This window comes from Microcebus murinus, chromosome 3, assembly GCF_040939455.1.
Source record: "Microcebus murinus isolate Inina chromosome 3, M.murinus_Inina_mat1.0, whole genome shotgun sequence".
Taxonomy (NCBI): domain Eukaryota; kingdom Metazoa; phylum Chordata; class Mammalia; order Primates; family Cheirogaleidae; genus Microcebus; species Microcebus murinus.
In genome coordinates this window covers 71,870,650-72,075,453 of record NC_134106.1, presented here as the reverse complement: position 1 = coordinate 72,075,453, position 204,804 = coordinate 71,870,650, and the positions used below count along the sequence as shown (strand labels likewise).

The following is a 204,804-nucleotide window of genomic DNA, read 5'->3' as shown; positions in this document are numbered from 1 at the left end:
GAGATAGTTTTATTTAAGACAGTATAAAGAAGTATTTCCTTACTGACTGGAATGATCATATGGGCCTCAGCAATTACAAAATTATTATATACATGTATTATTTTCTTGATCTCTTTTCTTGATCTGTATAAAAGGATTGAAAGTGTTTTAAATACTTTTTTGAAACTAAAACTAAGGAATGGAATTTACCACTTAACTGAAACCTGTGCTTGTGTATTTGCTGGTCCAACAACTGAAATAAGACAATTTCTGATGTTTCTTAAATGATAAAAAGTTTATTCACACAGTTTAGAAGTTTAAAACTTGAACCAAATGTTCATTATTTTCCTGTGAATAGCAAGAACCTATATGTTCACAGAAATCCAGAACTTGTCAAGAGCCAGATCAGTAAATTTTATCTTCAGTACATGATCAGACTTCAGCTCACAAAGTTCTTCTCCCAAAGTCATGTTCTCAAGCTGAGCAGAAGATTCATTGAGAGGGTCTTTACCCAGTCATTCACTTGTGTTAACAATAAGGACTGTACCATCAGTGTTGTTCTATCTGTCTCCCAGGTAGTTTTCAGTAACATATGACACTTACAGAGAACCTTCCTCACCTTCGAATCCAATCAACTGTGGAAACATGTCAAGATTTCCTTTTGAAACATAATTTGTCAAAAGATTTCATATCTTTAAAATCCAAGAACCTTGCCACTTGAAGTTAAAACATTTTATGTGGAGTCTGGTGATTCGTCTTTTAGTCCAAAGTCTTGTGGAGAACTCTTCCTCTGCTAGGCCACCAAATTTCTGTTTGTAGCAGGAGATTCATGTGCTCTTGGACAAGATGTTTACACAGTTTTAAAAGCATTTTCAGGCCAAGCTCAGTGGCTCATGCCTGTAATCCTAGCACTCTGGGAGGCCGAGGCGGGCAGATTGCTCAAGGTCAGGAGTTTGAAACCAGCCTAAGCAAGAGCGAGACCCCGTCTCTACTATAAATAGAAAGAAACTAATTGGCCAACTAATATATATATAGAAAAAATTAGCCGGGGGTGGTGGCGCATGCCTGTAGTCCCAGCTACTCGGGAGGTTGAGGCAGGAGGATTGCTTGAGCCCATGAGTTTGAGGTTGCTGTGAGCTAGGCTGACGCCAGGGCACTGACTCTAGCCTGGGCAACAAAGCAAAACTCTATCTCAAAAAAAAAAAAAAAAAAAAAAAAAGCATTTTCAGATAAATTGGTCTCTGTTTAATAAAGTTGGCCATTTTTGTCACATCATCCAGTCTTTTAAAATTTTTCTTGGACAGACTTTAACACCAGCGCCTCTCTGTGAAGAAAACAGTGTATTGTAAACAAAGTCAGTATTTCCTTTGCTTTGTCTCTCCTGGAGCTAACCATTGGTGGGCCCCCTCAATTTCTGCAAGTCAGACCTTTTGATTCCGGATACAAAGACAGATCATTAAATGCATCTTGGCCTTTGCTTGTTTGAGACAGCTTTTGCAGCAGAAAAGATGTTCTCGAATTTCACCTTATTTACAATTCTTAAAATGTTATGACATTTATTCATAAAATCTGTTGATTCATCAAACTGCATAGAAAACCAATTGTTTTACTTTATCATATAAAATGTTACATGCCATCAATACACTGATTGATCACATTGCTTGAGAGAAGAACCTTTTCATTTTCTCATACTACATCTTCTCTTAGCATTTTGCTTTTTTATTTTAGTTTTTTTAGAGACAGCATCTCACTATGCTGCCCAGGCTGGACTAGAATTCCTTGTACTTTAGGGATCCTCCTACCTCAGCCTCTTCAGTAGCTGGGACTACAGGCATAAGCCACTACACCTGGCTCTTGCGTTTTACTCACTCTAATTTTAAATACTGACATTATTAAGTTCTCATTGTTGTGTGCCTTTTTCTTTTCTGGACAATAAATAATTGCTTCTAAATAACTTGCTTCCTGAGCCTTTTCAACTGACTGTGATTTTTTTTTTTTAACAAAAACTTTATTCTGTTTCAAGATTCCAGTAACCATTGAAAATAATCAGCCCCCTTACTTATCAAACGGCTGTGATTTGGAGTTAAGTGTCTTTGCAATTTTGCTAGAGCCATTGCTTAATGTGTAAGTTGTTTATCAAATATAATGCACAAAGGAATAGAACAACTTGGATTACCAGCATCCCCGGTTCCCTAGTGCAATAAAATGCCTCAAAGATTTAAACTTCATCAACTTATCAGAAGAGTCCATAGACCTAGGCCTATAATCTTTCCCTTCCATCTCATACTTTGTCTTCAAAAATCACCATAATAGACAACCAGACATGCCCAAAAACACAAACATTAATGAAATATAAAATGATAGAGCATAATAATAGCTACGTGGGAAAAATTACCAAAAATGTAAAATTTTCACTACATAATTTAGTTCTAACCTACTTAATCCATGCTTTCAGTAATTATTGCTTTTGTATAAGTAAAATGAATGGCAACAATGTTATAAGAGATGGGAGGGAGGCACTGGAAATACTCTGTTATAAGGAACCTGCACTAAAGGTAAAGCAGTGTAGTATTACTTTAAAGTGGAGTTGGATTGTATACTTGCAAATGTGGGTTACAAATTCTAGGGAAACCACTAAAATTTTGTTTAAAAAAACAAGCATAATTGATATGCTAAGAGAGGAGAAAAAATGGAATAATATAAAATGCTAAACTAAAACCAGAGAAGACAGAAAAAGAGTGAATGAAAGACAAAAAGAAACAGAGAACAAGGGCAATGAATAGAAACAATTAAAAATATTATAGGTATTTATCCTATCATATTCATGTCAATATTCACTTTAAATGTGAATGGTCTAAGCATACCAATTAAAAGAGACTGTCAAAGTGGATAAAAAACAAAATCCCACTAAATTTTGTTTAAAAGAAACACTTTAAATATAAAGCATAAAAGTAAAAAAAAAAAAGGAGAATTATATACCGTGCTAATACTAGTCAAAAGAAAGCTGAAATACTACATTAATTTCAGACAAAGCATGTTATATGCAAGTAAAATGATCAGGGATAAAGAAGGGAACATAATGTTAAAGAAAAAAATCTCCAGGAAAACATAACAATCCTTAATGTGTGTGCACCTAACAACAGAGTGTGAAAATACATGAAGCAAAACTGATAGAACTGCAAGGAGAAATACATGAATGCACTTTTATACTTGGAGACTTCAACACTTCTCTATCAGTAGTTGACAGATCCGGCAGGCCTAAATTCAGTAACCACATAGTTGAACTGAATAATACCGTCAATCAATTGGATCTAATTGATATTTATAAAATACTTCATCCAACAACAACAACAGCAGCTCCCATGGAACAGTCACCAAGAGAGACCACATTCTGGGTCATAAAACAAACCTTAAGAAGTTTAACACATTGATTGCCAGGTGGGTTGTATTTAACTCGGACTAATTTTGAGCCCGAGGCCTCGTAAGGCAAAACCCTGCAGTTGGTTCGTGAAAATCTTACTTCTTGTTGTTCTTATTGTTACAATTAATATTGGCAATTTAATTCTAAAAACGTGGATTGTGCTGCATATAACTCATGCACAGAAAACAATAAAAAATAACAAATTAAAAAGGATCATTTTAATACAGCACCATGGCCCCAGGGAAAAAAATTTTTTTTCTAGTGTGGCAATCAATGTGTTAAAAGAATAGAAATTGTACAAAGTATGCTATCAGTTGAGAAGGGTATTAACTAGAAGCCAATAACAGAAGGATAGCTGGAAAATTCCAAAATACTTGCCAATTAAACTACATACTGCTAAATAACAAATGAGTCAAAGGAGAGGTCTCAAAAGAAGAGAAATTTTAAAATACTTTGAACTCAATAAAAATGAAAATATAACATCAATATTTGTGGGATGTAATGAAAGCAGTATAAATGTATTTATATAAATGTATTTATATAAAGCTCCTGCTTTATACCATTAAATACACATATGGGAAAAGAAGAAGGGGAGGTAGGGAGAGAAAAAGGAGATGTATGAGAAAGCTCTGTACTTTTTGATGAATTTCTCTATAAACCTAAAACTGCTCTAAAAAATAAAGTCTGTCAATTATTTTCAAAAATTCTATCTGCAGTTAATTTTACAAAGCAAACAACTTTTAAACCGAATTTTTTTTTTTTTTTTTTGAGACAGAGTCTCACTCTGTTGCCCTGGCTAGAGTGAGTGCCATGGCATCAGCCTAGCTCACAGCAACCTCAAACTCCTGGGCTCAAGCAATCTTCCTGCCTCAGCCTCCCGAGTAGCTGGGACTACAGGCATGTGCCACCATGCCCGGCTAATTTTTTCTGTATGTATTACTTGGCCAATTAATTTCTTCCTATTTATAGTAGAGATGGGGTCCCGCTCTTGCTCAGGCTGGTTTTGAACTCCTGACCTCGAGCAATCCGCCCGCCTCGGCCTCCCAGAGTGCTAGGATTACAGGCGTGAGCCACCGCGCCCGGCCTAAACCGAATTTTGTAACCTATTTAGAAGTTTTCCAGAGCGTTCTAAGTTAGTTTTGAATAAATTTATTTAAAACATAAATATAGCATATTCTGATTCATTTACAGGAACAATTGATTGTCATTAGGGAAGATGGAAGTGTACTAGCTATTTTGCCATCCAAGTACTAACCAGTCCTGACCCTGCTTACCTTCTGAGATCAGACAAGATCAGGTGCATTCAGGGTAGTATGGCCATATACTGTACTAGATATTTTGAATAAAACTTTTGCTGTTAAATGAGATTGAAAATATAAATAACTTGAAAGTAATTATCTTTGTGAGTTATCTCTTTTAGCTATGATAGACGTTAAATGAAAACCTAAAGCCACAGCAATACATAATGTTAAATCCATCCAACTGACATTTATTGTTGCTATATACCAGGCACAGCTCTGAGCACTTTATATGTATTAGTGCATGTTATCCGCATAAAAATTCAACAGTTAGGTAGTACTATCCATTTCTACTTCATCTATAAAGGATAGATAAAGAAACTGAAGCAAGAAGAGAAAGAAAAGATTAGATAACTTTATTAAGATCAAAGAGAGTAAGTGGACTAGTGAGATTTGAACCTCAACAGTCTGGCTCCAAAACTTGTTATATGTAAATAATTATACTAAATGGATTAAGCACTCCAATTAAAAAACAAAGATTATCAGATTGGATTTTAAAAATCAAGATCCAATTAAATGCTATTTGTAAGAGATGCATTTTACATTTAAATATACATATAGAATAAAAGTAAAAGAGATAGAGGAAAATATACCAAGCAAACACTAATCATAATAAAACTGGAGTGGTTATATTAATATTGGACAAAATAGACTTTAAGTCAAGGACTATGAACAGAAATTAAGAGGGACTTTTTTTTTTTGAGACAGCATCTCGCTTGTGTTGCCCAGGCTAGAGTGCCGTGGAGTCAGCCTAGCTCATAGCAACCTCAAACTCCTGGGCTCAAGCAATCCTCCTGCCTTAGCCTCCTGAGTAGCTGGTACTACAGGCATGCGCCACCATGCCCAGATAATTTATATATATATATATATATATTTTTTTTTTTAGTTGGCCAATTAATTCATTTCTATTTTTATTAGAGATGGGGTCTTGCTCTTGCTCAGGCTGGTCTTGAACTCCTCCTTGAGCAATCCACCCGCCTCAGCCTCCCAGAATGCTAGGATTACAGGCCTTAGCCACCATGCCTTAGGGACATTTTAATGATACAAGAGTCAATCAATCAATAAGACATTCCTTTATAAAAGTGTATGTATCCAGTAATGAAGTTTCAAAATATATAAAGCAAAAACTACAAAACTAAAGGAGAAATAGACAAACCCACAACAGTGTTTGAAGAGTTTAATACCTTTCTCTCAGTAATTGATAAAACAAGCAGACAAAAGTCAGTAAAGACACAGATTTCAACAACACTATTAAGCAACTTGATTTAATTGATGATTATAAAATACTACTTAACAAACACAGGACACACATTCTTTTAATGTGGAAATTGTCATCATAAAGAAAGTTTTGCACGTGTTCATTTTTGTAATAAAACACTAGAAACAGTATTGGAGAAGGATAAGTAAATTATAGCATTTTTATACAATGAAAAACCACAGAGGAGCTAAAATACATGAGAGCTAATTTTATCCACATGGATAAATCTTAAAAATATAATAATGAATAAAAGAAGCAAGCTGCATAACAAGTACAGTATAATTTCAATTTTTTAAAGTCTTAAAACATATAAAACAATTCTCTATGTTAGTTATGAGCACTATATACTCAGTGAAAACATGTTAGCTATATGAGAATGACATATTGCTACTTCGGGACAGTGGTTGCCTTAACAGAGAAGGGGAGGGAAATAGGATCGGGCAGTTAACTATATTAGTAATGATATATTCTAAGAAAAAAAGAGAACTGATAAAAAATGACATTTTTACCATTCCTTAAAATAGTGAAAAACTAGAAAACCATCTCAGTGATCAACAGTAAGAGAACCCAACAATCTATCTACAACTTGCTAAAAGCTTCTGGGGCAAAACACACCACCAAGCAGGGTGGTGTTCCCACAGATTGATGAGTGCCATTTTCTGTTGGGGTCTGTCCTTTCTCCTGTCTCAGAAGATAAGACGGCCTTTTACCTACGCCTCTATCTCTGTACTTAATCCCCATATCCTGCTCTCAACTCCAAGATCCCATTCCATCATTGTTGTCTCCCTCTCACACTTTTTCAGTCTCTTTTTCTCCAGAGCCTATAAATATGTCCATATCTCTGTCAATTGAAAAAATAAACAAAAATGTTGATTTTGGCCTTGACGCCATCATCTTTCTTTATATCTGCAGCTAAATTTCTTAAAAGGAAATTCTAATGCTTTCTTTCCATTTCCTCAACTCGCTGCTATCTGGCTTCCACTTTGTAGCTATTGCCTTTTTGAAATTTTCTTCCCTGGACTACTAAGACCCACATCTTTCCTGTTTACCTCAGACAGTCTCCTTCTTTGGCTTCCATTCTCACTGCCCGCCTTCCCCCACTCAAAGATTTTCTAACTGATCTTATCAACTTTCCACGCTCTTCTACCTATGTGCTGATGAAGTCCCAAATCTCTTTCTAGCAGGACCCCTTTCCAGAACTCTGGAGCTGCATCTCCAACTGTTAAGTGGACCTCTTCGCCCAGGCATGCCACAAGTATCTCAAATTCAACGTATCTAAAATGACCTTATTATCTTTTATATGGTGCTGTCTCTTCCTGCTCCCCACCCCACTCCTTATCTTAGTCAACGCATCTAGCACTACCCTAGCTACCTAGCAGAAACCCTTATTAGATCCTCCTACTTCCTTATCCCCTAAATCTCATCAGACACTAAGTTCTGTGGCTGCTATATTAGTTCAGGCCCAGTTTATTTCTCACCTGTGCTATTGCTGTAGTCTTCTACCTAGAAATCCTCTGCCTCCAGGCTTTTCCTCAAATCATCTGTTCTCCTACCTACAGCCAGAGTTATTTCCCTAAATTCAAATTGATGAGTTCCCTCTCTTGCTTCAGGTCCCTCAGTGACTCCCCTCTGTCCATGCCACAAAGTCCAACTTCCTTGGCATTACTCACAAGACCCTTTATAATCTAGTCCCTGCCCACTCATTCAAACTAGTCTCTAGTCCCTCGTCTGCTACACTTCAACAGTAATTGAGGATAATAATATTGAAACACCTCTAAGGTATCAATGCATATTTATAGAGCTATTCAAATAAGTGAAAAAAAGTTTTTAAAATCATTGTTTAATAGCCACCAAAAGAAAAACCTATCCACATGCCCATCAAAAAACAAAACAAAACAAGAATGGGTAAAGAAGATGTGGCTATGGATGGATTTCACAGATACAATGACAAGCAAAAGAAAACAGACAAACAAGACTACACAAGAATACGATTCCATATATATGAAGTTCAAGATTAGACAAAACTAATCTGTAGTTATGAAAGTCAGAAAGTAACCCAGTAGTTACTTCTGTGGGTGGTATTGACTGGTAAGGGGAACTAGAGAAACTTCTGGGGAGCTGGAAATGTTCCATAACTTCATCTGGGTGGTGATTACATGAAGTTTGTCTGTTTGTCTGACTATCTGCACATCTTTATCTATTTATCTGTAAATATTAGTCAAGCTATGAAGTAAAAATTTGTACACTTTGCTTCACATATGTCACATCTGTCTTAGTCTGTTAGGGCTGCTATTTAAAAAGTACCATAAACTTGGTGGATTATAAGCAACAGGAATTCATTGCTCACAGTTCTGGAAGCTAAGAAGTCCAAGATCAAGACACTGGCAGACTGGTGTTTGGCAAGTGCCTGTTTTCTCATAGACAGCCAACTTCTCTAACTTCACATGGAGGAAGGGATGAGGGACTGTCTCTGATCTCATTTATAAGGGCACTAATCCCACTCAAGAAGGGTCTGCTTTCATGATCTAATCCTATCTCAAAGGTCCCACCATTGCCTTGGGGGTTAGGATTTTGATATATGAATTTGGACCATAGCACATCTCAGTTTAAAAATTACTAAATTAAGAACAATTGCTGAGTGGGTATGAGGAGATAAGTACACTGTTGGCTGCACTGTAAATTGGGAAAAAGCATTTGGAAAGTAGTTAGGCAATATATAATGAGAGTTAATGCTTTCCTTCACGGATTCCACTTTCCATAAGAACATTTCCTAAGAAAACAGCAGGAAAAAAATTTAGAAACCACTTGTACAATGATGTTTAGAATTATTATTATTATTATTTTTTTTTTTTTTGAGACAGAGTCTCACTTTGTTGTCCAGGCTAGAGTGAGTGCCGTGGCGTCAGCCTAGCTCACAGCAACCTCAAACTCCTGGGCTTGAGTGATCCTTCTGCCTCAGCCTCCCGAGTAGCTGGGACTACAGGCATGTGCCACTATGCCCGGCTAATTTTATATATATATATATCAGTTGGCCAATTAATTTCTTTCTGTTTACAGTAGAGACGGGGTCTTGCTCTTGCTCAGGCTGGTTTTGAACTCCTGACCTTGAGCAATCCGCCCGCCTCGGCCTCCCAAGAGCTAGGATTACAGGCGTGAGCCACAGCGCCCGGCCAATTATTATTTTTTTAAGAGACAGGGTCTTGCTCTGTTGCCTGGGCCGAGTGCAATGGCACAATCACAGCTCATTGTGACCTCAAATTCCTGGGCTTAAGTGATCCTCCTGCCTCAGCTTCCCAAGTAGCTGGGTCTACAAGTGCATGCCACCCACAATTAAATTTTTTATTTTTTGCAGAGATGGGGATCTCGCTATGTTGCCCAGGCTGGTCTTGAACTTCTATGCTCAAGTGATCCTCCTGCTTCAGCCTCACAAAGAGCAGGGATTACAGACATGAGCCACTGTGCCCAGCCTAGAACAATATTATCTATAAAAATGAAAAACTCTGTATAAACCAAATGCCCAATTATTGGGAAAAATTTAAGTAAACTACAGTAAAGTAATACAATGGAATTACATGTAGTCTTTTAAAATTTTTGTCTTACAACTTATTTAAATACATGAAAAATTATATCAAAAATAATGTTAATTCCAAAATCAGAATGCAAATACCAGGTATCAAATTATATCAGTTATATATTATTATGTACAAACTAAAACTTAGTGGCTTGAAACAACCAACATTTTATGTGTTCACAATTCTATAGTTCAGCAACTCGGACTGGGCTCTGCCGGATGGGTTTTTGGTTGGCCTGGCCTGGAGTTACTCACGTGACCACAGTCATCTGGTAACTCAGTTGGTTTAGATCAGGGGTCCTCAAACTTTTTAAACAGGGGGCCAGTTCACTGTCCCTCAGACTGTTGGAGAATGCGCATCATGGGCCTGGGACAAGTCCTATGCTAAGCAGGACAGGCAGTGGTGGCAAAAACACCTGGTGGGCCGGATAAATGTCCTAGGCGGGCAGCATGTGGCCTGTGGGCCGCAGTTGGAGGACACCTGGTTTAGATGGTGTAAGAAGGCCCTGCTCACATGTCTGGTGTTTGGTGCTGGCTGAAAGGTAGAGCTTTCTCTCTCCACATGGTCTGTCATAGCAAGGAGGGTAGCCTGAGCTTCTTCATAGGATGGTGGCAGCATTGCAAGAGGGCAAGTGCAGAAACAGCAATCTGTTGGTCAAAGCCTGTCATAAGAGGCCAGGCGCCATGGCTCACACCTGTAATCCTAGCATTCTGGGAGGCCAAGGTGGGAGAATCACTCGAGGTCAGGAGACCAGCCTGAGCAAGAGTGAGACCTCATCTCTACTAAAAATAGAAAAAATTAGCTGGGTGTGGGGGTGCATGCCTATAGCTACAGCTACTCAGGAGGCTGAGGCAGGAGGATCCCTTGAGCCCAGGGGTTTGAGGTTGCTGTGAGCTAGGCTGACACCATGGCACTTTAGCCCCAGCAACAGAGTGAGACTCTGCCTAAAAAAAAAACCTTGTCATAAGACCAGTAGAAATTCAAGAAGTGAGGCAATTGACTCCACACCTAGATGGAAGGAGCATCTAGGTCACATTGCAAAGCAGGGTGTAAACAGGGATGGAAGGAAGGAATATGTGGCCATTAAACAATCTGCACACCAGATGTGATTCACAGTCACTCTCAAAATGAATATGTAAATCATATACATGTACACTTACAAGAACTAGAAAAACATCGAAGAAGCTGTAACAAGTTGTTTTATATGTATGCTTTTTTTTCCTGTAAGATGTTTAGGGGAAAAAAAACTATGGAAAAAAAACTATAGAAAAAACTTTACATACCTAAATATATTCATTTGACCACATTAAAAGAGAACACAGAAGAATACTTTGTGTACAAGCAGCACTCATAAAAGATACCGGATGAGTAACTCCAGTGTCTCAGATTCTATATTTAACAACAGAGCAGGTATAACAAGGAACGGATCGACTTTCTTGGAAGCTTCACACAAAGATTTTCAGAAAGATTTCCATGGTTTGTTATAGAAGGAAATGCTCCATATCTGCTTATGAGCAAAGGTTTTTATTTCCCCTAAAACTTCTAAGTGTATTGCCCTATGCTACCAAAATGGTTCCCTCCACACTCCATTATTTTAGATTTCTTCTACTCAGTGAATAGTTGTCCTCACATTCTTATTTCTAAAAACTTTGTACTCCACAACTAAATTCATGTGATGCACATCCTTGTATTTCTTTTACCATTTTGTTCTAATTTCTTCTTGCCTAGATAGATGCCCAGGACTTGTCTTAGACATAAGGATGCATAGCTCCTAAAATCTAGTGTTCAAAACCTAGTTTTGAACTCCTTTCCCTCACAAGCTGCTCCTCTCTCTGCCTCCATTTAGTAATAGCACCCTCATCATTCCAGGCACACCCAGGATCAAAACTCTGGAGTCAACTTTGTTCTTTCTTACTATCCCGCTAACATCCAGTTATCCTCCTCCACCAGCTGAATCAACCTCTGAAAACTCTCTTCTGGCTGCTTCCATTCTAATCCTCAAAGAGCCCCAATTCAGGCGTTTATCAACTCTTGTCTGATGATAGCCGCCTCTCCTCCCTAAGTGGTTCTTTTTTCATGCCATGAAAATGTCATGAATTTCATGCCAATTCTTTTTTCATACTGCCACCTGTGTTATCTTTATAAAACAGACCTGTCCAGATAACTTGATGAGGAAATTACCATTTGTCTTCTAGGTTGTAGACAGAAAGGAATCTCTACCTCCTTGCCTGTTATTGGTAGCCAAGGCTCTGTGCGCTAAAAGGTTGGGCACCCAGTCTGAGCCCTTGGAGGAGAGGCTGAGGGTTAAGGTTGCAGTGCATCTAGGGTTATGGTGTCATACCTTGCCGCTCAAAATGTAGTCTGCAAACCAGCAGCACCAGTAGCAGCTGGGAGTTTGTAGAAATGCAGAATCTCAGGTGCCACCCCAGACCTACTGAATCAGAATCCGCATTCTAACAAGGTCTCTATGTGAGTTGTGTGCACACTGGAGTTTGGGAAGCATTGTAAGGGATACACCTGTGCACCACTTTCAACACTTTAAATCCTCTTGGTCTCCCCTCTGACTCCAGCAGTAGTTGTTGGTAGCAGCGGTCTGCAGTGGCCACTCACTTACACATCTACACATTGCCTCACCCTCCATCCCTCACTCACCCCCCCCATCTCTCTCCTGCTCCTGGGTCAACTTCCCAAATAAACTATTGCCCCCAAGTCATTACTTCAAGTTCTACTTCCAGGGAAACCCAGGCTTAGATGATAAAATTGAAGAGGACCTGAGGAAGCAGGGCAGCTATGCTCTGGAGGTGACAAAATCACAGCTGGTGGTGACAAGGTAACAGCCCAGGGCCTAGGCAATGAGCACCGTTTTAGGGAAACACAGCTGAGAATCCTAGACCTTTCTTTGGTAAAGAAGTGTATCCCACCCTGGTTACCTGTCCTCAAGGCAGCTTCAGGGGCCTATGATCTGTGCCACCACACAGGGCCCTGGATTCTGAAGGGCCCTACATTTGGTTTAATGCTCAGCAATTGCCAGCTTGAAATTCTTAGTCATTTTTTAACAAGGGGCTCCACATTGTTTTTCACTGGGCCCTACAAATTATGTAGCCAGACCTGCCCCTAGGATAGCAAAAAGTAGCAAAGTTCAGGCCACAGGCTGAAAGATTCCTCTTTAGAATACCCATAAGTTCCCAGAACTTATATATGATTCTAAGAGTTGGAAGGATAAGGGGAACTCCTCCCACCCACCACCACCACGTCCAGGGAAACTGGCATTTTTGCCAACTTTGACAAATTGGGGCTGAAGCAAATTTGATTTGATTTGGGAACACAAATATCCCTCCCTGAAGCATTCCCAAATCCCACTATGTAATTGTAATTAAAGGTTACCTCCCTGTTCAAAAGCAGAAGAGGCATGCAAAATTAGGAAGAAAAAAAAAAAAAAAGGCCGGGCGCCGTGGCTTACGCCTGTGATCCTACCACTCTGGGAGGCCAAGGCGGGCAGATTGCTCGAGGTCAGGGGTTCAAAACCAGCCTGAGCAAGAGCGAGACCCCCGTCTCTACTATAAATAGAAAGAAATTAATTGGCCAACTAATATATATAGAAAAAAAATTAGCCGGGCATGGCGGCGCATGCCTGTAGTTCCAGCTACTCGGGAGGCTGAAGCAGCAGGATTGCTTGAGCCCAGGAGTTTGTGGTTGCTGTGAGCTAGGCTGATGCCATGGCACTCACTCTAGCCTAGGCAACAAAGCGAGACTCTGTCTCAAAAAAAAAAAAAAAAAGATTACCTTCTTGGAAAATTAAACAGAAACTTTGTAATTAAACTGTAATTTGCCATTTAATATCTCAGAAAGTATCTTTCTTCTCATTCAACATAACACAAAACAGAGCCTATATATTAGAGAGAACCATATGAAATTGCCATTATTTGACAATTTTGACTTTTAAAATGTCATTTGATATGGATAATCTAATAGATTTAAATTTAAGTAAGACCATTCTCTGACCTCTTTAGTCTCTTATAGGATTCTTTCTTTTCTTACCAAGGAGTATATCGTTTAGTGACCTATATTCTATTATTCCAACACTTCTCCTCATTTAATATGAACCTAATCCGAATCTAAGGCTTTCTAGGCTTATCATTGCCTTTCATTTCTGCAGTACATATGGCTCTTCCTCAAGAGTGATGGCCTTTCTTTTACTGTCTCCACCACCCTTATCATTAGCATGACCTGTACACATTCTTACCAATTTCCTGTCACCCATTGCTTTGATAAACAAAGCATGAAGTCTCTCAGACATTATAGCTGGCGTTGCTTCCAGCTCTGTTCTTCCTGCTCTGCTGGCTAGTTCTAGGTGAGGTTATAATCATAGCAGTTTGTGTATCAGACAGATCATGTTCTCTAATTGATCAATCACCTCATAACTAATTCATGTTATAAAAACTTGCACTGAAGGCCTGCTCTGGCAGATGGACTCTCCGTGCCCAGCAGACAGCATGGCCTCAAATAGTTCTGGGCCCACGGCCAAAAACTGCAGTAACTGAAAGGGAAGAAAAGACCAGTCCAGTTAGCAAATGTTTGGATAAGGATTCTGATTGTCCTGGCTGAGGCCATATGCCCATCCCTGGACTGGTCACTGTGGCCAGAGGGACAGAGTAATGTTATTGGCTCGTCTGGGTCCTTGACCATTCCTGTAACCAGGTTATTAACACAAGAAGCTGGGAGGTGAAGGCATCCTGACAGACAAGAACACTAACATCTACTTCATATTGAATTGAAACAGATTCCCCTTCCTGCTTCTTCACCGGCTGGGTTTTGTTTTATCTCTTATGTTATATAAATACCTGTTCTATACTTGTTATATAAAACAAGTTTAATCCCTTTTTCATAAGAAAACTTCAAATATGTTAACTCAGCATATGTGGCCTCTCTTCTCCAACCAGTGACCCCACTGCTGGTTCCCTCCCCGTGTCTTGCCTGTCCTTCTTCTTATCTTTCTCTGCCCCTTCTTCCCTGGCCCTACTCCTACCCCAAGATTCCGCCTTCCCTGGGTTTTTGCCTTGGCCCTTTTCTCATGCCCACTATGCACATCCTCCCTGGGACAATGACCATTGCCACTGGCCTATCACTAGCATGCTACACCAGCGTTGCCTATGCTTTCTGACTCGATGCTTTTTCTACAGGGTTTACCCTGTCACAATTATATAAAATCCTACAACACCCTTCCCCTTAGGAATTTTATAAATCATTTCATCATTTGTGTCAGTTAGAATTGTATTTGCCTCATGTAAAAGATTATTGGTTACAGTGGTTAAAGAAAGTGGGTGGTTTCTATTCCTCAAGCCACGAGAAGTCAGGAAGTGGTTGGGACAGTGCTGGTGCAGAAGCCCATCAGCACCAACCACCACCAAGCTCCTACTACCTCCCTTCGCACCATAAAAAGTACTGTGTAGGCCGGGCATGGTGGCTCACGCCTGTAATCCTAGCTCTCTGGGAGGCCGAGGCGGGCGGATTGCTCAAGGTCAGGAGTTCAAAACCAGCCTGAGCAAGAGCGAGACCCCGTCTCTACTATAAATAGAAAGAAATTAATTGGCCAACTGATATATATATAAAAAATTAGCCAGGCATGGTGGCGCATGCCTGCAGTCCCAGCTACTCGGGAGGCTGAGGCAGAAGGATCGCTCGAGCCCAGGAGTTTGAGGTTGCTGTGAGCTAGGCTGACGCCACGGCACTCACTCTAGCCTGGATAACAAAGCGAGACTCTGTCTCAAAAAAAAAAAAAAAAAAAGTACTGTGCAAACCGTAAAGTGCTATATAAGCATCAGTTGCTAACAATTAATTAATCCTTAAATTTTCAATTCAGATTTCCTGAAGTCCTCTTTCCCACTGGTTTTTGATCCTACAACCTCCCTCCTGATGCCTTCAACCTCCAGCCTTGGAATGACCTCCCTGAAAAACCCCTCTGTTCTTTTAAAAATATATATATTGATAAAAGCAATTGTACAAGATCAACAGCATGAAAATACACCATCAATTCCATCATCTTTCTTTGAGTAGGCTTTTCTTCTGTTTCTTCTATTTTTTATCCATTGGTTAAAGTTTCATGCTCTCCAATTCTGGGGAAATACATCTGCCTTGCCCTGATTACCCTGAGCTGCCTACCCTAATCCCAATTTAGATGCACAAAGTGACCCAATTTGCATTGTATTTGCTTACAGATAAAAAGCAACACACTAATATAATGCATGAGTTGATCATTTATCACAATCATCTGTTATGGAGTTTATCTTAAAGTAACAGGATGGGTACTGACAGAGTTGTACAACGTCTTCGAAGGGCAATTGGAAAATGTATCAACAAATCTTTAAAATGTTCCTGCCTTTGATAAGATAATTACTGTTTTAGAGAATATCTCCTAAGGAAATTATCAACATGATAATTTGTAGAATTATGTGGTAGAATCAGAGAAGATCAGCAAAGCCCTGTTGGAATATCAAATAATTGGAAATCTCCCAAGTTAGAGGATTGGTGAGATAGATGATGGTATATCTACAAGAAGATTAATGATGTTGCAGAAATGTGCCAACTAAAATGAGGAAAAAAATCCAGAATATATTGCCAAGTGAAAAAAGCAATTTACAAAACAGTATGTATATGTGCTATTATCCCATTTTTGTTTCTTTTTAAAAGCATATAGAAAAAGTTCTAGAAGGCTATCCATTAAGGTATTAATAGATAGGTGGGGTTATGAGGCTTCTATATTACTTGACCACAATTTTCTGTTTTTCTCTGAAGACCACAAATTACTTGTGCAATCAAATGACAACAATAAAAGATGCTTTGATAGCAGGAGGGGAAATAACCATATGTGAAGAGTTAATGGCCCTGCCTTTTCTGATAAGCAGTCATTTGCTTATCCTAGCCAGCTAAAGTAAGAGTGTTTCCTTCTGACAACAGGAGAAATGTCTTCGAAGAAAAGGCCTTCTCATTTTGAACCCTGACCACTTCCACTCAAACAACTGTAGAAGCATAGGAACTCTAGGTTTCCCAGCTGGAGGCCCTGATGCAGACAGTTTGGCCCTAATTCCATAGATTTGTCTGTTTGCTAAAGGAATGAAATATGCATACCTCACTCTCTGCCTCCAGAATTCAGTAGTATTTTATTAAAATTTTTAATGTTTCCTTACAAAAAGTGCTCTACTTTTACTTCTCAAAGACATGGCAAAAAATGGCAAAGAATCCCTAGATTCTCTCAGTTCTAGACTCTGTCTATGTGAATTTGGACTATCATTGCCCTACTTTAAAATCATTATCAATCACATTATTGAGTACATACAATGTGCTAGGCACCCACACTGTGTACTTTATATGTATAATTCAATTTGGACTTCACAACCCATGTTGAAGCAAGTGCTATTATTAGCCCATGTGGCGAATAGCTAAAAGTTAGCCACTTATACTTGTTCCCCATTTCCTAACAATACCCTGGAAAATTGAGGTAATGAGAGTACTTACCTCATAGGATGGTTAGGAATTTTAGATATGTGAAAACATGGCTACCACAAATAAAGCTGCTATGCACATTCATGTACAAGTCTTTCTATGGATATATGCTCTCTTTTCTCTTGGGAAAATATCTGGTAGTGGAATGGCTGGGTTATATGACAGGTATATGTTTAACTTAAAAAAAAAATCTACCAGTTTTTCCAAAGTGGACACATCATTTTATATTCTCACCAGCAGTGCGTAAGAGTTCTAGATCCTCGCTCTGTTGCCCAGGCTAGCGTGAGTGCCCTGGCATCAGCCTAGCTCACAGCAACCTCAATCTCCTGGGCTCAAACAATCCTCCTGCCTCAGCCTCCCGAGTAGCTGGGACTACAGGCATGCGCCACCATGCCCGGCTAATTTTTTTATATATATATATATTAGTTGGCCAATTAATTTCTTTCTATTTATAGTAGAGACAGGGTCTTGCTCTTGCTCAGGCTGGTTTCGAACTACTGACCTCAAGCAATCCACCCACCTTGGCCTCCCAGAGTGCTAGGATTACAGGCGTGAGCCACCGTGCCCAGCCAGGTGAAGTTTTAATTTTAGTCATTCTACTGAGTATGTAGTCATCATTGTGTATGTAGTAGTCATTGTGTTGTTTTTTTTTTTTTTTTTTTGAGACAGAGTCTCGCTTTGTTGCCCAGGCTAGAGTGAGTGCCGTGGCGTCAGCCTAGCTCACAGCAACCTCAAACTCCTGGGCTCGAGCGATCCTTCTGCCTCAGCCTCCCGAGTAGCTGGGACTACAGGCATGAGCCACCATGTCCGGCTAATTTTTTACATATACATATCAGTTGGCCAATTAATTTCTTTCTATTTATAGTAGAGACGGGGTCTCGCTCTTGCTCAGGCTGGTTTTGAACTCCTGACCTCGAGCAATCCGCCCGCCTTGGCCTCCCAGAGAGCTAGGATTACAGGCGTGAGCCACCGCGCCCGGCCGTCATTGTGTTTTTAATTTGTATTTTCCTCGTGGCTAATGATATTGGAAATCTTTTTTGTGTTCATTTGCCAATCACGTATCTTCTTTAACTGTCTACTAAAATCTTTTGCTAACTTTTGCATGGGTTGTTGGTTTGCTTTTAATTGTTTTGAGAGTTTTTATATATTGTGGATCTAAGACACTTTGTCAGATAGATGATTTGAAAATATCTTCTCTCAGTCTGCAGCTTCTTTCATTCTCTTTTCATTCTCTTAACAGTGTCTTCCAAAGAGTAGAAGTGTTTAAAGTCCAACTTATCAATTTGGGTTCTTTTTTATGAATTATATTTTTGATAACATACCTAAGAAATCTTTATATAACCCAAGGTGACAAAGATTACCTATTATATTTTCTTCCAGAAATTTTATAGTTTTAGAGCTAATATATATTTTGAGTAAATTTATAGTATATGTGCTGCTGATGTGAGTACTATTTTGAGTGAGTACTATTTTGTGCATGGTACAGGTATGGACTGAAGTAGGTTTTTTGGTGTATGAATATCCAATTGTTCCAGCCCCATTTGATGACAAAACTATCCTTTCTCTATTAAATTACCTGTACCTTTGTGAAAAATCACTTGCCCATATATGTCTGGGTTTATTGCTTATCTCTCTTCCACTGATATATTTTTCTGATTTTGTGCCAATACTACACTATCTTGATTACTGTAGTTTTATAATAATTTTTTAAATCAAGTAGTGTTCGGTCGGGTGCGGTGGCTCACGCCTGTAATCCTAGCACTCTGGGAGGCCGAGGCAGGTGGATTGCTCAAGGTCAGGAGTTCAAAACTAGCCTGAGCAAGAGTGAGACCCTGTCTCTACTATAAATAGAAAGAAATTAATTGGCCAACTAATATATATAGAAAAAATTATTCAGGCATGGTGGTGCATGCCTGTAGTCCCATCTACTCGGGAGGCTGAGGCAGGAAGATCGCTTGATCCCAGGAGTTTGAGGTTGCTGTGAGCTAGGCTGATGCCATGGCACTCACTCTAGCCTGGGCAACAGAGTGAGACTCTGTCTCAAAAAAAAAATCAAGTAGTGTTAATTCCCCAAATTTATCCTACTTTATCAAAGATGTTTTTATTATTTCAAATCCTTTATATTTCCACATGAATTTTGATTTTTGACAAGAATCAGCTTGTTAATTTTTACTATAAAAAAGCCTGCTTGGATTTTTATTAAGATTGCATTAAATCTATAGATCAACTTTGGGAGAAATAACATCGTAACAATATTGAGTCTTCTGACTGATCAACACAGCATCTCTTTATTTTTAAATTTTAAAAATTTTTCTCTGCGATGTTTTGTAGTTTTCAGGGTACAAGTCTTTTATATCTTTTGTCATATTTATCTCCATTTGATATTTTTTGATGTTGCTACAAATGATAACCTTTATTTCAATTCCCAATTGTTCATTGCTATATATAGGATTGATTTTTGTATATTGATCTTATATCTTATAGTCTAAGCAGCTCGCTTTTTCTAAACTGACAATAAAATTGGGAGATTCTATCAGATTTCCTACACAGACTACCATGACATCTCAAATAAAGACAATTTTACTTCTTCCTGTCCAATCTGGATGCCATTTATTTCTTTTACTCACTTACTGTGCTGGCTAGAACCTCTAGCATAGTGTTGAACAGAGTAGAAAAGTATTTAGTGTTTCATCTTAAAGTGAGATGGTTTCTGTAGGTTTTTTGGATCCCCCTCATCAGGTTGAAGAAATTTCCTTCTATTTCTCATTTGTTGAGAGTTTTTATCAGGAATGTTTCTCCTGTATTTATTGGGATAATCATATGACTTTTCTTTATTAGTTTTTTAATATTGCAAACATTGACTGATTTTAAAATTTTAAATCAACCTAAATTCCTGGGATAAACCTAGTTTGCTTACGATATAGTAACCCTTTTATTTATTGTTGGATTTGATTTGCTAAGATTTTTGTTTAGAATTTTGGCATCTATGTTCATAAGGAATATTGTTCTGTAGTTTTCTTCTCCTTAAAGTCTTTGTCTGGTTTTGATATCAGGAAAGAGTTTGCATAATCCCAATATTATTTATTTCTTAAATGTTTGATAGAATTCACCAGTAAAGTTATCTGGGCCTGGAGTTTTCTTTGTGGGAAGGTTTTAAACTACAAATTCAATGTGTTTAATAGATATAGAGCTATTTGTTTATACATTAATATTTCTTCTTGAGTAAATTTTGATAGTTTGTGTCATTCAAGGAATTTGACCATATTTTCTATGTTGTTGAATTCATTGACATAAAGATGTTTATAATATTCCTTTATTATCTTTGTAATATCTAAAGACTATGTGGTGATGGCACCTCTCACTGTAAGCTATTATTGTCATACATTTTACTAATACATGTGGTATAACCCCCATAATGCATTTTTATTGTATTTCATCATTATTTTCATTTAAAAAGTAAGTTGTCTTCATAGGTACTATAGTAATATGGTATAGGGCAGGGGGAGGGGGATGGGTATATACATACATAATGAGTGAGATGCGCACCATCTGGGGGATGGTCATGCTGGAAACTCAGACTTGTGGGGGGAGGGGGGAAAGGGCATTTATTGAAACTTTAAAATCTATACCCCCATAATATGCTGAAATAAAAAAATTAAGTAAATTACTAGAAAAAAAAGAAAGAAAAAAAAAAGTAAGTTGTCTTTTAATTTTAAAGGGATTTAAATAACAATTAAAGAGCTACATATTTACCACATAGTTAATATCGTCGATTTTTTTTTTTGAGACAGAGTCTCACTTTGTTGCCCAGGCTAGAGTCAGTGCCCTGGCGTCAGCCTAGCTCACAGCAACCTCAAACTCCTGGGCTCAAGCAATCCTTCTGCCTCAGCCTCCCGAGTGGCTGGGAATACAGGCATGCACCACCATGCCTGGCTAATTTTTTCTATATATATTAGTTGGCCAATTAATTTCTTTCTATTTATAGTAGAGACAGGGTCTTGCTCTTCCTCAGGCTGGTTTCGAACTCCTGACCTCGAGCAATCCACCCACCTCTGCCTCCCAGAGTGCTAGGATTATAGGTGTGAGCCACGACGCCCGGCCGGTCAATGTTCTTAATTCTTTTGTGTAGATCTATATTTCTATCTAGTATCATTTTTCTCTGCTTCAAAGATTTTCTTTAACATTTCTCATAATGCATTTTGGCTCATGATAAATTCTCTAATCTTTTGTATGTCTGAAAAAGTCTTTATGTAGTTTCCTTTTTAGTTTTTAAAAATTGAGATATCACTCACATACCATAAAATTCACCCTTTTATAGTGTGTAATTCAGTGGTTTTTAGCACATTCACAAGGTTATTCAACTACTAACACTACCTAATTACCTGCTCATGGTTGGGCTGCTTCCTATTTGATCTTTTCCATACACAGGAAATTTCTAAGCCCAAGGCCCCATTTCACTTCAGTTGTTCATTTACATGGTTTTTGGATGAAGTATTCCATTTCCTTCCCTATCTCCTTGATTATTATCTCCTATCTTCTATTTTGTTTTAAATATTTTTATTTTTAATTTTTTGTGGCAGAATGGGCTTTGAACTCAGACCTAAGTTTGAATCCCATCCCTGACACTTACTAGCTTTGTGGCTCTGGCAAGTTATTTTCCTGATACACAAAACAAAAGCAGACCTTGTTCTAAAACCTGAAAACAGCCCCAGGACTTGTTGGCTGTCAAAGTTCTTATCAAAGCACAGATTATGCTCGGTTCATAGGACTTGGCTCTGTTGAACACCAGGAAGTTTCTTGAGCAAATAATTTAGAACTATTGCTCCCCTTCATTTCCCTGGCTCCCAAATACTTGAGCGAGGTATGTTCTCGGTATTGAGTACAGAGCAGTGAACAAGTCAGGCAGCAGCTTTTCTAGTTGTAGAATGTCAGATAATACATAGTAAATGAATTAAAGATGGCTACCTCATTACCAAAGGAGGAAAGGTAGTCAGAAGGCAGACCATGCAGGGTCTAATAAGTTTTGATTTTATTGTATGTGCAGTAGGAACCAATGAAGGGTTTTAAGCAAGGGAGTTATTTCTTTCTTTCTGTTGAGTCTGGAAGCAATGATACCCCAGAAGCAATGAGCATACCTAGGACCCAGATCTTGGTTTCTAAATTCTATTCTCTATTAAAAGAAACCAGGGGCCGGGCGCTGTGGCTCACGCCTGTAATCCTAGCTCTTGGGAGGCCGAGGCGGGCGGATTGCTCAAGGTCAGGAGTTCAAAACCAGCCTGAGCAAGAGTGAGACCCCGTCTCTACTATAAATAGAAAGAAATTAATTGGCCAACTGATATATATATAAAAAATTAGCCGGGCATGGTGGCACATGCCTGTAGTCCCAGCTACTCGGGAGGCTGAGGCAGGAGGATCGCTTGAGCCCAGGAGTTTGAGGTTGCTGTGAGCTAGGCTGATGCCACGGCACTCACTCTAGCCTGGACAACAAAGCGAAACTCTGTCTCAAAAAAAAAAAAAAAAAAAAAAAAAAGAAACCAGGGCTCCTTGAAGGAATGGCTTATTCCAAGACTGAGGCAGGGCAAGTATAAAAGCCTAGAATATATTCTGGTACAAGAGAGTAAGGAAATGCTCAAGATGATAGGGGAATATTGAAAAAAATATGAGAACCAATGTGAAGGTGCCCCCAGTGGTCAAATATGGGACAATATGACCAACAAATATAAGGATGGTAATGAATTATAAGCCACAGAATCAAATAAATGCCCTTGAGTGAATGGCTAATATAAAATTGAATAAATAAATAAATGGAGGAGAATAGGCAGCTCTTTCTTGAAATTGAATTCCAATTAATAAATGTAGATAGAAAGATGAAGATGGAAAATCACCATTTGGCAAATACCACAATAATAATTGTTGCAGTCAAGAATCATCAAAAAATGGGCCGGGTGCGGGTGGCTCATGCCTGTAATCCTAGCACTCTGGGAGGTCGAGGTGGGTGGATCGCTCAAGGTCAGGAGTTTGAAACCAGCCTGAGAGAGATCCCATCTCTACTAAAAATAGAAAGAAATTAATTGACCAACTAAAAATGCATATAAAAAAATTAGCCGGGCATGGTGGCGCATGCCTGTAGTCCCAGCTACTTGGGAGGCTGAGGCAGTAGGATCGCTTGAGCCCAGGAGTTTGAGGTTGCTGTGAGCTAGACTGATGCCATGGCACTCACTCTAGCCTGAGCAACAAAGTGAGACTCTGTCTCAAAAAAAAAAAAAAAAAAATTCTAAAAAAGGAATAACAAAAAAAAAAGAATCATCAAAAAATACTACAATTCATGGATAAAAGTATAATGAGAAATAGGATAGTTTTTTAGTTTTTAAATATCTCCCCACAAAGTAATTATTATTAATAATTACAAAGGGTACAATGTAAACTTTTCATTAAAAATACCCCTAACAGATACCACACCTTAAGGCGCTAGAAAAAGCACAGCAAGTTAAACCCAAAGTAAGCAGAAGAAAGCAAAAAAATAGAATCAAAGCAAAATTAATAAAATAGAAAACCAGAACAGTAGAGAAAATCAATGAAGTCAAAAGCTGATTTTTTGAGAAAACCAATAAAATTGATTAAACGGGTGCCAGACATATTAGAGGAAAAAGAATAAACAAATGACAACAAGAGGAATGAGAGAAGGGGAATCACTTCAGATGCAACAGATATTAAAAAGATAATAAGGGAATATTATGAGTGATTTTATGCCAACAAATTTGACAGTTTAGATGAAATGAATAATTTCCCTGAATGATACAAATTACCAAAACTCACTCAAAAATCAATAAATCATCGGAATAGACCCATATTTATTAGAGAAGATGACATAGTTCAAAAACCTCCCACAAAGAAAACTCCAGGCTCAGTGATATCATGGCTAAATTCTACCAAACATTTAAGGAAGAAATAATACCAATTCTACAGAAATTTTTTCCAAAATATTGAAAAGAAGGGAATAGTTCCCAATTCTGATTTTAAAGCCAGGATGACCCTTAAAACCAGACAAAAAATTACAGGAAAAGAACACTATAGACCAATATCCCTCATTAAAAATTTTTATACAAAATGTTAGCAAATTGAATTCAAAAATATATTAAAAGTACAATACATCATATGATCAAGTGGGATTTATCCCTGGAATGCAGGGTTACTTTAACATCTGAAAACTAATCAATATAATTCAACATATTAACAAACTAAAAAATGTTATATGATCATCTCATATAACATGAGATGTTGGATTTCTCAACATCCATATAACATGGATGTTGAGAAAGCATTCACTCTGTTGATTATTTCTTTAGCTGTGCAGAGGCTTTTTAATTTAATCAAATCCCACTTATTTTTGTTGTTGTAATTGCCACTGGGGTCTTAGTCATAAATTCTTTGTCTATACCAATATGTAGAAGAGTTTTCCCTACATTTTCTTCTAGAATTCTTATGGTTTAATGACTTACATTTAAGTCTTTTATCCATTTTGAATTAATTTTTGTGGGTTGTAGGAGGCTGAAGTCCTATTTCAGTCTTCTGCATGTGGCTCTCCAGTTTTCCCAGCACCATTTATTGAATATGGCTTCTTTTCCCCAGTGTATGCTTTTGTCTGCTTTGTTAAAGATCAGATGGCTATATGAGGATGGCTTTATATCTGAGTTCTCTGTTCTGATCTATAGGTCTACATCTCTGTTCTTGTGCCATAACCGTGCTGTTTTACTTACTTATAGCCTTGTAGTGCAGTTTAAAGTCTGGTAATGTGATGCCTCCAGCTTTGTACTTGTTGCTTAGAATAGCTTTGGCTATTTGGGCTCTTTTCTGGTTCCAAACGAAGTGTAGAATTATTTTTTTCTAGATCTGTGAAATATACCATTGGTATTTTTATGGTGATTGCATTGAATGTACAAATAACTCAAACAAATCTGAAAAAAGAAACATTAAAAAGTGGGCAAAAGCAAAAGACATGAATACAAGTTTTTCAAAAGAAAATAGACAAATGGCCAACAAACTTATGCAAAAATGCTCAACATCATTAATCATCAGGAAAATGCAAATTAAAACCATTAGATACCACCTTACTCCTATTAGAACGGCTTTTATTAAACAGTCCAAAACCAATAGATATCAGTGCAGATGCAGAGAGAAAGGAACACTTATACACTGTTGGTGGGACTGCAAATTAGTACAACCCCTATGGAAAACAGTATGGAGATTTCTCAAAGAACTAAAAGTAGAACTACCATTCAATCCAGCAATCCCACTACTGGGTATCTACTCAAAGGAAAAGAACTCATTTTATCAAAAAGACACCTGTACTCAAATGTTTATTGCAGCACAATTCACAATTGTAAAGATCTGGAATAAACCCAAGTGCCCATCAATTCATGAATGAATTAACAAAATTTGATATATGTATACCATGGAGTACTATTCATCCATAAAAAAGGATGAATTAATGCCTTTTGCAGCAATTTGGAAGGAATTGAAGACCATTATCCTAAGCAAAGTATCTCAAGAAGGGAAAAATAAACACTACATGTATCCTCTAATAAATTGGAACTAACCGATGAGCACACATGTGCACAGAGGGAAGCAAAAGTAATTGGAAATCAAACAGGGGAGAGGGGGAGGAAGAGAGTGGCAAAACCCATCTAATGGGTACAGTGAACACTATTCAGGTGATGGGCACATTTATAGCCCTGACTGAAGCTGTGTAACAAAAACATTTGTACCTCCTTAATATTTTGAAATTAAAAAAAGAAAAAAGACAAAGTTGGGAAATAAAGTTTGGGAAACTCCTGACTTCAAGAATTATTTTAAAGCTACACTAATAAAGACAGTATGACATGGGTGTACAGAGAGAAAAATAGCTCAACAGAATAGAATAGAAAGTCCAGAAATAAACCCACACATATATGGACAACCTATATATATATATATATATATTTTTTTTTTTTAATAGATTCTTGCTCTGTTGCCCAGGCTAAAGTACAGTGGCATCATCCTACCTCACTGCAATCTCAAACTCCTGGGCTCAAGCAATTCTCCTGTCTCAGCCTCCCAATATCTGGGACTATAGGCATGCATCACCATGCCTGGCTAATTTTTCTTATTTTGTAGAGACAGGTCTTGCTATGTTGCCAAGGCTGGTTTTGAACTACTGACCTCAAGCAATCCTTCCATCTTGGCCTCCCAAAGTGCTAGGATTACAGGCATGAGCCACTGTGCCCAGCCTGGACAACTGATTTTTGATAAAGATGCAAAGGTAGTAAAGTAGAGAAAGGATAGCCTTTGCAACAAATTGTGCTGGGAAAACTGTATAAACCATGGACAAAATGAATTTAGATCCATATCTCACACCACATGCAAAAATTAACTGAAAATAGATCATAGACCTAAATTTAAAACATAAATCTATAAAACTTCTAGAAGAAAACATAGGAGAAAGTCTTTGTGACCTTGGAATAGGCAAATATCTCCTAAATACAACACCAAAAGCACAATGTTTAAAAGAACAAATTAATTAATTTAATTTCATTAAAATGAAAAGCTTCTGCTCTTTAAAAGACATTCTTAATATAATGAAAAGACTAGACACAGACTGGGAGAAAATCTTTGCAAAGCATATATTAATATCTGATAAAGGATTTGTATCCATAATATATACTCTCAGAACTCAACACTCAGATAAAAAACAAAGCAATAAAAAATGGAGTGAAAGATTCAAAGAGACAATTTAAGATATATGGATGGAAAATAAACAAACCAAAAAAATGCTCAACATCATTAGTCATTAGGTAAATGCAAATTAAATATACAATGAAATAATGCTACACAACTATTAGAATGGCTAAAATTAAAAAGATTGACCATACCAAGTGTTGATGAGGATATGGAAGAACTGGAACTCTTGCAAACTTCTGTAATAGTGTAAATGTTACAACTACTTTAGAAAACAAGCAGCATTTTCTTAAGAATTTGAACATAAAATGATCATATGATCTACCCATTCCACTCCTAGGTGTTCACTCAAGAGAAAAATAAACATATAACCATATACAAGTTGTTATACAAATATTCACAAAAGCTTTATTTGCAATAACCCAAAGGTAGAAACAGCTCCACTGTCCATTAACAGATGAAGGCATAAACTATCTCATATCCATAAAATGGAATACTATTCATCAATAAAAAGAATTATTCCTACATATAACAACATGGATAAATCTGATGATTATCATGCTGAGTGAAAGAAGCCAGCCAGAGAAGAGTATATACTGTATGATTAAATTTATATAAAGCTGTAGAAAATGCAAACAATCTATAGTGACAGAAAGCAGGTCAGTGGCTGCTTAGAGATGAGGACCAAGGTGGTGTGGGAGGGAGGGATTACAAAGGTGTAAGAGAAAACTTTTGGGGGTGATACACATGTTCACTATCTTAATTATAATGATGATTTCACAGGTGTATACACATGCAAAAATTATAGATTTTAAACTTGCTGTTTATTGTAAAGTTTATATATAAAGCTTTATATGCTATATATAAACTTTATATGTAAACTTTAGTATATTTACACACATATATATCTTTATTGAAATATAGTTGACATACAATAAACTGCATATTCATATGTAAGGCTTTAAAAAACAACATCAACAAACTTTAGCCCAGAAGTGAAAATGTCACTTCTTGGCTGGGCACGGTGGCTCACGCCTGTAATCCTAGCACTCTGGGAGGCCGAGGCAGATGAATCGCTCAAGGTCATGAGTTCGAAACCAGCTTGAGTGAGACCCTGTCTCTACTAAAAAATTAGAAGGAAATGAATTGGCCAACTAAAAATATATAGAGAAAAAATTATCTGGGTATGGTGGCGCATGCCTGTTGTCCCAGCTACTTGGGAGGCTGAGGCAGTAGGATCGCTTGAGCTCAGGAGTTTGAGGTTGTTGTGAGCTAAGCTGATGCCACCGCACTCTAGCCCAGGCAACACAGTGAGACTCTGTCTCGAAAAGAAAAGAAAAGAAAAGAAAAGAAAAGAAAAGAAAAGAAAGGAAAGGAAAGGAAAGGAAAGGAAAGGAAAGGAAAGGAAAGGAAAGGAAAGGAAAGGAAAGGAAAAGGAAAAGGAAAAGGAAAAGGAAAAGGAAAAGGAAAAGGAAAAGGAAAAGGAAAAGGAAAAGTCACTTCTCATGTTTCATTGGCCAGTAAAAGTCACATGTCCTCACCTTACTCCCAGGTACAGGAAAGTGCATGTTTACCACACGTCTGGAAGAAGAGAGTTGGATATTTGTATATAGTACTAATGACTACCACATTCAGCAGTAAACAAGCTGTTTTTTAATAAATAGAAAACTTGTCTCATTTGTTATATAATAGAATTCCCATTCATGTGCAGAACCACCAAGCAACGGTCAAATTAGCAGCCCTTACTCAAAAGTCCTGCAAAGATTCAGCTGTTTTAATTGTGAGGGGAGGAATAAATGTTAAATAAGATTAGCTAAGTAACCCAAATCTTTCCCTATTAATTTTAGAAATGAGTACTTCTTAGAATCTAATAAAATAAGTGTAGAAAGAAATAAACTAGGAGAAAGTACGAGCAACCATTCAGTCTGGGCTTGGTGGCTCATGCTTGTAATCCCAACACTTTGGGAGGCCAAGGTAGGAGGAGCCCTTGAGGCCAGGAGTTCGGGACTAGTCTGGGTGGCATAGAAAGATTATGTCTCTACAAAAAATATAAAAATTTCTTAAAAAGTTAGCTGGGCATGGTGGTGGTCACCTGTAGTTTTGGCTACTTGGGAGGCTGAGATGGGAGGATTGCTTAAGCCCAGGAGTTTGAGGTTGCAGTGAGTGTTACTGTCTTCTGGCCCATGAAATTTAATGTCAATAATACTAGAGAGAGTGGATCAGAGACTGACTCCACAATGATAAATTTCTTTTCCTGAATCGATTGTCTTCATAGTCAAGAAATTTTTCATGCCCCACAACAACAACAAATTATTATTTTTTAGAGAGAGGGTCTCACTATTTTGCCCAGGCTTGGCCTTGAACTCCTTCCTGCCTTAGTCTCCTGGGTAGTTGGAATTACAGTCACAAGCCACCATGCTGGCTTTTTAAATTTTTTTTTTTTTTTTTTTTAGAGACAGGATTTCGCTCAATCACCCTGGCTGGAGTGCAGTGGCAAGATCACAACTCACTGCAACCTCAAACTCCTGGGCTTAAGCAATCCTCCCATCTCAGCCTCCCAAGTAGCCAAAACTACAGGTGACCACCACCATGCCCAGCTAACTTTTTAAGAAATTTTTATATTTTTTGTAGAGACATAATCTTTCTATGCCACCCAGACTAGTCCCGAACTCCTGGCCTCAAGGGCTCCTCCTACCTTGGCCTCCCAAAGTGTTGGGATTACAAGCATGAGCCACCAAGCCCAGACCAATTTTTTTTTTCAAACAAATTTCCTTTTTTTCTATTCTTAGCAATTACCTTGATGACTTGGTCAGAAATTTTGAAACAAAAGCTCTCTAGCATATGAAAGGGTGAATGTATTAATGTACAAAAAAACTCTTGCACTCAGTATGGAAAAAAGACAAACATTTTACTTCTTTTTCTAGCAACATGGCAGATTGTGTTAGTATAATCCCTACCTCACCTCCAGCTGGCCTTCTTTCTGAAACACACATAGAAATGCTGTTTCTGCTGTATTATTTTATGTACTTTTATATGTACTTTTAAATATTTTTAATTTTTAAAAATAAAAACAAACATCCTAAAGAAAGACTGGTCTTAAGAGAACATGGGCAATTCACAAAAGAAGAACATATATGAACTAAAACACATGAGGAAAGAAGTAATTTATTATTCTAAGAAGTAGTTCAAATCAAAATAGCAATGAGATACCATTTCAACTACAAAATTGGCAAATATTTTTTAAATGAGAATGCCCAGAATAATTGAGGTTATCAAACTTATATTTTAGCAGGATAATCAGTTGATACAAACTTGTGTGTTATATATGTGAGAGTGGTGGAATAGTGCATATTTTACATTTTCTTCTTTTTGCTTATATGCATTTTCTAAATTTTCTAAAATAAACATATATTACTTTTTAAATAAAATATACATTTTAATCATACCCTTTTAATTGAGAGCAATATTGCTCTCTTAAAGATCTCTCTTTATTCTACTCTTCTCCATGCTAACCAATGTCAACTTTTTTATGTTTCCTTAAAAGACCTCATTTTCATTCTGAAATTGTATTTATCACATTTTTCAGGACTTTCTTCATTTGTACTATGTGCTTAAACTGAGTTTGCTTTCTGAATTATTCTACCATAACAAGTTTGAATTTTTGAAAAAGGCTTTTCTAGTTTCTCTTAGACTTAGACTTACGTTTGCATTACATTTGACCTAAAATATCCATTAGCCAGATTGATATGGAAAAACATGTTCATACTAACTGTATTCTTTAGTCTAAAAAACAGACTTATTAAATATCTTCTATGTACTTTGGTACTGGCCCTATGTATTGTAACGGGGATATGTACATATTAGTGTATAAGGGTGTGTGTGTGTGTGTGTGTGTGTGTGTGTGAAACACGTGCCTTGTACAGGGCTTAGTACTTTCTAAGCTTTACTTCATTTAGTCCTCACAACATTCTTATGAGAGCCTTGTTAGTATTTCCATTTTACAGGTCAGGCTTAGAGAGGGGCTATTATGACATGAAAGCACAGGAGGTAGGCCATGGAGATGGTATCCGGGAAAAGAGAGTAGGTACAGATTATGGATGTAAGACTATGTACAACGCAGCATATGAGAAATGCCACAAATGAGATCAAAAAATACACACAAAGAATTTCCTGGACCTTCACTTATTTCAATAATTCTGTTCCAGAGGATCAGCTTCATGGGTGTGGAAACAGTGCAATTGCACAGGGCCCCAAGTTCAGAAGGGCCCTGTGCACTTGGAGTTTAGCACTCTGTGGTTGCTGTCTTGAAATTCTTAATAATTCTATTTTTGAATTTGTGTTTTGCAAGTGAAGTCCGATGGACATTGGAGCATGTGCCATCAGCTCACATGTGGTTCTGCCTGCTGCCAGCTCTTCACCTCCCTGGAATGGGTCTTTGGCAGCCTGTTCTCCATTGCCAGGTGTTTGTGGCCCTGCCCACCCTCCCCCTCTCTGCATCTGCTCTCCCCACTGTGGCCACTTCTCCACACCCACAACCAGAGGTGGCAACTGGATTGTGTCCATGGTTAGGGGGAGGGTCCATGTTCTGCTGTTGCTCTCTGCCCCCAGTGGAGACCTGGGCTCAAGCCCAGGGAGACTTGAGGCTGGGCACTTGCACCCTAGGGTGCTTCAGAGCAGGGCTTGGCAGCATCATCAACTGTTTTAGGACAACTCACTGCAGGCAGGACTCTGGCCCACCCTCAATCCAGATACTGAGCTTGTCCTGGCGCTGAGGTTGCAATCCCTTCTGGACCAACCGTCTGCTGCATGTTGGCCCAGCACCAAGTATTGGCCTGTGGCTGGAGGGAAGGGGGCCCCTGCACCTGTGAGCACCTGCACTTACCCTATGAGTATCCCATGTTCAGGGGACAGCTATGTTAAATAACAAATTAAAAATAACCACCAAAACAGGTCAAGAGAGAAACCATCAAAGAAATGAAGAGCTTTATATTTTAATACTTTTAATGTCACTTTTTGTCCAGCTTTTTGAACAAGGGCCTGCATTTTCATTTTGTAGTGGGCTGGAAAATTATGTAGCCAGTCCTGCTGTCCCTGCATAAGATCATGTGTCACTGTAGCTTCAGGTGATCAGAGGAGGGACCAGTTTACTCATGGAGGAAAGGTGACTTCTTATTTGCTTTTTACATCCTATTTACTTTTGCCTTCTAAATGTTTATTTGGGAAGTCCTACTGCTTGCTGTTCCTGGTGTTGGAAGAAGCAGCACTGGTGACTATTTTCTGCAGAGGAAGCTGCCAACCACAGATATAATTTCTTGACTGTAAATGGGAAGAGGAAACTGGAAGAACTGGGAAAGAAAACAAAAAATTAGGAATTTTAGATTCCTAAACTGTGTGACTAACCATTGCCTCCATAACTACAATTCTGTTAATTTTCTGGGTTTGATGCTGTATGTTCCTCCTTTTGGCAACCTCATCTTCAAGGAAACCACACAAAAGGCTGGCTAGCTGGCCAGAGAAGGGCTGTTTATTATACTGATGGCAATGTACAAAGAGAGCTGCCCCAGGGTGCATTCCTTTCAGCTTTATTGAAAGCCACTTTCTCAGGTGAAAACACAGTCCTTTTTTTGACGATACCAGCTTGAATGACAAATAGGTCTCCAAATAAAGTATTGAAGCATTACTTATTCCTGCAGATAATGGCCTCAATGCACTGGAAAAAGCAACTTGGGAGCAATGCTGTGGTGATAGTCAGTCAACAGGGTCATCTCCACACAGGATGGACAGGACAGACAGTTCTCACAATCACAGCAGGGGAAGTGCCTGGAGAAGACATTCTGGGGCAAGTTGGATTTTCTCACAACAACAACATAGTAACTAATCAGCTATCTTAAATCCCTTATGATAAAAAGAAAAAAAGTATATTAAAATTTAATAAAAATTTTAGTATAAAATATATTTTATATTTAAAAAAACAAAAAACAATGTAGTAGGTAGCTGCAAGCTAAGAGCTTAACCTTAACTTTTTTTTATTGATCATAAATGCCATATTCAAATCTACTATAAATTACATAATTATATACTGCCCAATAGTAAACTCTCAAAATGTAAATTAGTTTGGTAATACAGAAATTGATTATATAAATTTTCAATTAACTTTGTTTAACTATTTAGAGGACTCCCCTGGAAGTTGGCTTGTGTAGGTGTGGGAAGTGTGGGAGGAGAGGATCAAAAAAAGGGAAGAGGAGCTATGGGCTGAGAAGGCAGAATGGGGAGGGGACTGTAGGTTTCAGGTGGTAGTGGTATGTACCTCCTGGTATTACCTTATAACAGTGGGGAAACTGGCAAAGAGCTCTCAGGGGAGTTGCAAAAGGGGGAGCTTTTCTACATTAAGAGCTACCCATATTATCCTTTTTATTAGTAGTTACTAATATAATTAACATTCAGGTCCCCAAATGGAAAATATCAAATATGTTTACATGCTGGAGACAGACTTAAAATAGTTCCTTTATCTGCTTGAATCTGTGCTTAGCTGTTCATATCAGCCAGACATAAGTTGATAAACACCTAACCCATCTAAGTAGAACTCAAATTACTAGCCTTTTTTTTTTTTTTGCCATTTCTACCATTTTTAAACCCAAACAAGTTTTGATAATGGGATGAGAGAGCAAAGTACAGAAAACAGGGTTTTTTCCTTTGCCTTTATCTGCCACTGTCCTTGCCCACACGGAAAGCAAGTTAGTGAATTCTGGGATTCTTTTTCCCATGCTCCCTGCCTACCATTCTTAGATCCTTTGAGTCACATCCTTGCCCCACTGGCACTCTGGAATTGATTATGTCTTGGATGCAGAGAGCTCTATAGTTTTTTTAAAAAAACTACAGCCGAAGATGAGAACAAATTCCAGGGGCCCCAGAGCCCAACTTTTTCACTCCCTAGCTGATAGGGCCTGCTATAGTGCAACAGTCTCAGGATGTTCTCTGGACCCACCCCCTTCCTGGCCACCCAGTGTGGAAAGGGCTAGAGAATGTTTATCAGAGCCAGGGCCCAATGGGGTGAACATCACTTCCCCTCGCCTCCCACTGACCACAGTTCAGTCATTTATCCAACCTAACTGCAAGAAAGGTCACAGGCTGAGACTCCTAGGAAGAGGCAATGACTTGGTGGACCCATGGCACTACCTCTGTCATACTAACCTGCTGATGCCACAGAACCCAGGAAAAGTTCAGAAATTGGAAGCACAATACTCTGGAAGCCCAAGGTGAAGGGGGAGGCCAAAAACTGGAGGATTTGCTCCAAGTCTCATAAGGTACGGCTGGGGCCTGAGGGGAAGATGAGAGGTATATCCTGTGAAGTCAACAGATTGGCTCTGGACTTGGAAACACCAGGCACAGCTCATAGCTAAGACAGGGAGATGAGACACCCTACTGAAAACAGTGGTATTAAGCACAAGCCTGAAGGCTAAGGCTCCCCAGGTCCTTCCATTCAGTCCCCCAATGCTGGCCATACATGAACTTTCTAGGCAGGATTCCTCCTTCAAGAAAGCAAACAGGTTGGAGAAAGGACTGATAGGTCCTCTCAATGAAATGACAGGGCTCTGCCCCTTTAACCCGACAGTGAGCCCTGCGCACTCTCAGAGAACTTCCAATGAACTTTTTAGTACCAGACTTAAGAACTTATGAGCAAAGAGAGAGCTGGGAATTACCAAGCAATTAAAAGGAATCTCTAATGTAAAAGGCAAAGTCCAAAATAAACAAATAGAAAATAAACCCAGATCAAAGAGGCAATGCAAATGGCAAAAGCAATCTTAGGGGAAAAGCTACTAGAATTAATATCTTCAGAGGAATATGAGAATATAGTGCACACATAAAACAAAAAGAACAGGATGCTATAGAAAAAGCACATCCCAGTAACAAGAAAGTTTTGGAAATTAAAACGATAGACAAGAATTTAGCAGAATGGGTAGAGGATAAAGTTGAAGACATCTCTCAGAAAGTAGAATGAATGGCAAAGAGAAAAACTGGAGAAAAAACAAAATAAAATTACAAGATCAGTTTAGGAGGCCGGGCGCTGTGGCTCACGCCTGTAATCCTAGCTCTTGGGAGGCCGAGGCGGGCGGATTGCTCAAGGTCAGGAGTTCAAAACCAGCCTGAGCAAGAGCGAGACCCCGTCTCTACTATAAATAGAAAGAAATTAATTGGCCAACTGATATATATATAAAAAATTAGCTGGGCATGGTGGCGCATGCCTGTAGTCCCAGCTACTCGGGAGGCTGAGGCAGAAGGATCACTCAAGCCCAGGAGTTTGAGGTTGCTGTGAGCTAGGCTGACGCCACGGCACTCACTCTAGCCTGGACAACAAAGTGAGACTCTGTCTCAAAAAAAAAAAAAAAAAAAAGATCAGTTTAGGAGTTCTAACATCTCACTAACAGGAGTTCCAGAAAAGTGAGAAAATGGACAGAGGAAATTATCAAAGAATTTCCTGGAACTGAAGGTCATGAGTTGCTGTATTGAAAGGCATTCAACACAATGACGGGATGGAAACTTGCATTGAGGTACATCGCAAAAGTTCAGAACACCCGGGATGAAAGGAAAACTCAAAGAGTGTATACATAGAACAAACAAGTCACTTTTAAAGGACAGGAATCACCTTTTAGTCCGACATCTTAACAAGGCTGCGGTAGCTGCAGCGCTTCTCCAAGCTTCGCGATGCCACCCAAGGACGACAAGAAGAAGAAAGATGCCGGAAAGTCGGCCAAGAAAGACAAAGACCCAGTGAACAAATCTGGGGGCAAGGCCAAAAAGAAGAAGTGGTCCAAAGGCAAAGTTCGGGACAAGCTCAACAACTTAGTCTTGTTTGACAAAGCTACATATGACAAACTCTGTAAGGAAGTTCCCAACTATACGCTTATAACCCCAGCTGTGGTCTCTGAGAGACTGGAGATTTGAGGTTCCCTGGCCAGGGCAGCCCTTCACGAGCTCCTTAGTAAAGAACTTATCAAGCTGGTTTCAAAGCACAGAGCTCAAGTAATTTACACCAGAAATACTAAGGGTGGAGATGCCCCGGCTGCTGGTGAAGATGCGTGAACAGGTCAAACCAACGGTATATTTGGAAAAATAAAACTTTATTAAATCGAAAAAAAAAAAAAAAAAGGACAGGAATCAGAATAACACTGAACTTCCAACAGCAACAACAGAAGCCAAAAGATAATGGATCAATGCTTTCAAAATTCTGAAGAGAAGGATGATTTCAAACTTAGAATTCTGTACTTGACCAAACTATCATTCAAACATGAGCATAACTACAACTTACTCCTAAAGGGTTCAAGAAAGAAAAAGTATGCATTTATACTCTAGAGAAAAGATGTGATATAACAAATATGGCAAAAGGTTAACAATTTGTGCATTGGTAAGGAAATTTTTGTAATATTCTTGCAAGCCTTCTCTAAGTTTGGGAAAAACAAAAACAAAAACAAAACACCCAAACAACAAATGTGGGTAGAATAAAGGAATTTTTAGACGTGGAAGATTTCCAAAGCTTATCTCCACACCCACTTTCTTACTAAGCCATTGTAGAATAGGATGCGTTCCATGCAAACAAAGAAGTGAAAGAACAAAGTGCAACCGTGGGATCAAGAAAACATAGACTCCAACACAGAAGAGAAGAAACAGGAAGTCCTGGGATGACAGCTGTGGAGTGGGTCCGGGGAATAACTAGGCTGGCCTAGAGCAATAGGACAAAGGACAGAAGGTTTATTTCCAATAAATTATGGAGCTGATAGATTTGCTTTTTGAATAATTTTAGAGTTCAGAGCATTTGGAGATGGTAAGTGGACAGGGCCATAGAAAATAGAACAAACCAAAATTTGAGTTAATTATTAACTCCAGGGAAAATGAATAATTGTGCTAGAAAGGAAATATAAAAGATGTCGTTCAGCCATGAACAAGATTTATATGGTTCTTCTGGATAGAGACTTCTGGAAATAAAAAAAAAAAGATTTATATGGGCATATTAATATAAAAAAGAATATATAATATAATCATGATGGGAATGAGGGGAATGAAATGGTTTGTGAATGGAGGGTATAAAAGAGATAATTTCTTATCTTCCATGGTAAGAAATCGATAGATAAGGTATAAAATGTAATAGTGACCCATGCCTGAAATCAGTACTTGGGGAGGCCACGGCAGGAGGATTGCTTGAGGCCAGGAATTTGAAACAAGCCTAAGCAACATAGAGAGACCCCCTCACTACAAAAAAAAATTTAGCCAGGTGTGGTGGCTGTCGTACCAGCTACTCTGGAGGCTAAGGCAGGAAGACTGCTTGAGTTCAGGATTTCTAGGCTGTGGTGAGCTATAAGACTGGGCCACTGCCCTCCAGCTTGGGCAACAGCGAGACCCTGTCTTACAAAAGAAAAAAGAAAGCAGTAGAAATTTATTCTTTGGAAATATAGAGGTAAACATGAAAAATATGCTAGAAGAATTGAAGGCAGTTGCCTCCGAGGAATGGGAATCAGAGTTAGTAGGGACAAACGTGTTTTTTATATATAGGGTTTGCCTAGGACAGTCCCAGTTTTTCCTTCTTAGTCTGGCATAATTTTATTACCATTGGCCTTTTTACACTCAAAATTGTTCCAGTTTGGATGAAGCTTTGAAATGTTACTTGACTTTTTAAAATTATATATGTATAATACTTTGATAAAAGTAAAATAAAAAGAAAGGAATCTTTGGACCCTAAATAAAATAAGCCTATTTTATCAAAGACAGCCAAAGACTTTGATTTTCTTTTTTACAGAAAGTAATTACTTTAAATTAAATATAAGCAATACATCTGTTTTAGAGCACTTTTTACATTCTCTTTTTCATTTAATCCTTATGACAGCTGCATAGGGTAAACATTCTATCCCATTTTATAGATGATAAAAATGAGGTACAGGAAGGTCTTGTGACTTCCTACTAGGTGACACTAGTCCACACTGGACCAGGCCCTCTTATTATGGTTCCCATGCTTTTGCCATGATATCAAATGAAAAAGCATTTAAATCATCCCACAAATGAACAAAATCTGAGATGTAAAAGCAAGAACCCATACTAATAGCCTGTTAGAAAAACAGATTATGAAAAACAATAAATAATCCAAATATTCTTTTGTCACCTTGGTCTTTGAAAAGAAATTCTATTTAGTCTACCCAGTTGCGCTTAGTGGAAACTGAAATCACCTTATGGGAGGATAGCCCACACCTCTGACACAGTCCCAGAGGATGAATAGCTGCTGCTAAACCTCCCGACCAGGGAAGCAGTCATAGTGGATGTTTAATTTTTTAAACACATTTTAAGATTACAAAAGTAGGCGTGGTGGCTCTCTCCTGAAATTCTAGCACTCTGGGAGGCCGAGATGGGAGGATGGCTCAAGGTCAGGAGTTCAAAACCAGCCTGAGCAAGAGTGAGACCCCATCTCCACTAAAAAGACAGAAATTAATTGGCCAACTAAAAATATATAGAAAAAATTAGCCAGGCATGGATGGTGGTGCATGCCTATAGTCCCAACTACTTGGGAGGTTGAGGCAGGAGGATTGCATGAGCCCAGGAGTTTGAGGTTGCTGTGAGCTAAGCTGATGCCACAGCATTCTAGTCTGGGCAACAGAGCGAGACTCTGTCTTAAAAAAAAAAAATTACAAAAGTAATGCATGATTATTTTAGGAAAAAATAGAGACAAAGCACAAAAGAAAACAATTTAATTCTTCTAAATCCCATAACTTAGAGAAGAATACAGTTTACATTTTAGTGTATCTCTGTCTTTTTGTAATGCAAATACAAAAGTAGGATCATATCATTCAAACTTCTCAGTAACCTACTTTTTTTCACCAAATACTATATTTTTGACGTGGTTCCATGTCCATAACCATATGTCCACATTTTTTTGTGGCTAATAGTTCAACTTTTAGATTATTGTATTGGATCAATCCTCTGTTGCTAGATATTTGAGTTCTTCCTTTCTTTCTTTCCATTATTAACTCTGCAATAACAACAAAACTCTGTGCACACATCTGTGTCCATGTCCAATTATTTTCTCAGGATAAGTTCTCTGAAGAGAGATTATTGTGCCAAAGACCATGTATTTTGGGGAGGAGGAGCTTCTAATTCACACTGCAAATTACCCTCCTAAAGGGTTTTATACCTCCACCAACAGAGGATGTGAGTGTCTATACTCCCATATTCACATGACCCTATGTGTTCTTTCATCAATGCTTTCATCTTTCCTAATGGCTAAACCAAGAAGGGAACAAGGCAAAGGAGTTGGGATGGGAGGCAGTTGAAAACAAATAAGAAATGTCAAAAGAGTTCTTTAATCCCTTCCTTTTGCTCCCTCCCATACTCTAATATTTTTTCTAGTTGGAATTCTGGCCTACCTGAATCCATCCTCAGATCACACCCCAACTTTCCTTGCCCACTCTTCTTTAATATTACTAATATTTGAGCTTGGGTCCTTCTCTTCTCACTGGTGAGTAAATACATGCCTTTCAGGTAAAGGACATCACCTTATATGTTAAGGTTTGGATGATTAATGTCCAGTAACAGGGTCACTGTGACATGCTGAAGGATTCTAAACTTTCAGAACCAAGCTTGTTAGAATGAATTGGTTAATACAGTCGCCCACATTGATCTGCCAGCCATGGAAATAAAGCCACATGGAAGCTAGTTAAGACAGCAGAGCAGTGTCTGAGAGCTGGCTGGACATTCCTTCGCCGCCTCCTCTGATTCTTTCTCTCTGCCCATTGGGCCCATCTCCTTCTAATTCCTCCTCCACTAGCTGAGCACTGAAACGCCTTTGTTCACTTTATTTCAAATGGGTACCATTCTGAGGCTACATTCTCACAGACTATTCTTTTTGCTTTCCATTTTTCATTTGCTTCAAGATTGAGGATCACACTCCCTTTCTTCCTAAAACTTTCACCCATAGTTTAAGATAGTTGACAGTTTTACACAATGGCTAACATTTCCCTTGTAATTCTTTCTTTTTCCCCCCTTCCTTATCAAAAGGGGCTGGTTGAAGCCAACCTTGTTCAGTTTATAAACCCAACTTCTCCCTCCCTCAAGACTGGCATAGATATTGACATAAAGAATATGCTCTGGCCTGGAGCAGTGGCCTGTAATCCCAGCACTTAGGGAAGCGACAGGGAGGATCGCTTGAGGCCAGGAGTTAGATACCAGCCTGGGCAACATAGTGAGGCCCCACATCTACAAAAAATAAAAAATTAGCCAGGAGAGGTGGGGCTTGCCTGTAATCCCAGCTACTGAGGAGGCTGAGGCAGGAGGATCACTTGAACCTGCGAGTTGGAGCTTGCAATGAGCTGTGATGGAGTCACTGCACTCCCGTGTGGGAAAGAGAACAAGACCCTGTCTCCAAAGAAAAAGAAAGAAAGAAAAAAGAAAAAAAAAGTATGCTCCACTGGGGCTAAATACAGAACTAGGTATCACATGCTTGTCCACATTACTCATTTTATACAAGTTCCTCTTGTTGGCGGTACCCACATTCAGGGTGGGTCACGAAATAATACGGAACTTTGGAACTTTGCACCTGGATGTACCAACACTCAACAACCTTTGTCCTAGGAACTCATGACAACTGGGCCTAGTTCAATTCCTCTTTTGACTAAACCTCCTCCAACAAAACCATATTCTCGGGTACAGGTGGAAAAGCATTTGTTTTCTGGATTTTGCTTTCTACCACCTCAAACCAAGTTTGCCCAAATTTTCCCAATTCACCAGGGCTCAGCATAAAACGTACACTTTCATTTTTACCGATTTTAAGAGGACAGTTAACTACCCTATTTTTACAAAAAATACACAAAGTGACACAGTCCAAAGAGCAATGCTCAGACACAATCGATTACTAAATATCTGCAGGGCACAACGGGTGAGAGTGAAGACACCACAGAGGCAACTTTTGGAGCCGTCGGGAAGCCAAGCCCGGCAGCCGCTCTGCCCTTCCTTCCCGCCCCCTCGCTTGGCCCGCCCCTCTCCCCGCGGCAGCCCTTTTCCCCACCCCCGGCCCTGCGGGCCCACCCTCGAGGCCCCGCCCCGGCCCCGCCCCCGCCCCGCCGCGACGTCAGTTGTTATGTCTCGGCTCCCGCCGCGGCCGCAGCCCATCCACTGCTCTGGGGTCTACGGCCGTGGCCTCGGGAGGTGCCCGGAGTGTCGGCGACGGCGGCCGCGACTAGTGCCGCCCATCTGAGCGGGGCGGGCGCTGCGTGGCCAGGAAGCGACCCAGTAGCCGCCAGGGGCAGCCCTCTTGGGGCCTATTTTTGCTTTTTTTCCCTCCGGGACCGTCGCCCCGCGCGCCTGACTTCCCTCTGCAGAGACCGCGACGCCCCCTCCTGGGCCGGGCCGCGGTGCCCGCCCGCCTGAGAGGCGCCGCCCGCCCGCCGGCTCGAGCGAACCTGGAGCCACCGCCGCCGCTTTACCCGCCGCGCTTCTCGCGGGGCTTGGGCTGCCCGCAGGGCCTGGGGCCTGGGCTCCGGGCGGGGCGCTGCGGCGGCCGCCTCTCCCCGCGCCAGGCGCGCTGGGCCCCGGGCCTGGCCGGGCGGAGCGCCGCGCCCTCCTGACCCGCTGCCGCGGGAGTCCGGCCCCAACCGCCTCCCTGACCCGCCGCCTCTCCGGCCGCGGCCTGCCGCCCGGACCCGCTTCCTTTGTGGATGTGAAATATTTTTTGGTCTCTCCCCCTCCCCCTTGAGATTACGGCTCCGGAGGGCCGCCCCCTGCTGCCTTGGTCGGTGTCCCTCGCGGGGGGAAATGTCCCTCGTTTTGTTCTACTCTGCGGGCTCTCCCTTTCCGTGTTTAATGGATGGGATTTTTTGACTTTTTCTCCTTTATTTTTCTTGCCTCTTGACTGGAAGGCCCGGCGCGAGGCTCTGCGCCTGTGTCCCCCTCGTCTCTTCCTCACACCCGCGCGGACGCCCGATCACCTGTCTCCCGGCAGGGGATGGCTGGCCAGTGACGGCGGCCGGGCCGGCCCGAACGCGAACCCGGGGCCCTCGCCCAGGCCGCCGTGAAGCCGCACTGCCCTGCCCTCGGCCCTCCTCTTTCCCACATTCCGAGCCCTCTGGAAAGAGAGGGGACACTGGGGAAGATGTGGCTGAAGCTTTTTTTCCTGCTCCTCTATTTTCTGGTCCTGTTCGTTCTGGCCAGGTTTTTTGAGGCGGTGGTGTGGTATGAAACTGGCATCTTTGCCACCCAGCTGGTGGATCCGGTGGCGCTGAGCTTCAAGAAGCTGAAGACCATTTTGGAGTGCCGGGGGCTGGGCTACTCAGGGCTGCCAGAGAAGAAGGATGTCCGGGAGCTGGTGGAAAAGTCAGGTGAGTGTCAGGCTCCCGGGGTCCCCTCCACCTGCACTCTTCGTACCTGGCTGTTCCCTCAGAATGAGGCGTTCCCTGGAAGGGTTAAGCCGACTGCTAGGAGAGCTGCTCATGTTTTCTTTGTTCACGTTTTCCACAGTAAAATATGTGGATCCCAGTTTTAAGGAGGCTGAAATGACAGTTTAAATGTAGCTCCTTAGCGTTGTTTACTAAGTTGAGTGATTTTCTCAAAATTCTGGAATGTCAACCATTTACAAACTCAAAAGCATCGTCAGATGAAGTTCATAAGAATATAAGAAAAGAAAAACTCCAAAACGTTGTCTGTCAGTAGCAGTATTTGTCACTGTTGTACTAGCAAGCTATCCTAAGGAGAAACCATCTTTGGAATACTTAGTATCAAAGAGGCATTTGGGCCTAAGGTTTAAATTTAAATTATGAGTTTGGATATAAAGTGTGCACTGTACATCATTAGCTTTTCATACTTAAAGTTTGGTGAAAATAAGGTGAGTTTATATTTCTGTCAGGATTTTTAAAAAAAATTTTTATCTTACATGTTTGTTTTTGTTTTTGGTTTTTTTTTTTTTTTGCCTTTTGTATTGCAGGCACCCTTGCATCACGTAATAGGTTGAGAAATAGTGCTAAGAGAATATTTAACATCTTAATGTATTTTCAGTAACTCTTGGTTTGGGGTAGTATTGGGTAAGAAATACGGTTACTTTTTTTCTCTGCTGGACGAAGTGTATCTTTGTTTAGATGTACTTCCTGAGAGGGGAATGTATAATAATTTGAGAAGGGCATTCTGGGTTGCTGTAGGAAGCAGATGAAACTGATGGTTATCTTTTCTTACTGTTTCCAGTATATCTGTCAACTGTGTCTTTTACGAGACAAGTTTTTTCCTTATTTAGTACCCTATAGCCATGTAGTATGATATACAAGACTGTGAACTCCATAGCAGTTTAATACTTGCATATTTGTAGGTTAAGGGTTATAAAACTCACATCTCACTACAGGGTAGAGGAGGGAAAGCCACTCTGCAACAGTGATAAATTTTCTCAAGAGAAAATGTAAAATCATGTATTATTCTTGCCCCTTGTTTACTGGCTGTTTTTGGTGACTTTTATTTCTACCACAGGAAGGAAAAATGGAGTAAGTAAAAATCTCTAATAAATAAACTCAGTTTAGAAATGAGAGGTATCCTAACTGCCAAAGCCATATCATTTTTCATGTAAAATAATTTTAGTGCACGTTTCTTTTGACTTTGATTTATTGCTTTCCTTTGGGCCTAAAAATACTCGTCACATTGAATGTTTAAGGAGTCCACATATAATCTAAAGAATATACACAGCGCAAAAAAATGACTCAGATCATACATTTTTATAGCAGAAAAGTCTTGGTATGACAGTTTAAACTTTATTCATTATGAATGATTTCGCTGCTATCATGATACAGCACCTGGTTTCTCACTTTTTAATATTAAAGGAAAATGTTAAAATAATTTGACTTTAGTGTTTTCCCTTCATTTTTATTTAGGAATACAAGCTCTAAATTAACACTGTAAATTTATGTTTGAATGTGGAGTTTGTTTTATCTAATAGATAAAGTTATAACCTCCAAGTCATATAAACCCTGCTGCTATTTTAAGTAGGGCTAATGGCAAATTCTCTGAACCCAATTCTAAATCTTTTAAGTACGAAGCATATAAGCCATATTGTTTAAAAAAGATAAGAAGCCTGGACATGCCATACACAAAACTAAGTAATTCATATTGTGATAGCTTTTTGGACTGGTATAAGCTCAGTAATCTCCTAACAATTATGTGATGACCCCACTAGAATATAAGCTCTACTCTATAAGAGAGGGATTTTTGTCTGTTTTTTTCACTCTTGCCTGAAACATATGAAGTTCTTATTACATATTTATTGAATGTATGAATCTTAAATGGTATATTCAGATTCTACTGTTCTTTTCTGTGGATTACAATAAAAGTACAATAAGGTGATTCTTAGCAGTGTAAAAACTGGAATTAATCATTGAAATTGGAAACATAAGATTTTTGAAATCTTATAGTGTTATTTTTTTTCTTTTTTCAGGTGACTTAATGGAGGGTGAACTCTATTCTGCTCTCAAGGAAGAAGAAGCATCTGAATCTGTGTCTAGTACAAATTTCAGTGGTGAAATGCATTTCTATGAGCTTGTAGAAGATACAAAAGATGGCATCTGGCTGGTTCAGGTATCAGAAGCAGTGATAATTCTTGATAATTTGGAAGCTTAAAAGAAGTTATGTTTACTAAAATAGTATGTACTAGTGACACTTCTGTGTACTTGTGTCATGTTTCTTAGACATAACTCACTTCTCATAGGGAGGCTCCAGTGTCCTCTTAAAGAGGCTTGGAGACCTCTCGAGAATGAAAATTGAAGAGTAGGAAAGTTGGGGAATGAGGGTTGACTTCTTTATTTAGAATCAGCAGAAGCAAATCTGTTTGAGTTGTTGGCTCTTCATTGAAGTGAGAAACATACATATATATCCCTTTTATTTAGTGATTTGCACTGTTTGTCTCAGTTTTATTAACTCCAATTTTGAATTCAGTAGCCCAAGTAATTTTTGTATATAAAGGAAGAACCTTAAAGTAAAAATAAAGGAATCCTTCTGTTAGGAAAATAGCCAACATTGTGACTATAGAGGAGCAGCTGTTGTGAGGGGAATGATGGGAGGTGCTCATTACTTTGCTTATGATGATGAGATTATAATTTTTAACCCTAGTTTTTATGATATCAAAACTGTGATATTTAATTAGCATATCAGAAGTTTAGAACTATGAAGATCCTTAAAAATCATCTTTTATACTTCCCAAAGTGTAGCTTATGATAAACGAATGGGCACATGTTATCATTTATGTATTTTAATGTAAATTAGAAAAATCTATATTGAACATGTAATTTCATAAATATTGCTTAGGACAAAGCTAAAGTTATTTAAATTTTTAAAATGTGAGTTCACCTAACACCAAGTAAATTAATGGCATGAATGTGATTAAAATTATTAATGTGGTCTGTGAATGGCTGAAGCTTGGAAGTTATGTTAGACTAACCTCTTCTCAGGCTCTGAGAGGTAGAGTAGCTTGCCCCAAGGTCATGGGACTAGTTGGTAATATTGAACCAGGATCAAATCCCAGGTCCCCTGATTTCTTGTCCAGTGTTCTTTGTCACTTCACATTGGGTTTGCCAAAGTTTGATTCAGGGTATGAAAATTAAAACAGCTTCATCTTCATATTTCTTTCTGAGAACAAAGACTGCAAAATATGGTAGAAGTAGCTTTGGGTTCAGAGACCTCAGTTGCAGATCTGGTACTGTTAACTGACAGTGGTATGATTGTGGATAGATTTTCTATTGTGTATAGCCTCTAATAAATACATATACATCTAAAGAAGAAGGAATAATACTGTAGTTCACTGTGCTTCAGGGTTATAATTTGGGAATTCTTCTAGAGATTGCATTGGATAGCCATGGCCTTCCCTTTATTGTAACCTTCCTATGGTGTTTGATCTTTTACCTTCCACATAATTGAATTCAGTAATTTTTAAATGCAGCAATGGGAGAATATGGGAGGGTATGGGTGCAGTCTATACATTCTCCATTTCAATTTTAGTTTGTTTATGTGTTAATTGGTATTGAGAAGTAAGTGTAGCTTAGTGAGTGCTATGGCGTCAGCCTAGCTCACAGCAACCTCAAACTCCTGGGCTCAAGCAACCCTCCTGCCTCAGCCTCCTGAGTAGCTGGAACTACAGGCATGTACCACCATGTCCGGCTAATTTTTTCTATATATATTAGTTGGCCAATTAATTGATTTCTATTTATAGTAGAGATGGGATCTCACTCTTGCTCAGGCTGGTTTCAAACTCCTGACCTCGAGCAATCTGCCCACCTCGGCCTCCCAGAGTGCTAGGATTATAGGCCTGAGCTACCATGCCTGGCCTAATGTAACATTTTTAAAGCTTTAATTTATAAGTAACTTATTATTTCATTTATTTTCTCTGGCATTTATTTCTAATAGTCTGATTGAGAAGACTTAACCAGTTTTGATAATTTTAGATTTTATTGCTGAGATTGAAGCCAGTTCCACTGCCCTGTGTTCAGTGTTTAAATGTTTGTCACCCACATTGACTAATCCCATAGAAATGAATGGTGAAGATGCTGAGTACCTTTGAAACTTGGAAGAGCCATAAAAGTCTGGAAATTCTTTTTGTTTTTTTTGTTTTTGAGACAGAGTCTTGCTTTGTTGCCCAGGCTGGAGTGAGTGCCATGGCATCAGCCTAGCTCACAGCAACCTCAGTCTCCTGGGCTCAAGCAACCCTACTACCTCAGCCTCCCAAGTAGCTGGGACTACAGGCATGCGTCACCATGCCCAGCTGATTTTTTTTGTACATATATATATATATTAGTTGTCAAATTAATTTCTTTCTGTTTATAGTAGAGACAGGGTCTCGCTCTTGCTCAGGCTGGTTTTGAACTCCTGACCTCAAGCAATCCACCAGCCTCGGCCTCCCAGAGTGTAATCCTCCTAGGATTACAGGCCAGAGCCACCGCGCCCAGCCTGGAAATTCTTTTGGTATATATTAATAGGATGCTATCTGTAGGCAACCAACACATTTTGGTTCACTGGTTAGCAAATACGTTCTTGGCTTATTAATGATCTATTTTTTGATGTGCTATTAAAGATATACATGGGTTAAGCTCCCTTAATATGTAACAAAATTCACTGAATAGTTTATTCAGCAGATATGTGTGTGCCAGGCCTTGTTCTGGGCCCTGGAGATATACCAGGAACACACACCAAGCTAAGTCCTTGCTCTCTCAGGCAGCTCACATTCCAGCTGGGAGAGGCAGACACCAAACAAATAAATATTTAGTATTACATCAATTAGTGGACAATGCTAAGAAGAAAAATAAGCAGGCTAAGGAGATAGAGAATGGCAAAGAGTTCTTTGATAAGATGTCACTTGAATGAAGTAAGGAACAAATAATGATAGTGAATATTAGCATTATAAATCCTGGTCACTAAATTATTTTTCTCTGAAAATATTTTTTAAACCTCATAGGTATTAATAGTTGAAAAATGACTCCTAAGAAAAATGGAATGTATTTATATGGTTTTCTGTGTATAGAAATGATGCAGTAGGGCACATAGTTTTTCTAGTGACACTCAAGGTTTGTATTTATCACCACTGTCTGGCTTATGTTCTTTGGAGCCAGTGGCTTACATCTGTCAAATGGCTGGCTTGGTCTGGAAGAACTATCTCTGGCAGGACAACTAAGAAAAGTGAGATTGTAACCCTGTCCTTGGCACTGTAACTAGCCAACTAAGCTAATCAGCACAGACATCCTGGTTTAAACTCTCAAAAGAGGATTGAGGTTTGTTTTTTTTTTAACTATACTTAAAATTGACTATACTTAATAATTAAGTATAATATTAAGTATAATAAACTATACTTAATATCTGCTAGAAACAGATGAGAAATACTCTCTGTTGCTTGCCATTCTTTCAGCTCAGATCATATTTATCAAAAGGATAACTTTCAAGAATTCAGTTTTTAACAGTTTTAATTATTATTTTCTGCTATTTACAGTAGTTGTCCTTGTCTGAGGGGGATACATTCTAAGACCCCAGTGGATGCCTGAAACTGCAGATAGTGTACTAAAAACCCATGTACACTATGATTTTTTGTGTGTGTACATACATACCTATGATGAGGATTAATTTATAAGTTAGGCAAAGTAACAGATTAATAACTAATAATAAAATAGAACAATAATAATAATATATTATAAAATTTATGTGCATGTGGTGTCTCTCTCTTAAAATACCTTATGTATGTAATATTTTTGGACTGTGGTTGACCAGGGAGAGTGAAACCACCAATAAGGGAGAACTATTGTATTTTAAAAGAAGCTCACTAATTTGTTTGCTTTATCATTTTTTTTTAAGTCTGTGAAGAGTGTTTTCATAGATAAAGATGCATAGATCCCAGCTAGTTAAATCCTCTTCAAATTTTCAAACTTTTCCATGTCTATCCAGTATTTTTTGTAATATGAGATGAACAGAACTAATTTTAGTTTTTGAGGTGGCAACATATGTGTGACATCTTCACCAATAACATACTATGTAGTCCATAAAGAACTAAGTCCTTTTTTTTCCTAACAGTTTTTCTAATGATGTGAGTTTTTCTGCTTTTTTTTTTTTTACCTAAGCTCGTATCTTTCATTAGCTATTCATTTTCCAGTTTTGTGAATTCTTTGATCCTAGTCATCTTCTTAGCAACACAAATAGAAGATGGTATCTTTTCTTTCAAAAGATTCTTGGTCAGAGAGGCAGGTGGCACAGTGGATAGCCTTCTGAAATGGAAAAGTTAGCAGAATTTGTGAGTTTTATGGATTTATCTTCTTAACATTTCTATTTCTCTATTTTGACTTTTGTCTTAGTTCAAAGAAGGATATATTTGTTCCCTAATGATTATGTCACATTATAAGGAATTTAAAGTCACTGGAATTGAGGTAGCAGTGAAAAGCATCATATGATTTGAAGTAAAACTTTGGATCAGGCCGGGCGCTGTGGCTCACGCCTGTAATCCTAGCTCTTGGGAGGCCGAGGCGGGCGGATTGCTCAAGGTCAGGAGTTCAAAACCAGCCTGAGCAAGAGCGAGACCCCGTCTCTACTATAAATAGAAAGAAATTAATTGGCCAACTGATATATATATAAAAAAATTAGCCGGGCATGGTGGCGCATGCCTGTAGTCCCAGCTACTCGGGAGGCTGAGGCAGAAGGATCACTCGAGCCCAGGAGTCTGAGGTTGCTGTGAGCTAGGCTGACGCCACGGCACTCACTCTAGCCTGGGCAACAAAAAGCGAGACTCTGTCTCAAAAAAAAAAAAAAAAAAAAAAAAAACAACTTTGGATCAATATTTACTGAAGTATTATGTTAATATATTTCCTGTTTGGCTGAAAAGAGTTAATGGCTGATTTGAAACTTGTTTATCTTTGTTCATAGACAATAGTTTTGTTCAGGGAGATTCTAATTTATTTATTCCTCACTTGACACTATTCTGGAGGTAAAATACATAGTGAGCCATTTTATCCTGTATTTTCTGTTGGTGAAAAACTTTTATGTATGTGTACTCATAAAGTAAGCTAGTGAGAATACCAAAAAAAATTAAAATGCCATTGAGTTTTATTTTGTCAATCACTTGTCCTCACTTTTAATGATTTTATACAGTTTGCATATCTATCTATATATATATACTTAGGTTGGTCTATGATTTTGAACATTGAGACTATTATAGTGAAATATTGAGAAATGCAGAAAATAGGTTAGCACAGCACTCCATTTGGTGCAAGGAGTTATGTTATTTAATTAATCCTGGATCTTATTATGTGGGAATTAACAATATTAAAAGAAGTATACCAAATATTCTGATCACTTGTAAATCCCACCTCTACAGAATAGGCAGAAGTATATTTTTAATGCACTGAATTGGACATCTTTATGTCTGACTGGGGTCAAGAACATTGGGGTAGTTGCATAGCAAGGTACTATTTATGCTAATGTTTGTCCAGAAAACATTCCAGATGACAGGTTGCTGGGGAAGGGACTTTCATTCTAACAGAAATCAAAAACTTGGAGTCTTTCCTTTAGATAATCTGTGTAATCAGAAGTAGAAGAATGAGTTATTAAACTATAAAAAGCTGAAATAGTTTGGTTCCACTTAAATGTTTAGTGAGCATCATTTGAGCTAGGCACTTTATTAGCTGCAAGGAATATATATCTTGATGAGCAAGTGTAAGGGTGCCAGTTACAGAGACAGATACCCTGGGAAAGGGAATGGAAAGATTGTTTCACCTCTACCCTGTGTTGCCAAGTCTGTTCCAGATCTGGAACTCAAGCTGTACTTTTGTCCATTTTTTTTCTAGTATCTCAAAATATTCCTCACAGAGAATGTTCCTTCCTGAACTGCTGAGGAATATGTCTCCCCTTTTTATTAGATTAGCAATGTGGTTGCTACTCAGAGTCATCATGCATACTTTAAGGATATACGCTATGAACTGGGGACTCTTACTGGTATGATATAGTGATAATAGGCTTGCAGCATTTTGTTGTTCTGTATGACTCATCCAGATGAGTTATTTTGTGAAAATATTCACATTTTTATAGTAGTTGTTTAATTCAACCTCCACCAAATTTAATTCATGCTAAACCTTCAGCTGAGTAATATAACTATATAGAGCATTGAACAAAGCATTTTTTAATTGCATAAATATAGCTACAGAGCATATAAAATACTTTCATGCAATGCCTAGGGGATTTTTTATTTTTGTGTAGCTCTCTCAGTCAGGGATCCTTAAACTCTTCAAAAACATGTGCCAAAACAGCTTGCTAAATAAACAAGGACCTGGAGTTGAGCATTGTCTTGTATGTGCCCCAGGGCTGTTCCGAACTCTTTTCTCTCACTTCCACTATTTTCGGCTGGAGCCAGGAGGTACCTGGGAATAAACCTCTTCCTTCCTTTCCTAACATTGGAGCTCTTATCATATGTCTGAAAGACACCTGTGCAGTGAACATTATCTTCACTGAAAGGTGTCCCTAGACTTAGGACCATATTTACATTGACAAGGCAACTTCTAAACTCCTTGAAGCAATGTCATTATGCACGTAGGCCTGAAATGTTTGGGTTATACTTGTAGCCTTGATCAAGAAATAGGAAAATGTCTGAAAAGAGAGTTCTTTCAAAAAAGAGGCAGAGAGCAGGGAGTGTGGTGATATGATTGCACAGAGACTTCTTCATTCTTCTGGGGAATCTAAAAAATAAGTTCAAGATTTCTTTGATTAGTTGACCAAAAGAACTGCCATACTGACTCTTTAGTAATAATAAAAAAAAAAAAAAAAGAAGAAGCCTTCATTGCTTGATCTTCCTGATTTTCCAGGTAAAACTTGTAAAGTACTTTTGGAGCACAGAAAAAATGTGAAAGGTGAAAGTTAGGGACTTACTGGATAATGTAACCAGTATGAACCTCCTCAAAAAGAGCTTTTATCTCTTCAGACCATTTCCTCAAATTGCTCTCTTTTTTGTTACCTCAGCCAGCTGAGTATTTAAATAAGAACTCACATCTCTCTTACTAAGACCATTTATTTTCATTAAAAAGTACTATCAAAACCATTTGCTCAATGCCCTAAATTGTGTGTATGTATTAAACATCAAAGTTACATTGGAAGATGTTCAGTATGAATGTACATTTCTGTAAGTATGAGGATGATAGTATCAGTGGACTATCTCAGAGGTTACTGGACAATGACTTCTTGGCACATAAAGTGAACTTCAAGTCACTTCTCATCACTATGCACTTTCTCTTTTGCTGCCCTCTGACATTTATTAGACTTTCCAGCAGAGAGACCACAGATGAAGTAGTACACCACCTCCTTCCTCTTCCAGGGACTTGACTTTTGGCATTCATTTCACACACCCATCTGGAACTTCACTTCTGGAGGCTTTGTGAACATGAAAATGGTCCTTTCTCCCAGAAAGATTAGAGACCCACAGAGTTGTGTTATAATTTTGAATTGAATGTATCAGTAATATAGCATTTATGAAAATAAACTTGGCCCGTATACCCTGGACTTAAGTCAAACAGATGGTTTCATGATGACTTTAGACATTTTTGGCATTTTAGACATTTCTTTTAAGTTCCGATTTAGTTAGTTATTTTGTGTTTTGTTTTTAATATTTTTTGTGTTTTACTAGTATCTTCATTGAAATTCTGCCTTTATTCAAGGCAGTTAGATTAGGGGATAAAGGGAAAAGGTGTTAATTATTAGAAAGGCTGAGATTTATAAATAAGAGAAGTCAGTACATATTTTGAATGTTAATTTAGAATTTTTTTTTTTTTGAGACAGAGTCTTGCTCTGTTGCTCTGGGTAGAGTGCAGTGGTATTATCATAGTTCACTACAACCTCAAACTCCTGGGCTCAAGCAGTCCTTCTGCCTTAGTCTCCCAAGTAGCTGGGACTACAGGCACATGCCACAAAGCCCAGCTAATTTTTTTTTTTTTTTTTTTTTTTTAGTAGAGACAGGGTCTTGCTCTTGCTGAGGCTGGTCTCAAACTCCTGAGCTCAAGCAGTCCTCCTGCCTTTGTCTCCCAGAGTACTAGGATTATAGGCATGAGCCACTTGTATTTTTTGAAAACTTTTTCTTCTCCCAGTCCTAACTATGTTTGAAAGCTATTTGCAAATTTGAAGTGGAAGTTCAAGAATGTAAAATTCATTACGGTAATTTTTTTATATGTTAGAGCTGCTCATATTTTTTGTTGTTGTTGTTGTTGTTGTTAAGGAAAAAGTCACAGAAGTAGTAGTATTTATTGGTTTTGTCAAAGCATAGTTTAATAGAAAACATGTGTTCGACTCTTGGCTTCATAATTATACTTTTAAAAATTTGAACTTGTTGAACTTACATGTGATAATTTTAGTAAGCTTTCTTTAGATTACTATTTAAAATTTTATTTTCAAAGCAAAGAAAAATGACTCCAAGGGACATTTTCTTCCTGTGTAACTTAATTCTAGAGAAGAGGGCACATGGTGGTGAACATGGGTAGCTTTTTAATATGATTTTGACTCCTTCTCTGTGTAACTGAGTGTGGGAGTTTAATGTACTCTTCAGTGTTTAAAGTCTTTTCCTGTTGGATAGTTGCTCCTTCTATAAGAATTGCAATGATAATATGGTGATACAGTAAATAAGAACTGGGATCAGAATATCTTTTTCAAAAAAGTGAAATTATAGTGTAGATATAAATGATTGGTTTGACTCCATTCTAGGTAATTAAAGTTCTTTTTTTCTTTTTTGGAAAATAGGTCATAGCAAATGACAGAAGTCCCTTGGTGGGTAAAATTCACTGGGAGAAAATGGTAAAAAAGGTGTCAAGATTTGGAATACGTACGGGCACATTTAACTGTTCCAGTGATCCCAGGTAAGTTCATTAAGCAAATCTTACAATTTTGAGTCCTGACCAGGATCTTTCTTGTTTTAGAAAGATAATGTATTAGAAGCTTGCCTGAACTGAAAGCTAATTATAATGGTTAACACACTGTTGGTTATATAGGTACTTGATTAATAGTTTTTGATAAACTGATAGTTATTTTCTTTCTCTCTCTGAGATCTTTCTCTGTCTTTCTGTCTCTGTTTTTCTCTCTCTTTCTCTTCTGTTTTCTTTCTATCGAAGATACATCTTAAGGCTGTGTCTTCAGTCCTTTTTGTTTCAGTTTTCTTTTTCAAAGAGACCTCAGAGACCTTTTTCAAAGAGATCTATTTTCTTTCTCTCTGAGATCTTTCTCTGTCTTTCTGTCTCTGTCTTTTTCTTTTCTGTGTTCTTTCTATCAAAGGTACATTTTAAGGCTGTATCTTCAGTCCTTTTTTTTTCTTTATTTCGGCATATTATGGGGGTACAGATTTTAAAGTTTCAATAAATGCCCTTTCCCCCCCTCCCCCCACAAGTCTGAGTTTCCAGCATGCGTACCCAGATGGTACGCATCTCACTCATTATGTATGTACATACCCACCCCTCCCTCCTGCCCTATACCCTATTACTGTAGTACCTATGTGTCCACTTAGGTGCTACTCAGTTAATACCAGTTTGCTGGTGAGTATATGTGGTGCTTGTTTTTCCATTCTTGGGATACTTCACTTAGTAGTATGGGTTCCAGCTCTAACCAGGAAAATATAAGATGTGCTATATCACTGTTGTTTCTTAGAGCTGAATAGTACTCGATGGTATACATATACATTTATTAATCCATTCTTGGATTGATGGGCACTTGGGCTGTTTCCACAGCCTTGCAATTATGAATTGTGCTGCTATAAACATTCGAGTGCAGGTGTCTTTTTTTGTAGAGTGTCATTGGATCTTTTGGGTAGATGCCCAGTAATGGGATTGCTGGATCCAATGGTAGATTCAGTTGTATCGCTTTAAGGTATCTCCATATTGCTTTCCACAGAGGTTGAACTAGTTTGCAGTCCCACCAGCAGTGTAGGAGTGTTCCTCTCTCTCCTATCCACGCCAGCATTTATTATTTGGAGACTTTTTGATGGAGGCCATTCTTACTAGAGTTAAGTGATATCTCATTGTGGTTTTGATTTGCATTTCTCTGATGATTAGAGATGTTGAGCATTTTTTCATATGTTTGTTGGCCATTCTTCTGTCTTCTTTAGAAAAGTTTCTGTTTAAGTCCTTTGTCCACTTTTTAATAGGGTTATTTGATTTTTTCTTCCTGATTTTCAAGAGTTCTAAGTATATTCTAGTATCAGCCCCTTATCAGATGCATAGGATGCAAAAATTTTCTCCCATTCTGTAGGTTGTCTGTTTACTTTCATGACTATTTCTTTGGCTGTGCAGAAGCTTTGTAGTTTGATCATGTCCCATTTATTTATTTTTGTTGCTGCTGTGATTGCCTTTGGGGACTTCTTCATAAACTCTTTGCCTAGGCCGATGTCTAGGAGAGTGTTTCCAACATTTTCCTCTAGAATTCTAATAGTTTCATACCTTAGGTTTAAGTCTGTTATCCAGCGTGAGTTGATTTTTGTTCAATTTTCTTTTTTTTTTTTTTTATTTCGGCATATTATGGGGGTACAGATTTTAAGGTTTCAATAAATACCCTTCCCCCCCTCCCCCCACAAGTCTGAGTTTCCAGCATGACCATCCCTCAGATGATGCACATATCACTCGTTATGTATGTATATACCCGCCCCCCCTCCCCCCCCAATACCCTATTACTGTAGTACCTATGTGTCCACTTAGGTGCTACTCAGTTAATACCAGTTTGCTGGAGAATATATCTGGTGCTTGTTTTTCCATTCTTGGGATACTTCACTTAGTAATATGGGTTCCAGCTCTAACCAGGAAAATATAAGATGTGCTATATCACTGTTGTTTCTTAGAGCTGAATAGTACTCGATGGTATACATATACATTTTATTAATCCATTCTTGGATTGATGGGCACTTGGGCTGTTTCCACAGCCTTGCAATTATGAATTGTGCTGCTATAAACATTCGAGTGCAGGTGTCTTTTTTGTAGAGTGTCATTGGATCTTTTGGGTAGATGCCCAGCAATGGGATTGCTGGATCCAATGGTAGATTCAGTTGTATCGCTTTAAGGTATCTCCATATTGCTTTCCACAGAGGTTGAACTAGTTTGCAGTCCCACCAGCAGTGTAGGAGTGTTCCTCTCTCTCCACATCCACGCCAACATTTGTTATTTGGAGACTTTTTGATAAAGGCCATTCTCACTGGAGTTAAGTGATATCTCATTGTAGTTTTGATTTGCAATTTTCTTTTTCAAAGAGACCTCAGCACATTCATAGCTTTAGGTGACCTGTGCTGATCTAAATCATCTTCCATCATTCTGATCTCTAGTTTACATGTCTTTACTCATTTCCATCTGCTCTACGACTGTCCCTAGATATGTTCTTTTTTTTTTTTTTTTTTTTTTTTTTTTTTTTTTTTTTTTTTTTTTTTTTTTTTTGAGACAGAGTCTCGCTTTGTTGCCCAGGCTAGAGTGAGTGCCGTGGCGTCAGCCTAGCTCACAGCAACCTCAAACTCCTGGGCTCAAGCAATCCTCCTGCCTCAGCCTCCTGAGTAGCTGGGACTACAGGCACGCGCCACCATGCCCGGCTAATTTTATATATATATATTAGTTGGCCAATTAATTTCTTTCTATTTTTATCCTAGATATGTTCTTTTCCCTAAAACCTAGTGTCCAAAATCAGATTCATCCTCTTTTTCTTTAATCAACCATACGCCTTTTCTACCTTTCTTCTGTCAAAGAAAAAATAGTAATCAACTTATTTGTTGATTGAAGAAATCTTTTTTGAGTAACTTTTTGCTTTTCTTATTGATTGCAGCTGTAATTTTTTGTTATTAAAAATCACTTCTACACTTCCTCTTAAGTTTCATCACAAAGATGATTTTGATGCATTGTATAAGTTGACTTGTATAAGTTTCAAGATTGTGTTGTCTCCTCATTTGGAAAGTCTTCCAACTAGAATAAGAATTGTTCTTGCCATACAAGCTGTGCTTAGTCAGGGTCAGTTTTTTTCTATGGAGATACAGAACAAAAAATACAGAGATACAGAAAAGAGTGTTCAGAGTTTCAATGCAAGTTGTAAGTGGACAGAGAATAGTGTTATTCAGGAAGTGTTTTAATTATATATTGAATAATTGAGTCGTCATCTTGATTTCAGATTTGTAAAAATCCTGGAACTCTGTATTCCATTGTCTGTGCTGCTTTTTTGACCATAGTCCCTTCTCTGGGTGGCCTCTGGGGCAGGTTCATTCAATATGCTGGTCCCATTGTATAGCCATACTTATCTGATCTATTCAGCTCCTGTTTTAGTTTGGTTTTTGTTGCTATAAAAGACTACCTGAGGCTGGATGGTTTATGAAAAAAAGAAGTTTGTTTATGTCACATTTCTGCATGTTGTACAAGGAGCATGGAGCTGGCATGTGCTTGGCTTCTGGTGAAGGATTTTGTGCTACCAAAACCTGACAAGAGGTCAAAAGGGAAGCGGGGATGTGCAAAGAGGACCAAACCCAAGGGGTTCTGGCTTTATAACAACCTACTCTCTTGGGAACTAATCCTTTCCCATGAGAACTAAATCCAAGTCTTTTGAGAGCTAGAACTTACTTGCTATCTCAAGAGCAGTACCAAGCCTTTCATGAGATATCCCCTATGATCCCCAAAGACCTCCACTAGGCCCCATCTCCCAGTACCACCACAGTGGGGATCAGATTTCAGCATGAGATTTGATGGGGACACACAAACCATATCCAAATCATAGCAGCTCTCCTGAGAACATTTAGGACCATGGCTTCTGGGCAGCTTCTCACACTGTCCAGTTGTAGCAGTTTTAATTTCTTTCTACGTATACTCAGTAGGAGTAGTCTTGCCTGATTCTATCTCATTCCCCATCCAAGAGATCTATTTCAAAGGGTGTTTCCTGTCAGGTCCACACTCTGTTGTTTTTTGTTTTTGTTTTTGTTTTTTGTTGTTTTTTTTTTTTTGCAGAAAGTAGATGAGGTGGTATTTATGTGTGTATCTGAGGACTGGGGAAATAGGGAGTAGTAAAGAGAAAAAGGGTAACATGGGAATTGTAGGAACTGAGTGATAAACAGGAAAGCTTATGGTGAGAGTGTCAGGGATAAGGGGCCTATGGAATAAGCAGGGAAGGAGAAGGGAAATGGAATGGGGAATTAGAAAGAGAGCCAGGAAAGCCAAGGAGACCAATGACCTTGTCTGAAGAAATGGCATATAGAAACAGAAATACCAAGCTTTCTCTTTAAATATAGCATGCCACACCAGAAACTCATTAGCCATATTTCTTATCATTTTTAGTCTTTAAATTCTCTAAGAGATCTCAAAAGTCTCTAAGAGATCCCAAAAGATTTACTTTAAGAACTAGACGATATTTTCATGGTATTGTCATTGAATTTATTTAGGCCTTTAAAAAAATTTTTTTTGATTCCATGGTGTACACATATCACGTTAAAAAAAAAAGAGAAAAAAAAGTTTTTTTTTAATTGGCAATAAAAATGTTAATATTGATATAAGGTAATACAATTTTATTCTTAAAAACAGTATGTACATTAGTTTTCATTTATATGTAGTGGTAGAGTTTTAAAACTAGTATGGTATACTATATGTTTTTTATTTCTTTAGACCAGTGTTTAGAAATTGTATATTAGTAGCCTGATGTTTCATAAGTATTAGAGATTTTCCAGGGCTGAAAAACATTTGATCTGAAAGATATTTGATGACATTTGGAATTTTATTTTCTTGGGTACTTTTAAATTCTATCCAGAATGATAAATCTTAAACTGTCACTTATCTCTGAACTGAAAAGAAAGCACACAATATATTTGTTTCCTTACATAAAGAAATGTATACACTTAGATCTTGTCCTTTTTATGGAGTAAGGTTTTCTGTCAGAAAGACTGGCATTTAATTTATGACACAAATCAGAAGCCAAGGTAGTTATAGGAAGATAAAAAGAAAAGCCAAGAGTAGAAATGTGTCATAACAAATGTCATATGCAATTAAAACATTAAAGCTAATTAAAGATATTTAAGATGTAAATAAGATAATTATCCACATACATTTGACTTGTTGCTTTTTTTTGGAGAGGGTAAAAATAAAAAACATTAAATTCATGTTAATCATTATTTTGCATTGCATAGAAGATATTTTGTAGGAATATATACTTTTCAAGCCATTTCAGTTAAAGCAATATTGATATTAATGGAATCTATCTTGTTAGGGAAGTGAATCAACTCAACAAGAAGCTAAGAGTCATGGTCTATGATTCTGAGTCACCCAGATAGTTTTCCAAAGTCATTACTAACCCTGTCTTTAAGATAAAACATGTTTTCTTCGTTTATCTAGAACTATATCACAAAATTCCTGAGATAAAATTAGCTGTATTATCATTATAAAACCATATGCTACTATATGTCAACTTTTTTCTCTTTTAATATCTGATCATACGATGTTTATTTAATTTAATAAAATAAAATTCATGCTAAGCATAATATCTATGATTTTTACATCAATACTCGGAGTAGCAAAATAAGAAATCAAACATTTATTATATTCATTTACAAACCTGTAATGCACAAAATGTATCCATGTGGTGGATTTTCTTTTTTTACAACTTCTTGAGGTAAATATTATACATAAAATAAAAATCATATCATAAAATACCACATGATAGGTTTATGAAAAAAAATACTTAAAAAAAAAGGAAAATGTTTTCACTTAAAATCTCTCCAATGTGATACAATAGCTGTTTTCATCATTTCCTTTCATTTGTTGCCTAGTTTTTTTAGGTGGAGATTGGATATCACAAATCTCAGAGCAAGAAGCTATCTATTTCCAAAAGGAGTAAAGTCATAACCAAAAGTCATAACCCTGCTGGATAAATCTAAACAAATGACTTAATTTTAGTTAAATTCTTCTATATTTACTCCATATAAAGAAGGGACAATTCTTAGACTGAATCTCTTAAACACTTTCTCTCTGTGTTTCCTCCACATTAAATTTCAGTTGCTCTCCTCTAGATTAGCTTTTGTTAAGACTACTTTGTAACAGTACCTATGTGCATCAGGCATTATGGTAGGTGCCTGAGTTAATAAATGGGTGTGCGTGACTGCTACACTGAAAGGAGCTTGCACCAAATCAGGGATTCAGAGTGTGACATAATCTATTTTCTTCCCTTTTTCCACCCATCTGAATTCTAACCATCCTTCAAGACCTAGTTCAATTCCCAAACCTTTAATAAAATACTTTACCAGCTCAAATTCCCAATATTTCCTTTCTTTGAAACTTTTTGCATTAACTTTTTTTTTTTTTTTTTTTTTGAGACAGAGTCTCACTTTGTTGCCTAGGCTAGAGTGAGTGCCGTGGTGTCAGCCTAGCTCACAGCAACCTCAAACTCCTGGGCTCAAGCGATCCTTCTGTCTCAGCCTCCCAAGTAGCTGGGACTACAGGCATGAGCCACCATGCCCGGCTAATTTTTTCTATATATATTAGTTGGCCAATTAGTTTCTTTCTATTTATAGTAGAGACGGGGTCTCACTCTTGCTCAGGCTGGTTTCGAACTCCCGACCTCGAGCAATCCACCCGCCTCGGCCTCCCAGAGAGCTAGGATTACAGGCGTGAGCCACCGCGCCCGGCCTGCATTAACTTTTTTTTTGCGTTAATATATATGGGTTTTTAGTCTGTTTTATCTCTTTAATAGGATTTTTAATTCCTTGTAAGCAGAAAATATTTGCCTATTATCTTTTGGATCTTAGCACACAACACAGTAGTAGGTACATAAGAGATGCTGAAGTATTTGCTGGTTCCTTTGACTCAAAGACTTTTCATGATACACTTTCTTTAAAAAAAGAAACATAGATGGCCGGGCGCTGTGGCTCACGCCTGTAATCCTAGCTCTTGGGAGGCCGAGGCGGGCGGATTGCTCAAGGTCAGGAGTTCAAAACCAGCCTGAGCAAGAGCGAGACCCCGTCTCTACTATAAATAGAAAGAAATTAATTGGCCAACTGATATATATATAAAAAAATTAGCCGGGCATGGTGGCGCATGCCTGTAGTCCCAGCTACCTGGGAGGCTGAGGCAGTAGGATCACTCGAGCCCAGGAGTTTGAGGTTGCTGTGAGCTAGGCTGACGCCACGGCACTCACTCTAGCCTGGACAACAAAGCGAGACTCTGTCTCAAAAAAAAAAAAAAAAAAAGAAACATAGAAATATAAAACAAAGTATAAAAGTTTTTACTACTTTTTGATTATCTGGAGGTTATTTGGTTTGGGGAAGAGGTGTTAAATTTATGAGGGGAAGATAAATTGTTTGCACTACAGCCTAGCTATTTACTCACAGTTTATTCTTTTATAGATACTGCAGGAGAAGAGGCTGGGTACGATCCACACTCATTATGTCAGTTCCGCAAACAAGTACTTCTAAAGGGAAAGTCATGCTTAAAGAATACAGTGGACGCAAGGTTGAAGTAGAGCACATTTTTAAATGGATAACTGCTCATGCAGCTTCTCGGATCAAAACCATTTATAATGCTGAGCATTTGAAAGAAGAATGGAATAAAAGTGATCAGTATTGGGTAAAAATATACCTATTTGCAAACCTTGACCAACCCCCAGCTTTCTTCTCTGCGCTAAGTATAAAGTTTACTGGAAGAGTTGAGTTTATTTTTGTAAATGTGGAAAATTGGGACAACAAGAGTTATATGACAGATATCGGTATATATAACATGCCATCATACATACTTAGAACTCCTGAAGGAATTTACAGATATGGAAACCACACAGGCGAATTTATATCCCTTCAGGCCATGGATTCATTTTTGCGCTCATTACAACCTGAAGTAAATGATCTCTTTGTTTTGAGCTTGGTTCTAGTAAATCTTATGGCTTGGATGGACTTATTTATTACACAAGGAGCTACCATAAAGCGATTTGTGGTTCTCATAAGCACTTTAGGGACATATAATTCTCTATTAATTATTTCTTGGCTCCCTGTGTTGGGCTTTTTACAGCTCCCTTACTTAGATAGCTTTTATGAATACAGCTTAAAGTTATTGAGATATTCCAATACAACCACACTGGCTTCGTGGGTAAGGGCAGACTGGATGTTTTATTCTTCACACCCAGCCCTGTTTCTCAGTACATACCTTGGACATGGTTTACTAATTGATTACTTTGAGAAAAAGAGACGGCGCAACAACAATGATGAAGTCAATGCCAATAACTTAGAGTGGTTATCAAGTCTGTGGGACTGGTACACCAGCTACCTCTTCCACCCGATTGCTTCTTTTCAGAACTTTCCTGTAGAATCTGATTGGGACGAAGACCCTGACTTATTCTTGGAGCGGTTAGCTTTCCCTGACCTTTGGCTTCACCCTCTGATACCAACTGATTATATAAAAAATTTACCAATGTGGCGATTTAAATGTCTTGGAGTCCAGTCTGAAGAGGAAATGTCGGAGGGTTCTCAAGATATTGAAAATGATTCAGACAGTGAGAACACGGACACTTCTAGCAGTGAGAAGGAAGCATTTGAAGATAAACAAAGCATACTTCACAGTTCTCCAGGAAAAGCAAGTCTCTGTGATGATGAGGCTTGTTCATGTGCCAATAAATATTGTCAGGCCAGCCCATATGAAAGGAAGGGGAGGTCATATGGATCATATAACACTAATGAAGACATGGAACCTGATTGGTTAACTTGGCCGGCTGACATGCTGCACTGTACTGAATGTGTTGTTTGCCTAGAGAATTTTGAAAATGGATGTTTGTTAATGGGATTGCCTTGTGGTCATGTGTTTCATCAGAATTGCATTGTGATGTGGTTGGCTGGGGGCCGACACTGTTGCCCTGTTTGCCGGTGGCCTTCTTATAAAAAAAAGCAGCCATATGCACAACACCAGCCCTTGTCAAATGATGTCCCATCTTAACCATGTGCAATTTGTCCTTTATAAGCTTTGAGTATCTTACAGCTTGCCTTTTTAATGTTAGTCACAATGTTTTTGTGGTTTGAAGTTTAGTTTAATGTTAGTGCAGTGACAGGAAATACACATTATGCTAATGTTGATGACAGAATTTATTTGGTTGCCTTGTGTGTCAATTGAATGCATACTTAATTGTAAAAATTTTAATTTACAACATTGGAAATTCAGAAGTTAATGTTTTTTGTAAGCACAAAAGGAGTATGATAGAAATTTATCCTAGCAAGACTTTACAAGGTAGGATCAAATTCTGATGGAATTGAGCCGGTTTCTTATCCTAAATGTTTCCTCCCTTTTTACAATCTCTGTCCAGCACCTATTGGTTAAATAATGTATGCTCTGAGACATGAAATTAAAACAGACCTATGAAATAAATTATTTTAAAACCAGAAGGTTACCAGTTTTCCAATGTTAAATTGTTTTTGAAAAAGTGGCTGAGTGCTATAGGTGTTTTTCTGGTTTGTTAATTTCACAGGTAAGTCAAACATGATTCTTGGCTCACGTAGAGGGAGAAAAAGATAGAAATTATGTTGCTGACACTGGCTAGAGGTGACATTAGTTCCTTTTATCTTGGTTAGCTTTGATGGGAAAGAATTTCATGGTGGGCTTTTTATAAAGTATTAAATAATTTATTAGTATTTAGTACATTCATCTAAATAAAATCAGCTATAGCCTATTAGCTACATATAGATTGTTTTTCCTGATTTTTATTTTGAAAATTTTCTAGACTACAGAAAGGTTGTAAGAATGGTATAATGGACATCCATTTCTCTGTTTTATCTCCTCTGTGTGTATATTTTATTTTTTCTTTCTCTTTTTTGCTGATCGTTTTGAAAATTAATTTCAGACATCATGGTGCTTCACTCCTAAATATATTACCACATATTTCCTAAGAACAGGACATTCTTTTACATAACCAATATATCATTATCACACCCAAGAAATTTAACATTGCTTTAGTAATATCTAATATGTAATCCGTATTCCCCAATTGCACTGAAAATATCCTTTATATCTTTATTTTTTTGTTTTGTTTTATTTTTATTATGAACTCAGACAAGGTTCATGCATTGGTTTTCATCTCTCTCCTTTCATTCTTCTAGAGAAATTCCCCTTTTATGATACTAAAATTTTTTTTTTTTTTTTTGAGATGGAGTCTCACTTTTGTTGCCCTGGCTAGAGTGAGTGCCGTGGCGTCAGCCTAGCTCACAGCAACCTCAAACTCCTGGGCTCAAGCGATCCTCTTGCCTCAGCCTCCCAAGTAGCTGGGACTACAGGCATGCACCACCATGCCCAGCTAATTTTTTGTATATATATTTTTAGTTGGTCAATTAATTTCTTTCTATTTTTAGTAGAGACGGGGTCTCGCTTAGGATGGTTTCGAACTCCCAACCTCGAGCAATCCGCCCGCCTTGGCCTCCCAGAGTGCTAGGATTACAGGCGTGAGCCACCGCGCCCGGCCTTGATACTAAAATTTTTAAAGAGTACAGGCCAGTTGAATTATAGAATTCTCAACATTCTTGATTTGTCTCAGTGTTTCTTTCATGATTAGATTTAAATTAAAGAATATTGCCTAGAATGATATGTACTTCCCATTCTTACAACATTGGAAAGCACATAACATTGGATATCAGTTCATCCCATTGTCAGTGATATCAAATTGGGTGAAAGTGATATATGCTTTATCTTTCTATTTTAAGGTACTTTTTCACTTTGAGAAGGAACCTGTGAGACCATGTGAATATCCTGTTCTGTAATCTTTAGCACAAAGGTTTTAACATCTGTTAATGATTCTTTGCTTCAATCAAATATTAAATAGGAATTACAACATAGGGATTTTCTAATTCCATCATTCATCTACATTTTTTAGCTGGCATTTTTGTGTGTGTGTGTGTGAACAAGAGCTTTCCATTTTTCTTTAACACTTTGAGTATTACTGTGGACTCAGATTTTTTAAATATATTCTATGTGTTAAAATTTATTATTCTTTTTGATGCTGAAATTATCCCAAAGTTGGCTAGGGGAAGCTCCTCTAAGCCAGCTCTTATATCCTATTAACATGTCCCTTTAATCTTGAAGCACTTCCTTTTTTACATAAGGTATTCAGGCTCACTTTGTGTTTTTCCTGACTTGGTCCTGTGATCAGCCATTTCTTCAAAGTGTCCAAGTTTCATGGTGTACTTTTAAAATCCTTAATTGAATACCACTCAAAATGGTAAGAAAATTATCTCTTTCTGAATTGCTACTAGAGTACTAACAGAAACATTTTTTCCCCTTCATGGTGCAGGTTTGGCAGTTAAGAAATAGTGCCAAACATTGCTCCTTGTGCTCTGATCTTCCTGTGGAAAAAAATAACCATTTTATTGTAAATGTTAGTGTTTTCTGGGGTTCTGCTGTTGGTCCACTGCTCTTTTCTTCTCAGATTTTTTTTTCTCTCAGATTTTTATTGGATGTCTACCAAATCTACACATCCAAGCAAAAGACACTCCCCAATCTTCAGTTTCATATACACCTACTGGACAGCTCCTCCTGGATACTTTTAGGTACTTAGTCTAAAACAGCTTTTCATTTTCTCTCCCCACCCCTAGTCTTCCTCTTAAGGTCCTGATTTCACTTAATGAGAAATATATATTTCTCATTATATATGATGAGAAATATATATATTCAATATATATTCATATATAATATATATTTTAGATATATATATGAGAACATATATGTTCCATTATGAAATGTACACAAAAGTATGAAAATTTAAAAAGACAAAATCCTTCCTCCAGTATTCCAGGGCACACCATTCCTTGGAGACAACTAGCTTAGAGGATAAATCAATCTCTAACACTGGCTTTCATGATTCTTCATAATCTGTTCCTAGCCTACCTCTTAAGACTCATCGTGATATTTCATGCTGGTTGTTGCTCCAGACCCATGCTCTAGTTTTTCTGAACTTGGTGCTTTACCATTCTCTCTACCTGCTGTTCTCACCCCTTCCTCTCTGCCTTGCCTAGCAAGATTCCACTTTCTCCAGAAATTTTATACCTTCCCACCCATCTTCTCCTTCCTCACCAGGCTTATAAAGGAACAAAGATATCTGTATAGTGAACGCTTAGGTGAATGTCACCTTACTCAAGTGATCAAACCTAACATCATCAACAATGGAGCAAATTGGTGTGTGCCCTTCCATATCCCAATAATACCTTGTACACGCCTGTCATACTTAGCTGCATTGAATTAAAACTCTATGCATGTGTCTTCTTTGGATGAGTTCCTTTATGGCAGGAACTGATTTATTCATCTACATGTCCATAGTGCATGGCATAAAATATCTTGAATGTTAGACATGCAATAAAAATATTATAATGAAGTCCAGGGGAAATAATTGCCAAAGGTTCATGTCTCCAGGTGAACTTGGCTCGTCCATTAATTGTTAAGCACAGCACATAATAATTTTGTCAGATTTTCTTGGAGGTGGAGAATTGAAGGAAATATGCAAGATTGACATATTCTAAACTTTTTATTTAAAAAGTAAGCATACTTAGGCTAGGAGTTCAAGACCAAGCTGGGCAACATAGCAAGACCCCGTCTCTAAAAAATGAAAAATTAGTTGGGTATGGCAGCATAGTCCTATAGTCCTAGCTACTGGGGAGGCTGAGGCAGGAGGATTGCTTGAGCTGCTGTTTATCAATTAAGTTTATGTGATATTCTAAATCCTTTGTTGTCATTTCAACAACGTTCACAGCATTCTTCACCAGGAGTAGATTCCATCTCAGAAAGCCCCTTCGTTTCCTCATCCATAGGAAGCAACTCCTCGTCAAGTTTTGTCATGAGATCGCAGCAATTCAGTCATATCTTCAGGCTCCATTTCTTGTTCTCTTGCTATGTCCATCACATCCACAATTACCTCCTCCACTGAAGTCTTAAACTACTCAAAGTCATTCATGTGGAATGGAATCAGCTTCTTCCAAACTCCCACTACTGTTGATATTTTGACCTCTTCCCATGAATCATGAATGTTCTTAATGGCATCTAGAATGGTGAATCCTTTCCAGGATTTTTTCAATTTACTTTGTCCAGGTCCATCAAGGGACAGTCAGCCTGTCCTTTGAAGCTTTGAAGCCAGGCATTAACTTTTCTCTAGCTCTGAAAGTCCTAGTTGTCATCTTCTTTTAATAGAAGGTTTTCATCTACACTGAAAATCTGTGTTTAGTGTAGCCACTTTCATCAAGGATCTTAGCTAGATCTTCTGGATAACTTGCTACAGCTTCTACATCAGCACTTGCTGCTTCACCATGCATTTTTATGTCATGAAGATGGCTTCTTAAACCTCATGAACCAACCTCTGTTAGCTTCAGACTTTTCTTCTGCAGCTTCCTTGCCTCTCTCAGCTTCATAGAATTGAAGAGAGTTAGGTTCTTGCTCTGGATTAGGTGTAGGCTTAAGAGAATGTTGTGAATGGTTTGACTTCTATTCAAACCACTAAAACTTTCTCCCAACCAGCAATAAAGCTGCTTTGCTTTCTTGTCATTAAGGGGTTCACTGGAATAGCACTTTTCATTTCCTTCAAGAACTTTGCATTCACTTGGCAGAAGAGCTAGCTTTCAGCCTATCTTGGTTTTCAACATGCCTTCCTCATTAAGCATAATCATTTCTGGGTTTTGATTTAAAGAGAACTATAACTTTCTTGAACACTTGGAAGCCATTGTAGGGTCATTAATTGACCTAATATCAATATTCTGTGTCTCAAGGAATAGAGAGGCCTGAGAAGAGGAAGAGAGAGAGGTTGGCGTGGGAGGGCTACCAGTTGGTGGAGCAGTCAGAACACCTAAAACATTTATTGATTAAATTTGCTGTCCTTATATGGTCATACATCCTGGCACCCCAAAACAATTGCAATAGTAATGTCAAAGATACCACTGATGACAGATCAACATAATGGATATAATGAAAAAGTTTGAAATATTATAAGAATTATCAAAATGTGACACAGAGACACAAAGTGGACACATACGCTTGGGGAAATGGCACTGATAGACTTGCTCCAGGCAAGATTGCCATAAGGCTTCAATTTGTAAAAAATGCATTATCTGTGAAGCTCAATAAAGTGAAGCACAATAAAATGAGGTATGCCTGTTGTTGTCAAGTTCTCTTAGTTTATGTGTGTAATGGGATAATAAGCTCTTTACATTAGATGTCAAACAAATAGTATTTGAGTGCTTTTATTTAGTCTGGTTAAAAATATACTCTTGGTCGGGCGCAGTGGCTCATGCCTGTAGTCCTAGCACTCTGAGAGGCCAAGGCGGGAGGATTGCTTGAGCTCAGGAGTTTGAGACCAGCCTAAGCAAGAGCGAGACCCCCGTCTCTACTAAAAATAGAAAGAATTAGCCAAACGACTAAAAATAGAAAAAAATTAGCCGGGCATGTTGGTACCTGCCTGTAATCCCAGCTACTCAGGAGGCTGAGGCAGGAGGATTGCTTGAGCCCAGGAGTTTGAGGTTGCTGTGAACTAGGCTGATGCCACGGCACTCTAGTCCAGGCAACAGAGCGAGACTCTGTCTCAAAAAAAATAAAAAAATAAAATAAAAATATACTCTTAGTATTGACATAGAGGACATTTTGTAGGTTGGTTGGGACAGAAATCTTGCACCTGGATGTCCTTATAAAGAGTTAATGCCCAACAGTCTCATCAGTCTTGCCATAAACCATGCCATCAGTTGTATAGTCTAAAAATGATATTTACATATAGTGGATACTTAGTGTCACTATTGTTCTAAAATTCTGTAAGCTCTTTTCATTTGGGAAGGTACTTTCAGAATGCCATCTATTTTTTGATAAAGCAGAGTCTGGTAACATAGGTAACTTATTTGTGAGGTCTTTTCACAAAAATGAAGTAGTAGGATTTCAGACACAGCAAAAGAGAAGTTAGAACTCTCTGATATCTTCAGGGTAGCTTTTGTTTTTATTGTTTAAGTGCTTTCCATTTATTTTTACTTAATTCCTGAGCCAAATGGCTAAAACAGTAGGTTGTTGGAAGAAAATTCCTCAAGCTGACTCCCAGCTTTGTTGCCAGAAGCTTGGGTAGGAGATACCTCTTAAAATGCCAAACACAGCAATATCTCAGGCTTTTAAAACAATATTGTTAAAATTATTTTTTAGTATTGAACATGGTGGACAGTGACCAATCTTGATGTATATTCCTTTGATTGATTTATTTATTTTTTGTTTGTTTTTGTTTTTTTGTTTGTTTTTTATTCTTTTTTTAAAAATTATTTTAGCATATTATGGGGGTACAAGTGTTAAGGTTATATATATTGCCCATGCCCCCCTATTCCTTTGATTTAAAAGCACCTAGTTTTGTTTGACGGGGTAAAAAGAATGTAATTCTTACAGTTTTTCTGGTTGAAATTGTAGAATCTAAGTATTAGAAGCAGATTTGAAGATCGTTTAATCCAATTTAGATTCTTGATGTCCCTGTTATGAATTGACACACTCATCGTCTAACAAAAGGGATGCTACATTTGCAAAAATCTATAAACATTCCACCTGCCAGGATCCACAAAAAAGCATGCAGTTAGCTGGCAGCACAGCAACAGCAAGTGCTGAAAGCCCAGATCTGGACACTTTGTTGGACACCTCCCATGTCATCATCTTTGGGAAGGAGGACGGGTCAGGATTTTATCTCTGAAAAAGCTAATTCTAATGTAACCTACTTGCTCTGAAATACGATATTTCTTTCTATTATTCATCAAAATGGCACATATTTAACAAGGCTTTTTATTTAGAGAGAAACCTGTAAACTGTAAGATATTAAACCATCCTCATGAGTTCGGCACCAAACTCATTCCATTACCCTCAACATATCCAAAAAAGGGAACAGGAGACATGAGAGCAGCTTTCTTCTGTTTCAGTCAAGCATATCCTCTGCTGTTATGGAATGAGGGCAGATTTACACAGACTCGGCTATGTTTTTGTGACTAAAGATGAGAGGTAACAGTGCCAAAGCAAAAGCCAGTTTCTTGCATAATATATGCACCAGATTGGATTACAAAGAAATTTTTTAAAATTCTTCACAATTTCAAAGTTTTCTAAATTTTTTTTTTTTTTTTTTTTTTTTTTTTGACAGAGTCTCACTCTGTTGCCCGGGCTAGAGTCCCATGGCATCAGCCTAGCTCACAGCAACCTCAAACTCCTGGGCTCAAGATCCTCCTGCCTCAGCCTCCCGAGTAGCTGGGACTATGGGCATGCGCCACCATGCCTGGCTAATTTTTTTTTCTATATATTTTTAGTTGGCCAATTAATTTCTTCCTAGTTTTAGTAGAGATGGGGTCTTGCTCTTGCTCAGTCTACTTTCGAACTCCTAACCTTCAGCAATCTTCCTGCCTCGGTCTCCCAGAGTGCCAGTATTACAGGTGTGAGCCACCACGCCCGGCCGATTTCAAAGTTTTGTAAGGTGTAGAAAAGCCTGCAATAACTCATTGAGTTGCATTTCTTTAACTCTAAGCAGGAATGTATACAGTTGACTCATTCTATAAAAATATGTGTTTTACATGAATCTGTTAATCAGAGACCTAGAGTTTGTTCAAACAGCTTGGAGTTGTTAGGCAAGGAATATGTTATGTTAACCATAAGCTACATGTTTATCTGAGGATTTATTCCATGGTCTGAATGCAGTACTAATGTTTTCTGAAATAATATTCCTATGGGGTAAACCATAGAAAGTAAGTGGAAAGGGCTTTTGATGCCTCATAAGATGCATTAATTAGCTAAAATTAATTAATGCTGGGACAGAAAAGGGATGGAACAAATGAGCAGTACCCTTACCATCTACTCCTTTTACCACTTCCAGCCATAGAGAGAGAATACACTCTTTTTTCCCTTTAAAGCTTCTACTGAAGGGCAATATATCTCCATCAAAGTATACAAATATTGAACATGCAGGTTATTAATTTGTCACAAAGTCAACACACTCATGTAACCCATCGCTCAGACCAAGAAACAGAACAATTGCCAGCCATATCCAGAAATCTTCCTCTGGTTCTTTCCTGGTAAAGGAGTCAATACCTCCACTGTCCTCCCCAGATGTAATCTCTAAGATAACTTCTAAAATCATAAATTAGTTTTGCCTCTTTTTAAAATTTTTTGTTTTTATTTTTGGAGTCAGGCTCTCACTCTGTTGCCTGGAATAAAATGCAGTGGCGTCATCATACCTCACTAGAGAACTTCGATCTCCTGAGTTAAAGTGATCCTCCTGCCACAGCCTCCCAACTAGCTGGGACTATAGGTGTGCACCACCATGCCTGGCTAATTTTTCTATTTTTCTGTAGAGACAGGGTCTTGCTTTTGCTCAGGCTTGTCTGGAACTGCTGGCCACAAGTGATCCTCCAGCCTCATCCACCCAAAGTGCAAGGATTACAATCATGAGCCCTCGCCCGGCCAGTTTTGCCTCTTTTTAAGTATTATGGAAATGGAATCATATAGGATGTAGTCTTTTGTGTATAGTTTCTTTTATTTACAATTAAGACTGTGAAGTTCATCTCTATGTGTATAGCAGTAGTTTGTTCACTTTTATTGCTGCGTAGATTTATATTACACGAGCATACCACAATTGACCACAATTATATTGTATGAGCATATCAACATTCTGTTGTGATGAACATTTAGCTTATTTTCAGTTTTTGGCAGTTACAAATAGTACTTCTATGTAAAAGGTGAAAGATTTATATGATCTGAAGAGAAGCCAGAGTATACAAATAGTACTACTATGAATATTCTTTTTTTTTTTTTTCTTTTTGAGACAAAGTCTGCCTCCGTCACCTAGGCTGGAGTGCAGTGGCATCATCATAGCTCAGTGCAACCTTGAACTCCTTGGCTCAAGCAATCCTGCCTCAGCCTTCCAAGTAGCTGGGACTACAGGCACAAACTACCATGCCTGGTTAATTTTTCTATTTTTTAAATAGAGACAGTGTCTTGCTATGTTTCTTAGACTGGTCTTGAACTTCTAGCCATAGGAGATCCTCCCACCTTGGCCTCCCAAAGTGCTAGGATTAGAGGCATGAGGCACCACGCCTGGCCTTGAATATTTTTGTATACGTCTTTGGTTCATATATGTTCACATTTCCGTTGTGGGTGAAATTTCTGGGTTATTGAGTATGCCTATGTTTAGATTTGGTAGACACTGATGGTTTTCTAAAGTGGTTGTACTAATTTACATTTTCTTTAACAGTGTATGGGAGTTCTAGTGTCCTACATTCTTGCCAACATTTGATGTTACTTTTTTTTTCATGTTAGCATTTCTGGAGACTGTATAGAGATATATCTCTTTGTGGTTCTCATATGCATTTTTCTGAGAACTAATGAGGCTAAGACCATTGTCATGTTTACTGGCCATTTGAAAGACTTCTTTGTGAAATGCTTGTTAAAATCTTTTGTGCATTTTTCTATTGAGTAGCTGTCTGTCTTTTTCTTATTGAATTATAGGAGTCCTTTATATATTCTGGATTTGAGTCCTTGTCAATTATATTTATTGCATAAATTTTCTCCCAGTCTATGGCTTTCCTTTTAGGAGGGAAGAGGGATTTTTTTTTAAAATCTTTTTTTTTCCTTGGAAAAATTCAATCATATACAAAAGTAGAGAGATTAATATAATTAATCCCTATGTATCCAACTTCAACAATCATCAACTCATGGCCAATCTTGTTTCAGCTATATCCCTACTAAAAATCACCCTCTTGAATATGACACTGGTATGAAGCCATGGGAAGAAAAAAAAATAAGAAATAGAAAATAAATTTAATAAAATAATAAAAATAAAAATCACCCTCTTTCATTGCTTTAATATGCCCTTTTGTTTTTATTATTTATCCTTTAACCTTTTTTACTTCATTCAACAGTCGTTTATTTATTCTTCTATGTTTATTGGATGAAATCTGATTGGATTAGTAGTTAAATCCAATGAATACATTTTTGTACTTACATTACCTGAGCTTTCTGCATATGGTGACTCTGTTGACCACTTCCTCCTTGAAAGTCCTTTCCCTCAAGCCTCTGTGGTAATACTCCACCTGGTTTCACCTACTTCTATGATCCTTTCTTCATAATTTCCTTCCTTAAATTTTCTTCCTCCCCTGCTTCTTCAGAGTTATTATTTCCCTAGAGTTCTGGTCTAGTTTTCAACTCATTTGGGTAATTTTGTCATAGTCATGTCTTTAACTCCCATTTATATTCTGATGCCTTCTAAATCTGTATGTCCAGTCCAGAACACTCTGTTCAACACTAGATGTGCATATGGACTATTTGCTGGGCATCTCATTTGGATGACCCACAAGTATCCAAGGCAGCCTTCTGATTTTCTCACCCTATTCCAATCTATTCTCCTATTATTCCATTATACTATATTTAAAATACTTTTATTATGCAGCAAAATAAAGCAGAAGGTACAGAGATTTCCAATATACCTCCTGTCCCCACACATGCACAGCCTCCCCTGATATCAACATCCTTCACAGAGTGGTACATTTGTTACAATCAATGACATTGATTGTACATTGACATTATTTCTCAAAGTCCATAGTTTACATTAAGGTTCATTCTTCATGTTTTACATTCTATGGGTTTGGACAAATGATAATGGCATGTAGCATCATTTACTGCCCTAAAATCTTTTGTGCTCTGCCTATTCATACTTTCCTTCCTCCAACCCCTGGCAACCACTGATCTTTTTATTATCTCCATATTTCTGCCTTTTTCCAGAATGTCCTATGAGTTGGAAATATATAGTACATAGCTTTTTCAGATTGGCAATATACATTTAAATTTCCTCTATGTCTTTTCATGGCTTGATAGTTGATTCTTTTTAGCACTGAATCATATTCCATTGTTTGGATGTACCACAGTTTATCTATTCCCCTACTGAAAGACATCTTGGTGGCTTCCAAGCTTTGACAATTATGAATAAAGCAGCTGGAAACATCCATGCTCAGGTTTTTGTTTTCAACTTATTTAAATAAATACTATTGCTGGATCATATGGTAAGACTATGTTTAGTTTTATAAGAAACTGACAAACTATCTTCCAACATGGCTTCTATGCTAGGTTCCCATGGGAGTTCTTGGTGTTCCATGTCCTCACCAGTGTTTGGAGTTGTCAGTGCTATGCATCTTAACCATTCCAGTAAGCATGTAGTGGTATCTCATTATATTAATTTTTTTTTTCTTGAGACAGAATCTCACTTTGTTGCCCAGGAAAAGTGAGTTCCATAGCAGCAGCCTCGCTCACAGCAACCTCAAACTCCTGGGCTCAAACAATCCTCCTGCCTCAGCCTCCCAAGTAGCTGTGACTACAGGCATGCGCCACCATGCCCGGCTAATTTTTTTCTCTCTCTATATATATATTAGTTGGCCAATTAATTTCTTTCTATTTATAGTAGAGACGGGGTCTTGCTCTTGCTCAGGCTGGTTTCAAACTCCTGACCTTGAGCAATCCGCCCGCCTTGGCCTCCCAAAGTGCTAGGATTACAGGCATGAGCCACCGTGCCCGGCCTATATTAAATATTTTAACTTGCATTTCCTTGAGGACATAATATGTGGAGCATCTTTTCATATGTTCACTTGCCATCAGTATATCTTCTCTGAGATGTCCGTTAAGGTCTTTGGACTATTTTTTAATTGGGTTGGTTGTTTTCTTATTGTTTAATTTAAAGAGTTTTTTTGGGGGGAGGGGTCTCACTGTATTGTCCAGGTTAGTCTTGAACTCCAGGGCTCAAGCAATTCTCCCACTCAGACTTCAGAGCAGCTGAGGCTACAGGCACACACCACTACACCTTGCCGAGTTTAAAGAGTTCTTTGTTTATTTTGGATAACAGTATTTTATCAGAAGAATCTATTGCAAATGTTTTCTTCCATTTTCTGTGGCTTGTCTCTTGATAGTGATTTTTACAAAGCTGTTTTTGCTTTTAATGAAATGCAGTTTATCAATTCTTTCTTTCATGAATCATGTCTTTGGTGTTGTATTATCTCCAAACCCAACATCCAGATTCATTTTTTTTTTTTTTTTTGCATGTGGATATCCAGTTGTCCCAGCACTTGTTGAAAACACTTGTTGAACTTGTTCACACTTGTTGAAAACACTATCTTTTCCATTCTCTTACTTTCAATCTTCCTACATCATTATATGTGAAGTGAGTTTATTGCAGACAACATATAATAGGGTCATGTTTTTAAACCTCTGACAATCTCTTTTAATTATTATATTTAGATCATATACATTTAATATAATTATTAATATATTATGGCTAAATCTGCCTTTTTATATTTTGTTTTCTGTTTTTCCTCTCTGTTTTCCTGTCTTCCTGTGGGCTACTTGAACATTTTTTGGAATTCCATTTTGATATATCTGTAGGGTTTTATAATAGCTTTATTGAGAGAGAATTCACTATACTATACAATTCATCCATTTAAAGCACATGATTCAATGACTTTTAGTATATCTACAATGTTGTGCAACCAGTTACATTAATTCCAGAACATTTTCACCACTCCAAAAAGAAACCTCTTATCTATGGCAGCTACAACTCATTCTGCTTTCCTGCCAACTCCTGGAGACCATTAATCTACTTTCTCTCTATATAGATTTGTCTATTCTGGACATTTCATATAAATGCAATCATAAAATATATATCCTTTGGGTCTGGTTTCTTTCACTTAGTGTAATGTTTTCAGTTTTTCATCCATGTTGTAGCTTGAATCCGTACTTCATTTATTGTTATGATTGAGTAGTATTCCATTATATGGAGATATACCACATTTTATTTATCCATTCATCAGTTGATGGATATTTGTGTTGTTTATACTTTTTGGCTATTATTAATATAATAATGCTGCTATGAATACCTGTGTACAAGTTTTTGTGTGGACATATATTTTCATTCCTTGGCTATATATACCCAGAGTGGAATTACTGGATCATATGGTATCTATATATTTAACTTTTTGAGGAACTTTGGAACTGTTTTCCAAAGTTACTGTACCATTTCATATTCTTGCCAGCAGTATGTGATGGTTCCAATTTCTCCAGGTCCTCACAACACTTGTTATTATCTGGCTATTACTATTATTATTATAGCCATTCTTGCATGTGTGAAGTCGATCTCCCTGTGGTTTTGATTTGTATTTTCCTGATGGCTAATGTCTATGGTATTTTTGAATATATGTCTTTGTAGAGAATTTGAGTAGTTGCTGTAGGCATTACATTACATAGAAAAAGCTTATCACGATCTACTAGTGTCATCATTTAACCAGTTTGAGTGATGTATAGAAATCTTACCTCCATTTGGGTCCCTCTTTCATCCCCCACTTATAATTATCTTAACTATTTCTTCTATTTGGATTTAGAATCACCTTACTGGTGTTAAAATTTTTGCATCAGCTGTCAAAAGCAATTTAGAAAATTCAAAAGGAGAATAAAAACCTATTGTAGCCCAGGCGCGGTGGTTCACACCTGTAATCCTAGCACTCTGGGAGGCTGAGGTGGGAGGATCGCTTAAGGTCAGGAGTTCGAAACCAGCCTGAGTAAGAGTGAGACACTGTCTCTACTATAAAAATAGAAAGAAATGAATTGGCCAACTAGAAATATATAGAAAAAATTAGCCAGGCATGGTGGTGCATGCCTGTAAGTCCTAGCTACTCAGGAGGCTGAGGCAGGAGGATCCCTTGAGCCCAGGAGTTTGAGGTTGCTGTGAGCTAGGCTGACACCATGGCACTTTAGCCTGAGTGAGCAACAGAGTGAGACTCTGTCTCAAAAAAAATAAATCAATAAGCCTATTGTATTTACCCATATTTTTGCCTACTGTGTTCTTTCTTCCTTTCTGGTGCCCTTGAGTTCTTTCTTTTATCACTTCTTTTCTGTTTAGAGAATTTTTTGTTTAAAGACTGTCCATTGTTTTAGGGCAATTTCCTGGTGACAAATTTTCTTAGTGTTCTTTCGTCTAAGAATGTTTTCATTTCCCTTTCGTATTAGAATTATCTGGTGAGATAGAACGAATAGTAGATAGATAGATAGATAGATGATAGATATATAGATATGAGAGGATTTATTAGGGGGATTGGCTCATGTTATTATGGAAGTTTACAAGTTCCATGATAGACTGTCTGCAAGCTGGAGACCTTGGGAAGCTGGTGGCATGACTCAGTCCAAATCTGAAAGCCTCAGAAAGAGGAACCTGATGGTGCAACTCCCAGTCAAAGGCCGGAAGTCTGAGAACCCAGGAAGCCACTGGTGCAAGTCCCAAAGTCCAAAGGCCAGAGAACCTGGAGTTCTGATATCTACGAACAGAGAAGAAGGATGTCCTAGCTCCAGGAGAGAGAGAATGAATTTGCCTTTCCTCTGCCCTTTTGTTCTATCCTGGCCCATAGTCAACGGGATGGTTCCTGCCTACATTGAGTGCAGCTCTTCCCTATTCAGTCCACTGACTCACATGCCCAATATCCTCTGGAAATACTCTTACAGACACACCCAGAAATGATGCCCCACCACCTAAGTAAGTATGCCTTAATTTAGTCAACTTGACACTTAAAATTAACCATCACTCCCTTCATTCCTAAAGAATATTTTCTCTAGATATAGAATTCTGGGTTGACAATTCTTTTCTTCTAGTACTTAAAAAATATTGTATCACTTCCAGTTGTCTTTTATGGTTTCTGATGAGAAATCCACTGTTACTTGAATTGTCTCTCTCATACCTTACCTGGTGTCATTTTTTCTCTTGCTGCTTTCAAGTACTTTTTTAGCCATACTCTCTTTCTTTTCTTCCAGGATTCTGATGATACACACATTATATATTTTTTATAGTTTCGCAGGTCTGTGAGGGTCTGTTCTATTTTTCTTTTCAATCTGTTTTCTCTCTGTTGTTCAGATTGGGTGATTTCTATATTGTTCTATCTTCTATTTCACTGATTTTTTTTCCTTATGGTCTCCAATCTACTGTTGAGCCCATCCACTGAGATTTTTATTTTGGTTATTGTGTTTTTCAATTCTAAAATAACATTTGGTTCTTCTTTAAATCTTCTCTTTGCTGAGATTTTCTACTTTTTCATTTGTTTCAAGCATGTTTCATTCAAGCATGTTGCTTGTTGAAGCATTTTTTTTTTTTTTTTTTTGAGACAGAGTCTCACTTTGTTGCCCAGGCTAGAGTGAGTGCCGTGGCGTCAGCCTGGCTCACAGCAACCTCAATCTCCGGGGCTCAGCGATCCTACTGCCTCAGCCTCCGGAGTAGCTGGGACTACAGGCATGCACCACTATGCCCGGCTAATTTTTTGTATATATATTTTTAGTTGGTCAATTATTTCTATTTTTGGTAGAGACGGGGTCTCGCTCAGGCTGGTTTCGAACTCCTGACCTTGAGCAATTCGCCCGCCTCGGCCTCCCAAAGTGCTAGGATTACAGGCGTGAGCCACCACGCCCGGCTTGTTGAAGCATTTTTAAAAATCATAACTGTTTAAAAATCTTTGTTAGAGTACAGCCATTATAGAAAACAGTATGGAATATAAAACAAACATCAAACTCATAGAAGCAAGGAATAAAATGATGGTTTCCAGGGGATTAGGGTAGGGGGAGGAGGATTGGGGAAATGTTGGCCAAAGGACACAAAATTTTAGTTTGACAGGAGGAATACATTCAAAGGATATATTGTACAACCTGGTGACTGTAGTTAATAACAATGTATTGTATGCTTGAAAATTGGTAAGGGTAGATTTTAAGTGTTCTCATCACACACACAAAAAAGAATACATATGTGAGGTAATACATATGTTGATTAGCTCAATTTAGCCATTCCACAATGTATACATATTCCAAAACATCACTTTGTACACCATAAATATACACAATTTTGTCAATCAAAAATAAATTTTATTGTAGATCACAAAGATTCCTTAACAGAAAAAAAATTAAAAGAAAAAAATAAATTTTAAAAATCTTTATTAGATAATTCTAACATCTCAGTCATCTCGGTCTTGTCATATATATTAGTAACAAATTACCATAAACTTAGGTGGCTTAAAACAAGAGAAATTTATTCTCTTGTGGTTCTTGAGGCTAGAAGTCTGAAATCAAAGTGTTGAGAGGGCCAGACTCCCTCTGACGGCTCTAGGGAGGAATCCTTCCTCGCCTCTTCCAGCGTCTGTGATTGCAGACATCTTTGGTGTTCTTTGGCATTTAGATACATCACTCTAATCTCTGTCTCTGTACATGGCTTTCTCCCCTGTGTGTCTGTGTATAAATTTTCCTCATAAAGACACCAGTCATACTGGATTTAGGACCTACCCTAGTCCTGTATAATTTCATCTTAACTTGATTTATCTGCAAAGACTCTTTTTCCAAATAACATCACATTTGCAGGCTCGGAGTAGACATGAATTTTGGGGAGACACTATTCAACCTAGTAAAGCATCTGTTGCTTGTCTCTTTTCATTGTGTTTGAAATCTTCCTGGTTGTTGGTATGATGAGCGATTCTCATTTGAAACCCAAACATTTTCATATTATGCTCTGAGATTCTGCATCTTATTTAAACCTCAGTTTCTGCTGGCTTTCTCTCACACTGCTTTGGTAGGAAAAGTAGGGGTGCTACCTTGTTACTTCTAAGTTCTCTACTCAGCCTCTAGTGAGATCCAGGAGAGGTTCCTCTTTAATGTGAGCAGAGATGGGAGTTCCAGTTCTTCGTGTGGTCACCAAAGACACTGTGGTGGGGGTGTTCTTATTATCACTGGGTGATGGGGAAAGTTCTGGATCTTCACTATGCCTCTTCTGACACCACCCCAGGGTTGCTTTGTTACTACCAGGTATGGGGGAAATCCAGGCTCCCCAATTTCAATTACAATTTCTTCTTTGACTTATGAGTTATTTGGAAATATGTTCTTACATTTCCAAATTGTTTTGTTTTCTTTTTGTCAATGATTTCTAACCCAATTTAAATGTGGTCATGTACTGTGATGTGTATCAAAATGATTTCTTCACTTCCTTTCTATTCTAGAACATAGTCAATTTTGGTAAATATTCTATGTGTGGTAACTTATTCTTTATTTGATATGTACAGGATATGACAACTAAATGAAGTATATCTTATTTTCATGTCTTCTCTGTCTTTATCAAATGGTTGTCTTTTTTTTTTTTTTTTTTTGAGACAGAGTCTCGCTTTGTTGCCCAGGCTAGAGCGAGTGCCCTGGCATCAGCCTAGCTCACAGCAACCTCAAACTCCTGGGCTCAAGCAATCCCTCTGCCTCAGCCTCCTGAGTACCTGGGACTACAGGCATGTGCCACCATGCCCGGCTAATTTTTTCTATATATATTAGTTGGCCAATTAATTTCTTTCTATTTATAGTAGAGATGGGGTCTCACTCTTGCTCAGACTGGTTTCGAACTCCTGAGCTCGAGCAATCCGCCCGCCTCGGTCTCCCAGAGTGCTAGGATTACAGGCATGAGCCATTGCACCCGCCCAAATGGTTGTCTTTTTGATCTATTAATTGATGAAAGAAAAGTCTTAAAAATTTCCCTTCATGATGGTGGGTATTATGGACTGAATTATATCCCCATAAAATAGAGATGTTGATGCCCTAACTCCCAATGTGACTGTATTTGGGGATGGGGTCTTTAAAGAGGTAATTAAAGTTAGATGAGGTGATAAGGATAAGGCTATAATCTGATGGAGCTAATGCTGCCCTTATAAGAACAGGAAGAGACTCCCTCAGACCTCGATCTCTCTCTCTCTTTCTCTCTCTCTCCCACCATGGGTACACAGAGAAGGGGCCATGTGAGGTCACAGTGAGAAGGTGGTCATCTGTAAACCAGGAAGAGAGTCCAGGAACCAAATCGCTAGTACCTTGATCTGGGTCTTCTAGCCTCCATAATTGTGAGACAATAAATTCTTGTTGTTTAAACCACCCAGTCTTAGGTACTTTGTTATAGCAGCCTGAGAAGACTAATATCATGTTTGCCCGAAAATAAGACCTACCCATAAAATAAGCCCTAGCAGGATTTCTAAGCATTTGCACAATATAAACCCTACCCCGAAAATAAGACCTAAGATGGATGTGACTACACAGCGAATCGGCACAACCCATGCATTTCCTCCCGGAGCAGTAAAGAAGAGCAGCCCTTCTCATCTGCCCCATGAGAGCTCTATTGCTGGACATGAGAGATTGGGGCCAATGTTTCTAAAGGAAATAGAGCCGCAAGAAATTCAGGATGCAATTCAGGGTTTGGAGAGTTATAATGATGTTCCAGATGATGTTAACTATATTTGAATAAATGCAGATTGTTGTACCGTACTTAAAATAATAACACATCCCCTGAAAATAAGCCATAGGTTGTCTTCTTGAGGAAAAATAAATATAAGACGCTGTCTTTTTTGGGGGGAAACACGGTATTTAAGACCTTCCTTCTGAGATCATTGTTACTATTTCTAAAATACATTCTTTAGAATTTTGTTTAGTGTTGTTCTGCTGGTTAGTGGGTGTTTTTTGGTCTGTTGTTAGGTTTTTGTCCCCCCTTAAGATGTCTTCATTTTATTCTCATTTAGAAATGATAATTTAGCAGGGCATATGGCTGTAAGTTAATTGTTTTGGTTTTTTCTTTCCTCAGCACTTGGAGATACTCTTTCACTTTCTTTCAGCTTCCTTTCTTTCTTTCAGCTTCACTTACTGAGAAGGGGGTGTTGCCAGTCTGATTGTTGTCCTTTTGTATGTATCTGTCTTTTCTCTCTGGTTGCTTTTAAGCTCTTCTCCATGTCTTTGATGTTCTGCGCTGCTACTATAATGTGTAGCTGTTTTATTTAACCTGCCTGAGATTTATGTACAGTTATGCATTACATAATAAACTTTCAGGCAACAATTGATGACATAAATGACAATAGTCCTATATGATTATAATACCATATTTTTACTGTATCTTTTCTATGTTTAGATACACAAATACCATTGTGTTACAATTTCTTATGGTATTCAGTACAGTAATATGCTATACAAGTTTGTAGCCTAGGAGCAATAGGCTTTACCATATAGCCTAGGTGTGCTAGGTAGGTACCTGTACCATCAGGTTTATATAAGTATACTCTATGATGTTCACACAACAATGAAATCTCCTAATGACACATTTCTTAGAACATATCTCCATTATTAAGTGACACATGATTAATTCCTGAGTCTTAAGATTAGTATGTTAATAAATTTGCAGAGATTCTTAGCCATTATGCTGTCAAAATCTTGTCTATCCCAGTTTCTCATTTCAATCTTTCTGGAACTTCAATTAAACATATAATGGATATTCATATTTTAACATCTGTATCTCATCATCTTAATTATATACTCATGTCTTAGTGTCTCTCCATTATTATTTTGCATAATTCCTATATATCTTCTGATTCACTTATTTTTTTCTTGAGTTATGTTTAATCTGTTGCTTAATTTATTCATTGAGGTTTATTTAGTGACTAATCTTTTTATTTCAATTATTATATTTTTCATGTTTAGAAATTCTTTTATTCTTTTTCAATTTTACCTGGTCATTCTTTTACGGTCTGTTCTTTTTTTTCAAGTTCCTCTTTTATTTCTGTGAACATTTTAAGTATAACATTTTATATTCTACATTTGAGAATTCTAATATCTGAAGTGCTTTGGAGCATAATTGTGCTGCTTTTTAAATTTACTCTTGGCCATAGATGTTTGTCTCCTTGTATATTTGGAAATTTTTGTTGATCTTACTTTGTAGAAATAATATAGTTCCTGGATTTGGGGTATGTTTATTCAAAAAGAGCCTTCATTGCTTCTGCCAAGTACTCATGATGTTATAAATCTAGGAGCAATTTAAATTAATATCTAGGTTTGGAATTTCCAGTTCTATGGAGGTAGTATAAACTTAACCATGAGGGCAGCCTTATTATTACAGTTTCTCAAGAAAACCTCTACTTTTAATTTTTCACCAGAGCTGCAGCTTGAGACAAACATTATCTTGTTGCCTCCCTTTGTAGCAGACAGATATTTTTTTCTGTAGTCTGTCTTTTCACTGAGGATGAGACTTCAAAACTGTCGACTTCAGGGGATCTCAATTTTTCTTCATCACTTTGCTTAGCCAAAAGCCTTTGCCTCCTGTTCCCCTGCCCAAACATTAAAACCAAACATGCTATTTTATTCCATTTTCATGAAGTTCAAGAACAGGCAAAACTAACCTATGCAGATAGAAGTCAGAACAATATAACCTTAACATTTGTACCCCCATAATATGCTGAAATTTAAAAAAAATTTAAAAAAAGAAGTCAGAATAATGATTTTCTTTTAAGAGTATTCACTGAGAATGGACTGAGGGAGCCTTTTTTCTTTTCTTTTTTTTTTTAATTTCCAAATGCTACACCAACCACAGGGAGCTTTTTTAGATTTTGGAAATATTTTTAATATTGATCTACATACTGCTTTTATAGATATATACATATGTAAAAAATTCATCATATTGTACACTTAAGATCTATGTACTTTACTGTGTATAGATTTTATTACATTTTTTTAAAAAATTACACAAATAAGGTCCTAGTTTCCTGTTATCAGCATACATTCCTGATTTCTCTTTTTAAAGAGATCATCCATGCACATAAAATAATTCTGGTTGTATTTTCATCAAATTTCTCCCTGTGTTTGTAGTGGGTTTTTAGAACACCCATTCCCCAGTAATGTTGAATGTGTAAGTTGCATGTTACTCTTCTAATTCTGATACTGTTTTTGGAGACCTGAATATTTAAATATTATTTAAATATTCAGGTTGGATTTTTAACAAAACTTTAGGCTTTGTGTTTGCTTGGGGAAATAAAGGAAGACACATAAATCCCCCATGAGAGGAGCTTTAGTGGTAGAAATGATGCTCTACAGGGCAAGGTGGGGTAGCCACAGTGATTATTGTGATTCCCCCAGGGAAGGGGCAACCTTCAAGCTAGAGCCAGCCTTGAGAGATCTACTTTCCCTTCCCAAGTGAAGACTATCACTACTTTGGGGCCCATCATAGAGGACAGATGTTGGTTTATTTTTAAAGGATTTGGCTAGCCATTCTTCCCCTACCTTCTGTCACTCTTCTTTTTTTTCTTTCAAGTGAGGCACCCATGTGTATATATGAGGGTTGTTATAGGTTGAACTATGCCCTTTCAAAAGCTGATCTTGAAGTCCTAACCCCTAGTACCTTATAATGAAACCTTATTTGGAAATAGGGTAATTACCATATGTTCATAGCAGATTAGAGTGATGCAGCTGCAAGCCAAGGAATTCCAGTGATTGGCAGCCATCACTAGAAGCCAGGAAGAGGCAAGGACAGAGTAAACCCAGAGCCTCAGAGGGAGCACGGCCCTGCTAACACCTTGATTTTGGGCTTCCAGCCTCCAGAACTTTGAAAAACTAAATTTATGTTATTTTAAGCCACACAGTTTGTGGTACTTTGTCATAGCAGTCCTAGGAAACTAACACAAGGATCCTTGTTAGGTTCATGGAGGAAAGTTGGAAATGGTTAGGAGATGACTCAAGGTCTGTCTTTGCCTTATCACAAGACATAAGCTGTGGGTTAGGACCCCCTTGGTCCTGAAGTTTAGTCAGAAATGAAAACAAACACACTCTAAATTATTATGTAAGTCATGGGAGGGAATTTAATTTCCAAAGATTGGTTTATATCTAACATTTCCGGGGGCCATCTGTTGTATAATACAAGGTGTATCTTGGCTTTATTAGGCAAAAATTTTTGCCAGGAATTGGGTTGTGATTTCTTGCCCAAAGCATTTCAATTAACAATCTACCTGGCAAATGGGGATCACTTGTGAGCCAGGAAGTGTCCTAAGAGTGGATATCTTAGTGAAATGAGCAAGAACAAACTGGGATATGAAGGAAAAACAGTCCTTTCTGTTTTTCATTTATTTCTATTTTTCATTTCAAATTCAGGGAATGATTTTAAGGCACAGGCATTGGTGTGCCTCTCAAGTCAAGGATATGCATCTATTTATAATATTTTCAGGGATCAGGAGGAGAATGCACATAGAGCCTTTGAAAATGTGTGTGAATAAACGTCTACATGAACATATGGCAGGGGAGTGTGATCCTGTTAAACACTTGCTGTGTTTGGCAGGAGCCAAGAGCTAGAATGCCTGCTCACTTAGTTCTTCCCACACCCTCAGATGTGTGAGTCTTAGCAGGTGGGAGGATCTGTGCCTTGCTTCCTGGGGTCTATGTAGGAAGGACAAACTACAGCCCCAGCTGCAGCTAGGGAGTGCTTTGTCCAATGCCAAGGCAATATCAGGACACAAGTGGAGAGTACATATTGCTCTGAGGGTGGAGTCTGAAAAACTGTGGAAGGAAGATATACAGTGTCCTTCTAGGTGAATGGCACTGAGGTGTTTACAGGGCTCTGTCAGTACCTGTGGGCTCTGTATCTCATTGAGAGGCCATGTGTCAAATCAAACCTGCCTCCACACCCTGTTAGGCCCCTCTGCCTTTGATCATCAACTTTAGACTAAATGCACCTTTAAGGATCTGAAATGCCTGTGGCCTAAAACCCCTACCCAGAAACTGGAAAGGCTCTTTGGTACATGCTGTTTCTTTTGCTCTGGATAGTCTTCCTCTCTCTGCTAGCTCATCCTTCAGGTCTCAGCTTATACATCACCTGCTCGGGAACAGTCACTGATCACCATGTTCTCACAGTCAGGATTTTGCACATTTATAGTAATGCACTCAATTTTATTTATAACCATTTTTAATACCTGTCCTTCTCATCAGATTGTATGAGGTTCTTTTTTTGTTCACAGTTGTTTTACTAAAGCCCATAGAATGCCTGACACATAGTAGGCATTTGATAAATATTGTTGACTAATGGGCAGCCCAGTATCCTCCTACTTGAAAAATTGCTGACTCATAGTTCTTTCTCAATAAAAGGAAGAAGGATGTGGTGAAGGAGACTTAAAAAATTAGCCACATTTTCAAAGAACTCCTTCACATTAAAATGGAAGGAAGGGACTTAGAAGGAAACCCAGGAAAGGAGAGTGTCCTGGAAGGCATGAGAAGAAATTTTTTCAAGAAGGAGAGAACTCCTGATACTTCAAAAGTCACTAATAATTCAAGACTTTTCTAACACAAAATTATCTGGTGCTGAGAATTTTATCTCTAAAAGGTAAACATGGTCATTACCAAGGGTTTTATTTAACTTTTTATTTTTTTCGAATCAGAGTCTGGCTCTGTCGCCCTGGGTAGAGTGCAATGGTGTCATCATAGCTCACTGCAACCTCAAACTCCTGGGCTCAAGCAATTCTCCTGCCTCGGCCTCCCAAGTATTAGTAGCTGAGACTACAGATTTGTGCCACAACACGCTGACTAATTTTCCTATTTTTAGTAGAGATGGGGTCTTGCTATTCCTCAAGCTGGTCTCGAACTTCTGACGAGCTCAAGCAATCCTCCCACCTTGGCTTCTTAGAGTGTTAGGATTACAGACATGAGCCACCACATCCAGCCTCCAAGGCTTTTAGAATGCAGTTTCTCATTTGCTGTGGACATGACCATAAAAACAAAACAAACAAAAAAAACTTCCCACTAGATTTTCTATCTGCTACCTTGCTAGCAATCAGCCTATTGGGAACATTTTATTGAAAAAAGAAAAAAAAAAAAAACACAACGAACCAAACAAATCTTCTAGGAGAGAAGACTCAAAGCAAAACAATCATGGACCTAAATTGGGAAGGGCTGGCAGGTGATGACAATTTCACAAATCAGAAAGTTGGAGTTACACAGGCACATCTAGCTCACAGAATAACTGGATTGGCTTGAATCAAAATGTAAATCTACCTTTGGAGGATGCCATCAATAGCACAAGCTTGGAAGAAACCATGAGTATAGTAGTACGATTTTCAGCCCAAGATGCATAATATATGGGCCACCTGTAACAGCTGCAGGGCACAAAGACACAGGATAAAGGCTTCCTAAATAACACAGGTGCTACTCAGCAGTCAGGTATTCCATGGAGTTAATTAATATGATAGTTTTCATTAACTTATTTAAAAATAAATACACTGACATTGCACAAAGGTCAAATAATATGGAAGTATATAGCATAAAATGCAACAGTCCCTCTTACTCACTGGCCATTTTATTTCATTCCCCCTTTGTAACCATTGTTAAAGTTTGTGGATGTCATTTGAACTCTTCTTCCATACTTGTTCAATCATGTTTGTATGAAATTTTTACATACATGAGATTATACTTAAAAATTTTTGTATTTTGCATAGTATTTCATAGAATGGGCAGAAAATACTTGAGCATCATTCCATTGATGAACATTAGTTTAAAGAAATAACTATTACCTAAAATGTAACAATAAAGATTCTTTTACATACAAAAAACATGGAAGGAAGGAAGATAATTCAGTGGAAAATGGGCAAAATGTATGAAGAGGCGAGTCACTGAAGAAATTCAAATGGCCAACAAATATACAGAAATTCAAATGGCCAACAAATATAAAGAAAAGATGCTCATCCAGACTGCTAATCAGAGAAATGAAAATTAAGCAATATTTTATACCCTTAGGCTGGCAAAAATTTAAAAGATTTATAATATTTATTGCTAGCAAGGATTTAGAGAATAGAGCGCTGGTACACTCTATTGGTAGGAGTTCACAAGAATACAATCTGTATTGAGGATATTGGTAGTAAATTTAAAATTTTTAACTGTGCCTATGTTTGCAGAATTATTTATGAGTAAAAAACTGAAAACAGGCCGGGCGCTGTGGCTCACGCCTGTAATCCTAGCTCTTGGGAGGCCGAGGCGGGCGGATTGCTCAAGGTCAGGAGTTCAAAACCAGCCTGAGCAAGAGCGAGACCCCGTCTCTACTATAAATAGAAAGAAATTAATTGGCCAACTGATATATATATAAAAATTAGCCGGGCATGGTGGCGCATGCCTGTAGTCCCAGCTACTCGGGAGGCTGAGGCAGAAGGATCACTCAAGCCCAGGAGTTTGAGGTTGCTGTGAGCTAGGCTGACGCCACGGCACTCACTCTAGCCTGGACAACAAAGTGAGACTCTGTCTCAAAAAAAAAAAAAAAAAAAAAAAAAAAACTGAAAACAACTTAATATCATATAAAAGGCAAGTGGTCAAATAAATTATGGTACATTCCTGCTATGAATTGCTACAGTTATTGACACTGATGAAAATCTATGTTAAAATTTTTAAAAAGGAAATTGCAGAACAATATGTATAATATAGTTCCAATTAAGTAAAAATATATAAAAGTATATTCTCCAAAGGAGAAGGTCTCAAAGGATTCACACTATTTATATTTAATAGTTGGTGTGAATCCTGAGACCTATTCGCCTGAGGAAGTGAGAATGGGGATTTTACTTTTTACAATGAAACATGTTCTGCTATTTTTAAAGAGAACTTTATCGAAGTATAATTGACACAAAATAAATTGCACTTATTTAAACTGTCCAAATTGATAAACTTTACATTGTATACATCTGTGAAACTATCACCACAATCAAGCTACTATCCATCACTGCCCAAAACTTTTTGTGTCTCTTGGTAATCCCTCCTTCCCCTGCCTCTTTCTGACCCCACTCCTGTCCCCTAGCAACTACTGATCTACTTTCTGTCACTATAAATGAGTTTGTATTTTCTAGAATGTTATTTAAATGGAATCATACAGTATGTATTCTTTTTTTTCTGGCTTCTTTGACTCAGTATAATTATTTTGAGAGTCATCTATGCTGTTGCAGGAATCCATAGTTTGTTCTTTATTGCTCAGTACTATTTCTCTGTACGGATCTATCACAATTGGTTTATCCATTCACTTGATGGATATTTGGCTTATTTCCAGTTTTTGGTTATTACATATAGAGCTACTATGAACATTTGTGTGCAAGTCCTTGTAAGGACATTCACTTTTTCCGCCTCTTGGGTAAACAGGAATGGAATGGCTGGGATACATAGGCGTATGGTTAGCATTTTAAGAAACTGCCAAAATGTTTTCAAAGTGGTTGTACCATTTTACATTCTCACCAGAGATGAGAGTGTGGGACTGAGGTAACACATGATCTCTTTATTATCATCAGGTGAGGTAACGACATCAACCATCAGCTTACTGTGTTAAGTTCAATCAGGGATTGTCCCTGCTAAAATGTGTCTAGTCCTCTTTAGTCAGATTCCTTTGAGAATCTGATTAAGGTCACAGTCGTCGTGGAGTATAGGATGACACACATATGGACAAATGCCAGGTAGGTATCACCCACGTTGGAAATGGCCTTAACAAAAACTGCGACACCTGGGACGTAAAGGAGAGGGCTGAAGTTCCCGCACATTGAGAAGTCAGAATCATTGGGGCTTGGGAAGAGGGGGAGAGAAGACAACGCCTAGTTTTTAGCGATTGGTGATGGTGGTGCCAGCAGAGGGAAGGAATAAGTTTGGCGGGAGGAAGAAGAGTTCATTTCTGGTTTGTTGCCTGTGAAGTGTCTACCATGCACAAAGAGGAAGCTGTTCGGAAAGTGTAAACGTACACGTTTGGGTGGAGATACAGATTTCTGGTGCAACGACATACAAATTTGGGTGAAGTATCAGGAGCAACTGTAGTCAGCAAGTGTAGTCAATACATATGTATCTTTCGCAGCAATCAGTCCCACACCTCACAAAAAACTTCCACACCTTGAGCCTCTCTACACAGTCCCTCCCAGAACGTGTGCAATGATGTAATCCTTTTCTACCGGAGACACCCCCCAAATCTAGTATGCGCATGCGTTGCGCATGCGTACTACCCCGACTGCCGCCACTCCCTTCTCTGGGCGCCTGGCCTCCCTTCCTCTCGGCCCGCCCCGCCCAGGCGGCTGCCCGTGACCTGCCTAGGCGCAGGGAACGGAAAGCCAGAAGGGGCAAGACGAGTTTAGTTCGTCATGGGGCTGTTTGGAAAAACCCAGGAGAAGCCTCCCAAAGAGCTGGTAAGGGTCACAGCGGCGGCAAATGAGCGGGTGGATTTGTGTGTGGCGTCGTAGAATTGGTAAACGACTGGACACTCTGTTCCCCACGGCTGCCCGGTACCGCCCGGCCCCCATTTCCGGGGTCTCCCACTCGACTGAGGGGCCGGAGGAAGAATCTTTAAGGAGCCGGTTGTAGGGTGAGGAGCCCCTGTTACTTCGGCTCTAGACCAGGTAGCCGAGGGCTGGATGAACAGTTTCTCAGCCTCGTCATAGGGCGCGGAGATAGCGACACGGTCTTGGCCTCTGGAAACCCCTCTGTGCGCATTGGTACGTCCCGCCCGGAACCTTTTCCCGCGCAGGCCCCGCCCTCTCACGCCGGTGTGTTTACGGACCACCGGGCGCACCTGCCCCCGCCAGGAGTGTTGTTCCGGGAGGACCGGGCCACCACCGCGGGAAGGTCCTGCAGTTTTCATCTACCCTGTTGTATCGAGTGGGAGTCTCTATTTCCTCTTTCCCTTCCAGTACAACCTTATGTTGACTTCTGACACTTACTAATTACAGCAGGGATCCAACCAAGAAGAATGCCATCAGTGATAGTTCTGGACCCGGCAGTGAACTCCAAATCTGCATGTTAATTGAGATAATGTTGGGAGGCAAGCGGTTGAAAGTGCCCTGCAGGGTTAATCTGCCTTCCCACATCTTAGTTCTGTGAGCTCAGGAAAGTTAACTTCTCTGTGCCTTAGTCTTATCCTCTGTCGAATAAGAATGTTAATAGTATCATCTCATTAATTGAAGATTAAAAGATGTAAAATTTTTTAAGTAGTAGTAGTTACAGCCTTGCTTTGGAATGTAGACCAGCAGCATAAATATCACCTGGGAGCTTGTTAGAAATCTCGGGCCCTACCCCAGACCTACTGAATCAGATTTTGAATTCGGACAAGATCTCTAATGGTTAGTATGTTCATTAATGCTAAAGAAGCACTGTCAGCCGGGTGTGGTGGCTCACACCTGTAATCCTGGCACTCTGGGAGGCCGGGGTGGGCGGATCGTTTGAACTCAGGAGTTTGAGACCAACCTAAGCAAGAGCGAGACCCCGTCTCTACTAAAAAGATAGAAATTAGCTGGACAACTAAAAAAAAAAAATATATATATATATATGTATATATAAATTAGCGGAGCGTGGAGGCGCATGCCTGTAGTCCTAGCTACTCTGGAGGCTGAGGCAGGAGGATCGCTTGAGCCCAGGAGTTTGAGGTTGCTGTGAGCTAGGCTGACGCCTCAACACTCTAGCCCAGGCAACAGAGTGAGACCCTGTCTCAAAAAAAAAAAAAAAAAAAAGCACTGTTATACAACATCCAGATTTGTCCATAATAGGAAAAACCTAAAATCTTTCGATAAATGATCTTACCTTATCTCTAGCAGGCATGTTTTTAAAACCATCTCATGCGTCATGTAATTTCTGGTACATAATACATGTGTTAATTTTTTTGTTAAAAGTCAGTATTTCATCAGGCAACTTATTTGGTTTTGCTGCCTGGTAAAATAAAAATCCTGGTGCTTAAATAAGAGTGTGTGACATCACTTTGTAAACTGCAGAACATTATATAGATATACATTTTGCAGCATGTATAGTCTAACATGCTAATTATTTTAGAATTGTGTTTTTGATGGTAGGGAGAGATGATTTATTACCTTCAGTGTTTGGCCTTAGTGTTCCCATTCATAAATTGATTCTGGGGAAACAAAAAAGATCCTGGGGAAAATGGTCTTATTACTGTTTAAAGTGTAGTTTAACAGTATATGTTAGTGTATGTATTACTTATATAACACTCAGATTATTTTAAAATGATAAATATTGTTAATACAATGTCGGCATACTTTTTCAGTAGGGTAACCTACCTGGGAAAGCTAATTAACACCAGACTACAGCAGGGTTGATGTATGAGATTGGTTTTTAAAATATGCCTGCCAGGGCTGAATGAGTAATAACATTTATTAAATAAAAGATTTCGCTTTTTTTTCATTATGGACAAGTCCAGGTGTTGTAGAGCAGTACTTCTTAAGCATTAATGTGCACACTAATCACTAGGGATCTTGTCATAATTAAAAATTTGATTCAGTAGGTCTGAGGTAGGGTCCAGGAGTTCTAAGAAGCTCCCAGGTGATATTGATGCTGCTTGTTTGCACTTGAGTAGTAAGATTGTAGAATGTATAAAGATTAGTATTAACTACCACCTTTAGCCAACGTATTGAACCCGGCATTGTGATACATACTTTGTTGGGACTCTGAATGTTACAGTGTAGGTATTGTTATTATCCGCAGTCTGTAAAGTGTGGAACTGAGGCATAAAGTGTTTAAGTAATTTGCCCAAGGTCATTCAGTTTGTAAATTACAGCACCAGAGGTTATAATCTAGTAAGTATCCTGAGGCCTATACTCATAATGTTATATCATACTGTTTATGCAGCCTCCCAAAAGTGGATTTTAAAGATTAAATAAGCCAAAGAACTTAACTTCTAGCAAATGAGATAAACATTTTCAAAAACAAGTTTGGATTGGTTACTGCATATACAGTTATAGGAGTTCAGAGGTTGGAGTGAGCAGCTCTAGGCCGGAATGATTAGAAATGATTTGACCGGTCGCTATCATGTTTTCCATGCCCTTCCTGCCTATGAATGGGTTCTTGACTATTTAGTAGGATTTTTAGTATTAGATAGGTGATCTATTTTATCCAGTGCTGGAGATACCCTGCCTAAGATTTTCTTCAAGTTCCTCCTCAGTTCTTCAAAGTACACTTTCAGTTCTGATTATATGTTGTTTTAGTTTGTCAAAAGATTCTCTACTTTAGGTTCAGCTTCTTTAATACTAAGCACTAGGGTCTCTCTCACACCTTGTGACATGGAAACAGTGTTTCTGTCACTTGCTAGAGTTATTTAGCATGAGTCTGTAATTCAAGAAAGTGGAAATAAAGCAGGGATGGTATATTAAGGTTCTCCAGAGAACCAGAACCAACAGGATGGATAAATAGATGACTGGGAATTTAATGTGGAAATTGACTCGTGTGCTAAGTCGCATGATATGCCATCTTCAAGCTGGAGAACAAGAGAAGCTGGTGGTGTACCTCATTCCGAGGCTGAAGGCCTGAGAATGGGGAGAGGGATTTGGACTCCAGCACTTCCATCGGTGTCTCTCCCTGCCCCCTGCTGATTGAAGGGGACACTGATGGAAGTTCTGGAGTCCAAAGGCTGGAGGACCTGGAGTTCTGATATCCAAGGACAGGAGAAGAAGAATGTCTGAGCTTCAAAAGAAAGAGAGAACAAGAATTCACCTTTCCTCTGCCTTTTTGTTCTGTCTGGGCCCACAACCAATTGGATGGTGCCCACCCACATTGGGTGAGAGTAGATCTTCCTTACTCAGTCCACTGATTGAAATGCTAGTCTTCTCCAGAAATACCCTCATAGAGATACCCAGACATAGTGCTTTACCAAGCTTTCTGGGTATTCCTCAACCTAGTTGAGGTGAAATTAACTATCAGCTAAAATTAACTATCACAGATGGAAAATATTTTTTTTCTCTGTAGAGCTGCTGATGCACAGATGAAGTACTGAGAGCCATATATGAATAAGAAGAGAAGTAATGTTTTGTTTTTTTTTTAAGAAGGAGAAAGAAATAACATATTCAACTTCATAAAAGAAGCTAAGCAAAGGAAATTTTTAAAAATGTGATAATGTTGACAGAAAGGGAAGAGGCGTTAGAGAAAGAGAGGGACTTGACTAAATGCTGTTGTCTCAGCCGGGCATCTCTTGAGTTGTGATAAATTTATAATATGCCTTCTATTAGAGGCTGGAAGATGCAGACACGAGGGTCCAGGTTCTGACACAGGATAAGGAGGGGCCAGGTGCAGTCATGCTATACCATCGTGGTTGTCCCATATGGTACCTTTTAGGCCATGATGACAGGTCAGGTCAGGCAAGTAAGATACATTATGGGTGGTAGTCCAAGCAATCTGATATATTAATAGTAGGCAGCATAGAGTAGGTGCTAAATAAATGTTTGTTGAATGATAAGTGAGTATCAGAATAAGGTTAAGTAAGATTTAAGGTCAGGGAGTCCCAAGATGAGCAATGTTTCAAGGAATTTTCCAAGAAGACATTTGCTATGTAAATAGCCTTAACAGACTAAAGTCATTGCCCCTAGACATCTCAGACACTTTGGGGGAGACATCTTAGTGGTGAAACCTATCTTAAACGGTATAAGTAAAGACAATACTGGACCTGCTGAGGATGAGGATGTTTTATAATCCATTTAGAAACCTGTGACAATCTTGGTTTGGGAATCAGGGGGACATGAGATTCTGCTGGAAAGAGTTCTTCTTTTGGATTTGGGGTTCTGCTGGAAAATTGTGCTGTCCTACTTAGGGACTTCACTGATTTAGCCTTTGGGTAGAGTGCTACCTTCTGTGGCACCAGAATTCTTAAATCATATGACTAACTTATGTCCTTAGACTGGGTCATGACTCCTTGTGGCATACTATCAGGAAAGGGAAGAAAGTGAGAAGGGGAGATAGAGAAAAAGATGAAGCTTCATTGACTTAGTTCATACAACAAAGATTGCAATATTTTGGTGTGCATTCGGTTGGAACCAGGTTTACAAAAATAAGAGAATGATGACTTAAAAAAATATAGTTTACTGGGGAAACTGACATGTGAGCAAATATACTTTAGGGCAGTAATATAAATATAAACAAAGTCTTTGATGTCACAGTGGAGGGAGTGATTAACTCTTCAGAGTGGGGAAGGAGAACTGGTCAGGGAGCGTGTCTGGGTCTTGTCACAAGAGACATTAGCAAGGCAGATGGGTAGGTATAAGATTAGGAAAGGGGAGGAATTCCTAGCATAGTGAATTGCATGTGCAAGGATAGAGTGTGGAAGATGGAAGAGCCAGGAAAAAGTTCAGAATGGTTGGAGGATGAAATGCTGTTCTGAGTGGGATGTAGGAGGAGTGATGATAGTGGTAAGATGTAACATTGGAGAGGGAGATAGAGGGCAAATTAGCAGAGGTCTGTGTGTCATGCTTGCTGAAGATGGGGAGCATTCAGAACAGTGGTTTAGGACATGAATTGGATAGAAGAGATTTAGGTAGGGAGGCCAGTTAGTGGCCCAGGTGAGAGATGATACTGGTCTTAGAATGGGAATGGAGAGGATCGTTTTATGAATATTTAGGATATATAGTCAGAATTTGCTATATACTACTTGTGGGATAAGAGTGCAAAGATGATTCTTAGGTTTTTGTTTAACCCTGCCCTCTAGTCACACCTAACCATGGCCCTGAATAGCAGTGCCATGAACTGAAATGGAGAGAATTCAGGGAAACAGCAGGTTTGATGAGAATGGTAATGATGGAGGAAAGGGTGCTGAAGAGCTCAGTTTTGGACAGAATTAAAGAGATCAGAGAAGATAGACACAGTACTATCTTGGTAGAATATTTTTCTCTTTTACTTTGTCCTCAGCAAAATTGTAAGGTACTTGAGGGCAAGGATTATATTTTTATTTATGCTTTCATCCACTGTGCTGGCATAATGTTGAACTCCAATAAAAGTAAGGTGCCCATTGGGTACTTGTTTGATGGATGGAAGTAGAGATGGTGAGAGAGAACACTTGGACATTTGATAATTGAGCTGACATATACTCTGCTGACAGTGATCAGAATAGGCAGATTTTCATCTAAGTTCACTTATATTTGTTGTTTTGGGCTAATTTCTAGTTTTACATGTATTTTAGATTGTCTGAAATGATACACAAAATTCTAGTTTCACTGGGCCAAAATCAGGGTAACAGGAGGGAGACACTTCCTTCAGAGATCAAGATTTTAGGGAGAGGAGCTTGGTAACTGAGGGACAAAAATCGGAGGGAAGCTTACTTTTCTCTATACACTTTTCTCTATCTTTTGAATTTGTGCCATTAAAAAGTATTAAAATTATCATCTCAAAATATTTTTGGAGTCAGTGTTTGTTTTTTTCCCCATTTTAAATTGATTTTATGTATTTCTGCTTTTGTTTAAGAATTTGCTTGTTATGTTTTTTCTAGTCCTTTAATTTCTCTCATGAAAATGTAAAAAATTATTTAATATTTTAAATTAAAGAACAGAGGATAGTAGATACCCATTGTGGTAGACTGAAAAATGATATCAGGTGCTAATTCCTGGAACCTATAATGCTACCTTATTTGGGAAAAGGATCCTTGCAGGTATGAATAAATCAAGGCTCTTAAGATGGTGGGCCCTAAATATAATCACTTGTATTTTTCTAAGAGTAGGTCAGAGGGATATTTAACTCTTACAGATGAGGAGAAGGCAATATGAACATAGAGCAGAAAGAAAATTGAAGATGCTGGCTTTGAAGATTGGAGTGATGCATCCACAAGCTAAGGAGTGCCTGCAGCTATAAAGAGTGGGAAGGGTCAAGAAATGGATTCTCTCCTAGATCCTCTGGAGGAAGCATGTCTCTTCTGCTACCTTGATTTTGGCCCAGTGATACTGAATTTTGATTTCTGGACTTAGAATTGTGAGACAAGAAATTTCTGTTTTAAGTACTTTGTTATGGTGGCCTCAGGAAACAAATACACTTTTATACATGCTTACTCTCTTTATCCTGTTTCCTTACATTCTCACAGAGAGTGACAGCAAACGTCCTAAATTTGGTATGCCTAGTATTGTTTTGTATATTTTGAAAATGAGATTTATTCATACCCTTACATGTGGACATTTAGATTGTTTTTTTTGGTAATAGAACAATGCTTCAATCAACAGTCTAATACATGTATCCTTGTGTATTTGTGAAAGAATTTCTTTAGAATATATGTCTGCAAGTGAAATTATTGGATCTTAGGCTGTGACTTCTTTGTAAAAATAGCCAAATTGGCCTCCAAAAAGAGTTGAACTGATTTATAAATTCGCTAGCAAGTATGAAAGTTTCCTGACTTTACATCTTCTCTAACACTTGTTATTGAATTTTTGACTTTTGCCAATCTTAGAAGAATGAGATTACTATCTGGCTTTTTCCTGATTACCAGTGAAGTCGAGCATCTTTTAAAATTTTTATCTTCTCCATTTATGTGGCTTGTCATTTCACTGTTGTATATATTGTCATAAAGACACTGTCTTTGTCATGAAGAGTTTAATTTCTTCTTAAAATAGAACACCTACAAAATGCCAAGTACTTTATTTTAAAATTTTGTTATGAAAAATTTTAAGCTTTAAGAAAAGTACAAGAAATAATAGTGTTTTATTGCTTTGGGACTGCTATAACAAAAGACTGTAAACTGGATAGCCTATAAACAACAGAAATTTATTTTCCACAGTTATGGAGGCTGAGAAGTCCAAGATCAAGGTACTGGCAGATTTGGTGTCTTGCGAGGCCCCTGCTTTCTGGTGTATAGATGGTGCCTTCTTGCTGTGTCCATACATGGGGGAGGGGACAAATAAGCTCCCTTGGGCCTATTTTATAAGGGCATTATTCCCATTCCTAATGGACTTAATCACCTCTCAGAAGGCCCACCTCCTAATACCATCACTTTGAGGTTTAGGATTTCAACATAAGAATTTTGGGAGATGCACAAACATTCATACCATAGCAGATAGTATAATGAAAACCCATATGTTAATCATCTAAATTCAGACTTTAATAGCATTTGACTATTATTTGATAAACTTAATTTTTTTACTGAATCATTTTGAAGAATAGAGATTACACATTTCACATTTCAGATTGCATTTCTAGAAAATATGGAAATTCTTCTACACAATGAACAAAATTTCCTTAATATCAAGTATCCAGTCCATATTTAAGTTCCCCCCATTGTATTCCTAATATGTCTTTTTTTTTTTTTTTTTTTTTTTTTTGAGACAGGGTCTTGCTCTGTCACTCAGCCTGGAATGCGTATGATCATAGCTCACTGTAGCCTTGAACTCCTCAAGGAGAAGTAGCTAGGACTATAGAAATGTACCACCATGTCCAGCTAATTTTTAAGATTTTTTGTAGAGACACGGTTCTTCCTATGTTGCCCAGGCTGGTCTCAAACTCCTGGCCTCAAGTGATCCACTTGTCTGGGCCTTCCAAAGATTATAGGTGTGAGCCACTGCTCCTAGGTCCCCAGTATGTCTTTTGTAAATTTTTTTTAAGTTAGGATCCAGTGAAGGACCATGTTTTGTATTTATTTGCTTTTGTTTGGTAATCTCCTGCCTTTTACTTTTTTGTTTTTTTGTTTGTTTTTTTGGGACAGAGTCTCACTTTGTTGCCCTGAATTGAGTGCTGTGGTGTCAGCCTAGCTCACAGCAACCTCATACTCCTCAGCTCAAGTGAAACTCCTGTCTCAGTCTTCTGAGTAGCTGGGACTATAGACACAAGCCATGATGCTCGGCTAAGTTTCTATTTTTAGTAGAGACGGAATCTCATTCTTGCTCAGGCTAGTGTTGAGCTCCTGAGCTCAAGCAGTCCTCTCACCTCGGGCTCCCAGAGTGCTAAGATTATAGGCGTGAGCCACTGTGTCCAGCCTCTCCTGTCTTTTACTTATACCATTGTAAGAGTAAAGACTTTTTTGTTAAGTGTAGGCCATTTGTCTTGTAGACTGTTCCTTGTTCTGGATTTGTCTGATTGTATCTTGTGGTTAGCTTTTTCTTGTATTTTCTGCTTCTATGAAATGGAAGTTGGGTCTAAGCTCAATTAAATTCAGGTTAAACAATTTTAGTAAGCATACCTCACAGGTAATCTGTGTACTTAGTATATCACGTCAGACAGCATATAATGTCTGGTTGTCTCATACTTAGTGATGCTAATAACTTTGGTCACTTGGTTGAGGTAGTGACAACCAGATCTCTGTTATGTTTTTCTTTTTGCTGCTAGTAAGTAATCTGAGGGGTGGGTGATACTTTGGCACCATATGAATGTCCTATTCCTCATTAACTGTTCATTAGACACTTTAGGGCCTGTTGGTGTCCCTCTCTTGATCAACTATTCTTTTTTTTTTTGAGACAGAGTCTCACTTTGTTGCCCAGGCTAGAGTAAGTGCCATGGCATCAGCCTAGCTCACAGCAACCTCAAACTCCTGGGCTCAAGCAATACTACTGCCTCAGCCTCCTGAGTAGCTGGGACTACAGGCATGCACCACCATGCACGGCTAATTTTTTCTCTATATATTAGTTGGCCAATTTCTTTCTATTTATAGTAGAGATGGTAGTCTTGTCCTTTCTCAGGCTGGTTTCGAACTCCTGATCTTGAGCAATCTGCCCGCCTCAGCCTCCTAGAGTGCTGGGATTACAGGCGTGAGCCACTGTGCCTAGCCCTTGATCAACTAATCTATAAGAGTTTTTAGAATGGTGGCCGGGCGCCGTGGCTCACGCCTGTAACCCTAGCACTTTGGGAGGCTGAGGTGGACAGATCATTTGAGCTCGAGAGTTTGAGACCAGCCTGAGCAAGAGCGAGCCCCTGTCTCTACTAAAAATAGAAATTAATTGGCCAACTAAAAATATATAGAAAAAATTAGCCGGGCATGGTGGCACATGCCTGTAGTCCTAGCTACTCGTGAGGCTGAGGCAGAAGGATTGCTTGAGCCTAGTAGTTTGAGGTTGCTGTGAGCTAGGCTGATGCCATGGCACTCTAGCTTGAGCAACAAAGTGAGACTCTGTCTCAAAAAAAATAAAAGAAAAAAGAAAAGAGTTTTTATAATGGTGATTTTCCTAATTCTGTGATTTATTATTATCTTTTAAATAGAGACTGAGTCTTGCTGTTGTTCAAGCTGGTCTCAAACTCTTGAGCTTGAGTGATCCTCCTGCCTTGGCCTCCCAGAATGTTAGGATTGCAGGCATGAGCCACCACAACCGGCCTATTCCTCATTTTTTAGATGCCAGTCTTCTGTAAAGATCTGTCCCTCATTATCTGTGGCTGTTTGTTAACCTGGCCATACAGTTTCTACTGAAAAGGCAGGATAAGTACTTAATGTTTTTATTTAATCACCAGTATTTAGAATAAGGAATTGTTATAATAGTATCCAGTAGTGTCAAATGCTTTCTCTCTCCCCTCCACCCCTCTCAGAAACACCATTTTGGACTTATGGATTTTCGTGTGTTACAATCATTTCTAACCATTATTCTGTTTGATGCTGTAATACTTAAAAATTTGGCCAGTGGAAGCTGTTTCAAGCCAATTCCTGTCTCCTTTTAACATAACCTTATTTATCTTTGAATGTTTTTTTATTTTCTGGCATAATATATCCTGGTGTGATTTGTGTATTCCCAGCCTGAAACCTGAAATCAGCCATATCTCCAAGAAGCACTAGTTTCTTTTAGTGGGAATGCTATTTAGAAACCAAAATTTAGGTGCTCATGATTCATTTTGCTACTGGAGTGTCCCTACTACTAGGCCTTTTTATGGAACAGAACTAGGATATAGAGTCTTTTAAAAATTACAAGGCTGATTATGGACTAAATTGTTTTTAACCAACCCTCTGCCAAAAATAACTAGAAGGTCTAAACAAAAAGTATAACTATTTTAAGTCACTAAAATCTGCCAAGGCAGTGACAAGTTGCAAAATCAAGATCTTAGAGAAGGGGGGAGTTCGATTACATGAACCCAATCATTTGGGACCACTTTCCCCCTAAAGAGATCCTTTAATTCCTGAAATGCAGTGGCTGACAAACTGAGAATTTGAGTAGAGCTTTTGACCCTGTGGTTGGGGAGTACAAAAATTGGAGTTCATAAGGGCCTCTGGTAAATATCTAGGGCTTTTGGTTGGTACTCTGAAAAGATACAAACTTAGCAGTAACAGAGAGCAGGAGATAGACTTGTTTTCACAAAAACTGAAGCCCAGCTGCAAATACTTTCTTTTTTTTGAGACAGTCTCACTTTGTCGCCCAGGCTAGAGTGAGTGCCGTGGTGTCAGCCTAGCTCACAGCAACCTCAAACTCCTGGGCTCAAGCAATCCTTCTGCCTCAGCCTCCAGAGTAGCTGGAACTACAGGCATGCACCACCATGCCCGGCTAATTTTTTCTCTATATATTAGTTGGTCAATTAATTTCTTTCTATTTATGGTAGAGACGGGGTCTCACTCTTGCTCAGGTTGGTTTCGAACTCCTGACTTCGAGTAGTCCACCCGCCTCAGCCTCCCAGAGTGCTAGGATTATAGGCGTGAGCAACCGTGCCCATGCCCGGCCTGCAAATACTTTCTATCTCTGATTGGATTACTCAAGATTAATTAAGAACCAGTTGCCAGTGCACTTAAGCTAGATGTTTGCCAGAAGCAAATGTAAGTCCTCTCTGGAAGAAGATGAGATCATCCAAAGACTTAAATTATCCTGCAGATATATTTTCACATACTTTTGACCCTTGGTATCTGTGAGGGATTGGTTCCACAACCCCTAATACCAAAATCCATGGATGTTCAAGGTCCTGCTATAAAATGGTATAGTATTTGCGCATCCTCCTGTATACTTGAAATCATCTCTAGATTACTTATACTAGCTAATACAATGTAAATGTTGCGTAAATTGTTGCACTGTATTGTTTAGGGAGTAATGACAGGAAAAAAAGTCTGTGTATGTTCAGTACAGATGCAACCATCCTTTTTTTTTTTAAATATTTTTGATCTGTGGTTGGTTGAATCCAGAGATGCAGAACCCACAGGTAAGGAGGGCCAACTGTATAATTTTTAGAATTCTATTTTTTAAAAAAACATTTGTTCATAAGAGATCTCTATATATCCTGGATACAAAGTCCTTATAAATGCCTTTTATTTTTTTACCATTTATATGGTTACAAATACCTTCTCCCAATTTTTGATATTTTACTTTCTTACTGGAGTCTTACGATAAATAAAAATTCTTAATTTCAGTATAGATAAAAACATTAAGTGTTTTCCTTTTAATGGTTTTTGCTTTTTATGTACTGTTTAAGAAATCCTTCTATACCCTGAAATCATAAATATATTCTCCACTACTATCTTGTTAAAGTAACACAGTTTGGCATTCTATATATATGTCTTCAGTCCACCTGGAATTATTTTCAGTGAGGGATGGAACAGGAATTCAATCATTTTGTTTTTTATTTGTCTTGCCATTTGTCTCAGCACTATTTATATAAAATGGTGTCTTACTGATTTTAGTTTCCTTTGCGGCTAGTTTGTCTGGCATGTAGTAGACTTTATGAATGAATTTGAATGAAGGATATATTTTGATAGTGTGAAATTCTTTTTGTAGGTTTCTTATGGTTTTCACAGCATATTGTCTAATTTACTAATAGATTTTTTTATACTGTACTCCTTATGTTCTATTTACTTATCAATTATTAATGCCTTTCATTTACTGAAATCCTATTGGCACTAAATAAATGTTTGTTGAATTTTCTTTTTATCTGCTTTAAATTTCCTTTGGTTTATTATAGTGATGTTAGTTAACAGTAATAATAAGACTTGTTTGATACATTTTTTTTAAATTTTTATTTCTGTTTTTTTTTTTGGAGACAGGATCTCATTCTGTTGCCCTGGGTACAGTTCAGTGGTATCATCATAGTTCACTGCATCCTCAAACTCCTGGGCTCAAGCCATCCTCCTGCCTCAGCCTCCTGAATAGCTGGGAATACAGGTGTGAGCCATCATGCCTGGCTAATTTTTCTGTTTTGTAGAGATGGGGTCTCACTCTTGGTCAGGCTGGTCTTGAACTCCTGACTCCAAGTGATCCTCCCACCTTGGTCCCCAAAGTGCTAGGATTATAGGGATGAGCCACCACACCCAGTCTGATACATTTTTTGAGCTCTTTGTCTTGGACTATGTTTCTTAACCCTAACAGAACATTAGAAACACCTGGAGAGACTTTGCTACCTGTCATTTGGGGTCTACCTCCAGTACAGTCAAATTAGTATTTTTTAAGTTTCCCAGTTGGCTTTTGTGTGTAGTTCAGGTTGAAAAGCACTGATATGGGACATGACCAGATACTTTTGGCTTTTTGCATTTCTTTTAGGTATGTTTTCTTTTGCAAAGTCCCTTTCATTTTATAAGTTTAAAAGGAATTTTTTTTGGACAATTTCCATGAAACTTTTACTCTTTGAGATTTTAAAACATACATAGAAGAGACTCTGGAAATTTTTGTTGCATAATTGTTATTTATGGCTGAAATTTTTTGACCCTTCCTCATATCTCATATTCCATGCAGTTAAATTCAGCAGATACTTATTGAGCATTTGCTTTGTGCCAGGCGTTATGCAAAGGCTTGGTGAATAAGAAAAACTCTTTGATCTTCTGGAGCCTGTAGTCTCCTTATGAGCTTTACAAAAGAGAAGGGGTATAGGGTTCTGTGTAGTTATACAGCAGGGGGGATTAAACCTATTTTGGGGGTCAAGGAATGACTCCCTAAAGAAACATTTAAGCTTAGACTTTAAGAATGAGTTCATAAAACATGTTCTTTAGATACATTGGACTTTATCAAAATTAAAACGTTTTGTGTATCAAAGGACATTATCAAGAATGTGAAAAGACAATGTACAGAATAGGAGAAAATATTTGCAAATCATGTCTCTGATAAGGGTCTACTCTCAGAATATATAAAAAGCTCATACAGTTTAACTATAAAAAGAAATACAACCCAACTAAAAAATGAACAGAAGACATAAATAGACAGTTCTCCAAAGGTGATATACAAATGGCCAACAAGTATGTAAAAAGACATCCAACTTTGTTAGGCATTAAGAAAATGTAAATCAAAACCACAGTAAGATATCCCTTCACACCCAGCAGATTGACTATCACAAAAAATTGGAATATAACAGGTGTTGGTAAGATGTGGACAAATAGGAACCCCTGTATAATATATTGCCGATGGAAATGTAAAATAGTGACCCCACTGTGAAAAACAGTTTGGTAGATACTCAAAAAGACGTGGAATTACCATTTTACCCAGCAATTACACTCCTAAGTATATACTCAAAAGAACTGAAAACAGGCAGTCAAGCAAATACTTGTACATGAATGTTCAGAGCAACACTTTGAAATAGCCAAGGTATAAATAACCAAATATCAATCAACAGATGGATGAATAAACAAGTAGTGTTATATACATATTATGTAATGGAATAATATTTAGCCATAAAAAGTACTGATATATACTATAACAGGATGACCTTGAAAACATGATGCCATTTAGCATAGAAACCAGAAACAAAAGGTCACACATTGTATGCTTTCTTTTAAATGAAATATTTAGAATAGACAGTTCCATAGGAGATAGCAAATTAGTGGTTGCCAGGGCATTGGGGGGGTAGGGCATAGGAAGAGATTATTTAAAGGGTATAGTGTGTTCTTCTGAGTAGTTAAAAAAGTTTTGAACCTGGAGAGAGTTGGTGGTTGTACAACATTGTAAATACACGAAATGCCACTAATTGTATACTTTACAATTGATTGTATTATATAAATTTCGCTTCCAAAAAATGTACATAAACCTAACATTACATTTTTAAAAATTGTCTAATTCACTTCATAGTTCTTAAAAAAATTTCAAAAAATTGTATGAACATACAGTTTTAAGTGCTTAAATATTTCTTCTGAGTAGAGTTTGTCAACCTAAATAAATAACAAGTAGAGAGGCTCTCTAAAAGAAATTGTTTGAGAGTAGAGCATTGCAATGGGAATATATGAGCCATAGTAAACTGTGTGTGTATTTATGGAGGTAAAGGAAGGCAAGGGTTTTTAAAGAAAAACAGGATTACATAATTGTTTTGAAATGATTATCCTTGGCTACAAAGACCAATAACAGGGGTAATGCCAGTATGAGGTTGGACAGGCAATTTGGGGCAGATGTCCTTGCAGAGGTATTTTTTGCATAAAGTTGTGGTGGCTTTTGTGTAAGAATGCAGTTTTTGCAGAGTCTTTGTGATAGTTTTTGTTAAGGCATACAAGTGTAAGAGCCCTTACTTCTTAGCCTTTTCCAGCTATGTTTGTCAGCATTTTGAAAACACTAGTCCATTTTGATTCTGTCAACTTCCATAAATTATTACTGTTACATAATCAGTATTTTACAGATTTTGTTAAATAATTATTAAACATTAAAAGTGAAATTTATTGGAAATGTATCTTCTAATGATAGAGATTTTTTATGTCATTTAGTTTGTGTCCATGGATGAATACTATATGAGTGAATGCTAAAAGGATTTACCATCAATTCTATTCCTATTTTATGATTTATTAGACTGAAATGCTGAGAAACCTTGTTAATACAATAAGCAAATGGTAATGGAAGGAGTTTTGTTATGACAGTGTCACTTCTACTTAGTCATATACCAAAAAGCGCATAGTGATTTAGTATAAAATTGACTTTTAATGATTAATCAGCTGACAACTCAGGTTTTCCTTAAAGTTTTTTGAAAAATGAAGAATTGGAAAACAGTTCACTTGCATAACTATTTGCTAATCATTAGAGTCACTTACTACTTTCTCAACACCTACACTAGTATTTCCAGTCAGCTCTATGTTTAGTGCTTCAGAGGTTTTTGCCTATCAGGGAGCTGTACTATGGTAATAAGAGACAAGGGTTGGGAAATGTTTTTCTTTTGCAAAATGGAAAAGCATTATTATTAAAGGGAAGAAGGAAAAGATGAATTCTCATGACATAGGCAGAGTAGTTTTTGAAATGATTACATGTCAAAGATGAAAATCTTCTGATGCCCTTAAAATTATCTGTGCCCATGTACCTCTTGAAAAATCTTTGTGTACTCACAGAATGCCATACTCCTTCTGAGGTTTTATATAAAGTGCTTCTTACTGCCTGCCTTCAGCTAAGAATCTTTGAATAGCTTGGAACTTCTATGCACTGTGAATAAAAAGAGATGAAAATTTAAAAAGTAGAATTTGGCTCTAAAGTTATATCTTTGAAAATGGCTTTCTTTTTTATTTTGTGTCTGGAATAAATGTAGAATTAATACAAAATTCTTTAAAAGTGATTGAATTAGGAGTGTTGGCTTCTCTTATAATTCCTTTTCTAAAATCTTTCCCAGGTCAATGAATGGTCATTGAAGATAAGAAAGGAAATGAGAGTTGTGGACAGGCAAATAAGAGGTAAATTATGATTTTATGTCTCCTATTCTCTGCCCTCTTGGTATATTTTGCTTCAGTTCATAAAAATAAACTGCATCTGTGTATCATAAGGCATAGTTTATTCCTATATTAATTATTTACAGCTGTACTTAGTTTGCTTTTTAATTATATAATCAGTATTAAAAAAGAGATAATTAAACTATATTTTATAAGAACAAAAGAAACCTCTTGCTACTTATGAAGAAACGTCTTTATGGAATTCAAATGAAATAAATTGCACATAAAGAATACAATGACATCACTACTCTGTTTATCTAGCATGACTGTAAATTGAGGAAAATATATTTCTAAATGAAGTTAATTTTTTTTGAGTTCCACTTAAAATTAAGGTAATTTGCAAAGGGATGGTAATGTTTAAAACTTTTAAGATATTTAACACGTTCATGATTGGAGAAGAATTAATACCGTAAATATATCCCAACATAATTCCTTTAAAAAAGAAGTGGAGATTGGTCAGAAAGTGACTGCCATTAAAAAAAAAAAAAGAATTGGAGAGGGGAATTCCATTCCAAGCCATGGTGGAGTAAATTGGTTCTGGACTTGAATTTGGACTCCCATCATAAATAAAAATTTGGATGAAGCAAGAAAGAAAAAACCGCACAAAGTCTATGAACCAGCTGTTTTCAAACATTGGGCAGCTGGCCATACAGGATTGTGATCACTGAGAGAAAAGAAACACAGAGAGCCATAATATGGCCCTGTCTTTCTGTGTAGAGATACTTTCAGGATCAAAGCCCATAGAAGGAGATTCCAAGCTGAGCATGGTGGTTTCCCTGAGTTGAGGAGACAAAAATCAGGATTCAGGAGGCTGAAATGGCTGGAATTTGTGGGGCAGATTATCAGAAGGGAAATATTCAGAAAGAACTCCAAATAGCTGCATAGGAACCCTTTGAGTCTTTGGCTAAACACTAAGCTGTGCTTACTTAAGAGTGAAATTTCAACAGACTAGGCAAAGAACAATTACAGGGAACAGAATAACTACCAGGAAGCTATAAGCTGAATAATTCCCAGAGCTAATAAAAGTTTGAGAGGTGGCCAAATTCTGATCAGACACAGTAAAGAGACTTTGTTGAACATGTGGGTCATTCATTAGAGACCTAAGAAGGGTCACATGTTAGTATTAAGGCTAAGGTAGCCATAGAATAAAGTTTACCATAAGCCCATACCAACAAACAAGACCTAAAAATAAGACTTGAAAGCTAATCTCCAAGAAACTTAACTGCCTGCCAAAGTAAAGCTTAATGCCCTTTACAGGAGAACTACAGAATTCAGACACACGACAATGAAACATTCACAGTGGCCAGCATCCTATGAAAAATTACTGTGAAGAATTAGGAAAATGTGACCCAAAATCAAGATAAAAGTTTGGCTATAGAAATAGACCCAAAAAACCCAGATGATTGAATTAGTGGACCAGGATTTTAAATGGCTATTTTAAATATGTTAAGGAGTTTAAAGGAAAATATGAACATAATGAGAAGATAAATAGAATATATAGAAAAGTACAAATAGAACTTCTAGAGATGAAAGTTCTGAAATAAAGTGAAATTAAATGAAAACTTTACTGAATGGGCTTAACAGCAAATTAGACACTATGAAAAATAAGATCAGTGAAAATGAAGGTAGTACAGATTGAGTATCCCTAGTCTGAAAATCCATAATGCTCCAGTGAGCATTTCCTTTGAGTATCATGTTGGTGCGCACAAAGTTTTAAGATTTTGGAGCAGCTTGGATTTTGCACTTTCTGGTTAGGGATGCTCAACTAGTATAATGCAAATACTCCAAAATAAGAAGAAAAAAACCCAAAAAACCACCTCTGAATGACTTTGCTCCCAAGCATTTGGAAAAGGAATACTCAGCCTGTAATACAAACTATCCAAACTGTAGTGCAGAGAGAAAAAAGAAAAAAAAAACAACACAGAGCTTCTGTGACTTGTGGAACGATATCAAGTGGTCTAATGTACAATTTGAATCTTAGGAGGAGAAAAGTCAGGAAGGGAGCAGATGAAATAATAGCTGAATGTTTTCCAAACATGATGAAAATGGTAAGCCCGCAGATCCAAGGACCATCTCCAAATAAGATAAACACACAAAAAACTGGCCAGGTGTGGTGACTCACGCCTATAATCCTAGCACTCTGAGAGGCCAAGGCGGGCAGATTGCTCGAGGTCAGGAGTTCAAAATGAGCCTGAGCGAGACCCCGCATCTACTAAAATTAGAAAGAAAATTGACCATCTAAAAATATATATACAAAAAATTAGCCGGGCATGGTGGCACATGCCTGTAGTCCCAGCTACTCGGGAGGCTGAGGCAGTAGGATCCCTTGAGGCCAGGAGTTTGAGGTTGCTGTGAGCTAGGCTGATGCCATGGCACTCACTCTAGCCTGAGCAACAAAGTGAGACTCTGTCTCAAAAAAAAAAAAAAAAGAAAAGAACAAACATACACACACACACACACAAAACCATACAAAGGCATAGCATGTTCAAATTACTAAAAACAGAGATAAAACAGCCCAAGAAAAAGATATGTTAAGTACAAGAAACAGTGATAAGCATGATTAAAAAATTCATACCTGAAACATTACAAAATATCTTTAATATGGTGAAAGAAAAGTAAAAAACATTATCCGAGACCCAGTGAAAATAGCATTCAAAGGTGAAGGTGAGGATTTCTTGAGCCCAGGAGTTTGAGGTTGCTGTGAACTAGGCTGACACCACTCTGTAGCCCGGGCAACAGAGTGAGACTCTTGTCTCAAAAAAAAAAAGAAAAAAGAAAAAGAAAGGTGAAGGTAAAATAAAGATGTTTTCAAATAAAAGATAGAACTTGTTGCCAGTACAAGAAATTTTAAAGGAAGTTGTAGGCTAAAGGAAAATCATGCCAGATACAAACTTGGATTTATACAAAGGAATGAAGTATGTTGGAAATAGTAAGGATGTAAGTAAATGATTTTTGTCTCTTTTAAAAATTTCTTTAACAACTTATTGACTTTTTTTCTTTTTTCTTTGTATATATTCATGGCATATTTAAGTGCAATTTTGCTACACTGATATATTGCATTGTCGTGAAATCAAGGCCTTCGGTGCATCCATCCACCAAGCAACCTCCCATCATCCATCCCCCACTCCCCTCTGAGTCTCCGTTGTCTATCATTCTCCACTCTGCTTCTGTGTGTACTCGTTATTTAGCTCCCTCTTATAAGTGAGAATATGTGATATTTGTCTCTGAGTTGTGGCCTCTAGTTCCATCATAGTTGCTGCAAAAGACATGATTACATTCTTGCTAATGACTGAATAGTATTCCGTTGTGTATATATTACCACATTTTCTTTATCAATCCTCCATTGATGGACACTTAAGTTGATTCCCTATCTTTGCCATTGTGAATAGTGCTGCAATAACAAACAAGTGCAGTTATCTTTTTATATATTGATGTCTTTTTCTTTGGGGAGGTACCCAGTAGTGGGATTGCTGGGTGGTATGGTATTAATAGTTCTATTTTTAGTTCTTTGAGAAATCTCCATACTGTTTTTCTTAGAGATTGTAATAATTTACATTTTCCCCAACAGTGTAAAAAAGTTCCCTTTTCTTTGCATCCTTGATAACATGATTTTTTTGTCTTTTTAATCATAGCCATTCTAATTGGTTAAATAAGATAGTATCTCATTGTGTTTGTAATTTGCATCTCTTTGATGATTAGTGTTGTTGAACATTTTTTTCATATGCTTATTGGCCATTTGTCTTCTTTTGAAAAATGTTTATTCATGTCCTTGGCCCGATTTTTAATGCAGTTATTTGGTTTTTTGTTGTTGTTGAGTTGAATTTTTTGTAATTCTGGATATTGGTGTATATTGTTATTGGTGTACAGAGTGCTTTGTTGGAAGTATATATAGTTTGCAAATATTTTCTCCCATTCCACAGGTTATCTGTTCATTCTGTTGATAATTTCTTTTGCTGTGTAAAAGCTCTATGGCTTAATTAAGTCCCATTTGTCTATTTTTGTTTTTGTTGCCTGTGTTTTTGAGGTGTTAATGATGAATTCTTTACCTAGGTTAATGTCCAGAAGAATTTTCCCTAGATTTTCTTCTAGCATTTTTATAGGTCTTACATTCAGGTCTTACATTCAGGTCATTAATTCATCTTCAGTTGATTTTTGTATATGATTAGAGGTAGGGATTCAGTTTCATTCTAATTCATATGATACTCCAAATTTCCTAGCACCATTTATTGAAAATGGTGTGCTTTCCCTGGTATATAATCTTGTCAGCTTTGTCAAAGACCAGTTGGCTGTAAGTATGTGTCTTTATTTCTGGGTTCTCTATTCTGTTCCATTCATCTGTGTGTCTGTTTTCATACTAGTACCATGCTGTTTTGGTTACTAAAACCCATAGTATAATTTGAAATCAGGCAGTGCGATGCCTCCAGTTTCATTCTTTTTTTTTTTTTTTTTTGAGACAGAGTCTCGCTTTGTTGTCCAGGCTAGAGTGAGTGCCGTGGTGTCAGCCTAGCTCACAGCAACCTCAAACTCCTGGGCTTGAGTGATCCTTCTGCCTCAGCCTCCCGAGTAGCTGGGACTACAGGCATGCGCCACCATGCCCGGCTAATTTTTTATATATATATCAGTTGGCCAATTAATTTCTTTCTATTTATAGTAGAGACGGGGTCTCGCTCTTGCTCAGGCTGGTTTTGAACTCCTGACCTTGAGCAATCCGCCCGCCTCGGCCTCCCAAGAGCTAGGATTACAGGCGTGAGCCACAGCCCCGGCCTCCAGTTTCATTCTTTTTGCTTAGGATTTACTTGGCTATTTGGGCTCTTTTTTGATTCCATATGAACTTTGGAATTGTTTTTTCTAATTCTGTAAAAATGACATTCATATTTTGATAGGGTGGGGCATTGAACCTATTGATTGCTTTAGGCAGTATGGTCATTTTTGTGGTATTCTCCCAACCCACAAGCATGGGTGATTTTTCATTTGTTTGTGTCATCAACAATTTCTTTCATCAGTGTTTTGTATTTTCCTTGTAGAAATCTTTCACCTCCTTGATTAAATTTATTCCTAGGTGTTTTATTTTTTGTGTAGCTATTGTAAATGGAATTGCCTTCTTGATTTGGTTCTCATCTAGATCATTCCTGGTATATAGAATGCTACTGATTTCTGTATATTGTTTTTGTATTGTGACACTTTACTGTTCATTTATCAAATCTGGTGCGTTGTGTTCTAAATTTAGATATCCAAAGAGAAGAAGAAAAAGTGAAACGATCTGTGAAAGATGCTGCCAAGAAAGGCCAGAAGGATGTCTGTGTAGTTCTGGCCAAGGAGATGATCAGGTCAAGGAAGGCGGTGAGCAAGCTCTATGCATCCAAAGCACACATGAACTCAGTCCTTATGGGTATGAAGAATCAGCTTGGTAAGTCTACTTACCTTACAGTCACCTTGTAATGCTGATGTTGTCACTATTATTATCAATATGGGTTTCCTTGAATAGGAAGAACTTAGCTCTGGTTTTTATTTTTTATTTTTTTTTAGAGATAAAGCGCTCTGTCACCCAGGCTGGAGTGCAGTGGCGTCATCATAGCTCACTGCGACTTTATACTCCTGGGCTCAAGTGATACTCCTACCTCTGCCTCTCCAGTAGCTGAAACTAATGGCACACACCACCATGACCAGCTAATTTTTAAACATAGGGTCTTGCTGGGTTGCCTGGGCTGTTCTTAAACTTCTGGCTTATTCTCCCACCTCAGCTTCCTGAAGTGCTGGAATTGTAGGCATGAGCCACTGAGCCTGATTTTTATTTTTTGTATTGTCTTAGTTGGGTGTTATACAAAATGCAAAATGTAATAATAATTATCTTATTATTCATTTCTTTTGGCATTGTTTTCAAACTAATAACAAAAGCTACATATAAATCTGCTTTGTTTAGAAGTTAGAATATATTCAACAATGTTATCGAGTGACCTGGGAATTGAGTTGTAGGGGTAAGAGGCCAGCCAGTATATTGGGCTGGAAGATGAAGAAAAAAGTTTCCTCCCTTTGTCCTAGGCCAAGACCAGCCTCAGGCAAAATTTTAAACCAACCTGTTTGGCTTTCACTTTCACCTACCTCCTTTTCTGCCTTATCGCTGACTGTCTACCTGATGCTTCTTCACATTTTAGGAATCTGCAGGTCACATAATGGGTATTCAGCATACATGGGAACCATCAATTTTAGATGATTTTTAAAAACCCATGATATTTAAACTAAAAAGAAACATCATTTTATTTCCTTTTGGTGTCTAGTACCATGCTATTTGTGGTCTTTCACAGGTATCTGTTTCCAGGTCAGTGACAGCGCGAGTCATGGGTTAAATTTTACATCCAGTTGGTTTCTTTTCATATTCTGTCAAATTGGGAAGTCTAAACTCAGAATTATAGTTCTTTGGTAATGGTAGCACAGTGACTGTCAGGTATTTAGGTTGAATACAGACTCAGAAATTCTGCTGAAGCTGGGTGTGGTGGCATGCATCTATAGTCCCACCTGCACAGGAGGCTGAGGCAGGAGGATGGCCTTAGCCCAGGAGTTTGAGGCTGTAGTTTGTGTTGATCACACCTGTGAATAGCCGTTGCACTCCAGCCTGGGCAATATAGCAAGACCCTGGCTCTAAAAAAAGAAAGAAAGAAATTATGGAGAAAATTTTCACTAAAGAATATTTTCAACTCTCTATCACATACTCCGTTGATGCATATATCACACTCAAAAGAAGCTAGAAGACTGAATGTTTTCATTTATAGGATGGTGCCAAATGCATTATTCAGTTGTATTTGGCTCTGAAGGTATTTCTTCTTGTTCAATTTTAACATTTGAATGTGGTTTCTAAATATGCCTAACAATGAATGTATCATTAGTTTCTTTTTCCAGATACTGAAGAGAATAATTATGGGTTGGGAAAGAGTAAAAAAAATATAACAAATTGTACCACATCTTGTTAAAAAAAAATCTATCAGGATTGTGTTCACTTTAAAAAAAAAACCCATGTTATTTAAGCCCTAAAGTGATAAATTTAGGCCTTTAAATTCTGAATATATCACCTAGATAATGCCGTTTGATCAAGCTGAGTATTCAGTGCCATAAAGAATTAATTTAATCTTATCTGTCATTTTGAAAGGTCACATAAATTTCACTTTTACAGCCAGCTTTGAAAATTTCCTATTTGTTCCCTATTTTTCCTGTAACATGCTGAAAAGATGCATGTTTAATTCACCATGATAAACTTATTTTAAAAATTTTCACTGTTTCCTTTACTGAGTCAACATCAGAAAACACATTGCTTATTTTGCCTTTTTTCCCCTACAAATAAAGTAGTGTATGCACAGCCTCTTTTCTCCCCAATTGTGGAGATAAAAGCACAGAGGATAATATAATAAATGCTTATGTACCTATCACCCAGAACCAATACCATTTAACATTTTGTTGTATTTGCCTTTTATATTATAGAAGAAAGAAAACATTATTATAGTACTAAAGTTGAAGCTCCTTTAATACCTCTTCTCAATTCCATCCCCTTCTCTCCCAACCTCCCCAGAGGAAACTGTCATCAATCTTAAAATTTGTATAAATGGCATCATACTATATATACCATTCTGCATCTTTTGCCCCAATTTATCATTGTGATTTTGAATGATAAATATAGAGCTAGTTCATTCATTTGAACTACTAGATGGAATTCTTTTTTTTTTTTTCTTTTTCCCCATTGATGGAAATTTAGATTGTTTTCAATTTTGTATAAATGTTTAGGGATAGTTATCGTGTTTCCCTGAAAATAAGACCTATCCATAAAATAAGCCCTAGGAGGATTTCTAAGCATTTGTGCAATATAAGCCCTACCCCGAAAATAAGACCTAGTGATGGGCGTGGGTACGCAGCATATCTGCACAACCCATGCATTTTGTCGCAGAGAGCAGCCCTTCTCATCTGCCCCATGAGAGCTCTGTTGAATTCAGGATGCAGTTCGGGGTTTGGAGAGTTATGATGATGTTCCAGAAGATGACTTTTAACTATATTTGAATAAATGCAGATTGTTGTACCATACTTAAAAAAATACCACATCCCCTGAAAATAAGCCCTAAGGTGTCTTCTTGAGGAAAAATAAATATAAGACCCTGTCTTATTTTCGGGGAAACACGGTATGTACTCAGAATTGCTGGTAAATATCTGGGTTTAAATTTTGCTAGAATTACAAAATTGCTTTCCAAAGAGACTTTACTAATTTATATTTCCAGCAGCAACCAGAGAGTTCTTTTTTCCATACCTTTCACCAACCATTGATATTGTCAGACTTTTTAATTTTTAAGAAGTGTTATCTTATTTAATATTTCTCTTGGAACTACTCAATTAGAGCATTGTCTTCACTCTTTCTTCCTGTGTACTGATTCCAAAATACCTTTTCAAGTAGTTATATTCATAAGAAGTAATCATTAATCTGCATGAAAAAAATCTTTCTCATAAATTACACTTTTTGTAGTAAATAGAAAAGCTATCATATGTACTGCACGTAAGTCCAGAGCCTATTCCTTAAATATACACCCTTAATGATATGCTTGCTTTGAATATATATTGTGGCTCTACCATAACTGAAAAGAAAAATATTTGCTGTTTGGTCTCAAAATGTTAAGGTACTCTAGGGCTCCCTTCTAGTCCTCTCCTCTTTTCTGCCTTCACTCTTTCCCCTAGTTGATCTCATCTAACTCTGTGTGTTTAAATTTGATTTAAAAGTTTGATTTCCAAATTTTATTTTCAAGCCTGACTTTATATCTCTAACTGGGTAGTTGGCACTCAAATGTCTTAATGGGTATCTCAAAATTAATATATCCATACCAAACAAATCTTGATTTTCTTTCCCTCACCACTTGCTCATCTTTCAATATTTCTCATCTCTTTAAATTGAACCACCATCTACAAAGTTTTCTCCAAAAACCTAGAATTCTTCCTTAATTTCCTTTCTTTTCTTCAAGAGTCCTGTCATTCTGCCTCCAAGTAGAGCTTTATATTTCACTTACATAAATTGTGGCATCTTAGTTCAAGCTAGTATCATCTCTTGCCCAGATTACCCTTTAATTGTCTTCCTGCTAGCATACTCAACTAACAATTCATACTTCATGCAACATGAGTGGTCTTCATGAAATGAATGTGTGATCATGGTATTCTTTCTATTTAAAATCCTGTGGTTTCTCAGTGCATTTAAATTAAGACCCAAATTCTTAGTCTGATCTGTAAGACCCGAGGAAGTCTGACAATTCCTCTGACCTCATCTCCTACTTTTTTCCTTTTTACTCTATATCCAGCCACACTGACCTTTCTATTTGAACTGGCCAAGCTTATTCCTGTCATGGAACTTGATGTTCTCTCTACCAAGCACATTCTTCTCCATCTCTTTGAATGGATCATTCCTTCCTGTTTTTTGCCTTGTCACTATGTTGACATTTGCACTAATTGTGCAAAAGCAGTGGTGAGAAAACTGTTGGAACCTCATCACCAGTCAAGGTGGTGGTACTCACCTGTTCTAGGAGTTAGTTACTATGTTCTTTACTGCTACACACTCACAATTAAGGAAAAAAGTCAGTTTCACTTAAGAATCCTTGATGAAGCAGTACAGATTATTTTATTAAATCACAACCAGTGAGTACACATCTTTTAGTATTCTGAGCGGCAAAATGGAAAGTTGTATTATTAATTATACCAATTCCCTCTTTCCTGACTGAATTACTGCTTTCAGAGAGCTGCCAGCTTGAACATTAGTTACTAAGACTGTGTTTTTATTTCTTGGAAGGCAGCTATGCTCACCACTATTCCACCAACGTACTTATGTATTTTTGTTTCTTTAGCAATAGTTAATAAGCGTTTTCTGATATGTATCACATTCTATATGTATCAGTGTATTGTAATTTGAAGAGGGAAAAAAATAAAAATATTTTTATTATTTCTTATATATCTATATATCTCAGATTTTTGTTATTGAGATTAAAAAAAGGAAAACATACATTTTGCTTTGAAGGCTAGGGATAGGTGTTTCTAGCACTTGTTAAATGTCTTGATCATCTAGAATGGTAGAGGAATCTTTATTAAGTCTATTAATCATAGAATTTTAGTTTTGTCATTGATGTTGAATATGTAGAGGCTAAGATTCTTCAAGGAGGGAATTGTCTTCGAGGAGTCCACCTTCCAGCCAAAAACCTGTGTGACCTTTCAGACCCAACCATATGCAATTTAAAAGGTTTTACCTGGCAGACCTCATGGGAGACCTGCCCTCCCCACACTAGTCTTGGTGCACAACTAGTGCATTGTAGTCTTGTAGGGGAGGTCTCAGTCAAGGATTCAGGTTCCTCTGGCCAGCCAAGCTCATAAGTGTAGTTGTATTCTTAGCTCAGGTGCTTCCTTTCAGACACCTCTTTATCGAGAGCCAAAGGATGGGGGGCTGGAGCAACCTTGGTAGCAGCCTAACCAGGTGCCTCTTTTAAGACCTTGTTAATGGGTGAGGAGAGAAACCTTAAAGATACTTTTCTCCAGTCTGACTCAGTACTTAGTACCTTCTGTTAGTCCCTTTCCCCCCTCTTTCTGCCTGGCCGCTAGGTCCATAAAATGACAAGGAGCCTTTTGTTTTAGGGTTCTGTCTGGGATAATGTATCAGACCCCTACCTGGCTTTTGGTGTACACCATTGTGGTAAGCAATTAAAGGCTTGCCTAATTGGCTTATTGTCTTAATTGACTCCTCTGACACCTGCTAGCAGCTTAGTTCAATTCTTGACAGTCTTTTTCTGTGTTTTTGACTTAATTCAGTACTATATGCTCCTGATTTTCATATATTAATTATATATTTTTTCCTACAGTCCACAAAAAGCATGCTGTCTCCTAAATATTCTAATTTTTTGGTGTTTAATAGTACTTTAAACTAGGAAATAACACAGAAAACTCTTTACCTTGAATTTTGCTTTGGAAAATACAACAGTGTTTCTCATTTGAGTCTAGTTTAGAAACCTCAACTTTTCCTTACCAAAGGAAATTTACCAAAGAAATTTCCAAGTGGATCAAAAATTGAGAAAAAGTAAATTTATAAAAGAAAATCTGGTTTAATATTTCTATAATGTTGAAATGGGGAAATATTTTCAAAATCTAACATATAAAACTCTTTTAGAAAGCTTAAAAGGTTGATATATTTGACAACATAAAACATGTAAACGTACAAAAACTCACAAGTCAGATAAGGTGGCTAAGTACTTGTAATAAAAAAAGGGTTGATAGCTTATTATTCAAAAACCTTTTGCGAGTCAATATGAAAACAATTTAGATACCGGAAAGATAAAGAATAAATGGCTATATGAAAAGATACTCAATCCCATTAATCATATTTAAAATATAGTTTTAAAAAATGAGATAATTGAATTTCTCCTGTCACAGTTGCCAGGGATTGGGAAACACTCGTTTATTTTGGTGTAATTGTTAATTTGCGTAACTTTTTTGGAAGACATTTTAGCAACATCAGAATTTAAATATACACTTCTTTTACATATAGAAATGTGGTTTCAGGTACAAAAATGTTTATTTGTAAGAATTTTTATTGTGACAGATTTTTCAAACTGGAGTCTAGTAACTCCTCCAGGGAACATATTCTGTTGCCTATGAGTTTTCTATGATATGATAATTAAAAAATTTTTAATTTGACTTTTAGTATCATTTAAAAATTGAACATGAATACTCTGGGTCATGTTATAATTGATTACTTTTGTGAGATTTCATTCCCATTATTTACATTATTGTATATGAGGTTTGTTGCCAGATTTAATTGTGGCAATCTAAAGTGAAAAGAGAAAAACCCAACTTAACTGAGTAAATGGCCTTGCCAAGTGAGTCCATCTGATGCAAGGATTTACTGTAGTATTAATAAAGAGGGAAAGGAATCACCAGGCAGCACATAAGGCTGCCTTGTATGCATATGTATGCATGGTTCTTAAATATTAAAATATTTTTTCTGCAACATTACTTGTATTATAAGTGGTGTGTTAGTTCCACCAAAGTATCACATGAAATTTATTTATGTTGTTAATGTGAATTTTATTGATTTTGAAGTTTTTATATTTAATTTCATTTTTGTATTATATTTAAGTTTGTTTTTTCTAATTGTACAGTTATAAGCATGAGGCATTGCTACCCAATTATATAGATAATTAAGGCCAACAATGGAAAGCTATTGGTAACGGAGATGTGTGTGTGTGTGTGTGTGTGTGTGTGTGTGTGTGTGTGTGTGTGTGTGTGTTAACATTGTTTTTCCCCAATAGAGGATTGATTCAGTAATTATGTATATTCAGATTTCAGCGTTGTACTCGGCCAGTAGGAAGATGTTAGTGATGCATTGTTTAATAAAAAAGCAAGTTGCAGAACAGTGTATATGATCTCACTCTCTAAATAAATAAGTAAAAAGAGGATGCATTTGTGTAAGAGTGTTAAATGATAAATGGATAAAGAGAGGACTGAAAAAGATAGACTCCAAACTGTTAATAGATTTGCTTCTGAGGAGAGAAGTTGGATTACAGGGAAGGAAAATTTTTCACTTTTTATTCTAATATGTACCTCTGTTATTGTTTGAATCCTCCTGCATTGTTTTCTTTTTATTATAAATTTTTTTTTTTTTTTTTTGAGACAGAGTCTCACTCTGTAGCCTGGGCTAGAGTGCGTGGCATCAGCCTATCTCACAGTAACCTCTAACTCCGGGGCTCAAGTGATCCTCCTGCCTCAGCCTCCCGAGTAGCTAGGACTACAGGCATGCACCACCATGCCTGGCTAATTTTTTCTATTTTTAGTTGTTTGGCTAATTTTCTTTCTATTTATGTAGAGACGGGTCTCACTCTTGCTCAGGCTGGTCTCGAACTCTTGAGCTCAAGCAATCCTCCTGCCTTGGCCTCACAGAGTGCTAGGATTGAGCCACCACTAGGCATGAGCCACCACGCCCAGCCTATAAATTCTTAGTATGGAAAATCTAAACATTTGCAAAAGTAGAGTGAATAGTTAAATGAATCCGTGTGTACCTATCACCCAGCTTAAACTATTGTCAACTCTTGGCTAGTTTTTACTTCATGTATATCTCCACCTATTTCCTGTATTTCCCTCTGGGAATCCATATACATGGATATCCACAAGAGGGTTGGTTCCAGGCCCCCCACAGATATCAAAATACACATATTTTGATATCATACACAAGTCTCTGATAGAAAATGGGGTAGTATTAGCATATAATCTATGCATATCCTCCTGTGTACTTTACATCTTTTCTAGATTAATTATAATGCCTGATACAGTGCAATTGCTATGCACATATTTGTTATACTATATTGTTTAGGGAATAATGACAAGAAAAAAAGGCTATACATGTTCGGTACAGGTGCAACCATCTCTTTTGTTGTTGAATATTTTTGATCCTCAGTTGGTATCTATAGATACAGAACACACGGATACAGAGGGCCAACTGTCATTTCAGTTGTAAATATTTCCACATGGATTTATAAAAGATAAGGGTTCTATCCTTCTGTTCCTTGGTGAGCCCTTTCGATTTGAGGACTTATATTCTTCAGTGCTTGGATGTGAGCATGTACATTTCCTTTCCACTATATTTTCTGTTTCTTTCTGAAAGCAAATGGTTTTAGGCAGTTGTTGGATTTCCCAGACCGATCCTTTAATTTTGTCTTTCTCATGTTCCGTTTTGAGGATAATAATAGTACTTCCTCGTAGGCTGGTTGAGGCTTAATATATTGCCTAGCACATGGTAATTGCTGTATATGTAGGTTCTAAATATTATCATCATCAATTTTGACTCTGTGTTCTACTTTCTGAGAAATTTCCTTAACTTTATTTTGCACTTCTCTTGAATTCTTTAGTTTTAATGTTCAGGAAGGAATTCTCAATCTGTCCTATTTCATTGATTGCAGTATTATCTTCTATTAATATTAATGATAGTCTCTTTTTGAAATTTTCTTGTGTTCCTTGCATTGTTTCTCAGAGCTTCCTCTCCCAATCATCCTCTTCTTCCTTATCCCTCTTCTCTTTTTTTAAGAAAGAGGTTGGGGGGGAGGGAGGGAGAGAAGGAGAGAGGGAGAGAAGAGGTTAGGGGAGGCTAGATTAAGTGTAGGCTTCCTTTGAACCTTCCCCAGTCTTTTCAGGTAGACAGACTGTTACAAAGACCAAAATGTTAACTCATTCAATAAATGTATATCTTTTAGCCTTTATTGTGTGCCAGACACTGGGGTTAAAATTGTGAACATTATAGGCATAGTCACTGCCTTCTAGATAGTGAGTAAAAAACAAATAATCAACTAAGTTTAATAAAAATAAAAAAATAAATTTAGTAATCAAATAAATGGATGTTTATAATTGCAAACTGTGATATGCATTTGGAGACTATGAAGGGAAATACAGAATCAAGGATGGCTCCTTTCCAGGCACTGATGAAATCTGAAGGAAGATGAGCAATTAAGTGTATGTATGAAGGGTTCAGTGTGCATGGCCAGCACGTGTGAAGAAGGCCTTGGGCTTATAAAGAACTGTGTATTCATGACACTGGAAGAAGGTCTGGGAGGTACTGAGCAAGGGCAAAGGATGGCTGGAGATGAGCAGGGAGGTGAAGAAGACAATTTTTATAGCTATTAGTAGAGCAGGGGTTCTTAAAGACAGGTTCCAAGAGAGACGTGCTAGAGCAATGGTGCAGATGAAGTGCAATGGGAGTTCAGAGGATAACTATTTTGGGGAGAATCAGGGAGGCATCTGAGTACAAAGGGATTGGTTCGGGGTGTGTTCAGGAAACAGTTTGACAGGAGTGCATGAAAGGGAGTAGTGGGAGTGGAAGCTGGAAAGGTAAGTTGGAGTCAGAATTCTGAGAGTTAGCCTGAGGAACTCTTTTTCTCTTTTTAAGAGACAAAGTCTTGCACCATCACTCAGTCCAAATTGCTGGGACTACAGGTGTCAGGCACCTCACCTGGCCAAGGCTGAGGAATTTTGATTTCATTTCACAGACAATAGAAAACTTTGGCACATTGTAAGCACAGAGTGCAGGTGCAGGGAGGGACGATGCAGTGAGATTGGAGGCAGTGGGACCTGAGAAGTAATGAGGTAAGTTGGTCTAGTGGGTCCAGAGTGAAAGAGAGGATGCTATGAAGAACTGCTCTGGATGCAGAGTAAATGGGACTTGGTGAAGGTATAAAGAAGCCTGAGATGCTCTGACCCCTTAAGCCTGGAAAGACTGCAGGGCCATTAAAAAACACTGGAAACCTGGGCAACATAGTGAGACTCTGTCTCTATAAAAATTAAAATCAGTCAGACAGGGTGGTATATGCCTGTAATCCCAGCTACTAGATAGGCTGAGGCAGGAGGATCACTTGAGCCCAGGAGTTTGAGGCTGCTGAGGCTGCAGTGAGCTTCAGCCTTGGTGACAGAGCAAGACACTGTCTCAAAACAAGAACCAAAACAAATAAATAAAAACAAACACTGGAAACAGAGAAAGAGGAACAGGTCTAAGAGAAAAAGGAGATTCCACTTGGAGCTGACCAGACCAACTCCATGAGATCAGGGGCTGTTTGGTTTACCCTGCTTCCCTAGCACTTAAGCATAATGCTGGGAGGAGGGACCCCAGAGTAGTGGAATGTTGCTTGTTAGGAGAGTAAATACAGCAGAACGGGTAACAGGATAGAACTTGGGACAGGCTAGGAGGGAAGACTACATTCTAGGAGTGGAAAAAGAGAAAACTAGAAACAGTTTTTCAGAGTAACCAGAGTTCCTGAGAGGTCTTTGTCTGTCTTGCCATGGACCGGATCCCACCCCTAGCCTATTACTGCTTTGAAAAGCCACATTTTGACAGAGTCATTCCTTTTCCTTGAAATGTTCCCCTATTAAAATGCAGATGGCCTTAGGAAGGGTAATCTGTTAAGCCTTGTCAGCTATTAATACATTGTCATGATTAGATGCTTTGCTAGTGACAGCTTTCTGACAGCAGCTCCTTGCAGAATAAGACAGATGATGAATATGTTTTGATTGGGGGAGAGGGTTAAGGGAGAGGTTCAAAGGTGGGGTAGGAAATAGAATTACCATATAATCCAACAATTCCACTTATGGGTATATACCCAAAAGATTTGAAAGCAGGGACTCAAACAGGTATTTGCACACCAATATTCATAGCAGCAACATTAACAATAGCCAAAAGGTGGAAGCAACCCAAGTGTCCATGAACAGATTAATGGGTAAACAAAATGTGGTATGTCCATACAATAGAATATCATTCAGCTTTAAAAAGGAAGGAAATTCCAACACATGCTACAACATGGATGAACCTTAAAGACGTTATGCTAAGTGAAATAAGCATATCAAAAAAGGACAAATACTGCATGATTCCACTTACATGATGTATGTAGTCAAATTTAGAGACAGTAGAATGGTAGTTGCCAAGGATAAGGGGGATTGGGAAGTGGGGAGTTAGTGTTTGATGGGTATGATTTCAGTTTGGGAAAATGAGAAAAAGTTCTGGAAATGATGGTGATGGCTGCACAACAATGCGAATGCACCTAATGCCACTTAACTAAATGCACCTAATGGCACTTAACATTTAAAAATGGTTAGAAATCACAAATTTTATATGTATTTTTGGTTAAAATAATAGATTTTATGTTATGTATATTTTACCATAAAAATATACATGTACAAGTATATTTTATGTAATGTTTATTTACATGATGTGGGCTTGGGTGCCAAGCCCTGGTGGGGTTCCAGGTGGCAGAAATGCACGAGAACTGAAAGCTTGTGGATGGTGGGGACATCACAGCGTGTCAGGAGGGGCAGGCAGGGTGGCACATCTGCCTCGCTACTTTTGCCTTTTTTGTCTTATTTCTGTGCTTTGATTTTTGTTCATGTGAGTGAGTCTACAAGGTATGGATCTTTGGGATCAAACATAACGTTTGTGAAATTTAAACTGATTTATTGAATCAAAACACATTTTTAATGATTTTTTAGTATCTTTAACTTAAAAGTGATACAGGCTTATTGTTTTAAAAAAATGCTACAGAAATATATAAAACAAAAAGTTAATGTTCACCAATCCCTCGTCTTGGCTTCAGGCACCTTATCTACCAGTAACTACTATTAGAGTACCGTAAGTAAGAACAGATCCTTCCCTTTATTTGGTATTTATGTTTATCTGTGATTTAGCATATACAACATTAAAATTCAGTTTCTTTGAGGCTTGCTGAACAATAAGTAATCTCTAAAATAAATATATGTATCTGTGTTATGTATTGTCTGTCCATGGCGCTGTTTATTCAATGGTTTTATATTTTCCCCCTCAAAACTTTTATCAATTCAAATTCTACAGTGCACAAGTATCTTTTTCAAATAAAATATTTCCCCTATATAAACAAAACACATTAATGAAATTTTTAAGGGAAAAAATCTACCTCCCTAATAAATTATGATTTTTTCATATTTAATTTTAGTTGTTACTCACATGAATGTTTATTTTATGCTCTGTAAATATAGTGTAAGAACACATCATTGCAATTAAAGGAGAGTGCACAAGACATTCATCCCTCTAGACTTTTAAAACCCTATCCCTGTAGCTGGACCATCACAAAGCCTCTGCCCCCCAGGTTTGCTTCCTAAAGGAATGCCTTCACTGAGTTCTTTTTCATAGCGGTCCTTTGCTTGTCTTGATAATGGATGAGAAATAGCCATATGAAGATTATTTCTATAACTTCTATATAATTACTAGTATAGTCAATAAACATTGTATACTTTAATATTCCTTAACATAAAAAATGAGGGAAGAAATTTATCTTAGAACCTAGTGCTGGAAAAAAATATCTTTCCCAGTGAAACAATGTGCCTCTATCAGTGTCTTACAACCAAAATAGTAACCTTTGTGCTTTACTTCTTGAGATGCTCACAGCTGAATTTAATCTCAGCTTGTTAGCCTTGGTCACTGATTCTCAGCAGGGGGCAGTTTTGCCCCTTAGAGCTGCAGTTTCCAACCCAACTCCCCACCCCCCATTGGTACTGGTCCGTGGCCTGTTAGGAACCAGGCTGCACAGGATGAGGGGCGGGCAAGTGAGCAAAGCTTCATCTGTATTTACAGCCACTCCCCATCACTCGCATCACTGCCTGAGCTCTGTCTTCTGTCAGATCAGCGGCAGCATTAGATTCTCATAGGAGAGTGAACCTACTGTAAACTGCACATATGAGGGAACTAGGTTGCGTGCGCTCCTTAGGAGAATCTAATGCCTCATGATCTGGGGTGGAGCTGAGGCGGTGATGTAGCCCTGGGGAGCGACTGCAAGTACAGATTATCGTTAGCAGAGAGATTTGACTGCACCATAAATGTAATGCACTTGAATCAACCCAAAACCATCCTGCCCCCCTTCTGCCCCCACCTTGCCCCAGTCCATGAAACCTGGTCCCCGTGTCAAAAAGGTTGGGGACTGCTGCCTTAGAGAACATTTGGCAATGTTTGGAGACATTATTAGTTGTCACAACTGAGGTTCAGGGGTGTTACTTCTGGAATCTAGCTAGCAGAAATCAAAGGTGCTGCTGAACACTCTAGAATGAATAAAACAACTACCTACAACAACAAAAAGTATCCTATCCAAACTGTCAAAGTGCATTTGTTGAGACCCACATCAATGGAATCAACTCACCACTTTCAGCTTTTGCGTTTATTTTATTGTGCCTACCATGTATGTCTTTTTAATAAACCACATCAAGTTATTTTTTCAAGTGGTAGCATATGATCATAAATAAACGTGACTTTAAATTTTGAAAATTTGTCAAATGTACATGGTTACAGTATTTTATGACTGTCATTCCCTTAGGTTTTGGTTCCCCATATTATAGAAGGTACTGTCTTCTTTTTCTTTTAATTTTTATCTTTTTGTTTTTTGTTATTGTGGTAGATGTTTCTTTGGAAATCACTTATCTCTTGATTTTTTTTTTTTTTTGTTACAAGGAAGAAGTATCTTAGTAGTCTCTTAAAATAATTTTACTTTTGAGGCTCAAATGTTTTTAATATCACTCTTAGCTTTCATTTGTTATTGTGAAATACCATTATAAGATTTCCTGTTTTCTCATAATCTTATTCATTGTTTGTAATTGCCAATTTTACGTTGGCTTTTAAAAACCACACTGTCAGTCTAGTTTGTGACTATATTGCTCCCCTGGGCCCTTGCCACCAATGAGCTACATTTTGCTGTGGATTCCACTTCTAATATTATTTTAATTTTCTTTTAAAATTTATCTATAATTCCCGTAAGAGCCTGTGATAGGTAGAGTGCATTCTGTTTTTGTTGCTTTCATTACTGGTGTCCAAATTCTTTTCAGAATATCTCCATTAGTTTTTGCATCTACTGATTGTAAAACTAATTATTTAGCCACTTCACTTTCATGTTTGGTGGTTATTATGATATAATGTTTATAGCAGAAATTGTTTCTATATACATAATATCCTTTTTTTATTTGTATCTCTGGCAGGCATGGGAATGCAATGTTTTAATTTTATATTCTCTTTTCTAAGTTTTTTTTATTAAGGTTTTTATTTTTAGAAAAATATAGACACTTATACATGCAGTTGTAAGAAATAATACAAAGAGATTCTGTGTAGCCTTCACCTGGTTTCCCTCAGTGATAACATCTTGCAAAACTGGAGTACAGTATCACAGTCAGGATATTGGGATTGATGCAGTGAAGCCACAAAACATCTCTATCAGCTCAAGGATCCCTCATATTGCTCTTTGATAGCCATATCTACTTCCCTCACATCCTCACCCCCTATTTTATCTCTGGCAACTGCTAATTTGTTCTCCATTTCTAAAATTTTGTCATTTCAAGAATATTATATAAATGGAATTATATAATATGTAACCTCTTGGGATTGGCTTTTTTCACTTAGAATAATTGTTTGGAAATTAATCCAGGTTTTTAAATGTATCACTAAATAATTTCTTTTTATTGCTGAGCAGTATTCTATTATATGGATATACCACAGTTTATTTAGCAATTCACCCATTGTAGGACTTCTGGGTTGTTACCAGTTATTGGCCATTATGAATAAAGCTGCTTATGTGTAAAAGTGTATAGGTTTTTGCATGAACATAAGTCTTCATTTCTCTCGAATAAATTGCCCAGTAGAACAATTGCTGGGTTTTATGGTTGCATAGAACAAATTGTCAAATTGTTGTCTAGAGATACTGTATCATTTTAAATTCCTACCAGCCAATGTATGAGAGATCCAGTTTTTCTGCATCTTCTCCAACATTTGGTGTTGTCACTATTTTTTATTTTAGCCATTCTGATAGGTGTGTAGGGCTGATATGGTTTTAATTTGTATTTTCCTAATGACTAATGATTAGAATCATCCTTTCATGGGCTTATTTCTCCTCTTTTGTGAAATGATACTTCTTTTGTGTTATCTCCAAAATTCTCCACAATAAAATGTTAAAAATTAATCATTTTAATTCTTTTATGTCTATTTCTGGGTTTTAGTTTCTTTTTTTGCATCACTTGGCTCTGTTTTTGTCATGAGTATGTGGCTATTCTATGTCTATAATTTAAAACATTGGGAGAACTAGTTTCTATTTGTTGTAATCCCTTTCTAACCTTTTGCCATATAAAATTGGTTATTGCCTGTTTATTTTTATAAAGAAATGTTCTAGAATTTTTATGTTCAATACAAAAAAAGAAAAAACATTTTTCTGATCTAATATTAAAAATGTAGTATTTATATAGGAGCACCTGAGTCTTTATAAAGCTACCTCAGTGTTTCCTATCAAGAGACTAATATATTTAATATTTTCCCACAATTTGAATATGATAGTTTTCCCTGTTCTTTTCTAAATTCATTTATTGGTTTATTCAACAAATATCAGAGTGTCAGCTGTGTCGGGCACAATGCTAGGCAACGGAAATGAAACAGTGGGTCCCCTGCCAAATAAAAAAGAAATCTAGTGCTCTCATGTGCAGCATATACACTAAAATTAGAACAATATTGAGAAGATGAGCATGGCCTCTGAACAAGGATGAATACAAATTTGTGAAGCATTCTACAGTTTTAAAAAACTTCATCCACCAAGTCTCCATTGTATAGAGCTCTCATTGCCCCCCCCAAGGGGGGAACAGGGAAGAGGCCCTGATGTTGCAGAGAGCCAGGAACCCAGGGGGACCTGCAGACAGGCCAGGGGCAGGGTAGGGCTCCAGCAAAAATGAGCTGTGACCAGTGAAACACTGCTGATTTTATTTCATGATCCCCTCTGTGTAATTTTGATCTTTCTAATTTTAACTGTGGTCAGCTAGTTTTTATAATGCTTACTTAGTAATGTTTTCTGTAGAATTTTAAATTTGTTTTAGGAGAATTTTTTATTATAAAATATATATAACAAAATTTGCCATTTAAACATTTCACGCATGTAATTCAGTGGCATTTAACATTTAACTAAATATAATACTGTGAATGCTTTGGTTTTTGAAGATTTTAGATAAGAATTTGTTTCAGTCTAACATACTTTCTGCAACTTTCTGTCATTAAATAATTCTTAGTAGGTTGATTCATTTTTGCATTCAGCAACTATTTATTGATGTGTGACCAAGCATATTGTTAACACAGTGGGACACAACACTACACTGATGCCACTTATATTCTAGTATATCATGTATGTTCTTGTTTTGGCAGTAAGCCACCCATGCCTTTTGAATATGAATCAACTTTGATCTTAATGGGTTTATATAATTGAAGAAATTTTTAGTATTATAAGTAGCACCTGAGTTCATTAGAATATTATATAGCAATGCTATGATTCGGATTTTGTTCAGACTTTAGAATTAGTGTTATATATACTTCATAAAATATAATGGGTATTATTTTTGTTTTCTTTTGTTGTATTAGTTGAAGAATATATTTAGCAACAAGTAACAGAAAACATGATCACAGTGGCTTATAACAGAGCTATAGAATTAGGTTTCTTTTACTCTCTCATTGCCAGTCCCTGCTTTGAGTTGGTTCTCTTGTGCATGGGACTTGGGCCTACCCATCAGCGCTTTCTCCAAGTCAGAAGCCAACAAGTGAGAGGCAAGGTGTGGTCATTCATCAAAATCAACTCACATACATCTGGGACATTGATAAGATACATTTATAAATAATTCAGTAGCACTATATTGTGTGTGTGTGTGTGACAGTTTACAAGGCTCTTTGATGTAAGTGATCTCATTCAGTCTTCACAAATAAGGAAAACAAGGTCAGCTGGCTGAATCACTGTCTTAAATCAGTCAAGAAATGGCAGAGCTGGGGTTCAAACCCAGCTCTCTGTGGTCCAAGTCATATGTGCACTAACTAGCAGGGAGGAAAAAAGTCCAGCCACTCTCTCACAGATTGGATTTGTAGATTCTGTAGGGAAATTCTGATGTCAGGAGTGAGTGCAATGGGGTCCTTCCAGTCTCATCATACAAAATGGCAGTCTTAAATCCAGAGGCCCTGCTGTTATTCTTAATTTCATCTTCTGGGTATAGTTTTTATTATTTAGTAAACTTATTTTTTAGAGCAGTTTTAGGTTCACAGAAAACTGAGTAGAAAATACAGAGTTTCCTTATACCTCTGCCCCACATATGCATAGCCTCCACCACTGTTTGTTACAATCGATAAAACTAAATTGAGACATCATTGTCACCCATTATATAATGTGATGTAAAGTCCGTAGTTTACATTAGGGTTCACTCTTGGGTTTGGACAAATGTATAATGACATGAATCTACCATTATAGTATCATACAGAATAGTTTCACTGCCCTGAAACTCCACCTATTGATCACCTTTCCCCCCTAACCCTTGGCAACCACTAGTCTTTTATTGTCTCCATAGTTTTACCTTTTCTAGAATGTCATATAGTTGGGTTTTTTTAAATTATTTTTTTTATTTCAGCATATTACAGGGATACAAATGTTTAGGTTATATATATTGAGAATGCCATATAGTTTGAATCATACAATATGTTGCCTTTTCAGACTGGCTTCTTCCACTTAGTAATATGCATTTAAGTTTCCTCCATGTCTTTTCATGGCTTGATAGTGCATTTGTTTTTAACATTGAATAATATTCCATTGTCTGGATGTAGCAGTTTATCCATACACCTACTGAAAGACATCTTGGTTACTTCCAAATTTTGGCAATTATGAACAAAGCTGCTATAAACATCTGCGTGCAGGTTTTTGTGTGGACATAAGTTTTTAATACATTTGGATAAAAACCAAAGAGCACGATTGCTGGATCATATGGTAAGTATATGTCTAGTTTTGTAAGAAACTGACAAAGTATCTTCCTAAGTGGCTAAACCACTTGCATTCTTATCAGTAGTGAATGAGAGTCCCTGTTGCTCCATATTCTCACCAGCATTAGGTGTTGTCAGTGGTCTGGATTTTGGCTATTCTAATAGGTTTTTAGTGGTATCTCATTGATTTTATGTACAATCCCCTTATGACATATGATTTTGAACAACTTTTCATATATTTACTTGCCATCTATATAACTTATTGGTGAAGTGTCTGCTCAGGTCTTTTGCCCATTTATTTATTAATTTGGTTGTTTGTTTCATTGAGTTTTAAGAGTTCTTTGTATGTTGTGGATACCAGTCCTTTAACAGATATGTCTTTTGCAAATTTTTCTTGCAACTTGTGGCTTATCTTCTCATTCTTTTGAAGGCATGACTTTTTATGAAATAATTATCTGCCACACCTTTTTTCCTTTTGGAACATAGAAAATACATCTTTGCCCAGTCTTCTATACCTCTAAGTTTGTTTTTTGCTGCTATAACAAAATATCTGAGACTGGGAAATTTATAAAGAATATAGAAATTTATTTCTCACTGTTCTAGAGGCTAGGAAGTCCAAGATCAAGGTGCCAGCAGGGTCAGTTGTCTGGTGAGGGCTGCATCCTGTGGAGAGTAGGAATACTGTGTCCTCACATGGCAGAAGGGCAAGGGAGGATGAACTCCCTCTTTCAGTCTCTTTTTTAAGAGCACCTAATCCCACTTATGAAGGTGGAGCCTCATGGCCTCATCACCTCTTAAAGCCCCCACCTCTTAATACTGTCATTGGCAACACCTGAATTTTAGAGGTGTTGCCTCTAAAAACCATAGCATTCAAACCATAGCAATCTCCTTTGTTTCGAGTTAACAAGTGTACAATAAACATTTAGTTTGGCCTTTTAAAAACCTACTTTCCCTATCCATTTTGATTGGTTATCAAGTTAAATCTTTTTGTAATACGTTTTATTTCTAAGTTCATTTTGCTTCCTCTTTTTCTTACTACATTGACTCTTCCTTTGTTGTTCCATCTAATAATCAGAAATTTATACCTTTTTCAAAATACAAATGATTGATTATTTAACACTTCTAGTCATAGTTTTTTCCATGTCTTCCATCTTGTTGCTTATTTTACTAATTCCCAGCTCAAAAAAGTTTATTGAATACATGTCATGTTCAGGCACTCTCTCTGGGTTACAAACTCAGGATGCAAATTAAGGATAAAACACAGGCCCATGTAGACATCAGACTTTTATAATTCAAACAATTACCTGGAATTTGCTTTATTTTTACCTTTTTCTTCTCATCTTTGTACAGTAATCAATAGTAACTTTAACATCTTATACTGTCTATTTTTTTGATATCATTATAATGCCATATGCTTATTTTAGCCATACAGATTCTTGATACTTCCTCTATCATTATACTAATTTTAATTAATAAATATTTTACTTTCCTATTTCAGTGTTAAGAGAAATGAAGTATTCTCTCTACAACTAGCAAATTTCTTTATTCCTTTAGAAAAAAATCACAGATTGCTATATATGTCAGACAGGCATTTCCCTGGTCACTCTTATTTTTCCTTAGATGGGAAAGCTTCCTATGGTCTGGATTCCACTAGAGTTGAACCTGTAGTGACTCCTGGATGAGCCAGGAGCCGTAGCACTGAAGGAAGTCTATGTGCCATTGCAGTTTTCAGAACTTTAAGTCTCATGAAATTCCAAAAGAGATTTGGAGGTTTGCCAACTCTCTGTAATGTTAAAGACATCTAGGGAGAGGGCTGAAATGATCTTCTGCCACTTCCACAATTTCTTATAATGAAGATTATAGTATGGATATGATCTCAGACTATAGAATGTTTCTCCCCAGCAAGGAACTGTAACCATCTCACACTGCCACACATATATTCACTGTGTCATATCCCAATTTCTCTCATTTTTCTGAGGACCAGTGACAAGCTCCACATAGAGTGGACTCTGCCCATAGGCTGATGTATGGTGTATGGGAAGCTCTAGCTGGGCAGTGTAAAGCTTTCTTGTTCCAGTGTGGCCCTTAAAAGGTCTGGAGCTGTTCCTCCAATTTGTGACTTGTCCTGGGTGTCACAGTCATTCCCAGCTGGCTTCCTTCCCTAAAAAGGTCAGTTATAGGGCTTCAGGCTGGCCACTCTGCAGATTGGCCAGTTGGCCTGTATGCTCAGAGAATTCATACCAACAGTAGCCTAGGTAACACACAATTTAGAAAAGTCAGTCTCTTGGTCAACTAGTACAGTAAAGTAGTCTAAAGGTACATAAAATAACTTCAGGAGTCTATCTGCTACTGCTTCCATTTATTGGAATGGCTTATAATTTGGCTGTCTCTCTTTATGCCATCTTGTTGAACAATCTAACTGTACCCCTTCCCTTTCAGCGGTCCTGCGAGTGGCTGGTTCCCTGCAGAAGAGCACAGAAGTGATGAAGGCCATGCAAAGTCTTGTGAAGATCCCAGAAATTCAGGCCACCATGCGGGAGCTATCCAAAGAGATGATGAAGGTGACCTGGCGTCAGCCCTGCTTCCCCTTCCAAACCACTGACAGTAACTCTCAGCAAGTGGCAGGGCATAGGGATATGGGTGGGTGGGAATGTACAGACTGCAGCTGCTGGACAGAAATGATTCTGAGGATAGAAAAGCAGCTGTTAAGGCTGGTGGAAACCATTTTTGAGCTGAACGTAGCAGAGGCTGGGTCAGATTATCAGAGTGGTCCTTAGAAGTAAAAAAGTATACCCAGAGCCCTAGGGAAGATGGGGGATCCAGGGAACAACCATTTAGGAATCAAGGAGATAAGGTTTGCAGTCTTCATCATGAGCAAGGAGATGGAGGGAAACATTTACAAAAACATGCAGCAGACCAGATTTGAGCTGCATGCTGTAGTTTCCTGATCTCTGTTTTAAACTAAAAGAGGAGAGACTGAGAACCAAATAGGAAATACATAAATACCTGCCACCCTCGGGATCAGAGCCTGGCAAGGACCTATACTGGTGGCCTTCTGACAGGGACAGGGATAAGGAGGATATTGTCATTAAGTCCCCACAGCCAATGGTGAACCACACTCACTGTCCCAGCCGCCCTGGGACGGTAGGTATTTTTGTCCCCTTTGTACACAGAAGGAAGCTGAGTTTGAGCTGCCAGGTAACTTGCCTGAAGTTACCTTAGTCATTTAAGCTAAGATGTGGAGTTGAAGCACAGGTGCCTGACCTTATCACCTGAGCTGCCACAGAGGAAATGGTGATGAGAAATCCCTCACAGGTGCTGTTCATGCCGCAAACCTTGGCCTCAAAACCAAGAGTGTACATCTCAAATTCTTGTAGTTTGTGCATAGAAGTCACCTCCCTTCCTCCTGGGGAATTCCATTAATGAACTTGAATTATACAAAAGGTTATAAGGCATGGAGAGAGGGACTGGAGGAGATAATTGATAGGAAAGAAAAGCAACATAAAACTCCTAGGGCCAGGTGTTGGCCGTGGGCAGGGGCAGTAAGGAAGAAACTGGGTAAGGAGGGTATGTCCTTTAAAAGTGGTGGGTGGACGTCTTGCCCCAAGGTTGGCGATGACTGTCCATCTAGAACTGGATAATGAGATAATTTTTGGAGTGTTTCTCACACCCACTCATGTTAAGTCATACAGCCAAAAGGATTGGAGGGGAATCCTGTTTTTAGAATCTGGAGTCTTTTCCACAACGGATTCTGAATACTGGAGTAATACAGACATGGAGGACGGCTTGCATATAGTAGATACTGAAGCCTCCCATGGGGATTCAGCTCCTTGAAGGCAGGGACACAGTTCTAGTCACTCTGGTTATTGCCAGAGCCTGGCCTGTTATGTGGCACAAAGTAGGAATTTGAATGGTTGCTGATTGAATGAATAACAACTTCTACCTCCAGAATGTGAAGGACAGTCAGGATTCTGGTGGGGTCTTTTAATCAATTAGCAAGTATTTATTGAAACTTTTTTTTGGAGTCCCAGCTCTAAGATGACTTCCATTAAGGAAGGCTCCAGGGCTCCACCTGTGTGACCATAAATGTGAATTTGTTCATTTTGGTTGGGAGGAAAGGATCTAAGAATGGGCAGAATAGAGTACCAGCTAGATTCATGTCGTTAAGAGTCACTTCAGTGGTTTGGAAGTAGAAAGGCAGACAGGAAAGAGAGTTGCTTTAAATCTGATCCCATCAGTGTAGTCAGTAAGAGTTGTACCCTGACTGAGTACAGGAGAGCCAGAGCTGGAGCCGCTCGCTGCATGTGACCTTCTGCTCCTTCAATCACTGGATTGTCAAGGTACAAAGCTAGGGGCTCATTTTTTTCTGGTGACAAGGTAATCAGGATTTTCCTTTTCTGGCAGTTTCTCAGAAGCCTGAACACATGCTTTCCTTCTGCCCTTGACCATAGCTACTCAGCCCCTTCCTACTTCTTCTGCCCAGGGATGTCAGCAGTCCCCGTTTTGACATTGGAGAGTGCTGTTCTGACCCTTTGTTTCAATAACAAAGAACACTCAGTAGGGCCTTATCTGGGAGTTTAGGGCTAAGCAGGAACACTGTAGGGCCTTGTTGTGTTGGGCTGGTGTTAGAGACATTTGCTTATGCCTGCCATGGTGCCACCTTGAGGACAAACAAAGCACAGGGCTCGCAGTAAAATGTTTGGCCTTTACCTAGTTGGGTCCAGAAACATTGTTTTAGTTCTCCAAGGAGTGGGTGAATTGATTGATCCTTGCAGACCTACCAGATCACCCTGGGCCAGCAGCTGTAACTTGGACATGCTAGAGTGCTCTTCAGGCCTTTTCTGGATTCCCACCCTGCTCTTGGCATTTGTTATCAGATGTCTACTATGACCCCAGCCAGTTTTCATACTGTGTTACAACTCCTTCCTGCATTCACAGATTATATTTGCAATATTAGGGCAGATACTTCCCCAAACAGCTCAGGGAATACACTCATCTATCAGCAAGTTGTTCCCCAAGTGATGCCATTATAGTTTGGGTTACTTTAGGAAGCTTTGCTGATATAGCCAGTAGTGGCATTCCCCAAGTTTAGTGCAAAACTTGGAGACACATTTCCCTTTGGGCATTTGCTGCCTTTCTGCAGAGGACAGCATCCAGTATTTCCTTTGGCCAACTGTCAGCTCTTGAAAGGATGGACGGGACTTGAAACTGGAGCACGGTCCAGATGGTGTCTAGGGGTGTCTGATGGAAACAGATTTAACCGTTGAAGGAAGTGACATGTTTATTCTGTGTTTAGGCTGGGATCATAGAGGAGATGTTAGAGGACACTTTTGAAAGCATGGATGATCAGGAAGAAATGGAGGAAGAAGCAGAAATGGAAATTGACAAAATTCTGTTTGAAATTACAGCAGGTATGACCATGAGACTTACCCTTTCTCTTCTTTTATGGCCATTCTTCCTGCTTGCTTTTTCTTTAGGCTGTAACTTCCTTCTCCTTTTTTTTTTTTTTTTAAGACTATATAAGTTATTTCTTGAAAATTAAGTACTATATCTATAACCATCTTTTAAATAACACAAAAATAAAGAATTTTCAAACTTTCTAGAGTTTCCAAAATGGTAAGGTGCAATATTATTCTCATATATTACTGTTGGGAATTTAAATTGGTATAAATTTTATTTTTTATTTTTATTTTTTTATTTTAGCATATTATGGGGGTACAAGTGTTAAGGTTACATATATTGCCCATGCCCCCCTCCCCCCTTGAGTAAGAGCTTCAAGTGTGTCCATCCCCCAAACGTTGCACATCTTACTCATTTGGTTGTATATACCCATCCCTCCCCTTCTCCCCCCCTCGCACCCTCCCGACACCCGATAAATGTTACTCCTATATGTCCACTTAAGTGTTGATCTGTTATAAATTGGTATAAATTTTCTTGAAATCAATTTGGCAGTAACTGCTAAAAGCCCTTGACCTAACAGATTGACTTCTGGGAGTTTACTCTAGTAGTGGTATTTATAATATTGAAAAGTTTGAAATAACCTAAATGCCTGATATATTGGTCGAATCAGTTATAGCTATTATAATGGAATACTATACAGCTGTGATAGACGATATTGAAATACATTCATTAACATGGAAAGATGTTTACAATATATTATATGAAAAAAGCCTTATACTTTTGTATATAAAATGTCTATAGAAGAAGTCTGGAAGGAGAATATATAAAATTATCTCTGAGTGATGGTTAAGCAGTTTTTAAACTTTATTTTTACTTCTGAATTTTCTGAGTTTTATGTTTAATGAAAAAAATTGGTGGATTTAATTTTTATTTGTTCATTTGGTTTAAGTTGTTGGGAGAAAGTAGACAGTTATTCCAAGAAAACACTTTGTGGAGATTTAGAAACAATTTGGTTTTTATTCAGGGAGAAGATTTTGAGTTAAGTTTTAGTAGTGTTTAGGAATTTAGATTAGGTGCTTTAGAACCAAGATTCTTAAAATCGAAACTCCTTACAATTATTGACTTTGGTATCATTCCAAGTTGCTGTTTGTACATTTGCCCTTGAGCAAAATCCTTCCCAAACAGCCTGTTTTACTGCCCCTTCTATGTATTTGTCAGATTGGTCCAGGAATGAAAGGCAGGGAAGAGTGAGGGACTACTTCCTTAAGCCAATGTGGTGTTAGTGGTGTTAATTGCTCTTTCTTTTCAGGGGCGTTGGGCAAGGCACCCAGTAAAGTGACTGACGCCCTTCCAGAAACTGAACCTGAAGGAGCGATGGCTGCCTCAGAGGATGAGGAGGAAGAAGAGGCTCTGGAGGCCATGCAGTCCCGGCTGGCCACACTCCGCAGCTAGGGCTTGCCCAGCTGGGCCCTCAGGCTCTCCTTATGGCTCACTTGCTAGGTGTGCACACACTCCTCTGAAGAACCACCATCTTAAGTATCTCTTGCACTGCACCTCTGTGGTGAGCCATTGCATTTTTGAGAAGGTTCTCTGCTAATATCTCTTCACTCTGCAGAGGTTTTGGGATCTCAAAGGAATTCTTCTTAGGAAGGTGGTGTAATTAAATGCATCATTTTCAGGAGCATAAAGAGAAGTATCTTATTGGGGGGAGGGCAAAGAAATTCATCTTCTCATGAAGCACTTCTGAAAAGAAGTGATTGCCTGAATGTTGAGGACTTTGCATTTTGTCTGTACAACACTACATAAATGGATTTTAATAAATTTCTGCTTTAACGCTTGGCCCTATTGTAGATTGTCATGTGCAACGAACTTTCAAGGTATTGCTTCTCCAGATTGTTTCACATATTGGCCTTGGAAAGAAAGGAGGGGCTATAGCAAGAGTTTGGGACTTGGAGGCTAAGGAGAAGTCACTTCTGCCCTGAGTGTGCTGCTCCCCAGCCTTCATATTCATGGTGTGGGAGCCACCTTCTGCATTTTGTCATCTATTTAACCAAAGGGATGCTTGGGAGTTGTGCTGCTTGTCCCATTGGCTGGATGGCTATATTATGTCCTGGGATATATTTGTGGCTGTGTTTGCAGGTTTTGTCCCTTCCTTCCCTTTGCAAGTTACACCAAGATCGGATATCTGCAGGATTGGTCATCTTTCACCCTCTCATTCCCTGTCCCTGCTTTGGGCTGGTTATCTTGTGCATGGGACTTCGGTCTATGCATCCACGAGCACTTTCTCAAAGCCAGGAGCTGACTGTGAGGGGCAAGTTGTCATCATGTCTTCACCATGCATCATAACCAACTCTCATGTATCAGGGACATTCTTAAGATACATTTATAAATAATTTCAGCAGTAGCACTTTATATTTGTATGTGTTTGACAGTTTATAAAGCTCTTTGACATATGTGATCTCATTCAGTCTTCACTAATAAGGGAAGCATCTCAACTTGGTAAGTGGTTAAGCTGAGGTTCAAACCCAGATCCTTCTGGTCCAAGTCCTGTGTGCACTAACTTAGCCAGGGAGGAAAAAAACCCAACCACTCACAGGTTGGTTTTTGTTTATTCTGTAGCAAAATCCTGAAACAATGGGGTCCTTCTAGTCTCATCATAGAAAATGACAATCTTGAATCCAGAGGACCCTCTTATTACTCTGATGTCATCTTCAGGGAATAGTTTTGTTTTTTTAAAACAATTTTTTAGATCAGTTGTAGGTTTGTAGCAAAATTGAACAGAAAATACTGGGATTTCCCATACACTGCCTGCCCCTACACATGCATAGCCTCTACCACTATCAACATCCCACATCAGAGTGGCATATTTGTTACAATCTACATTGACACATCATTTATCTTCCAAAGTACACCATTTATATTAGAATTCACTCTTGGTGTTGTACATTCTTTGAGTCTGACAAATGCATAATGTTACATATCCAACATCATGGTATAATGCAGAATAGTTTCACAGCCCTAAAACTCTTTTGTGTTCTACCTGGTCACCCCATGCTCTCCTAATTCCCTTGTAACCACTGGTCTTTTATTTTTACTGTCTCCAAAGTTTTTGCCTCTTCTAGAATGTTAATAGTTTTGCCTCTTCTAGAATGTTATATTAATAGTTTAAATCATACAGTATATTGCCTTTTCAGACTGGCTGCTTTCACTTAGTAATATGCATGCACAAGTTTTCTCCATGTCTTTTCATGGCTTGAAGGCTCATTTATTTTTAGTGTTGAATAACATTAGGTTGGTATAAAAGTAATTGCAGTTGTAGCGTTGTTGAAATTTGCTGTTTGATATTGGAATTCATTCTTGTTTTTTTGTTTGGTTTTTTTTTTGAGACAGAGTCTCACTTTGTTGCCCAGGCTAGAGTGAGTGCCATGGTGTTAGCCTAGCTCACAGCAACCTCAAACTCCTGGGCTTGAGTGATCCTCCTGCCTCAGCCTCCCAAGTAGCTGGGACTACAGGCATGCGCCACCATTAAATTACCACCCAAAATTATATATATATAATTTTTTATATATATATATATTAGTTGGCCAATTAATTTCTTTCTATTTATAGTAGAGACGGGGTCTCGCTCTTGCTCAGGTTGGTTTCGAACTCCTGACCTCGAGCAATCCGCCCGCCTCAGCCTCCCAGAGTGCTAGGATTACAGGCGTGAGCCAACCACACCCGGCTGGAATTCATTCTTAAATGTGGTTATGTTATACATCATTTTAATGCACATTTCTCGCTTTATTTTTTTGCTAATGACTTATTACTTGCTGTTTACATTTATTTTAGACCATGGAAATGATGTTAGACAAAAAGAAAATTTAAGGGTGATTTTATTTCAGTTCAAAATGGGCCCAGGAACTGCTAAGGAACAGTACAGTGGTGGTTCAAGGACTTTTGCAAAGGAGATGAGAGCCTTGAAGATGAGGAGTGCAGTGGCCAGGCATTAAAAGCAGGCAATGACCAGTTGAGAGCAGTCGTTGAAAAGCTGATCCCTTTACAACTACACGAAAAGTTGCCAAAGAACTTAACACTGATGGTCATTTGGCATTTGAAGCAAATAGGAAAAGTAAAAAAAGCTCAATATGTGAGTGCCTCATGAGCTGACTGGAAATCAAAAAATTCACTGTTTTTGAAGTGTCGTCTTCTTCTACGCAACAATGAACCATTTCTTGATCACATTGTGACATACAGGAAAAAGTGGATTTTATACAACTGGCAACAACCATCTCAGTGGTTGGACCAAGAAGCTCCAAAGTACTTCCCCAAGCCAAACGTGCACCAAAAGAAGGTCATGGTTACTGTTTGGTGGTCTGCTGCCAGTCTGATCCACTCCAGCTTTCTGAATCCTGGCAAAACCCTTACATCTAAGAAGTATGCTCAGCAAATCAATGAGATGCACTGAAAAGTGCAACACTTGCAGCTGGCAGTGGTCAACAGAAAGGGCCCACCACTTCTCCATGACAGTCCCCAGTGGCACATGGCACAACCAACGCTTCAAAAGTTGAACAAATTGGGCTACCAACTTTTTGCCTCTTCCGCCATATTCACCTGACCTCTTGCCAACCACCACTTCTTCAAGCATCTCAACTTTTTGTGGAGAAAACACTTCCACAACCAGCAGGATGCAGAAAATGCTTTCCAAGAGTTTGTGGAATCCCAAAGCATGAATTTTTATTGCTACAGGAATAAACAAACATTTCTCATTGGCAAAAATGTGTTGATTGTAATGGTTCCTATGTTGACTAATAAAGACGTGTTTGAGCCTAGTTGATGATTTAAAATTCATGGTACAAAATGGCAATTACTTTTATAACCAACCTAATATTCCATTGTCTAGAGGTACCATAGTTTATTCATTCACCTACTGAAAGACATCTTGGTTGGTTCCAAGTTTATTATGAATAGAATATGCTGTTAACCACTTCGGTACAAGCGTCAACTATAGTCAACAGCCACAGATGAATGCACGCAGCTGAGCGTCAACCTTAGCCGACAGCCGTGATATGAAGGTGCACAGCCAAGCGTCGACTTAAGCCAATAGCCATGGTATGACTTTTCTATTTTTCATTTATCAAAATAAAATTGTGAACATTTAAAAACATAATGAAAACATATATGTATATGTTACCTATTCTGATTTACATTACAAGTATAGCTGCCTGTAAAGTAAAACAAGCTTTCAGTGCTTTAAAGCTTTCTTCATCACACAAGAGCAAAATGGATTCGTCGTCAATGCACAGCACAAACTATTGTGCGGACTATGAGTGCCAGCTGTGGGCAAGGTTTCCTGGCCGGTGAGCGCCATACCGAAGTGGTTAAACATCTGTGTTCACATTTTTGTGTGGACATTAAGTTTTTAATTCATCTGTGTAAATACCAAGGAGCTTTACTGCTGGTATGGTGAGCATATGTCTAGCTTTCTAAGAGACTGACAAAGCGGCTTGTACTATTTGTATTCGCACCAGCAATGACTGAGAATTTCCTATTCCTTCACTTTCTTGCCAGCATTTAGTGTTGTCAATGGCCTGGATTTTTGCTATTCTAATAGATTTTTAGTGGTATTTCATTGTTTTAATTTGCAATCCCCTAATAACATGATTTTGAATCCCCTAATAACATGATTTTGAATATCTTTTCATATGCTTAGCATCTGTATATCTTCTTGGTGAGATGTCTGTTAAGGTCTTTTGCCCCATTTTTAATCAGGTTTTCTGATTATAACAGTCCTCTAACAGATATGTCTTCTGCAAATATTTTACTCCAGTCTATGGTTTGTCCTCTCATTCTCTTGACAATGTCTTTTGCAGAACAGGTTTTACTTTTATTGAAATACAGCTTATCAAATTTTTCACGGATTGTGCCTTTGGTGTACCATCACCAAACTCAAGGTCCTAGATTTTTCTCCTGTGTTATCTTCTAATAGTAATAATTTTATGTTTTACATTTAGGTCTGTGATCTATTTTGAGTTATTTTTTATGAACAGTATTAAGGTCTGTGTCTAGGTTCATTTTTTTTGCATGTGGATGTCCAATTATCTGGCACCATTTGTTGATAGACTATCTTTTCTTCATTATATTGCATTTGCTCCCTTGTCAAAGATCAGTTGAGTTGTATTTGTGTGGGTCTGTTACTGAGCTGTCTGTTCTTTTCCAGTGATTCATCTGTCTATTCTTTCAACATTACCACACTGTCTTGATTACTGTAGCTTTGTAGTGTAGCCTGAAGTTGGGTATTGTCAGTCCTCTGACTTTGTTCTTTTCTGTTAGTATTGTGCTGGCTATTCTAGATCTTTTGCCTCTTCATCTAAACATAGGGTTGCTTTTGTTTTAATTTTTAAAGAAGTCATATTTTTTCCATTGTTGCTTTCAGGCTAAGGAAACACACTGTTGGCTCGTTATCATGTCATGTGTTCTTCTTCCCCTCATATATACCCTGTGGGGCATCAGACAAAGTGAGTCAGATCTGTCTTAGTCCTAAAAGTCTATGACCTAGAAGGCAAATAATGGTTGTACAGATCTGCAATAAAAGTCTTCCTCTATCTTCAGATACTCAGCTTGGTTGAGCAATAACAGCAACAGCTCCTACAGACAAGATCTAATTGGTGCTCTAATAAAACCATTCATTCAATTCCACAGGCACTTAATATCATTCCACACCACCACCCTATCTGTTCTGTTTCCAAACAGCTTACTCTTTTAAAAAAATTACTTTCCAGCTTGAGGTAGTCCCCAGCAGTTCACTCTAGGCAGGTTGTAACCTGACCTTAGCTGCCCCTCCCAACTCTCCATTTCTTCTATTAAAGATGTCTTCCTAAGCAATAAGCAGTTGTACAGCTCACGTGGCCTTAGGCACCCCTGTCTTGTATTTCCCCAGGTGTTTATCTTAGAGCTCCTAGAGAGAAGAAGTTATGACTCATTTGTCCCCAAATAGTACTAGTCATACCTGCTCTGGTCTTGTCCCCAACCCCACAACTGTGGTTATGGGGACAACTGAAAAATCATACAGATTCAAAGCACTGAATAACTGTAAACATTTTTCTTGTCCTATCCTAGTGACAGGTGCTCTTCAAATGCTAATTTGTATTATCATAAGAAAAAGATCTGACAGTGACATGAACTTTGAAAATGTATGGTTAAACTAAACATAAAAAAGGTTTCTTTACAACTTTTCAGAGACTTTCATATACTTATGCCTAATTTGTTTAACCAAGATCGTTTTCTTTTGAGACCTCAGAATTATTTAATAACATCCCCAATCACTGAACCCTTTCAGAAATGCAGGTCTAAGCCACTTTTGTTAGGCGTTCTCTTTGGCCAGGTGCAGTGGCTCACACCTGTAATCATAATGCTTTGGGAAGCTGAGATGGGAGGATTGCTTGAGCCCAGGAGTTCATGAGAAGCCTAGACAACATAGCAAGACCCTGTCCCTATAAAAAACGTTTTAATTAGTTGGGCAGGGTGGTATACACATGTAGTCCTAGCTACTTGGGAGGCAAAGGCAGGATTGCTTGAGCCCAGGAGTTCCCCACCCCCTCCCCAGCTTGACAGCCCACATTCTTGGCATGGGACTTTGGTCCCTGGTTCCAGAGGGAACAAAGCTGAAGGTCACAAATCAGCATGTTTGTCTGTCCTAATGTGTCTGTGGGGACTAACATAAGGTACTAGTCTCTGGTTTGCCTAACTCAGAACCTACCTGGCAGAAAAGCAGCAGGCATTGCTCAAAAAGACTGTAAAGCAATCAAACAATTGTGTATCTGCCTGAGGCAAAAGATTATCATTGAAACATACAATGGACTGCCTAAAACCTGGGAAGAAAAGCTGGGGCAGTAAAGGACACTGACCTTTATAAAGGAAACTAGGAAAACACTACAAACAAAATGAGAATATCAATTTAAGAGAAATTATAAAATGGAACCACATAAAAACTGTAGAGTGGAAATGTATAATAACCAAAAGAAAAATACTCTATAGGGGTTCAACAGCAGGTCTGAGTGGGCAGAAGAAAGAATTGGCAAATCTAAAAATAGGATATTTTAAAAAATTCAGCTTAAGGAACAGAAAGAAAAAGGAATGAAAACAAATTGATACAATGCTGGGCAGGGTGGCTCATAACTGTAATCCTAACAACTCAGGAGGCTGAGGCAAGAGGATCCCTTGAGACAAGGAGTTTGAGACCAGGCCTGGGCAATACAGCAAGACCCCCATCTCTTTAAAAAAAAATTTAAAAAGAAAGAAAATTAGCTGGTTATGGTGACACGTGCCTATAGTTTCAGCTACTCAGGAGGATCACTTGAGCCCAGGAGTTTGAGGCTGTTGTAAGCTCTGACTGTACTACTACACTCCAGCCTGGGTGACAGAATGAGACCTCATCTCAAAAAACTAAAACAGGCCAGCTGTGGCGTATACCTGTAATCCTAGCACTTTGGGAGGCTGAGGCAGGAGGATCCTTTGAGGCCAGAAGTTCAAGACCAGCCTGGGCAACATAGTCTCCATCTCTACAAAAATATTTTATATCTCTTTCCTTTTCCTTTCCCTTCCTTTTTTTTTTTTTTTTTTTTTTTTTTTTTGAGACAGAGTCTCACTCTGTTGCCTGGGTAGAGTGCCATGGCATCAGCTAGCTCACAGCAACCTCAAACTCCTGGGCTCAAGTGATCCTCCTGCCTCAGCCTCCCAAGTAGCTGGGACTACAGGCATGTACCACCATGCCTGGCTAATTTTTTCTATATATTTTTAGTTGGCTAATTAATTTAGTTTTATTTTTAGTAGAGACGGGGTCTCACTCTTGCTCAGGCTGGTTTCAAACTCTGGACCTTGAGCGATCCGCCGGCCTCGGCCTCCCAGAGAGCTAGGATTATAGGCGTGAGCCACTGCGCCCGGCCAAAATATTTTAAATATTATAAATAAAAAAAAAAAGTCAATACAGCCTAAAGAACTTGTGGGATACCATCAACATATATATTATGGCAGTCCCAGAAGGAGAAGAGAGAAAAGGACAGAAACAGTATTTGAAGAAACAATGGCTGAAAACCTCCCAAATCTGTAACATGAATTTATACATCCAAGAAGATCAATGAATTCCAAACAGGATAAACTCAAAGGGATCCACACTGAGACAACATGACAGTCGAAGAAACAAAGACTCTTCAAAGCAGCAAAAGAGAAGTGACTCATCATGTACAAGAGATCTTCAATAAGATGAGCACATAATTTTTTATCAGAAACCACAGAGGCCAGAGGCAGTAAGCACATTTAAGGTACCGAAAGAAAAGACTGTCAATGAAGAATTCTATATCCAGAAAAATTATCCTTCAAGAATGAAAAATTAGGACATTCCCTGAAAAACAAAAACCAAGGGAGTTTGTTACTAGTACACCTGACCTACAATAAATGAAACAGTGAGCCCTTAAGGCTAAAATGAAACAATACTAGACAGTAACTTAACCATACCAAAAAAAAAAAAATTAAAAAACACCAATAAAGGTAATTGTAAGTAAATGTAAAAGCTAGTATTATTATACTTTTGGTTTATAACTCATCATTTTTCCTATATGATTCAAAGGCAAATACATAAAAAATTATAAATCTATGTTAATGGGCACAAAGTATAGAGACATTATCTGTGACAACAGCATCAATAAGGAAGGATGGAGATGTATACAGCAGAGTTTTTGTATACTACTAAAACAAAGTTTGTAAACTTTATGATGTTAATTGTAATCCCTAAGGTAACCATTAAGAAAATAGCTAAAAAATACTCAAAAAAGTAAAGAGAAATAAAATTGGAAAATGACAAAATTTCAACTAAGTATGAAAAAGAGGCAGTGATGGAGGAAGAGAGTTAAAGAATATAACAGAGAACAAATGGCTAACCAACAGAAGTTATCTCACTACTCTAAATATAAATACATTAAACTCTCCAGTTAAAAGGCAGGTTGGGAGAATAGATAAAAAAACATGATCAAGCTGTATGCTGAGTCAATTTAGATCCAATGGAGAAAAAAAACGGTTAAAAGGATGGAAAAAGATTCCATGAAAATAGTAACCAAAAGACAGCTGGAGTATCTATAGCAGGTGTCCTAAAACTACGGCCCTCGGGCTACATGCAGGTGTTTTTGCCCGTTTGTTTTTTTACTTCAAAATAAGATAGCTGCAGTGTGCACAGGAATTTATTCATAGTTTGTTTTAAACTATAGTCTGGCCTCCAACAGTCTGAGGGACAGTGAACTGGCCCCCTGTTTAAAAAGTTTGAGGACCTCTGATCTATAGTATTATCAGACAATAGATTTCAGTTAAAAAGATTATAAGAGACAAAGATATTATATGGTGACAAAAGGGTCAGTCTATCAAGAAAATATAGTAATGATAAACATATATCCATCTAACAACAGAACTCCAAAAGAGATGAGGCAAAGACTGCCAAAACTGAAGAGAAAAGAGTTCTACAATAACAGCTGGAGACTTCAGTACTTACAATAATGAAGATAACCACCAAGCAAAAAAAATCAATAAATAGAAGACTTGAAAAACACTATATATCAATTAGACCTAACATACAGAATGATCCACTCACCAGCAGCAAAATGCACATTGTTCTCAAATGCAAATGGCTACAAAACAAGTTTGAAGAAACTTAAAAAGACTGAAATCATACAAAATGTCTTTTCCAAACACAATGAAATGAAATTAGAAGTAACAGAGGAAAACTGAAAAACTAGCAAATATGTGGAAATTAAACAATCATAAAGCAATCAAAGGGTCAAGGAAGAAATCAAAGAGACAAATGAAAATTGAAACACAACATGCCAATGCACAGGGGATGCAGCAAAACTGTGCTCTGAGAGATATTTATGGCTGTAAATACCTATATTAGAAGAAAAATTTCAAATCAGTAACTGTCTTAAAAATACTTTAGACTGGAGAATTCATAAACAGAAATTTATTGCTCACAGTACTTGGGGCCAGGAAGTCCAAGGTCAAGGTGTCAACAGATTTGGTGTCTGGTGAAGGCTTTGTTCTCTGCTTCATGGATGGTACTTCCTCTGTCCTCACATTTCTGAAGAGGCAAGGGAACTTGCTCCAGCCTCTATTATAAGGGCACTGATCCCAGTCATGATAGTGAATCCCTCATGACTTAATCATTTCCCAAAGCCCCCCCCCCACACCTCTTAATATTATCATGGTGGGTATTAGATTCCAATATATGAATTTGGGGGGGATACCAACTTTCGGACCACAGCAATAACCTAACTGTATACCTTAAGGAATTACAAAAAGAGCAAACTAACCCCAAAGCTAGCAGAAGAATAATTCAGAGATAAATTAAACTGGAAACAGAAAAATAATGCAGAAAATCAAAAAAATCAAAAGATGGTTCTATGAAAAGATCAACAAAATTAAACTTTGCGCGAGAGAGACAAATGGGTGGGGTACGGGTGCACAAGTTATTAAAATGAAAGAAGGGACATTACTGCCAACTTTAAAATAAAGATTATGGGAATTTTATGAACAACTGTTTCTCAACATGTTAGACAACCTTAATGATATGGACAAATTCCTAGAAACACAAACTACCAAAATTGACCAAAATTTAGTAAGGGGGCTTAATCAGTAATCAAAAACCAGGCATAGTACCTCACACCTATAAGCTCAGCACTCTGGGAAGCAGAGGTGGGGGTACTGCTTGAGCCTAGGAGTGCAAGACCAACCTGGGCAAGATGGCAAGACCCTATCTCTACAAGAAGTAGAAAAATTAGCCTGGTGTGATGGTGTTTGCCTGTAGTCTAACTACTTGAGAAGCTGAGGTGAGAGGATCAGCTGAGCCCAGAAGATCAAGGTTGCAAGCAGCTATGACTGGACCACTACACTCCAGCCTATGTGACAGAGCAAGACCCTGTCCATTTGATAGAGATGGATAAACAACCTCAAAAAAAAAAAAAAAAAACTACCAACAAGGACCATGTGGTTTTGCTGGTGAATTCTATAAAACTTTATATAAATTCTCCCCCCAAAAATTGGAGAACACTTCCTAACTCATTCAACAAGGCCAGCAATACCCTGATACCAAAGTCAGGTAAAGATACTATAAGAAAACTACAAATTCCCCTTATGGTTATAGATATAAAAATACTAGAAACCCAGATCTAGCAGCATCTTAAACTAGTATATCCATGACCAAGTGAGATTTATCCCAGTAATGCAAGGGTGGTTCAGCCTATGAGAATCATTCAATTTAATACACCACATTAATAGAATGAAGGAAAACCCTCAAGATAGAATGAGGGAAAACCCTCAAGATGTCTATTGTTCCAGAAAAAACAATGGACAAAATCCGACACCTTTCAGGATAAAAAAATCACTAAAACTAGGGGAAAAACGGAACTTCAACATGATAAAGGCCACAGATGAAAAATGCACAGCTAAATCACTCTACAGTGAAAGACAGAAAGCTTTTCCCCAAAGATCAGGAATAAGATAAGGATGCCCACTTTAACTACTTTTATTCAACATGAAACTGGAAATTCTAGCCAGAGCAATTAGGCAAGAAAGGGAAAGGCATCCATATTAGAAAGGAAGAAGTAAAATCACTACATTTACAGGAGACATGATCTTATTAAATGTAAAATTGCAGGATATAAAATCAACACCAAAAATCAGTTACATCTATAAATATTAGCAGTGAACAATATAAAAAGGAAATTAGTAATTCCACTTATAATAGCATCAAAATGAATAAAGTACTCAGGAATAAATCTAACTGAGGAGATGCAAACTCATACACTGAACACTACATAACACTGCTGAAAGAAATTAAAGATGACACAGATACATGGAAAAATATCCCATATTCACAGATTGCAAGACTTAATATTGTTAAGATGACATATCACCCCAAGCCACATACAGGTTCAATGCAATCTCAATCAAAACCCAGATGGCATTTTTGCAGAAATAGAAAACTCCATCCCAAAATTCATATGGAATTTCAAGGGAACCTATTTAAAATAATCACGAAGAAAAAGAACAAAGTTGGAGAACTCATAGTTCTTGATTTCAAAAGTTACAGAAATCAAAACAGCATACTACTGGCATAGGATAAATACATAGACCAATGGAATAGCTTGAGAGCCTAGTAATAAGCTTTCACATTTATGGTGAATTGATTTTTGACTAGAGTGCCAAGACCATTCAATGGAGAAAGAGCAGTTTCTTTCACAAATGGTGCCAGGAAAACTGAATATCCACATTCAAAAGAATGAAGCTGATCCCTTACTTACCTTATACCCACATAAAAAAAAATAACTCGAAATGGATCAAAGACCTAATTTCAGAGCCAAAACTGTAAAACTCCTAGAAAAAAACAAGAGCAAATCTTATGACCTTGGATTTGGCAATAAATTCTTAACTTTAACACCAATCCTCTGACCACCTACTCAGCCTAAAGGTTAAAACCCAAGCTCTAGGCCTCATCTATACTACTTGATTTCAATTTAATTCCTTTTCTTATAGCTATAGCAGCCTAGGAGAATTCAGTGGGCTACAGAAAGCTGCTGCTTTATGAATTTTCTTCCTTTATAGAGATGAATATTTAGGTATTAATGTCCTAAAACTTACAATAATTTCATTCTCTTTTGTAAACTTACAAAGGGCCAGGAGACAAAGTGTTTCAATCTCTTACTTTTTTAGAACCATTTAACCAGTCACTATTTGGCTTTTTTTTATTGTTGTTAATTTCTGTTTCTAAATTTAATTAATTGGTGGTGTTTCTTTGTAAACTGGTGGCTGTGTTTCCACCTGGCTAGGGAGAAATCTCCATGTTAATTTTATAATTATCACTAAGAAATCACTGTACCATCTAATTTCTTTGCTTTTAAGAAGAGTTCCTAGAGTAATCTCTTATACCTGCATTTGATAAAAGGTGTGCTAAATCCACAACCAGAGGATAATGCCAATAAACTGAGCCAAAATATTATATGAATATTTTAATGCAAAATGCTTAACACTTAAAATTAGCAAAGCTTCATTTAAATTAAAATTCCATTTAACTAAAGATGGTTAACCCCAAGAATTGTACAGTAGTTGATTTCTGCTATATAATGCCAGTCCTATGCATTACAATAAGAACTGCATCATCAGCTGTCACTTCTTCCATTGCTCTTCTGGACCATAAAGGGTAAGGGAGGAGAGGGTACTAGGACACAAAGCAAAATACAACCCAAATAAACTGCGCAGTGATTGCTAATAGTTATAAATTCATTTTGACTAAGCTGTCCAAACAGCCAGGGAATAACTGCAGTTGCTGTTCCAGAGCTGACATGAGGTTTTTGTTTTTACAGCCTGGTAAAAGTTCTGCACTAGGTGAGAAGTCACAGTTTAAGGATGCATGTTCTGTAAATAGTTACTACATATACACATTTAGTGTCTGTAAACACTAGAAATATACATTAGACAGAGTACCCTCACAAGTCGGGTACAGTTTAAAAAAGAAGATGAGGTAACATGAAATCTCAAAGTCCACAGGAATCCTGCCTGAAGAGTTTAAACAGCTGCCAGTAATTCACTTCCAATGTGTAGGGATTAAGGTTTGCCAAAACCGGATTCACTGGCTTTCAGCATTGCAACTGCATCTTTAACTGCATGGTAGATAACATTCTTCACCTAAAACAATGGGAGAAAATATGGTCATTTTATCCTTGTATCTAAAATCTGTTATTAAGAATAAACTTTTCTACCAATTTTGTTACTGTCTCTCAGAATTTAAAACTCAATATTCAGTAGGAAATGTCAATACCAGAAAGGCCCCTGGGTTTCTTCAGACCACTATTTCATACACATTTTAAACCCACTCCTCCTCTGAAGAACTTGAAAAGCTCATTTTCACCTTTCTGTAGGCTCTGAGAACAAGGAGAGGCAAATTCCAAGGTACAGTTTTATTATTTTTCATAGTCTATATATACTTCTCCAATTTTCCAAACATGAAATTATGTTACATAACTGAAAGCCTTTTCAAAATACCACGGCCTCAGATCCCTTTCAATCCAGAGATTCAATTCTGCTCTACCTACAGATGACGAGAACACTGTAGCACTAAAGGTCAAGCACTATGTTCAAGACCCCTGACTGGCAGCTGGACCATGATCAGAAGTCAGATCTATTTACTTTCAGTACTAAAGCCTTTCTCTTTGGGGATCGTCCCTTACAGAGCCTAAATAATATCAAATCAAACCAAGGTGAGATTTCTTCTAGGTTTGTTCCTCCTTCCCTTAAGTAGATAGTAAAACTAGATAGAAAGCCAGTTCATCAACTCACTGTACTGAGTGCGATATGGCCAAGTTCACTTACTCTCTTTATAAGGTCAATAAAGGTCCATGAAGCCACAGCCAAAGAATGGTAAGAATCTACTATTTTTACCTGTAATTTATCTTCATGATTGGTGTGAGTCTGTGACAGATAACGGAATTCCTGAGTAAGCCAGAAGCAGTGTTTAACATGCTCTGGAGAAACAAAATCTTCAGCCACTTTGATACAGCTATATAAGTTATGAACCTGGAAAACACCAAACCATATCAGAAAAAAAAAAACCCTCAAAAGTTCACAGTATAAAGAGAATAAAGAAAAAGGAATGATTCTTGCCTGATGTGGAGCTCCTGCTGGGATAAACACCACATCCCCAAGAAACTGTACAATAGCCCAGCCTTGAACTCCATACTCTTGATGAAGACGCTTTCTTAGTGATCGGTCTAAATACCAGCTCTGATCATGAATAGGATCATGGTCTGCTGGGTTTTCTTGACCTTGCTCTTCTGATACCTAGAATACATTCAAAATATTATGCAACTGGCCGGGCGCTGTGGCTCACGCCTGTAATCCTAGCTCTTGGGAGGCCGAGGCGGGCAGATTGCTCAAGGTCAGGAGTTCAAAACCAGCCTGAGCAAGAGCGAGACCCCGTCTCTACTATAAATAGAAAGAAATCAATTGGCCAACTGATATATATATATATAAAAAATTAGCCGGGCATGGTGGCGCATGCCTGTAGTCCCAGCTACTCGGGAGGCTGAGGCAGAAGGATCGCTCGAGCCCAGGAGTTTGAGGTTGCTGTGAGCTAGGCTGACGCCACGGCACTCACTCTAGCCTGGACAACAAAGCGAGACTCTGTCTCAAAAAAAAAAAAAAAAAAAAAAAATATTATGCAACTGAGCAACATGCTAAGGCCCAACAGGGCATTTTTTCCTTTGAATAGTGCTGGCAGTTAGTAAATGGCATGCCTTCTTTAACTTAAATATTCCCACTGGCAGAAAAACACAAGTAGTACTCAAAGATATTAACAGAATGAATCAATAAAAGAATGACAAAGAAAATGGGGCTTCCCTGCTATTATTTCCTATAAACCATGACTGGGAGTCTCTGTATATTTTTGTAAATCCTATATTGGACAATACTTTGGTCTAGACTTTTAAATATAAGTAGACTCAAGTTTCTTAGAAATGAAATTGTTTTACAGTTATTAAAACCTATATTCACCTAATAATCTGACTTATGAAACAGTCCTTAAGTTAGCTACAGATTAAATTTATTTATTCTAGACCCAGTATCTGATAAAGGACAGACTTAGAGTGACACTATCAAAGGAACAACATGGTAACCAGCAGGTTATCTGGAAGACTCAAATGATCCTTAGCCAGAAATACCTTGATTCAAACAAAGCAGGTCCTTGTTAAGGACCTGCTTAGTGCCAGGTAAGGGGCTAGGAGTGTTCATATCCAAGCCTCATTAATAACTGAAGAATATCAGCCAAAGACACCTCGGTTACAACCAGCAGCCTCAGTGCCAAACAAGAACTTCCAACACAGAGCCCTTGCTGAACAACCTGCCAACTACAGGGGAAACCTAGAATGTTCCAAATCCCGGCATCCCTTGCTAATGACAAGTAGGGCCTCTTACTATGTGAAAGTGGACAAAACCAATAGGGACTTCAGTAACTCAATTAGAACATGGCTGCTCAGGGCCAAGGATTAATATGTGAACTTCTGAAGTACTCAGATTCTCAAGGCAATAAAAACAAATGACAACTGCTAGGAGATAATTATAATAGATGAACCAACATAGAGAACAAAAATCTCCAAATGCACTATAATGTAAAATGTAGACATAAGATAAAAGATAAGCTTCCTAGTCTTAGAAATGTGACCCTCATCATTTAGAATCCTTGTTCCTTAACAACTATCTTCAGCCTATCCAATCTGACGTGCACGGATTGTACTTTTGAGATTGTGACAATTCCCCAGCAAGCCAGTCAGATAATTTATAATATTGTTATTCTCTATGCCTCTGCTTACATGCCACAGGGTAAGGAGCACACCTTTTTAAGGAATTCCCTTATCTTCTCTGTGTCCTTAGCAGCATATATGTGCCAGAGTGCTCCTGGCTTCTCTTTTCCTTCAATAAATCGCTTTATTGTGAGTTCATCAGAATCTCCATCTTGGATGGTTTTAAGGACTTCTAGAGCAAGAGAAAGCAAATATCAGACCACAGGCCCTACCTCAGAGAGTAAGTGCCACTTTTATGCTCAGCACCCTACCTTCTTCTTGCTCACACTGTCCTTTAGGAATTCCCACATAAACCATGACATTGGCTGCATCAGAAACGTCTAAGTGAAGATTTGTTGTTCCATATTTCCGGTCTTCTGGAGTGATCAATCCTGTAAAAGGAAAATGCCTTAAATTTATTGAAGACAATAAAGGCTGCGATAGTCTTTCCACTCCCTGGGAGATACTTGGTCAAAAATTTAAAAGCTGACTCTCTAATCCTGCAAAATTAAAAGGAAAATATTTAATATTAAGTTCCTTTATTCTTTCAACTATGAAAGAAAATAATCTCTTACCTGCCAGCCTCTGAAAGGCCCTGTACTGTTTGCAGGAGGGCTTTACTTCTGGCTTGCCTAGGGCTGTGCCTTTAGAGAAGCTATACTTATGAGAGGGCGCCTCATCATTCAAACTGGGGACAAGGGCCTAAGAACTTCTGGAGCAAGAGAAAGCAAATATTGCCTTTCTTTTTCTTTTTTAAAACAAAAGTCCACGGTGTTTTGTTTCAGGAACCCTGCACGTTGTTGTAACTGGAGGATGAGTATATGGGGAGTCACTGTACTAGACTCCCAAGTTTTCAGTGTTTGTGGAAAATATTTCCATAGTAAAAAAGTAAAATTTAAGAAAAAAAGCAATTAACAGGATAGAAATAAAATGAATGAAATTAACAGTTATACTAAATCACAACATGGATGAATAAAAAGTCTGATTCTAATTTATATAAAATTCAAAATTAGGTTAAAAACAAAATTGTACAGGAACACAAATCTGTATGGTAAAATTATGAGGGAATGATGAACAAAAGCTTCAGAACGGTGGGCAAGAGTAAGTGCAAGAGGAAGGGGCTAGCACTGGGCGGAGGAGTGAGGAAAGGAGAGCAGGTCTCAAAGCCTCATGAGGGACTGACGGCCTGCTGGTGTGGCCAGTGCCACCCTGAGTAAAAGAGAGCTGTGCAAATTGAGGAAGGAACAATAACGCCAGCCACTTGCCCAAAGTCTATCTGACCCCAGCCATGAGTTACAGCACATTGATAAAATCAGACTGTACACTGAGGGAATCTGAATTCAGATGAAACCAAGATTACAAAAGCATAATGGTCACAGAAAAAGGATACCCAGAAAACAGAAAATCCTGAAACAAAACATCACTGACTTTTATTAAAAAACAAAACAAAAAAACTCATAAGCTAAAATAGTAGAGGCTGTTGGATGATGGGGCACTGGGGTGAAAAGGGTAGGGAGATGGGCTCCAGCTTGGAAATCAGGAGACCCAAGTTCTAGCCTCAGCCCCGCCACTAGCTGCCCCATAGAGATCCTGAACAGGTCAGTGTCCCTTCTATTGTCCTCAGATCCAGGTCCCCATTTGTAAAGTGGAGGGTGTTGTTGGAGCTGGAGAGAGGCTGGACTCTGTGATCTCTCCAAAGAGCCTCTGCACCTTACTTTGACTGAAGAGTCGCAGCTCAATCACCCTAAGGACGTTTCTTTAATGATGTTTACTATATGGTATATGGTGGCTAAAAATGAACACATTTTCGTTTTGAACCCCTAAATGCTTGCTTCTGGATGGGAATAATTTTGTCCTAGGAAAAGCTTTTATAGAGTAACACTGCCCTCTATTAATATCTAGGGGGAAAGACCAGCTGCCAAGCTATTTAAACCAAGCAGGTAACTTATTTTGAAAATTTCTCAGATAGCCACTTCTATCCTATAAAGCATGAATAATCACTATACAATATTATACCACATACTTTATTGGAAAAATGCTTTCATATATACGTAAGTTTATTATAAACCCCCACTATAATAAATACAGTGTGCCCGAGATCCCAACTATCTAGTTACTCTGATCAAGCTCTGAAGGGCTCAAAGGAAGGGAATTCAGCTAAAGAACATGCTGCAGCCCCACAGCATATGAAGGGCTGACTAACTGGGACCTGAGAAGCAAGGAACAGGCAAGAGGACTTCTTCCTGTCTTCTCTCCCACACACCATTTCTCACCCTACCCTGGCGGAGATATCTTGGGTATGTAGACCATTGGGAGCTTCCAAACAGAAGCACTCCCCTCTTGGAATGTTCCCCAACCACCCTCCTGGTGGTTCCCTGGGCTGACTCAACCGTAACAGAACTGTGGGGTTGGGGTCCTGGTCCTTCCCCACACCCACCCCCTGCCAACAGTCTCTGGAGAACAAGGCAAAAGACACCAATAGACTTTGTCCTTTTTGAGTAGGATACCCTCAGGTTTAAGAGACTAGAAATGGAAGATGACATGGAAGCAATTATGGGAGGAAGGAATAAAATCAAAGAAATAATTTCCAAGAGAATAGAAAAGTAGAGGCCAAATAGTATAAAAGAATAAATGAAATTCACTGAAAGATTTAAACAAGTGGAATTTCATTCAAGAATAAATTGGTAAATAACTTCTTCAAAATGGCAAACTTTAATCCAGCCCTAATTAAAGATCCTATATAAAAGTGGTCAAGATCACAGTAATGATGACAAACAACAATTTCGGGAAATGTAGAAACCAATCTTTATCCCAAGCAAACCTCTCCCTCCCTGCTGGACAGTTTACTGAATCATGCCCAAATAATAAAAATCCAATTTGCAGGGTGCTTCCAATACTAACTTAAGTAACTAACTTCCACCCACCAACACAGAACATTGGATTTAAGTGTAGTAGGTGTTAAAACAGCTACAATGCTAGCAGATTGACTTAAATGTCCATCAACATTAAAATCACTAATAAAATTATATTCTTTCAATGAAGTATCATGTAACCATTAAAAATTATCATAATAAAGACTACCAAGCAACACATAAAGATCTTACAATATAAAATTAGATATAGAAAAGAGAAAAATACAGAATTGCATATGCCCTATGACTGCAACTATAAAAAGGAAGTATACATACGCATGGCCAAGAAATGAAAGGAAATAAGTAAAAATGCAGTGTTAAGTGTTAGGATTATAGATGTTTTCCATCTTTCCCTCCCCATTTAATCAATTTTCCAAGCATTTTGACTTATTTTATTTCTGTTGTAAAGTTAGCCATTTCCTACTTACCATAAGCATTATACATCTTGGGACCCAGATCTGGACGAACAAAGTAGTTCGGCAATCTAGAGGCCAAGTTAAGTTTGCCATCTCGCCTTGTGTACTCAGGCAGTGGGATGTTGGCCATTAGATCATCAAACCTAGAACAAGAGAAGCAGGAATTTGCAAAATAAGCTTGCCTTTCTAATTCATTATTGTGTGACTTGTTTTGTTCCTTATGTATCATGTGATCATGAAGATGAGATAGCTATTAATAATACTTAAGGTTAGAATTGTAGCAGTTATGAACAAAGATGGCTTCTTTCTCTCCTGCACCACACAAATGCATCAAAATCACCTGGAATATTTCAGACAGAAGATCCAAGCAATAAATTCCTGATGATAAGTGAAACTCAGGGATATATTACTGATTAGTTGTTAGGATCCTTTTTAAGTTTTCAAACTCAAGGCAGGAAAATGGATCTACTAATTAGATGTCCCGTTGTCTAACTCAATGATGTCAGTGTATCATACAGAACTCTGACAAGTCTTATCATAACTGCCTCCAAACTAGCCTTGCAAGCCTAACAGTCAACCTCTTCTCTAGCAGAGCACTGCCATGGAGCTTTCATTAGTCAGCCAGATCTAAAAGTCAGTAACTTCTTCATCTCATTCGAAAATACACACACCTCCAAAGATTACAGATTAGAAATAAAAAACCAGCACCAGTAAAACTATGGAACTTTCAGGGAAATCCCTGAAAACTATTTCTCACTACCACAAAAAAGAATTTATCCCAACAAGTCAAGGACAGAATCATTTCTCCCCACCTTCATAATCATACCTGGATGGCATCATATCTCTAAAATCTTCTCCTGGTGGCCAGTCCTTAAGTTTCAGTACCATTGGTTCTTGTTCATTTTTCAAACGATCTGAAAGGTAACCAGAATAAATGAATTGTTACTACTCATAGCTCAAGAAACAGATCCCCAAAAATGACAAATTAGCATTCTATGCCTCAAAAATGCAAATAAATATATTTTATTTCTGTAAAATTTTCATAACCTGATAACATTTAGAATTTTTAAAAATATTCCCCTCTGCCAATTGCCAACCATTTTATTTCTACAGTGTCAAGAAATCCATTTGTACCAAGGTGGTAGCAAGGTGCAGCAAAATAAAGATCACCAACTAATAAATTTGTATTGGGGTCCCATCTTTTCTAGATGTGTATTAAACCACGATTTACTCTTTGAGATTCAGCCACCCCCTTTTGCCCAGTACACATAGGAGATAGATACTAATTTTAAACTCCCAAATCCTGGAAAATGCTGATATTTAATACATACTTGGAACATCTTCAAATCCATCCCAGAAGTCTCCTACTGTGGCTCCTGTGATAATTTCATTGGTCCTGCAATTAACTAGGTCAACTTCCTGCTCACCAAACTCTTTCCTGAAGGATTCGGGTTTCCAAAGTTCAGCATTCAATTTATGATGCACTCCTGACACCATCACTGGCTAGAAGAGAAGGAAGACTTCAGTTTGAACTCCCCCAGCTCTATCCCCATGCTTGCAGGCAGTCCCTCTTCAAACTGCTGCCAGTTTGTTTCCATGTGTCTGGTTGTCAGTCTTAGATGATGAAGTGACAGCTTAGGCTTAGCTCTCTGAGCTTCCAAAGCATCTCCAATCTTCACGATTCATCTGCTCTGTACCACTTGCGCTCAAACTATTTTAGTTAGCTTCTAGGAGAAAAGATTACCCTTCCAATTCAGATCCCATTGCTCACAGCAAGGCCCAGGGCCAGGCAGGGGATATAAAGAAGACACAAGGGCCAGCAGGAGAGTCCAGTCCAAAGAGGGGCAATACCACTGGCCTCTAGCCTGTTATTGCTAGGTGGGATTATGGACATGAGGGTGGTGAGTCTTTTGGCTATCTAAGATAAGCCAGAAATCCTGATATTTATGGGAAACAGCCTGACTTTAAAATATTGGCAATAAGTTTTTTTCATATAAAAAATTCACATAAATATACAATCCAAGCAAAATCTGCTGGTAGACTGTATTCAGTCTATCATTTTGCATGCTTTGTATTAATGATTAAAAGAGCTAAAAAAAAACATTTTTAGAATTTTTTGTTGTCATTGTTAAACTCTCACACTCCTCTATTTGGCAAGTCTCCCAAATTCTTATCAAAGAGAAAACTGTTCCTTCAATGAGGACTCCATTTAGCCAAAAGGAGAAGCCAGAGATCCAAAAAAAAAGAACCAACAAGAAAGCACAGGAGCAGGCCTAGGAAGTCTCCTAAAGACAGCATCCAAAACATAAGATCCATAATGCTGCCCTTTAAAGCAGACTATACACTGAATCCAGCATGATACCACATGGCTTTGGCTGTTGAGAAAATATGATTGAGGAATTAATGAAATGTGGCTCATAAGATTATTGTATTATATCACCCAATATTATTATATTAAAGACAGAAACAGGAGTTTGCAGGGTTTTGCCCTGAAGGAATGTGTGAACTCAATGGTTCACTCACATGAGAGAGCTCTCAAATCTCCAGTGGGGTTGTTTTCCAGGAAGGCTTCCTGGTATCTCAAATCTGTGAGCTTCCCTGTGTCTTGAAAGACAAGACAAATATGGCCCACAGGATGGGAGCTAGAGACAATGAGTACACTTTGCCCAGAGATGTGCCCCCATGGTTATAAACAACGTGTTTATTAGAGATGGGCTTCCTGCTCTCTCCTGTCTACCTTTAAGTCCACCATAACTAATCAAAGAAATATAGAGTCACTATACCTCTTTTGTTATACATTTGTTAATTGACAACTACCTCTTAGAACTTAGAAGTTAGCTCCTGAAAGACTTTGTACTGTTTGTTCGCCTAAAAAGATTAGAAGCCTCTTGAGTGGACTTTTGACCCCAACCCACTACCTGTATCCCCTAGCAACTGCATTCCCTGATATGCAAATATGTTACCCTTACAACTGGTAATTGATGTCTGTGATTATAAAAACCTGTATGAATCTAACCATATTGCTAGCATTTATGGAGATATGCCAGTCTCCTAAGTAACCCTACTGTGTTATATCTGATCTTTATATATATATAAAACTATAAACTATACCTTAGTCTGCGTATTCTTTTATTTCTCTCTGTTGCCTATCAATTTCCTTATCCTCTGTGGCGACCCCTATCTTAGGGACTTGGCTCCGTGGGGAGAAGTAGCTAATCTCCTTGTGGCCTGCTTCAACTACTCCCCCGCATTTGGCCCACCTAGAAATGCCTTCAGTATAAGGTTTTAATTCATGGAAGCGGGATGCATGACTTTTTATCATATTTTGTCTAATCCTCTGATAAGTTTAGATCAGGCATCCTCAAACTACGACCCACAGGCCACACCACAGGCCACATGTGACCCGCCAAGGACATTTATCCGGCCCGCCGGGTGTTTTTGCCACTGCTGCCTGTCCTGCTTAGCAGCCGACTTGTCCCAGGCCCACAGTGCGCATGTGGAATGGGCACCGCACTCTCCAATGGCCCTCCAATGGTCTAAGGGACAGTGAACTGGCCCCCTGTTTAAAAAGTTAGAGGATTTTAGATGCTTGCCTCCTCCAAATCTCATGCTGAAATCTGATCCCCTATGTTGGCAATGGGGCCAAGTGGCAAATGTTTGGGTCATGGGGGCAGATCCTTCACAAATGGCTTGGTTCTTACTCCATTAGTTCCCACAAGAGCTGGTTGTTTAAAAGAGCCTGGCACCATCTCCTCTATCTCTTATTCCTTCTCTCAACATGTGACATGCCTGCTTCCCCCTCTACCTCCGCCTTGAATGGAAGCTCCCTGAAGCCCTCACCAAAACAAATGCTGGTGCCAGGCAGCTGGTGCCTCCAGAACCGGGAGCCAAAATAAACCTATTTTCTTTATAAATTACCCAGGTATTCCTTTATAGCAGTGCAAAACAGACTAACACATCCCTTAAACTCCATCAGCCTCTTTGTCACACTCCCACTTCCCCTGTTGAGGTTTACCACAAAAAATCACTAAGTCTGGATGATCTCATCAAACATCCAATGATTACTGGTTGAAAGCAATCAAAGTCTGACTGGAAAAGACAGCTCAGGAATGTCTGCTATAAAAAAAACTCACAGTCAATACCCTGCCCTGATTATATTCACTCTAAACAATAAAGTATAAAAACAGGAGGTAAAGGAAATGCCATTTATATTTGAGTGCAGTGAGCTGCAGTGGAAGCTGCCAAAGGAACTGAGAGGGAGGTGTGAATTGGGTTGGGGGAGCAGAGGCCCCTATTACCTGCCCTTGTTTCCAGCACTCCCTAAACACATTCCAGTTGCTCTTGTTGTTGGGATCTTGCAAGCACAGCAAGCGATTATCACACAGCCAATAGTGAGGAGTGTCGAAGCCCAGAATGCTGGGCTTGATCGTTAGTCCTTGAGGCCTTTTGGATAAATCAGAGGACGTCTTATTTTGCACTAAAGAGGCAAAGATGTCATCAAGGATTTTTGGTGTATTCTTGAGTCCATTTTCTGTCTGAATTAAGAAAGAACACAAATCTTAAATATTTCGTTCCCTACCACCAAAAATCTCATCCCTATAATGGTAGAATAAGTATACATTACAAATCCAGAAAAGAGTCCATACACATTACAAATCCCAGAAAAGAGTCCAAGCCAGGACCCTCAGATAAAGAGGCATGCATGTCCTTTGTCCCTAACTTGACATCACAAGTCATAGAAGTGTATATAGAAAAAAGTGTTACAGGAAAAACTGGCCCAGCCCTGAATTACAGCCCTGTGAAACCCACCTGTCAATGCCTTCTGTACCCACAAAGGTAAGCATGAATTCATACCCTCCTTTCTACTTTCAGTTTCTAGATACTAGATACTTCTCTACTATCTTCCTGTTCTGTCTCTATGCAACTTTACAAGGCGGAGGACAAACAGTAAAACAAGCACATACCTTTCCTGTAGAGGAATTCAAGAGATTTCGGAGGAAACCAGAATTATTGTTGCTTACAGGTGTCAAAATTGTGCTGTTAAAGGTATGAAGGACTGTGCTGGATTTGCTTAAAGGCGGAAGGGGTGGAAGGCATTTGATTTCATTCTTTAAAATTGGCATGGTTGGCTGTTTTTCTAAAATAAAACCAAAAACATCCAGATGAAAAAGCATTCTGAAAGTCAAATCCCTTAGTATTCTTTTAGCAGAAATACTTTAGAACTTGGTTTTCATTTACTGGAACCAAAAAATTTAATGGGATAAATACTAATGATATTATTCATCTAGACAAGGATTCCCAAAATCCCAAAACAGGAATCCTGTTTTGATGATAAAACAGTAAACATCCAATGTCCAGATAATGTTATGGTAAAGCTATCTTTTAAACTTTTATTTTCTATTTGTTTGGTTTGGGCATACAAAATACAACTGATTTTTGTAAACTGACCTTGTATCTAGCAACCTGGATAAATATGTTTAGTAAATGTAGATCTTCTGGGTTTTTCACAGGTATTGTCTACAAATATCAACAGTGTTATCTCCTTCACATTTTGGGTTTTTGGGGTTTTTTGCCTTACTACACTGGCCAGGACTCCTTGTACAATGCTTAATGAAGTAGTGATACAGGTAATACAGGTATCCTTTGTCTCATTCTTGAACCCAAAGTGAAACTGTTAAAAACCTCAACCAATTAAAAAAAATTTCAACCATTAATTATGATATTTGCTGTCAGTTTTTTGTTGAAACTCTTGATTAAAGACATTCCCTTGTACTCTTAATTGGAAAGGTTTTTTTACAATCATAAATGGGTACTGAATTTTACTAAATGTTTTTCTGCATATTGTCACATGATTTTTTGCCTAAATTTTTGAATGTTAAACTACACTGCATTTGTGAAAAAAATCTTGCTATATAACTCCTCTATTTGTGGTGTCAAATTTGATTCACTAACATTTTTGTTCAGGATCTTTGCATGAAAGAAATCAACCTACAATTTTTCTCTCTTGTAACACAGTCATAAAGCAGAATTCCCTAAATTTTAATCTAATTCTACCTGATTCCAAAGATAGTTCTTTGTACTATCATTAAGCATCCTGAGACAACAGCACAGATGACAAAAATAAAACTAAAGCCAGTACATTTTAGTTTAGACAAAATAGGAACTATATACAGGGTAAGGATAGAAATGTGGAAAAAATCACTTATTAAAACAAATCTCAGCACACTCCATTCTTGCTGAACGCAATCTCAACCTTACTGTGGTTCAGTGGTAGAGCTCACAATCTCAACCTTATCTAGAGTTCTATCAGCAGCAAAAGTTCTCCTGTTTGGCACTGCATTTCAACACTTTCATTTGTGGCAGGTTCCTGGATGACTACATGGAACCACTTTCCATTCCACACAACTGCTAGCCACTGTTCTCATAGCAACTGAGGTTATCAAGTCCCTCTGTGCATGGATTAAAGTACTCAAGAACAAACTGGAAAGCAGGAAACACTCACCTTTGTTTTCCTTATTGACATTCCCACTGGTTAGGTCTGTCAGCCAGTTTAAAGGAGATGTGCTGGCTGGACAGGCAGGCTTCACGCTGCTGGCTGACTTGGAGGCTGCTTCCCCACCCGCAGTGGCTGGTTCTAACACTGAGGGATTCTGCTGGAGCATGGCACCAAGAGTTGGCTTTTCTCCAGTCAAGGAAGTCTGTGTTAAGGAAAAAAGGAGGAATTTACATAAGCTAAAGAATGACATTTTCTCTTTTTACTTTTTTTCCCTAACAGCCCCACGAGTAAGAGGTAAATATCCAAAAGAAAACCACCTAATAAATAGCCCTGGATATCACCAAAGCTGCAGTAATCCTGCAATAGTAACAGAAGTACTAGGTAGGAGAGATGCTGACAACTTAAATAGAGCAAGGTATTTCCCCCTACACCCCTTTATAGCCCATCCCTGCTGTTGCATCTCCCAATCACTCCATAGACCATGTTGCCTCAAAACGACCAGTTTGTGCCTATTTCCCATGTAAACTCACCCCAGAATCCAGAATAGGCACTCAAAACATGATTGTAAAATTACTAAATGACAGGCTGGAAAGGTAAAACTGTGATTTTGAAAGGAAACAGGATATAGAAAAAGTGAATAAGCTCTTTTGATTTAGTTTTAAAATAAGATGAGAAGCTCTTAAAAGAACTTATAAACTTAAAAAGAAACCTGGAAAGAGCACATCACTTATTATTGTTACCTAAAAATCTGCCTTGACAACTCAGCTAGTGAATTTATATATACACGAGAAGAAGGAAAAAGAATATTCAAATTTCTGTTATGGTCCAGGCCCTCCCTTTACATGTGATGTAATTCTGTGATGCCCAAGCATCAACATCATTTATTATTCCTGTGTTACTGATGAGGAAGCGGAAGCACATACAAATCAGCTCATTTGAGCCTAATTAACATAACTAGAAAGTGGCAGGAAAAGAATTCTAATTCAGTTCTGACTCCAAAGATCACAACTCTTCTACACTCCCATGCCGCTTTTTGACATCACAGCTCTATAAAAATGTAAATTTCTTGTTATTAAACACAGGACAGGATAATGATTACTGGGAAAAGGAGAGAAAGGGGATAACAGGGAGTAGAAGGAGGAAAGGGATGCCACCTGGTAGAGGCATATGAAGACCAAGAAAATGCACATTTTTATATTGGTTGATGAGTACATAAAGGTTCATCATTATTTCCTTCAACTCTTCATAAACATTATAGGTAAAATATATTTAGGAATTTAAAACATTTTTAAACTGACCTAAAAAACTTTCATTCTGTAAAATACATGAGAACTTTTAAGAACCCATACAAATTTGACACCAACTTATCAGGTAGACTGTAACAGAAAAGGTTTTTGCTTTGTCAAGAAACATAAATGTAAAACCAACTAAAAGAGGCCACAAATGAAGTCCACAAAAGTTATATGAAGAGAATGGGTCTCTGAACTGTCACATTAAATGTCTCTTTCTCTCCTGACAGCTGTCCCCAGGTTCCTTTCAAATGCACTATAGAAATCCTTGGGTTATTTGAAAAACAGACAACAATCACAAGGGATGGTGAATCTGGCATAAACAGCAATACCTGTTTTAGGTCTTCCTTTGAGGCTGGCTTTGAAAAGAGTTTGAATTGCCTGTTTGAACAGGGACAATTTGCCTTTATTCCCCATTTTGCTCTTACAGAATGAACAATATCTCCAACATCATAGAGGGCTAAAAAAAAAAAAAAAAAAAAGTTAGGTGGGGTGGGGGTGGGGAACAGAGGTAAACATTTGAACAACGATATTAGGTACTTTCAACTTCAACATTATAGAATAGAAGCCAGCATTTCCCACATTATTACTTTACCCACTCCTTACTTTTCATTTTTCAACATGGGCCTTCCCCAAATGCAATTTCTTTCTGCTACAAAACTACCCACAAGACTTCAATCAAAAAGTATTGGGAGCATTATTGAATACACTTCTGGACAACTTATTGTACATACTAAAATAAAGGTAGCAAGTAATTACACTACATAAAGCAAAACCAAACTACCAGCCCCTATGAGTTAACCAAGACAAGGGGAAAGAAAAATCACTGTACCACATGAAATACCTTTTCCAGGAATGATCTGTGTGGGCATTAAGTTCTCTGGTTCATGTATCTGACTCTTCACACATCTTAGCCAAGAGAAAGTCTTGTAAGCAGCACCTGCAAATAACTGATTTGTAGTAACTGTTATGGACTCGGGCCCCATATGCTTCAGAAATCTATCAACCACAAATCAATGAAAGGCTTGATTTAACTGTGTTAAGGGGGCTACAGGAGAATCCAGTCAGTTCTCACCCTGTTGGCAATTCTTTCTCTTCATCCGGTAGCAATCCACACACACTCCAAACCCACACCGAGGACACACCCAGTGCAGGTTGAAGATGGTAGTGTCGCACACATCACACATTTCTCGAACACCTCTGACAGCTCTCTTCCAAGCAACCTGTCCTGCAAAAATCAATAAATCACTTAGTGTTTTATTGGGGATGAAGAGGGCTTCTGAAATCAAACATGAACGGTAGAGAGAGTCGTCAATCCTTGTGACTAGAGTTCCCGTGAACTCTGTTCAGCCTGCATGGCAAATGCTGCCTCCTCCATGAAGCTCTCCTGGATTCCCTCAGCACTCTCATCAATTTGCATTTGTACTTCAGACACACCTCTTCACATTCTATATATGTAGGCACAGTTTTACTAGGAGATTGGACTCTGTTCGGGCTATGCAGCAGTAGTTACAAAGCCAGAGCTCAGGCACAGGTATCACAGTAGTGGTTATTAACCTTTTGAGTCATGATCCCCTTTGAGAATCTAAAGTCAGCAGCAGCCAGGTTTTCTCCAAGGGGGAAAAAATTTACTTGGCTCCATGACCCCTACAGTCAGCATACAGCATCAGGCAAGTCATAGATGTCCTAAATCTACTCACACTGCCCATTAAAAACCCCAGGGTACTTAGGGGGTCTGGAGGGAGCAGCACATTAATTTAGTGCAGGCACAATGGTCAAAAGTCAGTTACTTCACCAACAAGATTCAGAAACTTGATTTTGCCAGTGCCAGGAGTGATGCAGGCACCCAGGACTGACTCACGCTAACCAAATATCCAGCAGGTTAAGGTACAACCTGGGAGTCTACAAAGCAGGATTTTCTTTTCTAGTAGCCAAGACCTAATTAACGGGAGAGAGGGCCTTCCAGGACCAAACAGGCCATCAGACCTTCTCCAGCATGAAGGAGTACCAAATCAGGTATCAGAAAGCTTCAAGAAGTACACAAAAATGGAGGACATTCTCGTGGGTCATAGAAAAGCCCAATGTCTACTGACCAGAAAACTCCTTTCACTCAGTCAGTCAGTCTTTCCTACTACTTTATGTCTTTCCCTCCAGAGCGACACTGGATCAATACTGCTGCACTCTTGTTCTATGCAGAATATCTTTTTCCTAATCTAGTCTGTGGTTAATTCATCCTTTCTTCAAACTGAACATAACCCAAATGACCAAACTTCAGTTTACACCAAATTAATCCAATTGCACCAAATCAATCCATTTGTGGAGTGAACTGCCATATTATTATAATGTAATAGCCCTGGGCATAATACATAGAGTTTCAGGTGTTTTACAAATGAGATCTTATGAACTTCACCTAGGTCACTCTAATTAGACTATTTCACTAAAAAGTACTCTTAGATCTCTTAGCCACCCATGTAATGATTATTTGTAACTGAAAAGACAGAATAAAAGTATAATGGTCAAGATCTGCTTCCTATTCTAAGGATCAGAGGGCAGCCCCTCTGGGTATGGTGGCATCTTTCAGTAACACTCACAGTGAGTTTCTCTTGCCAATCTGACCAGCTTGTCACAGAGGAAAGAAAGAAGAACAGGATGATCAAAAATACAAGGAGGAAAGGTTAAACACATTTAAATCTTCAAGGATGAAAGTTTCTTAATTATACTCTTAAAAGACAACCATCTGTGCCTTTTACTCTATGGAAAAAAATGCTTTTTCAGATGACTCACCTTTAGCAAAGAAAAAACCATCACTTATTAAAACAGCTTTGCTTGATTCAGGAGCAAATATACTAATACATTTCAAAAGTCTTTTCACTTTGCAGTCATGTATATACAACCACTAGACCAGTCACTTAAGAACTTGTCTTTCAATCTACTACTTTTATTTAAATGTATTTAATAAAGAAACTTTGTATCTCAACTGAAAATGGAAAACTATTATCACTTGTCCTAAACAGATTACAGGAGAAAAAAAATTTAAGAAGATTCTTAACTTATTAGAGTCTCTACTACTCCAAAAGAAACAGTGTTGTTTTCCAGCTCCTTTCTATTTTTTTAAATTTAATTTTATTCATTTATTTTTTTTTTCCAGCTGCTTTCATTCAGTAAGACTCTGGCTGCCCCAGGAGCTCACTCCCTGTTCTCTCATCCACCTTTGGATTTCTGCTTCTAGGAATGCCTAGTTCCTGTTCCTTGGACTCTGAGATGTAATCTTATACACACCTACCCACTAAGTTATTTTTGTGCTTCAGCTAGCTTCAGTTAGTCTCTGATGGTTACAACCAAAATCTCACAACTGGTGTGGATGCTTGTCTTCAACATATTTGATTGTGCAAAGTCTACAACAAGGAATGAAAGGCATCACTTTTAACTTTCAACCATTCAGTTAAGATAAAATGATGGGAAAATGTGAGCATCTATAAGACAGATGTTCCACAGTGCTTCTGGCTAGGTATCTCATTTCTACAGAGCCACACAGACAGAAAGAGGTTGTGTTGTCGCCAAGACATCCTACTGTGAGATGTCATGAAGGAGTTCTGGCTCTAATGTGTCGCCCACACTCATCGCTGTGGCTTACTGGGCTGCAAGATCAGCATGAGAGTGTTCCTAAGGAGTAGGGTCACAGACACAGCAGAACTTCCAAGTACTCTCTTCAAACCTTGACAATCATTTTAATCTAAGTTTGTTCCCATTCTCATGCCTGGGACCCAGCCCTGCAGACTCTCAATCAGTGGATGTGGGTTGGAGCCTGTCCATTCTTATGAAATATATTCCTGATTAGGAACCTTTGCCTCAAAATAAATCAACCTGAGACCTCATCCCCTTTTGGTGAGCCTGCACTGCTGGCGAAGCTGTGTCACTTCCATCACCACCTCACCTTTACTTTTCCTAACAAAAGGAAAAATGCAACCTCATCATATCGAAGTCATCTAAACTTCAGGGTGAAAATGAAACCATTCAATTGGGATTTAGGTGTCAGGGACAAAAATCAAGTTGGATTCAAAAATCCTACCCCCTAAGAGATGCTCTTACTGTGTGGCTCAATAGTTGACATAGCTTCCTTTTCAGAAATCACCATTTGACAGAAGTGGTCTCCAATATTGGCCAGGATATACTTTGCTGTGTCCAAATCAGTCCCCACAACGTTTCTGGTTAAAGGTAACCACAAGCCAATTGCTTCATTGTCGTACTTGTTCGGTGTTAAGAAGCCTTCTACCCGCAACACACCATGTTTGTTGAACTGTAACCTAGGGGAAGCAGGAAAACAACAGTGTATATATGTATACACACACACACACAAACTGATTTATATCTTGTAGTTACTAATTTCCTTTTGTAGAGACAGCGTCTCACTATGTTGCCCAGGCTGGTCTCGAACTCCTGGCCTTAAGCAATTCTCCCACCTCAGCCTCATAAAGTGCTGAGGTTACATGTGTGAGCCACCATCCCTGGCCTATTGAAATACTATTTATTTATTTTTATTTTTGGTTTTTGGTTTTTTTGAGACAGAATCACGCTTTGTTACCCAGGCTAGAGTGAGTGCCGTGGTGTCAGCTTAGCTCACAGCAACCTCAAACTCCTGGGCTCAAGCAATCCTCCTGCCTCAGCCTCTCGAGTAGCTGGGACTACAGGCATGCGCCACCATGCCTGGCTCATTTTTTCTATATATGTTAGTTGGCCAATTAATTTCTTTCTATTTTATAGTAGAGACAGGGTCTCGCTCTTGCTCAGGCTGGTTTCGAACTTCTGACCTCCAGCAATCCGCCCGCCTAGGCCTCCCAGAGTGCTAGGATTATAGGCGTGAGCCACCACACCCAGCCGAAATACTATTTAAATCAACAAAATCTATCCCAATTTTCTGTAATCTCTATGGCTAATCATAGCTAATTATTATTTGGCAGTATTAGTAGAAAGATTAAAAAAACTTAAGTTTTCCCCCAAAAGATAAGCTAGAGAGGGGGAGTGAGTAAGGGAGAAGGAGAGGAAGAGAGCTGTATTGTGCATTCAAACCAAGATATAATCACACTGCTTTCAGGGACAACTGTTCAACTTGCTGGACTTGGGACTTAGCAGCAAGGACGATCCACAAGTTGCTATAGAAGTAAGGCAATCACAAACAGAAGCTGATAAATAGTCAGATCAGATTTGAATACAACTACTACTTCAAGAACCCCAATGCAACAGAAGGGTAACTCCAGACATTAATGAAGCAATGACCATGTTGATCTGTGAAGTACTCAGTACTCAGCTGAACCCTAGCTGCACACTACTGTGCAAACTCCTGGAATGAGAAAAACCATTAAAATGAGCCTCAGAACCAAAGAAGTTGAGTGAAAGAACACTTTTTCAGCATTTGCTTTCAATATTCTATATCCCTTGAATGTTTTTTATAAGCTATGTATTAGTTTTGAATTTTTAAAAAACACATTATTTCTAGTTGGAGACATAAGAAATAGACATTGATGAAGGCTTTTTATTAAGAAAAAAAAAAAAAAAAAAGAGAAATAGACATTGAGAAGATTGCTTGATGCCAGAAGTTAGAGACCTGGCTGGGCAACATAGTAAGACCCCATTTCTACTTAAAGAAAACAATAATAAAAATAGACATAAAACAGTGAAGTAGGCTATGACAAATACTGTGACAGTCATTAAATCTTATAGGAGCAGAGAAGGAAATATTGACTATGCGCTTTGTGGGGCTAATATGAAGAAGACTTCATGGTGAAGGTAGTAATTGAGCTAGCCTTGTAAGAAAAGGTAGATAATTAGGTAAAAAGAAAGTATGTCCAGGAGACAGTATTAAGTACAAAAAAAAAGAAAACTACCCGTGAATTGGGTGACAATAGACTCGATCAGACCAAAAGATTATTCAAATAGGTAAGAATTAGGAGGAAGTTGGAGAGGTAAGTTGGGATCAATCGCTGAAAGCCTTCAACATTTTGCTGGGGACTTTGATTTTTTCACTAGGCACTGGGCAGCTATCAGAACTCTTTGAGACTGTGAGAAACACACAAATTCGAGTTTTAGAAAAACCATTTGTCCACAACAGTGTAGAATGAACTAGAAGGACAAGAGACTAGGAGGTGCATAACAGATGCAAAATTATTTCAAGTAGCCCAAAAAGTGCAAGTTTTTAACTGAAATAGTCATAACAGTAAAGAATACATTTGAAAACATTTAAAAGGAGGAGGTAATGGCAACAGAACTTGGCAACTGACCTTTACCATATAAACACAACCCCCTACTCTTATTTTATCTACAGAAGAACTTAAGGAGAAATAAACTTGATAAGGAAACTAAGGACAGCCTCAATCTTCACTCTAAGTATCAGGAAAAAAAATTTTAATTATGATGTTCTTTTACTAGAGAAGTGAGTTTGTTCTATTTTCTACTAGACTGGCTTCTAATATGCAACATTAAGCAAAAGTACTTTTCCCTTTAAAGAAGTCTAAAATGGAAAAACAGCTAAGTCATAAAGTCAATGATTTCTAGATGGTTACAAAAGTATAGTGTTTTTTAAAAATCTCTAATAATATTACAAAGAATAAAAGAAAGAAAAAAATTATCCCCTCCCCTAAAATGCTTTTGCAACTTAAACCAAACACTCTCTCACCCAGTCCAGTTATACCTTTTATAGTACAGGAGCCTTAATGGCATGAAAGCAAGTCTATAATAGGAACACAAAGACTTGTACAAAGCACAATCATTTCATGGTTTTTCCAAAATATATATATACCGTGTTTCCCCCAAAATAGACCTACCCATAAAATAAGCCCTAGCAGGATTTCTAAGCATTTGCGCAATATAAGCCCCACTCCGAAAATAAGACCTAGTGATGGGCGTGGCTACGCAGCATATCTGCACAACCCCATGCATTTCGTCGCAGAGCAGTAAAGAAGATGTGCAGCCCTTCTCATCTGCCTCATGAGAGCTCTATTGCTTGACATAAGAGATTGGGGCCAATGGTTCTAAAGGAAATAGAACCACAGAAATTCAGGATGGAATTCGGGGTTTGGAGAGTTATGATGTTCCAGAATAAGACGACTTAACTATATTTAAATAAATGCAGATTGCTGTACTGTACCTAAAAAAATTAACACATCCCCTGAAAATAAGCCCTAGGGTGTCTTCTTGAGGAAAAATAAATATAAGACCCTGTCTTATTTTGGGGGAAACACAGTAAGTACAAATGCGTACACATCTTAACATAGTTAACCTGTGTAAAAAAAAGTTCTCCTGAGAGTAAGTATAACAGAGCTAACCTTTACTGAGAGCTTTTTCTGGGCCAAGTGTTATTCAATATATATTACTATATGCATATGTTAATGGTATCACAGCTCTAAATACCACCCACACGTTTTATCACGTGCTTTTGCAATTTACACAGAAATGAATGGGGCAAACTAGTATCTAAAAACTTCAGTTCAGTTAAATAAGCTTGAATCTGAAAGTTAAGAACACACATATAATAATGATCTAAATTGCCTGTGTATTTAATTCAGCTCATCAGCAATCTTTTGACTTAGATAAAATGAAAGGGAGGAAGAAAACAGGAAGAAATTAAAGTCAACATTTCTGTGTATGATTAAAACTAGCTGAATCTGAAAGTATCTAATTTCTTGAGAAAGTGAATTATATCTAAAGTTCAACAATATTCAGAACAACACTGTTAGTTTATACCAACAAAGGAGAAGGCTGTCTTTCTCTTGACTCAGAATAAATGAATTTAAAGAAGATAAATTTGATTTTTAAAAAATACAATATAAATGTGAAAGTTTTGCCTATAAAATTGGAAAAGGTCTTAAAAAAGATATGTCTCTTCCTGCTGGCAAAAGTAGAAAAATAGGCATGTTCAAACCATGCAGTGGGTCTGGATACAGGTAAAACTAGAGAGTAATCTTGTAGAACATGTGTATCAAAACCTTAAAACACACACACCTCTGACCAGTAATGCCACTTCTAGTAATCCTTCCAAAGTAAATAATCAGGGATGTGGACAAGGAGATTATCATTTCACCATTATTTCTAATGGCAAAATATACAAAATAATCTTAATACCAACAAGGGAATTGGTTAAATCAATTATCAAACACCTTGGGTCTTACACAGAAATTAAAAAGTATGTGCAGAAAAAAGTTAACATGTTCAAAGTGTTACTACTATGTAGAAAGGTTAACATGATCAAAGTGTTTCTACTATGGGAAGGTAAGATTCAAAACAGTATATGCAATATACCAAGTAGGTATGCCTGAATACATTTTATGATAATACAAACATTAAAAATGTACTATAAAGTTAACAGTAATTATTTATAGTGATTTTTCAGAACCTTCAGCATTTTTCTATAGTAACTGTTACTTTTAGAAATAGTTTATATTTTAAAGCTTCTTTGCTTTAAAAAAATTGAAAAGGAGAATGAAAAGTAAATAATAAATGCAGTAAGATCTAGATTCTCAAGCCCACAGATGGTATTAATCTCTACCTTTTTGGTTCTAGATTTACTGCTGATAAAAGAGGAACCCAAAAGTATGCCAGAGGGCCCAGATTATCTAAGCTTTCTCCAAACTGCCTCACCTCCTGAAATGAAAGAAGCGACAAAATACAGGCGAGTCCTTCTGTTGATCCTTATCCTTGCGGAGACTGTCCAAGCGACACTCCCGGCACTTGGGCAGTTGTGCGACAATGTTCACGCAGGAATCATCCTGCACAAAGGCTTCTCCACTCTGCTGTAGCTTCTTGAGTTTAGCTGGGTCTGTCAAAACTGACTTCCGGGATGGAGCTAAGGACACAAAAGATTAAGAAAATAGGACCTCAAATTTTTGAACATCACATCAATATCTGACTGAATTCTCTTCAAAAACCCAATTACCCCAAAAAGAGAACTCCCCTTTTTCCATTCCTGGTTCAGTTATAATTTCTATAAATGGCTCAACAGAAGGCAATTACCAGAACAACTGGAAAAGTTTTACTCTCTTTATAAAACAAGTAAAACAGCTAGTGTATACTTAGTAAGACTTCCAAAAATGGAAACTCAGTGTGACATTAGCAATGCAGAGACAGATTCATCTCAACAGAGGCCTGTATTTGTGGACATCAGTTCTGTCACTTTCCAAACTCAAAAAAGACTGATTTAAGGTGTGTTTTCTAAATTACTACACAAAAGCTAACCACTCTGAATTAAAAACCAAATAGCTTTCCTGCATAGCCCCTTAGTCTATGAAGTAAGAGCTATCTTCTAAATGCCTCCAAGAGATGTCACTTGACTCTTGATGTGTCTTTAATTTTCTTCACACATAGGTTCCACTCAGGAAATAAGAGCATTAGCTAAAGACAGGATTATGATTCTAAGAAAATGCAGGTTTTAAGTTTTAACTTGTAATGGGCAAGAGAACTTGAAATGTTAACATGATTTCTAAAGAAAAAGAGAGAGAAAGTAGAGACATTAACAGTAAAGAGCAATCACTGCATCAGTACAAGTAACATATAAAAGAACCCATTTGTAAGTCAAGAGCCTTATGGAATATTTTGTAGAAAATGGACAGCAAAGACCTTTTCTAAAGTCCAAGGGAGCTAAGAAGAGGGAAATAGGTTCTTAGGCAAACAAACAAAAGACAAAAACAAATAACTTCTGGGGAACAAGTTGAGAGACAGGTGGGAGAGTCTTGGAGAAAATTGGAAGATTCCAAACCAAAGAAGGTTTTAAATATTAATAAAATAAACATCTTCAATAATTACCTTAAAGGTAATCTAATCTTACATCTTTTTTAAAGCAGGACTAGAGCACACTGTAAAATGCTAAACAATGCTGTCAGTCCTTGATCCCTTAAACATTCTTATTCAGTTATAGTAAAAGAGAAAGTAAAGTAAGAAAGGAGGGAAAATAAAAGATTAGCAGTTTAAGGATGGAGTTTTAATTACTCAGATATCAAAAGACATCATCCTTTGAGTTGGGCCAGGTTTCCAAAGGTAGAGTCCAAAAGTTATCTTATCTGTTCTTTCCTGGCTTAAAAGAAGAAATATCTAGAAATAATATGGAAGTTGAACTCGTTAAATCTAGCTTTTCAGTGAGGACAGCAATAGTTGATTCCATTAGTGATTCTCTCAATTCAGAGCAGAGCCAAGAGAAAAAGGCAATGGCCACTTCTGAGGAGTCACATATCTGAACAGAAAAAAGGAAGCTGTTTGACTCCAGTTTGCTTTTATTTCTAGACTCCAGTTTGCTTTTGTTTCTAGATTGGAGCAAGGGAGCAGAACAGCTTTCCAAGTCTTTCTGTACCAACAAACAGTACTAATGGACACAGCTCAGAAATCCTGGTAGGTTCTGATCACATTCTCTAACTCCTCAGTCAAATGTCACAGTAGATAGCAGAATGTGATTAGGTTTTCATTTCTTTTAAAATCACATTAGATGGGGAACAGCTGCACAATATATTACAAGAGACAAAGCTGGACTCCATTACTCACTTGTGTATCTATCATGAGCTTAGTGCACTAAAATTTTTACTGTTTCTTCACATAATATTAAAAGAATTTGCTTTAAAACTAGCTGAGTGTGAGGGCTGATGACTCAAAAAGAATAAAGAAATAGAACAAGGATATGGTTATGAATATTCACTTTCTTTTGAGAGTTACATAATTCCTGGGGAACAGGATAACCTTATGCAATAAACTTTATGCAAAATAACAGCTATGTCATCTTAAACCTGAAGAATGAAGAAGCTGGGTTAGAAGTATCACTGGGCAAAGAAAGTTCTTTTTCTATTCTCCTTCTAACTATATTAAAAAAAGACTCAAGTCATATCCACCCATCTTGCCCTCTAGTTTCACAGAGGCCTGCAGTAAAAAGCTAGTATAGATATATTAATTCTTTACTGACTCAAATAGTTTTTAAAGTTTTTTTTTTTGAGACAGAGTCTCACTCTGTTGCCCGGGCGAGAGAGCCATGGCATCAGCCAAGCTCACAGCAACCTCAAACTCCTGGGCTCATGCGATCCTCCTGCCTCAGCCTCCCGAGTAGCTGGGACTATAGGCATGCGCCAACATGGCCAGCTAATTTTTTCTATTTACATTTTTAGTTGGCCAATTAATTTCTTTCTATTTATAGTAGAGACAGGGTCTCACTCTTGCTCAGGCTGGTTTCAAACTCCTGACCTTAAGCCATCATCCGCCTTGGCCTCCCAGAGTGCTAGGATTACAGGCGTGAGCCACCACGCCCAGCCCTAAAGTTTTTTAAAAGTTAACAAAATACATACTAATTTTCCCACATAGCTGACAATTATCATAAGACATATTTAAATTGTAATAGCTTTGAAACTTTTGACATGCTGAAGCCATTTTATTCTTCATTTAATTCTAGTAACAGAGCTTCTGATAACTACCATCATTATATTGCAATCCCAAACTTAATATAGCATGAAGTACACATACCATTTTCCCTATAAGAAGAGTACTTTGTTACAAATTGTGGGAGCAGCAGGACAACCCCTTAAGCAAAGAGACTCTTCCAGTGTTTTAGCCCTGTCCTTAAGATCTTAAACCAAAGTCCCTTTTCCAGATGATGCAATTCTGAGTTTTTGTTTTAATTTCAGATCTGAGCTACCTGTGTGTGCATAAAGTGTCACCTCTTCCACTCCAACCTGGATGTTACAGAAAGACAAGTGATAGGCTAAAGATAAAGTAATCACCAGATCGCTTTAGATTTTGTTTCAAAAATACTGTCTTACAACCAAGAATTTGGAACCACCTAATTACCCACTTAATAGGAACCACTTAAGTTATATGGTAAATGCATATAATGGAATCACTGCATCTTTAAAATGTTGGTAAGACACCTATACTAACTCATAGGATAAAATTGTTGACATGAACACATTGGTGTAATACAGTTTAAATTTCTATATACACAAAACCAGGTATACCAAAATATTAAAAATAATTTCTGAGATTTGGGGGATTATTCTTTTAAACTTTTTCTGAATGTATGAACTTTTTCTACAGAGTTATTTTCATATATTTTCTCATAGAGTAAGAAATATAAATATATATATATATATATTTATCTCTCTCTCTCTACCATCTCTTACCTTCTACCAATAAAGATATTTAGAAACACTCACCATTTGGGATTTTGTTGTTGCTTCTTGTACAACAGCTTTCATTATCTGTTTTTACTGAAGATTCCCTTAAATTCTGTGATCGACAAGCTAAAGTTGAAGGTTCTACCTTTTTTTCTGCAAAACTATTATGGCTATCACTGCTGATACCTGCTTTCATTTCTGGCTTATGTGAAAGGACATCAGATGTTGAAGGTGCATGTTCTAGGTGCTTCTGCAGTTCAGGAGTACTGGCAATTTCCACTTCTGTCTTAGAAGAAGCTTTTGTAGGTAAACAATCCTTAGGAAGGCCAGTCAATGGTTGTGGGACAGATTCCAATCTGTTTTCCTGATCAGTGTTTGTCTTAGGCTGGGTACAGCTACCTTTTGGCTCACTCAGAATTTTCAAGTCTCCAGTTCCAATCTGAGAAGACTTTGTAGAGAGCAACTCTGCTTTGCAGACAACATCTGGTTTTGTTCTCAGCACTTCAGCCTTTGTATTTAGACAGGAAGAAAGTTCTTCTGGTAAACTCTGCTTATGACATCTGAAAAAGATAATATGGAAAACTAGCATCCTGGTCTCTTTTCTTTATGTCTTCATTACCTTCCAAAACTCATTCATTTGGTTCCCTAAGGAAACCAGTGTGAAAGAGAAAACTGGTCAATGTTAGAGAATTTAGGATAAGGTTTCTATGACCTGGAGTTAAAAGTCATCAGCCAGTGGCTCTGCAAAATTATATTAAACACTCAAAAAATACAACCCTAAATTTATGAGAACACACACTTAAGTTAGTTCTGCTTCTTATAGCTTAATGAACTTTAGATTTCCCTCAAAACAAACTTAATATCATGTGGATCCACAGAATATACTCTGTAGATAAGATCAGTGGTTTTCAAATGTCAAAACTAGAAGTCTGCAGGGCCAATTCTGAAAGTTTCTTTTTTTTTTTTTCAGAGAAACCTCTGCTGAATTCTCTTTCTTATATATAGAAGATTATGCTTGAATTTGAAAGATAAAACTAGCATTCTTGCTGCTTGCCAAGACTCAGAAATTCAATTTTATGGTAGATAAATGTTATCAAGATAAAAATTTTTAAGTATGTATGTTTCTTAGAAATGTTAGAAACCCTCTAAAAGATATTCACACAAAATGTAATTAAAAACTAACAAACTACCAGCAGCACAAAATCCTGCCCTACTATGAACATTTAACCAGCTATAACAGTGAATAATTTCATTCATGTTTGTTCAGTGATCAGGACCCAAAGCAAACAGAATAGCTGACTGATTAACTTGCTTGTTCACAAGGATTCAATATTTTCCCCACACATCTTACTAGGGATATCCTTGAAGAATTTTTATTTCTTCGAAATTCATCCTAAAGTTCCTCCCCCAGCAAACTGCAAAGCCTTTTTTTTTCTATTATACTTCTTTATTCCTGCCTCTAACAAAGGATTTTTCATCCTGGAAAAGAATTTCTCATTTAAGAATTCTGATTAAAAATCCTTGCTTGGATATCACTGAACTTCCTACTGCTCCACTTTTCTATTTTGAAAATGGTTCCTCCTTCCATCTGACTGCTATGTGGCCATCCTCCAAGCTCTATCCCAGGCCACCAACTTTTCTCCCAGTGAACCAGTGTGCTCAGCCACTCTCCCACCTTTTTGCAGCAGTCTTCCAAAATCTACTTTTCTACACCACAATCTCTCTGACCCACATCTTCAGTGTCTATCGACTGACAATGCAGACCACCCTCTTCTCCCAAAGAGATCCTTCCCTTAAAACCACTCTGTCAACCTTGTACCTACTACAAGTTTCTGGTTAAACTTTATATTTCTTATTCATTTTCTTCCTCTATAAATTAGTAACAATACCACCTACATCTATTATTGCTTCCTCATTTCTGTTAGTCTTAGAATCTTCTCTGTTGCATTTCTCACCTATACTTGGGTCAACTCATGTCTAGGCTGATGAGAACCCCTCTGACCTTAGTCTTCTACATACAAACAATCTGTTCCCTTTTCTCTGAAAGCACACACCTATTCTGCAAATGTCTGTAGTATTTCCACTGAACCTTCTCACCATATTATCAAGGCAAAAAAGCTTCTCTTTTCTCATGTCCCCTTTCACTTCTATACCATTTTCCACACTGTTCTCTGTGTCTTCTATCCTTTTCACCTCTGAAGGCACCTATCAATCTCAATCTTTCCTTTGGATAACTTCAGTGAAAAACCTCCCTGGACAACCTGAAGAATAAACCATGACTAAAATGTAATTTTTATTATTATGATTAAACTTCCTTAACAAATACTACTCACCCTTGAGGAATTTTTGCTCCAAGGTTAGGTGGAGAGTTGGCAGCCTGGGGAGTACTTTGCTGTCTTGGGTCCTTACTAGGTGGAGTTGCTGCAGTACAGCCAAGGAGTATCTCCTTAAACACTGTTGTGGGAACAGACTGTACAGGACACATACTGGGAGAGGCCTAAAAGATACCAAATCAACAGATATTAAAAGGAAAGTCTGGGGGAGAGAGGGCGGAAGAAAACAAAAAAGGAAAGTCCCTAGTTGAGAAATTACAAAGTGCTAGCAAAATGCAAGGTAATTTGCTTGGTTTAATACTAAATAAGCACAACACCATCACCAAATAAAAAGGACAGTAAAACAAGTAATAAATCACAAAATTAAGGACTCAAATCTGAATGCTATAAATAAATCACTCCAGCTTTTTCATAAAACTTGTCTTTCTATAAAAGATCAAGCATATCTTTTTCAGACCTCTGAATCATTATGCCAGGAAATTGCAGTCATGTGGCAATTACATTAATAATGCAATGCACAGAAGTGAACATTTAAGTGACAGTCTCTAATGGTGGCAGCTTCACATGCATTCATTTTGACATGACTTCAGTGCCCACCACGCACTTACTGCGTAGACTGGCAGGAGACCAGACCACATAGGACTCTTGTAGGCAGTGGTGCCTACTGGGTACCAAGATAAGCCTTTGCAATGCAATAAAGGTTGAGGACATGCTTCTTGCTCTTAAGTGGCTCATCAAGTCACAAGGTCATCCCAAGCTGCAAAAAATATCAAGTCATGACAGGCCTCTGGGACAAAATTGGGATACTTGTCCCCCTTCATTTTTCATGTAATTTTATCTTCACAAAAATATAAATATGAATCTACTTTTTATCAGTTTATATTATCCACAAAAATAAACTTCCCACTATGAAAAAAAGAAGAGATAAACTCAAGACAACTAAACATACTATGGCTGAAGTAGGTAAAGTAACCTCACCCATCTTCCCCTCTATGCTTTAAGTCATGCACTTCAAGTCATGTACCTTTCTCAATAATCTCTCTCACATCACAGTGACTTTACATTTACCATACCACCAAATCTAAACTTGAAGAATCTCCAGTTTCTTCATCTTCTAGTTATTAACTTCTAAAATTTGATGTAGAACTTCCCTTAGTAGGTTTTTTAAACCTCATAATTCTGAATACATTTATATGTAGTCTACTCATGAATCTTTTTCTCATTTACTCTGACAGTCTTTCAAGGACTATCTAGTATATGCTATGCAGAAATATCTGAAAATTATAAAGAATTTAATCACTATCAGAGTTGTGGCATAGCTTCAAACTATTTTTAAGTACTAAACTGATCACATATTATACTGTTTTAGTCAACTCAATTTTGGTTAAATATTAGCTTAGTGTTCTCCAGAAGGTATATGTTTGTTTTGGGTTTTGTTTTGTTTTTTGAGTGGGGGGTTGGGGGAGATTTGGCTATTTTAAGAATACCTTTGGGATAATCAACTTTACCTCTCTAGGTCTCTGTTTCCTAATCCTTTAAATGACAAAATTAGTTAAGTTTATTCCCAAAGTCTCTTTTGACTATAATACTTTACAATTCTCTGGTAATCTGAGGTTAGCCTCCCAAAGTTTAATTGCCAAATTATATCAAAATGCTTTATCCAAGGTTCACTTTTACCAAGGACCTTTCCTCGTATAGATCACCTTCCTTATTTTGAGTATGTTTAGAGTTGATGCACTAACACCTTTCTTTAATTTAGCCTGACAACATCCTTAACAAATTTGGATTATAAACCTAAGCATAAATTTTTACTCTGTACAACATTTATCCAGGGGCTCGTGTAAAAAAAAAAAACAAAACCCTCCATCTCTCTCATTTCCCATATCCAAGCAATGAACCAATAAATCCTGCCTCCATTTCCAAAGTATTTATTAAATCTATCCATTTCTTTCCATGAAAACATCCTTCCCCTAAACTATCCATCTCCTACCTAGCCTGACTTCCTTCTATTCATGCTGCATCCTCTGCTTCCCACTCAAAATCTATTCTACCACATGGCAATCTTTACAAAATATAAATCAAATAAGATCATGGCACTCCACTGCCTATAAAAATCCCATGTGGTCTAGTCTCCTGCAAACTCCCACACCTCCACACACTCATCTCTTTCGCTCTCCCCCTTGCTCGCAGTACTCCAAACTACACTGGCTTCCTTTCTGGTCTTCAAACATGCTAAGCCCTTTCTTGCATGGGCCTCTGTACTTGCTATTCTCTCTGCCTGTACAGTTTTCACTGGCTGGTTGGCACCATCCTTTTACCCTCCAGTCTGTTAAACTGTCACCTCCTCAGAATCTCTGATCACTCTTTCCAAAGCTGCATCCTACAAGCTACGCCCTTACTCTTTATCATACTCCTGGGTTTACACCTTTGATGGCACTTATCACACCATGGAAGTACCTTTTATTTATTGTCAGTCTCCCCACAGTGGATGTATACCCCTTATGGACAGAGGTCCACTGTTATACCTCATAAGCCAGTCATATGGCAGATGCTCAATAAGTAAGACTGGTGGAATGAAGGTATGAAAAAATGAATGCTGTTAGCATTTAATATTTTAAAATAGCTATAAATATATAAGTCTTATGAGTTACCTAAAGAGACAGGCATTGAGGCTCACCACTGTAGATCAGTGTCTAGCACTGATTAAACATAAAATAAATATTTGCAGGAAGGAAAGAAGGAAGGAAGGAAAGAGGAAAGGAGGGAGGGAGGGAGGGAGGGAGGGAGGGAGGGAGGAAGGAAGGAAGGAAGGAAGGAAGGAAGGAAGGAAGGAAGGAAGGAAGGAAGGAAGGAAGGAAGGAAGGAAGGAAGGAAGGAAGGAAGGAAGGAAGGAGAGAGAGAGAAGTCTGTTTTATAATGATGATTCACTACACGAAGGAAAGGATCTGGAGAAGAGAGGCAACAGCAGCACAGTGGTTAACAGTATTGGGTTTTGGTGTTAGACCTTGGTTTGAAGTCAGTCTCTGACACTTCCTAGCATGTTGGTTGCATTTGTAAAATGAGAGCATGAAAGCATACTTTATAGGGCTGTGCTTTACCATAGTGCCTGGCGCATAGTAAAATAAAGCAGTTTTAGAGATGAACAGTTTTCTAATCTTAAAGTAGAAAAATATTGTGGAAATTTTTCCAGTTCTGTCACCATGCTATAATTAACACAACGTAGGGTGTTCTTCCTTTGAGGAACTGAAGTATATCCCTCTACAACTTTCCTAAGGGTGAGCTCAACACGGATAGGACTCCAATTCCCAAGCCCATCTTCACGTGCACAGCTCTGCCCTGGCCTCTGACTTGACAAAGGGTCAAAGTTTCTTCTTACCTGAAGAGTTTTCCCTGAAGGTCTTCTATACCAGTCATGGCAATAGTTCCTCCCTGCCAGCAGACGGAGATAATATAATTGAGTGTATGATCGTATTCTAAAAAGGACACTGCTGGCTCACAATCCTTGGCAGACTCTTTCCCAATTAACCAAGCAACATTGTAACTCTGAGGAATAGTCTGCTAGGCAGAGAAGACCTTCAAGGAGCCAGATATCACTGGCAAACAGGTTTATCTTAACTGAAAGTATCCATCAAAGCAGCCAAGAGTCTTGCCTACCTAATCCCAAATGTCTTCCAAAGACCACCCTAAAAGTAAACTCTGTGCCAGTCTAACACATCTGGCAAATGCAAACACGGTGAGAATCGTGCCAAGTGTTACTGTATTCACCTTTCATTCACACAGCTAACTTAACTCTCTTTTTCTTCCTACTGCTTTCTTTACCTCTCCAGCCATGTTGAAATCTAGGCTAGGCCAGTGTTTCCAAACTTGTTTGATTACAAGAATCACCCAGGATGAAAAAGAATATTTACTGATATGGAAAAATAATCACGATATACTGTAAGATAATCAAAGAGGCTACAAGAGAATATGGGTTTTAGTTTTAAATAAACAAAAAAACAAATAAACATAAACAGGCCTGCATGATATACAGTAGAAAAAAAGAGACAAGAAGGAAGTATTCCAAAATGTAAACAGAGTCTCTGAGAAGTATGACTATAAGTGATGTTTCTTTTCTTTACTATACATTTCTAGGCTAACCAAAAATTTTAAAATGAGAATAACTTCAATAAGCAAAAAAAATTTTCTAAAACTTCTAATACCCTGGTAAAAATCTACCACCTCCAACTTCCTTTAGAATGAGAAGACTATAAAGTTTAAGAGCTGCAACAGTCATTTTTAAAACACTGAATTTAGTTTCTTATTTTAGATGCAGAAGAAACTTATCTCCAGGCTAAGGCTAAAGTTCAGATTTACTTTTTTAATACCTTCTGATTGTGCCTAGTATCAGTTCAATAGCACACAAGTTTGTTGAACATGGATAGTATGGACAATATGCTAAGAAAGAAAAAAGTCATGTTCCCTGCTCTACAAGAGTTTGAGTCAGACAGAGAGAAGCACATTATATATGTATGTGTTACCACATTTTATAAGCATCTCCTTGAAGGCTACAAAGTTACTTGCTCAATCTCCTTTCTTTTATTTATTTTCTTTTTTGTTGTTGTTGTTTTTTGTTTTGTTTTTTTCTTTTTCAGTCACCTTTCTTATCACTGATAAAAATGACACTTTGAAGAACTGGCACCTTCTCCCACAGGAGGTCCCCACTGACCTCAGTTTTGCCTGCAACCCAGGTTGATTCCTCCACTATCCAACAGGATATGCCATTCCTATTCCCTGACCCCTTCTCCCCAACACATCTTGAAGCTCTCCTTTTCATTATATCCCTGAGCATTTTTATACCTATGCATCCTCTGTAACAGGTAAAACCCAACCAACTTCTCCAGATTGATCTTTACTACCTCTACCCTAGATTGCTAACAATTTCTCCAATGTCAAAACCTGATAGGTTATTATTTTATCCTATTCCTCCATCAGCTTCTAATACTGTGGATTACCTTCTCAATATCCCCTCTGAGCTTAACTCTAAGATACAATAAATAATCAGTTGCTTGGCATCCTTTTTATAACCCTTACTATGTTACTTCCCCAAGGCCTTACTATCTAGACCAGGGATCCTTATTCCCCCCAGCTCAGCCCCTGTGTCTACTAGGAGACTACACAATATCATAAATAATCACCTGACCATGTCACTTGAGCATTCTTAGCTAGAACTATCATATTCTATGAAGCAGACATTTCATTTGTTCTACTTACTTTATTAGGTAGATTCCTCTGTTTCCTCAGTTCTAACACCTAGTCTTCCACCAGATCTAATCAATGCTGCCTTCTAAATAGTTCTCCATCTCCTTAGCTACTGCCTCACTTCAAGCCTGTTTATGATGGGCAATCCCACTAGCCTAACCAGTGCTCATTTCTTTTCTCACCTCCTTCCCTCATTCATCATATATAAAGCTCAAGTCAGTTTCCTGAACTTAAAACCCCTGAACACCCCAACTCCCCAACCCAATACCCATTTGCAGGGTAAAACCCAAAATTTCTATCTCTTATCCTGCCTCTCTCTCTCTTCCCATGCCCCAGCCATAATGAATCACTTGCCCTTCAGCAAACAGGACATGACCTCTCTGAGAGCTTCTACTCAGGCTGCTTCCTGAGGAACCTGCACTACTGCTCAGAGCACTCCCCCAGTGCTTGGAGGAGCCCTGTGCAAGTTTGTCTCCCTCACCACACTATAGACACTAAGACAGGGATTCCAAGTATCTCTCAGTCTCCAGGACCAACAATCCACCACCCAGTCAGTGCTCAATATAGTATCGCTGGTATTGTGGGATGGATTTATTTGAAATTACTTTGTAAACTTTGAGGCAAAAATGAAAGGTAATAATACTAATTTCCATAATTACCTCTTCATTCTTTCATGAACAACCTGAGCCTCCACTCAAGAGGTCAAGCCTATATACTTGGAAGGAAGACAGAAGTTTTAGGCACCTTGGCTTACAAAGCTTTTAATGAAGTATCAAAGTTCCTTTGACTGTACACAGGCAAAAGACTCAGGAAAGCCAATCAACCATCCTAGCTACACAGACTCTTAAGTATTTGTGCAGCACAGTGCTTGCTCTGGTTCTAGTTGATGGTACAGTTCAATCTACCCTTGACCCAGAACTCTAGATTTAGTCATTAACCCTGGCTCACTCCTCATGCCATTTCTCTTTGCCTTACTCCCCCAGACCTCAAGGTTCTCTCAAATGTTGCCAACAATCTTAACAGTATTAGCCAGGTCAATGTTAAATTTCTAACCTCCTGGAGCAGAACAATATAAAGGTGTTTTTGATAATACAGGAAACTATGCATGTAACAAGTACATCTGAATTCCTAAGGTGTGAAAAAGTTATTTGTACTGTAATAGGTCCTAATGATTGAGAAATTAAAAGAGAAATAGTCTTGGTCCAAACCATAAGTATTTCAGAAAAGAATTAAATCCAGTACATGAACTCACCGTGGCATTCATAGAAGCCTATACTTTTCTGGGCAGAAATTAGTAATGGCAAACCAACCACCTAGTTTGCAAAACCAGTACCTTCGTTTACCCAGTAATAAATGAGCTATCAGACGTCCTATTTCAACACCCCATCTACTTGGAATTCTAAGGTTCCTCCCCTCGTTTCATGTCAGGCATTGACAAATACAACTCAATTTACCTTCAAGAAATTGTCAAATCTATTGAGAATATCTATTGATATTAATCTCCAGCAAATACAAAAACATGAAACTTTTTCTTACACAAAAAATAGTGAACCAGAAACTTATATTATCTCCATCTGCTTGAGTGTAGAAATTATGGCCAAGATCTGGAACTATCAAAGAAGAGCAGAGAAAACAGCTACATAACTACAAAAGAAACCCTGGTTGTGCAATGTTAGAATTAAGGAAAGCTTTACACATGTGACAAAAATAAATCAAGGTTACCTCAGAACAAGATTTCACTTGTTTGGAAACCAGGCTTCCATTATTCTCAGAAGACTTCCGTTTTACAGCTGTGATTCTTGTAGAATTACCTAAAATATTTAATAATGGGTAAGTTGACTTCTCTGTTTCTCTTAATGTGAGAAGAAACAGGAAAGAGGAGAAGGAAAAGGAAGATACTTTAACCAAGCAATGTATCCTTACCACATGTCACAAGGTTATCATGTACAACTTCAACATGAATCAGTGATGGATCAACAATTTTCAGTGCTGGAATCTTAAAAATAAATAGAACAAAGATACTGGAAAATGAAAAAAAATGCTCAAGAATATACCGAAAGTCAGCACCATTAACATGACAATAGGGGCTTCTTACTAATCATTTCTTTTTAAAACTGTGATTATTTCTATTTCTACTCTAATATTTTATTATAAAACAATAAAGGTATTTAGCTCCTAGATTATAAATTCTTATACAGTTTATCTTGCCCCATCAACTTATCTTACAGACAGTTATCATTGTCTTTACCTCTTCACAGTTGACTTGAAGAGTTTTTGATGCTGGGTTTCCATTTACAACAGTTGCTGAAAACCACTGAGTAGATGGATCCAAGCTATAAATTTTTACTTCTGAACCAACTAAGTTTTTGTCACCTAAAAAAAAAAAAAAATGCTTAGAGCAATCTACATTATCTCCCAATAGCACCACCATCTAGGACAATCTTTTCCTAAGTCTCTAATAAAAATACAGTAAATAAAAGTAAATATTAAAAGAATCACTATAAACATTACGATGACAGATATTTTAACAAAGCTAGGAGAAAATTTAAACTTTTTATTTTAAAAATCCATTTTCCTATGAATTTATTTTAGAGTGGTAATATATTTATTTATTCTAGCATGTGGTCTCAGACCATGTAGTATCCAGACAATTCATCAAGACCTAACTCATTGTCCTGTGTCCTGTGTAGAGTTGTAGAGGAACCAAATTCAGAACCTCATTAGAAATGCTAAACCTGATTAAAAAAAAAAAACTTATGATTGTAGAAACTCACAGTAAATGGGAAAGTAAGGACTATAAAATAATGCCTTGTCAATTTTATAGGGCTGAAATTCCAAATATTAAATTCCATGTCAAAATACAGCTGAGCATTTTTAATATCTACTTTACTTTCATGGTTTCACATAATTCCTAAATTTTCCAAATTTCAGAGGCTACAGACTATATTACAGACCTTAAGGCATCTGGTTGTATAAGTAAAGCAAAAAAGTAAAAATTTTTTAATTACTTTGAAAAATTTTTTAGAAAAAAAATTTCAATCAGAGAATGAATGAGAAGGGCTAAACCCTAGCTTCTTACAAGCTAATCATGGGTCAATTCATGAACTATCACCAACAGATAATCCATATACCTTGTAAAAGATGGCTTTCATCTAAATGCTTCACAATCAAAGCTTGAAATTCTTTACTAACGTCCTGATTATCCGTGAGAGAAAGTCGAAGATTGTTTACATCCTGAAAAATGAAAGATCATTATGTTAAGATACTAAAAAGAGTTGCTTAAATTCCAGTGGATATTTCAATTGGTTTAATCAGATGTGTTAAAGTAGTGTCAACAAGCCATCTAACTGCACCATACCGTTTCAATTCCAGTAAACTGGACAGGTCAAAAAGTCAGAAACCATCAAGTAATCAGAGGCATAGGGCAGACTGAAGTGAAGTTACCCCAAGCTCAAAGCATGAGGGATATTAAGAGTGACTCAAAGCATAGTTTTAAACATAACTTTGGCTATGGGAAAACATTAAGCAAACTAAGCTGGTCAATCCAAGTAAAAAAACTCTGCATCCCAAACACTGGGGATAAGGAAATCAAAGATCCAAATCCAAGGGGCAAAAAACACAGATAAGATACACAGGAGATAGATGTATATGTTCAATTCAATGAAATTGCTGTTCTGGGTTTCTCCCCCCGCTTAATTTTTTTTTTTTCATTTTATTTTTAAGCACTACATAACACACTGCATGCTACATAATACACTGCAGAACCTTCTAGCAAGGATAGATGACCATAACTGAGTTATTTTTTTAATCAATCAGGAAAATGCTTCCTTAATCAATGTTCTCCAAACCCTCTGACACATAGTAATGATTAACTCCAGGGATGTGCATGTCCCTTTCCATCAAACACCATTGATATGAATAATGGACCCTTCTGTCCTTGCCCCAATTAGTGAACCTGTGGATGTACTAATCGGCCACTTTGGGGATGAGCAAGCAAGTGGCCATGATGGCAATTCCATGACAATCACAAAGCACACCTCAGCATGGTTACCCAGGATAAAACCCTACTTCTAGGCCCCTTCATGGGGCCTGGCATTCTGCTCCCAAGAAATTGCTATTTTTAATGAACAACTCACTTCACAGTTTCATTTAGCCTAACTAGTTTCCAAATGCATTCTTCTTTACAAAAAGTAAGGGAGGTGGGAAGGACAAACAGAAAATCTGAATGAATAGTTTAAGCCTTCAGAATAAGCCAATTTTAAAACACTCAATTCTTGGCAGCAGCTCCAATTTTGGCACTATGCCAGAGTCTTCTGGCTTTGTGTGCACACCCAGTTATGATAAATGTATACAGAAACTGTCAATAGCAATAACCTGCCAAACCAAATTGTAGCAGGCAAAGAAAAAACAGTACTAAACACAGAAGCCCTTCCAATATCAGGTCTTTATGCTTTTCTTCCACTGTGAAATGGATACAGGCCAAAAATAGATCATTTGTTTCTCCCATTGGGAAGGATAACTAGTCTCTTAGAGAAGGGGGCTTGTTGGAAAAATGCATTTCTTTAGCCAAGTAACCTTAGAAAAACCTAGGATCTCCATGAGAGCTCAACGTTAATTACCAGAATGGGTTTGTTTAGGGTTTTTTCTCATGCATTTATTGCTACTACAATTTCAAAAAATCTAATTGTATTCTCCAACTCTTACTACAAGATGAAACAGCACATTAACAGAGAGAGCCACCAATGGTTCTTCAATACAGTAGAATAATTTTAGTCTGCCTAGGAGAGTTTTAGTACTCAACAAAAGCACCAGATACTTGCCCAAATACCTTGTCTTTTTCTTACTCACAGATAACGGAGTCAAATTCTATTTAAAGACAGACCTTAAGTTTCAATCCAACTTTTGCATATGCCAAATAATTTTTCAGATGCTCTGTGCATTATTTAGAGCAAGCATCCTACTGGGGTAATCACATACCCCAACATGGAGTTTCATACAGTAGAAGCCTGATGTGATCATCCATATCTACAAGATAATGCTCTGATAAGAATTAAAATTTCACCACTATTTTCATCAGTAAAAGTTAGGTGCACACATTATAGCCCCCCCCAATTAATTACATGTTAATATTATATTAATGACAATATTCACACTGATGGCCCACAGTGCATCTCCCTCAGAACAAATACAAACTTACTGATTTAGATTTTTTTTTCTATCTCAAGAAACAAAACAGAGTTCTACTTTAACTGAAAAGCTTGGACACATGAAAGATGTAAATTCAGATAGCAATGTTAATATGTAAAAACTGCACCATCACTCTGTAAAGCAAAATATCTACAACTCCCCTGTATGATCCTCAATCCTTACAAGCAAGTTAATCTTCCTTTTAAGGCAGGAAAAATATCAAGATGTCTACCTAAGACATGAAGGCAACTTGTATGTGAAATTAACTTAAATGAAAGCATTTTCCTCTGTTCTATTTTTAAGCATTATAAAATAAGGTTCAGATAATGAGCCTTGTTTTTACTCACTTCTAGGATATGCAAGTAAAAGTTATACTCAAGTAGAAAGAAAGCCAGTGTTTTGGGCTTTCCTACATAGGCCCAGCAATCCAATGACCATTGACTCTAAACTGCCTTTTAACAAATAGGTCTCATGGTTCCACATGCCACAGAAACAAGCCAGATCTGAAGTCACAAAACAGAAGTTGGTAAAGGGGATTATTAAGCTTCATAAATGACATCTAAAAGATGAATGCTATTATAAAACCAACATTATTACAAGGGTAGTGGTCTGTGCAAATTTATTTTTGTGTTCTTCCCCTTCCTTCTAATGCTTTTATAACAATCACATATGAGGCAAGACATAGGTGCCTAAATGTGGGGGAAAAAAGTGGCAGTTTTACAAGCTAATTGCATATATATGTATATACACATATACAATCAATTCTCATCATTCACATTAGTTATGTTCTATCAGTTTGCCAAAAACATTGAATTAGCAAATACTGAACTATTGCTCCTAGGGGAAATACAATGGTAGGTTCCTGCAAACCTCTGGTCACAACATTTTTAGCAACCAATACGTAACTTTGTTTTATGTGTGTCTCTGTTGAGACGCCTTATTTAATATATATTGCTGATTAATTAACTTTGAACTTACGGCCAAGGGCACTATAATTCATAGCTGAACTAAGTTTATCTAATACATGTATTTCATTCTTAGGACATACCATAGCATTTCACCATTGCTTTTGGGGGCCATTTTAAATAGTTAAAAGCATCAAAAAAAGGCACAAAAATGCAGGCCTAAATAGACCACAGAGAGGACACTTGTTTACAGCATGAGAGCTGAGAGAAGGCAAAACATTGCCTTACTTGACTTCAGCTGGGAACCTGAATCAGGCAACTCAAATTGTTCATGGTTCTGTGCATGTTTGCAAGTAACTATGAATAAATATTGATTTGGGGGTTACGAATATATTCTGGCAAGTAGTTGAATGTACAAACATAGAATGCATGAATGAGAATTGACTGTATATATGCATATATATGTGTGGGTGCATAGCATATATATAATTATATATAAATAATAGTCTACCTTTTTTTTTCCTATTTAAGAGATGGGGTCTCGCTCTGGCACCCAAGCTAGAGTGCAATGGCATAATCATAGCTTACTGTAACCTCAAACTCTTAACCTCAAATGATCCTCCTACCTCAACTTCCTGAGTCTCTGGGATTACAAATATGAGCCACTGTACCTGGCCAACAGTCTACTTTTAAATAATATTTTCTTGTCACCTAGGTGTTTCCATACACACACACCATCAACTATACTACCCTTGTCCTTTCATCCCAAATGGTCAGCACCAACCCAAAGGCTAACACTGAGGGATAATGTCTAATAACTGCTGATGGGATAGGTTCTTTTCTCTGTTAGGTATCTGAATTAGAGCAATCAACATCAATATAGCTGACCCTTGAACAAGATGAGTTTGAACATTTTCTTCCACCTCTGGCACCCTAGATATAGCATGACCAATTGCTCTTCTTCTTCCTCCTCTTTAGCCTACTCAATCTGAAGACAACTAGGATGAAGACCTTTATAATGATCCACTTCCACTTAATAAATAAATATATTTTCTCTTCCTTATGATTTTCTTAACACTTTCTTTTCTCTAGCTTAGTTTATTGTACGAATACACTAGAGAATACATATAAACATACAAAATATGTGTTAATTGACTATGTTATCGGTAAGGCTTCCAGTCAACAGTAGGCTATTAGTAGTTAAATTTAGGGGGGTGTCAAAAGTTATAGATTTTCAACTATAAGAGGGGTCAGCACCCCAATGCCTGCATTGTTCAAGGGTCAACTGTACTTTACTTCTCAAGTTAAAGGAGCATGTATTTCTCTTTTTCTGGTGTAATACTGTTTCTATGTTTTACCTGTATAGGCTTCAAAAGGTCTCTGGACAGAAATACTCTTTGTTGATCTCCCAGAAAGCGAACAGAAGTTATGGATCCCAAACCAGCTTTGTCCAACAGTGATTTGTACACCTAAAACAAAACAAAAGAAAATGTTTAGCATCGTAAGTGCTATCAGCATAATTCTGGAAATATAATGAGAACTGGCAATTTTCCATGCATACAGAAAATGACAAAGCCATTGAGTTTTTATTTACTACAAATTATCTCATAACAACTATGCAGACACAGATCACACAATTTTTATTCAAACCCAGTAATTTTAACCAGATGCATGTTTGAGAGTCATTAACATACAGGTTTTGGGCCACACATCCATGCTTTCCCAAAAATTAATGCAGAAAATGTGCATATATATTTTTCAGGAAGACAGGGCCATATTTTTAACCAATTCTTAACAGCTGGAAAAAAAATATGAAAAGCAAAATTAACTTTAACCACAACCCTACAGCTGCAAAAATCTCTAACAGTTCTTCTCACTTATGGGCAAAATCTTTATTTTTTTTATTTTTTTTATTTTTGAGACAGAGTCTTGCTTTGTTGCCCAGGCTAGAGTGAGTGCCATGGCATCAGCCTAGCTCACAGCAACCTCAAACTCCTGGGCTCAAGCTATCCTGCTGCCTCAGCCTCCCGAGTAGCTGGGACTACAGGGATGCACCACCATGCCCGGCTCATGTTTTCTATATATTAGTTGGCCAATTAATTTCTTTCTATTTATAGTAGAGACGGGGTCTCACTCTTGCTCAGCTTGGTTTCGAACTCCTGACCTTGAGCAATCTGCCCGCCTCGGCCTCCCAGAATGCTAGGATGAGCCACCGCGCCTGGCCTATGGGCGAAATCTTAACTTTGCTAGCACCACATGCAAGGCACTTCACAATCCTGCTCAGCCTTTGATCATCCTCTCAGCCTTTCCAACTATCCAAATATGACCCTTCCTCCTTTAAGCCCCAGCTCATGTCCCACAAAGCCTGAACTGTCCTCTCCAGACACAGTAATCACTTTTCTCTAATTATACCAGATTTACAATGTGCATACAACACAATCATATACTGACTTTTAGTATCTTTAAAGCCAAAAAATATTATAAGCCAGAGAGAACCTTAGGGATTAACAAAATCAAGGCTGGGAACTCTTACAGGGAGCAAAGCAACAGCTACTACTCAGCTCTAGCCTGTTGCTGCCAGAAGGAAATGCCACAAGGCCCCAGTGTTGCTCTTGGGAGTTGCCCTTGCCTTGCCCTTGCAGTTTTAAAGAAGACAATGGAAATCTCTATTTTTAAGATGCACTCTCCACATTTTTACAAAGAGGCAACTAATTCAAATTTCTGAAAACACTATGATGGCCAAACCAAACAGATCTGTATGTTTACATATGACAATTGATTTCTGACCTCTAACCTAGACATTGCCCACATTCCCTCTATCCCCATTTTTCTTTCTTTTCTTTTTTTGAAGACAGACAGGGTCTTGCTCTGTTGCCCAGGCTGGAGTGTAGTGGCACAATCACAGATCACTATAACCTCAGTCTCCTGGGCTTAAGTGATCCTTCTGCTTCAGCCTCCCAAGTAGCTAGAACTACAGGCGCCTACCACCATATCTGGCTATTTTTTAATTTTTTTGTAGAGACTATGTTTCCCAGCCTGGTCTTGGACTCTTGGCCTCAAGTATTCCTCCTGCCTCAGCCTCTCAAGGCACTGGTATTACAGGTGTGAGCCACTGTACCTACCCTGTTCCCATTTTCAAGTGAAGAAAATAAGGCCCAAGAAAGTTAAGGGACTCATACAGAGTCACAGAGTTCTCAACAGCACTGGCAAAAGATCCTAGGTGCTTTTCTGACTCTTCTGGTCTATTATTTCCCAGATAGTCAAATATAGGCATTACATATATATTATCCTTGTTTAACTCATAATGGATGAAATGCTTCTTCACATAAATTCAATAAGCCCAAGATTTACTCACTATCGCAGGCCATTGAACGATTCGTTCAGAAATTTCAGGAGACTTCCGTTCAGCCAAAACCAAGTTATGCTCTACTAAAAATGCTCTCCTGCGAAGGTTGTAGACATCTATCCATCTTCTCTTCCTCCAAGATTCCCCATCAAACTCCACACACACCTAGACAAACAAAATTGAAAAAAGCAGTTTCAATTAACAAAAGTAAACATTACAAATGCCCAAGCTGAATTATATCCTTATTATTCTACTTGAATCTTTTATCTGGATGTTCTGTCCCCCTTCTTGCTCCCAGTCCACAATAAAATAACCAGACATGAACAAAGCTTTGGCTCCCAAACCATTTTGGAATGCAGAAGTCAAGGGCGTTTGGGACCAGTCTCTGTCTACCAAGTAACCTCCTATCTGAAGTCCAGAAACCAAAGAATCTCCACTTAGCAGGTTTTTACATATGTTAATTTGACATCTGAGCTTTGGGAACTGGAAGAGACAAATCTGAAACCCAAAAGAAGTATCTGCATTTTAATTATTTGTTGACATTGTCTGTGGGTTTCAAATGATTTCCCATCGACACAATCCACCACTTTTGAATTCTGGTAGGATTTAGAGCAAGGCCCAATATATGGCACATATTCAATACATCTTTCAGTTGAATAAGCTGGAAAATTTACCTGAGAGTTTGGAGTCTAAGACCACTGCTTTGTTTGCTAAATATAGAAAAAAGTTTAATAATAAATGACCCCAAAGTTTTCCAGAACTACCTCCAGTTTCTTGTATGGAAGTTAAACTACCTTTGAAATATTGTTTTCCAAGTAATTATAATGTATTTTGCTTCTCACCTGCAAAATACCTTCAACCCTAAGGCTATAACCCTCACAACTCACATAAATATGTTAAGACAAAAAATTCAACCCAAAAGTAGGTTTCTGATAGGAGGCAAAATGGTTCCCAAACCTTAAGGGTCATATAAATGCACCAAACACTCTAGCTCGTTATGAATATGCTAGGATTAATTTATCCTAGATCTTCTTTAATGCTTTTTGCATTTTAATGATTACAATAAACTTCCTCAATACCTGGTGCAAAAAGCACTATTTTTATTTTATTTAATAGTCTGGCCAGACACAGTGGCTCGGCCTGTAATCCCAGCACTTTGGGAGGCTGAGGCAGGAGGATCCCTTCAAGGCCAGAAATTCAAGACCAGCCTAGGCAACATAGCAAGACCCCATCTCTACAAAAAAATGTTAAAATTAGCTGGGTATAGTAGTCCCAGCTACTTAAGAGGCCAAGGTGGGAGGACTGCTTGAGGCCAGGAGTTTGAGGTTACAGTTAGCTTTGATCACGCCACTGCAATCCAGCCTGAGAGACAGAACAAGACACAGTCTCTTTAAAAAGTAAAATAAAACAAAATTCCTCCTCTTACTAAAGAGTTCTCTCATTTTGGTTTCAAGGAATTAGTTCATAGATCTATCATTCACCAACTCTGCTCATAATTTCAAAGACATCACTCATATATTCCTTTTCAACCTGTAGTTTACTAACTAGTTAACTTGAGATTATCTGTCAGAACCCAATTCAAAAATCCTTTCCTCAAAGAAACCTCCCCTTACTAAAGAGCCTCTCTCTCCCAAGGGAGTTCCATCACCTTGCTAATTGTACTCAAAGCTTTGTACTTTTCCTTCCAAGCACTTATCCACATTTTGCATTATTTATTTGTGGTTAACTGACTGACATAAATTCCAATTTGTCAAAGTCTGTCTGCTCTTTTATTTACTATTGTATATCATTGGTATACAGTACCTTGTCAGTACTCCAATGTTTGTTAGAATAAATAAATGAATAAATTATCTCTCTCAATTAGACTCCTATCCTGTTTCTCTCATCTACTTAGGAGGCAGTAATATACCACTAGTCCCAATCCCACAATCCCAAACTGTCTCCAGTCTACTGGATACGTCTAAAATCAATAAAATGTAACATTCCCTTCTTCCCCAACAAAACCTGCATCCTTAACTTCCCAGTCAACTTCACGTACAAAGCTACATATCTTCTTGGTATTGCAGGCTTTTAACTTTGCAGTTATTACTGAATACTTTCTAAATGCAAATAAATATGCAAATATGTGAATACCTATGTGGCAAGACTTTGTATACTACACCCCAGTTATATATTGTTCTATCACTGTAACCAACCAAACGGTCCTTCACAAAGGTGTGCAGAGAGTGCCCATCTTCTTTCCTGTTTCCCAGCCACGGAATCAAGATCCTTTGACATCTCCTCTAAATTGACTAGTTTTTCTGCCTCATTATTCACATTAACTTTAAACCCAACCTAGTTTTAGGTGACAGAGTTTTCCCACCTATTAGCAACATGGTATAAGAGGAATGAGGATATACAAATTCCAGAATCAAAGAGATATATATTTGAATTCCAGCTATACTGAAGCTTTTTTAGAATGACTGTATATACACAAAATAAAATACATACAATTACAAAGGAAACCAATTAACCTGCAACCCAGGTAAAGAACTCTTGCTTAAGTCTAAGTTCTCTGAATCTTGTTTTACTAGCTTCAAAATGAAGGAAATAATACCTATCTCTCATTGAATTGTTAGGTATATTGTAAAAGACAATGTATGTAAAGTACCCGGCAAGGCAACTAGGTAGTTTCAAGACTTCCATGTTCATTCAAATCTTAATTTACTGGGGTATCAATTCTTAAGTTAGGAGTGGGAGAGAGAGGGTCTTCACCATGATTATATCTATTCAGCAAAAAAAAAAGGGTGAAGGATTTAAGATCTTCAGTGCTTTCCCAAAACTTAAGCAATATCACAGTTCTTATCAGATCACTCTTTCAAGTTTAAGATAACCCTAAACCAAAATTCGGACAGGGTCCCTTATTCATATCTAAAGTTTTGAGTGATTGTTTTTTCAAAAAAGTTTAGCTCAATCAATTTAAATTTATGACTTTAAAATACTATGTTGTGTCAGTCAAAAATTCACATTAACTCTGGTTTGAAAAAAGATGACTTTTCAAAAATAAATAAAATCAACAAGTTGTGAGCTTTCTTTAATAATCCTTTAAAAGTTTCCTATCAAAACCATGTATGTCTTTCGGCCGGGCGCTGTGGCTCACGCCTGTAATCCTAGCTCTTGGGAGGCCGAGGCGGGCGGATTGCTCAAGGTCAGGAGTTCAAAACCAGCCTGAGCAAGAGCGAGACCCCGTCTCTACTATAAATAGAAAGAAATTAATTGGCCAACTGACATATATCTAGAAAAAATTAGCCGGGCATGGTGGCACATGCCTGTAGTCCCAGCTACTCAGGAGGCTGAGGCAGTAGTATTGCTTGAGCCCAGGAGTTTGAGGTTGCTGTGAGCTAGGCTGACGCCATGGCACTCACTCTAGCCTGGGCAACAAAGTGAGACTCTGTCTCAAAAAAAAAAAAAAAAAAAAAAAAAAAATGTATGTCTTTCATTTGTGCCTTGAGGTCTGAGATTTTATATTTAAGAACATTCACCTCAAAGAGCCTCTTCTGCAGATATTTCTATTAAAAAAAAATTTAATTCAGGACAAACTAAAGTGACTTTACCAAACTCATACAAGCTGATAAATGTATCTATTAAACAGTGTCTAGTTCAAATTGTGTTCTCTCCCCCATGTTCTCCTGGCCCACACTGTCTGGCTGCAAAGGCCAAAAAGAGGCCAATTATGACTTACTACCTATAACTTCCAAATTTATTCTTCTTTCAACTAGGATATTTTGTAAATGTCTACCTTATTAGCCTATCAAATACCTTGAACAGATATTGGATATTTCATATTAATTATTTCAAGCTAATTTTTCCCCCAAAGAAAATCTCTTTATGATACATGAATATTATATTTAATCAAGCTAATCTTAAAATCTCCCATTCCTAGTATATACTCATTTCACCTGAAAATGTGATTATGAAAACCATCAGAAATGCTAAGGAAAATGTTTCCAAGTTTAAAAGTAGGAGCACAGAATGGCATGGTTTTTAGTCAAGAAGTTTTAATTACATACTTACTCTATGCTCAGCACTACAATGAAGAATATCACTTAATTCACTATTCTACAAATTAAGAAATTAATTCATTATGCTTCTATTTATGTCTTCTTACATCTAAATAAAATGCTTGTCTAAAATCCCAGAGTCTAGCTTTCATTTATAAGGGGTAAACAGTTTTTATTACACTGTACTATGAGTTTCGCATTTTACATGGCTTGACTGGCAGCAGAACTCACCAACATTAAAGCTCCAGTTGTACACAAGGATGGAAGGGTAGGCATTGGTCAAGGCACCCACTTGCTGACAATAACAGGAAATGGTATACATAGATGGCAAGGACTACTTATCTGCCAAGTACCCCTCTCAGGATTAAGAAGGGGCAGAAGACTTAAGGAAAAGGTAGTTTTAAAGGAAGAGATAGACAAGTTAGGGAAGGAGGGCATTCCTAGCATACATAATTATGTGTATGCAGTCAATTAGGAAACAACTTGCTTCATACCCAAGTAGAAAGAGTGGGATAAAAATAAGATTAAAGAAGTCCTTACAACCACATCTAACTAAGATCTGTTGCCACTAGAGAGGAAGAGAATGCTACTGCCCTATCAGATTATTTCTAAACTCTTTCTCCATAATAAAAGTAATAATTTTATGACCCCTTCATTTATTCATTCAAATATTTGAGCACATACTATATGCCAAGCAGCGTTCTAGGTGCTAGGCATACAGAGGCTAGCAAAATAAAGTGCTCTAACCTCGCTCTACCTGAATATTAAAGTCTTGTGTTTAAGGTCTGGAAACAAACTTGGACAAATTATTTAATTTCTTTAAGCCTCAATTTTTGACACTAAAACAATGTAGTTTACCATCTAGGATATTTGTGAGGATTTAATGTCACATAATAACCACTGAATCATTATTATCTATTGTTATTATGTGTTCACCTATTTGTAACCAACTACTAGACACGGTGTCTTTTTGTTACCTAAGTAACTGACTTTGTTACCGTCTCTGTCTAGGTGAAACAAAATTAACAGGCCTTGGACTCATTTAATATCATCTGTAACTACTAGGTAACTACCAAAGCAAGCTACTCTAGAGAAACTTGTATTTGTACTAATACTAGAAGAACAGCTGCACACTACTTGAATTTTATTTATTCATATTCATGTCAGCTGCCAGCCCAATGGCCCCCCAAAACTTAATGTCCCTAAGCCCAGGTGTAAGCATAGTCTTACTTTGTTTCTGCCTACATTTCACCAAGCAAGCACTGATTTTATTGTTTCAAAAACCTATCTTTTGTTAAATACAGTATGGCCCCTAAACTTAAGCCAGTTACTTCATCTGCTACTCAACTAAGGAATATAGGGATAAATCATGATTTAAAAAGAGAAACAGAGTAGACTGGCACCTCACACTGGTCAAGACTCCTTTTCCCAAATCTATTTCCTCATTCTGAAAAAGATACAACCATCTCCTCAAAGGTTGAAGAGGGCAGGGAGATGTGGAATAAAAAACATATATAAATATATATAAAACCTCCTAGATTTCTTGACTAATCCAATAGGTCCTCAATCACTGCCAGGGAAGAGAAGGGAACACTTAGTCTCTCATTATCTGCCAAAGAACTAAAGACTGTAAAGTTTAAATAAAATCTTGTTTTCATTCAAATCAGATAAAAACAAAGGCAAAGAAAATTTTACTTGGTAGGTGAAATAAACCACAAAAACCATGATGGAAATCTAGTACACAAAGCCCATTTTACATAGAAAGGTTATTAACCTAAAGCAAATAGATTGGTCATCCCTGCATCAGAATACATTATCTTTATAAACATCAAAACCTGATTTGGTAGAATAAGTGGAATGGGAAAAAAAACAAACCTCACAGTGTATGACAGGAGCCCTTTTGTGGCACAGCTCTTGATCACAAATGTGATGGTTAAGAGCAGGGGTCCTCAAACTTTTTAAACAGGGGGCCAGTTCACTGTCCCTCAGACAGTTGGAGGGCCGGACTATAGTTTAAAAAAAACTATGAAAAAATTCCTATGCACACTGCACATATCTTATTTTGAAGTAAAAAATCAAACGGGCAAAAACATCCGAATGTGGCCCGTGGGCCATAGTTTGAGGATGCCTGCTTAATAGGGTAGCTTCTGAAGTAAAACTTCCTGGATTAAACAGAATACAGGCTATGCCAATTCCTAGGTATGTGACGTTGGGCAAGATACTTAATATCCCTCAGGCACAATATTTTCATCTGTTAAATGGAGAAAGTAGTAGTACCTACTTCCAAGATCTGCTCTAAGAATTAAATAAGATCATGGCTGTGAAGTGCTTTGCAAAATGCTTGGCATGTGCTCAATGGTCATTTCTCCCTGTCAACATGAAGACAGGGACACACAAAGCTTAAAAATATATAACCACATATCCTTTTCCTACAGCCTTTTGTAGACTAATACTAGTTTGGGCATGCACTGTCACTGTGAAATGTTCAAATGAACCGTGTTTCAGAAATCAACACATCTTCAACTGTCAATGCTGAAACTTGCTTCCTTTATTTGAGCACAGTTTTCAAGAAAAAGCAAAGATGAGGACCAAGTGAAGATATATCCATTACCCAGAGTGTAAATATCTTCTGTTCTGACAAGCTTCCTTCAAGTTATCACCACTTTGGAGTCTTTGTGAGAATCCTTTTTTATTTTTGCACAAAGGAGTCTTTGTTGGTATAATGGCTTCCTCACTGGTTGTTCCCAGACAATCCTTTCAAACCAATACTTCTATTAGAAAGCACAATCAGAATTCATCTCTTTGAAGAGATCTAACAGAAAAAGGTTCCGAGTGTCATTCTGATTTAAAAAATCACTGGCTGCACTTGTTCCCATTTCTCTCCCTCCCCTCAAACATCCAAGTGTGATATTTTGAAGCCATTCCTCCAATATACCATATACGGTGCAGCTCCACCCCATCCCTCCATATATGGCCATATCCCACACCCACCCACGGACTCATCTGAGACAACCAGGAACCCAACCCTGCCCTGACCCACCATATACGGACAGATACCCAACCTAAACGCCAAACAGAACTAAGCTCCTCCCTCTACACTCACTTCATTTTTGACAAGTCTGAAAGTTTTTTCAAAAAGTTGAGTGGAGAAATCAAGAAGTGCAAACAAACAAAAACGCATCTGAAGTACTTCCAAGCACCAACCCTCAATTCTTTACGATTCCAAACGTCACCCACTTGCCCAACCTAATACTAACAATAACACTATTGCTTTTGTAAAAATAATCCGACAGCCCTAGTGGGGGCACAGCACCGGCATTATTGAAGCCTGTCTAAACAACCCTAAGCCCATTATTAAACCCAAGCAGCCAGGAACTCTAGGCCAAACACACCTCGGCTCTACACAACCATTTCAAAGACTTTCAAGGTCTAGTTTTCTGCACCTTTAGATCAGATGCCAACTTTCTGGTCGCCCCGGTTTTCAGAAAACGGAGGGAGGGGACCGACCGTCGCGTTACCAAGGTAACTGCGAAACGTCCGGGCTGCCGAGGCCCGGGAGCCGTTTTACCTTCAGGTCTTTCTTGGTAACATCAGTGTGGGAGACAGCTCGAATGGTCCCGGAGTGCCAGGGCCACTCGGCGACGCGCTCCACATCCCAGCTGTCGTGGCCGCCTTCGCTGCCGTCGGCTACGAACAGACTGAGGAATCGCTTCCCCACCAATACCGGCCAACTTTCTCCGAGCGTGAGCACCATGGTTTCCACGCCTGCAGGAAGGGCTCCTCCCTGCCAAAACACAAAAACAAAATGTGATGGGGGCGGCCGGTTGGGGAGGGGGGACGGGAAGGGACGGCGGGGGAGAGGTCCAAGCCCTGCACCGAGGACGCGACCCCAGGAGGACCCCGCACCCGAGCCGTCCACCCGCGCCCTCCCCGCCCCCCAGGTCCCTCCCCCACCGCAAACACGGCCCAGACGCCTCGTGACCCTCGCTCTCCCAAGTTTCGCTTTCCTAAAACCTTAAACCTAAACGCAGAGGGAGTGAGGGGAGAATTATTTGAGGCTCAAGTGGATTTCAAAGTGTTCATTCCTCACGCCGGAAAAGAAAAGGCCCCCAATGCAGAGGGCCTGTCCGGGGCGGCCGGGTCCCCGCCCCGGACGGCCCCGCGGAGAGGGTGGGAGAGCCCGCGATTCCGCACTTGCCCCGCCGCCCCGCCCCGGCACCCCGAATCCCGGCCGCCGACCCCCGGGCGCCCGTCGCCAGGACCTGCGCACCGCCGGCGGGGCCGCGCGCTCGGTGCCTTCACCTTTCTTCCTCCTCTCCCCGCAGCCGAGGCCGCGGCGCTCTTACCCCGCCTCCCGCCTCCCTGAGTCACCGGCGACGGCCGCCGTTTCCAGCCGCCCAGCAGACTCTAGCTCTGACTTCGTTCAAGAGCTCTCACAAGACACGCACAGCCTCCCCGGCCCGCCCCCTCGGAGCCGCTTCGGCCGTTCATTGGCTGAGGTACAGAAGCTGGGCGAGGCTTCTGGGGAAACAGACCATCACTATTGGCCAGCCTAGAGAAGGCGGGGCGAGAGAAAAAAAACAATTCCTTGGCTGCCTCCTCCCTTTACCCTCCCCCTTCCGACTCCCAGGCGACCCCCATTAGGTTAAAGTACACAGAGAGTAAGCGAGAGATCCCTCCGCCACAGGCCTATTCTTTCCGTTTATTGCCTCACAATATACAAAAAGTCCCGCGAAATCGGTTATCAACTTTGAGGACCGGAGGAAAATTGCCGTGACGCACAGATAATACTGAATGACGAGACCCTAGGCTTGAAGTGGCTATTGGATTACTCTTCAAGTGCGTAGGCTGTCGACCGAAGATGGGCCTTCCACTTGGCGGAAGAATCTCACAGGAAGGAGTGAGACCGAAGCAGAGTCTTTAGGGGGGGAAGGGAAGGGAACGTGCGGTTTCAGGCGTACTCAGTTAGAGGGAGGAGCAACAGTGCTCTGGAGGCTCGTGCGCAGGCGCTTCTCGGAGCAGGAGCTCTAGCTTGGGCTGCTGGGCGAAATGGCCGCGGGAGGCGGGGCTCACGTGGTGCTGATCATGGAACGTCTAAAGTCCGCCATTTTGAAGGGTAAACGAAGAAAGCCATGGGTCATTGGAAAATGATGTTCATTAAATCTAAAAAAAAGAGGCTATTCAGTACAATGTAGAATTTTTTTATGTAAAAGGGGGAGGAGAAGATATTCTGAGAATTACAAAGAAATTGAGAGACAGTGAGAGAGATATGAAGACTATAATGAATGATGCAAGAGATATGAAAGAGAAGGTGACTTTGAAGGACAAAGGAGATAGGTAATTGTGTGCTCTGGATCTGAAGTATCTTGGTTGAATGAAGAATTGAAATGAAAGAATTGAAGACCTCTTTATAAAGCCTGGTGCTTGAGACTGCATCACATTTAATCTTTAAGATAACAACTGAAGAACTCATGCTCCCAATTTTACAAACGTGAGAAGTGAGAATCAGGAAAAAGTTCAGAAACATATTTCAGGATTATAGAGGCAAATTAACTCCAGGTATTGATTATTGATTTTAAACATGTGTTCTGAATATGTGACCTTAAGTTTTTAAAGTGAAGAATAACAGTGAAGAATTAAATTGGATTTATAATTTGCAGACCATTAAAGGAGTGGGGGTAGGGACAAAGAAAACCTATCCAGTTAAACAAAAGGCAGAAATGGGAACAAGAAAAGCAAAAGAAACTAGAAGAAAATGTGGTAAATAAAATGAAATTAAAACAAGAGGAGTAAGTACAATAAATATAAATGGGTTAATTTCAGTCATTTAAATTTAAAATGACAGTTGAGATTAAAAACAAAGTTAAACTTCATTTCTCCATTAGCCAGGAAGGATGTGTAGAGGTTGACATACCTAGCAAAGACAGTAACTACCAGAGCTTCCATCACTTGACAAAACCTCAGATTGGCCAGGTGGCTGCAATTTCATATTGTTGGAGCATTTGTTGTTTCCCTGGGGATTGCAGCTCTCTATAAGTTTGCTGTGGCTGAACCAAGAAAGAAGGCATATGCTGATTTCTACAGAAATTATGATTCTATGAAAGATTTTGAGGTGGTGGGGAAGGCTTGTATCTTTCAGAGTGCAAAGTGATTTGGGGAATTAAAAGACTTTCCTTGGGTTGAATTACATGTAAATTTTTCAGTGACATGTGTTCCTAGGTTTGAACATGTGGGCTAAGGAATAGTTTCTCTTGGTAAATAAACAACAAATTTTAAAAATTCGACCATAAATTGATCACAAGCAAATGGCAATGACACAGAAAACTCAAAAATATTCGGCTAAAGAATTTTAATTAAATAGTATCCAAAGGAAAGCAATATAGCAATATTAACATAATTGAAAGGAAAAGCATGAAAAGAGAAAGGATTTTGTATTACTGAAGGACAAAGTCCATTAAGATAATATACACTCCTGAACTATTATGACTCTGAAACCATAGCATAGCCTAAGCTAATACTATTAGAAATATGGGAAAGCCTCCATAGTTTGTAATTAGAGTAGAAGGTATAAATAAATCTATCCCAGAAATAGACACCATATAGATTAAAAACCAACTGATAGTATGAAGGACTTAGATTATATAATTAATGTAATTAGTTATAATAATTAACTATTAATTTGAAAAACAGTTGCTAAATAACAAGTTCTACCAAACCTCAAGAAACATGTAAATCCTGTCTTGTATTCATGGTTACAGAACTTTAAAAAGATGGAAAGATAGCCAAAGCATTTTATAAAATGTGCAAAATGTATTACCAACTTTCAACCAGAAGTGTACAAGAAAACTATGATTCAATTACACTTATGAACATAGATGGAAAAAACTCTTATATAAATATCAGGAAATTAAATCCAGCAATATTTCTTTAAATAATCACCATTTCTTTTTCTTTTTTTTAGGGGGGCCCTTCTCTGTCACCCAGGCTGGAATGCAGTGCTACAATCATAGCTCACTACAGATTTGAAGTCCTGGGCTCAAGTGATCCTCCTGCCTTAGCCTCTGGAGTAGGACTACAGATGTGTGCCACTGTGCCTGGCTAATTTTTAAAATTTTTTGTAGAGATGGAGTCTTGTTATGTAGCCCAAGCCGGTCTTGATCTCCTGGCCTCAACTGATCCTCCCACCTCTGCCTCCTAAGGCACTAGGATTACAGGCATGAGCTGCCACACCCAACCAATCATCATGGCTTATTAGGGTTATCATATGAAGATAAGGATATATCAACATTAGAAAATTACTATAGTTCACCACAACAGGTTAAAAGAGAAAAATTGGTAGAAAAATTATAGTTAATAACATATATTTCAAAATAACAGAAGAAAAAAATTGCAATGCCCCTAACACAAGGAAAAGATAAGTGTTTGAGGTGATGGATATCCCAATTACCCTGATTTGATCATCACACAGTGTATACATGTGACAAAATACCACATGTACCCCCTAAAATTTGTACCACTAATTTAATTGATATATCAATTTAAAAACACAAAAAGAGAAAAATCATTTGTTCATTTAGTGGAGATTAAAAAGAATATACACTCATATTGAACACTTAATCATGATCTTAAAAGTCTTTCTAAATTAGGAAAAAGTATTCAAAACTAGGAAAGTAGGAATACTAAAAGCACACAATTATAATCAATATCTGTTTTTAAAAATATTTTTAAACATCCTAAAAATCTAGGAATATAAGATATGTACCATAGGAAAACACCTACATACATGAACTAGAAAACATTTACAGGGTTGTTTATTTCAGTGTTGATGATATTGTAAAAAATTAGAAATAATCTGAATGTACCTCAGGGAATGAATAAATAAAATTAATAAATGGAATGTGATACATACATTGGAAAGCTGTAGAGCATTTGAAAAGGAATGAAAAGTAGATTACCAATAAAAATATGTTATCAAAACATTTTTATTGAAAAAGAAAGTTTCCTTTGGTACTATATAAAATACATATACAAAAAAACACTATTCATGTTCTGTTAAACACATAAAAACATACAATAATGGTTGCTGGTATTGAGGATGCAAACCAGAATTGGAAGTGTAAGTCAAAGGCAATTAGAATTATTTGTGATTCTTACTTTTTTTGTATTTAAATTTTTTTCACTTTATTTTTAGTAGACAAGTAAAAACTGTATGTATTTATGGTGTACAACATGATGTTTTGATATATACACATTGTGGAATAGCTAAATCAAGCTATTTAACATATGTATTATCTCACATATTTATAATATTTTTGTGATAAGAACACAAAATCTATTCTTAGTAATTTTCAAATATACAATATATTCACTATAGTCACTATAATGTATTAACACAATAGATCTCTTGAACTTATTCCTCCTGTCTAACTGAAATTTTGTGTCCTTTGGTCAACATCTCCCCAATCTCCCGAGCCCCTATAATTCTCTTGTTTTTGTAAGGCGAATGTATTCATATGTTACTTTTAAAATTTAAAGTTAGTATTTTTTTTCTATTTTATTTTATTTTATTATTTCAGAATATTACAGGGTACAATGTTCTGGTTACATTAATTGCTTTTGTATAGTTTGAGTCAAAGTTATAAGTATGTCCATCACCCAGAAAGTGTGCATTGTACCTATTAGGTGTGAATTTATCCATGCCCTCCTCCTCCCTCCCACCTGCTTGGTTTCTGTTGAATTTTTACTACCATATGTGCATATGAGTGTTGATCTATTAGTTCCAATCTAGTAGTGAGTACATGTGATGTTCATTTTTCCATTCTTGCAATAATTCACTTAAAAGGATGGTCTCCAGTTCCATAGAGGTTGTTACAAGAGGTATTATAGTTCACCACTTTTTTATGGCTGAGTAGCACTCCATGGTATACATATTTTATTAATTTTATTAATATTTACATTTTATTAATCCACTCGTGTATTGATGGGCACTTGGGTTGACTCCACACCTTTGTGATTGTGAATTGTGCTGCTATGAACGGTGGAGTGTAGGTGTCATTTTTATAGAGTGTCTTTTTGTCCTTTGGGTAAATACCCAGTAGTGGGATTGCTGGATCAAATGATAGCTCTATTTTTAGTTCTTTGGGTTATCTCCATACTATTTTCCATAAAGATTGTCC

At 38.0% G+C, this 204,804-nt stretch overlaps 2 protein-coding genes, 2 non-coding genes and 1 pseudogene across 10 annotated transcripts; 4 read left to right on the top strand and 1 right to left on the bottom strand.

The window, feature by feature from the left end:
• Nucleotides 1-35,397: 35,397 nt before the first annotated feature.
• On the top strand, nucleotides 35,398-35,889 carry LOC105876621 (small ribosomal subunit protein eS25 pseudogene; annotated as a pseudogene).
• Nucleotides 35,890-40,852: 4,963 nt separating this feature from the next.
• Nucleotides 40,853-135,825, top strand: RNF103 (ring finger protein 103). 3 transcript variants are annotated; one of them, XM_012774332.3, is made up of 7 exons: nucleotides 41,453-42,092; nucleotides 44,183-44,322; nucleotides 105,186-105,246; nucleotides 110,510-110,689; nucleotides 131,024-131,145; nucleotides 133,881-133,995; nucleotides 135,294-135,825. In XM_012774332.3, exons 1-7 carry the CDS (start codon nucleotides 41,867-41,869, stop codon nucleotides 135,434-135,436), a joined length of 987 nt encoding a protein of 328 aa, XP_012629786.1. In that variant the 5' UTR covers nucleotides 41,453-41,866; the 3' UTR covers nucleotides 135,437-135,825. The 3 variants fall into 3 exon arrangements, with proteins under 3 accessions (XP_012629783.2, XP_012629786.1, XP_012629784.1); XM_012774330.3 differs by lacking the exons at nucleotides 41,453-42,092; nucleotides 44,183-44,322 and adding an exon at nucleotides 89,004-89,176; XM_012774329.2 differs by lacking the exons at nucleotides 105,186-105,246; nucleotides 110,510-110,689; nucleotides 131,024-131,145; nucleotides 133,881-133,995; nucleotides 135,294-135,825 and adding exons at nucleotides 52,984-53,099; nucleotides 60,572-62,587 and having other exon boundaries at nucleotides 40,853-42,092.
• Nucleotides 85,702-85,835, top strand: LOC142870366 (small nucleolar RNA SNORA32). Its single transcript, XR_012918775.1, has one exon. It is a non-coding gene; the product is annotated as a small nucleolar RNA SNORA32 (small nucleolar RNA).
• On the top strand, nucleotides 126,276-126,381 carry LOC142870307 (U6 spliceosomal RNA). Its single transcript, XR_012918735.1, has one exon. It is a non-coding gene; the product is annotated as a U6 spliceosomal RNA (small nuclear RNA).
• A 6,498-nt stretch (nucleotides 135,826-142,323) lies between the features above and the next one.
• KDM3A (lysine demethylase 3A) lies at nucleotides 142,324-200,068 on the bottom strand. 5 transcript variants are annotated; one of them, XM_012774325.2, is made up of 26 exons: nucleotides 199,975-200,068; nucleotides 199,197-199,412; nucleotides 191,598-191,753; nucleotides 189,601-189,711; nucleotides 185,282-185,384; nucleotides 184,399-184,523; nucleotides 184,074-184,146; nucleotides 183,873-183,961; nucleotides 176,913-177,076; nucleotides 174,619-175,139; nucleotides 171,077-171,281; nucleotides 166,535-166,749; nucleotides 163,521-163,673; nucleotides 163,290-163,385; nucleotides 162,778-162,905; nucleotides 161,163-161,358; nucleotides 159,625-159,797; nucleotides 158,959-159,195; nucleotides 155,992-156,163; nucleotides 155,487-155,574; nucleotides 154,673-154,803; nucleotides 151,605-151,724; nucleotides 151,386-151,525; nucleotides 149,660-149,836; nucleotides 149,438-149,572; nucleotides 142,324-148,684 (listed from the first exon to the last, which is right to left on the bottom strand). In XM_012774325.2, exons 2-26 carry the CDS (start codon nucleotides 199,380-199,382, stop codon nucleotides 148,604-148,606), a joined length of 3,975 nt encoding a protein of 1,324 aa, XP_012629779.1. In that variant the 5' UTR covers nucleotides 199,383-199,412; nucleotides 199,975-200,068; the 3' UTR covers nucleotides 142,324-148,603. The 5 variants fall into 5 exon arrangements, with proteins under 5 accessions (XP_012629779.1, XP_012629780.1, XP_075857070.1 ...); XM_012774326.2 differs by having other exon boundaries at nucleotides 199,931-200,064; XM_076000955.1 differs by lacking the exon at nucleotides 142,324-148,684 and having other exon boundaries at nucleotides 148,694-149,572.
• Nucleotides 200,069-204,804: the final 4,736 nt, after the last annotated feature.

Excerpts from the sequence above, each read along its gene's own strand:
- RNF103 (XM_012774329.2), top strand. The coding sequence starts at position 41,867 with ATGTGGCTGAAGCTTTTTTTCCTGCTCCTCTATTTTCTGGTCCTGTTC. Across the intron at positions 42,093-44,182 it reads GGAGCTGGTGGAAAAGTCAG|GTGACTTAATGGAGGGTGAA; the intron begins GTGAGTGTCAGG and ends TTCTTTTTTCAG. Across the intron at positions 53,100-60,571 it reads AACTGTTCCAGTGATCCCAG|ATACTGCAGGAGAAGAGGCT; the intron begins GTAAGTTCATTA and ends ATTCTTTTATAG.
- KDM3A (XM_076000955.1), bottom strand. The coding sequence starts at position 199,382 with ATGGTGCTCACGCTCGGAGAAAGTTGGCCGGTATTGGTGGGGAAGCGA. Across the intron at positions 191,754-199,196 it reads TTACCAAGAAAGACCTGAAG|GTGTGTGTGGAGTTTGATGG; the intron begins GTAAAACGGCTC and ends TTGTTTGTCTAG. Across the intron at positions 163,674-166,534 it reads GTCAACTATTGAGCCACACA|GACAGGTTGCTTGGAAGAGA; the intron begins GTAAGAGCATCT and ends TGATTTTTGCAG.